At 34.4% G+C, this 288,358-nt stretch overlaps 5 protein-coding genes across 19 annotated transcripts in view; all 5 read left to right on the forward strand.

Annotated features, from left to right (window-relative positions):
• LOC120354648 (muscle calcium channel subunit alpha-1-like) overlaps positions 1-11,040 on the forward strand; it is a 62,217-nt gene extending 51,177 nt beyond the window's left edge. The window contains exons 2-3 of the mRNA XM_039442020.1: positions 9,042-9,148; positions 10,844-11,040. Of these exons, the coding sequence (XP_039297954.1) occupies positions 9,042-9,148; positions 10,844-11,040 (304 nt within the window). The remainder of the gene's footprint in view (positions 1-9,041; positions 9,149-10,843) is intronic.
• An 864-nt stretch (positions 11,041-11,904) lies between these two features.
• On the forward strand, positions 11,905-222,047 carry LOC111044977 (voltage-dependent calcium channel type D subunit alpha-1). Of its 14 annotated transcripts, none has more exons than XM_039441464.1 (36): positions 11,905-12,027; positions 13,973-14,139; positions 16,457-16,553; positions 17,711-17,856; positions 23,423-23,496; positions 24,288-24,439; positions 26,071-26,281; positions 26,779-26,899; positions 27,469-27,563; positions 74,366-74,523; positions 75,582-75,679; positions 79,767-79,920; positions 84,430-84,559; positions 91,544-91,710; positions 93,402-93,489; positions 95,145-95,252; positions 109,241-109,348; positions 117,572-117,624; positions 119,752-119,898; positions 123,331-123,532; positions 125,937-126,206; positions 132,343-132,426; positions 143,308-143,496; positions 151,470-151,572; positions 152,762-152,913; positions 155,916-156,140; positions 157,773-157,977; positions 163,378-163,511; positions 164,050-164,151; positions 169,944-170,084; positions 173,402-173,440; positions 175,259-175,383; positions 184,001-184,126; positions 188,035-188,399; positions 206,781-206,914; positions 219,967-222,047. In XM_039441464.1, exons 1-36 carry the CDS (start codon positions 11,972-11,974, stop codon positions 220,153-220,155), a joined length of 5,115 nt encoding a protein of 1,704 aa, XP_039297398.1. In that variant the 5' UTR covers positions 11,905-11,971; the 3' UTR covers positions 220,156-222,047. The 14 variants fall into 14 exon arrangements, 13 of the variants coding, with proteins under 13 accessions (XP_039297398.1, XP_039297399.1, XP_039297410.1 ...); XM_039441465.1 differs by having other exon boundaries at positions 169,944-170,072; XM_039441476.1 differs by lacking the exon at positions 188,035-188,399 and adding an exon at positions 184,657-184,700 and having other exon boundaries at positions 219,967-220,948.
• On the forward strand, positions 43,296-45,650 carry LOC120354394. The gene is made up of 2 exons (XM_039441483.1): positions 43,296-44,376; positions 45,139-45,650. The coding sequence occupies exons 1-2, from the start codon at positions 44,035-44,037 to the stop codon at positions 45,517-45,519; spliced, it is 723 nt and encodes a 240-aa protein (XP_039297417.1). The 5' UTR covers positions 43,296-44,034; the 3' UTR covers positions 45,520-45,650.
• Positions 222,048-227,337: 5,290 nt separating the features above from the next.
• On the forward strand, positions 227,338-240,517 carry LOC111044981 (zinc finger protein 708). Its single transcript, XM_022330266.2, has 3 exons — positions 227,338-227,654; positions 230,851-230,887; positions 232,916-240,517. Exons 1-3 carry the CDS (start codon positions 227,551-227,553, stop codon positions 235,115-235,117), a joined length of 2,343 nt encoding a protein of 780 aa, XP_022185958.2. The 5' UTR covers positions 227,338-227,550; the 3' UTR covers positions 235,118-240,517.
• Positions 240,518-255,024: 14,507 nt separating this feature from the next.
• Positions 255,025-288,358, forward strand: part of LOC111044976 — a 123,325-nt gene continuing 89,991 nt past the window's right edge. The window contains exon 1 of one of the 2 annotated variants that reach the window (XM_039441502.1): positions 255,025-255,337. In XM_039441502.1, the coding sequence (XP_039297436.1) occupies positions 255,256-255,337 (82 nt within the window). In that variant the 5' untranslated portion in view covers positions 255,025-255,255. The remainder of the gene's footprint in view (positions 255,338-288,358) is intronic. The other variant, XM_039441503.1, reaches the window with a different exon arrangement.

Here is a 288,358-nt window from a genome sequence, read left to right on the forward strand (position 1 = left end):
TTTGCCTGAAAACAAAAATTATCGAAATAATCTATCACTTTTAAACAAAGTAGGCTATATATACATATACAAAAGATAACATGTTACATCATTATCGTATCAACGGTAAAATAATAATATTAATTGACAAAATTGAATATCATTTGCAAATATTATTATGTAGTATTAAAAAGCAGTAGATATCTACTTAATTGCTAATTTCATATTTCTTTGATAAATGATTCTCTTAACTAAGTAGGAAACATACAGCCATCTATTATAAAGATATTTTGTTGTCAAGAATCAATTAGTACTCAAAGAAAAATCATGTGTGTAGGCCTACTGGCCTAATAATCCTAGTAAAATATTAAAAGAAAGATCAATTATTAGTAAGATGATGAATAATAAAGATCAATAAATTATCATGGGAATTGATTACACAAAAAACATAAGTACAAATTTCAATTTTATTATTATCCTTATTGGCTTATGGCTTTGAAGGGCGAGTAGACCCAATGATTGGTCGCTGGAGGTCACCCGATAGAAAAATCCATCGTCAATATGGTATAATGTAGTATTGCGGAGCATTACGTTTTCCTTGACCAATTCCATGTCGACTGAATGTGTTTTGTCAACTATTGAACTCGCAACGCAAAGGCACAGGTAGCATCCTCGTAGAGGGGAGGCAAACAATACTAACTAAAAATCTATTTTTTCCAGGAAGGGTACAAAATGGAAAACACATGTTAAATATTTCCTGCCGCCAAAGTGCAGTACTTTATACCTGGCACTAGAATTTTTAGAAATAGAAGCATTTGGTTAACTTTGGTTTTACGCTTCAGTGAACATAGTCTATTAGCAGGGTAGTTCTACCTGAGGACACCACCGATGACTAATTGACCGGGCTTTCTAGAAGTACCTAACGGGAAACATTCGACTTGTTTCATGGAAGCAAGGCATTGTAATACTGAATGAGTATTTATAGTTTTATAAAGCAAGACCTTTTGGTTCTAATACCCGAGACGTCAGTCTGCAGATTGTTGTTATGGAATGCAGAAAACTTCTTTCACCACCCTTAGACAATAAATGCTGCTTCAAAAGATTGAAAGACATGCCGCTTCCAAAATCTATGGATATGGTTTTTAGTACTATATATATATATATATAATATATATATATATATATATATATATATATATATATATATATATATGTGAGTGTCGCATAAGGTCCACACTATTATTCCTCACCCACCATATAGCAAATATAATATATCGAACTTTCTCACTCCCACTCAACCACATCACTCTCTCACACATACCCTTTCCTTCGGGCTCACTCACTCTCTCTCACTCTCTCTCACTCTCTCTCTCTCTCTCTCTCTCTCTCTCTCTCTCTCTCTCTCTCTCTCTCTCTCTCTCTCTCTCTCTCTCTCTCTCTCTCTTATCACACATATGATAATGAATTGAAACGCAGATTTCTGTCTTTGACACTAATATCATGCTTTAGTTAGATCAATAATGTTTCAATAGCCATCTAGGTCTAGGTGTACTATTTGTAACACAAAAACTAATAATTAAAACCACCCTTAATGAAGTTTGATTAGTCCCAACCGATATGGTTTTCAGTAACTTCAAGGACATGACAAAGAGACAGTAATTGTGGGTTGGAAACGTAATTTTGAATATTTATTATAATAAAATATCAATTCCATTTTCCCGGTGCTCTAAACTTGTTATTTAATAATAAGCCTACAGTTTAAGAGCCATCACTGATACGTCACTTAGTATAAATACAGAAGAACAAAAATCATAAACCTTATTCCGGGCCACTTTCTCATTAATTCTAAATTCTTGTATATGTGTGTGATAAACGAAATTTGAATTTGAAATCACAACATTTTTTGAAAAACGTGCTTATTCTACGAAAATTGAAACCCCTTTCTTAGCTGGCGTCTAGGAATAAGAAATATATTGACCGATGAATACAAACAATTTGGATGTAGATTAGGCGATTAGGCCTTGTCTAAAGAATTCAGCTTCTAGTCTGTTATACAATAAATGAGCAATTTAATATTCATAACATCTTAGTAGTCATCTTATGAATAGTGTAGTCATTCATCAAATCAGTCTTATCAAGTCATAATTATCACCACTCAGTACCTACTACTTTTGGTAGGTTGTTATTCTTTTTGAATCAATGATGCCTTGAATCTTATCTCTGAATAACTTCTGAATCTTATTGATTATGATGATCCTTTGAATTATTCCTAATTTTGTTTTAGTGTTGTTCGTTTATTTTTTTCTAGCAAATCGATCTCATTCTAATGAGAAATTGTAGCCTATAAGTTTTCCTATATTTTCTATGAGTCTACTCTATGAGTCTTTCAGTCTTATACGGTCGGGCAAGAATTATATATATTTTTTATCTTTAATTCTTATTTTTCTTCTCAGAACTTTTTCTTTTATTTTTCCCCCTTCTCCCTTTCTCTTATTGCAAATAATTATATGGATAGTGATTTTGAATGTATATATTTATCCTCAATTGAGGACTTTAATTTTCACTTCAAAAATAATGAGAGTATAACTTTTTTTCACATGAATATTAAGAGCATCAATAGAAATTTTGATGAATTTCTGTTATATCTGAATAATTTGGATACTAAACCAGATTTTATCATATTGTCTGAAGCATGGATCCAACCAGATGTGAATATTAATTTATATAGTATTGGAGGCTACACTACTTTATTCTCATATAATGATAACAGATGTGGTGGTGTTGTCCTTTATCACAAGGAGGAATTTTTATGCTGCACAGTGACTAGTGAAATTAATGGAGCCGATTCCATTGTCATTGATTGCGTGTGTGGTGGTTCTTGTTTCACATTGGTAGGGATATATAGGTGGCATGGAGTTCCTGTCGATTGTTTCCTTACTGATTTCTGTGGTTTGTTGGGAGGCTTGCAGAGCTCTATTGTAGTATGTTTAGGTGATTTCAATATAAATGTCAATAAATCTGATCGAATTAGTGACCAATACTTTGAGATAATATCTTCATGTGGTTTTGAAAATGTAATTGATATTGACACACGTGTGACTGACACCACTTCAACATGTATTGATCACATACTGGTTAGAGGTCTAGCTCTATCTCTTGCACGCTCTACTGTTGTCGAGGTCTCTATAACTGATCACAGAGCTGTATGTATATCCATGCATGCTGATAGGTCTCGATCTGAGGCGGTTTCACAGGAATTTCAGGAAATTAATTATGAAGAACTTACTCGTTTACTCAGTGAAGAGGATTGGTCTACTGTGTACAGAGCTGGAAACGCTGATCAGGCTTACAATTGTTTTTGTAATATTTTGAATTTGTCCATTCAGTCAACTACATCCACTAAGCTTAGGCAAAATAACCATAGACAGAGATTGTTAAAACCTTGGATGAGCAGTGGACTTTGTGAAGCGATTGTATCAAGAGACAAGTTATACAAAAGATCTATGAATGAGCCTGACAATCGTAGGTTGAAGCTCGAATTTGTAACTTTGAGAAACAAAATAAAAAAGTGGATCAAGAAATCAAAAGAGAGATACTACTATGGTCGATTCCAGATGGTTAGAGGAAATTCCAAAAAACAGTGGAAATTGATTAATGAATTGATTGGAAGAGGTACAAAGAAACGCAAATTCAATTTGATTACTGAAAATGGGATTGTTAGTGAGGATTCAAAAGTGGCTGATATGTTTAATGAATATTTTGTCTCCGCACCCAAGTCAGCTGTTCCTCCTCCTTTCCCTTCAATAGCTTTACATGACTATCACAATTCTTTCAGAGAGCCACATTGTGAGAGATCCTTTTCCCTGCATCCAATTTCTCCTTTTGAGATAGAGCAAGTGATTTCATCCTTGAAAAAATCCAAGGCCCCAGGAATTGATGGATATTCCTCTGTCCTAGTTAAATGGATGAGCTCTTTCATTAGTCCAGTGTTAGCTTTTGTTTTCAACTTGAGCATTTCTGAGGGCGCTTTTCCAAGCAAACTCAAAATTGCAAAAGTGATTCCAATTCCCAAAAAAGGTAACCGAAAGTTTGTGGAGAACTATAGATCAATTTCACTTCTTTCTGTGTTTTTAATTATTTTTGAGAAGCTGATTAAAATTCGTCTATTGAACTTTCTAAATTCATCCAATTTTTTCTCTAGTAGTCAATATGGCTTTAGGGAGGGCTTGGGAACTGAGTTGGCTCTGAGGAAATTTGTCCCAGAAATATGTTCAAATATCAATAATAAAGAGATTAGAAGAGTATCAGGTTTGTTTCTGGACATTCGAAAAGCCTTTGATACTGTGGACCATTCTACACTTGTCAGAAAGTTGGAGGCATCTGGAGTTCGTGGTCTGCCACTAGCTTGGTTCCATTCATATCTTACTGGGCGTTCCCAGGCTGTAAGCATTGGCTTGAGTTCCAGCCCGCTTGTGATGATCAACTGTGGAGTTCCACAAGGCTCTGTGTTGGGACCAATTTTATTCTTGGTTTACATCAACGACCTGTATCTGGGCCCCTTCAGAGGAAGTTTTACAGTGTTTGCTGATGATACGGCACTTTCCTATGGTACATGTTCTGATGAGGATTTGTATGATCAGATGTCAAACGACCTGCACTTGATTTCCATGTGGTTCGGGTACAATAAATTAAGCCTGAATCTTGATAAAACCATTTATTTGAATTTTGGAATTGCCTCTTCTTTCTTGCTAACCCAACCTTTAAAGTTCCATCATGTACCAGGGATGTACCAGTTGTGACTGTGACTGTGGTATCATCAATCAGTCAAAAAGTGTAAAGTATCTTGGCATTACTGTTGATGACAATTTGATGTGGAAAGGACAGATAGACTGCATGAAGAAGTACCTGCGTTGCTTACTGCATAGAATTTTCAGTTTGAAAAATATGTGTCCAACATTTGTTTTGAGAGATCTTTACTTTGCTCTTGCTCAACCTCGCCTTTCTTATGGGCTGGTCTGTTGAGGAAGTACTTATATAACTCACTTGAGGCCAGTAATGTCTCTGCAGAAGTCTCTAGTTAGAGCAATTGCTAATCAAGAGAATTTTGATTTTCTATCGTCATGCCAGGTTATGAAAATCATGCCTCTGAGGCACCTGTACGTCTTCAAGGTCCTGTCTGAATTATATTGGTTTGGTGGAAATCAAGGGGCAACTTTGGGACATGAAACTGGAATAATGAGAACAAGGTTCACCGATAGGTTCCCAATTCCTAGACCCAATAGCACTTTATTTCAAAAATCTTTTTGTTTTTTGCAAGGCAGGTTTTTCAATCATGTGCCACAGGATATAGTTTATGCTGATTATCCTCTTCCTGTTTTCAAGAGAAAATGAAAAAGGTAATTTTTGCTCTCAATATCGATGTCATTGAAAGCTGGTATCATGTTCAGAGATAAGATTATTCATTTATGTGAAAAACCCTTGATAAAATGTTTTAAAATTAGCATGTAAGTCATATTGAGTTATCATGCCTTTTAGTATGTATTCAGTGAGGTTCCCTGCTAATGTTCTACTGTTGTAGAAATTCAATAGGTCTAATCATTTTGAATATCCTCAAATTTTTCAATTTTTATTTGGGTAGCTCCATCTCATTTTATACTTTTTTGTAGCCTATACAGTATATTTACAAAATGTTTCATCTTAGCCTAGTATAATTAGTTATGCTCTCGTTTCATATATTATTTACTTCTTATATTCTTTTTATTTTTGTCAATATTCTAATATTCATTATATTGTTGTTTGATATGATACTCCTGTGTGCGGACGGAAAATTTATTTTCTTTGCGCTCAGTAAATTTGCCATAATTATTATGATTTAGTTTTAAACTTCTATCGTATTATTGTTTTATTTACAATCAATATTGTGTTTCCAACAGTATGTCTGTATTTGTTTTCATGGCAAATAAAGTCTAGTCTATTCTATTCTATTCTATTGAATAAATTAAGTCATACATTGAAAAAAAAAACTATTTATAAACTTACAGCACTGAATATCACATTTTCAACAATTTGAGAATTAATTTATGGAATAATAAGCATTTTCATTCAGAATTAGATTTAGTGCCTTTTTTAATTTATTCAGAAGCCAGTTTCTTCTAATATAAGATAGGGGCAGATTATTGAACATGGAGTACACTAAATAGCGATAAATTTCAAGCTCTTACTCAATCTGACATTAGGAGTTACAATACTCTAGTAGTCCAGATAACAGTAGACCTCACTGAACATCCTTTGCAATGTGGTAACGAGAATCCTTTGCCATCTACTACAAATGCTATCTACTAGAAATAAAGTCATTGTTATAATATCAGGTCTTTTTTAAAATGTTTGCCAATGGCCCCACTAAGAAATCTGATCAGGCTGGTTGGAGACTTCCAATCAACCATACGATCACATTACATTACATTACATTACATTACCAGGGCTACCAGACATTGTTTTGCAGTAGTCATCAATATACTATATCATAATGGAAAAAGTAGAACTTTGATATGGAAGTAATGAACTCACTTCGTTACAAATAGAATCTATTGGTGTGCTAATCTAAATGTTGCACTACTTCAATCCTGTAAAAATGAATACCGATATAATACTTATCCTGAATTAATGGATTCCCAAGTCCCATTGCGCTTATGATAATTTTTAATATTAACTCAGTAAGTTCAGAAAGTTATTGCTCAGTTGAATCAGAGCTACGATTAAAAAGATGATTTGGGAATTATCAAGTGGCACTTTTTGTTTTTCACTGGGATTTTCATTTTGTAACATGTAGAGACGCTTGTCAAACAACAATCTGTTAAATTTCTATGGGAAAGATTTCATGAGGAAAATGAAGTTTTTCATTGACATTATCATCCGTAACTCGGAACGCCATGATAAATCTTGGCATCTAAAGCTGCGTTTACACCAAAGTTATTAACAAAATGTTAATAACTCAATCCTCACAGATTATTATAGATTGAATGGCACTTGAAAAACACATAATGTTCATCATGTGTATGATAAGTTATGTTCAATCTAATAGACTGTGTGTTAACTCTGTGACTGTCTGAAGTTAATATTATATTAATTTGAATTTACAATTCGAGACTTGGAAAAAGAAGAGATGGTTAGCTCATAATATCGGGGACCAAGCTTCGCTCAGAAGTACAAAAGCATAAACAATTTATTACGAAAGAAGGAATTATAATGAAAAATCATTTTTACCATGTGGTTTTTAAGAAGCGGTGATGAGTAGGTCATTGGTAGGCTATTTGGCTTTTATATATTCCATTTCATATTCATATTGATTATTCTTTCGGGTTGAAGGTTTAATATATACTTATTAGATATATCGGAATAGTTATCTTGGAGTTTGGTAGAAATATATTACATTTGCATAGAACTCAATTTATTTATTTAAGTTATCTTCATAATTCTATCTATCTTCTATCTAATTCTAATAGGTTACCAACCCATCCCTATCTTATATGATAAACCTTCAATCATAAACATATACCTGCATGATTAAAAAACAGCAGACATTCAATTTACTAGAACAAATAATGGAGTGCCTTCAAGTTCAGATGTAGGCAACACGCCTAACTTCTTCCTACATTCGCTACCTTGTCTCTACGACACTGACCTTGCTTCTGTGAAACACCTTGTTTCAGTGAGAACTTGCTTCTGTGAGAATGCCATTTATAGCGCTACTACTTTGGACGGAGATCTTGTCTCTATGAAACTGCTTGTCTCTGTGGGAACTTGTTCCTGTGAGACTGCCATTTATAGGAATACTTGCTCCTGTGAAACTTGTCTCTGTGACACTAATATCGTTCAAAAACACTACTTGTCTCTGTGAGAACTTGTCTCTGTGAAACATCCCCAAACAATGTACATTACTTTAATAAAGACGCAGTCCAGCAATCAATAAATGTAGAACTACACATCTTTCCCAACTATATTGCTCCACTACATGATTAAAACAATAAAGAAGGGAGGGGATCTAATGATACTTGTGAAATAACAACACAAGACAATTTAGAATCATAAGATAATTATAATGAAAATAAGCAAAAGGCAAATTGAAATTGACACTTTACAAAGAAACAAACGAGATTTTCAATGTTGATTAAATATATCAAATGTCCTTCGAAATTTCAGTAATTACTCTGTTAAGCAGAACACCCAAGTATGAAATATGATTAATTTACCGTTCATGAAATATAATAATAATGTTTATTGAGAGTCTCTATATTCAAATAGAATAATGCACAATAATACTACGAATCACAAAACCTAAACCCTATTTAAACAGCAATAATACAAGAAAATAACCAGTGTGGCTAACAAACAACAACTTAAAATTACACTAACCTTATGTTTTATGAGTACCCCGCGGACCATGGCCTTTTCGCGCACTTTTAAACTGCTCACTTTACATTACAAATTATGAATTTTAATTATTTTTCTTTAATGGTGGTTTTGATGTGGTGGTGGTTTTCCGGAAACAGGACTCCATTTCAGCCCCTAGGGCTGCGGGCTGCACGCTGCTCACTCCTCAGACATCTTACTCTAGCCGTGGTTCACCGAAAAGTGTCCTAGTGTCCCCAACTTCACGTGCTCGCCAACCCTTGAACCATTGTTCCTCCTTGGATCACTGCCCCAGTTGGTGCTGCCCCCTATCTGATGGCACTGCCACCCCTATCTGGCTGCCACCCTTTTGTCACTGGTCAGCATCGGTTATTTCACCGTTAGACTTTTGACCATCATTGTTTCAACCTCTACCCCCCTTTGCCATAAGCTGGTTCCTTTTGTACGTATTGAGGCAGAAAGTTGCAAGTCGAAAACTATCTTGACCTGGCTTGTAGCTGTAGAAAACCAAGGACTGAGAGGATTGTTACAATATATATATATATATAATATATATATATATATATATATATATATATATATATATATATATATATATTATTTCTCTGTGATGATATATTTTCTATCTCTGATACGAGTTTGTTGTGTTGCAGAATGATTAGCACAGCCTTATCGAATTTGATGAAGGAAGGTTTCGATGTTAAAGCATTAAGAGCATTTCGTGTGTTAAGGCCTCTTCGTTTAGTGTCTGGTGTGCCAAGTAAGTAAAAACTGATAACCAATCATGATCGTATTATTGTATAGGCTACGAATTATGGAAGTCTTCTTTTATGAAGGGGATTATAATATAATAATGCCATATCAAATTTATTGTTCACAAAAATAATTTTATTTCCCAAGAAATGTCATGAATACAGTACAGCATTTTAATTGAAGATCCATAAATTTGAAACAAAAATAATGTTAGTCGATGTTTTGAAAAGATTCATCTTTACCGGTAGTTGAAATTGAGTAAGTTTATAATTTTTGAAATATTTTTATTATAATATTTGTATCCATAATAGTTAGTTTTTATTGCTTCACTTCACCTGATGATAACTAATGATAACGCAAGGGGGTTTGAATACAGACTGCGTCCTCGAAATGCTTAGGGAACTTCAAAAACCCAAAATCAAATCTTGTGGGAGAGGTCCTAGTAAAGCGAAGGTCAGCAGTGTTGACTGAAGGGGGGGGGTGTTGATACATCTGGATAAATTCAATTGAAAAACATTTATCAAATGAAAGTTATAAATTTTCTGTATTATTCGATTTCCCCTACATTCAAAAATAATTATTGAGATTGATTTATTGTATCACCTCCTTACATCTTTTATAATATGCATCTTTTTATCTCACAAGAACGGCACGCATTCTTATTTTGACTCCCTTCTTTCTGCACTAATTGGAATTCAAACGGGAGCATATAATTGATCCGAATGGTATTGTTATACAAAGTTTTAAAACCCTAATGCTCCAATGCTGCTATCGTTTTGCCTTGCTTCATACTGTAAGCCGATCAAATTTTCAAATTGTACATCATGATCAATCGTTTGAAATAGATGTGCATGATTAGCTGTTTGAAATTGATTAAATTTGACAATGACGTTACAGCCAAGTTTGGTTGGGTATGTGGAATGGACATATTTATTATCAAATAATAATTGTATCTCGAAAAAACAGAAATATTAATGCATTTCTGCAAACTTACTAATCACCCCCTTTAATTTGACGTATTAAACTGAAAGATTGGCTCACTGTAACCACACTGAGATCTCAGAATTGACTTTGCATTAAATATATAGATTATCAACCTGGAGAACTTGATAATTTGGAGTCTCAGAAACCATAATAATTTGATGAAGATCAAGAATCTCCAAATATCTATTAAAATTTGAACAATAACAATAAAATTTCAAACTCACATTTCCCATGATGACTATGGTTTCAAATAAAAACCTTTATGTCGTTATACCTTTCATTTTTTTAATATTTGTAATGACGGTTTTAAAAAATTCTCATATTAAAAATTTAAATCCAAATATATCATGATCAACTCTTCATAAATGGAGAGAACCATGTAAATCCTAGGTAGTCTGTAATACTCGTACTGTTCGTAGTAGTTATAAAAAAGTGAAATTATTGCAATATCGACCATTGATAACATATAATGAGAAGGATAGACACAGGGTCATTCATACTCAAGCTTGGTATAGAATATGGCGAGCTTCTATAGGTGTAGCTTGTGGTTATCATTTGAAAATAAAATAGAAATCATTGACTGGAATTAAATGTGGATGAAATAAATTACTATGAGTAACTCGAATTTTTCATCAAATATCGCATACTATCACATGTGGCACGTTATCGTAGATTAACAGTTAATGTTCAATGTTTTTTATATATCTGATGTTGACAGGTCTGCAAGTTGTTCTCAACTCAATCCTTCGTGCCATGGTGCCTTTGTTGCATATAGCTCTGTTAGTCTTATTCGTTATAATAATTTATGCCATTATTGGCCTCGAGCTTTTCTCTGGAAAACTTCATAAGACTTGTTACAACAATGAAACAGGTAAGCATTTATATTATCATACATTTTACACTAAATATATTTAGGTATTTGTAAGGTACAGATAAAAAGGAGAAGGGAAGAAGAAATGTTGAAGAGGAGAGTAATGAATTGATGAAGACTGATTGATTGATTGAGTACTTTATTTATGTAGATTACAGTATATACTGACTTATACAATCATATAAAATAGCTTACAATAAAGCAAAATTATAGATGAATTCACATAATATAGACTAAGAAAATAATTATTGAACTGTATATGATATGAAAAAGCAATTTGTAATATAATAACTATAGATAATTATATTGTTATGCATCTACATAAATTGGCGGAGCTTTGGACATATCAATTTCCATTCTTCGGAAAGAATATTAAAAATATCCTCCCCACTAACTCACTACCAGAAGATGCAATATGACGAAGATGCTGAGATGGAGGGTGACAAGGAGAAGGAGGAGGTGGAGGAGGAGGAAAAGGAGTGAACAGTGAAGGAGAAGAAGGAATAGATTTAAACAATAGAATTTCGAATCCCAAGATTGCTATAATCTACTGATAATTCACGCTATTGATTGATTTTTTTCATGGTTCATGGTTTAACCACGATTGTTCTATATATTCCAATGTGAATATCTTCAAATTGGTTTGATATATTGATCTGCGAGTTACGCCTTTGGTCAACATTCAACTGTATAATGTACCAGTGACTGTTTTTTCCTTTTAATCTTATCTACCAATAATCGTGCTTTCGCATCTCTCTTCTCCAGTGTTCTGCTTGGTCTACACAACTAAATTTTCTGCTAGCAGACTGAGAGTTCATTTAGGAATATTAGAACCATGTGATCATTCGTAGAATGTTAGAGTTAATTGTAACAATCATTGTAACCTCAGTAGATTGATTTCTATAATAGATTGATTCATTGTTACAGATAGAAGATGCTCTGGGAAATACTTGGCAATGGATATATTTCATTTCGATGGTTATCTTGGGTGCCTTTTTTGTGATGAATCTAATTCTTGGTGTTCTAAGCGGGTGAGTACTAAAGTCGCGTATAAAATAATTTTATAGAATGTGCAATTTATAATTCTAATAAATAATGTTGATACAGTTATCATTCACAAGATAATGATTTTTGAAATATATATTAGTAATAAATTATATAAGTATTATTATCATAGTATAATCCAGATACAATCCATTTAGACAGCTCCTGAACTGGATGTCTTCAAGATTGAACAATATTCTTAAATTAAAGTGCCAGATAAATTACTTTTAACACGGCTCTTTCTCGAAGACGGAGAGGTCCAATGCTCTATCCTCCACTAATCACTCCCACTACCTAGCAGCATTCTCCTTCTTTTGTGTCTGAGTGAGAGAGCTTTGTAACGCGACGTGGCAACACTCCCCTCCATCTATTGCTGGCAATGTTCCAAGAAGTGAACTGGTCAGCAGGTATATTGGTTTGTGTATGTTACAGAGATGTGTTCATCACAAGAACATGAAGCAAAATGACACGGCGCATCCAATTGAGCGCAGGATATCCATCTGTGTCTACGCTACAAACTGTGGAGGGAGAAATGCTTGATGCTTTAGCTTGATGATTACAATTTTTACATGAGAACATAATGATCACGTATTGATTATTATACTTCTGCTAACAGTAGACTTTGCGTCTTTTCAGTTTCATTAATAATTATTATTTATTCATTATCGAACGTGAAGCTTCCAATTGGAAATTTTAATACGACTCTTCAGAAATGTTTATTTGTAGAGTTTGCCACTCTCATTGCAATGGTTGATTAAAGATCATGAAGTTCAGCAACTGGTCACTCGTATATTAGCGTTAACAGCTACTTAAAAGAACTAAAGAGCAAAAGAAAAGGTTGGAATATTATTGAGAATAATTTCTATACATCTAGCCAGTCAACAAAATTGATCAGATATTACAGCATTGCCATATCACGTTGGGCTAAAAAAATGGTTGTGTTGTAACTTGTTGCCATTAGCATAGCATGTGATAAAGTGCGTACAGATATACGCGCCTCGAACACGCTCCGCACTTGCTCCGATCATGAACGTTGCGCGAGATGTTACGCAAGGGATCGCTAGAGGTTCGAAATAGGTTCGAAGGATGATCGCGCGCTTGTCGTACCTATTGTTGACTGCTACAGCCTAACCTCACCAATGTGAAACGTTCAATCCATCTGATCAGGCGGGTGACAAAACGAAATAAAATATTCTGACCCGGGGATTTCTGGGTAGCATAATAATACATTATGTTTATATATAATAAATTGATGATAATATTATGTTTGTTGCATCTATGTTGATGTTTTATTACAAAAAAGGTCTGACAATGTTTTGGAAGGTGAAAGGCGTGGTAGAGGGTGTTTGGCTTCTTTTTTCTAAACTGTAATATGCTGGTACCTATTATAAGAATGTTTTTATAATTTTACATGATTTAATTTCAATGATTTAATAATTAATTAATTATTTTGATGATTTTATATGCTAACACAGAGATCGTACTTTTCGTAACTGATCCTACAAAAATGCGCACATGCGCAACTATTGGTTGCGGTTCGCCCTAGGAATTTGCCAAGCTCGAGCTCTGTTACACGCTATTCTCGCGTTCCACTCTTGCTCCACCTGCGATCATCAATCTGTCTGCTCGAATGACATTCGATTGCGGAGCAGAGCGAAAGTCTGTACGAACCTTTAGAAACACTTCTTTATTCGATGACCTAGCTAAGTTTGAATACAATTTAATATCTGTTTACTCACTGTATAGCATCACGCTTCAATAGAATTATGAACTTGAAGGAGATTCCCAAATAATTGCAGATGTAGAAAATGAAGTTATAAACAATGAGTACAATAAGCATTCAGAATAGTAGATTTGGTATATAGGTAGTTTTGTTTCTCACACTTCCATTTGATGACGCTTCAGAAATTTGATCAATTTTTTCTTTTGCAGAGAATTTTCCAAAGAAAGAGAGAAGGCAAAAGCGAGGGGTGATTTCCACAAATTAAGAGAAAAGCAGCAAATTGAAGAAGACCTTCGAGGCTACCTTGATTGGATCACACAAGCTGAAGATATCGAGCCGGAAGGAGAAGATCATATGCTCAATCAGGATGGAAAACGTACGTTCCAAAAATAACTTTGGTCTTTGTGGGAAGTTTGGACTGAGAAACCAATACTCATCATTCAAGATATAATATAAGAGCACAACATAACACACTTAGTAGTATTAGCTCGCATTTGAATATCCATTTATCGTACTTGAAGGTATGTCACTGATCGTACAAATTGAATGCTCTTAATCCATGCGTTTTCCATCAAAATTTGAGAATGCTAACCTACCGTACATCACCCAAGTAAAAACTTATAAAAGGATGTTTTTCTAACTAGAAGTGGTATCAGGTCATCAAAATATAACAAAGAGAAGATCTCTAGAAAGAAATTTCGAATACTATCAAAATTTATGATAAATAATAACCTCCTACTTGCATACAAATTGATAATAATTCAGCAGGTAGTATTTTCGTTTTGACAGGAACTACCTGTATAGAAGTTTATATCTTTATTTCACTGAGTTGTCTTTTTTTCAAAATAAAAAATGATTTGATTTGATTTAATGAGTTGGGGTATACCACACCTTAATAGTGTATCATTCTTGTAGGTGTTATATTTAAAGGTTAATTTATTCCAATATTCAAGTTAACAATGTAATGTGTTAGATGTAGATAATTTCATAGAGATACTGTCAAAAGTCTCCAAATAATTTCGTGTTCTGATCTTCAGTCATTACAATTTCAACCGGAATATTGTAATCTCATACAAAATTATTCTGATTGAATGATACAAATAAAATGTTACTTTCCTTTTGTAGCAGTAGAGGTTATGATATGGACACTTATCAAATAAATCGACTTGAAATTATTGTCACTACCACTTATTTATTGAGAGATATGTTGGATGCCAGTTTTGGTTTCAATGCCATTATCAATATAATTATCTAGTAAACTGAAAGCTCATCGAGCAGCAGAATATAGAGTGTATATGAACATTGGCTATACGTAGTTAATTAGTTTCTTATCTTTACATCGAATCTTTAAAATATAAATCTGCATCACCGATACATGCAGTAAACATGTTATAATTCTAATATATTTCTCAGAAATGAGTGGTTGACCTATCAAAGCTAGATTCTGCCATTGGCTTCCTTAGACAAAACACGCTTCTAGTGGGCAATGCATTCAAACTTCAGACATATCATGAGACACAATTGAAAAATAGCTAAGATTGAAACAATAAACACTTATCAACTACAAAAAATCTGGTGTGGTACACTCACACAACTTTCCTTGCTCATTGAACTGGGAGCCTCATTCTTAAACGACAATAATTTAGAGAAATAACATAATGACGATTGGCGGCAACATAATTATTTGAAACTACGATCAGACTACTGTATATGTGTGTATATAATAAATTGTTTTCAGAGTAATTTTTCCTTTGTGTAAATTGTGAAATCCGATGATTTTTTAAAAGTCGTCAAAACAGCTGTTCTACAGATGAAATGTCTCGACTATGTGTTATTTTTATAGACTGCTCTACCTACCTACCTCATGCACGAGAAGGAGGTTACAAAGTCCATTTCTGAAGGATGGGGTGAACCCCCCATTAGTTTCCCAAAAAGGAGACTCATGCCAGTTGTTGGAGCTGACAAATAACTATACAGAGTATGAATTTGAAATAAATCAGTCAAGTAATTTTTGAGAAAATCGTGAAAAACATGGTTTTTCAGTAATTATCCGCCATTTTTTCCGCCATCTTGAATTGAATTTTATTGAATTTCTTATTGTCGGGTCCTCATTGTATAAGGACCTTAAGTTTAAAATTTCAAGTCAATCGGTTGATTAGGAATGGAGTTATCGTGTTCACAGACATACACACATACACACATACACACATACACACACACACACACACACCACACACACACACACACACACACACACACACACACACACACACACACAGACCAACACCCAAAAATCATGTTTTTGGACTCAGGGGACCTTGAAACGTATAGAAAACTTGAAATTTGGGTACCTTAATTTTTTTTGGAAAGCAATACTTTCCTTACCTATGGTAGTAGGGCAAGGAAAGTAAAAACAACTACCCAGAACAATGAAAATTAATTAATCTTTCATCTGTTCTCATCGAATTTGAATATTTTTCATAAAATAATTCTTATGGACTTTTATTTTTTGCTGCTTCAGTTTTGTGCCAAATAGTGTTTAATCTGTCAAAATTTTGTTTTGATATTGGATAATAATTACAAATTTTGGAGATACATAATTAATCAGTCTCATTTTTTATATCAAATCTATAAAATATAAAGCTGCATCGCCGATATATGGAATCATGTTATTATTCTAATATATTTTTCAGAAAAGAATGGCGAAACAGAATCAGCTGATAGGCTGGAAGGTGATGAAACCGAGATGCAGGAACCGTGGTGGAGAAAAAAGAAGAAAGACTTCGATAGGTGAGTTATCAAATCGTTGTGGAGTATCCTTGAAATACGTAACGCTCTATGGTAAGGGAGGTTTGAATCTGTGTTTTGTCCTGTTACAAAAGATAAGAAAAATTGTACAGTTACTGGAGGGTTGAGAGAAGGAATTTTATCATATTTGTTCGAGTTCAGTAATTTTCTCCCTTCAATACATTCTAATGCTAACGATGACAACTGTATGCATTGATATTATTTGTCCATGATAATTATTCAATCAAAGTCTCATTTGGAAGAATTTACTTTTTTCAATAGACGAAATCTTTGATCCTGAGTATCTTGCTATCAAAGCCTCTCTAAATCTATGTTTATATTGTTTCTTCTAAATTTCAGCTATATAATGAGCTCCTAATAGATTTTCTTCTTCATAAATCCATTCGTTCTCCGTGGAAAACCTCCTAGAGGTGAAATTTCTTAGGCCGGCCACTAACGACAGGACAAGTGTGTCTTAGCTGGAGCCGCGTAGCCAGAGTCGACACGGTCAAAACACATAACCCATACATTCATTTGATTTCTATGTTGTATGAACCGTATTCGGCAGATGAGTTAGAACTGTTGGATACTATATTGCTTCTACGATTTATATCTAATGAATCATCAATTTATTGGTTATGTGTTCCAACCACGAGCCACGACGACTCTAGTAGTCTCGTCTCGAGTCGTCGCTAAGGAATGTTTTTTTTTTATGTATGTATGCTCGACGATAACATCCGATTGCTTTCATCAATCAACTTTCAACACAAAATATTTCAACCATTTTACAGATTAAGTTCGTTAGCCAACAAATTTGACTCGCTCCTTCTTCTTCTTTTAGGAAAGAACAGGATAACATTGAAGGTGCATAATATGAATATCATTACAAATCACAAATGTGCTGTCAGCTGGATTATCAATTGCATGAAATTAATAATTCATTATAACTTTTCTTGACTTTCCACCGCTTTCAATAAAAGAGCTAACAGAATCTGAGAGACATTTTGAGAGAGTTCTCAAGCAAGGAGCTCACTAGTTAATCAATAATTGATTTCATTTCTACATTTGATCCATCTATGAATTGATATTATTGAAATTTGAATGATCAAGTTATTTGAGTAGAATTTACTAACAATTACTATGCTATTACTCTTTTGCAGAGTAAATAGGAGATTAAGAAGAGGATGTAGGAAAGCTGTCAAATCGCAAGCTTTCTATTGGCTTATCATATTATTAGTATTTTTAAATACAGGCGTTTTAGCAACTGAACACTATCAGCAGCCTGAATGGTTGGATCAATTCCAAGGTAAAATTTCGTCATACTTGTTTAAAATAATCTATTCTCCAAATAGCATATAAATCTGGGAAACAGCTGTTCACGGAATTCAACTACTTATCGAAGAAGTGAGAAACGATCCGCCATCAATCAAATCAAAGTTGATTAGACCTCTAAGGGATTCAGATTGACATATATATATATATATATATATATATATATATATATATTATATATATATATATAATATATATATATATATATGATAAAAAATATTGTATGATCTTGTATGGTAACGTCTTTACGTATGCATATGATGATTCTGCCCTCAACTTTGTTCATAAACAATTATACAGTAGACTAGCCTTACGGTAACGTGAACTACTTATCCTGTTGTTTCTCATGGATATCATGTCCATGGTTGTATCATGATATGAGATATCTTCATAGTCAAATTACATAAAACTATCAACTTGTCACTAACACAATAACTAATCGCACAAATTATTTGAAATCCACTCATTGTCAATATTTTATCAACTGTAATTTATGTATTTATGTATTTTATGTATTCAGTTATTTGTGTGGATTTTCGTTATTTTATATTGTACTGGTTTTTTGAAATATATAATATTTATATGTGTTTCACATACATAATAATGGTATTATGTATTGAATGCACTCTGAGATTCAATTATAAGACATTGGATACAGACTGTAGCTTGCAGTCAGGCTACATTACATGCGATGGCAAAGTCATCGGCTTCAGGCTGTATCAGCCCAAAACAATTTATGTGAAATCAAGAAATAGTGTCAAGCGGAGTGAATCATTAATTTCCTGCATTGATTCCTTGGCAAACATAAGCTGCTGTCTGTCAGGCTAGTTGCCTCATCTGTCCCTAATACTGAGGCATGAGTTGCCTAAGTCTGTTAGACTTGTTGCATAAGCTGTCCCTGAAACTCAGGCATGAATTGCCTGAGTCTGTTAGGCAAGTTGTCTAATCTGCCCCTAAAGCTTTATCACATGTATACGGTTCCGTTCGGTGCGGTTCTCGGTCGATTCCGACAATAGTGTGAAACGGTAATTAGTTTTGAATTTGGTACCGAATAAAATCCGCACTGCACCGAACTCCCCCACGACACGAATTGGTCTCAACAGATTGCTAGGAAACAGCAAACATAAAATAAAGTCTCTCCAACAAGCTCCTTTCAGTTCCTGTTTCAACCTGATAGCGAGTTTTGAAATCCAATTGAGTTGTTCGGAAGTTTCCCAGATGTTGATATTGATCGAATGATTTCTGCAGTGCAATCTAAACCATATAGTCCTGATGGACAAAAATTGTAAAAAATATAAAATAATAATAATTCATATTAATAATAATAAAACATGCACAAAATGAAAGGATACAGAAAGCTCGTAAAGGCCTAGGGCTAGTGCAATATATTTATAATAAGAGATGTATGTCTATCAATACCAAAATCAAACATTATAACGCAGTAATCAAGCCAACAATGTTGTATGCCAGCGAGACCCTAACACTTAGCAGAAAAACAGATACTGAAAATTTGAAAAAAGAAGAAAGGAAGATAATTAGAAAAATACTTGGACCAAGAAAGACCGAAGATGGTTATAGACTACAGAAAACAGCCAAAGTTGAAGAATACTCTAACATAGAAGCAGACATCAGGAAAAGGCGCCTTAAATTTTATGGTCACATAATGAGGCTTCCAGATCACAGACTTACAAAAAGAATAGTAACATATGTAGCAACCCTTAGTAATGGAGGTGCATGGATGAAAAACGTCAAGAAGGACTTAATACTTGCTAACATTAACAATGATGAAATATACAACAGGAACAGTTTCAGAGAAAAGGTTGAAAAATGGGAAGTTAAACCAGAGATGACTGTGCCAAGAGTGGGAACAAAATGGAGTGAAGCAAGGAAAGCGGAGTTCTCACTGAAAATGAAAAACTGGTGGATTGATAAAAAGAACAAGAAAAACAAAAAATGAACCAAATTTTGCTCAGCGTCTTCCATCTGGGAGCTTGACGGCTAATAATAATAATAATAATAATAATAATTCTAATAGTAGAAAAATGTAATCTATGAATATAATATAATATATAAAATGTAGTATATAAAACAACTAATCCACAAGACAACAACTTGATTCCTCTATATTGATGATCGTTATTCATCATGGAAGAGGCGAGTGGAGCATATGTCCCCAACAAAATCTTCTAAGAAACCTGTGAGAACCAAGTATGTATGAATGTCTCTACTCGTTTTTGGCAGCGATCAAAAACTAACCGAACCGAACAGAACCGTATAATATGACTTGTGTGAAAGTGGCCTTATGCAGAGCTACAGCCGGCAACTAAAAATATGTAAGAAGCTGGTTGCTCTACATTCACGCTTCTTCTTTCTAATCATATGAACCATATGACTTGTTAATAATTTACTAATGTTGTTTATCAAACTATCATTGAATGTTCATATTTGTACAGTTTAAGTTATTGAGATTATTTATATTATAATTGACATTAAAAATCGATTTTCTAAAGTAAATGAAAATCTTTCGTCAATTATTCATTAATGTGCGAAGTAAGATCATTATAAATCGATTTTTAATGTCAATTATAATATAAATCATTATAAATCGATTTTTTTGTTCAACATGCCGAAAAAAGGTAAGAGTGAATTTTCAATTGATATTGATAGGAAATTTGTTTTGGAAAAATTCTCGGGGAAAATTGGACAAAATGCAAAATTCTGGCTGGAAGATTTTGAGAAAGAATGTATCCGTTACAATATCCACAACGATGAAGAAAAAATAACATGTTTAAGACTATTTTTAGAAGGGAGTTCTGAAGATTGGTATACTTCCAACAAATATAAATTAGGATTGAAAAATTGGAATTTGTGGTCAAAAACATTTCTCCAAACTTTTTCTAATAAAGGCTGGTCAAATGTGAGATATGCATATTCATTCAAATACATTGAAAATAACTCAGTCCGTCCACTCAATGACAATCTCAAAGCAATTGAAAATTTCCCACAACCGAAAACCAAGAAGAATGTACGCCAGTTTTTGGGGAAAATAAATTTCTATTATAAATACATAGAGAATGCAGTGAAAGTTCTAGAACCTTTACACAATCTACTGAGGAAGGACATACCTTTTATCTGGTCAGAGACATGTGATAAAGCTTTCCAAAACGTGAAGAAATACTTATGTTCTAGTCCCGTATTACAAATTTATGATTATGAAAAACCAGTATTCATTTTCACCGATGCCAGTGGAGAGGGATTTGGAGCTGTACTGAAACAACCAAAAGAAAATAATGAGCTTCATCCAGTAGCATATTTTTCAAAAAAACTGAGCCCTGCTCAAAAGAAGAAAAAATCTATTTATCTGGAATGTATGGCTATAAAAGAGACAATTATGTATTGGCAATATTGATTGATAGGACGGAAGTTTACAGTGATCACAGACCACAAACCATTGGAGAATCTTAGAGTGAAAGCACGAACCGATGAAGAATTGGGAGATCTTGTATACTACCTATCGCAATGATTTCACATTGATATATAGCCCAGGAAAAGGAAATGTTGAAGCAGATACTTTATCAAGAAATCCAGTTTTAGAGCACTTTGAAGGAAATGAAGACATTTTAACAGTTGTGAATTTGATATCTATACAAGAAATAAAAGACGATCAAGAAAAAAACAAAGAAGCAATAATGAATAATAGGAATGTTGAATATAAAGAGGAAATATTCTACAAATGTATGAAAGGAAACAAAAGAATCTTCCTTTCTCAAGAAAAGGGTAAAGAATTGATTGAGAAAATTCATTTTCAACTAGGACATATCGGAACTCACCACACACTATTACACATACGTCCACATTACTACTTTTCCAACATGGATGAAATGGTCAAGCGCTATTGTGATTCGTGTCATATATGTAAGAAGAATAAAACAAGAAGAGGTCGCTCAATAGGATTACTTTCACAATTGGGTCCAGCTAGTGAACCGTATGAGATCATGTCGATAGATACTGTTGGAGGGTTTGGTGGAAACAACTCAACAAAACGATACCTACACATATTGGTCGATCACTTCTCTAGATATGCATTCACTTCAAGCTCTAGCGGTCAAACTACTAAAGAATACATTCGTTTGCTAGATCCTATCTTACAAAACCATTCTGTCAAGATCCTATTAGCTGATCAATATGCGTCTATCAAATCAAAAAAGTTTAGAGATTACCTACTCGAAAAAGGTGTTACAATTGTGTTCACATCGGTAGATTGCCCACAATCAAATGGTCTTAATGAGCGGCTAAACCAGACATTGGTGAATCGTATTAGATGCAAAGTGAATAGTCCAGAAGGAAGAACGCAGACGTGGTCGAAAATAGCGGAAAGTTGCACATCAGAATACAACAAGACAATCCATAGCACTACTAAATTTACACCAAGATATCTGCTATTGGGAGAGGATTTGGAAATAATACCATCACAACTGAGGAAAAAACGAAACTTACAAATAGACAGAGAAGATGCAATAAAAAATTCCAATTTAAACCACAAACGGAACAAACTGAGATGTGATAAGAACAGAAGAATATATGGTTTCAAGGAAAAAGAACTAGTGTATATAGAAAAAGGGAACAAGTTGAATAGAAATAAATTAGATGAAGTTAGAAGTGGACCGTTCCCCATTATAAGAAGAATATCAAACTCAATGTATGAAGTGGCCTGCGGAATCAATGGGAGTGAACCAATCATCTGTCACTCAAGCAAATTGACACCTTCGAGGAAGTTTCTCGTTCAAGGGGGGGAGATGTAAGAAGCTGGTTGCTCTACACTCACGCTTCTTCTTTCTAATCATATGAACCATATGACTTGTTAATAATTTACTAATGTTGTTTATCAAACTATCATTGAATGTTCATATTTGTACAGTTTAAGTTATTGAGATTATTTATATTATAATTGACATTAAAAATCGATTTTCTAAAGTAAATGAAAATCTTTCGTCAATTATTCATTAATGTGCGAAGTAAGATCATTATAAATATTTGTTATATTCTCAGATAAAATAAAAACAAGCCTGAGTTTGTTGTTACTATATTTTACATGCTTTCACATTTATAAACAATCATGTAATAGTCAAACTCCGTATAACTTTTCTGCCTAGCAATCTTTGAATAACTTTGTAGAAACATCTACAATGAGGCTCACGTTATAATGGCAGTAGAAAATGATAGAAGAACAGCGGTGCCGATTCTCGGCCTTGTCACTGCCTTCTATAGAGGGTAGCTGATTCCGGTATATCTAATGTTGTATTAACTGTTCATCCATGTTCAAGGTAATTGATTGACACTGATGTTGCTATCCTTGTCTATCGTTAGACGAAGCAGATAGCGCTATCTTTTTCTAGCTCCATATCGTTGCCTGATCGGTTTTGAGCGATTCATATACATATATGTATATATAAATATAAACACATGTATATATATTTTATATTTATGAAATACTGTCATTATACACAAATTGTATGTCAATTTTCCTTTTTATTTTGCAGAACATACAAATATGTTCTTCGTCGCTCTATTTACTATGGAAATGTTATTAAAAATGTATAGCTTGGGATTTCAGGTGAGTGCAACTCAAAATAATTCATACTTAACTATCCCTGTGCAGAACGAAGCTCTGCATGATTCTAAAATCCATCCATACAAGAATTTTATCTAAGACCTCAAGACTTCTACCAAGACCTCATGACCTTTTAATGTCTCAAACATTTCCATAGTTTTGAATAATGGCTAGCTTCCAATAAAGTTATTCAATTAATCAAAATTTTGAAATTATTAAACTGCAATATTGAAAAACCAGTGTTGATTATGTTAACCAGTGTTGTACGTAACCAGTGTTAAGGAACAGTGTTTAACCAAGTGGTAAAGAGACCTTCAATTTAGAGCTGATATTAGGATTATACGTAATTAGTATGCAAAACACCTCAAATATGCAATAATGAATTTGAATAATGAGTTTTAAGCTTGTGATGATTATTCGAAAAGAGTAAGATTTCTCAATAATGATTATTATTGATTAAGATGATTTATTGAAATTTCTTAATAATGCGCATGTCTCCAGTAATTAAATTTGACTCTCACTATTCGATTGGAAACCTTATATAAATGAAATATCTCAGTCCAGAGGCTATAATTATGAATCAACACAGTTTGAATCAAGTTACATATTTCTTTTTATTACCTTTCATTAAAATGTCATAAACTTTTAAAGATTCAGGTACAACCTGAGTATTCTGTGCTGAATTATGAATTGGCTATAAATCTGTCGAATCAATTCTGTAAATTTTATAACATAATATTTTTCTCAAATTGATATTATTTGTATAAGATTTATATTACCTTGAATTCTTTCAGGGCTATTTCGTCTCCCTTTTCAATCGATTCGACTGTTTCGTCGTTATTGGAAGTATTGGTGAAATGTTTTTAACAAGAACTGATATTATGCCACCTCTAGGTGTTTCTGTACTCCGATGTGTACGACTCTTGAGAGTATTCAAAGTTACCAAGTGAGTAAAAGCTCATTATTGTAGGGAATTCTATTTTGAATTTCTCTACGAATTAGACCTTAAACATTTAAGACATTTAGAACTTAGACATTAAACCTTTTACACTTCAGCGATTATTTTTTTCTAAAATATAATAATAATAATATCGAGTGACATGGCTGAATTTTTTTTTCTAAAAATGTTGATTATCTCGAAATGTCTTGCACTGAACTGTTACGTGTGAATGAAAACGATTCTCTTGAAAATTTGCCGGAGCAGCCGGAACTAGTATCTATTTTCTGTTCGAATAAATTCAAATTTGTTATGAGTTATGAGAAGTATTCAATCTGAATCGAAATCATTGAATAAATTTATTATTCCGACATGCTCTTACTCTGTTATACAACTCCAGTCTACTCGGAGAGATATTATCAAATATTCTTAATGGTGATTCGAACTAGTTTGCGTTTCAAATTCAGTATTATCATTTTGGCAACATCACATCCTCTGTATTACCTACGATAAAAATAATGATATTTACAAACGTTTTGAACAAAAATCTTATTCACCCAAAATATACTGAGGAGGATTATCAATCGAACGAACTATTCAAAGGTGCGTACAGACTATTTATAAAACGCAGCAGATCGCGAGATGATAGCAGGTCGAGCGTAAGAACGAGCGCGTAACAGAGCGCGACCTTGGCAAGTTCGAACCAATCAATAGCTGCGCATGCGCGGTTAACGTTATCTTTGGATCAGTTTAGATATTATCCGTGTTGAAATATGAAATTATCAGACATTTCTAATAATTAATTTGTAAATCATCGAAATTAAATAGCATAGAATCAATTATAAAAAAGTCGGTATACAGGCGAAAGTTTTACGTGACAACGACTTTGAGTGGTAAAATAATTTTAATGTGAATATTCATTCGTAGGAAGAAGATAGTAGGAAGAAGGATGAAATAATAACTCACAATGAGAGTGAGTGAGAGGCACGCGTCCCTTCCACTCGGGCATGGTTAGCCCGCGCCCAACTAAGAGCGAGAGAGACAACCATTGACTTGACATTTTGAATTAGTGGCGCAGTCGCAGGAGATTGCTTGCGGCGCCTGCGCAGGTTGACTGCTCCGTTTCACTCTCTCTCCAGGTGAATGCCTTCGGGTTGGTGCGGCATTGCTCGCCACTGCTCCTATTCGTGCTCTTTCCAGACGACCGTGAACCGAAACGAACGCTCTCACTCGCTCTCATTGTGAGCGCATAACGTGGGAACGTAACGCAGTTTCTTGAAGTGTCTCCCGGCAAACCAATTTATAAAACGTTGTCACGTCAAAAACATTTTTAATAATACCAGTATATTAGCATTTAAAAGAAAAACCGAACTCCCAACCAAACTTTTCACATTTTGAAACATTGACAGACATAACCTTTTTGGATTGATGTTGCACATTTGTGAGGTTAGTTTGTGTAGTATTGAAGTGAACAATAAGACAAAGACAAAGACAAGAGCGGCGCAATTGTGTATCGTGTAACGTTGATGATGGGAGCGTGTTCGAGGAGCATATATCTGTACGCACCTTTACACGATTGTCTTCCTATATTTGGAAACTGATAACTTTTAATGAAACTGATGAATTTCTGTTGATTTCAGGTATTGGCGATCTCTGTCCAATTTAGTAGCTTCATTACTGAATTCAATTCAATCGATTGCTTCCTTATTACTGTTGCTGTTTCTTTTCATTGTTATATTTGCTCTGCTGGGAATGCAAGTGTTTGGGGGAAAGTTCAATTTTGAGCCAACGCAAAATAAGCCACGCAGCAATTTCGATACTTTTTGGCAAAGTCTTCTTACAGTCTTCCAGGTAAGGTTCAATTTGAGGTAAAATTCAGATATGTTCATCCCAACAAACAGAAAACGTCCAATCAGTTTACGATAAGACTCAAACATTGAAAAATAGTATGAAAGAAATGTGATACATAGTGACAATTTATATAATGATATAATAATGATGTAATCATTTACTGAGGGTGGTGCCCAAATGAGCTCTGCGTGGGTAATGAGGATGATGATTTTGAGAGATGAATGGACCTACAGTTTCAGGTGAGTTCTGAACTACTGACCAGTGGTTTTAACCAGTTTACTTTCTTTGAAACCCAAAATTATCAGGAGATCTAAACTGCTGTCTATATACAGTATAAGACTTGACTGCATTGAATAACTCTTCCGATTTGGAATGTGCTCCATGTCTCCAGTGTTTTCAAATACTTTTAATAACTGCCCAAGTCTATTCTGATCATGCATTTAACATGGAAATCATCCATGACCATTAACTCAGTAATGATTATAATTTGTTTTCAGATTTTGACTGGCGAGGATTGGAATGTGGTTATGTATGATGGAATCCGAGCTTATGGTGGAGTTGCTTCAGTCGGAATATTGGCATGCATATATTTCATCATTTTATTTATCTGTGGTAATTGTATCCTTCTATATAGTTCATCATACCATAATCTGCCTTCGTGCCTCTCTAGTAATGTTTGAATCATTATTGCTTGATTTCTCTCAACTAAGATTCAAATTTTGTTGGATTGTGAAAGACGGTTTATGAATTTTGGCTTTCACCTAACTATTCGCCTAGGCTTAATGAGTACCGTATAGTACAGGAGATAGAGTTTGAGTAGTTCTTATGATTTAGTAGTTCAGTAGCCTAAACATTATTCATATTGGAACCGGGATTTATTTTAATTGATAAATTAAATCCTCTAAAACAGATGAATGGATAATTACTTAAATAATTCACTTTCAGGTAGTCAACTCACTTTCTTATAACTTCGATTTGAATCTAGTGGTGAGCAAATATTGCCAAAAACGGTTGAGCGTATTTTTCTTAATTCCAGCCAGTCAACCATATATTCAAGTGAAAATATAATCACGTCACTCATATTTTTTTCCTTCATTTTCAATAAATGTTCGATTAATCATCAATCCGAATATACTTTTAGGTTTGAAGCTTGATATTTTTATGTTTTTTCTTAACCAGATTGCAAGATATTCTACTAAATGTGTTTTTGGCTATTGCTGTTGACAACTTGGCTGACGCTGAATCATTAACTGCCATTGAAAAAGAGGAGGAAAATGAGGAGGTGGGTATGATATCACTGCTTTCTCCATTCGCTTACTTACGAATGCTTAAATGCAATTAATCAAAACAATAATACACGAGCATAAACTCATAGAAGAATTGTTCATCCTGGAAGAAATATTAAGTACACTGAATACACCTAATTCCTAATAAATAGTTATTTTTATATCTAGAGGGGAATGTGAAGCTTCTTCTTCCTGAAGGGAAAGATTCTCCCCGAAGGAGAAGAGCAATTTTCACTCGTGATGTACACAACATTCATCATCCACCTACAATTTTCAATTTCTAAATTATAATTTTCAATTCATAGAAAGAAATTTTTTTAAACTCAATACCCGTTTCCGTCATAACCTGATAACTAAAAATAGCTGAGCTGGCAGCTGGCACTTTTGTGTGTTGGCAAAAGTTGTATTTCGTCACAAGCTTGGATCGAAAATGGCCGGCTGCAATCCAAGTCTGGATTAGAGATTTGATTAGTTGATGGAAAATATTCGTAGGCTGATATTTTAAATAATAATAATAAATCATTTTATTTGTACACGGTATAACCATACAAATGAGTTGAGTATAACAAATTCTATCAATGACTAGATTAAACCACATGGACAAAATGTTTGTCAACAGATCAAACTAATAACAAGATCCAATTATAAATTTGCATACAACGACGCACAATGGAAGTACCCACATTACAATCAATAAACAATATTACTATGAATTGCTAACATTCAACAAGCTCACATTAAAAGGTACAAGGTAATTCCTAATCAATAATATAAATAGATTCAACACATTCAAACAACTCAGTAACTAAAATACATTCATCAAGTTCAGCAAATCCAATAAATTTAATACATTCAACAAATACACTAAACTCAAAAAACTTAACAATTTCAGTTAAATTATCAAATTCAATTAGTTTACAGACTTTCAATAAAAAGAACCTATTCAATTAACAATAACCATTTTTAAATATTTCCATCGAAAAGAATCGTTATTGATTATGTAGCCCTAACGATTTCAGAGACCATAGTATCCCTCCTAGCAAGTGCCTTAGTAGTATATTGATAAACATGTTCAATTTTCTCAACATTGAAATTAGATAATAAAACCATTATTTTATCAACGTTCTGAACTATGTTATGAACATGAGGCGCAATGTATTGGATCCTGAGGTCTTCATAAGCGGGACAAATAAGAAGAAAATGCAGAATTGTTTCTAAGTGTGATTCACAAGCGGGACATATTTCCTGTGGGTCAACTTGATAGGTGTTACCATTAACTTGAATGAATGTACTTTTTGCCGATAATCTCAATTGTGTTACGCATCTAATCATTCGAATTGGCAGCTGAAAAGTAAGCTGTTCTCCCAGTACCGAATCAGGATTGAACATTCTATACAAAGGAGACACTTGAGAATTGTCAGACCTACATCTATCCTCCTCTATCATCCTCCTCGAATACGCTTCCAGGATTATATTCCTGTTGTTCAGCAGATCCACTGCATCAAATATTTACCATATTCCGTCCATAAATCCCGAAACTGAACAGTTTTTAACTCCCTCCTCATATAAGACATCCAATTACCTTCGAAGTTTGTTTTTAATAGAAGTCGATAACACACATGAGGGTACCTAGACTCTGCCATGTTTACAACTTTGATCAACCATGACAGGCATCTTTTAAAGACATTTGGCTTGAGTTTCGGCCTACCAGTCTCCAATGTGACACTCCAACTAGGCGTCGACCGGATCAGCAGCAGCAGACGTTTCAACAAGAATAACTGTGCTTTCTCTATTGCTTCATCATAACCCAAAACCCAAACCTCTGAACCATATGGGCAGGATGGAATAACAACGGTATCAAACAACTTCATCTTTTCTATCCATTTCTCTGATCTGACTCTAGACAAAACATTAATCGCCACTGTTGATTCCACTTTAGCCCCACTTATTGATCGTCTTAACATCTCTGTATATCTTCCTGAAGATTGAAATATAACTCCTAAATAATTATACTGGCTACACATGTCTATTTTTTCCTCCCCGAGCTTGAAACTGGATTTATGACATTTGCTTAATCGACCTCTATGGAAAGTCAGTATTTTGGTTTTGTTAGCATTCACCTTGAGACCTACTACTGCACTGTATTGGTCTAAACATTTCAATTTATTTCGCACATCTGAAGTGCTATCAGCCAGAATGACTATGTCATCGGCGTATTGCAGCATTAACACATCATTGTCGCCGTCAAGATTCAGGCCATGCAATCCTCTCTCTCTAAAAAACGACTGTACACCAGATGTGTAGAGGGCGAAGAGGAGGGGGCTGGCAGGGTCTCCATGCAACATGCTTTTAGTCATTGCTATTGGCTCAGAATAAACCCCTTTCGACCTATTTTCAACTACTAAAGTCAAGTTACAAAGTTAAAGTCAGTTGAAAGATGTTAATAATTTTCCTACTTATGCCAAGTGCTCTCAATTTTTGCCAAAGGCAATCATGAGGGACGGAGTCGAACGCCGATTTATAATCAATGAAAATTGCGTATACTTTCCTTTTTTTAAATTGCATATAATATTCAACTATTGTGTCCAGAAAAAAAATATTGTCAACGCATGAACGGCGTTTATGAAATCCCGACTGATTCTCCTCCATCATTCCGCATTCATCCGTCCACAGTGCCAATCTGTCTGTTATTATGCCGGTGAAAAGTTTGAGGATACAATTCGCAATAGCTATACCTCTGTAACTCTTGGGATCCAGTTTACAGCCCTTCTTAAACAGCAAGAATATTTTAAGCCTTGACCAATTTGTTGGAATTTCACCCGCCTCTAATATTGAATTGAATAGATGAATCATCAACTCTTTCCCTTCAAAAACTAAAAATTTGAAAAATTCGTATGAATTCCTATCCAAGCCCGGTGCACTCCAGTAGATGGATTTCAAGAATTCAGACTGACTTTTTTGCTCGAAATCCCCTCCCCCCCTCTCCCCGCTCGTCCATCCCGCCTCCCCTTCCCCCCGCCTACAGGGTAGGGGTGTTCTAAAAATAGATTTCCCCTTCCCCTTGACCCAGTGGTGATGAGGGGGATGAAAAGAGAGAGATATATCGTTCTCTCTCTCTCTCTCCCCTTCCCCTTGCCCAGTGGTGATGAGGGGGATGAAAAGAGAGAGATTAAGTGAATCCTTCACTCTACATCTAATGCTATGCTGACAGATTGAAGCGAATCCTTCACTCTACATCTATACTGACAGATTGAAGTGAATCCTTTTTGCTATGCTGACAGATTAAAGCGAATCCTTTTTGCTATGCTGACAGATTAAAGTGAATCCTTCACTCTACATCTAATGCTATGCTGACAGATTGAAGCGAATCCTTCACTCTACATCTATACTGACAGATTGAAGTGAATGGTAGATGAGGGAAAAAATCTGTTTGAGAGGGAAAAATTCCCTTACTGACAGATTGAAGTGAATCCTTTTTGCTATACTGACAGATTGAAGTGAATCCTTCACTCTACATCTATGCTGACAGATTGAAGTGAATCCTTTTTGCTATACTGACAGATTGAAGTGAATCCTTCTCTCTAATGCTATACTAGTGAATCCTGAGAGAGAGAGGCCAATGACTCTCTCCACATCTATTGCTTAATAATCTATTGCTATATACTGTACTATTGAATCTCTACAATAATCTAAGTTCTATAATGGGTCATATTATGCTTGGTTTCCAACTGACAGTCAAGAGTTCAATCAAACTGTTTATGAATGTGTAAAAATTGAGCTCTTTTGCTGTACAAACACGCCAGTCGTTAATTTTTAAGTGTTTTCTCCGACAATATGTAAGTATAATTGGAATGAGCTAGCATATCTAAAAATACTTACACATTCTCAGACCTATTTCACTCGGGGGGAACTCAACGTCTATAGTTACCATGAAACTGCCTTAACCCTAGAATGGTCACGCTTTGTCTGTCAGACTACGCTCCCTATAAAAACCGGTTTTTTGTTGGAGGGGGAACCTTGACATCATTGTCACTCACAGTAGCTTCGTCTTTCCAGTCAAGGTTCATGACCTGCACATTGCAATCATGTTGAATCACGTGTTTCACGTTTATGCTACTTCCGTCGTATGTCGGACTACTGGTTACCATTTGTGTAATTTTTTCCTTTTTATATCAAAATTAGTTTAGTAGATTTTTATTGTATATAATTTATATTTCTACAGTTTTAAGTTTTGATATGAAGTGAATGTGATTGATTTTAAAAATGGATGATATTTTAAATACCAGTGCTGAAATAGATAGGGTTTTATTAGAATTAGATGAAAAAAACAATGATGAAAAAACTTATAGTGATGATGATAGTGATCAGAATGGTCCTGATGAAGAAGAAGATGAAGTTTCTATGCATAATACAGACACTGAAGCTGACGATACTGACATGGACCCTGATTATGAGCCTTCAGAAAATGAACAAAGGAGAGCACCAAGTAGGCCTAGTTGTGCTGATGATAGTGACAGTGCTGATGATAGTGACAGTAATAATGATCAATCTACAGAACCAGCTATTGTTGAACGTCGTGAACCAGAACATCCTAATATAATTTATATTGAGAAGAATAATTTGAAGGGTAGAAATGGTCATAAATGGTCCACTAGACCAACTCAGAGTGCATCGAGAGTACGTACAGCAGCTCGAAATTTTGTTCATTTCAGACAAAAGCCCAAAAATGAAGCAACCGCAGTTACTAAGCCAATTGAATCATTCTCTTTATTTGCAAATGAGGCGATGCTACAAAAAATATTGAAGTTCACAAACCAGAAAATAATTTTGACACAACGTAAATATAAAACACTAAGTGCAACTATTCAAGAAACCAACCTAGTTGAACTGAGATCTCTTATTGGGCTACTTGTTATGACTGCAGCTCAAAAAGACAATCATCTGAGTACTGAAGAGCTATTCGATTCAACATTTAGTGGCTCATGGTATGTCTCTGTTATGAGTAGGAAAAGATTCGAATTCTTGTTGAACTGTATTCGGTTTGATGATAAAACGACTAGGCTTGAAAGACAGGCAAGTGACAAGTTTGCACTGATTCGCGAGGTATTCCAGGACTTTATTGAACTATGTCAAAGATTCTATACTCCAGGATCATATTTAACTATTGATGAACAGTTACTGGCATTTAGGGGTCGTTGTAGTTTTAGGATGTACATGCCAAACAAGCCCTTGAAGTATGGTATAAAAATATTCATGATGTGTTATGTCAAAACAAAATACCTAATAAATGCAATACCAAACACTGGTAAGAATATGGACAGAGATAACCTTCCTTCTTCTACATATTTTGTCAGGGAGATTTCAAAACCAGTTCATAACACCAATAGGAATCTTACTCTCGATAATTGGTTTACATCAGTACCTCTGGCAAAATTGATGCTGGAGACCTATAAACTGACAATTGTAGGAACACTGCGATGGAATAAGCCAGAGATACCAAAAGAAAAGCTTCAAAAAGAGGAATGTGGGAAATCAAAATTTTGCTTTGATGGACTCAAAACTTTAGTTTCATATCAGGCTAAAAAAACAAAACAAGTTCTTCTGCTATTCACTACACACGAAAAGCCAACAATTGGTGCTAGTGGGAAGCCTGACATTATTGAATACTACAATTCCACAAAAGGTGCTGTTGACACTTTTGATGAAATGTCAACCTTGATGTCTTGCTCCCGCAAAACCAGAAGATGGCCACTATGTATTTTTTATGGGATGATAAACAGCATGATAATCAACTCATACATTATATATGTGCATCAAGAGGTTGCCAAAAATAAGAAACCCATAACTCGAAGAGCATTTGCAAAAGATGTCTGTACTGCGCTGACCTCACCACAAATCTTGGAACGTCAAAAGCTCCCAAGTTTGTCAAGGAGTCTCAAGCGTCAGATTCAAGATATTGCTGGACCATCCATTTCCCCAGCTCAAGATACTCATCGAGAAGATTCTACAAGGAAAATCTGTTCGATATGCCCAAGTAAGAAGAGAAGGATGACTCGATACCAATGTCATTTCTGCGCTAAACACATATGCTTGGAGCATATGGGAAAAGTGTGTATAGAGTGTGAGAAAAAAATCAACAATTGAAATCAATGAAATGAAATTATCATAAAACATGTAAGTAAAAATATTTGAAAATAAAATATGATCATTTTTCATCTTTTGTAGTTTTTTTTCAATTTATTCCTCAAGTAGTCTGAGAGACTACACGTTACCATTAACGTTTGGCTCAGGTACGTTACCATTCTAGGGTTAAGAAGATACGATTTCCGCTCACATTTAATTCCCATGAACGAGAATTAAAACTTCTGATGTTATTCTCATTCAAAACCACTGAATATTCTTTCGGCAACTTGATAGTATGTTTAAAGTCGCCTTCACTATCAACATCGATAATTTTAAGGTGAATTTCACCATTATCGGCAAATGTTACCTTTGTTAGCACAAACCAATCATAAGAATAGAATTCAAAACCCAAATCAAGTAGAGGATTTGCTTCTACAGAGTACTCATTGAAACTCTGCCAGTCAAAATAGTTAGAGAGCATGTTGACAGTTCGAGCGATTAGTCTAAAGTGAAGCGTGCGTGCCTGCTCGTGTGCATGTCCCTTGTCTAGACACGTGCGCTCTGCTCCCTGTGAGGTCGGCTTCTAAGCCTGATAACTCCTGCACCGAAAACCGTTACATTCAATCATAGACAAAAATGTGTAGAGTGATTTATCAACTGTGACATGTGTTTAAATTCATTATACTTCACTCTCTCTCACAAGTGTTTACAAGATTTATGCAAAAACCGATACAATCAATCATAGTCAAAAATGTCTAGACTGATTTATCATCTGTGACATATGTTTAAATTCATTATACTTTTAATTTCACTCTCTCTCATACAAGTGTTAACAAGATTTATACAAAACCGACAGAATCAATCATAGTCAAAAATGTCTAGACTGATTTATCATCTGTGACATGTGTTTAAATTCATTATACTTTTGATTTCACTCTCTCTCATACAAGTGTTTACAAGATTTATGCAAAACCGATACAATCAATCATAGTCGAAAATGTCTAGACTGATTTATCATCTGTGACATGTGTTTAAATTCATTATACTTTTAATTTCACTCTCTCTCATACAAGTGTTTACAAGATTTATACAAAACCGACAGAATCAATCATAGTCAGAAATGTCTAGACTGATTTATCATCTGTGACATGTGTTTAAATTCATTATACTTCACTCTCTCATACAAGTGTTTACTAGATTTATACAAAACCGACAGAATCAATCATAGTCAAAAATGTCTAGACTGATTTATCATCTGTGACATGTGTTTAAATTCATTATACTTCACTCTCTCACACAAGTGTTTACAAGATTTTATGTTTTTGGGGTCAATACGACCCCTTTGTACTGTGCTAACCCCATTTTAGTTGTAATTATTTCAGCTACCTGATTTTCTGTAAGGTTGTGTTCTTTGGCCTCTATCCAGTTCATATGAAAACTAACCCGGGCATATGAGGACACGATATCATGTGCTATCCTGTGTATGAATAAATTAAGATAATCTATGAATGGAGCCGAACACTGCAGTCTCATAACAGTGCCCTCTTCCGAATTTTTAATTGCCTCAGCTATTTCATCACGAACGCTTTTCACAACGACTTCCATCTCGTTTTTCTTAATAAAATCTCCAATATCATTTCCAGTTGCATACTTTTCTGCAATTTGATTAATCAGAATAGCAATGGCATCTTTTGTAATGAATTGTTCAATACTGTCCATAATATTAGCTTTTATTGCACTCGCCATTTCAGATAATCGTTTTTCAAACTCTTCCTTTGTTAATGAAGAACTAGTCAATTTCTGCAAAGTAGATTCTAAATATTGCTTATCAATTGGCGATGGCTGTGTTTCATTTACTTTAGTAAAAATTTCTGTACTAAGCTGTTTTAATTTAGTATTGAGGTAGTTTCTGTCCAGCACCTCCAAATTCTTAATTTTATCTGATATGGCTTTTAATTTCTCATCTAAATAAGCTTCATCAACTTTATTGTTGTTAATACTCACCAACTGGGATGAAAAGCTGTCTGTTAAAGTTTTCACTTCTCCTAGAGCAGATTCTAAAGTTAGAGTTCTCTCTCCAATAGCTTTATCAATATTAGTACTAAAATTTTGTAATGTACTTAGAATATGTTCTCTTTCAACTATCCTCACTCCAATATTCTTTGTATTTTCCGAAACGAGTTTGGTTATTTGTGAATCTCAATAGAATTTCACAGCTTCGCTGATTCCTTGTTGATTTATAGATTCGATTATTCTCTGCGTTATCGAGTCAATATCACACGTAAGATTAGCAACAGCAGCCCCAGCACTAGGTGTATCAATTCGACCGAATCGATGCAGAGTCATCGTAACACTAAACAATTAGTTTTGCTTCTTTTAGCTCTTCAATTATAGACGTGATCTCAACATCATGTCCAGTGTTGCCAGAAGCTTTTGAGGAATAGAGTAAATTTAATCTTTCCACTAATTCGTCAAAATTATCAAAGTATTGATAAATTCTATCATGAGAATTATTTTTTGCAAATTTCAATAAACCCCATCCCTTCTTTTTACTAATTTTTTTAATGGGAAATAACTTCTGAATCATTTGCGATTTAATTCCCTGATTTCGTTTAACATACCCTCTTCGATCTAAATGTATGCCTGTAAGTGTTAAGATTTTTTTATACTTATCCAGATCTCTCTGATTATAAAGATTTGAATTTGGTCTTGAACTGAATAATAACTCAAGTAGACCATGTGTTAAACGAAATCTTTCATTATTACTATCTATATAACCATCGTCGAATATTACTTGCTGATTTCCAATATAATACACGTCATCTTTAGAATTGTATGAAATTCCATAACTAATTGAATTATTCAATTTTTCCGCATGAAACGTTTTTAGATATTGTGACAGCACATCATCGTTTTTACTAGAACCAAGTAAACTGTTTTCAAATTTAGTCGAGCTTAAAAGATTGTCTGTTGAACTCTCATAGCTTTTATCATAACTCGACTGTTCATCACCAATCTCCATACTCTCCTCTTTTGGCTCCTCCTTTTTTACACCAGAGTGAAAACTAGATTTGTTTTTTCCCAGTTCAATTATGGGCTCTATCAACGGCGAGAGCGTTTTCCTATTGTATTCCTCCGATCGTTTTTCAAAATTAACTAAGCTTTTATGCTTGTCGCTGATTACTTTTCTCAATTTCTTAATCTTTTCGATTAAACCAACGTTCTTTCTATTCAGCTTCCTGCTGCGTGTTTTAGACAACATGACTGCACAAAGAATTAATCTCTACTGAACGGTAAGAAACGTATCGAGCGAATCTCGGTACTTGCCGCTATTAATTCCACACTCGCTCATAATAGTTACAAAATTATGAGGTTTACGATTCCAAACTTTATGACAAAGTTTAACGAAATCTTTATAAGAAATATCTCCTCCAACATGATCTCTGTGAAATAATTTCAGACTCAATAAATCTATCTTGAAGATTATAATCATATTTGCATTGTCCCTAGTGAAATGTTTCTGTGTAGCTCCATAACTCTGAATTAAATATGCAGTGTCAATATTACGATGTCGTCCGATAGTAAAATATTCTCTTATTTGAGGTACATGATTAAGTTGGAAGTCATCTAATATTACTAAAGAATATTGTGATATTTTGCTCGGGTGAGGTATAGATTCGCAATTGCTGTTTATATGAAATTCAACATCTTTCATTTTTGAAAAGACTTTTCTCAAAAACAAGTACTTATCTTGATACTCGCTCTTCATATGCAAGTATATAGTTTCAAATCTCAACCCATTCTTTGAAAAAATTAAATTAAATAGCAAATTGGTCTTGCCACACCCTGAAGAGCCTATTATAAGGATTCTCGCATTATGAGGTAACAACTTACCATTTTTACACCATGTTGGCATTTCTTTCTCCCTTATAACATTGTCAAAATTTACTATCAGAATCATGTTAGACACATGTGCAGCACGTGATCTGATAAGGAACTAATCATTTTTCGTAAGTTATCAGTGAGGGGGAGGCGGCTTATCACAGCGGCAGGCGTTCGCTCGCTCCCCCACTGATAGCTCACTTCAACATATCATTCCCTCTCTTTCCCGCACCCTCTTGAATGCATCTGTTCCCTTAGCAAATTACGAATCTTTGGATTAAAATGAGAAGCGTTTTTTGAAGGATAAAGAGCTATTATATTTACACCAAATCTTTGTCATATTTACACTGAATGTATTACAATAGATTATTTTTCATCTAATAGTTGACTTCTACTAATATAACTAGGCGTTGAAAATCCAATCCACTTAACAAACAATCCTTTTTTGTCACGCTTTAATATTTTCTCAATAAGATATACTTCTCTCTCTGATTCGTTTAATTCTGTTTTTTCAATTTCTTCTCCGTAAAACCTACCACTTATTACTTCTCCGTTTAGATCTCGCAAGCTATACGTTACAGGCTGAGAAGGAAATATAGAATGAATTACAAAATACTCTGCACTCCAATTTATGTTATAAGATTTATTGAAAAGAACAACCCATTTTATCTTTGAGATTCGTACAACATCTCCTAGCTTAAATTTCGGTTTTGAATTTTTCAATTCATATCGTCTATTGGATGCAGAATTCAAAGACATTAAAACATGATTACAATCCTTCTTCCTCACATCTTTAGGTTTCATTCTAATTGAAGTGTGCATTGTTGCATTATAATCACGAACCAAACTGTCTAGCTCTGATATCCAGTTTTTGGTTCCACGCTCAGTTAAATATCTATAAATTTTTGCTTTAATTGTTCTATTAAACCTTTCAACTATGGAGGCTTTCTTATCGGTAAAAACATGATAATGTTCAATACTGTATCTATCTAATAACGCTTTAACTTTTGAATTAAAGAATTCTGTTCCCTGATCTGATTGAAAAAACTTAACTCCCCTATTTTTAGAAATAATTGGCTCGAGCGCATCAAATACAGATTGACTTGACTTGTCTTTTAATGGTACACAATATGCGAATTTTGAAAAACAATTAATAACAGCTAAGATATACCTATAACCTTTATTAAAACGTGATAAACTGGTAATCTCAATGAGATTGGCTTGAAGCAAGTCTTTTTCACTTTTCAACTCATATTTGCGAGTGGGATAGTTAACGCGTGGTACACTATGAAGTTCTAATGCTATCTTAGATCTAATATTATTCATATTTACAACTCGAAATCAGTGGTGATGGATGATTGTCATAGGACATACTGAGCAATCAGTTCAGAGTGTTGTTGGCACTCTATAATGTCTGAAAGGTAAAGTGTCTACACCGTTCTCAGCAATATATCTCTTATCGTCATAAAGACTCAAACAGATTTTTGCACACTCAATCTGATACATGGTGTGATTATAGGACCTCATCATAGTAAATTTTTCAATGTGTTCACAATGTTCAATCAGCGATTTCTTATATAAATTAAAATTAAGTTTTCTACATTTCACTCCGGTCTGTACACCCTTTGCTACACATTTATTTACAGGTTCTTCATTCTCGTTACATACTAAATATGAGTAAACTTTGGATCGAAGCCCTACAAATCTATGGACAGGTTTTGAGGCAGTCTCATCCTTGAACTTTCCTACAACTTTATTTCTCTCCATGGAAAAGCATGGGTGGTAAGGAGGGTAATTACTAGTGTCAAAAAGGCTCAAATTTTCTTTAATCAACTGATACACGTCTTTGACTTTTACATTTAAAAGAAAACTATCTGTATCAGTCATACAGAGTTCTATACGGTCCCACGGTATAATTTTTTGTAATTTGCAATAGAAAAAATCGTACATATGGAATTTACTCAACTCCAGTACGGAAAAGCCGGAATAGACAGGCTTGTTCATTTTTAGTTCCAACTTGCGAGAGAAAACCATGATCACGTTCGGACTAATTATTTGCCAGCGTTTACATAGTGGATTTGAAATGTACTTATCTAACCGTTTTTCATCCGTGATAATTTTAACATTGATTTGCTTACGACTAGATTGAATTGTTTTCCCGAAGATCAGATTGCAACAGGCCTTGAAGAAGGATATTTCAAATTTATTATTCGCATTCTGTCTATTCCGGATATTGAAGTTGATGTAGCTTTTCAGCCAGGGAGATTGGGAAAAGCTAATGACGTGATGTACTTTCAATAATTGCAAGCTGAGCTGAAGGTAGAGCTTTAAATTGACATAGTGAACAATGTACTTTTCACGGTCGAAAAGTGTGTTCATGAGCTTTTTGTTTCCAGTTTGACCGTTCTCATTTGTTTGGTAGTTCGACAGCAATTCGCGCAGTGGTGTTTGGTGGAGAGGTGCGAGTGGGAAGCTGGCGTGCTTATCATGTAACTCTTGAGGGTACTTGAGATCACATTCTATTATATATCCGGTTTCTGAATTGCTGTCCAAATTCGCGAAATCAAGCTTGGAAATTTCTTCCTCTGAGAGGAATTTGAAATTTCCAACAGGTAAGCTTCGGCTCATAGCTTCCGAGTATAAACTGTTTGCATCGATATAAAGCAGATAATTACTCGGTTTTGAAGGGTCGTATGTTTCGGGTAGATGTTTGTTATTCACTTCACAATAACGTTTACTGATGAATGACACCCCACCCCTCATCACTGCCTCAAACATAAGATGCATGTCAGGATGAGTAATCAATTCTAGTTTGACTTTAGTGTGTTTCAACATACAATTCCAGGTAAAGTGGGCGAGGGAAAGAAAATGGGTGACATCAAGGCCGTATGAGCTAAAAAGCGTAGACCTCATGGATTCAAAAACTTCCGCTAATAGCATCACGTCCAAACATAAATAGAAATTGTGATATCCACCGAGTGATTTCAGCTTGAATGTTGAGAACACTCTTTGCGCATGCTCATATTCTTCGCGAGGCAGAGGTGTATCAGTTAAATCATTATGAAAACATTCGATGGGAGGAAGCGATGTTTCCGCGAATTTTTCGGGACAACTCATGTATGAGTAAGGATATATTCTTTTTTTCAACAAGAGTTGTCTGTGTTCGCGTGGGGGGTCATGAAATACTGAAAATGGACATTCAAATTTCTTTTCCATGTCTGTACTTTGCACTAAATTACGCACCAATACTTCCAAGGATTCACTCATAAACTTGTAGGAATCTCAAAATTTAATTTTGCCTACTGAAAGTGTCAAAAATCTCTGACGTATTTGCGATGCAGGAAATTTCTTTTTTGCATTTACCGAGCGCTTCCAGAATGAAATGTGAATCAAACCCGGAGAAATTGTGAAAATAACACGAAATGTACTCTGGAGTACAAGCCGATAAATTACAAGAAACGTGTGCCGCACATAGGTAATTTCCGGTTTTGTGCGTGTGGTGACGACATTTAATATCGGTGTCTAAAAACGGTTCAGCACAAAGCCCGCAGTTTACCGAATTTTGAAATTCGCGCTCTTGACTTTCGGATAAAGCTTGCATCGGAATTTCTTGTTTCATATCCTCATACAAAATGTCGCCGAGATCTGTAATTTCCTGAAGAAATTTCTCCATGATTTTTTAATCTAAACTACTCGATCTATGGAGTACAAGTCCATAGGCGATTTCCCCATTCACATCGATAACAACAAAACAATAGCCGCAGGGAATATGTTGTGCTGTTTTCTTTGTATAGCTATGGTTGATTTCATCCCAATCGGATTCATCATCATCGTCATCCTGATATTAACAACATAAGTTTCTAAATCTGCGTAAATGGTGTACTTTTTCTTCAACGTAGCACTTAGTTTCTTGAATTTAATTGTCTCTCCGCGTTTAGGATATGAAACTCGCTGTGATTGAAACTTGGAACAAAGCTGTTCATGTTTCATCAAATTTGCTTTACCATCACAATTTTCAGATTTCTTCGATGTAAATCTATGGAAACAGAAATTACAAACATTTACTTGATCATTGCATTTTGAAAGGTGGGAGAGAAGACGTGATAGCCTGTTTTTCCCGTTCGCGGTATTAACTAAACAGAAATGAGTTTTTCCTGCATTGCCTTTTAGCATTAAAAGGTTAATTTGGTGCTTACGAGTGCGGAAAATGCTTGTGCGGTAGGGGAAAAACGTTTTGTTGTCATACGCAATGACGTGAATTGCAATATCCGGATTTAGCATTTCAAATTTCTTAATATCGCCTGTCGTCACCAGGAAATTTACTCCTCGCATATTAAGTGTGTGAGCAAACTTGCTCAAATACTTTACACTCAAGTTTGAGTTCCTTGGTTTCTGATGGAAATACGCGAGCACTGACCATAAAAAGCATTTTTCGTCAGACAGATTTTTGACATTTATAACACATTTTTTGTTTTTAAGAAATTGCGGTGTTTGAATGAAACTGGATGTGAAGATTGGATTAAATTTAATCACGTTCACATCCAGTGACTCAATTTTCTTTGAAACCCAACCGCTGCCATGTCGAACAAAGTTGTCAAATGATGACATGATTTTTCTCACGGCCAACATGTAATGATCGTTAAAATCTTCATAGTTCTCAAGCACGTTTAGCGCTATGTTGGAGTAACTATGAAGATTTATTAGAGATGAGACAGTCTCGCTAACTTCATCATCCATCACCACTAATTTATACAGCAAAACATTCAGTATGATGAATCACTTCACGTTCGCGTCATGGTGTGCTGTGTTTTCCCTAATTATATCGAAAACGCGCCATTTCGATCTCTTGAGCACATTTTCTATACTGATTTCCTCGGGATCGTTGATGGTTATGCGATGACGCACCGCTGCGGAATTGACACCGTGTAGTCTGCATTCCCTTGGCATGATGTTAGATTCTGAAAAACAAAAGAATAACGATCAGGATGACATAGAGTTTCATGCATGTTTAGTTGTGAATTGGCATTGGTAGAAGAAGGCTGTGTGTGAAAATGATATCTCAAGATCACAAAATGTTGTATGAAAGATTAAGATTATTATCTTTCGATAAAAGATGGTCGAAATCTTCTCCGCATTTGTCCGCGGAAAACATGGCGAAAGAGGGATTTATATTCTCATCTGCACCAGACATTGTGCGATGTGTATTTTGTTCAATTTGTTTGGGAAAATGGGAAGAAAGTGACATACCAGCAATAGAACATGCAAGCTGCAGTCCGAACTGTAGAAGGAAAGATAATATAACAATTGAAGAGGAGAATTTCGATAATAATATTCTACGAGAATATGAAGAAAGATATTCAACTTTTAATCATGTAGAAGATTCATCCGTTCAAGAAGAGTATTTTGAAAAGCATCATCTACATTGTGACTTTTGTAAATCATTATCCAATAAAGCAGAGTATTTTGCGAGAAATGGTTATTTCTTACATAAAAATCCATTCTATCTGCAATGTGTCTATTGCAAATATATTATCGAAAATCCATTTGAAAAAGTAATGCATTTACCGTTTTGTTTATATGAAGAGTGTGAGGAAGAAGAGTGGGGGTTGGATGTTCCGGATATAGCGTATCGTAAAGATGAGGTAAAATCGCATGCATGCAGTATATTGTAGAAGGTTTTTTATCCTCCGAGGACAAAAACTGTCCTCCGAGGACAAAAATTGTCCTCCGAGGACAATTTTCCTCTCCTTCACAGAGGATAAAATCAAAGTAAAATGTACTTACATGTACTGGTTGATGCTGCGTGAATCTCCTCAACTGCACAGGTGGCTATGCTTCCTTTCAGATTGATTCCTCTCAGGTGTGTTGCCTCGACGAGAGCTCAACTGGTTATGAGGTCCAGAATTCAAGTTGAGAGGTGAGAAAATGCTGTGAAAACAATGAAATATTTAATAACTGATAATATTAGAAATCAATCGAGAGGCGAGAATGCTATTCAAAAAATGTTTGAGTGAGCCCTATGTTGAAATGGTGTGAAAACAATGAAATATTTAATAACTGAACTGAAATCAATAAGCATCATGAGAGTCTATTCAAAATATGTTTGAGTGAGTTGACATGGAGGAGATTTTTTTCAGCTTCTAGCAGGTGTTTTCACTGTCCCATGCAGAGTTCTAGACGAGTTTTTTTTTTCGTCTTCTGACACATGTACAAGGATGCTATTCGAAAAATGATTGAGTGACAGTTTTTTGTGATAGGAGAGAGAATACTTACAAATCTGAATGTTGCCGATAACGATGTGGGAGCACGTGTTGTAGGGGAGAAATTTGAATTTTTTTCGCCTTGTAGCACGCTCTCGCTCGCATGAGCCTGGAACAGAGAGAGAAACGTATGATATATAAACAGAAGTAATGAGAGGAAAATTAACATTTACATCTGAGTCTACTTTGAGTGCACTTCACGATGAGTTCTCCATCAACATCTTCTCCATCATATGTGCTGCCAGATAGCCCACCAGCACACCAGCATGTGCTCAACTATTGGCAGCGCAAAGCTGCCATCGCTGCTGCTGAGTCGTCCGCTGCTGCACCCGCTCCGCTGGAACCACCATCGCCGGGCGGCGAGATCGTGGTCGGGGACAGCCCTATTCAACGCTTGGCTCCAGCTGCTACCTGGGCACCGTGGCGAGCGGTGCTAACTACTCTACCGAACAACAGGCAGAAGCAGGGGAAGCGGAAGTTGACGTTTGAGGAGGAGGCTGAAGTTAGCGGGGATGAGGACGAGTCAATCTTCTCACAAACAAAGGTTAGTTTCAACAAATATTATAAACTTGTGTGTATGCACAGATTTTTTTCCATGATTGATTGTTAAAAAAATCTGTGCACATACTAGTCTTTGATTATTTGATACGAATATTATTTGAAGCGATTAGAAATTGATCGCAAGGAAATATTATTTGAAGTGATCAGAAATTGAATGCAAGGAAATATTATTTGAACTGATTAGAAATTGAATTATGAGATATTATTGTTTAAAGTACTCGATCATGCAACAATTATTTGTTAGCAATATTTCCTTGAAGTGATTAGAAATTGATTGCAAGGAAATATTATTTGAACTGATTAGAAATGGAATTATGAGATATTATTGTTTAAAGTAATCGATCATGCATAAATTATCTGTTAGCAATATTTCCTTGAAGTGATTAGAAATTGATTGCAAGAAAATATTATTTGAACTGATTAGAAATGGAATTATGAGATATTATTGTTTAAAGTAATTGATCATGCATAAATTATTTGTTAGCAATATTATTTGAAATGATTAGAAATTGATGGCAAGGAAATATTATTTGAACTGATTAGAACGATCATGCAACAATTATTTGTTACCAATATTATTTTAATAACTGATATTACTCACTTTATGCAGAGAATGCCAATTCGATGATGTCAAGTTGAGATTATGACAATAATCTGATGTAGAGATCAATAATCTATTGATCAAGTTCTCTAGTATGATGATAATCTGAAACAAATAAGACACTAATCAAATATTTTTCAACAGAAACATGCTGGAATGGACGAGAACTCATCCATGCTCCCACTGATGAAGGAGCTGCGACGAAGGGAGGAGGAGGATGAGATGGAGTTCGTAACAATTGTAAATGCACCAACGCCTAAACCGTGGATCCCGCTGAGGGAATTGAAGTTGCGCACTCCCTACCCCATAGTTGGCGTGAGGGAGCAAACGAACATCCATGGCCGTCGCATAATTTTAAAAATCGTTAATGCAGGAAGCGGATGTGAGGTGTATTTACCTCAAAGATTCGCTTCCTGCATTGACGCAGGAAAGATTCAACATTTTAATAAAACTTGTAAAAATTATGTGTTGCTAGTAACACATAAGTCACCAAATTGGTCAGATATAAAAATTGTTAAGCAATAACAATTTTTATGTCTGTATACAATTCGTCGACCTATGTGTTACGAATTGTATAGATGAATGTATGAATAAATTGTAATATTGTTTCTATAAAAATTGTTTTCAATTCTTACCTGTTCACAATGAATAGTAGAAACACACAGAAGAAATGCTGGTTCAGCTGCTCTGTTGTGAATGATATTTAAATAAGGTGAGTGCGCCTTTTATAGTTTGTTGCGAGCATGCTCAGTAGTCTTTACCGCTACACACAGCCGTACAGTCAAGCGGCTCCCTCCCACATCTGTTTTGGCACGCGTTCCTGCAGATGTGGGTGGGCGCACCTCCCCCTTTTCAAATTGTATTCACCTTTTCAGATTATTTGCTATTTGAAATAATATTCTTATCATTCAAGCAATGTATCATAGCATGTGAATTTATTTCCAACTCGATTGAAAATTAAACCAATTCAATTTTCTTTTGATTAAGTTGGTGTAATGATTAATTAACCTCAGTTAATGTTCAACCATTGAGATGAAAGGTGAGAAAATGTTATGTAGGAGAAAGCAGAGTTCGAGGAAACGAGGTAAAGGAATCTTGAGTTCAGCAGCAAAACTTTTTAAAGGTGTGTCGTCAGGATTGGCAGGTAATGTGACATCAACTATTTTAAATAAGGTAATTGATAACCTGCAGGAGGAAATTCACCTCCTGGGGGGCTACCAGTGGTGTGGCCCGGGCACAAAGGTTAATGAAAGGTTAAAGAGGGGTGATCAAGGTATAAATTCATTAGATAGAGCTTTTAAGGTACATGATATAGCATATACGCAAAATAGCGATAATAAAACTCGAGCGGTAGCTGACAGAGCTCTAGCGAACGCTGCATGGGACATTTTCAAAAATCCTCAAACACCTCCTGCCGAGAAAGCACTTAGCTATCTTGTTACAAACGTCATGAAAGCTAAAGCAGCGTTTGGTGGGTCTTTGTGGAAAAGAAGAAGAAGAAGAAGAATGAGAGGAGAAGTTATAGTAATGATATTAGACGGAAAGCTATAGCTCAGTTGAAAAAGCATATTCCAGGAAAAGGGTATTTTTTGAAGCCTTTTCCTAGTATTAGTGGGGGGAGAGTTTTAGCCCCTCCAGCACCACCCCCATCATCATATGGAGTGAGTTTATTCCCTCAAGTTAAGAAACGTAGAACAACAAAGAAGAGTAGGAAGAAGAAGAAGACATGAATATTGAAGGAGAATTGAGTGATTATGATTTGATTGATTGGTCGAAATTATTACAGATTCAGCTAAGAGGTATATATATGCTAGATGCATTACCCAAAAAAATTCTAAAAAACGAGAATGCCATTGTGAATTTAGCAAGGGAAAGCGAGGATGGTACACATTGGGTTGCATATAAAAAAGTCGGTTCCAATGTTTGTTATTTTGATCCAATTGGAAATTTACAACCGCCATACGAATTGGACAAATATTGGAAAAAAGAAATTGGAGTAAATATATTTTATAATGTAGAGCACATGCAACCATTAAATAGCGATTTTTGCGGTCATCTTACATTATTGTTTCTTGCAAACCAGTTGTAATTGAGTGTTTGTGCTGAACGCACACACACACAAGATGATTGTTATTACATTAAGATCTAACACAAGTAACCTCTATGAACATTTACAAGAAATTATAGAATTGGATAAAAATCGTGAATGGGAAATTGGATTGATTAATTTTTGTAGTTACAATAGTATTGCGAACATTAACAAAGGAACAAATTCCAGCTTCAAATATGGTGATAGATTAATTGAGCTGGATACGGGTGCATATGAAGTTGAGGATATTATAAAATCTTTAAAGAATAAATTGAATATTGATGAGAAGAAGAATAAACTTATTATACGCCCAAACATAAATACTATGAAGATTAAAATTCATTCTAATAAAGCCATTGATTTAACATGTACTTATTCGATTGGAAAGATACTTGGTTTTAATAATGTTGTTTTGGAGCCAAATAAATGGCATTATTCTCAGCATTTGGTTAACATAACAAGCATTGGTAGTATTGTACTCGAGTGTAATTTAGCATGTGGTAGTTACTCTGACGGAAAACAAAAACATATAATCTACGAATTTTTACCAAAGGTTCCTAGCGGCTATTTAATAAACGAAGTACCATCACCGATTATCTATGTACCTTTGAATACGCATTGAATTCAAACTATTAATGTAAAGGTAACGGACCAGAATGGATCGTTTATTGATTTTTGTGGAGATACAATTACAATTAGGTTACACATACGTGAAAAACAAAAGTAATGGGTTATCTTGTTTTCAATCCACATCCAAATAAGACGTGTACACGTGATGTCATTAGAGAGACGAACGTGAGAGTGTCAACACCTAAAAACAAACGTGCTTTGTCGGCTAAAAGCGCGAGAATATTAGAAAAGTTGGGTTTTATAGTTGATTGGCGGAATGTTAGGAGGGGGAGTGGCAGCAATTAGTGAAATTCTGGACGTGGAGACAGACCTTCAGTTTTATAATGATATAACCAAATTCCAATTTCACACTCATACAGTTTATTCGGGACAGGAAATAAAAAACTCTGACGAGGCACGTATTGGCATAAATTCTTTAGATGTCTATTCTTTACCTTGCAAATCATTCACATTTATTGAGGGAACAGTTAACTGTACAAAACCGGGAACAGGGCCAGGCGATGCACCAGTTGCAGCAGACTATAAATTAAGCAGTAACGTAATCGGCAACCTTTTTGATAAAATACGATATGGATTAGCAGGTCAGCAAATTTCTAAATCAAGATTGATTGGATTAACATCCACAATTAAAGCTATTCTAGTGAAGAATACGCTCGATAAAAACACATATATCACTTGGCTGGTTTTGACAGAGCAGGATATGAGCTAACAGATAATAAATTCACTTTCTGTGTACCGCTCAAATTAATCCTCCCATTTTTTGAAGATTTTCAAAGAATAATTTTAAATTTGAAACAGGAACTCGTCTTATTGAGGTCGCCAACAGATCTAAATTGTGTTGAGTTGGCAAGTGGAACAAATTTTAGTGTGAAAATTACAAAACTGCAATGGAGAATGCCCTACATAACTTTAGAAGATCATGTAAGACTGAAATTTTTGAGACTGCTTGATGCTGACACTCCACTGAAATTAGGTTTCTGACATTGGGAAATTTGTGAATTACCAAATTTGCAAAATTCACTTAACCATTCTTGGGCAGTTCGCACCACATCGAGTTTTGATAGTCCAAAATACGTTATAATTGCATTTCAAACCGATCGTAAGAATAAAATTAAAAAATCAATATCTAATTTCAATAGCTGCGGTATTTACAATGTTAAAGTATATTTGAACAGCGAGTATTATCCATATGAAAATCTGCTAGGTAAAAAGGAGGTATTATACCGCATGTTCCTGGATTTCACACTCTCGTATTATAATTATTCAATCAATAGTGAACTCAGAACAGAAATTGACTTTAAAACGTTTTGTGAATCAACAACGCTGATTGTTGTAGATTGTTCACACCAAGCAAGTCATTTGAAATCATCGACAGATGTTAGTATTGAAATGGAATTTAATAGTGCAGTACCTGCAAATACTTCTGCCTATTGCGTTTCAATTAGCGATCGTGTGATGGAGTACACGCCTCTGACGAGCATGGTGAAAGAAGTTCAGTAATTTGTGCACCGGCTATATAAGGTGTGCACTCTGACACATTTGGTTCATTATCAGTTTCACCTTTGAACAGGTAACATGTCCTATTCTTTGTGTTCTGATATTTCGGACAAGCCGCAAACTTGCTCTATTGGTATTCAGTGCGATCTTGATAGTTTCTATTATGAAGCAAGGTGCAGTACACCGAAGCTGCTGCAGGTGGAGGAGGAGGAGGAGGAGAAACGAGAAGAGGAGGGGAAAGACGAAGGATTCAAAAAGCCCGCCGCCGCCGAAGAGAAAGAAGTGGACAAGCAAGCAAGTGCGAAAATTGCTACAGTTGATCTTCACTGGTTTAAACAAGATTGTAATCAAATTATTGTGAAAGAACTTGCCATAATTGATCAGTTTAATAATTATATTGTATTCCATTTCAAATCACCATTTGCAAAGACAGAATTGAGTGCAAAATTGTATAATGATGTAACATGGTCAGAACGTCACAATCATAAAATAAAAAGGGAAGATGGAGATTTAGAATACAGTGACTCATTAATACGTGATTACCTTGCAGGTTATGAGAAAATTTTCATAAAAGGAACTGAGAAAGCAAAGTTTTTAAGAAGATTACATACTAACGTTCAATGTATACCTCAGGTTTTTCCAAAACCCGATTTCAGCTTTTTCACTAGTTCATGGTGTTATGCTGTGTGTAACATTCATAAAAATAGACCAGATGCTCACTGTGCTTTGTTCTCTGCCCAACATTATAATTCTTTGTTGTTTAAAAATATGTATCAAACAAATAATTTCTTGTGCGAAAACAATCGAATGCAAAGTATGGAAATGGCGGTGATGTACACGAATTCACAGAAAAGAAACTTTGCTCGTTATGGATTCTTCTACAACGGAAAAGATATTCAGTGTGTTTATTGCATGCATGCATTGAGACTGCATAAAGCACGTACATGTTGTCTGTCGACAATTAATGAAGAAAGACCGCTTAATTACTCTATAATAGTTCCTGCATACACTTAGTTTTGTTCATTCGCTTATCATGGATCTGAGAAAGTGGTTGGCTGCTTACAACGAGTTGGAAGTGAGGTTGAAAAACTGTATTGATTGGTATGATGAGTGTGAAAGTGCAATTAGGAAATCAACTTGTGAAAATTATAGTTTGGCGAAACAATTGAAAGACATTTTTCTAAGCACGGTTAATTTAAATGACATAAGAGACTATCTATGTTATTATCGTCCTCATAATTTGTGTATAGATAAGCTAATTAAAATTGAAGATGAAATTATGAATAGTTGTGCTGGTGAAATGTGTAAATAAACGTTTTCTACCTTCAAATGATTTTTCATTCCAATATCCTACTCACTTTTAGTTTAGTAGCTGCTTAGAGCTAGAGCTGACAACAACGCGTGTGGTGCGATCTTTTTATCGAGGCACAAGGCCCTACAACATGTGCATCTCATCAATTTCAACATCACGTGCATCTCATCAATTTCAGAGACATGTGGGAAGCCATTAACATGCAGTATTATGGTTTTTCAAAATTCAAAAAATTAACTCGTCTCTTGATGGGAATTTCATTTAACGAATTTGATTCAATTGCTAAGAATATTAAATTTTCAACAGGATGTCAAGATGTTGATTTACCGTTAACAAAAACAGAAAATGTACACTTTCCGATTTTATCTGAAATATTCAAACTGCTAGATATACTAGACAGCGGACATCTACATTATGATTGTACAAATGATTCGACATTATCTGTTGTTAAAAATTCCGATGAACTTTGGAAATGCTTGTATGATATTGCAGATAAAAAATGTGAAAGAACTTAGATCATTGACCTCTCTCTCTCAGGATTCACTAGTATAGCATTAGAGTGAAGGATTCACTTCAATCTGTCAGCATAGCAAAAAGGATTCACTTTAATCTGACAGTATAGATGTAGAGTGAAGGATTCACTTCAATCTGTCAGTAAGAGAATTTTTCCCACTCAAAGGGATTTTTTCCCTCATCTAGGATTCACTTCAATCTGTCAGCATAGCATTAGAGTGAAGGATTCACTTTAATCTGACAGTATAGATGTAGAGTGAAGGATTCACTTTAATCTGTCAGCATAGCAAAAAGGATTCGCTTTAATCTGTCAGTACAGCAAAAAGGATTCACTTCAATCTGTCAGTATAGCAAAAAGGATTCACTTCAATCTGTCAGCATAGATGTAGAGTGAAGGATTCACTTCAATCTGTCAGTATAGCAAAAAGCCCCCTCATCTCCACTGGGCAAGGGGAAGGGGAGAGAGAGAGAGAACGATATATCTCTCTCTTTTCATCCCCCTCATCACCACTGGGCAAGGGGAAGGGGAGAGAGAGAGAGAGAGAGAGAGAACAATATATCTCTCTCTTTTCATCCCCCTCATCACCACTGGGCAAGGGGAAGGGGAGAGAGAGAGAGAACGATATATCTCTCTCTTTTCATCCCCCTGATCACCACTGGGCAAGGGGAAGGGGGGAGAGAGAGAGAACGATATATCTCTCTCTTTTCATCCCCCTCACCACCACTGTGGTAAGGGGAAGGGGAAATCTATTTTTAGAACACCCTCCACCATGCGGGCGTGGGGAAGGGTGGCGGGATGGACGAGGGGAGAGAGGAGGGAGGGGATTTCGAGCAAAAAAGTCAGTCTGAACTCTTGAAATCCATCTACTCACTCCCATTCTTTAGCCTTCTCAGTTTTTTCTCCAACTCTAACAAATCTACTGTTTTATCGATAAGTGGATGTCTTACATCGAAAAATATACAATTCTCTCCAATTGTAATTGATTCGTATTTTTCTTTAAAAAATCTCGCTCATTAATGTTATTAAATTCTGCATTCTTTTCCCCCCTGACCAGCCGTACCGTTCCCCAGTATTCTTTCGCGTTTTTAACATTTTTAAACTTTTGTCTTATATGATCATTGAATTCTTTCTTCTTCTGTTTTACTGTACTCTTGTACAACATTTTACAGCTCATGAAATGATTTAGTGCGCTTACATCTTGAGTTCTACTTTTATAATTTTGGTATGCTTTGCGTAACTCCCTCTTCAATTCATTACAATTCCTATCGTACCAGGGCTTATTTCTGGACTCGGTGACTCTTACAACATTTTTCATCATGCCTAGAGAATCTGCTTTTTCTATGATACCCTTTATCAAATTGTCAGCCAAATTCTGAACATTTTCCGCATTATCACATAATCTATTTGGCACTACAAAATCACTACTATATTCTGATTTACATGAATCGTTCCAGCAGAACTTTGTTTGACGCTCATTCGAAAAAGGCTCTATCACCCTATCCGAACTAACTTCAGTAGAAACAATAAGTGATAGATGATCGGAAGTCAGAGCTAAATCGGAAACCTCCATATCTGAAATATAAGGAAAGCTCTCTAAGTTCACCCAGACAAAATCTATCACACTACTTCCGTTAGTATTATTGAAAGTGAATTGACCTGAAAGATCACTTCTACTTCTCCCATTAAAAACAAAAAATAAATTATCCTCCATAATACTGACTAATTTTTGAACATTCCTTGAAACAAAATTGTCTCGTGATAGTCTATCAGCGCATAGATCTGAGTTGTTGGATACCTCGCTCTCGAAGCCCTGATCAAATCTCCTATTCTGAAGTTGAAATCGCCGCCTATCACAACCGGAAAAGATGAAAGTAATAGCTCATGCCTCAATAGGCAATCTTTGAGCTCATTAACAGAACTTTCATTTATATCAGGTTTCATGTAAATTGAACAAATAATGATACTGCCTACAGGACAATTGACTTTAACCATAAGCATGAAGTCCTTAGCCTTAATCAAGGATGCTTTTAAATTACTTTCTATTAATATAATTAAACCTCCACTAGCCCTACCTCTCGAATTTTTTTCATTTCTTGGCTGGTGTACTAAAAACTATATAATCTTTAAATGACTGAAACTTAAAATTAGAAGAGTCCACTAACCAGGTTTCACTTAAACAAATTATATCAATTTTTTTAACGGTTCCGTCTGGGTTTTATCTAAATTCAGATAGTTTTTAAGACCATGGGAGTTCCAAAATAGAATTTTTAAATATTCTGAAATATTCTCTGTTGATCCTATCTTGACTTTGTTTGCTTTTCTACCTGTCACCTCCATCTCCTCACTTCTGGATCGAGCCTCTTCGTTGCTGATTGGCAGTGGGCCTACTGCTGAACGGCTGTTCTCTCCAGTCTTCCCTGTCTGCTATTGTGAGAGTCGCCGACCACTCTTCGAAGTAGCGGTGTGGCGGGAGGGTGTGACGGTTTTTCCTCCTGCTAGCCATGCTTTCATTCCAGAAGGTTTTGTTGCAGGGGTCTTCGAGGACTTTGTCACATTTATTTGTGACCCCGCTGCCGCCGTATAAGACCGGAGCACCCTGCAAGTACAATCTGAGTTGATCCTCGGGCGCGCATTGTGATTAGGTTTCTTGACTGGGTTGTCCCCTTCCACGTGGATGAGCGCTTTTACTTCCATCTTCAATCTCGATGCCGCAGTCTGAGACAATTGACTAATAGACTCATTCTGAATTGAAGATATTTGTGATAGACTTTCGTGGACGACCTGAATTGTCTCGTCATTCAGAAAGCCAAAGACCCATCCGATGCCAAAGACCCATCTTCAACTAAAGCAGAGTTCATACATGAATCCACCCTAACTTGATTCATACATGAATCCACCCTTACTTGATTCATACATGAATCCACCCTTACTTGATTCATACATGAATCCACCCTTACTTGATTCTTACATGAATCCACCTTTACTTGATTCATACATGAATCCATCCTTACTTGATTCATACATGAATCCACCCTTACTTGATTCATACATGAATCCACCCTTACTTGATTCATACATGAATCCACCCTTACTTGATTCATACATGAATCCACCCTTACTTGATTCATACATGAATCCACCCTTACTTGATTCATACATTGTTCTGAACAAAGCTCAGGCTAGAGCTACCAGAGGACTGTAATTTACTATTCAAATAATCAAATACAAACAAGGGGCAAAATTTAATCTTCAATTTGAGCCAGGTTATTTGTACAGTTAAACTCTGCATCAATGAACAATAAAAAAGAGCAAGAACTCACCAGATTTAATCCAATCTTGTCTACTTGCCCTTCGAAGCCTTTATTAGGTGTTTTGATCAGGTTCAGGGTGGGGATGAAATCTGGGAATAAGACAGGTTCTGGCTTCCCGGCTGTCTTTTCGTTGATTCTGTGTTCAACTTGCAGGTCATACACTGTGGTTCGAATAAAGCTCAAACTGGATTCTTTATAAATTCAAATCCGATTCAAATTAATTCAATTTAACACTATTTACGCTGTTATACTCAAAATTCACACACAACACTCAAACAATCATTTACAAGAAATTTCCGATCGAAATTACATGACAAAATACAAACTCGGTCTTGCACAACAAGACGGGCTGACGAAACAAGATGGACTGAGCTTTTAACATCGACAAGGCCAAAAACAGCAGGATGATCTGCTCTGGCGCAAACAAGCCTGCTATTGGCAGAACTGCAGTCTGGCATTTTGGCGCTACAGTTCGAATTCTCTGGCCAGACCATACCCCCGCCTCTGAAAAACTATTTTTCAGTCAAGTTACAAAAAACTGGAAAAACCACAGAAAGGAAAAAATCCAGACATGCCAAAAAGAACAAAAAACACCAACACCAAAAAACAACACAAAGAAAAAAATGCAACAAGCACAACAACTATTGAGTTGAAAGTGGATATAATTTGTTACTGGTCTTTTATAAATACCAGTTTTTAGGTGAATACTCGCCACTCGAACCTCGCCGTCACTTCCCAGAAACACTTGTTCAATGACACCCAGTGGCCACTGCAATGGAGGTGTGTTTGGTTGGTCTACTACCACAACCATTCCCACACTGATAGAAGTGGGTGATTTCAACCATTTTTTACGACTTTGAAGTTCGTGCAGGTACTCTCTTCTCCATCGGTTCCAGAACGATTGAATAAGTTGACTGATCAATTCATACCTGGTGAGATGATTCACAGGGACACTGTGCACGTCCCGCATGGGAAACGATTTCAACGGTGTTAGAGTCAAAAAGTGCACTGGGGTTGAGGCCAGTGGTTCACACGGATCCTCACTCAGTACACACAGTGGGCGGGAATTCAGGACACCTTCAATCTGCACCAATACAGTGTTCAGTTCCTCATAGGTGAGAAGTTGATTGCCAATTACTCGGAACAGATGCAACTTTACAGATTTGACATTTGACTCCCACAGACCTCCAAAATGCGGTGAACCAGGGGGAATGAATTTCCAATCAATTTTGTGTTTGGCGAGTTGACTAGTCAATGTGGTTTGAAACTCGGACGAGTTCATGAGTTGAGATAATTTTCGCAACTGTTCCTTGGCACCTACAAAACTAGTACCACAATCGGAATACATCACATGACAGGGTCCACGACATGACAAAAAACAACAAAACGCAGCTAAAAACATGGGCGTTGATAGATCCGATACCAACTCAATATGTACCGCCTTTGTTGCCATACACACAAACAGACAAATGTAGGCTTTCAAAACACAAGGATTACGACGTCTCACCATAGTAATACGCAGAGGACCAGCGTAATCCACACCACAATTTTCAAATGGTTTGCATTTTGACACTCGACAAGCAGGCAGGTCACCCATTTTTGGAATAATTGCATTATTACTAGGTCGAACACAGAAACAACAATTACACTTAAAGATACAAATATGAATAATAGAGCGAGCAGACAGTATCCAGAATTTCTGTCTGATCAAGGACAACAATAACGAAGGTCCAGCATGACAATTCTTCTTGTGATGATAATCAATCAACATCGATACGAAAGTGTCAGATTTTGGTAAGATCATCTGATGACAAGTCTCAAATTCCAGTCCAGCATGAGACAAACGACCGCCGACGCGAATCACACCTCTATCAATGAATGGAGACAGGTGACGTAGGCGCATAGAACAATCCTCTCCCTTCTCTAATTGCACAAATTCAGATAAAAAATGTATCTTCTGTACCACTTTACATAGATACCTCTCAGCAACATCGAAATCTGATTCTTCTGATTGGGGTAAGATTCGTAAGAATTTGAGAACAAGAATTACAATTCTCAAAAGACGACCATAATCCGAACAACGACCAATCAATGAATATACTGCATTGCTGTTACAATCAGGAGATTTTGTGACTGTCAACACTGACGGTTTTTTCACCTCTGGTGGATCCACGATCTCTTCCATTTGAGTTTGGACGGGCCAATCGCATTCGTCCTCTGCTATCCATGATGGACCTGAGAGCCACAAGTTCACAAGCTCTACTGGTGATAAACCTCTAGACAAACAGTCAGCGGGATTTTCAATTCCGGCAACATGCATCCACTCCTGTATACAAGAATCCTGTATTTTTGTGACGCGATTACCAACAAAAGTTTGCCATTTCGCGGATGGAGCATTAATCCAACACAAGGTGACTGTAGAATCAGAGAGTGCGACAATACGAGACACATGACAACGTTCACTAATAATAGTGACTACTGAATTCATGAGTTTTGCCAACAAGAGTGCCGCACACAACTCCAAATGAGGTATTGAAACAACTTTAGATGGTGCTACCTTGGACTTTGAACACAATAATACAACTCTTGGCTCCTCACTCTCCTTCTGCGACTTCACATAGATAACTGCACCATAACCAGACAATGATGTGTCACAAAAACCAATCAAACTGATGTGAGAATCCTGAAACAAACCAACGTGACATGGAACAGCAAATTTCAGCAATAGAGGCAACTCTTTTTGACAATTCTCCCAAAGAGTGCAGATAGACTCAGGTGGCTTCTCGTCCCAATCCACTCCTAATTTCCACAGTTTCTGGACAAGACACTTGAGAAATAATGTAAACGGTGACAAGAGACCAAGTGGATCATAGATATGAGCCATCACTGACAGAATAGAATGCTTAGTAGCGACGACCTCACCACTCTTGACTGAAAACTGAAACAGATCAGTACTAGGTTGCCAATTCAATCCGAAGATAGTCAAGGAGTTGTCTGCTTCGAAATCCTTGTACGAAAACGATTTCTCTTCCTCCGAGAATTTCTCCAACATTGATGGTGAATTTGAAGTCCACTTTGTGAGCGAGAAACCTCCTCCCTCGAACAGCTGCTTGGACTGACGATACAGCTCCGCGGCCTCTGACTCTGTGGCGACAGATGTGACTAAGTCGTCCATGAACATGTCTCTTGGTATTCTCGCCTTGGCTGCTGGAAAACGATTTCCATCCTCCTCTACAAGCTGGTGGACGGTGCGAAGCGCCAAATATGGAGAGCTTGAAACACCAAAAACAACACAATTGAGCTGATGAATTTCGATCGGATCCTCCAGCGAAAATCTCCACAATACACGCTGATAACGATGGCAGGAATCCTCCACTAATATCTGTCGATACATTTGTTTAATGTCGGCAGTTAGTGCGATTGGGAACAAACGAAAATTAACTAACAAAACAAAAATGTCAGTCTGCAATTTGGGACCAGCATGAAGAACCTGGTTCAATGACAAACCAGATGATGTTCTGGAACCAGCATCAAATACAATTCGGATGGGCGTGGTAGTGCTGCTTGCTTTCACGATGGCGTGATGCGGTATGTAGTAACCACCTCGGTCTGTCTGATCTGCTACAAACGACATGTGACCCTGACGTAGGTAATCGATCAATATTTCATGATATGAAATATGAATATTGCTGTCAAGCTCTAGTCGTCTCTCCAAAGTCAGCAGTCTGCGTTCGGCGTCAGCATACGAATCTCCCAAGCTGCTGGGCGGCTCCGCAAATGACAAGGCAACAACAAAACGACCAGAATTCACACGATGTACAGACTTCCGAAAATTTAACTCACACTCTTCCGGTTCCAAGTTGACAGCTTGGTGCAGGGCACGATTCCAACTCCCAAGAACGTTCCACAAAACTATCCAACGATGGACTACTAACGAATGGACTACAGATTGCTGTAAAACAATTCGACACATTCGTTGTTGAAGTGAGAATCTGCACTCTCCCCATCAGAATGTGACCAAAGACACTATTAACAGTCATCAATTCGTGTGATTCACCTGTACTAGGACTCCCATGTAGCAAGTGAGGAACTAACTCCGCACCAATGATGCCATCTATTCTACTAGGAAGGTAGAATTTGTCATCAGCCAGTGTGAGATTTTCAAGATGATGAAGTTTGGATCTGTCGATTTCACAAGAAGGCAACTTGTCGATGACTTTATCTACCACTGTGGCATCCATCAAAAACTTGACGGTAGGATCCAACTTCGACTGAATCGACACACAAGTACGACCTTGAACTTCACTAGTACCACCACCGAATCCACGAACAACGGTTTTCATGGGCTGGAATGGTAGTCTCAAACGCCGACACAATTTGGCTGTAACAAAATGACACTGACTCCCGGTGTCAACCAAGAAACGAACATCACAAAGCTGATCATTACAATCTCGAACATGTGCAGTGACGGTCGACAACACAACGGTCGAATTTTCTACATCGTTGGATGTAGAACAACAACTAATAGGTGATGTGCCACCTGCCTTAGAGTTCGACGAGGACGCAACACCTTCATTGGAACTTGATCTGGAAAAGTGCAATAAAGAATGATGAGATTCTCGACATTGAGCACACTGAGTTTTACTATGACAATCTCTACTCAAATGATCCACATCAAGACAACGAAAACAACAAAACTTTCCTTTAATCAAACAATAACGATCCCAAGGAGTCATTTTCAAGAAACTTGCACAATCTACTAACCGATGACCCAGTTTTGAGCACTTCAGACAATTAGGATTTTTATTAGATGCATCATCAGATGAATCATTAGATTGAACCACAAACACCTTTGATTTATTATCCTTTTTGTGCTTCATATTAAACGATTCAGTCTGTTTCTCATCAGAAGGAAGAGTCTTAATTTGCTTTTAAATGAATTTGACATAATCGGTATAAGTTGGCATAGCCTTGTCATGGACGGCCGATTCAAAATTTCTATGAGAACTTGGATCCAGCAATCTTAAGCCATGATAGAGGAATATCGAGTCTGACAAATCAGTGAGTCGCAATCTCTTCACTGCATTGATTGAACTGCAAAACCCATCCAAAATCGCAATACAACCTGCCTTTGATTCTGATTTTATTGGACGAAATTCAAAAATTTGTTTGAAATAGGCATCGACTTGCGCCCGTGCTTCATTATAGCGGGTCAATAATGCCTGCCAAATTATTTGATAATTGTTAGCCAATAGTGGCAAATGACGACAAATATTTGCTGCTTGTCCAGTAAGTCTACTTACAAGATATTGGACCTTCTGCTGATCGTTCAAACTCTTGTTGTCATGTACCAATGCCTTAAATAGTTCATAAAACACCGACCATTGAGTCTGGTTCCCATCAAATTTCGGAAGGTTGATTTTAGGCAGTACCGACTCGGACACAACCGGCTGTGCACTAGCTGCTGTAGCTGCCGAAGATTGAGCAATAGCATCAGTCGCCTCTTTCTGTTTGAGAGTGTTAGCCGCTACTTCAATATACTGAAACAGATCTAGGTGTGAGTCATTGAATGCTACAACATGATCTTTATCCAACTCAAGTTCCAACTCATTAACCACTAATTCTGTCTTTTCATAATCTAAAATGGTCTGAGACACCTGAGGATACAAGATTGAAAATTGCTCAGCAACTTTTGGATCAGAGACATTTTTAGACAGTTCATAAATTCTTTGCAATCTGGCATACAATTGTTCCAGTTTAGCGCGATGCACCCTGATTTGTTTCTGTGATTTTTCCTCCATCTTGAACTCATACACAAAACAATTCAGCCCCAACAATACAAACAACAGACAATAAAACAAGAATGAGTTCAAAACTAGATGAAAGGAAGAATCACGACTAGTAAGTTATCAAAGTTAAACTTTGATTATCAATTCACAAGATAAGTTACTGCTGAAGACAAAACTATATGATTGGATAATGTTCTTCCAACAACTAACAAACAAACGATAACTTGTTGAATTGAACAAACAAATTCATGCTGGTGATTAACCTTCACTAACATGTATAACAAAATGGACAATACAAATTCCAACAAACAAACAAATTCCTGAGAAAAAGAGCACAATGCGCCTAGTTTCAGGAAATAACAATTTTAACTGAAATAAATTTAATTTCAGACAAATACAAATTGACAAGAAACCTTGCTCTAGAACAAGGCTACAGCAAACTTAAGTTGAGCATAGATCAGACCATTCTCAACATGCCAACATTGGACAAATACAAAAACTGCTTAAATCCAATGTGTGTGAATTAATCAATAAATTACAAATTTAAATTCATTCCGGCCTGGCAGGACCAAGAAATGTTCTGAACAAAGCTCAGGCTAGAGCTACCAGAGGACTGTAATTTACTATTCAAATAATCAAATACAAACAAGGGGCAAAATTTAATCTTCAATTTGAGCCAGGTTATTTGTACAGTTAAACTCTGCATTAATGAACAATAAAAAAGAGCAAAAACTCACCAGATTTAATCCAATCTTGTCTACTTGCCCTTCGAAGCCTTTATTAGGTGTTTTGATCAGGTTCAGGGTGGGATGAAATCTGGAAATAAGACAGGTTCTGGCTTCCAGGCTGTCTTTTCGTTGATTCTGTGTTCAACTTGCAGGTCATACACTGTGGTTCGAACAAAGCTCAAACTGGATTCTTTATAAATTCAAATCTGATTCAAATTAATTCGATTTAACACTATTTACGCTGTTATACTCATAATTCACACACACGACACTCAAACAATCATTTACAAGAAATTTCCGATTGAAATTACATGACAAAATACAAACTCGGTCTTGCACAACAAGACGGGCTGACGAAACAAGATGGACTGGGGCTTTTAACATCGACAAGGCCAAAAACAGCAGGACGATCTGCGCTGGCGCAAACAAGCCTGCTATTGGCAGAACTGCAGTCTGGTATTTTGACGCTACAGTTCGAATTCTCTGGCCAGGCCATACATGAATCCACCCTTACTTGATTCATACATGAATCCACCCTTACTTGATTCATACATGAATCCACCCTTACTTGATTCTTACATGAATCCACCCTTAGTTGATTCATACATGAATCCACCCTTACTTGATTCATACATGAGTCCACCCTGACTTGATTCATACATGAATCCACCCTCACTTGATTCATACATGAATCCACCCTTACTTGATTCATACATGAATCCACCCTTACTTGATTCTCATCACCTTTCACATCCTGACCGCTCCTACTTTCAAATTTACTTTTCAGTTCAATAAGGGCGAACATTGACTATAAGTTTGTCGTATTGTAAAACAGCGTGATTCCCATCTCTCCTAGCAATCGACAAGTTTTTTTTTAGTTCCCCACATGTACCTCTGACGCGAGCCGTGAAATCCTCTTCTACTATGATACTTCTATTACAGTCTTCGAATCTCCACCTCTGACTTAAGATTTCTAGCTTTTTCTTAAAATTCAAAAGCTTTACAATAATTGGCCTACCGTTTGCAGCTCGGCGACCAATTCTATGTGCTCGCTCTATGTTGTATGGCTCCATATTCACATTCAATTTTGTCCGAATAATATCTTTGATCATGACCTCGCACATGTTACTGTTCTCCCCCTTCTCCTCTTGAATGTTGTAGAACACTAAGGCCGGTTACAGAGCTTGACCGACCGTCAGTGCATATGTACCATCCTGACCATATGCATCGATGAATCAGTTTTACACATTCGACCGACCGTCGGTGCATATGCATCATCCTGACCATACATCAGTTTTTCTGACTCACAAAATGGATGCCTTTACAGATTGTTATTGCAGCTTATTATCTTCGTAAATGAAAGATTGAAAGACGTAGATATCAAGTTCACCTGATGGTCGCCCAAAGAGCATTTCAAAGTGAATTCAGAACCATTACCGTATATACATCATTTCTTGGGGTAAAGATACATTTTTCAACTAACTCAGAAATTTTGATGAGTTATTTCGAGCTTGTATCACCATTGGGAATACTTGCAGTCATTTTAAGCTACGGATCAATTAGCTATAGCTATCTAGTCTGGAGACTGATGAGCTAATTTTTTCTACCCTAACATACTACTTGAAAATTTTAACAGCGAATATCTCATAGGATATTCTTACTGATATTGATTGTTTAATTAATATGTACACTTATGACTGTACTATAGAAGCTAGATTCACTCAATCACTGCTCTGCTCTTTCACTGGACACTAATTGAACAAGCACTACAGTAGCTCATATGGTTCCCTCCTTTTGAGCCTCCACACCAACCCTCCATTGTCTAGCAGCTGGATCGCCTCAACGTTGTCGTGTTGGTGAAATCACCCCTCGTGCCTCTCCGCATGCCTCTGGATCTCGGTGGACACTAGTTCGACGTGCAGGTCTCTATGAAGATCGCTGTTCCTGACATACCAAGGAGCATCCACAATGTTCCTCAGCACCTTGTTCTGGAACCGTTGTATGACATTGATGTTGCTGTCTTTGGTACACCCCCAGCTTTGCGTCCAAGGTCATACCTAGATACTTAGGCATCATTGGCATATGGTACAACTTGGTTGTTAATTGTTATTGGTATGGGCAGGTCCTTCTTATTGGTGAAGTTGATGTGAATCAACTTTGCTTCATTCAGTTTCATCCTCCACTTTCTAGTCCAATCTTGAATTTTGTTGATGGATCTCTGTAGTTTTTCTGTTGCAATATGAATATTACTGTCAACTGATAATATGGCTGTATCGTCTGCAAATGTTGCTGTAGTATTCTCATCAAGGCTGGGAATATTGCTGGTATAGAGTCTGTGCCTTTTCATCACTACTCCTTGCCCATTGTCTGTTCTGCTTCCTGAGAGGAGGAGATTGATGAATGGGTTTTTTTATTTTTTTGGCTGCCTTCCAGAGTGAGTAGTCTGTACTGCGTTCTGCTGTTAAGTTTATCAAGTAATTATTGATTGATTCATTAGATTGTTTAAAACTCTTTTGTCTTGAGGGGAACGTGATTGCTGCCATCTCCTTCTTGCTCTTCGTTTTTCCACAATCATTTCTCTGATTTCCGCAGGGTAATTATTTCCAGTGGTTCTTCTCCTGAATTGTGGAGTATTACACCATGCTGCCTGTTGTATATCAGTAACAAACTTCTCTAACTCCCGATCAATCTGTTCTTCGTTTCTTAATGGCGAGTTCAACTCTATTCTTTCATCCAGCATCTTTTGGAAACCATCCCAATCCGTGTGGCTGTTGACGAGCGCAGGACAAGCATTTTCCTTTTGTAGAATTGAATCACTCAGAGTCAAAATGATGGGTGAGTGGTCCGAATTTAGATCGAAACTATCCTCTAAATGTAAATAATTTACCGATATATTCCTTGTCAGAAAAAAATCTATAAGATCTGGGATTTTCCTCGTATCGGTGGGCCAGTAGGTTGGTTTACCAGTTGAAAGAGCTTCGCACCTCATCTCTCTCATTGCTTCATAGAGCTGTCTTCCCTTGTGTGTTGTTAAGCGCGATCCCCAATGCACGTGCTTTGCATTGAAGTCTCCACCAAGAATGAATTTGTCTCCTAACATATCAAGCAATGATAAATATTCATCTATTCTGATGGAATATCTGGGTGGACAGTAAATAGCTGCAACAACAAAATGATAATTGACTGCTTTCACTGCTACACCTGTCAATTGTATTCTATTACTTTCGAGTTTCACTTGTTCATGATGTAGTAGATTGTCTCTGATGATGATGGCACTCCCACCCCTTGCGACATTGCTGGGATGTAAAGCATGATAGATCCTATAGCCTTTGAATTTTATAAACGACTGCTTTGTAAAATGAGTCTCAGATATAAGACATATATCTATTTTTTCTATGTTTAGAACTTCTTCCAACTCCTGCTGCCGTTGTATCAATCCATTTGCGTTCCATTCCATTATTTTTAGTGAGTGAATCATTTGAATTGCAGTAGTTTACTTTGTTCTTACTTCCGGAATTTAGACTGCAGTGAGGTGATTATTTGTTCTTGTCTATTCAGTTTTGCCAAGATGAGCTGCAAAATATTATTGTTATCTCCTACTTCACTTTTCTCCCAATTTTGGTCTATTTTCTTTTGAGACAATCTGGGCGAAAGTTAATTTCTTAACCACGCTTTCATTGTTTGGATTGTGGGTTTGTGTATTTTCTGTGATTTTTGGTGGAATATTCACTGTGTTCTTCCGTATATCTGGAATATTTTTTGTTTTATTGGAGTTTCTAATCTTTTGCAATTCGATTGCGACAGTGCAGCCTCGATAGCTGGCTGGATGTGCTTCTCCGCAATGGATACATTCTGGTAAAGCATCACTGGGTTTTGTACAGTCTTTTGTTTGATGTTTACCTGCACACTTTACACACCTAGGCTCCTTGTTACAGTATTTTTGAGTGTGACCGTATGCTTGGCATCGTTTGCATTGCGGTATCAGGTTGACCTTCTTCAGTGTTTCCACTTCCACTTTGCAACCAAAGCTAAGGTTGTCTAAGAAGATGACAAGTTTTTAAAAACAAATTTTATTCACAAATTTTATAATTTGAATACTTTTATTCACAAATTTTATAATTTGAATCGTCGGACATAACCCCGACGTTCAGAGTTGAAGAACGAAAACGGACTAAGCACGGCGCGCAGGCCGCTAATTGGTTTTATTGAATACTAATGCTGACTAAGCTCACTACTACTAGCACACCTATAACTCCTCCACCCCAAAATTTTTCATCGTCCTCGATGATTGGACTTAAAGTTCATAATTTGGGTATAGCATACACCAAAGTTGGGGGTTGTTGTGGAGTATTTAACAATGATACATTTCTAGGCTTCGAAGCATGATTACGATATAAAAAGACTATAAAAACCAATACAAAAATAGAAATAGCAACTAACAAATACATTATATTCTCGCTACCATAATCGTTAAACAAGGATAAATCATTAAAATTAGAATTCTGTTTCTCAAAGGTTGACATGTTTTTCATATTATCTAGTTCTTCTATCAATAAAATCTTTTCAGGAATATTAGTCAATTTAAATGATTTAGACATTTTGAAAGTAGAAGGAAGACGTTGGTCTTCCATAACATCTCCATTATCTAAATTAATAAGAAATGATTCTGAAGGATTTATTTTATCATTATTGATTTTGATATGTGATTGACCATATCCATAGATACAATTACATAATTCATCATACTTCATAAAAGGAATAGGTTCAGAAATATAATTACGTTGACAATTGGTCAATTCATTATTTTCTAAGATATCCTCAATATTTTACGCATTGTTCGGCAATAAGAGGCGTTGAGGTCATATAGACATTGGTCTAGTACCACTAAGCCTGATTCAGCTACAGAAATTAATTTCTCACTGACATCTATTGTATAAAAATGATTATCAAGGAATACAGGATAATTGATGAGACGATAGGTATCAAGCATAGTGCTTCTCATGGGAACGGAAATAAAATAATAAAATTCTCAGAGATGGTACAATGAACTGTGCTTAATTTCCACAGCGTTTCAATATTCTCACAAGCAATTTTTCCTCTGTGGTTAAGTGTGATATTTACAAAGTCAGATTTATGGATAATTGAATAATGCATTTTCGAATTGGAACAAAACTCTATACTATCTAATAATGCATTTACTTTGATCTCCATCAACTCTAGATTCGAATTGATTGAAGATATAGTTAAAATTTGATTCAATACAGTTGCTTGTGAATGAGTCACATTCTTAATCAAATCATTATTACTATTAATCCTATTCAAATCGTAATTAAACTTATCAACTAAATTATTATTTACAACAATATTCTTCTTTTCATTTTCAGTAAGGATCTTCTCATATTCTTCTAATTGGTTAATAATTCGATCATAATTATTTTTATCATCTGCATCTAAGTTACCAGTAAACCAGGAGATAGCTTTCCCTAATCCATTAAACAGTCCTCTCTTTTTACGAGATGAAGGATACGAAGGAAACAATAAACTTAATTTTTCGAAAAGATTGTCACGCATTTGCATGAAGGGAATCATAAGTTTTTTCAATGATGGTGATACATTTTGTAACTTGTCAATAGAATCTGATAAATCCTTAATTATTTCTATCTTAATGCTACTTATATTAGAATAATGTAAGAATGTCAATGTCTCGTTTATGTACATATGTCGTTCAATTTGTACTGGTATGAGTCCGGCTGTGTTAGTCAAGTCCACTAGCTCGTACGCTTGTACCAGGGGTTGGTAATGGAGGATTAGAGCCAGAAGCAGTATTATCTGTAACAATACGTTTCTATTTCACTTTCCTATTTCGTTTCAATCAATTGGGATGAAGTTTCAAAGTTCTTTTCTTAGATTGATACGTATTTTCACCTATCTTTTTTGCTTCAAAGTATTTTGGGAGATATTTCTTGTTCTGAATACTTCTCACATATCTTACGTCATCTGAATAATTTGGGGGTTCTTCACGATTTTTGTTAAGTTTCTCTGTTCTCTTTTCTTTCTCTTGATCAGTTTTCTTTTTGATGATATCACGGAAAGTTTCCAACTCTTGGAAATATCTGTCAGCTAATTCTTCAGTAATTTGCACTGGAGTTTTATCCAAAGTATTGAAATGTTTGAATTTGCCGAAAGTTAATTCTAGTGGGGTCATTTGGTGAGTCGAATTCAAAGAGTTGTTGTATGTGATAATAGCAAGGTCTAGTTTCTCTTTGAAAGATGCTTGTGACATTTCAGTTCTAATTCCAGTGAGCAATTCAACCAGAGTTGAATGCGCACGTTCTATCAAACCTTGGCTATCTGGATGTCGAAGAGACAGTTATGTTGACTCTGTTCTTATTGAACACTTTCATGAAATGAATTCCAAATTTTCGACGTTTTAGGACAATTTGATATTTCTCTTTGTTGATTGGAGAACTGTCGCCTACTAAAGCGGGTCGGTCATCAGATGATTTTTGTGAATGAATCGTGACTAAAGAGTCATTGTCGTTTTCCATTTAATTGTTTTGATCTGGAGGCACGTTCAGGTTTCGATTTGGAAATAAATCTGCTAGTACTTGATCTAGGTCAACATCAGTTTCATTCATTAATTCATCCATTGGTATTTCAAGAGAATTTGTAGGTGAATTGAGTTGAGGTATTTCTTCTGAATCTAAATTAACAAGAGTTTGAAAGTCAATTATTTCGTTATTCAGTACTTCTGAAGCTTTAATCGGATTTCGAGATAATGCGTCGGCAACTACATTCGATTTTCCTTTTAAATATTCCACAGTGAAATCGTACTCTTCCAAAAGAAGTTTCCATCTTAAGAGTTTGGAATTTGGTTCTTTTAAGTTCCTGAGCCAAACAAGGGGTTTGTGGTCTGTTTTAACAACAAATTTTCTACCATACAAATAAGGTCGGAAATGTTTCATGCTCCAAACGATACTTAATAACTCTTTCTCAATGGTTGGTAGGTAGATTACATTCTGCTCTATTGAGAGTACGGGATGCGTATGAAATTGGGAGGTCGGATCCATTTATGTTCTGTGATAGGACACTGCCGATAGCATAATTTGATGCGTCTGTCGTCAGAGTAAATATTTTCTCAAAATTTGGAAATGTCAATATGGGTGAATTACACAGAGCTTGTTTCAAGTTATTGAATGCTTCTTTGTATTCAGTGTTGTTGACATTGATTTTTTCGTCTTTTCTCAAGGCTCTAGTTAGAGGTTGGGCAATTTTCGCATAGTTTTTAATGAGTTTTCTATAGAATCCGGTCATACCAAGAAATTGTTTCATTTCTTTAACGGTTTTCGGTATAGGAAACTGTGAGACAGTTTCGATTTTGGCAGGATTAGGACGAATTCCATCCTTTGAAACAATGTGTCCTAAAAACAATAATTCCATGTTACAAAAGTTTGTTTTATCTAGTTGAATCTTCAATTGATAATCTCTCAATTTCTTGAATACTCTTCTCAAATCTTTCAGGTGTTCTTCACATGAGTCAGAAAAAATTATTATGTCATCCATATACACTAATGCATTTGGAGTGTCACAAAATATAAGATTCATAGCTCTCATGAAGCATGGTGGTCCGTTCTTTAGGCCGAAAGGCATCCTTACGAACTCTTTAAGACCGTCGTCTGTGCTGGATGCAGTTTTAGGAATATCTGCTTCTTCTACTTCGAGTTGATGGAAGCCAAATGCTAAATCTAAACTCGTAAAATAAGTTGCTCTTCCAATTTTTCCAAAAAGGTCTTCTATGTTTGGGAGAGGGAACTTGTCACTTTTTGTCTTGTCGTTAATTTTTCGGTAGTCAATTACTAAACATACTTTACGTTTTCCTGAATTGTCAAGCTTTTTCGGTACTACCCAGAGTGGGAAATTGTAAGGTGAATTTGAAGGTCGGATGATTTTTCCGTCAAGTAATTTCTGAACTTCGATTTTTATGTTGTCTCTGAATGCTACGGGATACCTATAATTTTTGGTATATACAGGAGAATCGTTAGTTGTCTCAATCCTATGTTTTAGTAAGTGAGTTGCAGTCAGTAAAGTGTTTTCTAATTTTAGTATGTCTTGGAATTCATGAACTAAATTTACAATTTGGTCTTTGTCACTTCTGTCAATATGGTCAAGTTGAATGATTCGGTAAATTTCGTCATGAGTCAAGGATTTCTCAGAAGGAGAACAATCCATTAATTCGCACTCTTCGATTTCAAGACACTCGATATTTACATCTCTTTCAACATCGGAAAAATATTCAAATTCACAAAAATCTCTATCAGTAACATTTACAAGTATTTCATTCAATTCTAAAGCTGGTATATTCGTTATGCCTAGCTTTGCATCTGATCTGTTTATCAGGGGTAGTTTCAAAGAATTAATTCCCTTGTGAATTTTAACAGGAGTAAGTCTATTCAAAATAAATGTTTTGTCAGGGGTAATGATACAGTTTGTTTGAAAATCAATTTGAGCTCCAATTCTACTGAGGGTTTCGTGACCTAGCAAAATATCGTAATTAGAACTAAAGTCATGTACAAAATACAATTCATTACTCAAACTAGCATGCACGGTACTTAAATCTAAATTAACACGCCAATGTCCTGTAGCTTCTCCGGCTGGTGTTTTGATTTTGAATTCATATTTTTCTACATTAATACACGGGAAAGTCTTATTATCAGTTCTTACAAAATTATATTTGGATCCAATATCAATTAATATTTTACAATCATTTACACACAGGAATGGCAATTCGTTCTTTTCACAATAGTTCATTTCAATCACCTCTGATTGCTTTGAGTGTTATCTGCTCCTAAAAAATCATGAAAAGCTTCGGCGAGTTTGTCGACTTTGTCTGATAGCTTATGAAATTTGGAGTTATCGACTTCTTCAGTTGTTTCAACTGGTTCAGTCAAATAAACTGAATTTGATTTTCTTAGATTCGAAACGGTTCGCATTGATACATCAGTATTTTGGCGATTTTGATTTTGTTGAAATCTATTCTAGTTATTCACATTCTGATTAGGATTTCTGTGTTGAAAGTTTTGAAAGTTCTGAGGTTTGAATTGTTGAGATTGAAACTGTTGGTGTTGATTATTTTGACGAAATTGATTTGGGAATGATTGTTGTTTGTTTGCTTGAACATGTTGAGAGTTTTGAAATTTAGATTGGTTGTTGTTGTGATGAGATTTATCATGGGTATTGTAACTTTTGTAGTGCATTTTTGAAACATCGGTTTAAAAGTTCAAGTGTTTTAAAACAGCGTTGCTTTCACTAATGATAGCTTGTCTTGCGTCTTGTAGATTTTTCACTTGTAACGTTTGAAGGTGGGCTCCTAGCTGGTATGGAAGTCCTTCAACTAGAACATTGATAACTTGTTTGTCTAGTTGGTTAGTCACAGAGTCCAAAAATTCACCGTGAACACCGTCAAGTTTGTGCCTACAAATCATGGTGGTACGTTTTTCTTCAAGAAGTGTATTCACAAATGCTAGAGGATGTTGTTTTGAATTTGGTTTAAGCGTTAGAAGTTCTGATGTGAGTTTGTGCACTGATCGATTGTCTGAAAAATTGTTTTTCAAGATTGTGATTACTTCTTCAACTGATTTGCAAGTACTGTTTATTACTACAATTTTGGCCATATCATGGAGTCTTTTCTTGATTTGAAATAATAAACGGAAGTGATTGGCTGGGGCTTCAATAATGTCACTTGTACAATATCCAGTTAGTAGAGTTTCTACCACTTCAAGAAAATATATGAGTTCAATTGGATTTCCGTCATAATCGGGGATTAGATCGAGATCACCCTTAGGTAATGGTTTTGAAATAGTCGGTACCTGTGCTGCAGATGCTTGTTGCTCTGGCTGCAGGGATGCCGCTGCTGCTGCATCATTCATGTTGTCTTCGGCAGGAGGTGGCTGTAGTCGAACGTCTTCGTCTTCTTCTTCTGCTTCCTCAAGAAATTTCCTGAGTGAGGGTCGATGGTTCAACCTCAAGGAATCTGGATGACAGGAGTTGAATGAACGTCTGCCGGCCAGGATTAAGTTGATGATGATACCACTTCACTTTTATAGCACATTACTCACAAAACTTCCGATCGCGGATTCAAGTCGAAACGGGTGTTAAGAATTAAAATTCACAGAAAAACCCGAAATTTTGATCACGAATTTTCCTTCACCCGTCGCTGTTCGGGCGCCAGCTAAGGTTGTCTAAGAAGATGACAAGTTTTTAAAGACAAATTTTATTCACCGAATCATTGGACATAACCCCGACGTTCAGAGTTGAAGAACAAAAACGGACTAAGCATGGTGCACAGGCCGCTAATTGGTTTTATTGAATACTAGTGCTGAGTAAGCTCACTACTACTAGCACACCTATAACTCAAGTATATTTTCAAGTTCAAAAACTTTTTTATATTTTCTTCCATGCTGAATGAGACTATGAACATATCGAATGGCTCTCTTGTCTTCCACTTCAGCTTATCTACAACTTCTAGAACTTTCAATCCTTGTGTCTTCAAATCTTCCAGTATCATGTCCATACTACAAGAGTGATGAAGTTTTTAATCATTACTCTTATTGGTCTCGACTGCTTATCTCCATAGGAATGCCAGTTAAATCCGTCATTAATCAGTTCTCTGGTAACATTCCGATAAGTTTCGGAGTCAACTGCATTTATTTTGAACGTTTCTCTATTCAAGAGTTTTATTCTAAATTTGTCAGCTGGTGATACTTTTTTCAAACTCTTTTAAGGAGTCCATCTAGATTCTTGATACCATCCACTATGATTGGGGGTGGTGGCATTTCTTCCTTCTCTCTCTTCTCCACGTCAGTGGTTTTAGAATTTAAGTTCTGTTGAATTCTTTTTGCAGACCCATTTTTGACTTCTGGCGATGGAGTACTAAGCTTCCTCTTCTTGTCTTCTTGGTAGCCCGCTTAGTACGAGTCCTGATCCATTCCGTTTCTTTGGCCAATTCTTCCTCATTTGTTGAGTAGTTCTCGGCTGCTGAGCTGGTAGGCTGTGAGCTGTGAATCTTCTTCTCAATACTCAGAAATCTTGCTTCCAAATCCTGCACTTTTTTAACAGTTCTAGGTTGCTCTTCTCCAATTCCTTCCTCTTCTCATCGGTCTCTTTCCAGGCGATGAAAAGTACCTGCTCGGTTGAAGTCTCGAGTTTATTTAATTTGATAAATTTATCCGGTGAACACTGAATTTCTGATGTATTTAACATGGTGTTGGTGTCCATACTGTCGTTAGTGGTTCCCTGTTCTCTTTCCTCTTCTGTAGGAATACTAGGTGGCTTCACTAAGTTAGACATATTTTGAAAACATACCTTTCAAACGGATCAAATAAATGTAGATAATATTAATAATATATGATTTTTTCAATAAAAAATTTAGAAATGATTGAATAAATGTATAGAAAAGCTCTGAATTCAAATATGACACTATTAATTTATTGAATTCACTCATTATGCTATTCAATTCAATATCAGCTGATTGTCGGGCAGAGGTGTCAGAACTTTGGTCATGTTGCGATCGGGCTACTGATCAGTACAGCTCTGAAAGCTTCTATTTGTTTCAATAGCGCGTCAGTCGACCGATGGAACGGATGCGCACGAGCTCGACCGATGATCTTCGTACGCTGTATAAAACACATGGTCCTGACCGTGCGCAAGCGTGCCGTCAGTCCTGCTCTGTACGGATACATGGAATATCTTTGGAAAAGACAAGCGCGACCGACGTACGCATTGACGGTCGGTCGAGCTCTGTAACCGGCCTAAGCTGTTACGTCTTGAAAATCCCTCTAAGCGATACACGTCTACCTTTAATTGGCTGTTCTCCTTAGAAAGACAATCACAATGTTTCTCAAGCATAGCAACATCATTATTCAATACCATAATATCCTTATTTATGTTCAACACAACACTTTTTATTTCGGGAATGTCAACAATTATTTTTTCTATATTTTCTAATTTTTGAAACAAATTATCGACAGTCCTCTGTGGACCCGGGTAAGACTCAATGCCAGCGATGGCCAACAGAATTAAAATAACACACGCTGCAAGAATATTACAACTTTTACAATTTACTGCTGATTTACAGGCATTGTTTAACCTAAAAAGCATAGCACCGAACACAGCAACAAACATTTCGACTCGTAACCGGTAAATCACACCGAATATTTCAAATAGCACCCATAAAACTGTATAAATCTTCATACTGATAAGAACTATGTATTAGGTAGAGCACACAAACTTCCTCTGGTTGAGATCTTGAATTCAGTTCACCATTTTACAATAATTTCACAATTTTCTTATTTTACAGTTTTCATATTTATTTATCAATGACCACTATAAATATATTTCCCATCTGAGCTCCTATTTCCAATGAGCGCTTTCAAAATAAAAATAGAGAAATGATTCCCATGTTATTGAAAAATAATGAAGTTCCTTTTTCTTCCTAGAGAGAAAAATTCATTTTCAGTTCCTGGAGCGAAGAAATTTTGTTTCACTATCATGTTCCTGAGAGTACAATAAGAAGTTTCAAATAGTAAGTGGAGGAAAAAAACAAAAATAATTTTCATTAAGATCAATCATCATCCAAAAAGCGGTACAAAAATACTACTTGTAATACATAAAGTTGAAAACAAACTCAGAATGTTTCAAAATAGAAGACTATTCAATTGTGAGTTTTTGTTGAAGACGGTTAGCGCCTCATTCGACTATCTGCAAACGGAATAAAGAATGTTGCACGGAAATGTGGGGGCAATGTCGCATGTGGGATCTGGGATGTTGCAATGTGGAAGGATATCTAAACAGGGTGCTACTGAATTTGTTCACTTGAGTTCCAATCAAAATAGTAAGAATGACTTTATGAGATACATAGCATTGGAAATATGTATTTTTGAAATAAATATTATTTGAAGTATAAACTTACAGTAGAACTATTGACACTAATAGCCGAATCCTCCATTATAACGGTCAGTTGACCGAGAATACAATCATATACAATACAATCATTTGTGGTTTAAGTGGAAGAGGGAGCTTTTATTGCCTCAATTTCGCCCACATCACTTTTGAAATTGTAAATTGTAAATAAAAGGCATTTATCTATCTACCTATCTATTTATCTATATTCAACAGCCTTAAAATTACGTAAACGAAACTAAGTAATGACAAATTATTGTAAACAATTGCAATGCTGTCTCGTCATTTACGGCTGTTGAATTCATTTTTTGATTCTTGTGTACGGTAACTGTTTTTTGTGAACTGATCACACTTGAAAAAATTAGATTGTAAAAGTGAGAGGAATATGAATTATTTCTTAAAAGGACTACAATAAGTGAGGAGGCTTTTCTTTTGCTGTATTTCACCCCAAACAGTACTTATCAGGAATGTTCTGATTTCATGATGTTTTGGAATTAAATGTTCGAACACAATTTGCAAATTTATTTTTTCATTATGTTTTCAGACAGAAAAGCAAAAATCACACGCCTCTTCTCCAGCTCGAATCGATGATGTCGATCAGGATTTTAGTGGCGAAGAGCTAGCAATGACTGACGAAGAAGAAAACGTTGAAGAGGAGGAGATACAAGAAGAGGAGGAGGTAGAAGGGGAGGAAGAAGAAATGTAATTCTCATTTTTGTCTCGTCATTCTCTTATAATCTTCTATTATTCTGTTTTGTACAACGAAATACTTTTTAAAATTCTCCTTTGAGAAACAACATATTTGTTTCTCCATATTTATTCCGAGCTAGGAAGTTGAATGCATCTCAAGCAGACATCATAGAAAGTCTAGTATGCAATATATTAACAACCTGGTTCAATTCAATAAATTTCCACTACAGAAAAAAAGCATTACAATATTATTACAAGATCAAGAAAATATTAGTATATCACAATACCAAGGAATAAACCCCCCCCCTCCTGATTTAAACTGTGGATTCATTTGTGGAGAAAGAGTTATTCTTTTTCATAAGAAAGAATATTTTTCAAACTAACTAATACAAACAACATCAAGTGTTATTTAGTTCGAAGAACATCAAAAATGAAAAGTGGGAAATTATTTGTGTTAAGACTATTAAGTGATCTATAATATTGAACTATTAGTGAGAACTCACTTTTCCTTTCACCAGATTGAATGCATGCTGTATTTAAAACGAGTCTTCGAGGCTATTTGATTTTGGAAATTAGGTATATGCGGATAGGTATATCCTATATAATCAGGTATATAAGTTAGGCTATGCGGATACAGACTTATTCTTTGATTCCATAATAAATCTTATCTTGGAGAAGTAAGATCGTTACCTATTTACTATAGTCAACCGCACGAAAATAGTCCGATGGATTAGAACTGGTGAGTCTTTCCTCACCACCGCACTAATACCCTTAGCCAATTCGTCAGGTGTATTATAAAAATATGTATGAATTTCCATTTATAATCAGCTGTCAGTGGACAACGTCGATCAACTCTTTTTAATTTGATTACTATAATCTGAGTATTTTCGTGTGGTTGACTGTATAGTATATTCAGTTGAAGTCTATTATTACAATTACTACCACTTTCTATAATAAAGAGTTGATCAAAAGTATAATAATATACTTTTTGTATGAATGTTAAACAAGCCAATAATATTGTACTACCATTCTTTAACAATTCAAATACATTTGAATTTTTAATTCCAAAGGTGTGAAAAAAATGAAGATGCTGTGAGCCAGTCAAAAGTCAATTTAGATGTAGATGAAAACGAACTTTTCACATATGAAAGACAACAAGACAATCAAGGTAGGTGGTTTGGAAAAAATATTACCACTTGATTATATGCATACACTAACTTCAAGTTGCTCACTACGTATTACTTTATACCTAGAAACAGTATCTTTTCTTTAAATATTAGGAGTTAATAGAAATTATTAGAAGAATTACATCCTTTATGACTATAGCTTGGATGAAAATATATTGTCAATTATATTTTATGTTTGGTCTACATGTACAAATGAACAGGAAGTTACGTAATCAAAACTGTGGTTCTTGTCATATTCATTTATTAGATTGCAAATATGATAATCATTTATTCATACTTTGACGCAAGATAATACACTCACAGATTTATACGACTGTATATGTGAATTTGATGATAAATATCATCACGTACACCCTGAGTACCTTCAGAGGTAGGTGATTGATACCCAGATGTTGCTCCTGGACGACTAAGCTCAGTCGTAATGTGGGCGGGGAAAGGAGGCAAGTCGAAGTTCCTCTTCTTTCTTCTCTGAACCTTAGCTGGCGTGGACAGCACCTCCTGGTGCTACTGACGGTGTGAAGATCGCTCTCTACTCTGATGACACCACTTCAAAGTAATTTTGTGTTGGCCCTACGGCCTCAGTTCCGCTCCAGTATAGTAGGAAGAGGAAGGATAGATGGGAGGGACGGCAGTCAACGGGCCGCTGTGCCCGGAGAGGATAGACGGAAAAGGACGGCAGCCAACAGGCCGCTGTACCCTGGAAGGATGGACGGAAAGGGATGGCAGCCAATGGGCCGCTGTGCCCTGGGAGGATGGACGGAAAGGGACGGCAGCCAACGGACCGCTGTGCCCTGGGAGGATGGACGGAAAGGGACGGCAGCCAACGGGCCGCTGTGCCCTGGGAGGATGGACGGAAAGGGACGGCAGCCAACGGGCCGCTGTGCCCTGGGAGGATGGACGGAAAGGGACGGCAGCCGACGGGTCGCTGTGCCCTGGGAGGATGGATGGAAAGGGACGTACGGAAGCCAATGGGCCGCTGTACAGGAGGGACATACGGCAGCCAATGGGCCGCTGTACAAGGAGGAGGAAGGTTGGGAGCGGAATGTTAGGAGCGGAATGCTCTGGTCTGGAGTTCATCCGGAGTTTAAATACTCTCTAAAAGTGGAGAGGATGAAGATGCGCCGCCGCCAGAGGCGGTGAGAATCGTATCGATGCGCGGAAGATGGTGCGCCATTGTACCCTCTTTATCTTCGCGTTCAGCTAGCTTTGCTGATAGCCGAGCGTCTTTCAATAATATTATTAATTATTTTCTCGTCATTACCCCACTACTACTTCTGGGAAGGGGGGGGGGTGGCGTCTGTGGCACCACCTTAAAAGGCGTGAGCCATCTAGGCATCACCTTAAGGCCAGTAGGCCTTAGGCCTTAGCGGTGTACACCGCTCAGCATCACCTAGAGCTGTATGCCACTCACTATGAGCGTCATCTATACCTGGTCCACAGGCACATATTTACACCGTTCATCCGGTAATCGGACTTTTATGCGTGGCTTGCCGGCTTGTTTGCGCTTACCTGGTGTCGAGACGCGGTGACACAACACTGGATCCTTATCCCTTGAGGGATCCTGGTGTGGGATCCTGGGACTTTGGGACTACCTCCTTGACAGTCGAAGACTGTGTTCGCTCTTCTACATCTATATCAGTTTAAGGTCGTATTGACTCCTCCACGTCCATGACTGTGGGGGGTGGTATTAATTCTTTCCTCACCACCTTCCTTCTCGACCCGAGTCACTTAAGTGTGAGTTGAGCATTAGTGTTTGACTAATTTATTCTACAGGCACAGCCTACAGTTGCATATACATAGTATACTGTACTCTGTACTGGCTAAATAGAATTCACATAATGGATTCGCATCATTCTCAGAATGGTTGATGATCGGTTCTACATCGGTTTCAAGCCTCTACGTTTGTTTCTGTTTACACGGCACCACAATTACCAATCTAGACCAGTGAGAAAAGAAATTTAATTCTATACTTAAGAATCCTATTCTCTATTAAAAATTCCATTCTATAGAAAAATGCTATTCTATATTAATATTTCTATTCTCTATTACAATCTATATTCACTGGTCTAGACGGCGCAATATTTGCAATAGTGCTGATGTAATTTCCTTGAAATGCACTCAGAACTTTGAAAATACTTCAAAAATCAAAAATAAACGAGCACCATCTATTGACTCTCTTATCTGTCTAATGATTCATCATATATCTTCTCTTTCTCTATCATAAGTAGAATAGCTAGTTCCTAGTTGAAGGGAATAATACAGTTGGCTCTACAAAATTACATTTATTAGTAGTACAGCTTTTCAAAAAAGTTACTCCTAATCTTGAAAACATTAATAGGAATAGAATGTTTAATTTTAATATTTTTCTCAAGTAATGTTTCATTCGAATAATACCATCTCCCTATATAATGAGCCCTTTTTTATCTACACACACTGTCACTGAACATGTAATTGAGGAGGAACAACCGGTTAAAAATGCATGAAACTGATTTTTGCCAATACCGGGATCAGTCCCGGGATCCCGGGATTGATATTGGATAGTCCCGAAATACCGGGATTGGAAATCAGTCCCGGGATTGACATCCCTAGTCATCCAACAGCCGTCGGTAGATAGTAGACAAGAGTGTGTGCTGCTCCATAACCACTCATGTATTTTATTCTAAACATCCCGACTAAAATCAAAATGACTGTTCTGTGTGTAACCATCCAGCAGTGCGGCCTCATCAGGTTGAAGACTTACATGCTCTAAAGACATTGCTTTACTCCGAATAATTGTGCTGTTTATGTGTGTATTAAGTTCTTTGGTCAATATTTACAGTAGCAGAAGTCCTTAGTTCTATTTATATAATTTATTAAACAGTGAAAACTCAGGAAATTACATAATATATTATAGTCCGGGCGCAAATGTGTCTGTTTCCAGGCAATAAACGTGGAAAATGTCTCAATTTCTTTTTTAGGACTAGTTTAATGAGAAACGCAATGATGATAACTGGAATTCAGAGGTGGACACCTCAAAAACATGATAGCCGCCAAAATTCTCAGGGTTATTCATGTCACTTGTATTTTGATTTCAAGATATTTCACCGTTTTTCGCACAACAATATACTGTATTTGAGAAACCTCCGTTTACGACTCTTGTCACATTCAGTCCAGTTGTTACATCAGTCACAAGTTTTCCTCAGTCCAGTTAAATGTCGTTTTTTAGGAAACAGTCCCGTAAGAATTTTTCTCGACGGTTCTATATGTATTTTGGAGCGCTGAATTCGAATCTGAAATTTTCTGACACTCCAGAGGGCGACTTCACCCCAAAACCTCACACACATTGACTTTTTCAATTTTTTTAAAACCTTGAGTTTTTCGAGGGAAAGCATTTCTTACAAAATTAAAAATAATAAAATTAACAACAAATTGAGTGGTCGCGCAGGAATCTACCATTTTTTGTTTCGGAGCTACGAATTTTCAAAAAAGGGGTATTTTTCAAAGGTTTTTCAAAATTATGCAAACCTATCACTTCTACCCTATACAACTTGGATATTTTTCTAGTAATGACAGAAAAAATACACATCAGATGAAAAAACAATAATTAATATTCTGAATAAGATTTTTTTTCCTCCTAGGTGGGAGGGGGATTACATCCAAAAATAGAAAATCATGTCCTACAGCCAAAATACATTTTTTTCATTATGATACATTATGATACCTTTTCAAGGCCTCCTTTACAAAAAAAAATATTTCGGTTAATCATCGTACGAGGATATGTTTTATGAGAATCACCCGTTATTCTTATGAGGTATCGGGAATCGGTTATCAAAGAACAAGCGATATACCAAACCGTGACAAGTTTTGAGGTCATTTTGTTCGACTGTGATCTCGACTTATCATCATTGCGTTTATCATTATACTTGTCCATCTAAGAAATTGAGGCATCTGACCCCGGAGTATTTTTATTGCACCCGAACTAATTGGCCTAAATAAGATTTATAACTATCTGAAAGAAACGAATATCATTTTTAATTATTTAATTTTATTTATATTGATATTTTATTTTATACTTAATGAATTATGCAGTAGGTCTAAATGCATCAGTAGTTGGAGAGGACTTCCCTGTCGTAAGAAACAGAACATCAGCCCTACCTCGACGAAAATCTGAAGATAACACAGCAAATAAAATGAAACCACTTCCTCCAGCTTCATCAATGTATATATTTTCCAATAAAAACAGGTTTGTTGACACACATAAAGCTGGATGTTTTCTGCAATTAGGTAACCGGATTGAAGTGGACGTGAGTCTTCAACTTTGATTGTTTGTTCATGGTTTAGCATCCTATGTTTTACATCCTGGAAATATTGTTTATGTCTAGATTATTCGTAGTTGACATGAAATGTTATTTAAAATTATCCAGCAGTTGCCCATATATGCATTATAACAAGCAAAGAATATTATAACGTTTTAGAATGAACTTGATGCATATGAATATTATGTTGCTACATTATTATGTGCTTTGATAGTTGAAAAGAGTTAGTAGTGACACCACGACTCTGATAGACAAATAAATAGGATGTATTATGCAACATGGCACATAATAAATATGATATAATCATAGTATAACATTTTGTTATTATCAAACATGTTATTTATTCCCTGTTTCCTATTCTTCTCGTTTTTTTTTTCAAATTCTGGATATAATTGACCATTATTCAACTACGAACATTTACGGTCTGTTAGCTGTTATGAAAAATCTACATATCAATCGTCTAAGGTTAAGCTACCAAACAGCATAAGCTTTAGCTTATGCATAAGCATAAGCTTATAAACAGCATAAGGTTAACTACCAGTTACCAAACAGCATAAACTGAACAACACGTTTTTGGGAACTATTCACTGGTGGAGTTTTGTTGAATCTTTCCAATTTCTTCCAAATTCAATCATTTTTTAAATTTGATTTCAATCTAATCTCGAATTTATTCAAATAAAAATAGAAATTTTTATTAATGAAGAATGTTAACTTAATTTTCGATAGACTGATCCCGCATTTATGAATAATAGACTATGATAATTTATTTTGTGTACATACTCTCACAAAGTTCTCACAAAGTATTGTGAAGAAAAATTCTGGTAAATGAAGAATTTTTACAAATGATCACCTCACACAATAAGAATATTTCCAGGATGATAAAAGTGGTGATGGATTATTTATTGTATGTAGAGTAGATAATATTTTGCGTTGAAAATTTCGTACCTCAAGTATATAATTTTGCATTGTAAATCGACGGTAACATATTATATTGGCTTTCTTCAGCAAGTAAGTAACACATCCCATGATATCCGAGTAGAGCTGTTCTTGTTAAATAATGCTTGTCGATGTTTTGATGCAGCTGAAATGGAAGAGACTGAAGAGGGCATTACCGCTCGTCCGCGTCGGATGTCCGAATATAAGATGGCCAACAAAAAACAGCCAATCCCGCCAAAAAGTGCTTTCTTCATATTTTCAAGCACCAACAGGTATCCAGAATCTCCTACCTGCCAGCTTCCATTTTCAAAGTGGATCCTACACAATCCACTGTTTCGTGGATTCGTTTTGCTGTTCACATGTTTATTGTTCATGCTTCATTTTTGTTTTGACGTTCATTTCATATTTCATCGTTATTTCCATGTTCGAAAGCTTTTTATGCTTAGGCCTCTTTCACACGATAGGAGACGTGCAACTTGAACACTGAACAGTGTTCACGTTTTTTTGTCGAAGTACATTGAGTCAAATCGTGTCTTTCACATGGTGACTCCTATCCAGGAACCTCGTTTTGTCACGTCTTTTCCCCTCGAGGCAAGCAGAGGCAAGATCTAACAACTATGCCGACGTTTGCTCAAAGTATATGACTCATCACTTTTTCTCAAAGTCTAACTTCCTTAAAAATATAGATAGAAGATTTCTGATTTCGGATTTGGATTCAGCGACCCCAAATTCTTTATAGCGTAAGTCCCGTTTTCGAAAATATCCGAAAACAAGGAAGTTATGGCTGTTTTTAATAAAGCTTTCTATTATCATATAATTATACGGTAAAAACGAACAGGTACTGTACTATACAGTACGTAAGTACTGTAGCTATTATAATACAACTTACACTGTATTCGTGTAGGAAATTTGGTAGGTTATTTATCTTGATTTCTGAAAATACCCCAAAATAAGGGAGTAAGATAACTTTGAAAAACCAAAGTTTTCCTGCCGATTGAAGAAACATTAAAAATTAGTCTAAGACATATTATGTCTTAGAATAAAAACGTGTAACAAATATCAGATCACTATTCAATCTATCAAGCTTTTCATAAATTTATGTGTCTCCTCATGGCAGAAGGTTTGCGCCCAACGTTTTCACTTAAACATTTCTATGATTAAATTGTGACAGAGAACATTATCGTATTGATCTTCTAAATCCAGTTACATGTACATCGATTTCCGTAAAATTGATTTTTTTACCGTTCCTATGAATTCTAAGAATTCTATGAATTGTTTATACAGGTTCATCACAGGCCAGGTTGGTCTGAGCTATTCATGACTTTTTTTCAGTATGCATTATCAACTCAGCAGTTCTAATACACAGACATCACTACTTGGAATGCCATGACATTTTCTATTCTTTCAATTCCTATTATTACCATAGATCGATTCAGATCAGCACAATGTTCATACTGTATGTTCATAATAGATTTTTCTGATTGTAAAAAGAAATAGTCAATAATTGCTGGGAATTTAAAGTGATATTCAACGATTTGAACCTGATAAATTGGATTGTTGAATGACAATTGAAATTCAGTGAATTTTACTGTACAACATTCCTTTTCCTCCTATTTTATTGGGTGATGAGTGGAGATGATTTATGATTTCATATTTGGATTCATCTTTTCATAGTTCAATATTTTTTTGGAAAACTAGAACTTTTAAAAATTAAAAATGTTTATGTATAAACTTCTCAGGTGTTCAAAAACTTCTTAAAACCTTTGCCTGCCCCTTTGTGAGGCAGGAGTATTATTATCTTAGTACGTACTATATAATCATATGATAATGGAAAGCTATATTAAAAAATAGCTATAACTCCCTTGTTTTCGGGTATTTTTGAAAATGGGACTTACGCTTTAAAGAATTTGGGGTCGCTGAATCCAAATCCGAAATCAGAAATCTTCTATCTATATTTTTTAAGGAAGTTAGACTTTGAGAAAAAGTCATGAGTCATATACTTTGAGCAAACGTAGGCGGAGTTGTTAGATCTGTCGGCTTATTCGTAAGATCCCCATGTGAAAGTACAGGAGAGCTGCAAAATATGAAATATGATCTTCCGTAATATGATATTCCAGGAGCGAGGTCTCTGCCGTGTGAAACTGGCCTTATAGTATTTATTTTTTGTTTATTGTTTAATTGTTCATTCAAAATTAAAAATGTCTATTGTATGAAAGTCCTCATGTACAGTATTTTATTTTTACTGTTCCATTGTAGAAATGTTTTGTTTGTTCGGTGCAGTATATTTTTATTTAGAGAATATGTTTTTGTTATATAAAATGTAGCCTGCATGTTACCATTTTTCTCCATAAATAACTTTGATTATTTTTGTTGTTGCTTATCTATTCATTAACTATTCTCGAAGGTTTAACTCGTGTGTTTTCAGTTTTCATGTCATCAGGCTTTTTTTATTAACAGGAATTATATTTGATTATTTGTTTTTGCTGTTCTATCCGTAACATGGTCTTACAGTGTTTAGAGTATCATACTCTAACAATATTTTTGTGATTTCTCAATGAATATATTAATCTTTGTAGAAATACTGATCGAAATAGTAGACATTGAATTCAACATTTAAATGTATTTCTTCACTGGAACTCACTCGAAAGAATGCTCATTCAAAAATCGACCATAAACATCAATTTCTAGGGTCCATTATTATTGAATGATTGGGTTTCTCACAATTTGCAAACAGATAGTGCAGTTGTGGGCTCACATGCTAAATTTTCATGTTCCCGAAAATTGTGAGGAGAATCAATCGCCCCCTGACTTCTAGTGAAAAATGCAATATTGTGACAAATTTGTTATTGAACAAGTGAATAAGACTTCAAGGTGGACAGAGTATGTAAACATAATGAAAAATAAAAATGAAAATTAGCTATATTATGCCTTAATTATATACAATAATTCAATCAGAATTATACTGGCAGAAATTTGTATATAGACGCTGCCATTTTGAATTACTTTCAATTATACATTTTTATATAATGCAGAGGTAACTTTTGTACAATAGGATAAATGATAGTTATTGGCTGTGACCATTCCGGTGCAATGATAGAAAATTTATAATAAAATACATTTTATAGAGAGAGTTGACTGAGCAAAAAGTTAAAAGTCAAATAGAGAAAGAAAACATAAAGAATTATAAACATAATTTTTAAAATAATAGAGAGTTAGAGAAGAAGGCAACATTCCTCGAACTTCAATTGGGAACCTAATTATTGATTCACCATTCAAATTATGGACAGTTTATTAAGGACTCATGCCAATTCAAATATTATCAAGACTTGATGAGTGCTCGAATTAACAAGAGTTGACTTTATTCATCAGTAATGAGCATTGATTATTTTCATAAAGATTTATTCCGAAATTATTGATTGTTATTATTCAATATAACTAGTAATTTTTTTTATATACGGTAATTGTCTGATTGATTGACTGATTAGTGAACTGGTTTCTAGGATACGTGTGTTCTGCCACTGGCTTTGCAACCACAGTCACTTTGGCAATGTGATATTAGTTTGCATTATGGTGTCATCGGCACTCTTAGCCGCAGAGGATCCCATCAACTCAGATTCTCCACGCAATAAGGTGAGTCTTAAATTTCTCCATAGCTTTCAAGCTTTCATTATCATTTCCATTCATGTTTTTCACAATAAAACTCTGTTGGAAGAATAATTTCAAGCAAGAATGACGTTATCTGCAAGTCATTGGCCCAGTTGCACAAAATTAATAATGAATTTATTGCCAAATACAAGAAATATTTTTACAAATAAAAATAATCATTAAAATGCAATAGTTTTTGCGTGACTGGAAAAAGAAGCCTTGAGCTCCAGTTAGGAAAAAGAGCTATACCGCGTAGCCGAATAATTGGTACCTATTGGAAATTGGAGGATTGTGGTAAGTTGAAAGTAAAGTCAACGTTACGATTTGTCAAGTTCAGGTTGGTGTTCTTTTTTCCCATAACTAGTATTCGATTATAATGAGGCATGAAAGAAAGTAAGTAATTTTTTTCAAAGTAGGTAAAGTGGGCTATTTTTGGATGGCGATTTCAGATACCAACAAGTAATTCATCAGAGCTTGATAAGGATAATTCAGGTAACATGAATTCAGATTTGGCAGTAGAATACTCCTGCTCTGATGAAGTTAATATTTTTGTTTTCATATAATCTCTCACAAAGACTGCTACCCTCTTACAAGCCCTATTCAACCTATCATTACGAAATAGATTGTATCCAAGCAATGCAACTTGGATAGATATTTATTACTAGGTTTGAGAATTGATTCTGGAATGTCTATCACATAGAAGTCTTGATACCTTAAAATGATCTCAGTTCGTCAATGTGACAGCTAAGGGATTGAACATTGAGATGAGCGGCTTTTAAAAGTTTTTTAAGAAGTTTAAGTTTGCTAGTTAATGTTGTGTCTGTGTCCTAAATATTGTTATCATTATTATTATTATGGGGAGAGAGCGAGCGGGCTAGGTTGTTATTGGAAGCCATCATTCGAGTTACAGATAGACTTGATTCAAACGAAAGAGCAGAGCATGACAAAATTGAAGGTAAACTAATACTTAAACTAAAAAGACTTGAAGCTAAGGGCCGGTTTCCGAGCTCAGGCACAGAATGGAAACTGTCAATCAAACGCCTATCTAACCAATGCTTTTTACATGGCGCAAATACTGGACACGTCACGTGACCTTAGGAATTCATTCCTGGTCTTCTGATTGGCTCGTGGCAGTGAATGAGATCAATTGATCCGGATCATTCAAGTGATCCGAACCTCCCATCAATACTATTACAATGCGGCGCTTCCTAACAAGATGGCGGATTTTTGCTCCAGGGTACTAGCCAAGTTTCCATACCGCATGTATACTGTGGCTCGGGATCTATAAGTTCTGGACTTACAGAGTCCACAACTAAAATAAGCGCTCGGGTCTAAATCGACTTTCTGAGTCACGATTTTATCTTCTAAACTCCAGGGTCTATTAAGTTCTCGACTTATTTGAGTCCAGGACTATAACGCAGTAAAAATAAGGGAAATTCACAATATTTTGAAGTTGTATTGTTGGCATTATAACAAAACGAAAACAGCTGATTGCAGCGGAATAATTCAAATGAGCATGCTCTCCAATCTATTTTGTGAAATTACTTTGTGAGAATAAGTTTTGATTTCTTTGTAGGCCTATTCAAAGCAAAACCTAACTTTTTGAAAGATGAATGAATGAACATTTCATTTTACGTTGTGCTATTATTAATAATTGATTCTAACCAGTGATTTTGGAATGAAAATTTCATCAGGCTATTGAGTTTGAAAACATATTTGTTTTGAAAATCCTGGAATAATAATTTATTATTGTTATATTATTAATATGTTGAGATTGGAATATAAATTTGAAGGCAATCCTCGTATTATTTTTCTTGAACATTTTTAGGTTATGTCATAGTAGTAAAATAAAAATAAGGTTAGTTTTTACGCATAATTCTGATACAATTTTTTTACTAAATATATATATATATATATATATATATATATATATATATATATATATATATATGGTAAATTATCAACAGGGTACATCCGATAAGCAGTTTTACTTACTCTCTGACGTTTCGTCATTATCTCAAATGACATCTTCAGAGCGCAGGTAATCTTACACTGACTCCTGTCTGTGCTTCGAAATTCTTCCTCATGGTCGAAGGGAGTACCTCCTCCCCTCTCCTTCTTCCACTTGCTCGGCCTGGTGCTGCTGGGTGAATGGAATTCTCTTAGAAGTGTCTGGCTTTTGTGATGTGTTTGTTGTGTTCAGAATGATTTTCCAAAGAGAAGAGATATTTGTACTGTCATCCCTTTTGTTGAGGCTACCTTCTTTCTCTATTTCCAAAGCCTCTCGTACAATCCTAGCCCGAAAATCTTGAATGTTGGCTATTTGTTTAAAATTTTTAAAGTTTATTTTGTGCCCTGTGCTCTTTTCGTGGTTGTAAGGAGCTGAAGTGGATTGTTTGTTTTTTATGCTCAGTTTATGTTCCTCTATCCTGGCTGATATTTTTTTATTTGTTTGACCTACATACATATTGTCACAATTCAGGCAGGGGATGCTGTAAACACCTTGATTTTCTAGCTCTAATCTCTGAACGGTTTTATTTAGAAATATTGAAATAGTTTAGAAAGGTTTGTAGACTGGTTTGATTTTATGTTTTATTCAGTATTCTTTCAATACGATCGGTGGTACCTTTGATGTATGGAAGGGGGACGGTCTTTTTAAATGTTTTCTCTCCCTTGAGTTTTCATTCAGGTTTTGGAGGTGTCAGTTGTTTTTTCAAAGATTTTTCAATTATACTACTATTGTAACCATTATTCTTCAGTATGGATTTAATTGTCTTGATTTCCTCTTCTTTGCTTTTTCCGTCAGTGAGATGGAGAGATTGAAAGATAAGACTATTGACTACAGGGAAAGAATGTGCGGGGTGATGATGAGATAGTGCATTGAGGTATCTATTTGTATGGGTTGGTTTTCTGTATACAGAGTGTTCTAGGATTGCCATTTTCGTTTCTGGTGATTAGAATGTCTAAAAACGGTAGTTTAGCTTCTTCTTCTATTTGAACTGTGAACTGTGAACTGTATTTTGGGGTGTATCTGGTTCAGCTGATTGAGGAATTCGAAAAGTTCTTATTTACCATGAGGCCAAATGATAAAGATATCATCAACATATCTCTTCCAAAATGTTGATTTCAGTATTGTTCTACTGAGACCATCTTCTTCAAAATGAATCATGAAGAAATTGGCTATGGCTGGAGAGAGGGATGATCCCATGGGGGCATCTTCAATTTGTCTGTAGTATTGGTTATTGTGAGTGAAATATGTATTTTTCAAGCAGTGGCTTGTCAGGTCAATAATTGATTTAGAAAAGTGTGCATTTTGATTCATGATGATTAGGGCTTCATCAACAAGGATGTTGGGGTACATGGAAATGATGTCTAAACGTGCCAGTATGTCCCCCGAGTTTAGGGTTATGTTCTTTTATTTGGTTGATAAAGTCATAGGAGTTTTTCACATATGATTGTGATTCTTCAATGACTGGTTGAATAAGGTTGGCTATGAAATGTTCAAGTTTGTGGGTAGGTGAGTTAATAGCACTCACAATTGGTCTGAGTGGTGTATCCAGCTTGTGTATTTTTGGAAGGCCATAAATTTTCGGGCATCTACTAGATTTCTCTCTCGGAATTAATTTAAGTTGGGTGTCTGGGTCGATGTCTGATTGTTTGATTTTTGACTTTGTAATTTTCTCAAGGTAGGTCGTGGGGTCTCGTTGAACCGGCTTGTAGACTGCATCTTTAAGGATATTCTTTAGTTTTTCGTTATATATTGTTTTGTCCATAACTACTGTAGAGTTACCCTTGTCAGCTGGTAAGATTACTATGGAGGGATTTCTAGAAAGGGGTTTCAAGGGTGTGATTTCTTCTTTCGGTAAATTGGGCTTGGGAGGATTTGATTTTTTCAGAAATGAAAGATTTCTTGTCTGATTTCTTTTGCTTAAATGTGTTCCATTTCTTTAATACTTGGTTCAATAGAGGATATTATTTCCTCATAGGGTAAGGTTTTGGGGGTGATTGCAAAATTGAAACCTATTTTCAGAACATTCTCTTCAACTTTGGATAATTTGTGGCTTGAAAGATTGTGTGCAGCTCTCCTACTTGTGTTTTCGGTTATCACTCTCCTTGTCTTAATGTCTTTGATCTGAAGGTTGTCAAATTTCTTATTTAGTTTCTTAGTTCTAATGGTTCTGTCTGGTTCAGTATGGAAATACACTAATTGCTCAAGACGTTGCCATATGAGGGGGTCTAGTAAGTTACTGAGGGTGTGGTGAAAAGTGATCAATTTTGACTCTAGAGCACTGAGTTGTTTCCTGGAACGTTGAATATTTTCAATGAGTAAAGCTTTACTGGCATTCTCGAGAATACTATTCGTTTTGAAAATATTTGTATAAAATAGCTTGGTAAAATTGGGAAGTACATCACTGACACGACACTTACACAGAAAACTCAAGTCACACAACAGCGTTGTCCTTTCCGACTGGAGTTTTTCAAACACTTTACACTGATTGAACACTATCTCCCCGTAGAGATTTGATATGTTAACTTTAAAAAATTCGCGGATGGATGAATATGGTAAATCATCAACCGGGTACATCCGATAAGCAGTTTCATTTACTTTCTGACGTTTCGTCATTATCTCAAATGACATCTTCGGAGTGCAGGTAATCTTACACTGACTCCTGCCTGTGCTTCGAAATTCTTCCTTGTGGTCGAAGGGAGTAGGCCTACCTCCTCCCCTCTCCTTGTGTGCAATCAAAATGCACATTTTTCTAAATCAATTATTGATCTGACAAGCCACTGCCTGAAAAATACATATTTCACCCACATTAACCAATACTACAGACAAATTGAAGGAGCCCCCATTAGATCATCCTTCTCTCCAGCCATAGCCAATCTCTTCATGACTCATTTTGAAGAAAAAGCTCTCAGTAGAACAAAAGTGGAACCAACCCTTTGGAAGAGATATGTCGATGATATCTTTATCATTTGGCTTCATGGTAAATAAGAACTTTTCGAATTCCTCAATCAGCTGAACCAGATACACCCCAAAATACAGTTCACTCTCGAAATAGAAGAAGAAGCTAAACTACCGTTTTTAGACATTGTAATCACCAGAAACGAAAATGGCAATCTAGAACACTCTGTATACAGAAAACCAACCCATACAAATAGATACCTCAATGCACTATCTCATCATCACCCCGCACATTCCTTCTCTGTAGTCAATAGTCTTATCTTTCGATCTCTCCATCTCACTGACGAAAAAAGCAAAGAAGAGGAGATCAAGACAATTAAATCCATACTGAAGAATAATGGTTACAATAGTAGTATAATTGAAAAATCTTTGAAAAAACAACTGACACCTCCAAAACCTGAATAAAAACTCAAGGGAGAGAAAGCATTTAAAAAGACCGTCCCCCTTCCATACATCAAGGGTAACACCGATCGTATTGGAAGAATACTGAAAAAACATCAAATCAAATCAATCTACAAACCTTTCCAAACTAATTCAAAATTTCTAAAGAAACCCGTTCAGAGATTAGAGCTAGGAAATCAAGGCGTTTACAGCATCCCCTGCCTGAATTGTGACAATATGTATGTAGGTCAAACAAATAAAAGAATATCAGCCAGGATAGAGGAACATAAACTGAGCATAAAAAACAAATCCTCCTCAGCTCTTTACAACCACGAAAAGAGCACAGGGCACAAAATAAACTTTAAAAATTCTAAACAAATAGCCAACATTCAAGATTTTCGGGTTAGGATTGTACGAGAGGCTTTGGAAATAGAGAAAGAAGGTAGCCTCAACTAAAGGGATGGCAGTACAAATATCTCTTCTCTTTGGAAAATCATTCTGAACACAACAAACACATCACAAAAGCCAGACACTTCTCCGGGAATTCCATTCACCCAGCAGCGCCAGGCTGAACACGTGGTGAATGGAGAGGGGAGGAGGTACTCCCTTCGACCACGAGGAAGAATTTGAAGCACAGGCAGGAGTCAGTGTAAGATTACCTGCGCTCCGAAGATGTCATTTGAGATGATGACGAAACGTCGGAAAGTAAGTGAAACTGCTTATTATCGGATGTACCCGGTTGATAATTTACCATATATATATGGTAAATTATCATATCAACCGGGTATATTATATATATATATATAATATATATATATATATATATATATATATATATATATATAATGGTAAATTATCAACCGGGTACATCCGATAATAAGCAGTTTCACTTACTTTCCGATATATATATATATAATATATATATATATATATATATATATATATATATATTATATATAATTATATATAATAATTATACAATGGAGAATAATTATACAAGATAATATTGTAATGCATCTTCATAAATTGGCGGAGCTTTGGACATATCAAAGTCCATTCTTTGGAAAGAATATTAAAAATATCCTTCCAGTCCTCTACCAAAAGAGAGAGAGAGAGAGAAGAGAGAGAGAGAGAGAGAGAGGAGAGAGAGAGAGAGAGAGAGAGAGAGAGAGAGAGTGAGAGAGAGAGAGAGAGAGGAGAGAGAGAGAGAGAGAGAGAGAGAGAGAGAGAGAGAGAGAGAGAGAAGAGAGAGAGAGAGAGGGGTGATTGAGAGGAAGTGAGTGGCCAAGGGAAGGGTCAGAGCCAAGAAAAGTTTAGCTGTTTTCAAAATGACTAATGACGACCTTCCTGTTATCAATTTATTGGAGGGGTGAAAATGTTTCTCTAAATAATTGAGGGGTGGATTGTGGATGCGTCCATGGACTCATGGGCTTGGTGGTTGGGGAGTGTGGATACTCGTGTTTAGAAAACTTGTTGTGAATATGTATCAATATAAAAATTTAATACTTATAGCACTGTGAGTTTTCTTTCTTTATTTTCTGCTTCATGCAGCTTCGATATAATAAATATACTTATTTCTTGATATCTGGATTCCTCATAATTGTGTTTTCATCTTTCCACAGGTTCTACAGTACTTTGACTATTTCTTTACGTCAGTATTCACTATAGAAATATGCTTGAAGTTGATCTCCTATGGTTTTATACTGCATGATGGAGCATTCTGTCGTTCTGCCTTCAATCTTCTTGATCTACTAGTAGTTTGTGTATCATTGATCTCAATTTTCTTCCAGTGAGTACATTTCAATTCAACAACTTTCACCTGCTCATGAACATATATTTTTGTTTATGAGTTTATCTTTAAAATGAAAGAATCTTCTTATAGAACATTCCACTATAATCTGATGTGGAAAGAAATGCGTACCACTTTGCTATACAAGAAGGCTAGTTTGTTATGTGATTGAAGAAAAGCAACAGATAGCTTTTAGCGTCTTGAACACATTATCAATTTCTTATTTATGTGTCAGTGTCGCTCATGAATTGCTCTGTGACACGAGGAAGACTGCAAATTACAGATTTTATACTCAATTATTTCAAAACTAATGGATATTATTTCCTATGAAATAGAATAGTACGTAGGATACTGATTCTCTTTTGCCTTTGGTCACGTTAAACATCCTATGAGATCAGCTTATGACATCATCCATATGAAATTGGTCTTTGATTTTGGTGTTATATTGATAAATGGGAATGATATAAAATATTTTTAGAAATAGAATAGAATGATGACGTGGCGAAGTTTGGACAGTATGGCCTACTCTACCACTTCACCACGAACTCTTAGAAACTTGATTAGTTTTAAACTTTGATACTTTTTAAAACTTGAAAGTGAGAATCGTTGACTTTTATGTTTATTGTAGTTAAGATAGCCTTGTCATAATATGTTGACATTTTCGGAACAACTGGATATGGTGAACTCTTTTTACCCTCAACTACACGCTAGGCGCCTTCTAATGATATTACACGGAGCGGCACTGAGATCCGCTATATGTAAATTGTGTGTTTTCAAACCTTTCACAAACTCACTTCATAGAATTTGAGCTGTACATGGTGATGAAAATATGAAAATGAGAAAAAATTTTTTTGATACGATATCCTTATTTATTCACAATAGTTATTCAAATAGAAATTGAGAAAATTATATATTTTACAATCTAATTGTTGATTTAGCAAAGGAAACAAGCTTTTATGAAAATACAAGGTAATGATAATATTATATGAGGAAAAGTGGTTATAAACTTTAGCAATAAAAAATAACATGAAATAAAAATAATATGATGGGAAGAAAAGATTATTGAGTGCAATTGTGAAGTTGATTTATCTTAAAAATGAGGTCTTCTCACTTCAACAGTCAGCTGCACACTGAAGAAAACGCCCTCACACTCCTACCAACCCTCATCTACTACGGAAAGGTATGATGAACGAAAACGTGGCAGCATTAGAAAATTGCAGCCACCTTTAAAGTACGAATATGCAGAAATGCGGTACGCTATGCCGCTTAGCGTGTAATTTAGGGTTTAAGAGTTTCCTTTTTGAGTACACTCTTTTTGAGAGTTTACCTTATGCAGTTAATATGAAAGATGTCAACACAACATAACGAAAAGATCCTAACTATTAATCAGTGGGTAAATTATCTCTACTTTTATATATGAGCAAATATTATTCTTGCTGCAAAGATATTCACATAAAAATGTCAGCATTAATCGAATGAGAAGGATTGATGTTATTAAAATTGAAAGAGCAATAAAAGAACCGCGGAATTCATATTCTGATAGAAGAGAAGAGGTGATAATTGTGTTCAGCAGGAAGGTCAGCAGACCAATTTAATAATAAATTGTATGTTTCAGGTCAGCAGACCAATTTAATAATAAATTGTAGGTTTCAGGTCAGCAGACCAATTTAATAATAAATTGTATGTTTCAGGTCAGGAGCTATAAATGTTGTCAAAATTCTTCGGGTTTGTAGGGTACTCAGACCCCTTAGAGCCATCAATAGAGCCAAAGGACTGAAGGTGAGCCAATTTACTGCTTTTTAATCATTATATTCATATATACTCGGTTTCACTATTGGCTTCTAGACACATGAGCCTGCAATAAAATCATAGCTTAATGCAATCATGTTTAGAGTCAATTGGATTCAAATTAAAATTTTCAATAAACATTCAACACTTCGAAATCAGTAATGAAGTGACGCTTGAAATTGTCTACTGTTTAATATCAATCTACTTGAACAAATGTAGAATGTATCATGATTCGAAAACAAATAGTTATCTATTAATTTGTTCACTCATGGAGCGTTACAAACTGAAAGAACATGACCAATGGCGATAGTCCAAATTAAATCCAAAAATACTTCCAGCTTTCCTACTCTACAGGAACTTCATATTTAATAGATAATTTTGCTTCTTAGACTTTCATGGTTTTGCTTCTAATCAACAAATTGATTATAATTATTCAAATGTTCATTTTCATTGCTATGTTTGAAGAGAGCTGCTAATTTTAACTATTATCACTTTTTTTAACAAGTCATAAAATATTGATATTCCACAACTTTGAAAACCTCAAAGTCACTATACTTCCAATCTCTATTCTCATAGGAGTGTCCATAAATTTGTTTTATCTTTCTTATCAAGGCAATTTTTAACAACTGATTTTTTAATGGAAAGTAAGATCTTCCAATAACATCTTGTGGATATACTATTGTAATGCGACAAAAATTTTCAATTCATGATGATTCCATATAATTTTTTCATCAAATATTCTACAAGTATTCCATTCGACAAATGTGCTATTCAAGCTGTTGGTTTATATTATTTTTTCATGACATTTCTTCTCACAGCATTGTCATGTCTGGCCTAGAACACAGATTTATAACACACCGATTGCCAGAATGAACGGATTGCAAACTCTTATGCATATCCTGTATTATCATAAAATTGAATATTTCATAAGATTTTACAAAAATGAAAATCAATAATACTGAATGCTTGATAACTCAGTCCTAATTACTATGAATATTACCCATACAGTATTTCAAAAGAGCTTGCACCTCATTCCTGGGGAATTAAATTATTGTTTTATTTTAGTCAATAATTTACAATTGGAGTTCGAATAAAATATGTTTAGACCTGAGCTTTCAGTCAACCAGATATAAACTTCTCCATATTGCATGAAATTACGGCTTGGCCATGAGACAAAACTGTCGTTATCTGATATAGCATTATCAAATTCTCTGTATTCAGTCACATGGAATTGTGCCTCAATTTCCCAGCCTGGCAAAGCCAATTTTTGGTTGACTGGAAGCTCAAGTCTCAATAATTTATTCTATTCAGATTAGCCTAATGTTCTGATGTCTTGATACCGTAGAATGTAAGACATTACGATTTCCATTTCAATTCTGACAGTCATGTAGGATATTGAAAAATATTTCCAATTGTATTTATGTGTAACGTATTAATTCACAGTAATCCACAGTTATAGGCGAGGAAAAAAATTAAATTGAAAAAATGTGGAACCATGAAAACCAGGGTAGTCAAGAATTGTTATTTATTGAAAGAATATGAAAGACAGACCTGCCTCTTATAGTTATTCATGAAACTAATTTAATTTATAATGTTGTACAATGATGGCTCATACAATGATAGTGTATGGTGTAATTCTCATTCAGCGTGTAGTGCAGTGTGTGATAGTGGCAGTTAAAACTATCGGCAACATTGTCCTGGTTACGTGTCTTCTAGAGTTCATGTTTGCCGTAGTTGGAGTACAATTGTTCAAGGTAAACTCATCCGTCTCACATGTCTTGGTTTTCGATTTAACCTTTGGCATTTTGTCAGCCTTTCACCACGAACCCTTCTAAACCCTTCATCATCCTGGTTAGACTATCAGTCAGACATATACACCCAAAAACAATTCCCTTGCCTTAGTGTTACAAGGTTTATAGATATATGAAGTTAAACAATCATCAGCTGATTGAAGTATAGTGACATGGGTGAGAGTTTGGCTTTATGACGTCACTGTGTTCGCTTTCCGAGATCTTGTGATAGATACACAAACTCTCATAAATAATAGAATTATCCATGAAATCTCTTTTTTCAAGCTAAGGGCCTATTACTAATAGCTTATTTCAAACGAAGAGTTTCATAGGTGATTTCACTATTCATAAGAGATCTATTATTTGTCTACAATAAGAGGTCACCCATAGGGTATTGAAAATTTGACGCAGCGACATCATTACGCCTATTCTTCGTCATCATACTAGAATCAGTTGATAAGTATTTATTGTTGAACTGTTTATTTATACACCTTGTTAGTCTTGTGGCTGTTCTCAATACTGAGAAAATTTAATTTGAGTTACTCTAGAGACGCCACTGTGAACAATACTCAACAGACCGGCATCGATCTAATGTTTTAGAGTTGACATTGATTAACATTTACCCTTTTCATCTCCATTAACAATCTCATAAAATCTAACGTCCTTCGCTCATGGTGCAACTCTTTCGCAACTACAATTTTCAACAGTTTTCAACTGCTACCCTATCACTTTTGCAACCAAAACTAATATAATAGAGAATAGGAATATAACTAATAGAGAATTACCTTAATAGAAGAAGAGAAGTTAATAGCAGAAAACTTCGTATGAATATCTTCATTTTCTTTACAAATTTCTGATTTGAATCTTCATTCTTGTAATAGATTTTATAGTTCTATGTATATGAACAGCTATGAATAAGTATAGAACATTATAGATAAAACAACTCTGCCTACTATGACCACTATAGATATAATGCAATCGGTTTCAAACAAGAAGTAATTAAACTGAGAGCAGCTGTGTTGTTAGTGTTTCCCCATTTGGCTTAATTGACGACGCTGCAGTTGCAAACGATTGAAGATTATAGTTTGAAACGTTGCACCGTCAGCGGAAAGTCTTAGTAGGTGTTGGTAGGTCTTCCATTTGGATGATAACAAATCATACTTCAACCAATAAAGTCAATAAAGTCGTTTCCAAATCTATCAACTGTATCATTGCACAAAAGAATAACCGGGATACATTTGGGCTGAGGAAGTAACAGCAAATATCAATTATAGCTCTGACATCACACAGGAACACTTCAAAATGATTTGAACTAGAATTTGTTTAATTCATACGTCAATATTAATACAATAATATAAAAAATAAATATATCTATTCAATGAATTCAGGCCAACATGATCGAGTACATGTGAGTTCATAAATGTTAGGTACTTCTCAAATCGGAAATGCTCTGACCTTTTTATATTTTGTTCAGTAAAAGTAACATGGTCCAAGGCACTGATTCACTGTAGTTCCAACTTTAGAATAAACATACTCATAGTCAAATTATCATCCTGCTGCCTGCTATTTGTCGTGAAAGGAATATAATTGGTAAAACATATGCATACTGTATTTATGAAAAGTCCTCCAAAGATGAATTTCTGGGTCCTGAAAACCTTTTTCATTGAAAGTGAAACCAAAAGGGTTGATTGAGAATCTGAAGAGTAAAATGGGAGATTTTGCAACTATGTACAAGTAAATCTCCGAATTTCAAATTATCTAATTCCTCTCTAATTGTGGTGCCATCTCCAGGATTCTTTAAATAGCTTCTTGAAGTTGAGTGCAAAACTTCAGAGTTGAAGAACTATAACTTAAGAAGTGAAGTCCTCCACTAAAATCTAATGCTAAAGGACTAGAGAACCTAAAGAGGCGACATCTAGATTGAACAAAGTAAGCTATAAATGCGTTGACGAGTTAAAACTAGCTCAATCTTAATTATCGATTCCTAACTGATATATCAGTAGATTATCCTGAGTCACTCCTGATCATAGCCCTCAGCACAAAACTTTCTAGTTCTACTCACTTTATACTACCAACTTTAGAATACTCTCAATAGATTATTGAATATAATTAAAAAAATCTATAATATAATAATATATTTTCTTTTGTGTGAGGTCTTTATGATTGTTATAACTTGTTTATAAATCATTTATTTACATAATATTTAACATGGATATAGATGGTGTTCAACGTCGTACTCCTACAGATTGAGGTTAACAAATTTTTTGTTTCTCGACCATCCCATTCAAATATCAATACGAATGTTATTATTACGTCCAACACAATTTTTTTGAAGTGACGTTCTGTCTCTTCTAAATAACCCTATTATGTTCAAAACAATATCCACTATAATACAACAATAGAGTTCAATCAATTAAAAGACTTTTGTCTAGAACAGAAAGGTACAGGAGTTACATTGTTAAACATTTTCATAACACCATGAAACGCGTATCATTAATAGAAAAAATAGAATGTTTCCAATAGGCCTACCATTGAACCTGTTAACATAGGATCATAGGCGATAGATGAATCAGAGTAGAATGATGCTAGTGGATATAATTAGGGTAATTGATGAATTATCAGTCCATTAGATCCTCTGGAAATACCAACTACCCAACCTTTCCATTAGGCCAAGCTTACATTGCATCGAATCAGATAGCTGTTTTTCTTATAATTGGATTGAATTTTAATTACAGTGGATGTGGATTTAGATATGGATGCATTTTCGCGTTTTAATTTGTTTGAAAGACATGGAGTCAGCCAGCAGATCAGTTGATTGTTTGTGCTCTTCAAAATTTTTAGTATTCTAATTATTATAAGTTTGATTTATCATTACTTACTTAGATAACGTAGGAATCGAATGCATGATTTTTGTGACTAGGTTTGGGCATTAGATCAATTTTAATGTATAAAGTTTTCCATAGCTATATTATTGGAATAACTGTTTGAATTTCTAGCTTTGTTCATAGAACTCATAACCTTCTATTGGTAAACGATTTCAGGTTTCATGTAACTGTATTAAATGGCTTTCTCTTATTATTATAATTTTCATAATTCGTTTATCCGCTAACATGATAATATTATATTCGTATCCAATCTTGAAATATTATAGTATTTCTAATATTATAAGCATTCCATAGATTTTTCAACAGGAATCTGCTCGAAATAAGTTGAATCTAGCTCAGGTAGTTATTTAGTTATTTTTAAAATTTTAACTTTTTCTCTCGCTTCGAATATTTTCTTCATTGCTGTATCTTTGGATCGCTTTTTTCAACTTGTCAAGTTAGAGGTGTCTTCCAGTTTCCCTGTTCAGAAACTAATAGTGATTACTGTTTTCATCAACACATGGGGACTTTTATAGTACGGTAAATGTATTGTCAACCCATTTGTAGATGTAATGAAATTTGATGTATTTAAATTTTCTCTCCTTATTTGTAGGGGACATTTATTGAAAAATCTCTGAAGGTAATCTATTTGCATCTCTAGAAATTTGAAAAATCGGTTAGACTAGTTCGATCACTACACATATGATAATGTAAAATCTGTAGTCATTGAATTGGTTTGAAAGTTCATTCTCAATATAACACGATTCAACAAAATATTACACGTAGGCTATACGTGAAAGGAAGGAAAGTGGATGTATGCAATACATTGTATCTAATCAATTGAGAATAATATACAATCCAGCACATTAGAGAGAGACAAGAAGAATCTTATGGACTGCTGGAGAAACATTCTCATAAATCAAAATTATCTAATATCTCTCTATGCAAGTTATAAGATTTTATCTCTCAGGAATTCAGAAATTAAAAATTCTTGTTGATTGATTTGAGGGCTTGATGAAATTGCTTTACATAATATATTATATCCAGGCAATCTTCGTTATAGCTTTTTTATTTGGGAAGTAAGAGGACGTTTCCTTTGCATTAGAATCTCAAACTGGTTTCTCACTTTATTCTACTATTCTATTATTTTCTTTTTCTGATGAAAATTTGCTTAAACTTGGACAGGAATGAAGGAATAAAGAATATAATGAAGAAAGAGAGCTCCAGTGATCGTTTATCGAAGTAGTAGCCTAGAATTCTGCAACAACATGAATGAATGATACCTAAAAAAAATCATTATAGATCTCTCAAACAATCACTCTTGTTTGATGACTGCTACAATGTTTGTGAAGTTGTGAAGTCTTTCCTTTTGTCTCAGAATTTATTCTCATTCTTGCTAGGTGACCCATTTAGTATATGTTTTGTGCACCAATGATGTTGTCTATCAAAATGCTATGATAATTAGATTTTTATATAACTGAAACTTCAATTTATCATACATACTATATGATTATAATTAATCAAATCATAACGAACCCTGAAAAAAGTATTGTAATAAAACCCGATTCATGGAATATATTTCTTTGAAATGATAGATGATGTATTCAGTATCTTGGCAATTGAATTAGACTTTATTGGTGGAAAGTTCTAATCAATTAAAAACCAAAATGAATAATTTCATCCCCTGATGCAGTACCAACAAGATCTTGGATCATACCCGATTCACATTCTACTCAATATGAATTGAGATCTATCACTATTTGGAAACAATCATACTTGAAGTAATAGAATCAAATAACATTTTTATACAAAAAATTATGTTCTATAATGAAAATTCAATTTTATATTTTAAGATTTCAGTTGACAGAACTGTAGATATTATGAAAATTATGCGAGTGAACAATTCGGGGAAACTCGGTTTTGTTTGTTACCGCGGAATTAATCTGTACTTAAATACAACCTTGCCAATGTATCATTCCACGCACAATTATTACGCAACGATAGGTCACTCACAATGTCCTCAAATTGGCTGATTGGCCAATCGGACGTCATTTTGGGTAGTACGGTAGTTGTAATGTCAACGCAAAATGATTGTGTGTGTGTGTGAGTTGTTTCTTTCAACAACAAAAAATCCTGAATATTCTAAATTACGTTACAACACAAACTATTGAGTTGCACATTTCAGGTTTCCTATGAATATCATGCAATCTTGTATTCAGGTAGCACATAATTTGATACTCCAACGGTTCCAAACGTATTTCGCCGAAAATGTAATCATTCTTAATTTCCAAAGGCTGTTTCAAGCTCAAGCTTATTCTGCCTGGCTCATTGTCGGACTTTCAAACTCAACGTTCACCTCATATTATCTGACAAATTTTCCGATAAAAAATATATTAGTGACCTTTCTTGGTTAGAGAGCTCGCTCATGAACTGTTGAAATGGTCTTTGAAATTCGCAACTTATAATATCATACAGAGTTGGTAAATATTATCCAGTTCAATTGAACACTAACAGTAACTTCTATTCACATATTCAAGTTATGAATTTTCAATGTTATTGGGTTTATCCTGAAGAAAGACGAAGGAGTTTTGTTGTCCAACGAACTTGATCTGTAAAAAGGTTCGAAGAATATTTTTTAAAAATTTTGAATTCATCAACGTATGCGTATATTTATATGCATTATCGAATCAATTAACGGTTTCATCGCATTGTCTCCCGCTTCCGTTATAAGACATCATCCCACGTAGATTGAATTTTTTCACACCTAAATGCAACGAGACTGTGTGTCTTTCGCAATCAATTATTTTTCCTATAATAGCTCAACAATAATAATTATATTAGGGCACTGTGGTTTTTCTCATCAATGTTCAAAGAGATTTCTCTATTATAGATTCACTTGATGCAACCCTCAAGGGTTGTTGCTACTCAAAACTGAATCAAATACACAGAGGCACAAAATCCTCCCTGTGACACATTCTGAAACAGTGGATTCCTAGGTTCCATACTAGAGAGAAAGATACACAGTCGATTCATTGACCAAATCAATATTAGGCTGTACTTTCACATCAAAATCGGTATTGCATGTACTGAATTTCTAGATGCTGTGAAGATTGTTCCATTGTTCATCATTCTCATCTCCATTTGTATTATTACTTCAGTTGATTCAGTTTCGAACGAGGCTTAAACCCTCAATTATCATATTGTCTGTTAGTTTATAATCTTTTATTCTCTGCTATCAAGTATTATTTCTACAGATAGTAAGTCTCCAGTTCACTCATCTTCCAATTACCTTGCAATATCGCTTGCGGCTCAACTTCCTGTATCTTTATACAGACACTTGACAAGAATTGATTCCTGAATTAATAAAAACAATTTATTGAAATCTCACTTGACATTGGAACTTTGACCACCAATTCTAATAATTATATTTATTCATATTGGAATTGAGTTGCTCAATTGGATTAGATCACACCCAAATTTCATTGGAAAATAAACAAAAGTGTTTCTGATCTCTTACAAAAGGAATAATAATCATCTATTAATGTCTAGAGCTTGAAATCTTGCCTTCAGCTACTCACCAATATTCTCAATATTCAGCTAATTTTGAAGCTACTCGCACAATTCGTTGAAATTCAACTGCAATGTTTCTCGACTTATTCTACTCCATATTCGAATGAATAAAATGGATTATTATAGCCTAGCGAATTTCTAATGATAGAAAATGTGGATGTTCATTTAGTTAAATAGAATTTAAAAGAAGTAATGTAGTTGAAGACCATTTAGCCCTAAAAATCATTGTTTGATAATCAATTAGATTGCAATCATTTCCCAGTGCACTTGAAAAACCACTAGTCTAGTAATTTCAATTATTACAGCAATCATTTGATAGATCGATAATAAGCCTATTGTATAGCAGATTGTAGGCCATTCAAATACACTAGGCTATCACTATTGAAGAGCAGGATCTGTCAAAACAGGGTAAGTCTGTCATATGTCAATCTTTATCATTATAATAAATATTGAAGATTTGCTATGAAAATTATATTTATGATGATATCCCAGCTTGTATTGCAAGGCTTGTTCATTTCTGCACAGAATATTTTAAATACCGTACTGCCTCAGCAATAAATAATACGCTTTGTAGATTCTAATTCAGCATCATCAAGTCGATTCTTTCTCTGAATACCATTTGAACATGGGTATCTGAGCTCTGAGCTTACTTTGAACGCATCAACTATCCTCCATTATAGTTTTATGAGACTGTAGCCAAGGTAGATTTCAACAATTTATTAAGGATTGACTTGTCGCATATATGTATAGTTTTCGGAATCTTCCAAGTATCCTCCTAAGCTCTAATGAATCAGATAAAGTTCCATAAACCATAAATACAAACAAACAGAAAAAATTATGTAAGAAAATACAAATGCATAAATAGAATTGGTAAACAATCCTAATTTCCCGAAGCGTAGTATGATTACGTAATTCTTCCTATGTAAATAGTATTTGAAAAATATAAAAATATTGTACATTACATCCATATAGTGGAGCTATTAAAAATCAGGTGTGCGCTCACCTGGTTCAAATTAAAATAAAATGAATCGAAATGTCTTATTTAGAAATCAAATTTAAACTTATGAGGAATTCATCATATTTATTATTCGGCTGTTTCTTCAAATAACTACGAGGGTGATATTTTTAAACCTCCGATTGATCATAAATAAAAGACTTAATATACTTTCACATAAAATTACTCTTCAACACAATTGCTGTGAAATTTGAGGCATTTTTCATACCAGTGGACCAGCTTTCCAAAATACTCTCAAAAAAAATTCTTCCGCCAAATGAGTTTAAGTGGGCTATGACGTTTTTTTGGAGCTCCTCCTTAGTATGGAAGCTCTGACTTCAAAGTTATTTATTGAGTTTGGGGAAAAGGTATAAGTTACTAGTGGCCAAGGTTTGTGTGGTGGGTGATCAAAATTATGCCATTTGATTTGCTGAAGAAGTCGTTTGATTGCACCAGCACCGTGCACCGTCCAGCACCGTCTGAGATGCATCACGACGATTTCGGAAGTCATTTCAACTGACATCTTCCATTTTCTAAGACCATGCACTCACATCATCATCTTTCATAACTCATAACGTTTTCTGCGTAAACTTAAATCATTTTCGTTAGATTAATGCTTTTTTGCAAAAACTAATAACGCTACGTAACCAGCACTTGGCGGCAGACTCAAGTGATGGTGAGGTGGTTGTGTTTGTGTGTCTATAACTCAACAACAATAATATTATCAATGATCTGGCCGCACCGATCACAGGGCTTTTGATGGAGCTAATATGCTGGCCATCTCTGTGAATGTCGTCCCCTATCGCTTTCCTATGTCTTATGTCTTATGATATGAGATCGTAGGTTGAAAAAAATGACCCTCGTATATATTGGTACACTAGAATTGAATGAAATGATCCTCAAAAAAATAATTAAAAATATTTCATTTCAAATGAGTTTAATATATATAATTATACCTATTATAATTATCAATTATTCTAAAAAGTCTAAAACTTCAAATTAAATGAACATAACTAGATATTATGATATCCTTTTTGAATTCTTGAATCTTGAAAATTTAGATTGATTTATCTTTCTGATACCTAAGTATAAATTGAAGTTTCTTTAGTAGAGCAGTCTTTGATAATTACACTTGTGATAGCTTTTCAATATGATAAATTATGGATAAAATCAATATTATAAAACATAACAGGAACGGAAATGAATAATTCAACTTGTTTCAGTTGACGTGGTTATCTCAATAGTGATGATTACAAAAGTAATGATTTGAAATAAGAGATGTATTTATAAACGATTAAACGTTTATATCTATCAACGATATAAACGACGCTCTTAGCAAAGCACGCTTTGGTGATCTAATCAGAAAGGTTGTAGTACCTTCTTGAAGATTCTTACTGGTTGCTAGACAAACAAAGCTTGCTTTGCTAAGTATGTTAAAAAATTGTTTATGAAGATGACCGAAAGAGTTTGCGAATCGAACAAAACAATATTCTGGTTTAGTCGAAGACCATTATTTTATTCTCTTAATCAAAATTTGTCTGAGAATGAAATAGACAGCAGATGATGTGATCCTATGAATTGAAAATTTATTTAAACTAATAAATTGACAGTATCCCTTTATGAAACAGCATAATAGAAATAATCATTAAAAAAATGAAGTCACGAATAATAATATAGAGAAAAAAATTTCAGTCATAGTTAAGAACCTATGTATCCAATCAGAGTCAGAATGAGATAAACGTGTAATATAATAATTCAATAACAAGCCGAAGAATGATCATAGCATAACATAAATTCTGTGAATTGATTCCAAATCACCACACATCTGCTTGCTGACTCCTTGTCCCAAATAAGTGATATAAAAACAGAACGGTAACCAAATTAGTAACACACAACATTTTTAACTAGAATATAATCTCTCAACTGAATCCTAATCATATTGTATAAACCACAGTTTTCTTCAAATTGGGAAAGCTCATCCATATAATAACTTGTAATCGCTAAGTTTTGAGTGTTCTCTGTAACACTAATGAGTTACAAAAGTAAAGGTTTATAGGAAGTCACACAAGCAGTTTTACTTATGCTGTTTTATTTATGAGAGTTCGAAATTTGTGATATTGAAAATGACATGAATACGTAAATTGCCTTGATTCAGAAATAACAGCTATTACGTTGACTCAAGTATTGAGCCTATATGGAAATCTAGTTTCAAACATTTTACTGATTGGAATAAAGGTCTATCTTTCGTGAATTTTCCTATAACTCGTTTCATAATACAGAAATGATTTTAATTTTTATAACGAAGTATGTAATTCCAGTCATTAAATCAAAGTATACACATTCAGATTCGAGTCTTTATTCATAAAATAAACCAATAGTCATGAGTGACACTATTCTGTAGTTTGAACAAGGCCGAAGATTGTCATGGCGGATAATGCTGCAATATTATTTGTCATTTTTTATTTATCGAATGCCAATTGAATTATCAGATATAAATGATGAACTATTCCACACTCGAGACTATCTTTAATCTAGCCAACAACGAACTTGTTTACTGGATGTCGCTTATACAACTGAAATTAACATTAGTATAGTTTTCATGCTGATCTCGGGAATTACGATCAAAATAAGACTCCTGGCCACCTCAACTTGTGTGTATAGTAAAGGCATAGAAATGTGGAATGTGGCTCAAGCTAAACTTATATTACGAGTTGCGGATTGTGGAGTGCGATCAAGATTTCGGTCTGAATTAGGAAACTACTCACCCGGTTCAATACTAACTAATTTTTTATAACTATTATTCATTGTTTCATATTGTATTCTTATGTAAATTGTTGCTTTCCCAGATAGATAGTAAAATATAAAGTGTATCAGAAGTTATATTTCCCACTCTTTATTACATTATTGACTATTTTCTCAGTTCTAATTCAAACTAGGACAGTGATTTGTAATTTGCACCTTGAGATCTGATACAAGAATTCCACCTAAACTGTTCATTACCTTTTTACAGTTTTATTTATATTTAATCTCATTTCAAGTTTTCGAGTTCCCCTGTCTCTTATCCTACATGGAAACCATGTTACATCCTATCATGTAAAGAATTTATCCAAAAGATTGGCTAGCTACCAGGCAATGAACGGTCTTACAGTGCTCTAGACTATTGAACTCTTGTTCTATTAAAACTTTTCATGTGTCGTATGATATCACAGTAAAAAAATAATGATGATATACAATATAAACGGAGTAAATGCTATAAAGATTGCATTCACAATTTAACCCGGTAGGAGTCGCGCCTGGTCTTTTCGACCCAGTCATAACTAATATGACAGATAACCCAGTCTGTATAGAATAAGTTGAGACTTGGCCCTCCATCGAAATAAATCAAAGCGTTACCGAAAAAATTACAGCTTTCTCAAATATCTAATTCAACCACAGAATTTTTCAACCTGTGTTTCGGATGGCCACGTTAAGCAGTCGATCCTGGCTGCCGGAAAAGAAGTCGATCATGTCAGAGGCCCTGAAATTGATCAGTTGCGACCTGAGAGCTCTGACACCAGACCTGAGCCAGCAAGGTCACTCGATATTATTATTATTATTATTAGCACTATTGCCACAGAATTTATAGAACATCACCCCCGATATTCCAGTAACGCTGAAAAAGTCCCAGGGTTGAAGGATTAAAAAGGAATTCAACTTTTTTGATAACATTAAAAAGATGGCGAAAATATGTTTTTTTTAATATCACTTCTCTTGGAACGATGAGGTGTCGAAATGAGTGGGAATTTTACAACAAAATAACTGGGAAGATGTTTCACCAATAGAAAGGTGTCTGGCTCATTTTTATCTGACCTATAGCTATTTTTTAATTAATGATTGAACTCGTTAATGTCCAGACATTTCGAGAAAAAAACATGAGAGAAAACACATGCTTCGACATGCTAGAAACATTTCTGCTTCAAAAGATAAGTGGGTGGTGAAAGCGTGAAAGTTTCTCAGAAATAATTGAAATCATTTTTACAATTGTCGAAAGTAGTCGGAAGATCGGATTTTGGTATCTAAGGAATTTTAAATTTGGGAGAACTATTTGTGTACCAAGTTTGATACTGAAGGCTGGAAATTCATAATATATATTTGAATGAAATATTGTAATATAACTGCAAGCAGCTGGTTGCTATGAGAAAGGCAACCTGCTTGGATTATTAGAGACAAGGTTGTCATTTCCACTCTTTACAATCATTTGGCTTGCAGTTGCTGAATTTGTCAAGCGTTCTGTCTTATATTTTTGTTGATCCCAGCTATTGATAGCATAATGGTGGAACATAATTCAGCTGCTCTCCTTGACTTTGAAACTCCTGAGAGGCCAAAATATGTTATTCCGACTAATTATGACAATTGGAAAAATAAATTCAATTATTTCTCAGAAACATTCATAACGAGCATAATCATTAATTAAATATAACTTTAGGTCAGATGAAAATGATCCAGAAAATAATAGAAAGGATGCATTCTCCTGGTTAATTTTATGTAGAATTCTCACTTATTACGACACCTCATGGTTCTGAGAGAAATGATTAAAAAAGTATATATTTTCGTGATGTTTTCAATTTCATGAAAAAAGTTTATTTCCCTTTGAATGCTCCAACCCTTAGACTTTTCCAGCGCTACTGGATTATCAGAGATATTATTCTACAAACAAATTATATGGTTAAATTAGAAATTTAAAAATGTTGCAATTTTTGACAACGCTGTAATTTCTTTGGATGGAGGCTATGTCTCAAATTGTTTCATACCAACTATAATCAAGGTTATCTCAGCACTCATGAAAGATATATGCTTTCCTCTTTCTTAGTACCATCTAATAGACTTTTCCACTATACAGTCATGCAGTTGGCACCTCATCTCCGTTGTCTAGTCATTGTTACACACGCGTCTTGATAAGTATTGGACGACTCATTCAGCGCGACCTAGTATAGGTCTACTTGTGCATATTTCACATCATTTTACTTCCTTGGTAAACAATTATTTTTGAATAATGTCAGCAAATGTGAATTATTGACAATAAAGGTAAAAAAGACAACAATGATGACTTTTGGAGATGAATAAACTTTTCTTGCTCCCACACATGTATTTCAAATCATATTTTATTACTTGCGCGACTCCTGTGAGGCTATTTTCCATCCAAGTATCAATCAGCAACCTGGGTAATTTATTATCAGCTGGGTTAGATTCTCTCTTGAACAAAACATATTTTTAATAGTAGCGTTAATAGATTTTCCTTCTTAGCTCCTCTCTCTCTTTTTTATGTTGTCAATTTTTACAGACATCTTCAGTATATTTGGCAGCATATTAATTGAAGCTTCGTTTGGCGATAATCAAATCCCTGAACAAGACAAAATATGAAAAATTCTGTTTCATTTGGTTACAGATAAATAACAATCCCAAGTCACTTTGTTTACCTATGGTAGGTAATACTAGCATAGAATACATATCGATGCACATAATAAAATTGGTACACAGCTTCTTAAGAGTTGGCAAAGAATCTAAAGTTCTGTACTATACTGTACAATCATACTAGTACAGCGCACTTTACAAATAAAATTAGAACCGTATTCAAACCAAGTCACTTTCCGATATTGAAGAAAATGGAGGCTACTGTGGGAGTTTGGTTCGCCATTCTTGGGTATCCTTATTTTAATGTGTTACAAATCAAATCTACTAATCTTCCTGCCACGGTTGGTAATGAAAGCAATCATTGTTCCGTCAATTTCTGAAAATTGTGTTTAATTTTATAATATGAATTTGAAGCCCTGTAGAAATTCTAAAAACATTGGGTAGATCTAACTAGCTAAAATTCCACTTGGACATTAGGTCCAATTTTTGAAGCTGTATTTGGAAGAGCCGAATAGAACTCCTTACTGTGATGCTATTTCCAGTTTTAGGGATACCATGAGGAATATTCCAGAAAGAATTCAGTAAGAGCTTATAAAGTTAGGCTACTAGTTACCTAGTGTATGGCGTGAAAAATTGTTATAGGTTCTAAGTGAAGAAATTTGTAGGTTGAGAGTAGTGATGTTCCTCTATTCACCTATTCTAATTTTTTGTTTGTGATTTACCAAGTATTGTGTTTTTGCCTAGTGTTTCATCCGAATAATAGCCATAAACAACCCGTGGATGCAAAAGATTAGATGATTATTTCTTATGTTGCCAGTCAACATAAGGAATACTATTGATAGTCTACTACTAATATCCATTATCCTTTTATAAACATCAATACTGACATGTGCCTTTTCTTTTTCTTTTTCTCTTTTTCTATCGCCTTCACTCACTCACTCACTCTCTCTCTCTCTCTCACTCTCTCTCTTTCTCTCTCTCTCTCTCTCTCTCTGTTTCTCTCCTTATCTGATTTTCCTCATTCTAATTTTCTCTTTTTCTGTTCTTTGTTCTCTCTTTCCACCTCCTCGTTACCATTTCAACAACTATCTTTTCTCTGTTCTCTTCGTCCTATTTATTTTCCTTGTTTATAGTACGTAGTGAAATGCGTGATAGTTGCGATAAAGACCATCGGGAATATCATGCTGGTAACATACCTACTCCAATTCATGTTTGCTGTCATAGGAGTTCAACTTTTTAAGGTAAAGTCGAATAATCATCCATCTTGATATAGTACAGTACAGTATCACTTTGGGCTTTGCTACTTGAAACCTTCTAGTCTTTTTCAACCATTCGTATATCCATATTTCAAGTCATTATTATCGTTATTACATTGTTTATGAATGTATTTATGCTATATGTTAGCCTGTCTGCACTCAATATGTTACGTATGCATGCAATGCTTTAATTATGATTATGCAGGAATTTCATTTTTTAATCAGTAGAATAAAGCTTTGCCCAAAAATCAGTCATTTTGTAAATTATCGTTTCCAATTTTATATTAGCAAGTCGCAATAATAATTTATATTGTGATTTGTTGACAAGCAATATTGCATTCAATTGTCCATTGTGAGCAGTTGTATTAATGTGAATGCAAAGTTGTAATTGTAATTACAATATAAAGGGACATACAATAAGGCCATTTTGTAATGATCGATGGGCCAAAATCTCCACATCTTTTATTTGTGTATTTAAGATTATGGAATGGTAGAATTTCATCGTTAATCTGAATTTGATAAGATACACAGCAAAATCTTTGAGAAAATATATGACTTATGAAAATTTGGAGATTGATTTAAATAAGAGTTGATCAATAATTGAGTATGGATTTTACAAGAGATGAAGCAAACGGAAATCGAGGAAAACCATTGACCAGATTTTTTTGTTTAGATGAGGCATCACAGTTGTTAGGAATAAAATTCATTGAGTGTAGCAGGGGAAAATAGCTTCACCAATAATATACTTTCTAAATGAAATGACTAATCTTCTTTCAAGAAATATGAGATTTTTCAGGTTCTTTTCAGAAGAATTCATTGCATGATAAACCTTTTTAAATCACGAAGAATTGATTTCCAGTAATAGAGAAATCTAAAAAGTACAGAAACGTTTTATTCATGGGCTATCCATGAAAAGGGAAAAGTCACAATAAATATAAACTTGATAATCGTAGTTCTTGATACTGGAATAAGTTATTATAATTATTAATAGATAGATGATAATCTATTGATATTATTTCCCTATTTTCTTTGTTGATTGATATCACTTGTAATCAATTGGTTTTCCGTCGTCATTTTGTCCCAATTAATTCGTAAGTGAACAAAATATCCCAGGATATTAATAATACGTCGGAACTATTATTCTGTACGTTCAACTTGTATCAAGTGTGAGCACTTAAATCCATTTTTTATCATCAGGATTGAATCATTAAATATAAATTGGGTGTTTTGTTAGGTAAATTGCCATTAATTTCAGAACGAGAAAGCATTCAGGCGTGACTAAACACATATTATATGAATAAACCAGCTCTTTGCTATTACCCTTGCAAGGAAATCCGTAAACCTTTCCAATGAATTAGTCTATTAATTGGATTCAATTATCTATTGATACAATTTGTCGACTCTAATCGAAACTAAAAGTAATCTAATTTATTATTAATTTAATTCCGTCATTGATGAAATTTTTAAACTGGACACTGAAGTATGATGCGTGAACATATATGTATGCTAGTATGATAATGCTATTCCAGTTCCCTGAAAATGATTATTTCTGCATAGATAGCCCCTCTCTTTGGCTATGAAGGTAGCGTGTATTTGCTCTAATGAACTCTTGTCAATAGACTACTATCAATAATGATTAGACAAAACATGTAATTGTAAAGTATCAATAAGTAATTATTATTCCATCACAATTGGTTTTCCAGTGTTGGATGCATCATGCGTGTTGTCATTATTGGTTCATTCTATTCTAAGTGAAATTATTTTTCATTTTAATAACTGTATTATAATAACAATAGCTTTCTCGCGATCAGGTTCTATTTCAATGTTTTATGAAATTCTATGCTCATGATTGATGCTCCAGTATGTTGAAAATTGGAAGGGAAAGGGTTTTCGATAATAAAATTTTCTCTTTATCCAATGCAACTAGCCTATGAGCTGATTACTTTTCTAGAATTTTTCAGACTTCAAACAACATTTTCCTCTTCATCTGAAAATGGTGAGTTTCAACATCTCCATTAAATCATGAGAGTAAGGCTTGTTTCACACATATATGAAGCTCCGTTCGGTTCGATTCATTTTCTGTTCGTTGCCGAAAACGAATGAGACTTTCATACATACAAGCTTGTATGTATTTAAACACATGCCGTGTTCAGATTATCACAAATTCTTCAGAAATTTCAAAACGAAATTTCGTTTCGACGATGATTATTTTTTTAATTGGAAGTTTGTTTCTTATTTGTTTTCGAATGTAAATATTTTCCCATTCGATATAATTACCGAATGTAGAGATATAATTAATCAACAAAATATCTTATCTCAATTATCAAAATTCATTATCAAATAATTGAAAAATATATTTTTGACAGATAAAATATAATTTTTTATTGCATGTGAAAATGAACAGTTAATATCACACGAGATATACCGATCTCAGCTATTCTCTATAGCAACTACTCCAAGTCGTATTATTTGTATACATACATCCAGACATTCAAGATACACATGTTGAATAATTATCTTAATGTAATGTGTAATGTTAACATGCCAAACAGAAGCTTCTTAAAGCTAAACAAAGCTTCTCTCCAATATATCATATCTCCACATTATGGAAAAGAGAAGTGAAATTTAGACTGACCAACAAAAAATATTATATTATAAAGTGGCTATTATTTATTATATGTTACTACATATTTATTCTATGTTCATACTTGTCATCTGAAATTTTGCTGTTAGCTCAAGTATGATAAGGAAAAGGATAGCCTATGCTATGCCCTTCTTAGATACACAGTAACAATTTCGAAATAACTCATTATAAATTTGAATTTCGAAAATCAAGAATTATGAATAAAGAATATACCTTCCAATACGGCGATGTTCGCACTACTAAGGAGGATGCTCCTCAGCTTGTGGAAAACTATACTCCGCACAAAATTACTTCTGACTTGGGAGGGACATGCGCAGCAGAGAAGGCATACAGAGGTAGGGATACAACAACGGTGATGTTGTGATTTGAATGTACTAATCCAAATAATTTACGTATTGAAAGACATTTATTTGGCAATTCATCTACTCCAAAACAATTACTGAGATGTATTTGCTCAGTTTAAGTCCAGAACTTAATTTTAAATAATAAGAAAACAAAGATATTGTCAAATTTCACTAAAAATTTATTAAAAACTTTAAAACAGAACCTACCTCAGTCGAGGGTTTAAAATCACGGTGTTTTAAGTTCTGGACTTAACGATTTTTGACTCGGGAAGAGGCGAGAATCTAATTCATGTCCTGGACTTATAAGCCCTTCACTCAGAAAGCGAAATTATAAACTCCAGGGTCTAACGTGATCTCTAAACTCCAGGGTCTATTTGAGCCTTCGACTATGTTAACGCTCTGACTCGGAAAGCCAATTTTCTGACTCGAGAGTTTAAAGCCAGTTAAAGTCTAGAACTTAGCTAAATCCCGAGCTCGGAAACCGGCCCTGAGAGTTAATATAATTTTAATATAATAAAGGTGAGAATTAGCTTATACGCGTACGGGATAGGTAATTCACGTATGACGCATCATCACGTCTGAACTACTGGACTGATTACCTTGAAATTTTGCATATAGATTCTCAATTAACCAAGGATGGGCTTATTTTAAATAGGCAATATCCATTTTTCAAAATTACAGTAGTTCAAGTTTTCTGTTTGTCAAGTTTTTAATAAGACCTTTGCGGAGCATGGGTTACCTGCTAGTCTATAATGTTATACAGAAAATACACGAATGACGCATCATACGTCTGAGCTACTGAACTGAGTAACTTGAAATTTTGCGTAATGTTTCTTAATTCACTGAGAATGGTTATAGGCCTAAATTCAGTTCTTCAAGATTACAGTACGTCAAGTTTTCAGTTTGTCAAGTTTTCAATTCGTATAGTTTTGAGTTTGTAATACTTTGCTTGAGTGTTCATCAATCTATGATATTATGAAGAGGAGAATAATTATTATTGGCTTTTACATGACTGTACGGAATAGGAAATACACGACAGACGCAAGATTAACTTAGAAATTCGCTTAAAGATTCTTCATTTACAAATAATGAATAATAGTCTCATTCTGATTGCTATGAATCAATTCATTTTCATTTTATTATTTAAAGGAATTAAAACAATAATTAGTCGTTTGAATTTCACGCAATAATAAGAGCCCAACCAAACAGAGCTTTCTCCAAAATGACTCCTCAGCATAATAATTGGTAGTGAACAGCTCATTAATCAAAGGTTGCGAGATCGAGGCCGATCAAATTTTTTTTTCTTTTGCTGAGAAATTTCAACTTTGATGAAGATTATCCACGTAATTCTGACAAGAAAATTGATAACTATCCCATTTGATGTTTCCTGGACATAAGGGGATTACATTTTGCATTCTACTACACAAAACTCCCCCAGTGCAAAGCACAGTATTTTTATAAAATTATTGAGCTTTTGCCATGGATAATTATGCCAATATTCTTTATTTTCAGAACAAATTATCTAGTGCAAGATTCTTAGAAACTTAAAATTTCAACAAAAAATATAGTCTTGTTTGAAAGGCACGGTAGCAGGCATGCAGCCTTCTTTCTAACTCCTCGTAAAACTCTTGATATGATACTTTTTCACCTGCCAAGAGAATAAAAATAGTTCCTTCTCAAACAGACCCACTCCTATTGCATTGACTCGGTAATTGTTATCGACCTTCAAAAACTGATCTCAATATGTACCCACTACCCAGGATTTTAGAATGTTATGGAGTTACGTTCTATGTAAATATTATAAATAGTTGGAATATTCCTAGTAGAATAGTATGATATTTGATTTGCTGTATGTATGTTTGCAAGTATAAGGTAACGTGAAGAAATTTACTCGTATCATAACATGAATAAGTGTTTTAATTTACTCTAACTTATCATGCATATTGATAATTGCTATTAGTTGTACTAGCTTTAATTGTGAAGATTAATGAATTATTCATATTTTAATTTTATCAATCAGTCTAATTTTAGTTTATAGTCTTACATGCATGCCACAATGGGAACATCTTTTTTAATTTTCATGTGTTTTTGACTATACTCTGTAATCTCATTGTAATTAACTGTAATCTCATTTTATACGGTTATTTGTACATAATAATCTTAACAACATCATATTTAAATCACTCATAACAATTCGTGCTCTTCCTGTATGAAAACAATGGTTATTCTGTTAGCAATCAAATCATACCACTCAGTTCATCTTTGTATTATGCATATAGTGTGCCTGATATTTATAAATATTATATAAATATGAATATATTTCTTGAAAATTTACCCATTCAAATATTGAAAACCTATTTTCAGCTATTTAAATTCTCGTATAGAACTTTATTAATAATTTAAGTGTGAATTGCATTCTTTGAATGATATGTTCCTAACAGAGCTGTGGTGCCATTCATCCTATAAGACCTAATGAACCTCAAGATAATTGATGAAATGATCAACCTGATAACTTACCAGTATATGAGTTTGCAAAATTACTAAATAGTCTTCAAGTTAATCAATTCTCCAGCTACTAGAATTCTCCATCAATTCTTGTTTTAGGTTTATCATTATAACTTATTCTCAGGGGAATACTGTGGTGCCACAAATATTTCATTGAGGAATTCGCAAGCTCCACTGTTTATCTTTCGAATGTATAGATGTTGAAAGTTTGATGAGGAATGACAATACAATACTTGAGGATGAGAGTCTTCAAATCGTGTGGAACAACATTCATATGTATAAAGTACATAAGTATTGTATTGTCCATTTTCATCAAACTTTCAACATTTATACCTTTATACTTAACCCACTAAAATCTTAAATATCCCGTTTGTAACCGCCCCCTAAGTACTTCATAATGTCCCCTGAATCTGTACTCTTTTCTCTCCATCCGTCTGCACCGCGTAATCTGTGGTCTGTGCTGCTACAATTGACTCTCCGTGCGTACTCTGTGGTCACGACCGTTGGATTTGAAACTGTACCACACACTACTCGGTTGAGGAAGGAAACTCAGTTCTCGAAAATTTCCATTTCTAATGTATGTTTTTAAGTGTTTTCAATCTATTTATGTCTTGTGTCTCCTGTTTTAATTTATATTACAAACTTTAAAGTGTCTTCTGTTATGTGCTATATATATATATATATAAATTTACTAAATATATTATTTTTTAAAATGATACTTCCCTACCCATCCCTACTCATGGCTCTGAGCACAACAAGAACGTTGACCAATGCTTCAAAGTCAAAGTCCTTGCTACCCTCCCTCCCACAGCCCCCTCAATAGATGTCAAGACGAAAGAATTGGCTTTTATTTGGGTGCTTGGAGCTGCTTCCAGTCTTGGTCTCAACAGACAGCAATAGTACCATAGCTATCAACTCTACACCAACTGTTTAATTAAATTGAAATAAATTTCATCATATCATATCAAATTTCACAGCTATCAAATGAATATTAAATGTTCAATAAAAGTGAAAGAAAATTTCATTCAAGTTCAATTCTACAATTCCTTTCTCCAATTTTAGACTAATTCTTTTTTGATTTTTAATTTCAAATCTCCTCTTTTCTATCAATTCATAAGCTACACCTTTCCTTATTCATAACCCACTCAAATCTTAAATATCCCGTTTGTAACCGCCCCCTAAATAACCCATAATTTCCCCTGAATCTATACCCTTCTTCTCTCCATCCGTCTGCACCGCGTAATCTGTGGTCTTGCTGCTACAATTGACTCTCTGTGCGTACTCTGTGGTCACGACCTTTTAATTTCAAACTGTACCCACTCACTGCTCGGTTGAGCCGTGAGTGTTGTGTCTCCTGTTTTAATTTATATATATATATATATATATATAATATATATATATATAATATATATATATATAAAACACAAGACATAAATAGATTGAAAACACTTGAAAGCTTACATTAGAAACGGAAATTTTCGGAAACTGAGTTTCCTTCCTCTCAACCGAGCAGTGAGTGGGTACAGTTTGAAATTAAAAGGTCGTGACCACAGATTACGTGGTCAGAGTACAGAGTACAGAGTCCTTCCTCCTGGAAGGAAGGAAACTCAGTTTCCGAAAATTTCTGGCTCTAATGTAAGTTTTTAAGTTTTTTCAATCTATTAATGTCTTGTGTCTCCTGTTTTACACAAGACACAAGACATGAATAGATTGAAAACACTTAGAAACTTACATTGGAAACGGAAATTTTCGGGAACTGAGTCCCCTTTCTCATCCGAGCAGCTGCTAAGTGTTTTCAATCTATTTATGTCTTGTGTCTCCTGTTTTAATATATATATATATATATATATAATATATATATATATATATATATATATATTATATATATATATATATATATATATATATAAATGGCACTTAACAGAAAACACTTTAAAGTTTTATAATATAAATATAAACAGGATACACACGACACGGATAGATTAAAAACTTACATTTAAACAATAATTTTCGGGAGCAGGGCCCCCTTAGTCATTCAAACAGGAAGGACTTCCTGTTTAATTGACGAAGGGGGCCCAGCTCCCGAAACAGGAAGGACTTCCTGTTTAATTGACAAAGGGGGCCCAGCTCCCGAAACAGGAAGGACTTCCTGTTTAATTGACAAAGGGGGCCCAGCTCCCGAAAATTCTCGTTTAAATGTAAGTGTTTTCAATCGATCCGTGTCGTTTGTATCCTTTATATATATATATATATATATATATATACATATATATATATATATATATAGCGGTAATTTTCTTGTACATTCGGATTGTCTGTAAAATTTATAATTGAACAGATGTGAACTAATTCTCAAGCTAATGTGGATTTCAAATTGTGAAACGAGCTTTAATAATTTTTCAATCAATTATTGTTTCTGAGCAGCAGTCATTATTGCTCTGTTCTTGCAACATGAATGATATTGATGATTTACTATTGAATAATTATTTATCTATCCATTCATACATTAATCTATCCATCTTGAACTATGAAATTTCCAAATAGAAATCAAATGTGATTTATATTTAGATATTAATCTTATCACACTATGTTGTAGCATTTTCCTATCGGCCACCATATGATAAGCATGTGGTCTCATTTGCCTGGTATGTAAATATGAGATTACAGATTCTTACACGTTCTTTGACTCATCTCAAATTCTGGGTTTCTTTTCAGGGGAAGTTTTATGGATGCAATGATAAAGCAAAGATCACAGAGGATGAATGTCAGTGAGTATTAAAAACATTTTCATTAATTAGTTTTGATTTCATTGGATTAAGTTTGGAAAAAGTAGGCAAAATCATTTTTTGGAAAAATGGATGAAAATATTTTTATTTAATATGATTCAAGAATCAAGTGCTAGGTAAGAGTACTTACTATTCATTACAATAAGTCAACAATTTCAACTTTACTCGAGTAGTCAGCAACAGTGAGTTCAACTGATTTGTTATGAAATCTTTCCATCTCAATTTATCAATGTATTCTACATTTATCTGAAAAGTGAGGAATTGATTCTAAATCTCACCAATTCATTTCAACAAGGATTGACAAGCTCTAAATAACAAGCTTGTCTGCTCAGATTGAGTGAATTTGATTAATACTTAAGAACTCACCTAGAGCTATAGGTCTTATCATCTATCATCGTCATCCGTCTCATCACCCATGCACAAGAGCCTAGAGTTCATGTGGGCATCATCCTTATTTTTTCATCAATTCCATACTCACTATATAACACATTTCAGGATCAATACTGGAACAAGTGTGTGGTTCCTGAAACATACATCCCAGTGTTGAGGATTGTATTTATTCTTCTTACTTACTTTCAGAATCTCTGTTGATATTTTCGAATTGAGCTACATAATGAAAAAACCCATTAACCCCCAATTACTTCCGTTGTGCCACCAACCACTATTACTACCGGAAGTCTCTCTGACATCTGTTTTTCAAATCCAAATTTCGACATCAAGACCTCAAGTCTGCAAATACATCAATACTTTTTAGTGTAGTTCTTGTGACTACTAAAATAAGTGAAGCATCTGAAAAATATTTCAACCTGGAATTGTATGGCCCAAGAAGATACTTTCATAGTTTTGTTACATTTTTTTGATTGAGTCATTTTCCTTTGAAATTTCTATTTACAAGACGGAGGAATGTCTGATTATATGATATACGGTAATAAGTTCAATTTTATGATTTCATAGTGAACTCATCAAATCAATAACTGGATGTTTCTCATTTTTGAAACTCGAAGATGACTAAAAAGTAACAATTCACATTGAAAGGAAAAACGTACATTGTATTATTATGACGTCTCAAAGACCCAAGTATCCTTCAGCAATGAATATGAACAAAATAAGTTTAGACGGGCTCAAATTGTTCCTTATTGTGTTCTGTAATTCGGTTAATTATTCAATTTAAGAATATTATACACTTTTCAACCAAAACCAAATAATGTAGATAAACCTATGTATATTTTTAAATTTGGTACATGAATGAACACTAATTTCAGTTTTGAAATAAAAATTCTATTCATTACATAAGTGAAAATGAAAATATTCAATTAGAGCAGAGACATCCTGCTGATCTTCCAAATCGAAGTAATTAATTCAATATGAACTTGCGCTATTACTATTGTACGTCTATCATTCAATAGTAAAAAAATCATTAAAAACTAAAACGTCCAGGAGACACCCTCTGTTAAAAAGTTACAAAACTACTACAGTTACGTTCGACAGACGTTTTCATAAGATAAATCGAAAATTGGAAGACTATCAGAAGATAACCTTTACACAAGCAATTTCACTGGCCAAATGACAAGGATTGATTTCTAGGGGTAGTGGAAGTGAGAGAGAAAAACGGATGAATTTTCTGCGACGCCTCACAGAAGTACGGTAGTAACTAAGGGTTGAAAATAGTCAAAATTATCCCAGTTTTTATTTTTAGTAGCCTACTGGACTTCATTTCTGTATCTTAAAAGAGAAGAACTTCACTTTGACTGTATTGAGAAGTGTTTTTATTGGCATCGAATCCTTTTTAACAATATTATGTTCCAATGGACGGGTACGGTACCCACTTTGATTGAATCTATAATTTTGTAAAAGCAGATAGACGTTGAAGCTGTATACAATACTTGTCAAATCTCGTCTTCAAAAGTAACTACTTTTTCAAAAATCATAAACATTTTTCTCCATGGAATATACATTACCAATTCAATACTAAACACACAATCTCCTATTCCATGTAGAATAACTGGTTTATGATAACCCACAATTAAATACTATCCATTCATCGATTCATTATCTATTAATCTGTTAAATTATTGATGAATCACAAATACTCTGTCATTTATTTTTCAGAGGTACATTTATTGTGTTTGAAGATGGTGATGTGAATAAAGCAAGTGTCGAGGAAAGAAAATGGGATAGGAATAAATTTCATTTTGATGATGTTGCGGAAGCAATGCTCACACTTTTCACTGTTTCCACTTTTGAAGGATGGCCTGGGTAAGTCCACTGAAACCGTAGATTCACTGTTATTATATGAGAAAGTGAAATTCATGAGCAACGCTTATTTTTTGCTGGAGCACGACTCCATAACTTATTCTTGACACGCCGTATCCAGTTTGCTCCAAACTCAAATTATTATAATAGTACTAGCCGGCAGACTCGCTTCGCTCGCCTTATCTGTGAAGCTCGGCTGAATCATCCAGAGATGCTGAGAACAGCAGACTCACGTCGCTCGCCTCGATTCTTCATTTGTGCTCGCTTCCTCCTGTTAAATAATCAAATTCAGACTCTCAGGCTCGATTCCATCACCAGTTGGCTGAGACCACACAGGAAAACGCTGGAAAACGCGGTTTTTGATGGCTCCTTCCAGCCCATTTAGAGAAAATGTTGACTTGCTCTTTAGTGTTCTGTGTCACATTACCAATTGCAGCTTCAATTTCGGTGTTTTCCCTAAAATTATCAAACTGGCAAAAGTGATCCTAATTTATAAGTCAGGGAACAAAAGTGATATGAATAACTATCGTCTCATATCCCTCGATCATCGTATCTAAAATAATTGGAAAATGCTACAAAATACAATATAATATTATAATAATAAAATATTGGTGTAGTATCTCATAACGAAAAGTTTACCTAGACTGCCAGTTTGGGTTCAGAGATGTTGCAATTCGGCTAATTATTTCTATCGGCTGAGTGAGCTATTGAAGCTTGTGATGAATGGTAATAAACATATATTCCTTTTATTCATCGATTTGGCTAATGCCTTCGACTCTATTGATAGAGGAGTCCTCACAAAAAAATTTGATGCAGATAAGGTTCACTGGAATTGAGAATGATTGGTTAAGGAGCTACTTGACTGATCGCAGGCAGGTTGTACACATTGAAAACACTAGCAGCAGTCAAAGCTCAGTCGATTCCGGGGTTGTTCAGGGCAGCACACTAGGTCCTGTATTATTCCTCATATACATTATTGATATTATTCATTCTAATGTAGGAGGGAGCATGCTTCTTTTTCTTCGAGAGTGAAAGCTGGGAGGAGGTCTACAACACAGCATTTACAGGTGTATTGGATCCAAACATTTGTTTCAATAATAACATATCAAGTATGAATATTTCTAAAAATAAAGTAATGCCAATATATCTAAAAAAAATAACAGATCACCTTCTACTGATCTTTAGCTCAGACTCCATACTTGTTACGTAGTAACCAATGCTGAGTGTAGTTGTCAAACTATCGAAAGACTGTCAGAATTCAAATACTTGGGCATCATAGTAGACAGTAAACTGAGTTGGTCACCTCATGTCAGCTACCTTAAAAAGAAGATGAGAAGAACGATCTATGTTTTCAATCGATTGCAGGGAATTCTCAATACAAAAGAACTAAGAGTGATATATTTTGCCTTTGTGCAATCAGTTTTACTCTACGGATTAAATGCATGTTTGAATCTCATCTGAAAAGCTTATCAGTGACGCAGAGGGCTATCATAAAAGCTGGTCTTGGCCTGGAGAGAAGATACCCATCTGAGCTCGTCTATGACACTCTGAAAGTATCTACCATTGAGAAACTGCACATTAGGTCTGTACTTCTATTTGCATTCAAGAATGATATATCACTAACTGGCATCATTAATCACAGCTATAGCACAAGAAGTGGTGTACAACACCTATCTGGGCTTCAAAGGAACACTCGATCAGTATGTGACAGGAACTTCTCCTACCTTATACATGTCATTCTGAGAAATAAATTTATTGTCCTACAGAAATAAGTAGACATGCAGGGCGTTCGTCATCACAATACAAAATAATTGTAGCGGATTGGCTGACTGCTCTTAGCAGTGGGGAATGTAGGCGATTGCACCGTTCCATTTACTAATAGTTTTCTCTATTCATTCTTCACAAGTATTTCCTTGCTGGTTTTTTTTTTTTAATTCGTTTATTCCCTCATCAGTTTTTTCTCTCTTCTTTGACTCCTGTAGCGCATACGTTACTTATACGTATCAACCCATGTGTACCTGTAAATGGTTATTAATCGCTTTCTTGGGCCTCTCATTACAGAAAAATGTATCATTATGTTGACTTCAACTTAGACTACTCAAGTTCGTTATTTTTTCATAAGTTGTAAAATATTTAAAGCTATTATTAATTATGCCTTTCATAGCATGTTTGTTTAATTTTTTACTTTGTACTCAGTGTATGGAATTATTTATTTTACTAATTTTTGTAGTATTTAATATGATCTATTTTATCTGCATATTGTATATAATATAATAGTGTAGCATAACATCTTACTGATCTTTTAGTATAAATGTTTCTGATCGAGTACTGATTTGTCGACCCATGAGGCCCATATGGGCGATTAATAAATGTTTGATTACTATATGCTTGTTTTGTTGAATAAAGAATTTGAATCTGAATTTGAATTTGGTCGTATCACTGGCAAAATTTTGAAGCTCTTTCTATGAAAAATCTTTAGATTTTAACTGAGCCTTTCTACCGAATATGAACATTTTCCATCTCGAAAAAAGTTGCTTAACTATGCAGCCTAGGGTTGAAAAAGTGTCTGTCAAATTTCAATATGAATATCATTTTCCACATTAAGTGGTCAAGATATAAGAATTATTTTATTTCAGTCTATTTCTTTGAAACAAAAAATTTACTTACAAAACATTCATGTCACCCTTTCAATTTCCAATCTACTCTTCCATAATATAGAATAATATATTGAAAAGAAACGTGTTTACGAACTGCCTACCAACACTCTAGGAGGGCATTGTACCTGGGTAACAAACATATTATCTAAATAGCATATTTAAACCGTCAGGAAGTCTTCAGTTACTCACACAGCGGTCATTTTGCTTTTTTCACTTATTATTTTTCTTCTAAATAATGGTTGAACATATAAAATTGAAACTTCGCACAGTCATTTATAACAAAGCTACAAAAAAATTATGATGAATTTTTCAAATTCATAAAACAATATGGCGGCCATAAAATTTTGTTTCTTGAATAACTCAGAAAACGTTGGCTTTACAAAAAAAAATACAAAAATAACTATTTTTAGTAAATTCAATTACCTTTTGATTGGTACCAGATTTTTTAAGATTTGATCGATATTAACTGAGATATGGCAGCATTAGAGATAGGTGACCACTGAAAGTTTGTTGCAGTGCAAACCAAGGCCTCAACAGTGCAGTGCAAAACCAATAGAGTCGCCTCAATGATGCAAGAAACTCTATTTGCATTGCATGTTAATATTAAGCGATTTTAGGTCATTTCAAACAATAAAATAGAGTTACATAACCCTCTAAACGTGGGTCACAAACCACCAAAGCTGCCATATCTCACTTATAAACTTTTAAAGAATCATTGTTTTTACAAATACTATTTTTACTTCAAGTTTCTTAACTTACTTGTTTACTTTGTCCACAGATTACTTTACACATCTATTGATTCAAATGGGGAAAACATTGGACCTATCCATAACTTCAGACCTATAGTGGCTGCCTTCTACATAATATACATCATTATTATAGCATTCTTCATGGTCAATATATTTGTAGGTTTCGTCATTGTTACATTTCAGAATGAGGGAGAGCAAGAGTATAAAAATTGTGAGCTTGATAAAAATCAGGTAAGCAGATAAAATTCCATTATTTCTTCAATTAAATATGTTTGGATGTACCTACAACAGATAAATTCATTTTCTAAATACACAGAACCAAATAATTTATTAACATCTTTCAGAGGAGACGATAAGCCGTCGGTCCCGACTACCTAAAAAGTAGTCATCATCTCTCATCATCATCATCATCCCTCTCATTCATTACCCACGCACAAGCCTAAGAGCTTATGTGGGCATAACCATCAGTATTATTATCAAAAAATTATCATTATTATTATCTACTTTGGGGTTAAAGAAATGAGACGGGGCCGCCGAAAACAATGGATGGACAGGTAGAAGTTCTAGAGACCCATCAGAGGTCACCTATTGTTATTTGATTTCGACATTTTCGTGGTCTATTGTTAATGTTTCCACTCCGAGTAAAATATTGGTGGACCAGTGTGGTTACTTGAAGGCACTTTCAGCTGTAAACCAGTGGTAGCATACAGTGATTGGATAAACACACACATTACTATCGATGACAAGTACAAATTTAGTCAAACGTACGTGGTATGTAAAACCCAAATCAATTTTTGGACGTACATTCGTTAGCCGTTCTTATAAATTCTACGAGATTGAATGGAACTTGACAAACACATGATACACATCATATGTTTGCCAAGTTGTGTTCAAACTAATAAAATTTGGAAGGACGCCACAAAATTGGACGTTCAATAAGTATAGAATTGAATGTAACTCAAGCTAGTCTGTTTACAGCTTGTGAGTAAGTTGAGTTTCATCAAATAAACCATTGGGAATAATACAGTAATTACAAGTACTTGATCACTGATTTACATTCAATTATTGCAGAAAATACAAGTAACAGATGTAAGGTGCAAAGTGATAGATAAGTTGTTGCTACCAGCTACCAGCTAGAACTGCCTTCAATAAAGCACACGGGGCTACTAATGAGAGTAATGAAGCGGAATCAGAGGACTATAAAGTAATTCTAGTCGAGAGTTAGAGGATGCTCCCTCCTTTTTGGAACAAGAGCCCAGTGCACAGGTAGCGCGGCACCGTCTCCTTTTTTTACCCCTATTTTGTGCTGAAGGGTGCATACAGTACTTGTACCAATAACCAATCAGTATCATAGATGCAGTACATTGGAACTTTTGTCTCGAAAGAAGTTCATCCTTAGTGCTGTACTGGCATTGCCAGGAAACTTCAAAGAGAGACAAAGAACTAGAAAATTTCCTGATAATGATTAATATCATCATGTTTCCAATACATCTGTCATTGAATAAACCATGGAGTACAATCAGTTTCCTATAATATTGTATTTCCTCAATAAATGCTTATTTCCTTGTTTAGGGCTACTTGTATTTACATAAAAATTGAAAGCAAAATTTCAAATGGCTTTGAAGCCGAAAAATTTTGTGGAAAATAGAAATATTATTTTGGAAAGAGTACTCTGATTTTGATTTTCATGTTCCTCAATGAATTATTCAATATTCCATCGATGTGAATGACAATGAATACAAACAAGTCTATGAATGTAGATAGTTATTTTGTTCCTCAATAATAAAATTGTTATTGTTTCATATAGCCCTGTCAATGAAGTGTTATAGAGGGAAAGTTTGGAAGACAATTTTTGACCCCGCAGTTCTGTTTAGGGTAGTGAGGAGGTAAACATATCAGAAGTCCCCACCCCTACCCACTGTGCTAAGTGGGTGAGGGTGGTTCAAGGTACCATTTTTTAGTTTCTCGCATATAACTCGGAAATTATGCATTTTACAGACATGACTATGCCATAAGATATTGAAGCTTACATAATTTTCTACAATATTGATCAAAAAACTTTTTCTATATCTTCCCTAGTTTTCGAGATATCCGCTCTAAAAGATGTAACATTTAAAAAAAACACATTTTCCTTCGATTTTTTGCTACTTTTGCTCTTATAACTTTTTAATTGTGACATGTCATAATTAAAAAAAAATTACATTAAAGATGTACATTGAAGGACAGTATGCTATATGCAGTATTACTGCATATTTTGGAATGGCCTCCATGGGTTTGTCTCAAATGTCAATTCTCTGCAATACTCCTTTGATCCACCTCCATGAATCCTCCCTCACATGTGAAAAGAGGGCAGTTTGAAACCAAGTGCTCCATTGTCTGTATCTCGCCACATTCACAGTATGGGTCAGATGTAAAGCCCCATAAGGCAAGAGACTGGGCGCATCTTCCAGTAGATGTCCGGAACCTGTTCAAACAGCACCACTGCCGGCGGCCAAGCAGTGTCCCTGGCACCTCTCCAATTGGATCCTCATTTCTCCAATTGGATCCATTGTTCGATTCAATGTATGTTTATTGATCTATACTCCTAATTTCAATATTTGGATCATTATTGACCTATTTCCTCTAATATTTTCAGCGGAACTGCATAGAATTTGCTCTGAAAGCAAAGCCAGTGAGAAGGTACATTCCGAAACATAGATTTCAGTACAAAGTATGGTGGTTTGTCACATCTCAACCATTCGAATACACTATTTTCATTCTTATCATGGTGAACACAATTACGTTGGCAATGAAGTTTCACAAGCAGCCCCCAGGCTATACAAAAGTGTTGGATGTGCTCAACGTATTCTTCAGTATTGTTTTTGCCTTCGAGTTTGTGTTTAAACTTGCAGCATTCCGATTTAAGGTAAGACGTTGATTTATAAATAATAATAAACAAACATTTGATTTGATTTTGGTTTGGATATTGCTACTTGCCTGCTATGTGAATTGAAAAGTTTTTATGAAGATCAAACGAATGTCTTAATAGCAAAATGTCAGAAGTGGTTCTTGTGATGGAAAACCTGATTGAGAAGAAATAATAAGTTGTTCTATTAAATTATATAAATTGTTATGAGAAATGAAATCCTTTCGTGTTGAAGTGAAGATAATTTTGTGGTATATTGATGGATTCATTCATTTTAAAAATGAATCGACTTAAAATTGTAACAACCACTTTTTTGTTGAAAAACTGATACATCACTAGTTTTGTTTGCTACTAAATCATCAATCCTTAGTTATCTGGAAGTTTCAACATCGAGCAGGGAATGTATATTGTAAAGAGTGCCATGCGATTGTTAGCTTGTAAACCACAAGGTTACAGTCCACCACTGATTGAGACTGGTAGTTTCTTAGTATCAAGCTGTTTTATTTAATAATAATAATAATAATAATAATAATAATTTATTTCTCGTAAAAAAGAAAAATCACAATTACAATTTCAAATGAAAACATATAACATAACAGTATGAAGAAACATTTCAATTTTCAATGAAATTATATAACAAAATAATCATACAATTGCTTCCTTATCAGAGAAATTAGGTACTCCCGAGGATTCCTTTATGGGAGTTACCAGCAAATAGTTTTAGTCATTTAGAAAAATTATAAACCTATAAATAATAATTACTACATCCCTGTCGCGAAGAAAACTGTTAGGTACTAGAATCAACAAAACTTGTCTTCTCTATTTAAAAACAAACAATATAATTACTCTTCCACTTACATCCATTCATCATAAGGTGAAAAATTCAACTTAACGTATCCCTTGCCATCTATCTATTCTAGAGCAATCTTAGGGCACTTAATCACTTATATCTACACTCTCCAACTTGGGTTGTTTTACCTTGAATAATAATATCTATTTACATCACAAACAGAAACAAATACCTACTAAGCTTAGATTTGAATATTTCACACATTGAATAGATTTATTTAAATGACCTGTAACTATACTTCTATTGCAATATTATTAAGTTTTTATCTGAGATCTCTAAACCACACTTCAACATCCTGCTTTTCCAATAACCAATTCTTCAGAAAAAACTTGAAACTTCTCGGATTTTTTTGCTGCCTTATGCTAATTGGAATTTCATTGTATACTTTTGGGGCTATAAATAAATAAAAACGTTTAAAGATTTCTTTGTGTGGTCTTGGTCTGGTTAAATTACTTGCGGATCGGAGATAATATTCGCGGTTAGCAACGTTCACTTGTCCACTTCTAAAAAAGAAAATTGACAATACTTTGAAGAAATACAGATACCTTAGTGGTAGAAATCCCCATTTTCTGAAAATTGGCAAAGAGCTAAATAATCTTGGTTTTCTGTCTATGGTCCTCAATATGTATTTTTGCCCGGTGACAAGAGGTTTAATGTTATTAAAATAAGCTCCTCCCCATACCGCTATTCCATATTGTAGTCTACTGTTTACGAGTGCATAGTACAGCGATTCCATGACATATTCGGGGCATAAATTTCTTATATAGTAAAATTTTCTGCATACACACGTAAGTTCCCTCTTCAATTTAATTATTTGTTGGTTCCAAGTAAGCTTGGAATCAATTATAATACCTAGATATTTAACTTGGGGTGCTTCTGAAATCTTTTCACATGTGCAGTTTATTGGACTATCACATTCATTTGAATGAAATGATATATTCATTAAATCATTTCCTTCAGGCCTCAGCTTGTGGACAATTATGTGGGATTTACTGGCATTCAGTTCTAGGGCGTTCACCTGCAGCCATAAATTCAATTTCTTCAAATCTTCACTAATCATCTGAGCCAACTGACCCCTATCATCTGCACTGTAACTCAGTGCTGTGTCGTCGGCAAAGGCTGTGACAGATCCCTCAAAGTTGCCGTTACAAAGATCATTAACATACACAAGGAACAGCTCAGCTGATAGACCGGACCCCTGAGGCAGACCTACCCCTGTATCTATAAGTTTTAGCTCGCTTAGCGAATCCCCAATCCTTACCTGTTGTGACCTATTACTTAGAAAGCTTTTAAACCAATTATTACATACACCTCTAACTCCTGAGTCTTGCAATTTTCCCAACAATATATCGTGATTCACAGTATCATACGCTTTTCGGATATCCAAATAGAGGCCGGCACATTTCTTATTATTGTTTATTCCATTATATATTTCAGAGATAAATTTAAGCATGGCGTCCTCTGTACTTAGTCCTTTTTGAAAGAAATGTTCAGCTGCTTCTATACAACAACTAGAAGCATGACAAATTGAAAACTTGACTTAATGAAATCTTGAAGAATTGAAAATAGGCCTATAACCATCATCGGTTAATTAAGAATCTATATGCAGAATTTCAAGTTAATCAGTCCAGTAGTTCAGACGTGATGATGCGTCAAACATAATTTTCCTATCCCGTACGTGTATAAGCCAGCTCTTTCCTAGCCTGAAGATGATAGATGGATGAGTGAGAATAACTTTTGAACAGTTTCAGATATCGATGTGCGGTTTTCACCATTAATTTTATCTTGAAATTCTGTTCCATACCACCACCATATGTTTATGTGCTTATATGTTTATGGTGTTTATGTACCATATGACCACCTTCCAATTTAAAAAGATGAAGTTGGATTCAAAATGGCGGACCCAAAATTTTGATGCGACAGAAAATCAGTTATTCCTATTCGAATGGGATCTCCAATCATAAACCTACCAATCTTCTGATTTCCCTTTTAAAAGAAATGTTCATATAAGAACTGGAAGTATGACAAATTGAAAACTTGACGTAATGAAATCTTGAAGAATTGAAAACAGGCCTATATAGTCCAGTCTAAGAAAGGTTATAGAGGGAAATGTTTGGAAGACAATTTTTGACCCCACAGTTCTGTTTAGTGTAGTAAGGAGGTAAACATATCAAAAGTCCCCACCCCTACCCACTGTGCTAAGGGGGTGGGGGTGATTCAAAGGTACCATTTTTTGGTTTCTCGCATATAACTCGGAAACTGTGTATCTTACAGACATAATTGTGATATACAAAATTGAAGCTCACATAATTTCCTATATTATTTATCCTACAACTTTCTCTATATCTTCCCTAGTTTTCGAGATATCCACTCTCGAAGGTGTGACATATTTGAAAAAAAAACATGTTTGCCTCCAATTTTTTCCAATTTTTGCTCTTATAACTTTTTAAAAATCGATGGGAAGAATCCATGCTGATTATGAACTTATAGAACATTGAATTTACTTCAATTTGATGTATAATTTCATACTTTTACGAATTTCCCTACACCTTTTGCAGCAGCTTTAGTGTTGATTGTGAAATCTCCATTTTTGCAACAATAGACCAATTGACAAAGGATTTTGTAGGGAATGGTTTAAACACAATTTTGGACTTTGCATCATTTTTTAGACTAGTTGGGAGAAGAATATATCAAATGACCCGATTCCCAACTCATGTGCTAAGGGAATGAGGATGGTTTAGAAGTTGCATTTTTCAGTGTTTTGCTCCCACGCTCATATCTTGAGAATAATATGTTCAACCAGAATAACTAACTATTCCAAAATGAAGCTTTATAAATTCTCTACACGTTTTGTTCTATGGAGTTTTGTAATATTCTCAACAGTTCCCGAGATATTCACTCTTTAAGATGTGTAATTGATAGAATAACAGGTTTTTATCCAATTTTTTGCTTTTTCAGGGCTTATAACTCTCCAACAATGCATTGTGGAAATTGATGCTCACCGTAGGTTTGTGGAACATTGAATTCTCTTTAAAATGATGTATTATTTCAATATTCCAAGTTTTCCTTCCATTGTTATATCATCTTCAATGTAGGGGGTGAAATTTTCATAGCTGCAACAATTGATTGTTTGACATTGACATTTGAAGTGGGTATCTGTGAGACAATTTTTGATTTTGCAGCTTAATTTGGACTAGTTGGTAGGTGACCATACCAAAAGTGCGCATCTTTATCTCCTCTTTAGAAGATGTGGAACCGCCGAGTTGAGACTTGTTGTAGCAATGAAAATTTCACCCCCTACATTGAAGCTGCTATAACAATGGAAGGAAAACTTGGAATAGTGGAATAATACATCATTTTAAAGAGAATTCAATGTTATGTTGACCTCCTTACCACCCAAAACAGAGTTGCGGGATCAAAAATTGTCCTCCAAACATTTCCCTCTATACCCTTTTTTGAGCATTCATTGGCTGGACTATACAGTATAACAATCTTCGGTTAGGTTAATTAGAATCTATATGCAGAATTTCATGTTAATCAGTCCAGTAGTTCAGACGTGATGATGAGTCAAACATAATTTTCCTATCTCGTACGTGTATAAGCCAGTTCTTTCCTTTAGTATAGATAAAAACCATATTGATAAAAAACGAAGTCGTGTATTATTTAAAATGAATATAATAATATATTATTCAATAAGATATTATTCAGATAATAGTAATTAAGATATTATTAAAAAGGTGATTCACTCTCACTTCTACTCATACTATGATCGAGAGCTTTGTGATCAATCACATTTTCATTGACCTGAGTAAGGTCAATGAGTCACCTGAGTAAGGTGAATATTGATAATAGTCATATATATTTGTATGCAGACGTTACCGCGTTGCTTTTTGAGGGAAACAACTGGGATGAGGTTTTTCACGCAGCTGAGGTAGGATTGGGTGTTGTGAAGGACTGGTTTGATGATAATCGACTAACCATCAATATCAGCAAGACGAAATACCTACCTATTTCCATTAGAGCCAATGGTGATCCAATCGGTCTAGAACTGAAATTACACACCTGTGGCGCACAGAATAATTATACACAATGTCAGTGTGAGTGTATTGAACGAGTATATGAATATAAATACCTCGGCGTGATATTTGATTGTCGGCTGAAATGGAGCAATCATATACACTACCTTAGAAATAGGCTCCGAAAATTTATTTATGTATTTGCATCATTAAGCGGAATCCTTACACCCACTATAATAAAACAAGTTTATTTTGCTTACATTCAGTCCATCTTACAGTATGGTATTATAGCTTGGGGTGGTACATTCAAAACCACATTGGCTCCTTTATCAACTGTTCAGAAACTTATAATGAAAAGCGCCTTACGCAAACCACTAACATATCCATCAGATTATCTCTTTGAAGAATTTAAGGTATTAAATGTACAACAATTATACATAACAACCCTAACTTTGTACCTATATATTCAAACACAAAGTAGCTATATTTTCTAATATCATTCACAATTATAACACAAGAACAGCTGTAAATATCGGTATCGTCAACCCCAGACTTACTAGATCTTTCTCCTCCACTTCGTCACATTATAAAATGTATTTCCTTTTTCAAAAACTGCCCGTCTATTTGAAAAATCCTGTCAATTTGGGAATAAGTCATTATAAAAAATTAGTCAAATATTGGGTGACTTCCCTAAACCCAGAGGAGCAGGAAGGTATTTTAGTATCACCTTACTCTTTCCGATGATTGTACCTTTTTCGGCTAATAATTGTACATTAGCCTACATAAAAATTGAGAGTGAATAACGAATGTGTGAATGAGTGCGCTTGTTGGATGTGAGTGTTCTCGATCCTTGGTCAAAAAAGCAGGTTTTCAACAATTATTGTATCTTTTTTAACGATTTTATTTTGTTCGTCGATCTCACTGTGCTTCCCACTTCGTTTTTAGTTTTGGTTTATTTTATTTTTATTCATAATAATACCTCTCTCCAGATTGAGTTTTGTTTTATTTGTTACACTAGTTCTATTTTTTCTTAAATAATTTTTTTCTATTTTTATTGTATTCATAGTCATATTTTTCATAGCTATGAATAGTTAAATTTAAGATTATGTATATTGGATGCTACTAGACAACTCGCTCCTCTCTCACAGGCATGTGCCCATAAGAGGAGCCTTCAATGGAATGTATTTTTATTTTTTACATACAAATGTATTGTTAATCTTTTTTGGAGAATAAAGAATTTCGATTACAATTGATTTGCTTTCTTTTTCAGAACTATTTCGGAGATGCTTGGAACGTTTTCGATTTTGTGATAGTTTTGGGAAGTTTCATTGACATCGTGTATGGGGATTTGAATGTAAGCATGGAACACTTTCATCATGTTTTTTTTTATTTCTCATAATTAATTTTTTCAATCTTACATGTCAGTATAAAATTGTCATGTTCACAAACGTTCTACAATGAATAAGAGCCAGTGATTTATTAAAGCATAGAGAAATATTTAAAATTGATACAGCTCCAATGTAATATTCCACAATATTGAAAATTGCTTTTAGATCCACGACAAACCTCGATATCAATGACGACATGCAATTTTTTCACTTACCGACATGTCGTCAATTATTTATCCACATGCAAGGAATAAAATATCAACTTAAAGAATGTAAGTATGTAGCTCGGTAGTACTCCGGTCTGTAACAAATTGTTCCGAACATTTGTAATGAATCACTGCTTGTCGGTATTAGAGTGGCAAAGATCAAATCTCTAAGAATTCAATGAAATTGGAAAACTCATTTAATGGAAAATATAATCAATTTTTATTGTTATAACTTATAAAATATTATTTTACTTCCATGGAAGAAATTTTTTTGAAAGGAATACAATCAGAAAGATTGATTAGAGTCACAATAGGAGACTCTAGTAATCCATCAACACAATTATAAAGTCTCCTATAACTATTATTACATATACGCTAAAATTCATTTCTTGAATAATACAAAATAGATATGATTATATATAATTAACACGATTATACAGATATACCAAATAGTTCTATTACATTTTATAATTTTCAACGTAATGTTGATCTTTATTCTTGCAAATGGATTGAATACATTATTGTTTGTTCATTCATTCTGCGCAATATGAAGAATTTACCTAACACGGTGGAAATTGGCTCACTGTTTGAGCGTCATCTGGCCGATGTGTATGTTTACCAATTGCAAGGATTTCAAAGTGAAAAAAGACAGTCATTGGTCAGTCTTTGATTCTTTGAAACAGGAGTTGGTTAGGACACGATCAAAGCAAGTAGTGTCTTACATATCTCAAGCGTGCCGAATACAATTACTGTTGCATACACATTACAGATCCACGACCACCAGAGAGTGGTCGAAACAAACTGCAGTCTCTGACCACAACTTTGTATACAGCGGTCTAAGTTTTCTAGAATTAATGATCAAAAAATGACCTACCGGTATTTATATGCTAGAATAGAAATAGTAGAAGTGGAAGGATAACTATTCAATCTATTTACTTATTTTGTCAGATGAAAAGAAAACTGAGAAGGAATGAAACACAGGCATCTGATCAAAACTTCTATTCCACTTATTCCAGTATCTCAGTATACAGTAGGTAGTCTAAATGATTAAGATTCAGATACCTGGAAGATTATAACTCAAAAATCACATTTTCAACCAAAATAGGCTTTGAGAAAATAGATTATCATCCAAATTAAAATTTAACAACCCACAATTCAATTAATTCAAATTTCAATTCAGTTCAATTTCAATTCAATTCAAATTCAATTTCACATGAAATATTAACCAAAACTGGGCCAAAAAATATATAAATTCTACGTTATTGATACAATTGATAGAGAATAGCTACGGCCAAATCAGCTGATTTCAGTTGTGCAATTTCTCTTCACGAAGTTAACCCAATCAAATATGAATTGATTCTGATTTGGAAATCCATGCTAACCTGTTGATTTCTTTAATAGCCTCATCTCACAACTTCCTTGAAAAGTATATTATTTAAAAATATGCCTGATTTTTCAAGAATTGCGAAACTGTAATAGAACCCAATTATAAAAGGTATGAAATGGTCGTGGATAAAAACAATGTTTCATTTCATGTCTTGACATCCTAGACACCACTACCGACAAAGGTTTGTGATTGCAAGTCAAGTCTCCAAACTGCTATACAATCGATGACAAGTTGTAGTAATAGACAATGTAGGACTGGCTTAAGATAATAATTATTCATAGGTCTATTAGAAAAATATCAACTCTGTAGGTCTCTTTTTCTAGGTTTCTCCATGAATACATCACACCTTACTATAGTATTCCGTATATTTAGATCACCTTCACACGTCAACACACATTCCACCTTTTAGTATTATTCTATCCCTTAGAATTGGGTAGGAATATTTCGATTACTATAATCTTCAATCACGAGACGGTTTTACTTCTGTGACAGTTTAAAGTGCCCTTCAATACATAACAAACGCACTGTACTTCAAAGCATTTTTGATTAGTTACAAGCACGAACAACTAGAATAATAAATTGTTCAATAATATCACGAATGATACAGTGTCCAGATGATATTCATGAGAATAATACTTGAAATATAATCAAAATAAAAGATTCAAAAGCATGAATGAATTGGTCCGTAATATTAAAGAATTAGATCTCCTGTAGGTTAGATAATTTCATGAAATTCAAAGGAGCACATTTACGCATGCTCGTAAGTTAAGCTGAGATAATGGCCCATATGAATAAGACCAGAGCAAATGCTCATGAGCAAGAGCATGGAGCATAAGGTTTTGCTCATGAGCAAGAGGTAGAAGCAAAAGCGTTTGCTCATTTTTATATGAATAAGCTTTACCTTATACTCCTAAACTCTGGAGCAAATGCTCACGTATTTTGAAGATTTTTCATCAGCTGATTCGCTTTTGTAGCCTTACTTTGTTTTTATAGCTCACGGAAGCGCTAAATATGCAAGTAGGGGGCACCGCTTGTGTTTGCGTCGTCTGCTCTGTTTTCTATTTTATGAATAGAGTTTTATGTTAGTTGAGTTTAGAATTTTAAAATAATAGCGTGAAAAAATGTCATTTCCATAATAATCTTCAGCATATTCTTATAATATCAATAGCCTTCTTATAATCGTCTACACTCTCATTTTCTTAAATGCCTATTTCTTTATTTTTAATGGCTATCTTCATATCAGGTCTATCATTTGTATTTATTCTTTTGTAGGAATAATGGTGATATATATCAAGGTTGAATCTAAAAAGAGTTCTATAGTTCTCAACTATTGGTTGTGATTGTATCTGGTACTGTATAGTTACCTCTTCCTCATACGAATTAGTTGAGCCATTTTACTATGAGCAAAAGGTGATAAGCTGCTCTAGACTAGATTCACCTTTTCTGAAGCATTTGCTTCAAAAGTTGAGCAAATGCTCTAGTTTATTCATACAATTTTGAGTGTAAGCTTTTACTTTTGAGCAAATGCTCAAACTATTTTTTTGATGAGCATGAGCAAAAGGTTTTGCTCAGGTTTATTCATAGAAAATGAAGCAAATGATCCATATTTTAGAAGTATAAGCAAATGCTCAACTTTATTCATATGGCCCATTGCGAGTTATTACTTTGTTATTATTTGGAAGGCATGATTAGATTACGACAATGCATTAATCTTTATTAGATAAATTGGAATCGTTGACTATAATAAATTCAAAAGCTTTCGTCAAAATCATCAAGCCTGAAAATAATTCAACGCGTACTTGTGAAAACACTCAATTTTTCAGAAATAATAAACTATCAAAAATGATTCCACAAGGATAATTCAATGCTGAATACCAATAATTATTGATACTCCAGTAGGCTACCTACAAATAAAATAATTATGAAAACTGAACAATTCGTTAATAACGGTTCAACATTAAATTGTAGAAGAGGTTTATGTTCGCTGAAATACATTGTGAATGCCAACTTTTAATTCAATAATTGTACCATCTTAATTATATTTTTGGACTTCAAATAATTTTCGATACATTAAACATAATAAGATGCTTTAATAGTTACTTTACAGCTTTATGCTAATATGCATTTCATATTTATTCAACTAAACAAGGTTTAGGTTATTCAACAGGCTGGTTTTGGTGTTGTTTTGAAGAAAAACACTTGAAGTCTAATAGAATAGTTTTATGACGTAATTGTTCTATGGCAAGTGCTAGCGGTAGTTGAATTGAAAATGGCCTCTCAATCTTAACTGGACTGGAATTTTTCACAGATCTTGAACTCATATATAATGTAATTGCATCCCAATTACACACTTGGTCATTTACTAAACTCAGATCTATCCGTAAGATCTGCAAGATATGTGTGTCAGAAGCTCAGAGCTAGAGGTAGGCTATATTATCACACGTGGAGAATACTCTTATTTAATTCGTTCAACTTAGATGAGGATATCTATCAGTACCAACATCTTATCTTTGATATTTAGAGTAATGAATATTCATAATACTACAATATAATATTCTAAATATTGAATACTACAATGATACTCGTATTTCAATATTTTTTATTTGAATGTCATTATTCCTTGTCTAAATTGTATCTTTATAATTGCTGGTGAAACACTTCTCTACTAACTCAAAAATCATAGTAAAATAGTTGATTTCAAAGTAGAAACCCGAATCTATTTTACGATCGCTGCACATGCGCAGTACGCTTATTTTACGCTCACTTCACAGTAGAAATAGGTACGACATTATTTCACGATTGCAGAAATTAAATCGTACATAACATCGCCAGTGTAAGGTTGGAAGAGCATTTTCCAAAAGTAAATTTGAAATTGACAGTTATGGACGCAGAAACAATAGTTCTACACTTCCTGATGAGCAGTTATAACAACAGTTTCATGATGATAGTCGAAATAAATGGTATTGAAAAAATTCTCTCTCGAGTCCAACTAAAAAGTTTATTCTTGTCAGAACACAGATGAAATGCTTATTGTACCTTGATTATGAGAGTTCTAGGAAGAGGAGATCATCCAGGACATAAAAACGGTGAGTTCTAATCGATAAATTCAATAAGAAAATTTTTATGTATATTTGAAGCTTAGAAATTCAGATAATTCATGTTTTTACCAGAAAAACAATGAATTGGAATATTTGAGAGGTGGAGACCACAGTTCTGGGCAGAGGGGGCCACCTTACAGAACTGCAGAGTTCCAATCGATAAATTCCTCACAACATATTTTATGGCTATTTGAAAATCAGAAATCGATATAATTCATCAAAAGAACACTGAATTTAAATATTTGAGGAATGAAAATCAAAGTTCTGGATGGAGAATATTACCATGAATCCAGAACTGGTGAGTTTCATTCAAAAGAATTCAGAGAAAGATTTTTTATGGTGGCTATTTGAAACTTGAAAATCGAGATAATCCACGTTCTCACTAGAAGAGTACTGAAATTGAACTGGATAAACAACTACAATTCTAGGCAGAGGAGGTCACCCTGATTAGAGAAATGTGGAGGTATAATCGACAAATTCCAAACAAAACGTAAAAACGTTGATTATCTCGATTTCTGAGTTTCAAATGGCCATGAAAATTGTTGTGTGGAATTTGGAGCTCTGCAGTTCTGTAATCAGGGTGACCTTTTCTGCCTAGAACTGTAGATGTTTATTCAAATGTTCAATTCCAGTGTTCTTCTGGTGAAAAACCTAGATTAGGCCTAACTTGATTTCTGAGTTTCAAATATCCATAAAACATTTTGTATGGGATCTATCGAATGGAACTCTGCTGTTCTGTAATCATGGTTATCTCATCTGCCTAGATAAAATGTGGTTGCCTCTATTCAATTATGTAAATTGAGTGTTCTCCTGTTGAAAACGTTAAACTATCTCGATATCTGAGTTTATAATAGCCATGAGCATTTCTTATTGAATTTATCGATTAGATAGGCTATCACTGGTTCTACGTGCTGGATGATCTCCTATTCCTAGAACTTGGTAATTTCCTCGACCTTGAGATTGACCTTGAGAGGTTGTGAATGAAAGTACTACATAATTTCGCTCCTGGGTTTTGGAAGATTTTGTGTTATAAATAGTCACAGATAAGTACAAATTTTGTGTTTATTTCATTATTAATTGTTTCTTGATCACGTTTTATCATTTTGTTTTAGATTTTAATTCTTAATTCTATTTTAAAAAGCCAAACACCGTTTAGAGGTTAGTTTGAGGTTAGGTTTTCGAGATTTAAAAATAAACATAGATAGTTTACTTGACTAAAATTATAACCAAATTAAAATCCTATCATTTATAAATCAATTATTATTATTGCAAGTAATATAATTTCTTAGATAGGAAGATGAGCTCAAGTAAAACACCGAAGGTTAATAATAGAAATGTAAACATAGCGAGAGTACTTACGCATTCCCAAAACCAAAATTCAAAAACGCCAAAACCAAAAACCCCAGTTCTTCAAACTACTTTAGCCGAAAAAGTTGCTCAACTACAAAGTAGCCACACTAATTTAAAAAACCAATTAGAAGTAACTTTAAAAACGTCTGAGGAAGAAAGGTTAGGGATGGTAGAAGAAATTAAATCTTTGGAACTGATTATAAAATTACAAGATGAAGACCATAAAAAAGAAATACTAAATCTAAAAAATCAATGTAGTCTAATGTCGGAGGAAATAAAGAAACTAAAATCTAAATTTGATAATACTAAATGTATGATAGAACCTCCGTCCAAATGCAAAAAAATAGAATCTAACCTAAATGATGGGAAATGCTCTGAAAATGGTCGAAATAAAATGTACAGTGAGGTTTTGAAGACAGCAACCAAAAATATAGCTGAGGGAAATAAAGATAGGAAAGGAGAGTTCTGCTACTGACATCCAGTCATGGACGTGATTGCAGTGATCTCCTTGATAAAAGATTAAAAAATAAATTTGATGTCCAATGTTTTTTCAAGCCAAGTGCATCAATTAATGCAGTTGTAGAGTCAGCTAGGGAACAAACTAAAGACTTTGATGAAAATGACTATCTAATTGTACTGGGTGGCTCAAATAATATAAATGAACCTAACTTGAATCATCTTCCTCAAGTAACAGAAAAAATCAAGGAAATTGTGCCACTCAGCAAAAAAACAAACTTAATAATAAGTACTATTCCTAATAGGTCTGATAGGCCAGAATTAAATGAAGCAATCAATTCGACAAACAAATCAATCCATAATACAATCAACAGCCTAAAAAATAAGAATTCTAAACAACTGGGGATTTGTTTTCTAAATGAAAGGCTGAAAAGACATAACTTCACTAATCATGGGTTGCATCTAAATCGATCTGGCAAAGTAATCTTTTGTAATAGATTGGCAGAGCTGATTGAAAGCCGTTTGCAATCCTCTGGTTTAAAAACAGTCAAAAAAACAAATAACGATTTTTTAGTAAATTGGCTCAAAACAGGGAAAGGGAAATAGCTACAAATGCTAGAGATAGAGTAGCACAAGATGGTAAGGTTTTTAGTATTTATCATCAAAATATTCAGTATCTTCGCAACAAAATTGACAGATTAGAAGTATTTCTTAAACAGGAGGATCCTGACATTGTTATTTTCACAGAGCATGGCTTAAAAATAAAGGAAATAAATCAAGTTGGGATTCCAGGCTATTCACTGAGATCAGAATTTTGTAGAATAGCTCATAGAAGTGGTGGTGTATGTATATTCACTAGCAATGCTAAACATACCCAAACTTATGAACTGGATTTTGTTAAGAGATTTTCTGTTGAGATGGATTTAGAGGTGACGGGACTAAGGTTAAAAATTGATGATCGATTTGAGGTAGTAGTGTTAGGTATCTATAGGTCACCAAATAGAGACTGGCAAAAATTTTGTGAGCTGCTCCATACACTTTTGGAAATTACAACCGCTCGTTTCACAAATGTTATAGTAGTAGGAGATTTCAATACCGATTTTGCCAGGCACGATAAAATGACAGAGGATATTAGAGATATTATTAATATGAATAATTTAGAAATTAAGGTCCACGAATACACAAGAGTAACTCGAACTTCACAGACAATTATTGATAATATCCTCACAAATATAGAAGGTTGTAATGTCAGGTTAGGTAGCTCAGATCTATCAGATCATAACTATCAAATTTTAGATGTTAAGTTGCAGGGCCAGAATCCAAGCAGAAAAAAAACTTTTGTGAAAGAAATTCAGCAATATGAGCTAGGAAATATAAATTGTTTGAAGCAGGAACTGCTTCAAGAAAATTGGAGTAGTGTTTATAACAGTTGTAACCTAAATTACAAATATAAGCAATTCATTGATACTCTAAGATTTCACATTAGTGTATGCTGTCCGATAAAAAAAGTCAAAGTAAAAAGTAGATTAAACAAAGTAGATGAATGGATAACTGAAGATATCCTTACTCAAAGAAATATTGTTAGGGAAGCTTATGAGGAATTTAAATTAGTTAGGGATGTTCCGAGTGAGGTCAAATACAAATGTCTAAAGAAAAACTATGCAAAAGAAGTGAGGAAAGCTAAGTGTAAGAAAACAGCTGAAATATTAACAACTAGTACCAATTTTAATGCTGCTGTTTGGGAGGTAATTAATAGAAATAGGAGAGCAGCTCAAAAGGATACAGTTACTAATGTCCCTAGGATAATCGATGAACATGGAAATTATATGGATGATAGTATAGACATTTGTAACTTTTTCAATAAATATTATCAACAGGTTGCATATAATCTCCAAAAGTCACTGAACACTAATACTTATAATACAACTACATTAAATGCTGAGCCAATTGAAAAGGTATTTAAATTTCATCCATTATCAAGAGATGAGTTGTCAAGAATAATAAAAAATTGAATAACAAAAAAACAGTAGGATTGGATGGGGTCTCAAGCAAAATTTTAAAAGAATGTGAAAATGAATTAATGGACCCTTTATTGCATCTCCTTAATACTTCACTAGAGCAGGGTATTTTCCCTGATGATCTGAAACAAGGAAAAATTTTGCCAATTTTCAAGAGCGGTGATTCTGAAAGAGTTGAAAATTATAGACCCATTAGTATTCTAAATGTAATAAGTAAAATTTTTGAAAAAGTAGTTTTAAATAGGTTATTGATGCACCTGGAAGAAATTAATTTCATATGTGATGAACAGCATGGGTTCCAGAAAGGGAAATCTACTAAGACTGCAATAATATCCCTTGTTGAAAGACTAATAGATATAATAGATTCAGGTGAGAAGGCAGCCGCAATATTTCTTGATTTATCCAAAGCTTTTGATTGTGTGAACCATAGAATATTATTGGAAATACTAAAAACTGTAGGTGTGAATGGTATAGAACTAAAATGGTTTGAATCATATCTCATAGGTAGAAACCAGTGTGTTGAGCTTACCAAGGTGGATGGGAATGAAATAGTAAAAATTAAATCTCAAAAACTGGAGGTCCAGGCTGGAGTACCTCAAGGCTCAATTCTGGGTCCCTTACTGTTTCTGTTGTATGTGAACCAATTACCAAAAGAGTTAAAAGATCACAGAGCTCTGTTGTTTGCTGATGACACATCGCTTATCTTTAACAATTATTTATCAGATAGTCTAGAAATAAATGCTTTTACTGGAGTACAGTCAATTGTCCAATTCTTGAAGCAAAGGCAATTAACAATAAATAGTAAGAAATGTCAATTCCTACAATTCAAAAGTAAATATAATTCAGTAGAGGATAGAGAAATAAATGTGTTTGTAGAGGAAAATGAATTAGACCAAGAAGAGAAAGTAGCATTCTTGGGAATTTTATTGGATAGGAAATTAACATGGCATCCTTACATTGAGAGGATATGTAATAAGATATCATCTGGGGTACTTGTCCTGCGGCAGCTTGCTAGGCTGAATGATAAAAAACTACTGTTAACTGCTTACCATGGACTTATACTATCTCATATTAGGTATGCTATTTTAGTATGGGGTAATTCATCTCAACAAAATATGGACAGAGTGTTTAAGATTCAAAAGAAGGCACTCAGATGTATAGAGAAAGTGAATAGGTTAGACTCTTGTAGGCCTTTATTTAAAAAGATTGGTCTATTAACTGTGCCATCTTTGTATGTATATGAAGTTGTAATGCATGTGAAAAAGAGTGGTGTGATCCAGAATTCAGATGTTCATGAGTATAATACGCGAAACAGAGCAGATTATCATATAATGGGTCACAATAGTAGGTTATTTGAACAAAAACCAGATTATATTGGTAGGAAATTTTATAACAAGCTACCTCAAATCTTGAAAAGTAATGATGATTTGAAGATTTTCAAAAAACAAATGAAAAAATATTTAGTTGATAAAGCTTTTTATAGTGTACAAGAATTCCTTTCAAACCTAAACTAGGTTGAACTACTTAGTGTTAGAATTATTATGTAATAACATGACTTGTCTTATACTCCATGACTGGAGTCTTTAGGACGTAATCTAAAAAAAAAAAAAAAAAAAAAAAAAAAAAAAAAAAAAAAACTCTCGTAATTCTCATAATTAATGTTCCTGAAGTATTATCTTGTAAATTTTCTACGAAAATACATTTTTTTAGTAGAACTTGGAAGAGCATTCTTCCAATTCCATTTATTCAGACTATTTTTATGAAACTATTGTTAAAACTAATCAGGAACCGTGGAACTGTTGATTCTGCGCCCAGAACTGTCACTTTTCAATGCACTTCTGCGCATTTCTAACTTATTAGCATTTCAATGCTTTTCTAACGTCATACTGGCGATGTTTTGAACAACTATTCATTATTGTAGTAGAGCCATCCCTGATGTTTGAAAATTTTATATTTCAAGACAAGTCGAACATACTAACTTAGAATAATATACCATTCTTCATTGACGGCAAATACTAAAGTTGTAGAGGAAATATAGTATTTAGTAGTGTAAAACTTTTTTATTGCAATGAAGTGGAAATTGTAGGAAATAACTACTACCCTTGTGATATTTATAAATTAAACACAACATCTATGTAACTCTTAGGTCATTTTTGAAATTTAAAACTATTAGCTATTCTTACTACTTGTAAGTTTTTTTAAACTACATCTACCTGAATCAACCTGTGTATTTCACAAATAAAGTTATATCGTGATACGTAGGTATATAAGTGTTCAGAAGTCATTACTTATTTGCAAATGTTCACATGAGCTCACCACTTAACTTTTACAGCCTGGATCGAATTTGATTTCCATCAATTTCTTCCGTCTATTCCGTGTCATGAGACTTGTGAAACTTCTCAGTCGTGGAGAAGGTATCAGAACGCTGCTCTGGACATTCATCAAATCATTCCAAGCGTTGCCCTACGTTGCTTTGCTGATTGTCATGCTTTTCTTCATCTACGCTGTTGTTGGAATGCAGGTGAATCACATTATAAGTTCATTGAATGTAATGGTTCATATAGCATAAATCACATATAGCAGATAGAGTAAAGTTATCATTTATAGAAAATAGATAAATAAATTATCGCTCTATTTCCATTGGAATACAATCAAACAATTTAATATAATGCATATAATATTAGAAATGCAATATAAAATTTATTTATTTATTTATCTATTTATTTATTATTTATTTATTTTATTATTTATTTTATTTAATTTATTTATTTATTTATTTATTTATTTATTTATTTATTATTTATTTATTTATTTATTTATTATTTATTTATTTATTTATTATTTATTTATTTATTTATTTATTTATTTTTATTTATTTATTTATTTATTTATTTATTTATTTATTTATTTATTATTTATTTATCATTTATTTATTTATTTATTTATTATTTATTTATTTATTTATTATTATTTATTATTTATTTATCTATTATTTATTTATTATATTTATTTATTATTATTTATTTATTTATTTATTTATCATTTATTTATTTATTTATTTATTTATTTATTTATTCATTATTTATTCATTTATTTATTCATTATTTATTTATTTATTTATTTATTTTTATTTATTTATTTATTTATCAATTTATTTATTTATCTATTTATTTATTTATTTATTTATTTTTTATTTATTATTTATTTATTTATTTATTTATTTATTTATTATTTATTATTTATTATTTATTTATTTTTATTTATTATTTATTTATTTATTTATTTATTTATTTATTTTTTATTTATTTATTTATTTATTTATTTATTTATTTATTTATTTATTTATTTATTTATTTATTTATTTATTTTTATTTATTATTTATTTATTTATTTATTATTTATTATTTATTTATTATTCATTTATTTATTTATTCGTTTATTTATTCATTTTCACTACATACAAAGGCTCACAGAGATCCATAAAGAGCCTTATTTACACAATTAAATAGAACAACAATTTAACTTATATACATTTTGAAATATAGTAAATAAAGAAAAGAAAGCAAAAAGCATTTACACAGTTGAAATAATCAGATTAATTACATTCATATAAAGAAAACTGTGAAAAGAAAGCAAAAAGCATTTACTCAGAATAATCAAATTGATTTCATTATTATAATGAAAAATGTGAAAAGAAAGAAGGTAAAACAATCCTTTCCAAAGATTCTAGAGGAAAATACAATTAAAGAAAAAAACGATTCAAAGATTACAGGAAAGAAAATAATAGCTAAAAAAAGCTAAGTAAACAGGAAAAGAAAAGTCTTAAACTAGGAGAGTTCCAGCCAGAGTTTACAAAACAATTCATCTTAAAAACGAGCGTCTTATGATAGATTCAGTTCACAATGTTTCTTATATTCATTGAATGAATTCGAAAAAGGATCAATGTGTTCATTCAAGCTATTAAACATTCGTAAGGTTTTATAAAGAAATGAGTTGTAATAATGGTTTGTTCTAGCAAAGGGAATCTAGAACAATATATTCCTTCTAGGTCTTGAATATGGTTCACTGAAATTAATTAGGCTGATGAAATATGGTGAATGGACGTTATGATTTAAAATATTATATAACAACAATAGGGCATTTAATGATATCCGCACCTGCAATGACCGGATATTAAATAAGGATCTCAATTCACTAGTTGGGAAATTGAATGGACAGAAGATACGGAATTTCTTGATGAAAAGGTGTCTTAGAAATCTATTTTGAATCTTCTCAATTTCGTAGCTATCAGTAAGTTAGTTACATTAACAGGACCCCACACCATAGATGCATACTCAAGTTTACTCCGTACCAGTGCATTAAACAGTTTTATACTTACATCACAACTAGTAAAAGGTTTTGAATTACGAAGTATAAAACCAAGTAGCCTATTAGCACTGCTAAGAACGTGATTAAATTGGTCTTTAAAATCAAGAGTCGAGTCCATCAACACTCCAAGATCTCGTATGCTATTGACATACTCTAGATTGATGCCTGCTAATGAGTAATCGTAACGATCATAATTCCTCTGTCTCGTGTAAACCATAAACTTGGTTTTCGAGATATTTAATTTGAGTTTATTTCCACGACACCATAGATGGATTTTATCAAGATCCTGTTGTAACTAAAGCACAATCTTCAACACTCCTTATTAATTTATACAATTTTACATCATCTGCAAACATTAGGATCTTAGATGCAATAATGCAATCGGGAAGATCGTTTATTAAGAGTAAAAACAAAAGAGGCCCAAGATTCGATCCCTGAGGGACCCCTGATGTATTTGCATAGTCAGCAGATTTGTAGCTATTGAAATGTATGTGTGAAAATCTATCAAATAGGTAGCTGCGGAAAAATTTGACCAAATCAGTTGAAAACCCATATGTAACTAACTTTTCCAATAAAACTTTAAAATTAACTGAATCGAAAGCTTTACTGAAATCGAGATAAATCACGTCTACCCGATCCTGACTATCTAATTTAGAAGAGACAAATTGAGTAAATGTTAACTGATTACTTACAGTAGACCTTCGGGGCATGAAACTTACTGAAATTTACTGTGGATATATATATAAAATAACTATATTCTGGAAATTAACCTACTCAACAACTCAATCATGGGAAATCCATGTACTAGAGCAGGTGCTAGCAGTATTCAATTTCGGTTGGGAGTGCAAATACATTATTACATCTCATACCAATAATTCTTATTGCACTGTACACGTCTTTGCTATTTCCAATTGGAAACAATGTGATGAATGAGCTCATTAAACCTCGGTCTATTTCAGTTCTAATTCAGTCGTTTGTGACATAACCCTCTCATCCGCAGCTTCACTCTCAGCCTGCGAGTGAAGACCTTCCCAAAGCCAATCGTTTTGAGTATTTTCATAGATATTTCATGCATATTAGGCACATGGCAACATGCAGGTTAAGTTGTTCTGGTTTGCTCTTCCTGGCCCATCTACAGTAAATTTTTTATTGTAACAATTTATTGTTATAAGTAATTACCAAGCATTACTTCCTCATCCTCTTATCCACTGTCACCTTCTGTTTTAGCAACGAACGTTTACAAGTAAATAACTAGTTTTAAGTTGGATTTTGATGAGAAATGTTCAAAGATTATGTTATTTTTATTTTTATCTTGTTCGATGTCAACTTTTAAATGAATAAAGTGTCAATTACAAAAGCACATTTACAACATTGGTGTCAGAAGTGGGATTGAATCCTTGGAAAAATTGTGTTTAAAAGTTGATTACACAAAAAAAAAGTTTTGCATTAAAACAAGAGCAAGATCTAAAATGGAGATAGAAGCATTCAACGAGATGGTAAATTCACTTAAGGAAGGTATGCTAGAATCTATATCTAATATGGGACAAAACTTGAAACAGGGATTTGAAAAAGGCATAGATTTAGTAAGGAAAGATATGAATGCTGTGAACAATAAAATAGAAGACTTGAGTAATAATTCAATTCAACAAAGGCAGCAAATTGAAAATGAATTGGAAGTTGTAACGGGAGAAATGAATCTTTTAAATAATACAATTGAGGTCTTGTCTAATAATACAAATGAACAAATTGCTAAAATGAACAATACAGTCGAGGTCTGTATTTGTCTTAATAAGACAAATGAACAAATTTCAACAACCAATGCAAAATTAGGTATTTTGGGGAATGAGATTAATGTAGATGGACATATATTCAATGATGGCATCAATAATGAGGAAACTTACATTATAAATGATGAGAGTAACCTTCCAACATTAGCTACAAACAATACAATAGAGAAAAAAGTAAAACCACCAAATTACGACGGTCATTCTTCTTGGAACATTTTCAAAATACAATTCGAAGCAGCGGCTACATTTAATAATTGGACCAATAAAGAAAAAACTGTACATTTGACGTTAACCTTGACAGGGCAAGCTGCTAACCTGTTGAAAACTTCATCAAGTGAAAAATTAGATTTTGATTAATTAATGTTATCACTAGAACAACGCTATGGGGATGGCCACTTACAGAACGTATACAGGTGTCAATTGAAAAGTCGTTCTCAAAGAAATGGTGAGAGTTTGCAAGAATTTGGAGCTGATGTAGAGCAGTTGGCTCAAATTGCTTATATCTCTGCACCAGTCGATTTTCAACAGTATCTAGCCACGCAAACATTCATAGATGGGATTCGTGATAACGAAATAAAGAGGTTGCTGTTGATTGGGAACTATCTCAATATGCGGTCTGCACTCACCCAAGCTCTGACATTGGATGCTGCTAAGAGAGCAGTTCATGCTGTACTACCAACTCGCCAGAGGAGAGTACTAAATACGGATGAGGTGACACAAACTAACAACATCAATGTAGAGTGTTGGCTGTGTGGAGAGAGTGGACATATACAATTATGGTGTCCTCAACAAAAACGTAAAAATCGATGTTTGAATTGTGGAAAAGTAGGACATTCGAAGAGATATTGTAAATTTGTACCCACGAAGAATAAGTCAGTAGCAAAATCACTAAACAAAACTGAACAGAAGGAAAACTAAATTCAGCTGACATTGGGAGGCGAATGTCAGCTGCTACCAATGAGACCTCAGAAGCAATTGGTAGTGTTACTATGATTAGAAGGAATGGGAACAGCTTTCACACGAATGGGATAATTAAAGGGAAAGAGTGTTTGGTAACAATCGAGACAGGAGCAACATCATCAATCATACGTCCAGATTTAACTGATTGTTCAAAAGTTAAACAGATAGAAAGAAAATTTGTTCTTCAAACTGCTTCTGGAGAAAAAGTCCCTGTACATGGAAAAGCTGACATTGTCTTATATCTTGGTCGAAAGAGAATAAGAGCTACCGATTTCGTTGCATCAATAATGGATGATTTCATTTTAGGCCTAGATCTTATGAGAGAGTATAAATTTGTAATTGATATCTCCAGGAATGTTATTAAATTTGATAATGAATATTTGCATTTAAATCATCACCAGGAAAACAAAACAATAGAACAGGAAGTTTGTAACAAAATAAGACTGTTTACAATAGAAGAGGAACTTATACCACCTTTTCCAGAAGTACTGGTCATGACAAAACCTGAAAGAGTGTTGGAAAATGAGTCAAACCTAATCGAGCCTAACCAGAGCATGTATAATAAATGGTTGTTGACTGGCCACTCAATTATTGAGAAAACTGAAACAATTCCAGTTCTCATTGCAAATGTTACTGAAGAACCGAAAGTGATAGAGAAAGGTAAGGCAAATTGTAATGATGTTGGAGTACTTGGAGAAAACAATAATAACAAAAGATTTAAGAAAAGTTCCAATGATGTTGAAAGGTGTATTAATCAATTACTGACTGATGGAGAACAATATATTACTGATGAAAATCGACAGTCAGCTCAACAAATGTTAGGAAAGAATATGGACATTTTTGCTTTTGAAGATGAAGATATGGGTTATACCAACCTCACATATCACAGAATTGATACTGGAGATGTTCATCTAATAAAACAACGACCTAGAGGAGTACCATTCGCAAAAAGACAAGAAGTAGGTGATATGTTGCAAAAGATTAAGGAACAGAATGTTATTGAAGAATCACACAGCCCTTGGTCATCACCAGTAGTTTTGGTTAAGAAAAAAAATGGCAGTATGAGATTTTGTGTGGACTACAGAAAATTGAATGAAGTTACAAAGAAAGATAGTTACCCACTCCCTCAAATTAATGACAGTTTAGATACACTATCCGGTTCCAAGTGGTTTTCTACACTTGATCTGAAAAGCGGGTATTGGCAGGTGGCATTACATCCTGATGATAAAGAGAAGACAGCATTTTCAACAGGGGAAGGTTTATGGCAGTTCAATGTCATGCCATTTGGTCTTACTAATGCACCAGCAACATTTGAGAGATTAAATGGATATGGTGCTTCGTGGTCTGTCTTGGGGAGTATGCTTGCTTAGTCTATCTTGATGATATTATTGTAATGGGAAAGACATTTTTTGAAGATAACTTGGAAAAGGTATCTTCTAGACTAGAAACAGCTAACCTGAAACTATCTCAAAAAAAGTGTAACCTGTATAGAACTGGAGTAAAATATCTAGGTCATATAGTCTCAAGAGAAGGCTTAGCTACTGACCCAGAAAAATTGAGTGCTGTTCAAAATTGGCCGATTCCAACAAATAAGTCTGAACTGAGAATTTTTATAGGATTGTGTACTACATATTACAGACGTTTTGTTCCCAACTATCATGATTTATTCCAGGGAACGAGAAAAAGGGGAAATTCTCTACAACCTTGACTACATTTTGGATTTTTTATCTGAAGTATTCCACAAGATATGCCACTTTGAATATGCGAGACTGTGAAAATGATTAACGTATCACTAATTCTTCGCATATTCAAAGTGGCATATCTTGTGGAATACTTCAGATAAAAAATCCAAAAAGTAGTCGAGGTTGTAGAGAATTTCCTCCTCTTTTCGCTCCCTTAAATCGTTTCTTTGATTCTAATACCGTTCAAAATTTACCACCGATTGAAAAAATAATTATTTTTATTTTCTCATTTTTTCTACGATTTCACTGTTATTCAAGAGTCTCTAAAACGAGTCATGATAGAAACTTGCGATTGGTCTTAAATGAAAGATAATTACATGCTCTATAAGCTACGTTGCCTTAAACCGATCTTGCATGACTGTTTATTATCGAAAAACTGTCGAGACTGTGAAAATGAGGAAAATATCGCAAATTTCTTGATTTTTTGAAACAAACGTATCTTACTTCACGATTATATTTTTACAAAATTCATTCACCTCACATGAAAAAGGAGATTCTGTTCTTCAAATCAAGACCAAGTAACATTTTTTATCATTTCGTGTTATGGAGATACACAGTTTTGAATATAGAAATTGGGCATTTTTCTGTGTATTCAAATATGGGCTAAAATACACTAAGACAGGGATTTTTTTATTTTCACATCAAATTTAAGTTATGATACATTTTCAAGCGCCTTGACGAGCTGAGAAGAATGAGCTGTAGAACATGGATATATGATCATTCTGTCAAAAGTTATAAGTGTTTAAAGTTTTGATCCTTGACGTATCCTTATGGGTGCCCCCCCCCACCCGGAAATAATGGAATTAAGTGTATCTAAGTATTTTTACTGAATGATTTGTTTTCTTTTTTTGGGTGTCCTCCCAATCCCCCCTCCACTAAATTTGGAAATTCCCAAGTAATCCTGTTCAGAATTGATTGCTCTTTCACGTGATGTGTGGTTTTTCATCATTACTAGTAAAATATTCAAGTTGTATAGGGTGAAAGTGGTGAGTTTGCATAATTTTGAAAAACCCTTGAAAAATACCCCTTTTTTGAAAATTCGTAGCTCCGGAACCAAAAACGGTGGAGTCCTGCGCGACGGCTCAATTTATTGGAAATTTTATTTTATTTAATTTTGTCGAGAATGATTTTTCTTGAGAAACTCAAGGTTTTCGAGATTGAATGAGAAATTCGAAAAAGTCCGGAATTTTGGGGGTTTTGGGGGTGAAGCCGCCCTCTGGCGTGTCAGCAAATTTCGGATTCGAATTCAGCGCCCCAAAATACATATAGAACCGTCGAGAAAATTTCTTTCGGGGCTGTTTCCTGAAAAACGACCATTTGACTGGACTACAAGTAGATAACTAGTTTTAAGTTGGATTTTGATGAGAAATGTTCAAAGATTATGTTATTTTTATTTTTATCTTGTTCGATAAAAACTTTTAAATAAATAAAGTGTTAATTACAAAAGCACATTTCAAACAATATATAATAACGGTATGTTACGCGTAATATGTTTCTGTATTCTGAAGCCTTTCCTCTACGCTATAATGCTACAATCCTTTATGACTTATCATTTGAATTATTCAACATTCTATTGTATTCAATGATCAATTGATTTATTTTCAAAGTCTAATACAGAGTACTATGTGTACTTGCAGGTGTTTGGCAAAATTGCATTGAATGATGAGACTGCTATCCACAGGAACAACAACTTCCAATCATTTGCTCAAGCAGTTCTAGTTCTTTTTCGATCTGCTACTGGTAAGTAGACTCGATCATGTATAATACATTCAAAAGTTTTCAATGCTTATTTGGTAAGAGCCAATTTTGTGATTATGAACTGGAGGGAAAAGAACTATGATAACAAAAAGAGAACAGAATAACCAGAACTTTAATTAATTGGTATCTTTCGGTTTTACATGGTTGAATATGTTAAATAATAATTTTTCTCTATCCAAAAAGGTAATATAGATATATATATATATATATATATATATATATATATATATATATATATATATATATATTGATGCTAATGATGATTCAATCTTTGTGGTTATGAAAATTAAGAGCAATGATCTTATCCAGTAACCACCTACCTTTTGAAGATGGCTTCCCTCTTTGGCATTCACTGGTTTAATCGCGACTTTACAGTTAGTTTTCAAAAAAATTAACTGAACCAATGAATAGGTTCAGAACCCGTCTCCCTTAATAATACAATTATTTTTAAACTGCTCGATCTGTGACAGAATAACTGTATCATAAAATGAAACGAAATCTAGCCTTTTTCACTGGATCAGTCGAACTTTACTCACAGTCCTAACGAACGAGCTCTGCCCTAAAAACTATATTTTGGGTATTTATATAAGCTCAGTCAATGCCAAACATGAAAGCCATTTCAAGTACATATTTTTATCTGTCACACAAGCAGCACGTTTGTTATTAGAAACAGAGAGAAGCTAACGTTAATATTGACAACAAATGATATAAACAATCTCTCTGTCGATGACAAAGATTGTTCAAAGACAAAATACTGTTCATTGAACTTTTAATTTGAAAACTCTAAAATCCTGATCAATATGAGATAAATATATGATTCATATATATGTCCCATATGACCAGGTGACACAAAATTGAGAGTTTCCATTCAATTCTGAGATACTGTATAATTTGGAGCTCAAATATCAATGTTAAGTACTACGATTGTGCCTATATCATTATCTGCTATTATCGAGTAGAATATAACTGATTTTTTCGAGAAATGTATTATACATTTTATTGAGTTCTAGAATAATTATCCAGGAGGTGAAAAAGACAAAACATCAGAAGCTAATTACTTGATTTATATTCCAGTTTTGTGCAATAATTGAAGATTCACTCAGGATCATTGATACCAGTTATCAAATTTTTTCTGCTTGAAATATGATGTGATGTTGTATTGTACTTGCAGGCGAAGCGTGGCAAGACATAATGCTTGATTGCTCTGCTAGACCAGAAGTGAAGTGTGACATGAGGTCTGATGAGGCTGGAAACGTGATGGGATGCGGATCAAACATTGCATTCCCTTACTTCATTTCCTTCTACGTTCTTTGCTCATTTTTGGTGAATATTCTTAACTCAAGTTGATTTCACTGTAATCAGATGGGTGTTTCATAGATATTTTTAGTTTTGCTTGATCTGAGTGAACGATGTAAATGCTTTACTATGCTTTTTTTATTAAGTTCTATGTTCTGTGCTCATTTTTGGTGATAATTCTAAATCCAATTTCATTTCATGGTCATCAGGATCAGATATCTGTGTCATAGTGTCATGGATATTATCTCAGTTTTGCGTAATTTGAGTTAGTAAATAATGTGGATGTTTCTCCATTCTTAGTAAGTACTTTGAATACAAATCCATTTAATTATTGAGGTCATTTGAAATTGTATTCATTTGCTCATTGACTGCCAGATGGCAGGAGAGTTTCTATAATTTTATAATAACTATTACTCATCAATTTATCGCTTAGGCATCGACCGGTTTGAGAGTCAGTGTGAATTCAGCTCTCGTATTGCTAGCACTCCCGGTCGAGGCTTCAAGATTCAGGAAATTCGTCCTGAATCAGCCTAAATATTTGTGTCATTTAATATCATAGGAAATTCGGCCTATACATTCATTCGTGTACATAAATTACATTTTCTTTTTACATGAAAAATGACTCACGTTTTGTATTAGTGAAAAGAGAATGCCAGAACTCATTTTTAGTTTTTGTTTTTATCAATTGTCAAGTAATAGTTTTATATATCCAGACAGTAAACTTCATCTTAGAACGGGAAAACAGCAAGGAACCAACATTAACAATCGCATTTCGGATAAATAGGTTTGCATAATAAATTTCACCCATCTTTTCCTCTCATTTATCCTATCCAACTGTCCACCTTTTACCTCAAATATAAGTAGGCAAGCAATTCAATTAACGACATGTTGGATTTGGGATTTGGTGAGTACCTTTTCTGATGTTCTATATGTTCTATATATGTGGTTTTTTCTGAATGGATATATTATTCAACTCAAAGATTTGATTCGTTTTATACAGTCCATTTCAGAGCATTTGAAACTTGTAGTTTGAAATATTTAAATTTAAAGAACCAGTATTTACGTACCATAATTCAAGAGATTTTATTATCTTCCCTACATGAGTTGTGTATTTACTGTTCAGCATGATTGAGGTTAGTAGATGATAATGCTGATGACGTTAACTAGTGGATGTTTTATGTTCACAATAGTGCTGAGAATACTTTTCATTTCAAAACATTTTTAATCTATTTTCGAACATGTTTATGCATTTCCCATTCACTTTCTCAATATTGCACTGCCTTCTAGTAAGTAATTGATCAATGATTTTAATACTTTCTACTCTTCCATTCGGACAGTTCCACTTTCTTACCAATTAGCTCATGATTGGTTTGATTATCCGTTAATCCGCTGTTATTTGCTATCATCACAATGACATATTCTCTGCTCTCTCATTGGTTAGCGTGTGAATTCTCACAACTCCAATACACAACTTCAATCAGCTATTGCCATGACAACGGAATTGCTACTTCCTCATTGAATAGTTTGCGATTGGTTATATCAACCAGGCTATACGAACGTATTCTCTGTTACTAAACTCCCGATAGCAGTCGCCATGTGTTATCATGTCAACAGAATATTCTATTATTACAGAGCAACTTAGTTGAACCCTAAATTAGGCAAGGATGCATCCTGATATTAGACAAGTTTTTTCTTGCTTTTTTATCCTTATAAGGCTTGAATAAGTTATAGGAATCAATAAATAAATTCATTAAAGTTCAAGTTATTAACACATTATTAAGAAATTTAAATTACTTGTTATTGACTTTTTAAGCCATGGTAGCTTCTCAGTAATATTCCCAGTAAGTTCACATGGTAACTTTCCATGTTGACAGTCCGAGGAGGGGGAAATGGGAATGAAATATCCACACTCCTGAAATATCAAGATGCTCCTCCCCCCCCCCTGAAGAAATCAAAAACTAATTTACTATCTAACATAATTATTAATATTAGCTTGAGAATTTTTTAGAGCTCAAATGCTTATAAAAATACGTTTTCATGCTTTTAATTCCATTTTTTTCCGGGGTGGGTTGAAAATACCTCCAGAACCTTTATTCTATACCTCCAGAACCCCGATGGTCATGGAAAATTATTGGAGGATAATTCAGTCTGAATAAACATCCTCAACACGAACAAAAAATTCATATGAGACATGAAGCCATTGTTGTCGAAGAGCTGGACTGTTGACTCAGTTTGCTATGAACCGAGCAGTATGCACTAGGGGATACACAGTTTTAGAACATTATGATAATAATGTTCATTTAATTGGCAAAGAATACATCAAAAACATTTTTCTTACTTTGGTCAATGGAAATCTCTTATTTACGGAATCCATGTTGGAAGCGTAATTAAAAAAGTCTCCTGTTGATGTTCTTTCTAACCCGAGCAGCCACTTCCACGTATCACCATGCTACGAGTGATATATGTTACAGTTACGGTTGAAAACAAATAGAAGCTCAAAATAATGTGGAAGATTCAAAAATAGTTAGTTAAATTTATGTATCCCATAGAATACACGGCCAAGTTGAGGTTCAAGACCCTTATAATACTATCAAAATATTTAACCAAAGATTAGTCATTAAATTTATCAAAGATTCTATTGATGATTTTTTCATTGCGGATGATAACTACATGAGCTTTTTGCACGTGCGTGAACAATGGAAAGTACGTTGGTGAATTGATGAGATGATCAAACGTTCATGTCATCGGCGGGATTCGAACCCACGAACCAGGCGAAGCTAGCAAACCGAAGCTTGTAACGCTCCTCACCTCTAGATCAACCCGGCATTCTTTGATTGAATATTTGAACAAGTATTACAATGTTGTTTTGCTTTCTTAAATCTTCCATTTGTCTAGCTTGTTTATCTTTAAAAGGAATTTCCAGTGAAGCTGAAAATGGACATGGGACAATCACGTTTTGGAGAATCTATTTGAATAATGTAGTGTCGGGTGAATACAAAAAATATTGAGAGCTGTTTTTCTCTTTGCAGATAATAAATCTATTCGTAGCTGTTATAATGGATAACTTTGATTATCTGACTAGAGACTGGTCTATTCTGGGCCCACATCATTTGGATGAGTTCATAAGACTTTGGAGCGAATATGACCCGGATGCAAAAGGAAGAATCAAGCATTTGGATGTAGTCACATTGCTAAGGAAGATATCTCCTCCTTTGGGCTTTGGAAAACTTTGTCCTCACCGTGTTGCTTGTAAAGTACGTACTTTAAAATATTACATGCAGCATTGTAAACGTTCGATAATGAAACTGTTAATAAAATAATATACCATTATTTATAAACCTGAATAAATTTTCAAATTCGTCAAGACAAACCTCAAAGAATAATAATTATAATGTTGAACTAAAGCTGTGCTATCATTGGATGATTTGTTGTTGCAAAGTTGCACGACGCATTGGAGTAGATGTGAGTGCTCACACTGCATACAACTTGAACTCAGACACCTGTAATCGATGTATTGAGGATATTTTATGTATATATACGATTTTAAATTCAAAAACTCAAAATTGCTAGTTTTTTGGGCCAAATTCGGGTCAACTCCACAGCCATTATTACTAGTGAGCCCCTGGCTGGAGAACTTGCTCAAAATTCATTTGATATTCTCTCAGCTCTTCTATTGAAAGCAGTGGAAAGTCGAGAAAATTTGTCGACAATTGCATTCAATTGATAATCTAGCTGACATCTCATTTTCGATTTGTAATAATATTTTTCTCATGCACTTCCAATGTTAGCCTGTGAACTGAATCTATTTAATGCTTCTAATAAGGTTTGTCTAAATTTGAAGTTAATTGATGAGAACAATCAAATTTATCGTCCAACAAACAGGCATACATCCTTTAACGACGAGTCCAGCCGCGCGGCTGGAGTCATCGTGGTTGGAGCACATAACTAATCATATTAGAACCGTGAAATGAATGTAGTAGCCTTCACTTCTAATTCATCTGCCGCCATAACGTTTATACAGCATGAAAATTATTAGATTATTAAATCTAATGAAATTATAACTATGAAATGACTAGCCACGCCGCTGAAAAAATTGCACCTTCATTTTTTATTTTTAGTTACCAAAATCAAGTGACTGTCTCGTTCATATTATAATGTACAATAACAATAGTGTAGAACTTCAATCACAGCTGTTAAGCTACTGAAGTTCTTTTCTTTTTTCCATCATGATACTGTTTCTTTATAATGATTGCATTGTAAAAATATTTGTAAAATATGTCAGTGTTGTGTTGTGAATAAAATTTCATGAGTTCTTGATAATTTATTTTAATATATACTTTTTTCATTTTGAATGACCATTATTACTAATTGAACGAGCGTTAGCGAGTTCTTACTTTCGACATAAGGCCACAATAATTCTATAAATATATTTATAACATAACATTCTATAATACACAAGCAAGACATTACTCGTGAAGTTACTCAGCACTATATATAAGAGCTTTCCTTTTCAGGGAATCTTTCAATCTATCCTTGAACTACATAATTTGTCTCACATTGAATTTCTGGGGGAAAGCAATTGTGAAATTTTGTCCTTTGAGGGCGAAGAGTTTGATTTTTGAGGTTTTTTCTTATAAATTTCAAGTTCATGTGAGTACGAAAATCCTTAAAAAAGTGCCTCAGGTCATAATATTGTCAAGGTCTTCTTTTCAAACATAGAATACTGTTTACAATACATAATAGGCTATACAATCATACCGTCATTATTAGGAACTCATGAGACTTCAACTTCTCCAGTTATTTCGGCCAATTTTTTAGCAGACATATTTATCATTCGCTCTTTTCGAAATTAAATCATGTACGCAAAATAATTAATTCAATTTCAGAGACTTGTATCAATGAATATGCCATTGAATAGCGATGGGACTGTTCTGTTCAATGCAACTCTTTTCGCTGTTGTACGCACTTCACTCAGAATAAAAACCGAAGGAAATATCGATGATGCCAACGCTGAACTAAGAGCAGTGATAAAAAAGATTTGGAAGAGAACCAGTCCAAAACTCCTGGATCAAGTTGTTCCCCCACCTGGAAGTAAGTATAAGTAGTCTTCCACCAAAACCACAACAACATAAAACCCTGACTCCCGGTTGTACGTACGCCTATTGAATTTATACTCCAATCACCGTGATACGAGTTGTAGCATTGCTGCCCGATTCTCTCTCCATTTGGTTCCCGTGACATTGTTTTTGTTATTTGAAATTCAAGCGCAATTGAGTTTAATAGACGTACGTGCGACCGGAAGCTAGTGATTAAGATGTTTCTGTTTTCACAAAAGAAGTTTCTGGAAAGAGGATTAAATTATTAAGAGCAATTGCTTTTTGCGTTTTGAATTTTCAAAATAATTCAATAATTGAAGCAGAAATTAATAACTCCAAGGTTAAATATTCTAAAACGGAATATTCAGAAATTGAGGAAACCATTGCCCAGCTATATTAAATACTACATCCAATGAAATATTTTTTTCAAGATCCGATGTAAACTGTAGACGTGATTTGTTGCAAAAAGAATGCATGTTTCGACTGTTTTCACATTGATCTTAAGGGACATCAATCCAATATAGCCGACTGCTAATGTCAACTCTTCAACCATTTAGACCTATACAAGGAGCTACATAGAGACTGTTCTTCACAATGGTAAACAGACCTCACATTAACATGATCATGATGACAATCTCATCTTATTGATTCAATAGGTGAATCAATTGAAAACATATTTCTCCAGGGCTACTTTATTTCTTAAATGGAAAATTGAAATTGGAAATGGAATTATCTTTATTCTTCTTCTTAGAAAGTACAAACAATTTACAATATACCGAGGGCTTAGGATCAAAGGAGCGTAACTACAAAAATTTTTATTTTGGATTTCTTAGCGTATCTGTCTAATTTGTTATGCTCTATTCAGTGACACACATGAGCTTAGTCTGTCATAAGTCTGTCTTGTCACCTCCTTTTAATTAAGGGTATATTTTGGTTATTTTTAGATATTTTGGGAAGGTCGCCTGATCAATGAATGAGTTTATTATGTCCAACAGTGGAACTACTAATTCTTCATCACAGAATTACAGAATTTTGCCAGTTATAGTGTCGTATCCATCTGAGTTGTTGAACTTTTTCTTTTTTAGAAGTTGATCCAATCCCGTTTAAGTCTTTCAAATTCAAAGAGTATTGGAGCATCTTTCAAGTTTTGTGTGTTACTGTTAGTTAAATTAGTAGTTCTGTAGTTAGCTTTGTATTTTGTGTGAAGTAAGCATTTAGCATATTGCTAACATGGTATGGTTTATCTACTATCCTGTTATCTTTTGTAAAGTGAAAGTTTTCACGTTTGCCTGTATCTAGTTCGCTCCTCTCCTCATTTATAATTCTCCAAAGCACCTCTGATTTATTATCAGCCTTCTCTACCTTGCCTTTGATTTGCATCCTTTTTTTATACATCACAACCAAGTCAAAAGATCTTTTTAGATTATTGTAGTGTTCTCCATCTGCCGTAGATCCAGTAAGCATACATTTAAGATCTGCATTGAGCAGTCTATTCTTCAGAGCTATGGTGTCTTTGTTCCTGAAAATGGAGTTTTTAAAAGTTCATTCTTTTAGGTTCTCTAGGCATTATTCCTTCTATAAGTTGTCGCATTATTTTTGTGAAGTAATTATATTTAGTTTCAGCCTGTAAAGAGTCTGTTATTGGTCTCCAGTCAACACAACGTAGCTTTGATTTAAGCTCTATCAAGTTGGACATGGAATAATTTCTGGCATACCTGTACATTGCTACTTCATGTTCACAGTTTATCTCACAGACTATAGTGTGGTAGTCTGAAATTTGATTTGAATAGGCCCTGGATTTTATCATTTCTATTGGTAGATTGTGATAGCAGCCGTCAATGCTTGTGGTTGATGTTCGGGTTACCCTAGTAGCAGGCTCGTCTATATTGGATATTCCTCTAAAACTAGCTTACAATGCAGCATATAAAACCAACTCCGAGAAAATCAACGATTTAATGGACTTGTGCAACAAAGGGGTTATTCGTGAGCAATACAAAAACTTCCACAGAAGTTTGGTTCCTAAATCAGCAGAAGATGAATTAGATTTCAGTGATGAAGAAGCATGAAATAGGCTATACAAGATTGGGCAGGGAGGTATGGATGATTTGAAATAACATTACACACTCATTTTTAAACGAAACTCAAAATTTTTTTTCTCAGTGTGTACCTTGGATGTTGCCTTTATAAAAATTAAAGATGAAAAAATTAAAACATTGATTATGTATGAATAATATCTGTTATATGCTGTGCGTTTTTGTCCATACACTCCTGTGGACGTTGTGAGAAGTTGTCTATACTACTCAGAAGCATTGCATGTGGTACCGCTCGAATTCATTGTGTTATTGTTTCGCTCAGGGCTTCAAGGGTTCGTGGTTTGTTTATGTATACACGTGCTTTCAGGTAGCCCCATAAAACTAATTATTGGCCCTTTACTTTTTTGGAGAAAACGGTCGAACCGTCACTGTCAATACGCACCTAACGATGATACGTGAATTTTTCCTACCAAATTAAGAAGACGATGTATCAACGTTAATTCTGTATGATTTTAACAAGATAGGGCGACATACCATACATCGAGAGCAGCTTTGGAATTTCTAAGGTAGACCTTCCCTGGACGCCTCATTTCGTTGCATGGAGATGTGGAGTGGCCTCCTCGGTCATCGGACCTGGTGGACCTCGGTCATCGGACTAGGTGACCCTGTCACCTTACGGCTATTTTTTATGGGGCTTTCTAAAAGCACGTGTATACATAAATAAACCACGAACCCTTGAAGCCCTGAGTGAAACAATAACACAATTAATCCGAGTGGTACCACGTGCAATGCTTCAGACAACTTCTCACAACGTCTACAGGAGTGTATGGACAAGAACGGACAGCAAGTAACACATGTTATTTTTTACATAATCAATGTTTAAGTTTTTTCCTCTTTAATTTTTATCAAGGCAACATCCAAGGTTCACACTAAAAAAATAAATTTCGAGTTTCACTTAAAAATGAGTGTGTAATTGTTATTTCAAATCATCCATCATACCTCCCTACCCAACCCAGTATTATTGCTTACAGAATATCATTTACCATTGAAAGAATTCCCTGGGAAAAATCAAATTCATTGAGATTTTAGATACTTTTTTAAATATTCAAATAAAAAAGAATTCATTGAATATTCATTACATCATTATCATGATTCAATAAATTTTTGTGTAGTTGAGAAGTTGATATTGTGGTAATCATTCATATTAAATAAAAATACAACAAAATTGCCAAAAAACCACAGATTCATTGATAGTTAGAAAGACCGGTTTTGGTTATTACACCATTGTCATTGTCAATAGTGTAATAACCGAAACTGGTCTTTCTGAATCATCCATCAACTCATAAACTCATCAGAGTTTGATAATGGTGTAATAATCGAAACCGGTATTTCTAACTATCAATAAATCTGTGGTTTTTTGACAATATCCTAGTATTTTTATTTAATATGATTCAAAAATGTATTATCATCTCATTTTCATTTTGTTTGTTTGTTTAGTAGTAGGCTGTGATTAAATGATGAAAAAAAGCGCTGCAGGTCGATTATTTCAGTAATAAAAATAAAATGATAGTAATATCTTTCAATTTGCCTAAAATATTATTTTTTTTTATTTAATTATTTTTTATATATTTACCTATTATTTATTGGTTTTTCAAGTAATATCACTTCAGGAATAGCATGGAATAATGAGCAAGAAAACATCCTAACAAAGCCATTCGTGAAATATATTAGAGTCACAAAAGCGTAAGTCAGAAGTAATTTTTTCAATTTAAATTTGTTCGATGGAATTTTGCTTATTCTTTGTATGAGTTGTATAATAATGAAGCAGTAAGAACCATATTTGAATACTGTATAAATGTTTTATTCATGGAGATTCTATAAATTGCAGGAAAAATTAAAAATTAATTCTTAAATCAGTTCTTAGGTTGTACTGAAAAATTGTCATTTTGTAGATACGCTCATGTGACCCTAAGCCCTCGTTACATATAAAAAACTTTAAGGAGGCTCCTCACATGGGCAAAGCCTGTGTGCGAGAAACGATTTCTCTACATTTACATATACTTAAATATATAATGATAGATATAACAATGATAAAACACAATTGAAGAACGAGACAATTCCAATAATAAACACTAAACCATAACATATTATCAAAACAAAAGAAACAGAGCAATACTAATTAATCATTACAAGATTATATTATTTACAGACGTGAAATGATAATGAATGGTATTAGGATACTACAAGTAACTAAACCTAAAAGAGACATCCCAAATACACTCAAAATCCCTCAACACACCGTAGACATTAAATTTCGTATAAATTCATTTAAACTACCCTATCTATATGTTTCATATTCATTTTTAAAATTATTGTATACATGCGATCTTATCACTCTACTCGACCACTATCGATCAGAATAAATTGATTCTATATAATAATTCTCCATTTCCTCATGATTCACACTAAGTATCCATTTGTTGACTATTTGCTTGAAATAGCTTATTTTATTATTTTCGGGATTTTTTATAAATTATGCTATAGCTTAGGGAAAAGCATATTGATTTTATAATGCAAGGATGTCGTGAATGTTTTAAGCAGTCTAGGAGTGATGATACCTGTGTTCAGAGCAGTTCCTGTTTGGTAATTGTGGTGTATATTAGTGAATAAAGAAAACTTGCGCTTGAAAATATACAAAATCAGGGTTTTGACATACAGTTGAGTTATGTTGGGAACTTGAAATTTGATGAATAGCCTGTGGGATATTATTGGGGCTGACGAATTGCAGTTTTCATGATAATTCTTTGCATGACTTATAAAGGGGAAAGTATAGTCTTGTTTGCACCACCCCAAGCAATAATTCCGTACAACAATGTTGATTGGATATATGCGTAATAGACCGTTCTAATCAACTCTAGCGTGAGAATTCGACTTATGCTCATTATGGTCAAACCAACACTTTGTAATGGCCAACCCACATTCTGCTGACTTGAAAACACCTTCACAGCTATCCCCTTCAAATAGTAAAGCTATATCATCGGCATACAAAAATAAGTGACCGTTGTCGACTCTTATCCTGTCTAGGTTTTTAATGTATATCAGGAACAACAGGAGGCCAAGAGTACCCCCCTGTATTACTCAGTACTCACTGTTCATAGGTGCGCTCAACTGATCCATGATAGAGACCACCTGTGTTCTATTATTAGAATATTTATATTTGAGATAATACTATAGTACCCTTTTTAATATAAGATAATAAATAATACTTTTTAGGAATGAATGTTCAATTCTGGTTTAATAAGCTAGTTATGGAATTTTTATAATTTTTAAGATATGTTGAAGTTTTACGTGATCATTTTTAGTTGATGATGAAGTGACAGTTGGGAAATTCTACGCCACTTTCCTAATTCAAGATTACTTCCGTCGATTTAAAAAGCGAAAAGAACAGGAGATGAAGGACGGTGATAAAGAATCGGCGAACACTGTCACACTGCAGGCAAGTGTTACATAGTTCATAGTCAATAATAAAACTGAATTCAATAAAGGTGCTAGCACATTATACTTTTAAGACTTCCGCAACTGAAAGTATTGGAAACACAACAGAGAGAATAGCTAGAAATCGTAATGGACTTACGTAATGAAAATCACACGCAATTACGGATTAAAAAATACGGATAGAAAAAATATCTTTCTTGTTTTTATTCAGCGAGTCCCCAATTGTGTACCAAAATTAACCTTGTGGTAAATTCTTTAAGAAAGTATTATAGAATGCAGATGTCAGACGTATCTTTGAAAATGTTTAGAACTCTTTCTTGGTGTGCGTCTAGAGGTCCTGTGTATACGAATGTAACTGTGCATACGTACCAAGTTTTAAATTGTTCTCGTTCAATAGATATTCATTTGAGCTGATAGAAAAGTGTCATCATTATATAATTATTCATACAGTATTGCATTTATATGCCATTCACATGATGTTCTCTTATTATATGTCAATTTAGTTTGAAAATTTTTCAATAATTTAATTTGTGGAACAGGCCGGGCTTCGAACCCTGCACGATGCAGGTCCAGAGCTGAAGAGAGCCATCTCCGGAAACTTAGAAGAACTGCTTGATGACAACCCGGAACCCATGCACAGAGTGAGTCTACAAGTTACAAGATTATAATAACATGCTATTTCTATGTATATTACAACATAAAATGTGATTAAATGTGTGTGGATGACCTGATTTAAAATAATCTGATTCATTTTTAAACCAAGGAATTGAAAAATTTCTTGATTATTTCACAATGTAGAATAGTTTCAAATGAATAGTGATATTGTGACAACATAAATAATTGTCAATGCTCTTATATACTGCACAGTTTTCCCTCTACTATTATTTTTATTCTTCTTCATTCATATAATATATTATTCTTTACAATCATACTCACGTCTTTCCTCAAATAATTTTTTTCCATCCAAATTCACTGTAGAGATGATTCAACAGACTTATCTCTCAAAAACATCTATCACTGGTCAGATTATAGTCCAGACAATGAATGCTGAAAAAAGGGTATAAAGGGAAATGTTTAGAAGACAATCTTACCCCGCAGTTCTGCTGATGGTAGAAAGGAGGTAAACATATCAAAATTCCCCAAACTTACACCTTGTGCGTAAGGGGGTGGGGGTGGTTCAAAGGTATCTTATTTTTGGTTTCTCGCATATAACTCGAAAACTTTGTATCTTACCATAGATGAAGGATAAGTAAGTAGATTACCCATGGTATAGGGGGAATAGGTCCTAATTTTGCTGTTACCCGAAGCCGAAGCTCCATGTAGTTCCTGCCGTCCCAAGCTAGATGGCACTGCCTGTCTTGCTTCAGCTTGCCGCTCAAAATTCAAAGTTCACACACACACTCTCCCATTCACAGCTTTCGTACTAACATCCACTTCACAGACTTTGCTCAAGGCCACGCGCATCTACTCAGCCGCGTATCCAGCAAAATGTGCTACATCAACAGATGCATTGTTTGAAATTGTTTAGTTGCTCCATGCAAGGAAAGATCATTTCAGATTTCCAAGCAAATTGCCTTCTATTCAACAATAGAAAAATACTCAATTACTTGTGATTGCAGGATTGAATAAATGAATATTCAATTGATGATGCAGAATGTGAAATGGATACACTCCAGTTTATGAGAAAGGTTCTTTAAGAATGATTATAACACTTCTGAAAAGAATTTTCAAATCCATTTATACAGTTTCTCAAAAATACAATAATATTCCTATAATACCTATATAATTCCTAAGAAATTCTGTGGGAAATGTATGAGTTTGCATTAATTTGTAGAAGGTATAATGACTATTTATGAAAAATTAAGAAATGGATAGGAGAATAATAATAATAATTATTATTGTATTTTTAAATTGAAACTTCATAAAAAAGAAATTATTTCTATATACAGTAGTATGAATGAATCGTACACAATTTAACAATATGATAAATGAAAACTCTACAGCATTCTTGTATGAATAGTCATATTAACAATTTATGGCCAATACATTTATTCTGACGGAACAACCGAACTGAGGGGTTCCTTTCAAATCTGTAAATGTCAAATGTCTTTAGTCAATGTTTGATACTGAAGCTGGTTCATTTGAAACATTATGCAAACTGGAAATAATCAGCAAACATATCTATCATTCTATTTATCACTTGAATCTTTTCAGATTAAAAAAAAAAACAATCTTTTAAGTTAGAAAGATCCCATCTTTCCTCATCTTTTAATATAGTACTGGAGATTTGTATCTGCAAGATTACAAAATTCGATTACAATACAACACTTTATGAACATGTCTTAACCAAACCTGTTTGTGTAACTGGAGCTATAATTGACCTTATTTGCGAGCCAGATGCGCTTGCGCTTACAAAAATGTTGATGATTCAATTATTTAATCCAATAAAGATAATAATAATTGATAGTTCTGCGAAAAGGAGGAAGGAGAAGAAGAAGAAGAAGAAGAAGTATAGGAAGAATTTCGCGATTTTCTCAAGATAATATAATGATAATGGAGATAATAATAATTAATAGTTCTGCGAAGAAGAGAGAATGGGGAACAATAGGAAGAAGAAGAAGATGAAGAAGAAGAAGGAGAAGATGAAAAGGAGGAAGGAGAAGAAGAAGAAGAATAGGAAGAATTTCACGATTTTCTCAAAAACGGCTCCAACGATGTTGATCCAATTTATACCTATATACAAATAGTCATTGATAAGCTCTATCAACTGCCACAAGTCCCACATCTGTAAAAATTTCAGGAGCTCAACCTCATCCATGCAAAGTTTGATTTTAGATTTCCAATTAACAGGCTTCAGATACAATTTGAACGAAGAATGTTAAGTGGAAAAGTTTTAGCTTGGAAATCTCTACAAATTAATGTCCATTATCATTTTCATCTTATATTGAAAATAAGCTCGAAATTGTGATTATTCAAATAATGCAAACTTAATGAGAGAGGCAACTGTTGGTTCCAATGTACCTAGAATGTATTCTAGGTAACTTGGTTTATTCTATTAAATTAAATCATTCAGTGGAAGAGATAGCAGAATTGATCTCGTCAGCTGATTGATTTGAAGAATATAAAGGAAATTTTCATAACGACAAGGACAGATGTGCGAGTGCGCCACACCAGATTTTTCCCTATTTCAATTATCATAGATTTCATCCTATTATGGAAACACTTACCTCATAGCTAGAGCTTGTGTCTTTTCACCTTCTGTCCATGTACGATTTTTTTTATTTGCATGTGACAGTTGCATGCAGACAAAATCCGACACCTTCTCAGGCAATATTTTTTTTGACAGCCTCCATGATAATATTATTGTTGATCGCCCTTGGTTTGCTTGCAATATTTCTCAGTTTTCGTTGAAGCTGCTGGTTCAGCTTTCTCGCTGACAATAGCTTCATTTGCAATCTCTTTTTTGCAGGTGTAAGTATTTTTGATTCCCTAAATGGAGTCAACTCACGACCTTTAATACTCCTGAGAGTATTTTTCTTTATCGGGGGTTAGGAACAATGCCCTACAAGAGTTGCTTTCTGTTGTATATACGCCAGGGTCCACAGGCGGTTCTCCATAAGCTGGAATTTCAGTTGGGCCTGCAAATTCAATTGGAGCTACTTCAACTGTTGGATCTGCAACTGAATTTGGCTCCTCTATCGCATCAAAAAATGAAAAAATTGATGGAACTGCTGAAGGTTTCAGCCTCAATTTCAATGCATTTGCGAAGCAGCCTTCCTCGAAGTGCTTTTCACAAATCACTCTATTTCTTAGAGTTTTTGCCTCAATTGGCTCCAAACTCTCATTCGCGCAGTTTTTGATGTGAAAAATGTATGAAACTTGGCAACGACACCTCTCAAATGAAGTCTTTAATCCAAATCCATAGCTCTATTAGAAAATCATTGGGGCACATATGCACAAAAATTGCATTAATCAGCGTAAGAAGCCATCTAAAGGTGCAATTCTTTTAAAAATTAAAAACAATGCGAAAATATGGTTTACGATTTATCACAAATTGATTGAAACTATTTCTTCTTCATAATATTAGATTTATAGATAGATTAAAAATAGATAGATAGATAGATGACCCCTCAAGCAAAGTATCACAATCTGGGAACTTGAGGTAGTGGAAATGTTTATTGTCCACGTGACAAATTGAAAACTTGATGGGTACTGAAATCTTGAAGAATTGAAACAGGCCTATTACCATCTTTGATGAATTGAGAACCTATATGGAAAATGTCAAGTTAAGTAGTTCAGAAGTGATGATGCGTGATTCATGAATATTTTCTTTCCCATATATGTATAAGCCAATTCTTTTCAAAATAATATTACAGATAACGGAGAGAATGTCTACTTCCTATTGGTATTTTAATTAATAATTATCTTCATCAATGTCAGAGCAGAACACCCAATAAAGTGATATTCAAGAGAAAAACTGATTTTCGCAATGTTTTCAATTTCATAAAAAAATCCTTTTTATTCTTCAATTCTAAATTTTTCTTAGCACTACCTGAATATCAAGGATGATATTCTACAAGCAGTTATATGGTTCAATTGAAAACTTATAACTTATATACAATATATATAATGTTATTTCCATTCAAAGTCATAGAATTAAATTCTGGCTCATACTTCTATATAGTATCCTAAAAGTAGTAATTTTGTGGAGCTTGTAACAAATTTGAAGGTTTTTAATTCATATTAATATACAGTATTTCATCATATTGACAATCCATCTTTAGAGAGTTTACAAAGAAAAAATGTTGTCAATTTTGTTGAGTGAGCCTACAATAGTTAATATTGGATTGAATAATTCTAATTATTACTAGCATCTTATTACTCATATCAATAGAAGGTTATCAATAGTTTTTTTCAATAATTAATATTATTTTAAATTGAATAATAATTCTCATTACTAGCACCTTAGAGCTCAAAGAGAATAGAAAATGAAACATGTGATGGCAATAGGTTATCAATTTGATATTTTTTCCAAATAGCAATGTTAACTTAATTTGTTCATAATTAAATATTATAAACACGTTTACTTACCAAGAATAGAAAACAGGTATACAACAGACGGTGACAGAAGTTGAAGAATCTCCAATCTTTCAATCAGTATGAAATAGAAAAACGCGCGCACACTCAAACACTGCTGGTTTACTCGGAGCACAGACTCTGGTCTGTGTTTTGAAAAAAATGATTGGTGCCGGCAAAAATGAAATATGAGCGAGCAATAAAACAACAATTCATTCTCAGTGGTAGTGCTGAGAAAGCATAAAGTTTTCTCACTCTCTCCCTACTCAGACACAAAAACCCTGACCAACCTCACAACGCTTAAAAACCAGTTGCTATTTCCCAAGTACACAACTTTTCCGCTACAAACGCCACTAACTAGCCTGAGTAATAATTCAATTTCCATAAAGCTCCGACAGATCTGGCTAGTAAAATTTGCAACCAGAAATTACCATTGCGTGGAATGTCTCCTATATTATTCTTGCCTCTGATCTTACGGACATAACTGTAATATACGAAATTGAAGCTCACATAATTTCCTACAATAGTCATACCACAACGTTTTCTATATCTTCTCTTGTTCTCGAGATATCCGCCCATGAAAGTGTGACATTTTTGAAAATTTCGTTTGAACGCATTGTTTTCAAGATATGAGCATGGAAGCAAAAAAAGATGTAAAAAAAGTTGTGATATGAATATTGCAGGAGTTATGTGAGCTTCAATTTTGTATAACAGTTATGGCCGTAAGATACATATTTTCCGAGTTATATGCGAGAAACCAAAAAATGCTACTTTTGAACCACCCCCTTATCACAAGGGGTAGGGGTGGAGACTTTTGATATGTTTACCTTCTTACTACCCCAAACAGAACTGCGTGGTCAAAAATTGTCTTCCCAATTGTTCCCTCTATAACCTTTCCTTGACTGGACTGTTAGTAGATTCGTTGATTTTCTAAATAACCATCTACCTTCTTTCTTCTCTCCATTCTCTTCCAGGAGTGATATGAACTAGATAATTGCAAGACTTTCCATTCCTCATTTTCCTTTTTTTTACATTGATAATTATGTTACATTGTGATTTATGTTATATCTCTATTTTTTTATTTCTCTGTTATTTCAATGTAATTGTATTGTTTCGCTAGTGGCATGCTTAATGAGTAGACATTAATGTACAAACTTTGCCACGCCATTATTAAATAAGAGTCATTCATCCACCGATTCAAAACAATAATCTATTGTTCAACGTTATTTTGAGATCAAGTATAGAGTAATTCGAATGATTTTCATGATATTTTTTTATATTTTTTCAATCTCTTATTATTGGAAATTATTGTTAAGTGTGATATTCAATTCAATGAACTTGAAATTTGATTTTTTAGCGGAACCACTCTCTATTTGGCAGTGTGTGGAGTTCAATGAAACGGGGGAGGGGTCATCGACAGGGGGGTGGAGGTGCAGTTGCATTTCACAGAGCTCGTTCACTAAAGGTCAACCCAACACAAATCCAAGTAAGTGCAAAAGTAAGTGCAACTTTATGTGACTAAACCTACATTTCAAGGCATCTTAAAAATGTGTATTATTTGTAAATATTATCGTGATCTTATCTTAATCAACTCTTTGTAAGGACCTTAAAATTTTCAACTTTTCAAATCACCATCTCAATGAATGAGTGTCTCGTTGTAAAGGAATTGTTGGGACATTATTTTTTACTCAATTATTATATCTCGAAATCTTCAAAGTTTCAAAACTATGAACTACACATGGTACCATGATATAAATTATTGTATTAAAGGTTTGTCTATCTTGGAACCAAAATTTCACAATCTTTCTCCCATGAACAAGCCAAGAAATCCGCTTCAAGCTGCCTATGCTGGTCTTTAATTAAGTAATACATTTTTGGAACGTTCCTTACCACCTAATCACTCTGTGATCCAACTCACCCTGCACTTGGGAACAACGACACAAATTTTAGAATTCGGTCCATTCAATCAATCAATAATATTCTATTCTATTAAACTCAGAACACACAAAAGAAATTGAAATACAAAACAATAGAATCGAAATAATAATGACCATGAAAAAAGATTATTCTAAATTTCAATACTTTTAGTGTTAATGTTTTCGTTCATCTACGTGTAAGACTATTGTTATTTCTCACTCACTTTTTTGCTGTCCTGAGGAATTTTGTGGAATTTAGTTAGCCAGTTTTAACACTCTCAAGCCAGGTTCCACTTCAGCTGAACATACAAATTTAAAATTGCACTGATCCTAAATCAACCTCGATTTAGGAATCATCCGAACAGTATCATCCTAATAATCACCGTAATTCTAACCCCAACACCAACTAACTTCATTGACGGACACAGATTCACGTAGGCCGTGTAGCCTCTTCGTTTCAAGTACCGGTAACCTTGACTAAACACACGAATACAATATGAGAGGCTACGAAGGCAAAGAGTAACGAAGTCTTCAAATGTGAAATAACTGAAATAGGTTAGGAGTAGAAGGATCGATAACTCCATTTATTATTACCATGCTCTATTCCTGACAATATTTATTCCTACCATACAGAAGCATTCGTCCACCTCCTCAACTCACTCTTTTTTCATTCTGCTTCTTCAACACTTCTCTAATATTATTTTAGAAGATAATAATATATTCTACAGAAATCATTCTCTAGTGGGGGGGTCTCCACTTTAACATTGCCAGTACTCGTTGCAAAATAAAGCTTTTGGTTCTATTCAAAAGGTAGAGTATTCGAGAGAACTGCTAAATTATTATTTCACTCAATGTTTTGTCTTATAGACAGTGATCTTTTAAATGTTAGCACTGGCGTTAGCAATGAATGTTGTGAATAAGCTGTGCTGGAGCTATGGACTGTCTTTAATACCTCTACTTTACAGAATATCCTGCAAAACATTGAGCTCAGTACCACCATATCCTAGTAAACACACTAAAATATATTTTCTTTAAAAATAGCATAACTCTCTCAAGTGTTTCCATTTTCCGTAATCCGTCACATTGTTTTTTTTTTAATTTGAATAATTTCCTTTAAAAATACATAACGAGTTTTGCAACTGAACGACTCATTTTGTAATGTTATTTTGCCGCATAATTGAATTGAGTAAATCGATCAACATTTTAAAATCAAGATACTTTTTGTGTAGTTGAGAAGTTGATATTGTGGTAATACCTTCAGCTAAGGTCGAAATAGGTATTGGAGGAGTTTTGAAAAAACGCCATATATCCGCAGAAAATTTGCGTTCTTAGCGTTTTCTAAGTTTTTTAAAAAATTGATTGAGAGAAAATGTTGAAATTTGTTACATATGTTCAAATCTATCACATCCCCGAAAGAGGGTGTGATTGCAATATATATTGTAGATCTGATTTTTCTATAAAATATATTTTTTGGATGCATAAGAGAAGTCCAGAATAAAATCTCCTCATGCAAAATTCACTTTGCTAGATCCCAAAATCATCGTATTTTCGGTTCAATTCTCAGTCAAAATCTATCGGCTTGAAAATTACATTGAAAATTGGAACATAAACGCCCTATACAATGTGATATCTTCTTGTGCTATCTTTCATATATGTCATTATTTTTTTACATTCCATAATGCACAAATCATATATATGATCAGAAAAGGACCAACAGGCCTAGCATTCATCATAATGAAGAGAAGCTTTGCACGTCTATTGTCCCAATTTTTACTGATTCAAAGAAATGTTATGGATTAAAAATTCACGGAGATTGTAAATAAAAGATTTTTATTTAGAGCTGGTAGGCTATTATTACTATAATCATTTATTTTTCGTGTATTCTGGGGATCAAGTTAACATGATGAAGCCAAAATATCTTCAGGCTCTTTTCATGGATTGGAAACAGTATTGTAAACAACAGCTAGCGTTAGACAATAATACTCACTTTGTTGTTCAAGCTCTCATGTCAAAGTTTTAATCCAATTTTTATTTTGAACTCTTCCCGAGTTTTTCTCATAAATTCTTCTGATGGCTCATGATTCCTGATAAATTCTCCTTTCTAGACTGTACTATAATACTGGCTATTCATGTGTCTTCGTGACATGATGTCTAAATTTCGTATCGTCTACATTGCCATATTGTCCATATTGTTAATCTAATGACAAAGCAGGCTTGTTGAAACTGGGTATCCAAATCTTTTCACCCGTGTATGAGTTTGCAATCTCATCTTATAATAGTTGTGAACCTGTGGTTTCGTGTAAGTTTGTTAGCTATCTCTTGATATGGTTATTGAGGTATTGTAGCACCAATACATGTTTAGTTGTCGATCAAATAGAGTTTGACAAGTTTTTCTTCAAATTATTGATTAATATATGAAAGGTAAACTCTTTTATTCAACAAAATAAAACAGATCGGAACTGACGTATATTGAGAGATCTGATTCTATCCCATACCTGTTATGAAATATAAAATTCAAAATCTTAAAATATTAAAATAAAAGAATTGATCGTTCATTTTGCTACCGCTACCCAATAATGATTCATGATTATATAGGCAGTACTCTTCTCTCTGCTGTGAGTTTGCATCACCATTTTCAGTCAAGTTTTAATCCTCTCACATATAATGAAAAATCTATTAGTCACCACCAGTATTTTAAAGTATTTTCTATTTCAATTTCTAGTTCTTTGTAGTTGATTAAACTCAGTTTCCAAACCAAATACAAAGTTCGAAAAGAATAGGCTTGTTGTATCTGAGAAAATATCCGAACATATTTTTTAGATAGAAGGAGAAAGATGCTAAATTTGTTCATTCCGGATTGGTCCATTACTGTAAATGATAGGATTTGTTTTTGTGGCAGATGAATCATTTGGATGTTCCTGGACGAAACCTTAGAAAGGTTTGTTTTTGTTTGTTTTCTACAGTACTGTACTTATTTTCCAAGCGTATGATTCTACTGCAACTTGCGCCTTCTGTTTCTGCTTTGCTTCCAGTTTCAATCATATAAACATTATTGAATAGCTACTATGGTAATGGTTTGAATCAAGCTTTCTTAATATTATTAGTGCCTTTGCATAAATTTGCGCTTCAGGCTTCCATAGTGGATGTGGCACCTTTATGATTTTGCAATAAGACTTTTTCAATGCACGGAATATTCTTTATGTTGGGTTTATTGTTTACTTTTGATTTTAATATCTGATTCTGGTCAATAGAATGAACTTACTTAGTGATGCGCTCAAAGAATCAATTCTTACACCAGAATCTAGTCGAATTCAACCGCCTTGAAATTAAATAATCGAACAGAAAAAAACCTCGAGAAACAACCAATGACAATGCGAAGAAGTTTTACGGTGGTTAAATTCGATTGAATTTCCATGCAACTGACACAAGAATATTCACATCAATGATCTATTTTTCTCGCAATTCCACATCTTCAAATGTTCACACACCACAGTAATCAACAAAGCCTATCACAAGACGATCAAGTTATAAATTTAGCTGCCTTAGGAGTAGTAAATTCTATTTTCGTAAATTCAATAGAACACATTTTTTTATGCCTGAGTCGATGCAGTAGCCTGCATTAAATAAGTAATATGCTTTAACGAATAATGTGAAACGGTGCCTCACCTGTGTAAATACAGTGTCAGATAAGTGTGAAACCACGATTCCCTATAAGTTCTTTGGCCCAGTGTTAATGAAATGTCAACTCGAGTAATTACTACAAGAGAAAGGAAAATAATTATCAGGGGTATTCACAATGTACGACTTATTTGGTAACTTCAAATTCGAATTATTTGGTAACACCTGTTATATATTAGTCGATAGATGAGTCAGCATAAAGTCCACACGATAAATCCAAAAAATAATAAAATGCGAGACATCACATTTAGCAGCCAGCCAACTTCATATTATCATGGTTATACAATTAACTATTTTCGTAGACATGGCAGTAATAACATTTCCAGCATTTGGTTGCAAAAGTAGTATTCGCACGCTTGTATTACATTAGACCACCAGAGGGTGGCAAAGTGTTAGAGCGAGTTGCGAGATATTAGTTCTTATTGCGCTTATTAAACTAGGGTCCGGTTCTGGCCGGTTAGGGCCGAAACACTCGAGTTGTTTCTCCATAAGAATTGGATTGTCACGACAGGACAGGAAACTCCAATTGGCTGATTGGGTTGGCGTATCGAGAATCAACCAATCGGAGAGCTTCCTGTCCTGGCGTGTCGTGCCGAATCGTCTGAAAAAAACGACTCGTGTGTTTCGGCACATAGTGTTAGCCGATCGCTAGCTCGGTCACCAAACCTGGAGTCTGAACTCATTTTCACAGCTTGCTATCACACACGGCCGGAAATTGTTGTTCTCTGGTGACCCACTAGAGGCCGAGATTCTCAATGGTGGCCTAAAATCTCAAGGTAGCATGTAACAGATCTCTAGTGATAAACTTGTTGGAGCAGCATTGTGAATAGTCCTATTCTCTTCACTCTATGTTATGTTGTAATTATTTTATTATTTGTCAACTATACTATTTAACCATTTCAAGAAGGTTTTAGGTATCCTTTGAATCAACACATTGCATCGACGTATTACTTTTGATCTTTTTTATTGGATGCGTGACTAATACAGTACTTGTACAGTTACTTGTAAATAAATTATCAACTTATTGGATTCCTTTTTAGGTCAAGTAATTAAACTCATTTCAATTTTGTTTTTACAGGTGTCTCCGACCAATTCAATCGATTTTTTACCTTACAACAGCATAAGCCTACAAAGACCCCGAAATGAGGAAATGAATCACATCACAGCGCTTATGAGAAGTGCTCTGTCACCTCCCATTCAAAGGTTAGTAATTCAAAACTATTTCATTATATCACTACATAATTATGTCAGAAACTATATAATTCATTAGAATCAGGCCTCTACTATACGGGCCGAGTGAACGTGACAAATTATATACAGCTCGATCAAACTACATAATATTAATATCTATCGTACTTAAAATGCTCTGTGCTCACACTTGATGCATTTCTCTTCATGAAAAAAATACAAGTAGATTAGTGGATCAGTCACAGACCTCAGTCTGGTAAATCTAAAACTTGAGGTGCACTCCATTCAACTCTATTACTCCATTTAACTTTATTTTTCATAACAAAATAGAATATTCTTACTATGTTTAATGCACATTTGTTTTGTATTTTAAATATTATAATATCACTAATTGTTCCACTAACCTTCCACGTGAATGTTGAAGTGTTGGTCCCAGCTGGCTGGACGCAGAAGAAGTGGGATCAGGGCAAGGAAGCGAAGTCCGAGGAAATTGGAGTTTCTTAAACTTCTTGCTAGGTTAAAATATGCGTTTGTAGGCGCCCTTATCTTTCCCAAAACGCGGCATTTTGTGATTTACGTAGAGCTTGGCCGAGAAAATCCGCTCCTCCAAGTAGCCGCATTGACTTCTTTAGGCCTCGTTTAGACCCCGTTTATAATCTGCGAATGAGGATGTAGCCTTACTCAGCATTGCGGTTTTCACTCAAAATAAACTTGCAACACTTTGTGAATTATAAAAATGATATTTCATTGACTTAGGAAATTATTGGAAGGAACACTTGAAAACGAAAAAAGAAAAGAGCAAACAAAAATATCACACGGTAAAAACTGTCATGATGATACTACTATCTAATTTAGACTGCCACACTCAAACTGTTCTTCTCCATTAATACAGCTCCTATACAGGATGGGTGAAAAGTCCGAGAACGGCTTAATATCTCATACACAAAGGTTATTTGACGGTGGGTGTGATTGGGGATCCCACTCAAATAGAAAATACTACTTTACTATGACTTCAAAAATCTGGTCCGCCATCTTGGATCCGCCATATTGAACGCAACAGTATTTTTTTAAATGGAAAGGTTGTCATGCGATACATGATTTCGATATGAAATTTCAAGAAAAAATGAATGGTGAGAGCCGCACATCGATACCTCAAACCGTTCAGAAAATATTCACACTATCAGGCTGGTAGCACTGGCTGCTACAGTAATGACAGCTCGAAAACTTGTCCGTTCGATTTTGTGAATTATCATTTCTCTTTAAGTTTCTTTCTAATCAAGTGAGTGTTTTTATAAAGTGTAGAAGTTCTTATTCGCGTGTGTACATATAGTTTTGAGTGGGGAGTGCAAATGTCTGTTATTAGCACTAATTATCTTTTACTAACCTACAAATAATCGATGAAAATGCCGGTTGGATGGAGCTGAAATGCTTTGATTGAGCTTCGACCCACCTGCTAAGAACTTCACAAGTGGAATTGTCTTAGTTTTACCTTTCCAATTGGCAATAGGAAGATTGCATCCTTGATGGCTCAGGCGTGGCTCATAGTAGATCTCTGTAGACGACTACACTCCAAGAACGATCAAACTCCATTTTTCTCAATTTTCTGATTCTGAGCGCAATCTGTAGGTTATTCCTTGAACTATCATGCCATATGCTCAAAACAACACAAAACTGATCAGATTCCATCATAGAACCATTTTAAAAATAGTATGACAATACAAGAAAGGTCAAAGTCCATTCTGCCAACCTTAAAGCGATCTAAATCGACGCAGTCAATCAGCTGAGCGCGTAGCTACATCGCCACAACTGATTTTGATAGGTTATGTTGCATTATTTTTGTGAGATCTGTTCAAGTGCCTTGTTAAAAATGCTATTGTGAAAAGTGTTCAATCGATTGAAAAATGAGTGATTGCAGTTCAGAAGACGAGAAGGGTATTTCCAGTAAATCCTCAAGGAAACGAAAAAGTTATGGACGTTATGAAGATGTGGAGAAATATATTCGTAATCACAGCTATGAGAGTGGACTATCTTGCAAGTGTCAAAGAGACTGTTTTATTAGGATTAGTACTGATAATCAGAAGAAAATTTTGAATAGTTTTAATCAGATGAAAGATAGAAATGAGCAAAATAGGTATTTAGGAGGACTTATTTCCATTGTGCCGGTTGCAAGAAGACGACCAAAAAATCATGGGATGGATGCTAATCTTCTTAGTAGCTCATATCTATACAAAACTCGACTTCAAAATGCAGATAAAAGTTATGAAGATGTATCAATCTGCCATAAAGCTTTCATGGCCCTCTATAGAATAACAAATAGACGAACAATCTATCTCAAACAACAACTAGTACAACATGGTTCTGTTCAGGATGATGGTAGGGGAAAACACGGCAATAAACATAACAAACTACAAGAAAGTGTTAAGGAGAAAATTGTGGACCATATTTCATCATTCAAAGGTGTACAATCTCATTATAGTTTGAAGAAATCAAAAGTGACATACCTACCAGAGACTCTTAATGTATCAAAAATGTTTTCTATGTTCACTGAAAAATATCCAGAAATTAAAATTTCAAAAGAAACGTACAGAAAGATTTTTGTGAATAAATTTAATATCAAATTCGGTTATCCACGTTCGGACACATGTAGCAAATGCGATGTATTTAAAGCAAAAGTATCTGCCATTGAAGAAGATTTGAAGAATAACACTAATCCAGATGAACAGCAAGAGCTGCAAAAATCATTGAAAGCTCTTCAAGTTGAGAATAAAGTGCATCTGATGAAGGCTGAATCGTGGTATAAACGGAAGAAATTTGCAAAGAACAATGCCAGGAAAAATGAAAATAGTGCAGCAATCACCATAGACTATTGCAAAAATTTGCCAACATCGAACATTACCTCAAATGATGTCTACTACAAGCGTCAATTGACTTTTCTCAGTTTCAACATTACTGTCTTATCAAATAGTGCTTCGTACTTCTACACATATCCAGAAACTATAGCAAATAAAGGATGCAATGAAGTTGTTTCTTTTCTCAACCATTTTTTGGATAACTTTCTACCAAATAATGTGAAAACTCTGGATATATTTTGTGATTCCTGTGCTGGACAGCAAAAGAACCAGACATTTATATCTCTTCATTTTCTGGTCCACAAGAAAAAAAGATTCAACTTGGTGAGAGTTTCATTTCCAGAGCGTGGTCACAGTTATAATGAATGCGACAAAAATTTTGGTTTAATCGAGCAGCGCACAAGGACCGAAATTCCAAGTGAGTGGGCCATTGCATTCAGTAATGCCAGACAATCACCCTCCCCCTTCATTGTTATTGAAGTGAATCAAGACATGGTTTTTGAATGGACACATTATCTAGAAGATTTTTACATAAATAAGCTTCCATTTCCAACAAGACCCATAAAGGAGATTGAGATATCTGCAGAATCTATCCGTTCCATCAGTGCCAGGAACTCCTACAATGGATTATTGAATAGCTGGATCATCATTACAGCCCCAAAAATGTGGCAACTTCTGACTACAGATAAGGAAGCCGAATTGCTGTATAGTGACAAACTGCCAATTTCAAGGGACAAATACAAGGACTTACAAGACTTAAAAGTTTTTTTAAGCACTGAAAATCAAAAATATTACGAACGATTACCTCATTCTACTTGAACTCTATTTTTGGACATTCAAAATCTAGCAAGCCTTTTCTATAATAATCTACATAATTTTTTATTGATTGTTTCCTAATTTTTTCATAATATAGCCTACTTACATGTCAAAATCTCTCTTATTCGTCCTTTTAACGTATTTTTCATAGTTTAAAAGTGAGTTGTTGCTTTTTTAATGATTTTTGAATTTAGTTGAGAGTATTGAGTGAATAGGCTTTTTTTTTTTCCTGGGGATGATGCCCATATAAGTTCTAGGCTTGTGCGTGGGTGATGGAGAGGATGATGATGAAAGATAAATATACCTACAGCTTTAGGTGTCAGCCCTGTATGACGAAATCAACTATTCCATTTGACGGTAATACACCAATTAGATCTTCTAGAAGCCTACACTCGACAAAGAATGTTCTTCCTGCTGATGAATCAAGCCTAAACGACGGTGATATCTCGCAAGATAATGATTCTATGAGTATGCTCGTTAGTTTAAAAGAGTTCTCTACTAGCAAATTTGATATTTTTGAGAAATCTAATATAAATCCACTATCTGCAATCAGAGCTGAGATGACTGCTGTAAAGTTGGATCTTGCCGCTGTGATAGAGGAAAACAGATTGTTGAAAGCTATAATAGAAAATAATAGATGTGGGGTGAATGAAGACATTGAAAACCCGTCTAGTGTTTCCAAGTTCTCTTCCTCAAATAAGGCGAAGCCTTCCAATAAAAATTCTGGTTCCACTAATAAAACTGTTCTTGATGAAGAGAATAAAAATCCAACCACTCATGGCGCTCCACTACCTGTTCCAAATGGGCCAACCAGCACTGACAAGAACGTTTATGAAATTAATGCTCCGGGGACATCGGCCAATAGATCTGATTTGTCTCTAATAGTTCGTAAATCCAGAGGCGGAGGGAAACGGACTGAGAAACAACTTGATAAGAGTGGCCCAAAGCCGGATAATTCATCCCCTCAAGATAGAAAACCTAGCAGACGGCCTGTTGTTCTCGGCTCTAGGAAAGGAACCAATGTGAGCATGAAGTTGAAAACCAGAGCACTATTTGTTAGTCGCTTCACACCGGAAACTACTGAACAAGAGATATCCAAGTTGATTAGAGACTCAATCACCCATGACTTCATCTCGTGTACTAAGCTTAAGTCAAAATTTCCCTCCTCGTACAGCTCCTTCCATGTTCTGGTGTATGAAAGAAATTTCAAAGAGGTATGCCATCCTGACATCTGGCCAGAAGGTGCTATTATTGCCTCATTTTATGGCCCTCTCAAGAGCAATATGATTTATTCAAACCCGGTTAACCTAGCAAATGAGTTTGCTCTTGAATATAAAACTGTTGAAAAGAAACAGAATGAATTGGCAGTGGGGAAAAACTGCATCAATACTGATAATGAATGAACTTAATATCTATTACCAGAATGTCAGAGGTCTAAGAACGAAATCTTCTGAGTTCTTTGCCTCAGTGATGAGCAACAGATTTGACATAGTGGCATTATCTGAAACTTGGCTTGGGGATGTCCATTCCAGCTCAAGCTTTTTCACTGAAGATTACAATGTGTTTCGTGCTGACAGGAAATATGACGAGGTTGGACAATCAAGAGGTGGTGGCGCACTACTTGCAGTGAATAAATGCTTTCCAACTATCAGAAGGCATGATTTGGAGCTGATTCCTGAAGTTGTCTGGGTTCAAATTAAATTTTGTCAGAGTCACTTACTATTGGCATGTCACTATGTTCCTCCAAACTCACCTTTAGCAGCTTCTTCATCATACCTAGAGAGTGTTGGCAATAAACTCATTGATTCATTGATATATCTCATGATATTCTTATTCTAGGGGACTTCAATGCAGATGCTATACATTGGAACAATCTAACCTTCGTGTCAGGGGCACACTATTATCCTCTCAAAAAAGCGGAGGCAATAATGCAATTTGTTGAGGATGTCTGCTTGGAACAGTTTAATCACTCTCCAAATGAAGACGTCCAGGTCTCATACAGTGTTGATCTATTTGTGACACCTGATGACTATCACTGCCCATTCTCGATCCTTCTGAGGGGGTTTAGAGCTGCTCCTCAGGCTCCTCGGGAGGCCAAATATGTGTTTGGCGGTGGTAACTATGAAAGGCTTTACAGTGAGATCAGAGATGCCTGCTGGGATGCGGTCACCAATGTTGACAATCCAAATGAAGCTGCAGAAAAGCTGAATGACATAATGACTCGGGCAATGGATGTTTCTATTCCTAAACATACACCAAGGAAACTCAAATACCCTTCCTGGTTCTCTTTTAGGCTGATAAAACTCATGAAGAGAAAATGAGCTGCTCACAGAGTCTACAAAAGAAGTGGCCATATTTCACATTATGAAAAATTCTCTGTCCTGTGAAGAGATTTAAAATTTCAGATGGAAATTGATAGAGAAAGAACGATTACGAAAGCGGAGTATGACCTTCAGAGTCAGCCTAAACGATTTTGGAAATATATCAAGGAGCATAGAACTGGATCTTGTGCAACATCTATTACAATCAATGGATCAATTGTGGCTGACCCAGGCACCATTTGCAATGAGTTTGGAAAATACTTTGCTTCACTCTGTCAACGGTCATCTAATTCAGCATGCAATATCACTTCTGACCAATTTGCCTTTCTGCCCTTTGGAATTCCGATTGTTGACGAGGCTGATGTTCTGTCTGCTATTAAGGACTTAAAGGGTGGATCAGCTATTGGACCCAGTGGAATCCCTAATTTTGTGGTCAAGGCTGTTGGACATTTGTTGTCTCCAGTTCTTGTCCATGTGTTCAATTTAAGCCTGGTTTCTGGAATTTTCCCTGAAGTTTGGAAGAAGGCAGCTGTGACACCTAAGAAGGGAAATTCCAATGATGTCTCAAATTTTCGGCCAATCTCAGTTTTGGATCCTTTTGCCAAAATTATGGAAATGATAGTTCATGGACACATTTTTTGGAATGTTGAGGGACGCATAAGTACACATCAGCATGGTTTTGTATCAGGCCGTTCAACAGTGACCAATTTGGCAAATTTTCTTTCAAGTGCTGGCCCTTGTGTTGAACAATGTGGGCAGGTTGACGTAATCTATCTTGATATGGAAAAAGCATTCGATAAGATGCCACATGATCGTCTCATCAATAAACTGGCTGGTTTTGGATTTAACCATGCTCTCACAACATGGATATCATCTTACCTCAACTGCAGGAAATTTCATGTAAGATACAACGGTTGCAAGTCTACTGAGTTTGAGTCCTTATCTGGTGTTCCCCAAGGCTCTAATCTTGGACCCCTGCTCTTCAATCTCTTCATAAATGATATAGCGGATGATCTAAAATGTGGAACCCTCCTGTATGCGAATGATCTGAAAGTCTTCTGGAATATAAACTCTAGTGAAGATCAACAACGTCTTCAGCAGGATATTGATCAGGTGATCAAATGGTCAAGGGAAAATTCAAGTGAAGGTTTTCAAAGCAAAGCTTAAGTCTCTTAAAGAGTATATTTTTTAATGCTGGCAAAATTGCTATACTAATCATTTGCACGTCACAATTTTACAACACAAAGTTATTTGTTATTTTGAGCAACTCAAAGACATTTATATCAATGTACCTGAACTTTTTCTCTTTTCATTTTTGACTTGTGCAACTCACAAAGGCCTTGAGCTGTCATTCTGCACGTTAAAAACCTACTATTATTCTGTGTATTTAGATGTGCTCTAACTTGTCTATTTGTACAAATAGAGGTATTATTATTATTATTATTATCAATCAATACCATTTATGTATTTCATTTCTGACATGCATGATATTGATTAATAATGTGAATATCTTCTGAAATGAGATATCAATATGCGGTTTCCGCCATTCATTTTTTCTTGAAATTTCGTATCGAAATCATGTATTGCATGACCACCTTCTCATTGAAAAAAATAAAGTTGCATTCAATATGGCGGATCCCAGATGGTGGACCATATTTTTAAAGTCATCGTAAAGTAGTATTTTCAATTTGAGTAGGATCCCCGATCACACCCACCATCAAATTACCTTTGTGTATGAGATATGAATCCGTTCTTGGACTTTTTTCTCTCCTTTCTGCTTTGAATAGTATTGATTAATAATGTGAATATCTTCTAAACGGTTTGAAATATCGATATGCGGTTTCCGCTATTCTTTTTTTTCTTGAAATTTCGTATCGAAATCATGTATCGACTACCTTCCTATTTAAAAAATAAAGTTTCATTCGATATCGCGGACCAGATTTTTGAAATCATAGTGAAGTAGTATTTTCAATTTGAGTAGGATCACCAATCACACTCACCGTCAAATAACCTTTGCGTATTAGATATTGAGCCATTCTCGGACTTTTCACCCTCTCTGTATATATATTCTCCGCCAAACTAGGTGACTACAACCACAGAATATAATATTGCTGTATTCTGTGCTACAACTTTAGAAGTCGAAACGAAATGCTCCTCAGCTCTTGGTTGGGACACCACTAAAAAATAATGAAAGAGAAGGAAGCAGGGGTAGGGATGAAAATACATTTCTCCGTTCCAGATTGGAAACAAGAGAATGAAACTTCCAACTCTCCTCTCTCTTTCAGTAAACGCTATATGAGAGCAGAGTCTTCTGTAATTTGTTTGAGCAATAACAATTATTCTTCTTGCTCATATGAGCCCTGGGCTTTTGCATTCAAGTGTGGATCCTGCCAGGGACAGGTATGGAGTAAAGTTTTGGGAGGGTTACGAACCAGCGTGCAATGACTTTGTAGCTAATAAATAAACTGAGTTGCCTTCGCGCCCATTGGAACTACTGAGAGCACTCATCCAATCCGAGCCATGTGATATAACAAAAACAGCTACGAAAATCAAATACGTTTTTCCTATGATTAAACCACACATTTCTACATATCCTTTTTTTATAAGTATAAGATGTTTCATGATGTTTCATTGTATGTTTTTCAGTGCCATTTCAATGCAAGAGGTTACGGTAAAACCAATGGAAGAAGAGTTAATGATACCGATGCAAACTCTTTATACTTATAATGGCGATTCAGAAAGACAGTTGAAGCCCTATCCTCGAGTAATAGAGTAAGTCTCAATTATCTACACGCATTCTACAAGTACTTCGTTTACTATGTGATCCTATAGAGAGGTTCCATAGAGGATTCATCCATCCTATTCATCATTCATTATTTATTATCCTTTAAGTCTATTTCTCATTGATAATGATAGAAATGACTAACTTGTCTATACTTATATCCTTTACTTTTCGTGGATCATTAAGAATAGATATTCGATTATCTAGCAATTCTTTGTCATTTTATCAAAACAGTTGAATTTTGAAAGACAGTAATTGGGTAGGCAAGTAATCGATATCATCAAATTTATTTACTTGGAATTGCTTCTTCCAAAACAATAATATCACTGAAGAAAGATGACCAACAGTCAACCGAACACAAGGAAAAATATCAATGAATAGAATTGTAATAATGTTGCGATTCAATGCATGAAATCACTCTAAATTTGTCTACTTATGGCTTAGAATACCCATGAATTCTTGAAGTTTCTTATGTACCTACCGTGTCCATTTTTGCAACTTGAACAATGATTAATTTCAGAAATCAAATGGAAATGAACTTCAGTCCTTACCCTAACAATTATGGTAAGAGTTCAAATTTTGTGTGACTATAAATGCGATGAGTTGTTTGAAACTGATTTGAAATTTAAACCCGATTTGAAATCCCTTTCAATGATTATTTTCGAATTGAATTGAGTAAACATTTGAGTTTACCCCTTCCAAACTATTGAGAATAAAAATCTCCCTAATAAATTAGGTTCGAATCACATTTTACTATTTCTATTACGATTTTCCTTGGACCGATAACTTCACTATAGACTTGTTAGCAGTCTATCAAAATAATAACGTACATTTACATAGTAATTTTTCTATACAATTGGTATCACAAGATTTTTTCTATTTTTGATTTTTTTTTTCAAAATGATTCGAAAGTGAATCGCTTGAAGAATATGTTTTTATGATGTCATTATAATATTCATGTACAGGGCTACAAAATAACACAATCAAACTCCGCAATCAACACCTTCTTCAGTAGGCGGAGTTAGAACTTTATTATTATAGAGATGCAATTATTGTCAAAGTATTTCATTTGTATCAATAGATGTCCTCCATCAGTGTCCTTCTGTTCTTTCGATTAATAGTGTAGAGTGTGAAGTCTTTCAACAGGTAGCGGTCACTACGTGGACAACTTTTCACTGGACGGTAGCTAAGTGAAAGACTCCCCTTTGTAGATGGAGCTCATGAGAACATTATCGTATTGCTTCATTGGAACCAACAACAAGGGGGAATATACATTGTCAATGTTTAATTTCAAGGGCAGATATAAAATTCTACATAGAACAAGTAGATTCAGACATATTAAACATCTTCTCTCTATCAAAAGAATTCATTTCTTCTATTATTTATATTTCATTCCATACACAATCAGAGTTATCGTTCAAATTGATTTAACACGGCTTGAATTAAACAATACCGGTAGCTTACTCTTATATCATGTTGTAAGTGTTGTATTTTATTTTAATTCCGGTAACTATCAAAAATACAAATAGCACTGCAATCTCGAGGTCTGATTTATTCATGAAATTAATGTTGCTGTTAATGGAATAAATTTGATGAATGAATTAAATTGTACGAACTTTATCAAGGATGGTGCTACAACATTAGGTCCTGTCTACCTCAAAAATGTTAATTCTATTAATTTATCAAATAATAATATATTTGAACAGCAAGATACTATTCAGAACAGCAACAGCTACATGAACAGCTACACAACTTATGAATCAAAATCACCTCATCTTCCTCAACATTGATACATAATAAATTTCAGATAATCATTTTAGGTTATACATAACTGAAATATGCAGATGAATTTCAATTTCTGGTGTGTTCATTCATCTTATTCTCCTGGTTCATCTTCTACACTCTGCACACATATCATGAATATGATACCTTATTATGCATTTGTAGCCTAAACCTTATACCTTCATATTTTATGCCTTTTCGTGTTGAATAGTTGAATTTTAAAACAGGACCCCAAATTTTATCCAAGTGTTAAGATTATTGCAAGGAGCATGTGTCAATACTGTCACATTGAACGTGACTATTTTAAAATAAATTAAGATTCACAGCAGTTGATACTTTCAGCGACTTAGAAAAATGTTAGTTCCAGTTCATCACAGAACTTTAGCCTGATCATCAATGGTAGTGATTGCACTGAAATTAAGATGGCAAGCAGGTTTCTCTCGATCATCCTCTCTCTTTTTCTTCTCATCCTGTGTCTATTCCTTTCGCTCTCTCACACACTCTATCTCCCTGTATCAGGATTTTGAGGTAGACAGGACTTAATGTTGTAGCACCGTCCTTGATAAAGTTCGTACAATTCAATTCCCGAATCAATATCAAATAATGATTTGGCATGTTAATATAGTAGGCCTATTCAATTCAATTCATGGGTTGTTAAAACTAGAATTGTGACAATGGGGACGGCAGGTTTGAGATTATCATGACTCCAAAGATACTTGCCCGCCCCCCATAACGGAAAAAACACGCCACTGATACAGTATATTTTCACCAAAAAATTGGAGCATAAATCTTGTACATTTCTACAACCTATTCATAAATCACCCTCCACTATCAAAATAATTTCATCTTAAACCTACCACAATCATTCAGACAATTTTGACTCGTATAATCACAGGCATTCACTCTCTCTTGACCTATAATGCCCGAAAATTTAAGTAGAACTGATTTCATTTTACAAATTACAGTGTTTCATAATCAATAACCCACTCATAATATATTCACTTATTTAAAAAAAGCTGCACATCAACAAATTTCATCGCATAATTGATAACTCACAAAATCTTCGTTTAAAAAAAGCATGATAAATTTTAAATATTCCCTACTTTGTGAGTAGTTGTGGAGAATATATTGTGATAGTTATCCATACTGGATGTAAAGACTAGATGCCCTAAATTAGGTGCACTGACAATTGAGCAATGAGCATCCCAAAGTGTGTTGTGTACCTGAGTAAAGGTGTACCCAAATAACCTGTACCTGATGCTACAGAGGCTGATAATTTTTTCTCATTATCACCTGGTGAGGAGATAACATTAACAGGATTTCCTTGTAATAAAATTCAATCTCTCGCCCCAAAACGTATAAAACATAAAAATTCTGATATATTGATTTATTGTAATATGTTTCTTACATTTGGTAGTAGGGCAGGTAAAATGTAACAGATATCAGCTACTGTCGCTTCAAAGACAGAAGATTTTATACTCACAGTTAAGATGAATCGCAATAATATTGTTTGTCTGTTTTATGTTGTCTGTATGGTCATTACATAGGTAATGAAAGACTATTTTTGGGGGATTTGAAGAGGGATTCAGTGATTATGTGATTCGTTGATTCTAAGCACTTCTTCAATGAAAATGAATCCTCATCATCCTGCAACTGATGATGATACAATTAGCAATGAAACTCAAGTTTTGGATGAAAGAATAAGCTACCTATCTGAGTAGAAAAGCGGCATATATTATATTTACATTCCATTAAAGAACAATCAGTAACAGAGTCAGTGACCAGTACAATTAATACATATTTATTATCAATGAATAAATCCAAATTTAAAATGTGTACCTTCTACTTCTCAGAAATCACGACATCGTATGTGTCACGATATGTGTTTCTAATTAAATATTGAGTAGTCTCAACAAAGTAACACAACTACTAGCCTATATACCCTATGGAATTAGGTAACTTATTTTGAAACACCCAGTTATTTTTTCACCCTGTATCATTATCATCAATAACTAGTGTACTAATTGATAGACAACCGTAAATTTTGATTTACAAATCATGCGATAACAGATTTGTGTTGGTGTGTAGTCTAATGGTTTTTTGCATGTGTTTGCAGTCAATGCTTTGATGTGAACGCATGGTCATGTGCTAACCTAACCTATTTGAATGGCAGCATCAAAGATGAACTGCAACATCAACAGTCAAATGAAATGAAGAAATGCAGCGCTAGTACAAGTGTGAGCAGTCCTCGACGCACAAAACTCGGCTGTTTAGCGGCTGCAACCACAGCTGCCAACCAATCCTCTCCGTCACAATCACAATCCCATTACTTCTCAACGGTTGCTAGTGGCTTGAGAGTAGTTCAGGCACAAGCAATGGCCGTAGCTGTGGCCACATCAATTGTGCCAAATGACAGGCAACTGCGACTGTCCAACTCCAGGCATTCGCCTTTCCTCCACAGAGCTTCTTTCCATGGCAGAGGTCAGACTTGCATGAGTAATCGATAAGCATTAAGAGTCGATTATCTCATCGTTGTCATATTCAAACGTAATCGACGATTGACCAATTGATCGCAAAGAGTAAATCGATAATACAAATTCAATCTTAATAAAGGCGGATTTTCACAAATCAGTAACAGAGTCAGTGACCAGTACAATCAATACATATTTATTATCAATGGAAAATACAGTTCAATTGGAAAATGGGACTATTTCCATTCAGCTCTGCCAAGCAATACAAATAGTATCATTGGAATTATAGCTTCATATAACTTATGATAATAATATTCTCACTGTACTGTACCGACACATTCACTGATATGTGATTCTGCAATAATGCCCACATAAGTACCTGATCACTGTGCATGAGTAGCCTATACTGACATGAACAACCAACTTGTGCTTTGTGCCCTATATGTAGTCGAGATTTAAACTCACGATTTTCGGCATCAACCTTCGAATATAAGTCACTTTGCACACTGGGCCACCATGGAAGTGCTTCCACGGAAGCGCCACCACGTGGTAGCATTGTCTTTTATCTGTCACTGCACACTAGAGCCAGCCACGAGCCACCAGCTACCATCAGAGGCTTCCAGGAATGTGGTGGCTCGAGCAGCCGATTTTGTTAGCCACCATATTGTCACGCACCACGTCATACCATTGGGTATTATCTGTCATTGCACACTAGAGCCACCAGCTACCAGCCACCAGAAAATCATCTCCAGTTCAGTTTCAATTCAAATTAAGTTCAGTACGATGTGTGCGTAGTGTGCGATGCTATCAAATTTTGATGGTGGCGCTTCCGTGGAAGCGCGTCCATGGCGACCCAGTGTGCAAATGGCCTAACACTGGACCCACAGTAGCTTTCTCTTCCATATCGACGTATGAGGCTCAAAATCTCTGATCTTGAAATGCTTAAAGAAACGACATTTCTTCAGCCATATTTGTTATAAGTGGACTCTATTTTAGATTAATTTTGCTTGTATTTTTCTTCCCTCTCTTTTCTCCTCTCCTCCTCTTCCATTCTTCCCTCTCCGCCTCATTGCCCACGCACAACCTTGATGCTCATGTGGGCATCACCCTCAGCAAAAACATTTATCAAGTTCATACTTTTTAAATTCATAAAACAAAAACTTCATTACAATATCTGATAAATCTAATCTTATCTGATTTATGTCCAAAACCGTATCTAACTCGACCAATTTTGAAAATTTCAGGCTTTTTTCTAGAAAATGTATAAGGTGAACCTATAAGTATTCAAAGAAAGACTACAAAACTCGTTGAGAATTGTCATAGTTCTGAAAATTGATATAGGTAACATGAACTTATTGTATTTCAAAATAATTGTGGCATGCCAAGCTCTTTATGATCTACACTACTTTTCTATCTTATTGACTATGGAAATGTTTTTCAGAATGAAAAACATAAAAGTGCAACAGCCCAAATTTTCATTGAAATTTTCAATAATTGCATGTGAATTTGTGAATTATCTGTAGTCAATAGGTATTTGGAAACTGCATAATGAATCTTAAATGAGAATCGATTCCCACTAGAAGCAATGAAGCAATACCTAGTGTGATACGATACCTCATTACAGACATTTTTTATTCAACAAAAGAGCTTGAAACTAACTAATCACATTCCAAAATAAAGCCTCACCATGATAGGCTGCGCTCTCACTGTTAGCTAATATTCATCGTACAAGTACGTGAACAAACTTTCATGTGTACTATATGAATTATATAAATAAAATAAAATAAAATATATAAAAGAATTATAGAAATAGGAAACTTGATAATGACATTAAATAGCCGGAACATGTTGTAAGAAAAAAAAATTAAAAAGCATACTTAGATTTATATTTTTATTGTTATTCATATTAAAGAGTAGTCCTAACGAAAAAAGACTGTATGAATGATATATGGGTATTCGAGAATGTGTACATATGAATAGGTACCGTATGTTTATATTCTTATGAATAAATAAATAAATAAATATGATTTTATTGCCGTTAAATTCTTAGAACAATAGGCAAAGTCAAATATTGATTACAGTAAGACAAAAGATAAAATCAAATTTTACAGCAACTGTACATACAAAATTACATTACTGAGTCTTAAAAATAATACAGTACATAAGTGAACTGTAAGTCAATTGGATTTTTCAAATACATTAATAATATTCATTTGAATGTACAAAACATATTCCTTACAGCTCAACTTGAGCCTTTAGAACAATATATAAATACAAATAGAAACCTCTTAACTCTAAGCAACAATTATTTCACTCTCAAAGAACTCTTCAACACTATAAAAAGGATTTATCACAAGCCAATTCAATAATCTCGTCTTAAATTTCTTTTCTGTCTCTAATATTAAATCTGTAGGTAATTTATTGCAAATTTTTATACCAAATGTATCATAACTTTTGGCTGTTTTGGATAACCTATGATAGGGAATATCAATCCTATGACAATTTCTTGTGTTATAGCTATGAGTTTGATGCCTTAATTTTAAATTGGATGAGTTTTTTTTAACATGCAACGATACAGTATATATGTAAAAATTCACTATTGTCATTATTCTAAGCTGGACGAAAAGAGGCTTACAGTGTGCTAGTCTATGAGAATCAGTTAAAACCCTGACCACCTTCTTTTGCAATAATAAAATATTCTCTGCATGACTACTATTTCCCCACAGTAGTATGCCATATGTTGCAATACTCTGAAAAAAAGCAAAATATATCGATCTCAAAAAATTATCTGGAACATGATTTTTCAGTTGTCTGATCAGATAAATCACTCTTGAAAGTTTGCTTGATATATAATTAATATGAGCTTCCCAAGTCAAATATCTGTCAATGAATATCCCCAGAAATTTTACATCGCTTATTGCATCCACACAATCTAAGCCACCTCTAAGGGTGAAGTACATAGTCTGTGTTTTATTCTCGTTGAGCATGAAGCCGTTAGCCCTAAACCATGTCGCTGCTTGTATCAGAGTGGTCTCAGTTAGATTTTTAAGATTTTGAAGGTCAGTACATTTATTGATAAATGTTGTGTCATCAGCATGCAGTATTGAACGGCAATTTAGAACAGCAGGAAGGTCATTTATCATAAGAATGAAAAGCAATGGCCCGAGAACTGATCCCTGTGGGACACCGAATTTTACACATGCTACATCTGATCTGTTATCTCCAATACACACCACTTGTCTACGTCCCACAAGATAAGTTTTAAATAAGCTAAGATCTGCTCCACAAACGCCATAAAATTTCAATTTATCCAGTAAGAGAGAGTGCACAACACAATCAAAAGCTTTGCTCAGGTCACAAAAGGTCACCTGAGCATACTCTTTATTTTCAAAAGCGCTCAGAATATTCTTGACAAGAGCATCCATGGCTCCAGTAGTTGACCTACCCTTAACAAATCCATTCTGAGCATTACTTATAATATTGTGCTCTTGAAGATATTCATATAACTGCCTATGCATTATGGTCTCAAGGACTTTTGAAAAACATGGCACCAATGAGATGGGACGATAGCTACCTGGAATATCTTTAGGCCCCTTCTTATAGACAGGTACAATTCTGGAAACTTTTAGCACTTCAGGAAAAACTCCATCTCTCAGGCATCTATTTATACAATGTGTGAATGGATTTATAATATTATGAATAATTTTCTTCAATAGATTACTTGTATCAATCTTCAATTGATTACTATGTATAAACACGTTGGTACAGCTTGTATCCTGTGTGAGCTCTTACATCTATTTCAAAATCGGCATCGTTTATTGGGTAAACGTACAGATACCGATCAACTTTCATTCAAAAATGAATGTAATGTGAGCATGTCTGATTTGTAGCAAATCATGTTCATCGTATCGTATGTTCTTATCGCATGTTACATGAGGCGTATCGTATCACACTAGATAAAGCCGTAGCTAAAGGATCGTTGTGATCTTCTGATAACACTATGGGAGTGGAAGTTAGCTCAAGCAGCACGAAGAAAAAATTGAAAATATGTTGAAGATTGTCAGTAGGGATGGGTATCGATACATCGATGTTTAAAAACATCGATGTTCCAACATCAAACATCGATGTTTACTGTTCGATGTTTTCCACTAATCGATGGTTTTACCTAGACATCGGTCATCCGATGTTTTTCCCAACTAAAATGAATTTTTCATTTAGACTCTCTGTATTTTTATGTGAGACTGTTGGATACTCTGGAAGATTTACATAACTTCTGTAGCTCTTGTCAAGGTTAGATACTTATTTAGAATTAAATAAGAGGTCGGATTCCTCGTTTCTCAGGAAGAAACAGTTTTTTCTTATTACAAGTGCTTTCCTCAACTTACGTTTAACACCAATTAATCTAGCTCTGGAATAGAGGTCCTCGTATTGTAAGGAGTGTAGATATCGATATAAAAAAACTTAAATCATTTCCATTACCTAAATAAAACTATCAGGTATTGAATGAATACAATATGAGTAACAATGATTGCTAAAATTAGCTTAGGATGAAATTCCAGACAGAATCTTCAAGAATAGCCCGAGTGGTTTCTTACTTAACTATGAAGATGACAAATCTTGTAAACTACCTATAATAGAGTTGATGTATCTTTCTAGTCACAACCTGACTTCAATTATTCGAAAGACTGTTACTTGAATACCACAAGTCCAAGATTGCTGTAATTCCAGTTAGTAACTGTTAAAATATTGGAACAATAGCTCCAGATAAAATTGTAGTCACTTTAGAAGTTGTTTTGTAATATTAAGTATTTCGAGATTATGAAAAAATATACCAATGAATCAATCAACTTCCAAAATAATTGAGTTATATCTATACAAAATAATAAACTAATACTCTGTAAGCTTATTAACAGAAGTGTTGTGGGTTTAATCAAATTGATTTCGCCCCGTTTTATCATTTTTATAAAGAATAAGTGTAAAGTATCATATACTGTACATTGTATCATTTTCACTTTATTAATACTAATAAAAATCTATTCATTCATCGTTTCTGATGCTTTTGAGTATTTATTTTTTCAAAATTATTTAATTTTGAGATAAAAATTCCTAAGTGAAAAAAAGAAAATGGTAGCTATAAGGATAACCGCTGAGTTTTGGACACTTCAAATACGACATTTGTAGTCTCCTATCATCCAGGAACAATATCCTAGAATGTTCGACACTACTTCTGAAATACTCTGTATAATAGTCTTCGTAGTATCATCCGTAAATGTACGGCGATGCGTCGATGTTTAAAACATCGATGTTTGAAAACATTGATGTTTACTGTTCGATGTTTTTCACTTATCGATGTTAAGGTGAAAAAACATCGATGTTCAAAACATCGATGTTTTGTCTTTTGATACCCATCCCTAATTGTCAGTAACTATCTTAATATCTTATGACAGCCATGATACTTCCTCTCTACCCAAAGTCCTCGACCAAATTCCTATTTAACTACTAAACTGCACAACTGTTGAGACATATAGAATATAGAATATAGAGTAATAGAAAAAATACTAAAATATTACTGTAAAAACCATTTGTACTCTATGAAACTATTGTTTGCCTACTTGCATTATAACGATAGTTAAATACATTCATAAAAGTTACAAGTCCTGTAATACAGAAAAATCACCATTCCAATTACATGCTCAATCTAGCCGATAAAATCAGCTGTTCCTGTATTACAGGACTTCTAAGTTTTTATGAAACAGGGGCCTGAGATGAATTCTAAAATTATTATCGATAATACTCATCAAAAAGGAAGCTCATCGATCCAGCAGATATTGTTTGATCCCCAGCAGTCATCATTATTCTATATATTCACCGATTAAGTTTATTCAATGATTCATTGTGGGTTGGTTACTTGTTACAACATGAAAAATACACGTGTTGAATACTTAATTGCTTCGATTTTTCGAAGGTACTTGTCTATGTTCTTCCATGTACAATAACTTCCAGCCAAAGCTTTCATCTCATCCATACCAAAGTGTCCAACATGCAGTTCTTTAAGTAGATCGCGTTGATGCGTTTCTGGTATTAGTACCCTATAACCTTTGAATATACATCCATCCTGAAGTGACAGTTCATTGTCATGGAAACCCAATTTCTCAACAGATTCTCCTGTCTGCAGTGCATGTAGTACTGGTTGTAAGAACTTGTCTTCTTCAGTCTTTATATGTATTATCTGACTTTCGACCAGTAATGAGTCTAGCTGATAGATTTGAAAACGACTTGATAGGTCCACCAACTAAATTTGTGCTTGTTCAGTTGGGAAACGTGATAAAAAATCAACATCTCTATGATCTGATGTTCTCCTGTATTCAATTTGATAATCTTCTAATCTTGTGAGTTCACTTTCAACTTTACTTTTGAGAGAAAATGATACCTGTCTTGGTTTCACGAAAATTGGTTGTGGCTCATCCGTGATTCTAAAGTGTCCTAAATAATCTGTGTTCTGAATAAAGCTCAGGCTAGAGCTACCAGAGTTCTGTAATTTACTATTTAAATTTCCAAATACAAACAAGGGGCAAAATTTAATCTTCAATTTGAGCCAGGTTATTTATACAGTTAAACTCTGCATTAATGAACAATAAAAAAGAGCAAAAACTCACCAAATTTATTCCAATCTTGACTACTTGCCCTTCGAAGCCTTCATTGGGTGTTTTGGTCAGGTTCAGGGTGGGACGTTCTTGCTTACGGGCTGCCTTTTCGTTGATTCTGTGTTCAACTTGCAGGTTATGCACTGTGTTTCGAACAAAGCTCAAACTGGATTCTTTATAAATTCAAATCCAATTCAATTCAATAATATTTACGCTGTTATATTCATAATTCACACACATGACACTCAAACAATTTACAAGAAATTTCCGATCAAAAATTACATGACAGACAAACACAAATTTGGTCTTGCAAAAAAATGGGCCAACGAAACAAGACAGACAAGACTTACGAAAACATCCACAATGCCAAGCAGCAGGACGGTCTGCGCCGGCGCAAACACAAGCCTGCTATTGGCAGAACTACAGTCTGGCATTCTGGCGCTACAATTCGAGTTCTCTGGCCAGACCATACCCCCGCCTCTGAAAAACTATTTTTCAGCCAAGTTACAAAACTGAAAAAAACAAGGAAAGGAAAAATCCAGACATGCCAAAAAGAACAAAACACCAACACCAAAAAACAACACAAAAGGAAAAATGCAACAATCACAACAACTATTGAGTTGGGAGTAGATATAATTTTGTTACTGGTCTTTTATAAATACCAGTTTTTAGGCGAACACTCGCCACTCGAACCTCGCCGTCACTTCCTGGAAACACTTGTTCAATGATACCCAGTGGCCACTGCAATCGAGGTGTGTTTGGTTGGTCAATTACCACAACCGTTCCCACACCGATAGAAGTGGGTGATTTCAACCATTTTTTACGACTTTGAAGTTCGTGCAGGTATTCTCTTCTCCATCAGTTCCAGAACGATTGAATAAGTTGACTGACCAATTCATACCTGGTGAGACGATTCACAGGGACACTGTCCACGTCCTGCATGGGAAACGATTTCAACGGTGTTAGAGTCAAAAAGTGCACTGGTGTAAAGCCAGCGGTTCACGCGGATCCTCACTCTGTACACACAGCGGGCAGGAATTCAGGACACCTTCAATCTGCACCAATACAGTGTTCAGTTCCTCATAGGTGAGAAGTTGATTGCCAATTACTCGGAACAGATGCAACTTTACAGATTTGACATTTGCCTCCCACAGACCTCCAAAATAGGGTGAACCAGGGGGAATGAATTTCCAATTAATTTTGTGTTCTGCAAGTTGACTAGTCAATGTGGTTTGAAACTCGGACGAGTTCAAAAGTTGAGATATTTTTTGCAACTGTTCCTTGGCACCTACAAAATTAGTACCACAATCGGAATACATGACATGACAGGGTCCACGACGTGACAAAAAACTACGAAACGCAGCTAAAAACATGGGCGTTGATAGATCCGATATCAACTCAATATGTACCGCCTTTGTTGCCATACACACAAACAGACAAATGTAGGCTTTCAAAACACAAGGATTACGACGTCTCGTCATAGTAATATGCAGAGGACCAGTGTAATCCACACCACAATTTTCAAATGGTTTGCATTTTGACACTCGACAAGCAGGCAGGTCACCCATTTTTGGAATAATTGCATTATTACTAGGTCAAATACGGAAACAACGATTACACTTAAAGACACAAATACAAATAATAGAGTGAGCAGACAGTATCCAGAATTTCTGTCTGATAACAATAACGAAGGTCCAACATGACAATTCTTCTTCCGATGATAATCAATTAACATCGATATGAAAGCGTCGGATTTTGGTAAGATCATCTGATGACAAGTCTCAAATTCAAGTGCAGCATGAGACAAATGACCGCCGACGCGAATCACACCTTTATCAATGAATGGAGACAGACGACGTAGGCGCATAGAACAATCTTCTCCCTTCTCTAATTGCACAAATTCAGATGAAAAATGTATCTTCTGTACCACTTTACATAGATACCTCTCAGCAACATCGAAATCTGATTCTTCTGATTGGGGTAAGATTCATAAGAATTCGAGAACAAGAATTACAATTCTCAAAAGACGACCATAATCCGAACAACGACCAATCAATGAATATATTGCATTGCTGTTACAATCAGGAGATTTTGTGACTGTCAACACTGACAGTTTTTTCGCCTCCGGTGGATCCACTATCTCTTCCATTTGAGCTCGGATGGGCCAATCACAATCGTCCTCTGCTATCCATGATGGACCTGAGAGCCACAACGGAAAGTTCACAAGCTCAACTGGTGATAAACCTCTAGACAAACAGTCAGCGGGATTTTCAATTCCGGCAACATGCATCCACCCCTGTATACACGAATCCTGTATTTTTGCGACGCGATTACCAACAAAAGTTTGCCATTTCGTGGATGGAGCATTAATCCAACACAAGGTGACTGTAGAATCAGAGAGTGCGACAATACGAGACACATGACAACGTTCACTAATAATAGTGACTACTGAATTCATGAGTTCTGCCAACAAGAGTGCCACACACAACTCCAAACGAGGTATTGAAACAACTTTAGATGGTGCTACCTTGGACTTTGAACACAATAATACAACTCTTGGCTCCTCGCTCTCATTCTGCGACTTCACATAGATAACTGCACCAAAACCAGACAATGATGCATCACAAAAACCAATCAAACTGATGTGAGAATCCTGAAACAAACCAACGTGACGTGAAACAGCAAATTTCAACAATAGAGGCAAATCTTTTTGACAATTCTCCCAAAGAGTGCATATAGACTCAGGCGGCTTCTTGTCCCAATCAACTCCTAATTTCCACAGTTTCTGGACAAGACACTTTAGAAATAATGTAAACGGTGACAAGAGACCAAGTGGATCATAGATACGAGCCATCACTGACAGAATAGAATGCTTAGTAGCGACGACCTCACCACTCTTGACTGAAAACTGTAACAGATCAGTACTAGGTTGCCAATTCAATCCCAAGATAGCCAAGGAGTTGTCTGCTTCGAAATCCTTGTACGAAAATGATTTCTGTTCTTCCGAGAATTTCTCCAACATTGATGGTGAATTTGAAGTCCACTTTGTGAGCGAGAAACCTCCTCCCTCAAACAGCTGCTTGGACTGACGATACAGCTCCGTGGCCTCTGACTCTGTGGCGACAGATGTGACTGAATCGTCCATGAACATGTCTCCTGGTATTCTCGCCTTGGCTGCTGGAGAACGATTTCCATCCTCCTCTACAAGCTGGTGGATGGTGCGAAGCGCCAAATATGGAAAGCTTGAAACACCAAAAACAACACAATTGAGCTGATAAATTTCGATTGGATCCTCTGGCGAAAATCTCCACAATACACACTGATAACGACGGCACGAATCCTCCACTAATATCTGTCGATACATTTGTTTAATGTCGGCAGTTGGTGTGATTGGGAACAAACGAAAATTAACTAACAAAACAAAAATGTCAGTCTGCAATTTGGGACCAGCATGAAGAACCTGGTTCAATGACAAACCAGATGATGTTCTGGAACCAGCATCAAATACAATTCGGATGGGCGTGGTAGTGCTGCTTACTTTCACGATGGCGTGATACGGTATGTAGTAACCACCTCAGTCTGTCTGATCTGCTACAAACAACATGTGACCTTGACGTAGGTAATTGATCAATATTTCATGATATGAAATACGAATATTGCTGTCAAGCTCTAGTTGTCTCTCCAAAGTCAGCAGTCTGCGTTCGGTGACAGCATACAAATCTCCCAAGCTGCTGGGCGGCTCTGCAAATGACAAGGCAACAACAAAACGACCAGAATTCACACGATGTACAGCCTTTGCAAAATTTACTTCACACTCCAACTCTTCCGGTTTCAGTTGACAGCTTGGTGCAGGGCACGATTCCAACTCCCAAAAACGTTCCACAAAACTATCCAACGATGGACTAGTAACAAATGGACTACAGATGGCTGTAAAACAATTCGACACATTTGTTGTTGAAGTGAGAATCGGCGCTCTCCCCATCAGAATGTGACCAAAGACACTATGAACAGTCATCAATTCGTGCGATTCACCTGTACTAGGACTCCCATGTAGCAAGTGAGGAACTAACTCCACACAAATGATGCCATCTATTCTACTAGGAAGGTAGAATTTGTCGTCAGCCAGTGTGAGATTTTCAAGATGATGAAGTTTGGATCTGTCGAGATCAAGAAGGCAACTTGTCGATGATTTTATCTACCACTGTGGCATCCATCAAAAACTTGATGGTAGGATCCAACTTTGACTGAATCGACACACAAGTACGACCTCGAAATTCACTAGTACCACCACCGAATCCACGAACAACGGTTTTCATGGGCTGGAATGGTAGTCTCAAACGCCGACACAATTTGGCTGTAACAAAATGACACTGACTCCCGGTGTCAACCAAGAAACGAACATCACAAAGCTGATCATTACAATCTCGAACATGTGCAGTGATGGTCGACAACACAACGGTCGAATTTTCTACATTGTTGGATGTAGAACAACAACTAATAGGTGATGTGCCACCTGCCTTGGAGTTCGACGAGGACACAACACCTTCATTGGAACTTGATCTGGAAAAGTGCAATAAAGAATGATGAGATTCTCGACATTGAGCACACTGAGTTTTACTATGACAATTTTTACTCAAATGATCCGCATCAAGACAACGAAAACAACAAAACTTTCCTTTAATCAAACAATAACGATCCCAAGGAGTCATTTTCAAGAAACTTGCACAATCTACTAAATGATGACCCGGTTTTGAGCACTTCAGACAATTGGGATTTTTACTAGATGCATCGTTAGATGAATCATTAGATTGAACCTCAAACACCTTTGATTTATTATCCTTTTTGTGCTTCATATTAAACGATTCAGTCTGTTTCTCATCAGAAGGAAGAGTCTTAATTTGCTTTTCAATGAATTTGACATAATCGGTATAAGTTGGCATAGCCTTGTCACAGACGGCCGATTCAAAATTTCTATGAGAACTTGGATCCAGCAATCTCAAGCCATGATAGAGGAATATCGAGTCTGACAAATCAGTGAGTCGCAATCTCTTCAATGCATTGATTGAACTGCAAAACCCATCCAAAATCGCAATACAACCTGCCTTTGATTCTGATTTTATTGGACGAAATTCAAAAATTTGTTTGAAATAGGCATCGACTTGCGCCAGTGGATTGTTATAGCGGGTCAATAATGCCTGCAAAATTATTTGATAATTGTTAGCCAATGGTGGCAAATGACGGAAAATATTTGCTGCTTGTCCAGTAAGTCTACTTACAAGATATTGGACCTTCTGCTGATCGTTCAAATTCTTGTTGTCATGTACCAATGCCTTAAATAGTTCATAAAACACCGACCATTGAGTCTGGTTCCCATCAAATTTCGTAGGTCGATTTTAGGCAGTACCGACTCGGACACGACCGGCTGTGAACTAGCTGCTGTAGCTGCTGAAGATTGAGCAATAGCAACAGTCGCCTCTTTCTGTTTGAGAGTGTTAGCTGCTACTTCAATATACTGAAACAGATCTAGGTGTGAGTCGTTGAATGCTACAACATGATCTTTATTCAACTCAAGTTCCAACTCATTAACCACTAATTCTGTCTTTTCATAATCCGAAATGGTCTGAGACACCCAAGTATACAAGATTGAAAATTGCTCAGCAACTTTTGGATCAGAGACATTTTTAGACAGGTCATAAATTCTTTGCAATCTGGCATACAATTGTTCCAGTTTAACGCAATGCACCCTGATTTGTTTCTGTAATTTTTCCTCCATCTGGAACTCATACACAAAACAATTCAGTCCCAACAATACAAACAACAGACAATAAAACAAGAATGAGTTCATAACTAGATGAAAGGAAGAATCACGAGTTAGTAAGTTATCAAAGTTAAACTTTGATTATCAATTCACAAGATAAGTTATTGCTGAAAACAAAACTATATGATTAGATAATGTTCTTCCAACAACTCACAGCAAACGATAACTTGTTGAATTGAACAAACAAAATCATGCTGGTGATTAACCTTCACTAACATGTATAAAAAATGGACAATACAAATTCCAACAGACTAACAAATTCCTGAAAAAAAGCACAATGAACCTAGTTTTAGGAAATTATAATTTTAACTTAAATAAATTTGATTTCAGACAAATACAAAATTGACAAGAAACCTTGCTCTTAGAACAAGGCTACAACAAACTTAAGTTGAGCATGGATCAGACCATTCTCAACATGCCAACATTGGACAAATATGAAACTGCTTAAATTCGATGTGTGTGAATTAATCAACAATTTACGAATTTAAATTTATCCCGGCTCGGCAGGATCATAAAATGTTCTGAGCAAAGCTCAGGCTAGAGCTACCAGAGGAATGTAATTTGCTATTTAAATAATCAAATACAAACAAGGGGCAAAATTTAATCTTCAATTTGAGCCAGGTTATTTGTACAGTTAAACTCTGCATTAATGAACAATAAAGAAGGGCAAAAACTCACCAAATTTATTCCAATCTTGACTACTTGCCCTTCGAAGCCTCTATTGAGTGTTCTGGTCAGGTTCAGGGTGGGACGAAATCTGGGAATAGACAGGTTCTTGCCTTTTCGTTGATTCTGTGTTCAACTTGCAGGTTATGCACTGTGTTTCGAACAAAGCTCAAACTGGATTCTTTATAAATTCAAATCCAATTCGAATTAATTCAATTCAATACTATTTATGCTGTTATACTCATAATTCACACACACAACACTCAAACAATTTACAAGAAATTTCCGATCGAAAATTACATGACAGACAAACATCCACAATGCCAAGCAGCAGGATGGTCTGCGCCGGCACAAACACAAGCCTGCTATTGGCAGAACTACAGTCTGGCATTCTGGCACTACAATTTGAGTTCTCTGGCCAGACCAATCTGGAATGACTTCAATTTTCCCATCGAAGACATCACTGTATTTGTTCAACACGTTTTCTATAGTTGAAGCATGATTTATTTGGAGAGTTTTAATTTCAGCCCAATGTAATTTGACTTCTCTCAGCCACTCTCTTCCAAATATGGTATCAACATCCTGGTCAATTAAATAAAATTTTCCTACAAATTCTTGAGTCTTATACTTGCAATTAACAATAATGTTACACCTCTCGTTCTGATAGGCAATTTATACAATTTTTCAAACTCTCTATAACTCATTGTTCTGAGGGCTGCCCCCGTATCGAATTCCATTGATACTGTGTTCCCTTCAATATAAATGTTAATCACTATTTTGTTGTTGTTTTTGTTGTAATAGGTACTAATCATACCGCAATATGCGTAGGTGATTTCAATATTGATTTGAACTTGGATAATGAGATGGTTGATAGGTATAAGAGTATTTTTAGTGGCAACGGTTTTGGGAATATGATTAACTTGAATACGAGAGTGACAGACACCACTTCCAGTTGTATTGATCACTTATTATTCAGAAGTAATAAGCCACTTATGAATGAGGCCTTTGTGATTGATTCTCAAATAACTGACCATTGAAGCTTTGGTTGTTTATTGGCATGCACTTATGAGCATTCTACCCACAATGTCAGTGATGAGAGAGTAATAGTTGATTACAATATATTGTTAAATATCCTTACTATGGAGTCATGGTCGTCGGTATACTTGGCTGATTCTTGTAATAAATCGTTTCACTCGTATATTAAAATATTGAATGAGTCGATTGCTGTGAGTAAAGTAACTCTTGCTCGTCCTAGTAATCGTCGCTTAAGGAAACTAAAACCTTGGATGACATATGGGCTCTGTCTGGCAATATTGAATAGGGATAAGCTTAGGAAAAAGTATCAAGGTCGCCCAATGATGCTCGATTTCGGCTTCAATACAATAATTTGAAGCGAAAATTTGATGTTTGGATTAAGGAATCAAAGGAAAGATACTACATTAGACTGTTTGAGAAGGTCAAGGGTAATTCTAGAGCTCAGTGGAGGGTCATTAACTCTTTATCTGGCGGTAATAAGGCGAGAAATGGTGTGAAGAGTCTCCAGATTGATGATATTACTGTTGATGACCCAAAAGTTATAGCTGAACGATTTAATGAGTATTTTGTTGATGTACCTAATTCATTGTCTACTTCCCTTATTGTCCCAAGTACAGATCAAAAGGAAACATATAATAGAGTTTTTAAGGCAAGTAACATCTTAAATTCTTTCTTTTGGTCTCCAGTATCTTGTGATGAAGTAGAATTATTCATCTCAAGACTGAAAGGGGGTACAGCGGCAGGTGATGGTGGTATTTCTGTAGCTATAGTCAAGGCAATTTCACATGTTGTTTCTCCTGTGCTGGCTTACATTTTCAACAGATCTTTCTCAGAGGGTATTTTTCCTCAAAATATGAAAATCGCTAGAGTTATCCCTATCTTCAAAAAGGGACAAGCTAATTCGATTGGCAATTACCGACCAATATCTTTGTTACCAGTATCAGATTTTTCGAAGGTATTTGAAAAGATTGTTAAATTTAGATTGATTAATTTAATGGATAAGCTGAATGTAATTTCTGATGCCCAGTTTGGTTTCAGGGAGGGTCTGAGCACTGAAATGGCACTTCGGAGGTTCATGATGCTGGTACATAGTAGTTTAAATTCTAATGATAAAAACCGAGTCACAGGCGTCTTCCTTGATATAAGAAAGGCATTTGACACTGTTAATCATGATATTCTCCTAAGGAAGATGGAGAGGGCTGGAATAAGAGGACTGGCACATAAGTGGTTTGCATCGTATCTGGAGGAAAGGCATCAATATGTTTTCCTCAATGGTCAAAACAGTTCAATGAGGAAAATTAATAGTGGAGTATCACAAGGTTCGGTCCTTGGGCCAATATTATTTCTCATCTTCATCAATGATCTGTACTGTTCATCATTCAAAGGAGAGTTTACAGCATTTGCGGATGATATGGCCCTAACCTATGGTGGAAAAACAACCCAATTGCTGATGGAGAGTGTTACTCATGATGTTGAAATGCTGTCATTGTGGTTCACATGTAATAGGCTGAATCTGAATATTGAAAAGTCTGTAATTGTCAATTTTTCACTGTCTCAAGGTTTTCGAATGCACACTCCCATTAAATATCATTCCATTGATTGTCAGGATCAGCTAAATGATTGTCCCTGTGGCAGTTCCCCACAAACGGATGTTGTTAGGTATTTGGGTTTAATGGTTGATGAAAAGCTCAGTTTTAAGCACCACATCCTATCTCTTAAAAATTATTCGTACATGTTCATGCGCAAATTCTATTTTTTGTGGTCTCTGTGTCCATTGAGAGTCATGAGGCAGATATATTTTGCATTTGTGTACTCCAGACTAAACTATGGTATTACTTGCTGAGGTAGTACTTATCATACTCATGTAAAGCCGCTGTCTGGGTTATAGAAGTCTTTTGTAAGAATAATGATGAGGAAATCAAGATTGCATGAATCCTTTCCTCTCTTTTCACATTTGAATATTCTGCCACTTAGATATATGTACGCTTTTAGAGTGTTGCAGATGTTCTTTGATAGCAATGCTGGCGCAGTGTTGGATACTATTCGGTCATCATCTCAACATAGTAATAGAACGCAATTACCAATACCAAGATACACCATGTTTCAAAAATCCTTTTTGTTCTTGGGACCCAAGTTCTTCAATAATTTGCCTGACAATATTAGAGTTTGCCAATCATATTTTTTGTACAGTAGATTGATCAAGGAGTGGCTTTTCGGTCTCCTTCCAGAGGCGGTTGAAGCAATGTTTTTGGTTGTTCAATGATTGCCTAAATTCTGAATTGCCTAACTTCAGTTCACATTTCTAAATTCTAAAAGTTATTTTATTTTAATACTTCTCTCGTTGAGAGCTTTCAACTTATTCATTATCTATTGTATTTGTTTTTTTATATTTCAAACCCTTATAATTTCTTTCTCAGTTGTAATTACTTGACAAATCATTAGTAGGCTATGTTAGGTATACGATGATTGATTTTTCCACTATAACAGAGTTTCTCGATCTGCAGCAACTCCTCCATGCATACAGGGAAGCTTCCCTTGCATGCGAGTATTTGTTGTCAAGGGGATGTATATTACCATAAAATGTATATAATAATCATAAGATTCATCAATTATTATATTGGTTTAGTCTCTAGATTATTGATTATTAATTATAATTTCATTTCTTACATTGTTTTTGACGATAAAAAGTTTTTATTATTATTTATTTTATTTATTCATAGCATTAATTACATAGTCGTTTTCGCACTCTTCATTCGCCTCATTTTCGTTTTGATGTTGCTTGTAGTTCATTTTTAATTGAGACTTCTTCTGTAAACATACACTTGCTATGTGACCAACTTTTTCACATCTCCTACAGATTGTTTCTTTGTGACGGCAACCAAATGCCTGATGATGTGGTGAGCCACAGCGATAGCATTTCCCTTTTAGTTTTTCAAATGTTAATGTTTGTGATTTAGATCTATGAGTTTCATTTTGCATTGTAAACTCCTTTTTAGTATTATTCTTATAACGATTATTTCCATTGCTAATCTGATTCACTCCATTTTCATGTATGTATTTTTGAATGAATCTGCATGTGCTTTAGTGATTTCAAAAATACGTGCTTGAGCTACAGTTTCTTTCAGGCTCATATTCCCTAATTGAAAAAGTTTTTTTTTATTTCTGTCGAATCTAACCCCGAAACAAAAGCATCTCTTATGTGTTCGTTTCTATTCTCTTCGGTAGTTACACCAGTGAAATTACATGCTAAGCTGAGCCTTTTTAACTCAGTGTAAAAATGATCGATTGACTCACAATTTTGTTGTTTCGCTGTAGCAAGACAGTATCAAGAATAAATTTCGTTTTTGGGTTTAACAAACATTTCTTCCAACATGGACATTATCTCCTTATACGTTGAATAGTTTTCCACTATTCCTTATAGTGCAGGTGATAGAAAATTTGTCAGCATCATCATTTGGTATTCAGGATTCGTTCCAGTAACCTGCAAAAATTTTCAAAAGTCTTTCTCCAGTGATGCCAATCCCTTTCAGCAGTAGGCTGTGGGTCTATCGCCAATTCTCTTGGTTTGAGAAGGTTGTTTGTTTGTACATTTAGTTGCTGTTCCGAATCGTTTCCTTCCTTGTGCCTCGTCGGCACCGTAGTATTTCTCTTCGGCATTATCAATTTATCCAATTTTCACCCTCGTCGCCAATGTTATGTTCTAAAGTAATGAATATTATATGTTCAATTAACATCCATTTTATTATGTAGTTGGAAACAAACTGAATAACTTATAAACAATGTAATCATTAAGTTGGTTGCCCATAGCAACCATAAAGTGTAACCATGTGACAGTACTACTCTATTAAATCATTGGAATATGAAGAATGATAAAATACAAATAACTTGATAAAAAAGAGAGAGAAAAGTGTAAGATATAAAGAGGAGGAAGCAAGAGAAAGTTTATAAATCAATACCGTAATTTGAGTACAATCAAGCATCAAATTATCAAATTAACATAGCAGATTATTCCTATCTAGGTGGGGTTCACTTTACTTTTCTATTTTACTTATTTATTACTCCACACTAATCAAAGAAATGAACTATCACGTAACGATTATTATTGATTTCTGGTTTGATAATGCTCATGATTGAAAATCCTGAATTCAACAATATTATTTAAGCATTTATATAAAATTTTATCATGTGAATTACAGTTTCTCAATGTTATGTATGGTGTTTTCGATAGGAGGCTCCCACATAGAAGAGTCAAATGGAAGCTTGACAGCTGAACGACTAAGTCATTCCCTTCCTGGCAGTCCTGCTGACAGGAGACCTAATTTCCCTGAAGTCATAGGATCAGCGGAGAGTCTAGTAGGACGAGTAAGTAATTTTATTTTTTAACACAGAATTTGTAAAACACAGATTTTTAAACAGCTGATTTTTAAGTAGGTAGCTTAGAAAGTCATCAAATAGTAGAAACAGGATCTTTTAAAACTGAGATGAAGATATCACGAAAACATCCAAACCTCAAAGCCAGCTATTAAAAATTCGAGAGGTGCCTAAGTCATTCTTTGCTAAATTAGGATAAGACTTGCTAAAATAATTTAATTTATTCAATTTTATATTTGAAAATATTTGATCGAAGGATTTCAAATTAATGTATCACAAAATATAAAGTAGACTTTTTAAGATAGGTCATTGGAAGATTATAGGTTTGATTTTAGGTTAAGGTTATAGGTTACGGTATTTTAGTATTATTTGTGGTCAGTCTCTGATTCTATCCCAGTGAAGTTTTCTTATTGTTTATATATAATTTATTATGTATTTTTTTCGAACCAAACAACAAACAAAAAGACCGATTCATCAACAATTGATCAACAAAATGGGAAAAATTAATGCCTCTCAGATAGTAAAAAATCTCATGTCATTCGCAAACACTGGGACAATCCTTATTAGTCACGAATGGGAACTATATTGTGAACACTCGGACAGCATGTGTTCCACAGACTCTGGAAAATGTGGGTAAGAGATTGCACACAACTCATCAACTTTGTGAATATTTCTCTTCATTATGATGTTGTCTTACCAGATGCAAGCTTTGCTTTACGCACAGACCTTCCGACTGACAGTTCCACAACTGAAGAGCAAGAGATAATGGAACCAAGGTATTCACAGGACCTGACAATCTCCAATCTTTTATGACAAATAATCCATTCAGAACACAAGGTATACGCCCTCCTCTACTAAATGTCTCTACCATTGTCTCATTTGCATTGATTCTGAGCTCATTCATCTCACAGTAGAAAAAGGGAATGCCACCGCCTCCTATCATAGTGGATGGTATAAAGAGTTTGGATACTCTCCTAGAGAGCTTGAAAAAATTTAGGATCAAGCTCTTGAGTAGTGAGACTTTTAAAGTGAATGCAGTTCACTCAGAAACATACCGCAATATCACGAAAGAACTTATCAATGCAAGCTATAACTGGCATTTATATGAAAACAAGCAATTAAGACCAATAAGAGTGATGATAAAAAATCTTTATCACTCTTGTAGCACGGACTTAATAATGGATGATTTGAAGACAAGAGGATTCCAATTAGTAGAGGTGAATAAGCTGAAGTGGAAAACCAAAGAACCATTGGACATGTTTATTGTTTCATTTAGTTCAGAGGAGAATATCAAGAAAGTATTTGAACTTGATACTATCCTGGGTTGCAAAGTACAAGTCCAAGCATTGAAAAAAAAAAATTATACCACAATGCAAGCGTTGCCAGTCCTACAATCACATGCAATCCTACTGCAATAAGGAAGCCAGATGTGTGAAGTGTGCGTGAAAACATGAAACGGAAGATAAACCAAAGCCCAGGGAAGCTCTGCCAAAGTGCATTCATTGTGGAGAAGGACACCCGGCGAGCTACCGTGGATGTACTGTGGCAATTGAGTTACAGAAGATCAGAAACTCGAGTAGGATAACCAATAAGAATTTACCGAGAAATAATGTAACAAATTCCCAAGCTCAAAATTTGTTTAACTCCCAAGCACAAAAACCAAGTAAGAAGAGAGCGACCTTCGCCGAGATCGTCTCCAAAGAAACTAGACAACAGATAAAGAAAGATGAAGTAGTGGAAGGCACCCAACAAATCCTACAGCTCATCTTAAGTAAACTTGATAACCAACAGGAATTAATTTCATCCTTTCAATCTCGCTTCGAGAAATTAGAGAATACTAGACAACAGAAATCAAGATGATTCATTCGCTGAAAATAATGGAGTGGAATGCAAACGGACTCTTACAACGACAACAGGAGTTGGAAGCAGTTCTAAACATAGGTAACGTAGATATATGTCTTATCTCAGAGACACATTTTACTAAGCAGTGTTACATAAAATTCAAAGGTTATAGGACCTACCACGCCCTACACCCTAACAATGTTGCAAGAGGGGGAAGTGCAATCATAATTAGAGACAACTTACAACATAATGAAGAAGTTAAAGTAGAAACTGAGAGAATACAATTAACAGGCGTATCTGTACAAGCAGTAAATTATAGATTTGTAGCTGCAGCTGTCTACTGTCCACCTAGATATTCCAATAGAAAAGAAGAATATTTATCAATGCTCAATATGTTGGGAACGAAATTCATCCTTGGTGGTGATTTCAATTCAAAGCATATACATTGGGGATCACGATTAACAACCGCTAAAGGAAAAGCTCTCTATGATGCAATAAGAGAGTCAGAATGTGTAGCTCTTTCAACCGGAAAACCAACCTACTGGCGAACGGACACAAGAAAGATTCCTGATCTTATAGATTTTTTTCTTATAAAGAATATTTCATTGAATAATTTACAAATTGAGGAAATCTTTGATATTAATTCAGACCACTCCCCTATCATCCTGAAGTTGAGTGACACTATTTTTCAGAAACAAAGCCCTTGCACCACATTAGTTAATGAGCATACAGATTGGAATGGCTTTCAACAAAATTAATGCTGGAGGGAAGAATTCATCTTAATTCACCACTAATAAATGCAGATCAGTTCGATGACGAGTTGGAAAAATTTGTAACCGATATACAACAGGCAGCATGGTGTAATACTTCACAAGCAAGTAGAAGAAGAACAACTGGAAATAACTACCCAAATGAAATAAGAGAAATGATTGCGGAGAAAAGAAGAGGTAGAAGAAAATGGCAGCAATCACGTTCTCCCCAAGATAAGAGATTGCTGAATAATCTAACTCAAGAGCTGAAAATAGAGATACAATCTATTAAAAATGAATCGATCAATGGTTACTTGCGCAACTTAACAGGAGGAAAAAACACTGATTACTTGCTCTGGAAGGCATCTAGGAGAATGAAAACACCTATTCAACAAGCTCCTCCTATCAGAAAGCAAAACAGAGAATGGGCCAGAAACAATGAAGAAAAAGCACAGACATTCGCAGATCATCTTGTTAAAGTTTTCCAGCCAAATAATGGACCACAGAAACAAGATTTAGAAACTGATGAAAATTTTATGCAAGAGAATCAAGAAATTCTACGTGTCTCGGTGGAAGAAGTTAAAAAGGAAATTAAGCTTCTCAATACAAAGAAAACTCCATGATTTGACTTGATAACTGGCTTAGTCCTGAAGCATCTGCCAAGGAAAGCACTCACCAAGTTAACAAACATTCTAAATGCTTCATTTAGACTTAGATTTGTACCAGGAATCTGGAAAGTAGCTGAAGTTATAATGCTGCTCAAGCCAGGAAAAGAACCATATGAAGTAACTTCATATAGGCCGATTTCATTGTTACCTGTGTTATTAAAGTTGTTTGAAAGGTTATTATTGAGTAGGCTCAAGCCAATAATAGAGAGTAAACAATTGATTCCTAATCATCAGTTTGGTTTCAGAGAAAAGCACTCCACAATTGACCAGGTACATAGGATAGTTAATGTAATAGAGAAGAGTTTGGAAGAAAAAAAGATTTGTTCAGCAGCTTTTCTTGACATAGGGCAAGCCTTCGACAAAGTATGGCATGATGGACTTCTCTACAAGTTGAAGAAAATGCTTCCCAAGCAATTCACAGAAATATTGCAATCATATCTGGGTGGCAGGTACTTCAGAGTCGAGTATGTAGATTCATATTCTGATCTGAGAGAGATAAAAGCAGGAGTTCCACAGGGAAGTGTCTTGGGGCCAGTGCTTTATTTTCTCTTTACCAGTGATATTCCTAATCTGGAGGAGAATACCACAGCCACGTTTGCAGACGACACCGCCCTACTAGCAGTCAACAGCGATGTTCATACTGCAACAGAAAAGCTCCAGAGATCTGTCAACAGAATACAGGACTGGGCCAGAAAGTGGAGGATGAAACTCAATGAGGGCAAGTCAATTCACGTCAACTTCATCAACAGGAGAGCTGATGAGTACCATCCAATCAGCTTAAATAATATCAACTTACCACATGCAAATTCTGCTAAATATCTCGGCATGACTCTTGATGCCAAGCTTCGCTGGGAAGAGCATGTCAAAAGAAAAAAGAAGAGCTCACCATAAAATACAAGAAATCCTACTGGCTTATTGGGAGAAACACATCACTTTCAATACCAAACAAAGTTCTCCTGTACAAACAGATTTTCAAACCTGTCTAGACCTATGGTATCCAATTGTGGCGCTGCACCAAACCGACTAACATCGCCATCATTCAACGATTCCAAAACAAGGTGCTCAGAAACATCGTTGATGCTCCTTGGTATGTGCGGAACAGCGACATCCATAGAGATCTGGGAGTCAACCTGGTATCCTGTGAGATTCAGCAGTATGCAGAGAGTCATGAAGCACGGCTCCACCAACACATCAACGTCGAAGCAATCCAGCTGCTAGACAACGGAGGATTGGTGTGGAGGCTCAAAAGGAGAAAGCCATTTGAATTAGTGTAGTGCAAGTGGTTTCAAGTGAAAAAGCAGAGCAGTGATTGAGTGAAACAATAAAATCATGCCTTATAGTACTATTATTTAATTTAAGTACATAATATTATCATTAGCAGTAAGAGATTCCAGTGAGAGTTCCACTGTATTTAATTATTATTTAGTAGATTAGGTTCGATAAAATTTGCTCATTAATCTCATGACTAGATAGCAATAGTAAATAAAAAAAATCTAACAGTAGGCAATCATTCAGTGCATCCAGTGTCCTTCTCAAGTCAACAGGAGTATGAGCAAAAAGTATGAGATCATCCGCATACAACAGAAGCAGTAAAAAAATAAAATTATTTTCTTATCCTCAGAAAAGATATTAACTTTGAATGGTGAAACCTATCTCAATGGAGGCATGGAATGTTCAAGGAAGAATTTAGAACAATACCCCTCCTTTAACGCCGGTGGAATCGTAAACAATAAATTTCAACCCATGTCAATAGTCCCAATAGGTCAGCTTCTGTCCCCATTAAAATAGTTTTAGTGACATAAGAAATATTCTCAGTACCTACCTACTACAAATTCCAACGCTCTGGTCCGCAAAATAAAGCTGATCTCACATTGATCATTACAACTCTGTTAACGTTGATATTGATCAATCAATATTGTTGATATTGATAAAGTTGATATTGATACTATCAATAGACAACTCACCATTTGATTGCAGGGTTTGGTTTTTACCACATGACAGGCGTATCCTTTGCTTCCCAATTAGAATGTACATCAATTAAAAACTTATACAGAGTGGGTGAAAAGTATGAGAACGGTTTAGTATCTCATAAAAAATGTGATTTCACGGTGGGTGTGATTGAGGATCCTATTTAAATCAAGAATACTACTTCACTGTGACTTTAAAATTCTGGTCCGCCATTTTGAATGTAACTTTTTTTTAAATAGGAAGGTTGCGATACATAACTTCAAGACAAAATGAATGGCGGAAACTGCAAATCGATATCTCAAACCGTTTGGAAGATATTCAAATTATTAGTCAATACCATGCAAATAGTATTTTGTATCAGCTCGGAGCTCGTTGAGAACAGTTGATTCCTCGGAGCTCTCGTCTTATCTGTTTGTCGATTCGGTTTTGACTTGAAAGTGAACTGTGATGAATTGTTAAAAACATTTTGTACAGCCGTGCAATAATTCGAATTTCTGTGAGACTCGTTTGTTTAAATATCGGGTGACCCGTACGAATAGAAAAGTTCTTTTTGTTTATCTGAATCAAAATGAGTTCATGTGGTATTTGTAATAACCCGGTGAACCGTACCGCCAAATCAAAAATTAACTGCGTGAACTGTAATAATATGTATCATGCTAAGTGTGTCGACCTCAAAGACCCCGATTTAGACGTTTTGCAAGGCAAGGACTGGAATTGCGCGAAGTGTGTTGGTGTGTTGCGTCGGCAGAGATCTGAATCAGACTCGACCCCCGTTAAGCACGCTAAATCTTCAATTTCATCTTCGCGAAGTGGTGAGCCAGTAACGCTGGGGGAAATGACTGAACTACTATCTGTTCTGAAAGATGAACTGCTGGGAAAACTTAGTTCAGAGATAGCAGCCGTTCTGGAAAAACTGGAGGCCAATTCTGCTAAAATCGCCAAGCAGCAACGACAGATCGACGCTCTGGTCAGTGAGAATATTAAATTGAATAGCAGACTTCTCGAGTGGGAGTTCAAACAGGACGACCAAGAACAGTATGGCCGACGAAATACGATAGAAGTGTTTGGGGTACCAGAAACCGAGGGAGAGAACTGTTATGATAGGGTGGTGGAGATTGGTAAAGCTCTGGACGTGGCGTTGGATCATACATCGATCGACGCGTGCCATTGGCTGCCGAAAAATAAAAATATAAATATGCCTGCGGGAATAATTGTTAAATTTGTCCAGCAAGGTGTTAAGGACGCTCTACTGTCGAAGAGAAAGTTGTGTAAGAGCTTCACTACTAACAACATAAACATGAGTGGAAATCACAACATCTACTTGAACCAGTCGCTAACACCGAGACGAAGGAAGCTATTCGCGATGGCTAAGAGGGCGCAGAGCGAGAAGGTGGTGCGTCACGTGTGGGCCGATCGGGTCGGCCGGGTCAAAGTAAGGAAGGAGGATGCAGGCAGAGTCTACGTAATAGGGAGTGAGGACGACTTGAAAAAATTGAGCACAGAAAAAAATTGAACTGAAATAAATGTGCTATGAGCTTGGACTAACTTAATGATGAACACTATAGCATTAAGTTACTTTTTATTGTTGTTATTTTTTTTCGTGTGTGTGTAATATGAGTATGAGTATGAGTATGTGCGTATGAGTGTATGAGTGAATGAATGATTATTCAATATATTTGATAAAATTCAGTATACTGTATTTAGGAAAAATGCATCGTTAGTAGCAACTTTCTAGCTGATTAAATAGTGATATCTGTGCCATGCCGAAGATTGGCATTGTTATTAGACTTGAATGAATCTGTGGAAGGATGGAGGAAGAGTGAATGAGAGGGGGAGGGGGGGTGAGTGAGAATTGTCTGGTGGAGCGAGAGAGTGATAATGAATGAGATAGGTATTGTTTATTCAATCAGAGTTACAAAATATAACTGACTTAGGCAGGGGTGTAGGATTCGAACGGTATAAAAGAAATAAGCTAAGAATCGGAGGATAATGATTATCATTATGATAACAAGATATTGTGTCAATTTACGTAACCCGTACACAGTATGAAGTTTAAAAATCAGTTTTCGATACACAATATTCAGTCTTCCTCACAGCTGGATTATCTTATCATTCTCGGATAAAGATTTTAATTCCTAATTCAAGTAGACTTCTACAGCACTTCTTTCTCCTCTATTGCCTGTCTCTTTCATTTATGAGTATGAATGGGTGTGAATGTCTTTGTATGCCTGTGGATTATTATGCGATGGATTTTTATTATTTAGTTGTAGCACACACAAGAATGAGTTGAAATTTGAGTTTTGAACATTTTATTATATCATGTTCTATCGTACATTGAAATGAATAATTAATGATAACTGCACTTCATTTTAAATGGGAAGCTATAAAGATTTATCACTTCCTCATCGAAAAGAGTCATTAAACATTGTTTATTATATTCTTTGTGCACGGTTGAGCAGTCAGCTATTTTTTTTCTCTCTTTTTTTATGATATGATATAATTTTTTTTTCTCTTTATTTTTTCTTATCTACAATCTATCCGTTCCATATCCAGGCTTTACCTAAGCCTTATATAAACACATTATTTCTATTTCATATAGCCTAACATTATATGGGAGAGAGCAGAGGCAATGTAGGTTTAGATGAGTTTGGCCATGTAAAGTGCGAATACTTTAATGAGCACGATGATGTGAGACAGTTTTATGAGGGAGAAGGGGCGAATAGTCTAAAAATAATTCACTTTAATATACGAAGCTATCATAAGAACATAGACGAGGCTTTGACTGTTCTGGAGAGTTTGAAGGTAAGGTTTGATCTCATTGCATTGAGTGAGGCGTGGATTGATAATGACAAAATCTTAACACAATTAGAGGGATACGAAGTATTCAGTACGGTTGCGGGATGGAATAGGAGTGACGGTACGGTGGTTTATATTGATTCCAAATTAAACAGTAAAACAGATCAAATAAAATTAGGCGAGGCATCTGGCTTGAAAACAGATTTTAAGTTGAATGATAGAAATTATTCCATCATTTTGATTTATCGTAGTCCAGCTATGAACTCTGATTTGTTCCTTAATGATTTAGAGACATTTTACTGTAATTTTGAAAAAAGAGACACATCTTATTTATTTTTAGGTGACATTAATATAGACACTTTACCCGTTAACAGAGGGCATAATGATAAAGACAGATACTTGGACATTATGTACTCGAACGGATTCACTGAAGGCATTTATTTACCTACCCGAGTTACCGACTATCCTCAGACATGTATCGACCACATTTTTGTCAAGCATCCAGACTGCAACGCAGTCAACGCGGGAATCTTGAAATCTGATGTAACTGACCACTGGGCTGTCTTATGCAAAATAGTCCAACCACAAGTCGAACCTAGACCTATGCACACACACCAAACTTATTTCAATAAGGTAAAATTTCGATCCTTGCTTGAGGCACAATCGTGGGATCAGGTAACAATGCAACAGGAGGCTAACACCTGCTGTGCTCACTTTCTGAGAATAATCTGTCAGTTAAAGGAGAAAGCTGAAAAGCCTTTTAAAGCACGCACATGCCCCAAAAAACTCAAGCCATGGATTACTACCGAGCTGATAAGGGAAATTAGAAAACGGGATAGGATGAGTAAACTAGTTAGAAATAACCCTGGCGACCAGCAATTACTTCATAATTTTCGTTCATTCAGGAATAGACTCAGTCAAAGTTTGAAATATGTTAAAATTAATTATTACAAGAAAGAATTAACTGATAATGCAAATAATCCGAAAAAGTTTTGGAAAATAATAAATGAGTACAATGGAACTAAAGTAAAAAAACAGCAACTCCCCATACAACTTTTTCTTGAAAATATTGAGGATGACAGAGAAGAGAGCATAGTGGAGGTGGCAGATGCTTTTAATGAATATTTTTCAAAAGTAGGAAGTAAGTTAGCTGCAGAGTTGCCTCCCCCCTCACAGGAACAACTTCATGAAGGCACTTTGTGTAACAATCCCAATTTACAGTTTCAAATACAGCCAGTCACGGAAGGTCAGCTCTTAAAGATTGTAGGAGATATGCGAGGTGGCTCGGCCCCAGGTTTTGATGGGATTAGTACAGTTTAATTAAAGACAATATTGATATTCTATTGGTCCCATTAAATCACCTTATAAATCTGAGCCTGAAAACTGGTGTATTTCCTGATGATCTGAAAGTCGCCAAGGTTATACCGAATCACAAGACCAGTAGTAAAGATAATATGAACAACTATAGGCCCATATCCCTGCTAAGTGTAGTGTCAAAGCTATTGGAAAAATGTGTCAAGGTGCAACTGCAGAGCTATTTGGAGGAGAACAACTTGCTCTCTAATGTTCAGTTTGGCTTTAGAAGGAGTAAGAATACCTCAGATGCACTTTTTTCCATAAATAACACTTTTATGGAGGCAATCAATCGAGATGAGAAAGCTCTAACAGTATTTATTGACCTGGCCAAAGCGTTCGATTCGATTGACAGGAGTATACTCTTCTCAAAACTGGAGATTATGGGGGTGAGGGACTTGGCTTTGGCCTGGTTCAAGAGTTACCTTGGTGACAGAAAACAAGTTGTCTCCATTGGGTCGAAACTAAGTGGAGTTAGTGATGTGGAATACGGTGTGGTGCAGGGCAGTACCCTGGGGCCGGTTTTGTTCCTTATCTATATAAATAATATTGATAAGCTTAATATTGAAGGAGAGCTGTTTCTATTCGCAGATGATACTGCAGTTATATTCAGGGGTGCAAGCTGGAATGAAACTTACCTAAAAGCCGAAATAGGAATGAAGAAGCTGAAGGCATGGTGTGATCAAAACATTCTTACCATGAATGTGGGAAAGACAAAATGTCTGCCTATCGCACTTAGAACATCAAGTGAGCCCCCTAATGACTTGATGCTGAAACTCCATTCTTGCGACGATAACTATAGCATTGACTGCAATTGCCAGACAATTGAGAGAGTAAAAAGCTACAACTATCTAGGTGTTATGATAGACAGTAATCTTAGATATGAAAATCATATAATCAATTTGCAACGTGAGCTCCGAAAAATGATCTATATATTTTACCAGCTTAGCTTCATACTAAATGAAAAAGAAATTAAGTCAGTCTATTTTGCCTATGTCCAATCGATTCTTAGTTATGGTATAATTGCATGGGGTGGAGCGGCTAAAACTACGTTAGAGCCTCTGTATATTATACAGAAGCTGATAATTAAAGCAGGCTTGAAATTAGAGAAGCAGTACCCCACAGAAGCACTTTTCAATTACTCCAGAATACTGACTCTCAGACAAATATATATAAAAAATGTACTTGTTTTTACATTCAGAAATAGGGATTGTATTGTCACAGAAGTAACGCATAATTACAATACTAGAAGCTCTGCAAATGTGGGCCTACAGGTCCCTAGAATTATTAAATCAATAAACCGCACAAACCCGTTTTATGTTTCCAACATCCTATTAAGAAAAGCCCCAAACAGAGAAATAGTTGATCCCACTGTTGGTATTCTTGCTTACAAAAAAATTATTTGTAATTGGTTATACGAGACTGGTGCCTGTAACTCTGAACATCTGCTGGAGACTTTGTACTCTTAATTTATAAAAGAGTAACTCAGATCTACCGTTTAAGAAGTCCCCTAGCTTCGGAATCAGGAAACATTTTTGCCATCTGCAAAACTATAATATAAATGACTCGCCTTTTATGTACCTACCTTGATTCTTGTTTATCTCCTCTCATTGCTGCTGTTCTTTGCTCAAAACTTTTTATTTTTTCCTTTCATTTTTGAATTTTTCATTTGACACTTTCAATTTCAAATTACTTAGTATATGACGGTACTCGTCCCACACACAAGTCTATGACTCATGTGGGACTATACCTTTATTGCTGGGTCAGAGCACTTTGATTGGGTATTGTGTAGGCTATTCATTACATGTTTATTTTTTTTTCTAATGGAGGTTTGTATTTTTTTTTATCATGTAACTTATTTAATTTACGTTTTGCAAAATAAGACCTTCAAGACTTTGTTGATTATTGGATTCTTCTGTATGTCTATCGATTTAGTCATTCAACTATAGCTATTCATGTAGTTTAGTCTAGATCAAAAAAATTTGTTCTAATCATTAATCATTGTGTGCTGAATACCTCAATAAAGAATTATTGAATTGAATTGAAATCAGAAATTAAATAAATAAGGGGTATTGACTATTGACTAATAAAGTGAATATCTTCCAAACGGTTTGAGATATCGATGTGCGGTTTTCACCATTCATTTTGTCTTAAAATTCCGTATTCAAATAATGTATCGCATGACCATCTTCCTATGAAGTTGTGAAGTCTTGAATCCATTTTACCGGCCGAAAATGCCAGAGAAACATATATAATACGGAAATCTAAATTATATAGGAAGTGCACCTGGAAATACTATGTCCTTGAACTAGCCACGATCACTGTCAACATGGCAAGTGAACAAGCTGAAGAACTAAGAAAAGTTGTGACCAGCCTGAGCACTAAGAATGAAGGCTGACTTGTGGGTGGGGTGGTGGGTGAGTGACTTGTGTGTAGGGGTGGAAAGTGCCTGAGTGACGTGTGGATGGGGTGGTGGGTAGGAGCGCATAAAAAATCATAGAGATAAAACTTGTAAATATGATTCCGATGGAACCACTGGTTCGATCTTCAAGCTGAAAAATGATAAAAACATTTTATCATCAAATCTTCAAAATGACTACCTGTTATTCTTGAAAAAATTGTTCACTTTGAAATTAAGAAATTTATTTTTGTTTACATAAAAAATAAAAATAAATCGACATGGTAGCGGCATGGAGATAGATATTAGAAGAATAAATCAGTTTTCAAAACAAGTTTTACTCTAATAGTGAGCGAGTAATAGCATGAAATATTTTGCATGATTTTAAAGCGCTACGTGGTGGCAATTTTTGAACTAGGGCCTGCGGTGTTTCACCTAAAAAACATGAAGTTGTATTCAAAATGGCAGATCCAAGATGCTGGACCAGTTTTTAAAGTCTTACTGAAGTAGTATTTTCAATTTGAGTAGGATCCCGAATCCCCAATCACACCGATCGTCAAATTACCTTTGTTTATGAGATATTAAGCCGTTCTCGGAATTTTCACCCACCCTGTATATGCATTCACGGTTTAGATTTTTGTGGCATCTTGATAAACTTTGCTAGAACTCCATATTGCATCAGTGGCGGCTCCAGGCGGCCAGGTCAGCCCTCCATCCCAGAGAGCTCAGAAGACTTTCATATTTTATACTTAATTCATATAAAAACATATTTTGTTTATTATTTTTGATAGAATACCAGATATACAAATAGAATACAAATTGTTTTATGAAATATCTCTAGAACCAGGACTTTTTCTTAACAATTGGTCGTAGGCCTATTACATTAATTTGTATTTTACTAAGTTGATTGACTTTCAGGTGTTCTCAGGCAAAATATAATAATTAAACAATTTTTTTAGATCCTTCAGAGTACCCCACTAGTGTTTTTCATGTGTTTATAATTTTTATCCATGATGAAATAACAGAAAAGCCAAGGAGTATATGTAAAGCTACCATTTATTCAATGGTGAATGAGAAAAATTTGATACGTGCAAAGTATGTTTGCTGCACTTCAGAAACTATTCTGCACTACCTAACACATCACCACATTCTGAGCGTCCTTTGATATTTCAGTGCATCAAATTTTTACAGTATTTTTTGTATATTATTCAGTTCTAGTGACGTTTGTTATTATTTGTGCATTTGATAATGTCTTGTTTGACTGTACAGGTGTTAGTCGAACAAGGCCTGGGAAAGTTTTGTGATGCTGACTTTGTGCGAAACACATCACGGGAGATGCAGGAAGCCATGGACATGACCCAGGAAGAGATGGATAGAGCTGCCCACAGGCTGCTAGTTCAAGAACGTAAAGGTAGACCTCTCTCGTTCCAAGGTTCTCTGGAGAAAACTCACTTATAGCACAGCACACTGCCACTTGGTGAAATATTGCCTCTACATTCAAAGTGCCTCGATCAAATCTGGTCCAAATCCAAATCAGCAGCTCGAGTTTTTTACTGCTTCCCTTTCCATTTACCTCTCCAACTGCTGTCATAGGCTAGCGTATATGTTCGAAGGATTGTTATTGTTTGTGATTATAAGAACCAACTATTACTTCTTGTTTTAATCGGGTACTTCTTCAAGTATCAAAATGTGGGATCATTATAAATATTATATTGCTGTTGACTATATTATTGTTGTTCTTAATGTATTGTTGAAAATGAATAATAATATTATAATAATACTAATAAATATAGCCTTCATTTATAATTCGAATATCAAGGAATTAAGTATATATCTCAATGATCTTCTCAATGTGTCACATGTGATTAACAACTTTGACAACTATTTCATATTGTAGTTTTTGTCTTTCATAGATATATAAGAGTATTATAAAACTCTGTTCACGTTCACAGCCTAAAATATCTGAATTCCGATATTAAGTGAGATTTGAAAGAAATATTTGGCTGGAGCGTCAGGCTGAAATGAAACAATTAACATACTTGATTATTCTCCCATCATGTTTCATGAAGTAATATTTATTTCAGGCCTATTAAAATTTATAGTTCTGAGAGCGCAAAAAAATTATTCATCAAACTTCAGGCCTAATCAGTCAGACAAAAAACTGATGAAATCTATCTCGAACAAAATTAAAAATCACTAAAATACAAAATGAAATACATTTGAAAAAAATGATAATAAAACCTTCAACTTCTAACCAAATGATTAAATGATAATTAACAAATACAAAATACAATCAATTCTAAAAAAAAAAACTAATAAAATCAGTTTCCAACAAAAATAGAAATCACTAAAATACATAATAAAATCATTTCTCAGATCTTTTTAACCTGATGAAATCAACTTTCAACAATATTCAACAAAAATAAAAATTATTAAAATAAAATACAATCAATTCTCAAAAAGCTTATAACATCAATTTCGAACCAAAATCCAACGGAAATATTCCGTCAAACTTGAATACTTAATGAAATCATTTCTCATAGATAGACCTGGAAATATCAACTTCCTATAAAAATAAAATCGATTTTCAAAAACTAATAGAATAGATTTCCAACCATACTTCAACAAAAACAGAAATCACTATAATACAAAAAGTAATCAAATCCCAACAAAAATTAACACTAGTAGAAAGAAAAATCAAATCCAAAAAAATGCTGTTAAAAGGTAACAAATTCAAAATTCACTTCAACTACATTGAAGAGGGATAGCCAAAAGGCAACTTGTATAGAACATTGATAAATTTCGGTCTTCACGATAATAACATTAAACACATCCCACAGCAAATAATAACTTCACAAGTTTTTCGAATTGATATAATTGTATAAAGTAAGAAAAAATATTTCCAAAATAAATGACACCACAAAAAGTGAGTTTTAAAGTAAAAATCATAATAAAGAAGGTCATCTATTTCTATTTTGAAAGATATAAACTTGTATAACAAATTGAATAGAGATATAGGCTATTAACTTTAGTATAAGTTATTGAAAATACCTAGACCTGGAGAACTTATTCATTATTCTCTAATTTTTTTCGCTTTCCATCATATTGAACAAAATAAGGATGATCTTTGAATTGATTGAAAGAAAATTATGTTCTTATTCCTTTATCACAATCTAATAATATGAAAATGGAATAAGACATCTCTAACTTGTTTTGGGGTTTTACAGCTCTCATCTGGGAGCTCATGTTCACCCCTCTTCATAGTGATATAGGTGGTGATTTGATATGAAATTGAAAAAAAATAAACGAGATCGAACATTATATAAAACAACGTTTATTTCCAGGCTTACCGTAGTAAAAATGTATCAAAAGTTACAACATTTGAATTCATTCTCATTTTGAGTTAATAATCAACTTCATGTTATAGTTGACAATAGAATATTCAAAATCTGAATTCTCTGGGAAACACAGGATAATTTCAAGTTTGAGGAAATAACAAAAAAGCTCCAAGGAATTTTCAATCTTCATATTTATAGTTTGAATGGATATCACTATTGATAGTGAACCAATGAACAATGATTATTTAGGTATCTACTTCACAAACTTCCGGCTAAATGACAAAACAAGCAGGTACCTAAATCGATAGTAGCAAATTGTATTAGTGAGTAAAATCATTTCTCCAGTGGGAACACACATGTAGTTGAATAAATATCGACGATTAATTTTCAGATGTCTATGAAAGGTATTGATTATTTTTCTTCCAGAACTCATTCAATTATAATAAAAACTTGGAAATAGGTTCGATTGGAATGATAAGGTCCATCTGTGATCCCTCAATCCTGACCTATTTCCAACTCTTCTAACATTATTTTAAAAAAACTCATACATTCAAAAATCTCAACTATAACTGTCATCTGGTACCATAATTTTTTTCTTTGCCTTCAGTATGAGACAATAAGCTCTAATACTAATTCTGTAGTATTCTCATAATCTCCAGTTGATTATTTTTGGAATAGTAGTCAATTGTACAACAGCTGTACAATCAATGGAGCCATATAAATAGTTTTCATAACTGATCAAGCATTATTCAGTCTTGCCAAATTACTTGAAGTTGTGAAAAAATTAATTCATCTTTCTTACTAAACAATTGCTCGTTCTCAATATAAAATTCCTAGCATTTTAAAGTTATAGAATAATAATTCATAATAAATAAATGAATTCCCTCCTATAATAGAGTTTCCAAGTTTTATCTATACATAAGACTTTTAATTAAAAATTATTGATGAACAAGTCTATTTATTAACATTTGAAATGAATTCTAAACCATCAATGAACATTACAAACTACCTATTATAATATTTATTAGGTGCTATATTTCCCTGTTGTGATTTTACAGGATCAAAATAATAATGCGTTATGTTGAAATATTTATATTTTATATATTTGAATAAGGTAGATAAAAATGTTCTTGTATTTTTATTGAAAAACATCTACCAACAGGAACTATACAATTTTATAAATGTCCATTAAAGTGTTAATATACAGTATTATTTGTTGATTGTTTTCTTGCAATTAATCGTATCCTTGCTTCCTTGTCAAGAGTATTAGTCGCCAAGAGAGTCCTACGTGAGATTTTTGAAAGGAATCAATCATGAAAAGGAATTGTTTGAAAGATGGAAACTTCTAATAGTTTCAAATTTATTGAAATGATAGCACTATATATACTGAACAGGAAGATCACATTCACCTGGTGATCTAAAATGTAAAACGAACCTAAAATTCACACTATTCTAGCATTCTCAAGGAATAGCCATTATCATGTATCCTGACAACCTTCCTATTTAAAAAAAAAGAAGTTGGATTCAAAATGGTGGGCCAGAATTTTGAAGACACTGAGAAGTAGTTCTTCTTAATTCAAGTAGGATCCTCAATCAAACCTATTATGAAAAATAATCCTTGTAAGAGAAAAAACAAGCTGTTCCCATACGTATGCCTCACTCTATCTTTGTATGAGGCATGTGTGGAACGCGTACTGACGGACGCACACTGCACGCCGAGGCATGCGTCTATACGAATGCTCGTAAGAATCTGTGCGTCTGTGAACCCATCAGTAGATGCCTCCTCGAACTTTTCTGTATACAGTACTGACAGACAAACAACTTATTCATCGATAAATAATATTTATTGTGTGCAGATATTTCCATGCTCTACGTTATGTCCTAGAAAGTATTAAAGATATTTTGAATAAATTTATACAAAAAATACATGTATGAACATGAACATTGTGGACTATATCCAGAACTTACAGTAAGCTTAACTAAGACCACTGGTGCCGATTCCATGAGACCTAGTTGGGCCAGAGCCCAAGAAATTTTGGGCTCCATTAAAAAGAGCTGAGAAGAAATTCTGGGCTCTGTTATAAAGAGCCCAAAAGAAATTTTGGGGAGTTGCAGCCCACCCAAAATGTTGATGAATAATTTATGGGAACAGAAAATAGAGCTTTTATAGCTGTAGAATATTATTTTCATCCTCAATTTACCATGTCTATTTTCAATTAATCTATGTGAATGTTGAAAGTAAAATTACGATAAAATGAAAAACCTGCAACTTGTAAGTTAATGTTGTTTCTTTTATTGCATTCTTTTCAAAATTAATTTATAGAACTTTCCCAAAACGACTTTTCATGTTTACTTTATTATCTTTGATTTTGATAATCAATTGGTGATTGAAATAAGATATCTCATATTTCAATCACCAATTGATTATAAAAATGGAAGATAATAAAGTGAAAATGAAAAGTCGTTTTGGGAAAGTTCTATAAATTAATTTTGGAAAGAATGCAATAAAAGACCGAGATTTTTAGCCCAAATGAATGAAATACTCTGGGAGTGTATCAATTGATGGCTGAAGTGGAGACTTATAGAACCTTTAAATTGTAAAATGAACATTATCATCCATGAGTTATCATCATCATTAACTAATAAACAGGGCTAACAAGGCTAGCATACTTTCAAGAGGTGGCCATAATACTCGATAAAGAAAAAAAATTAGGTTATGGTGTCTGCTGTGCTCATGGAACGTGTCTTCTTTCTTCCATGGCTGTGCCACCACTCCAATGAGCTAAAATATAGTAAACTATAGAATAGCTGAGTGGCCGCTATTCCTATTCGAATTGAACATGGGCAGTCATGACAGAGAGAGGCAAGAAGTGGCGGAAAATTTGAATGGCCCTATTGATATAATGGAAATTTGCATAAAAGACAAGGTGCAAATCAGTTACATTAAATAAATACTACATTGAGTTTTCATTGAGCATTCTAAATATATGTATTACAGTTGTTATGCATCCATAAAATTAATTGTTAGAATTGCTTTTCTTGAAGCCTTGGTGAAATTAATGTAGCCCAAGTTACAGTGTTAAATACTGCTTAGCCATACAAGTGCTCTACTAAGTTGAAATGCCATACCGTGATTGCAAAATTATTATTTTAAAAATTGAATTATTTTTTATGCTATTTGAGTAGGGAATTCGAAAAAACTAGTTTATGAAGACGTTTCTTTGATACCAGCTTACAGTACTTAGGCCTATCTACATTATCTTCAAGTTCAAAACAAGAAGGCAAAGTATGATAGTCAAAAAAATAACAAACTAAGGCCGGTATTAGACAGTAATATTTCTGTCATATGCAGATCATATGGAATGAGTTGTGAGAAATCATATTTTCTTCTTTTTTCATGTTACCGTCCAATACTATTACTATCTAATACCGGCCTAACATGATCATATAATATAAGCTGATGTTTATAGTTCATTCCAGTCAAGTTTGCAATACCATCATCATCATAAATATGCTAATTAGTCATAGAAATCAATTTAATTCACAAAAACACCTCTATTCCTGCAGTGGCAGACTGGCTCATCTTGAAATCTTGCCTCTCTCTGTCATGGCTGCCCTTAGTTGGCCGTGTAACACATTGAGAGCGCTGTAAGCACACCAACAGCCACTCTATAGTTTACTATATTACTTTCCTTGCCCTATTACCATAGGTAAGGAAAGTATTGCTTTCCAAAAAAATTAAGGTACCCTAATTTCAAGTTTTCTATACGTTTCAAGGTCCCCCGAGTCCAAAAACATGATTTTTGGGTGTTGGTCTGTATGAGTGTGTGTGTGTGTGTGTGTGTGTGTGTGTGTGTGTGTGTGTGTGTGTGTGTTGTGTGTGTGTGTGTGTGTATGTCTGTGAACACGATAACTCCATTCCTAATTAACTGATTGACTTGAAATTTTAAACTTAAGGTCCTTATACCATGACGATCCGACAATAAGAAATTCAATAAAATTCAAACCAAGATGGCGGAAAAAATGGTGGATAATTACTAAAAAACCATGTTTTTCACGGTTTTCTCGAAAACAGCTCTAACGATTTTCTTCAAATTCATATCATGAATAGCTATTCATAAGCACTATCAACTGACATGAGTCTCATTTCTGGCAAAATTGCTGGAGCTCCGTAATATTCTTGAGAAAAATGGTGGATAATTACTAAGAAACCATGTTTTTCACGGTTTTCTCAAAAACGGCTTGAACGATTTTCTTCAAATTTATACTATGAATAGCTATCCATAAGCCCTATCAACTGACATGAGTCTCATTTCTGGCAAAAATGCAGGAGCTCCGTAATATTCTTGAGAAAAATGGCAATAATCACTAAAAAACCATGTTTTTCACAGTTTTCTCGAAAACGGCTCCAACGATTTTCTTCAAATTTATACCATGGATAGCTATTCATAAGCCCTATCGACTGACATTAGTCTCATTTCTGGGAAAATTGCAGGAGCTCCATAATATTCTTGAGAAAAATGGCAGATAATTACTAAAAAACCATGTTTTTCACGATTTTCTCAAAAATGACTTGACCGATTTTTTTCAAATTCATACCCTGTATAGTTATTTATCAACTCTATTAACTGGCTTGTTTTCTTTTCCTAGTCTCCTTTTTGTGGGAAACTAATGGGAGGTCCACCCCATCCCTGAGAAATAGACTTTGTCGTGCATGAGGTAGGTACTGTAAAAGATTCATAAAAAGAGGTAAGAGAGATTCATAAAAAGTAGGTTCATAAAAAGAACACATAGTCGAGATATTTCATCTGTAGAACAACTGTTTTGACGACTTTTGAATAATATAATCGAATTTCACAATATTTACACAAAGGAAAAAGTACTCTGAAAACAATTATAATATATACACATATACAGTAGTCTGATCGTAGTTTCAAATAATTATGTTGCTGCCAATCGTCATAATGTTATTCCCCTAAATTATTCTCCTTTAAGAATGGGGCTTAGGCCTACGTTCAATGAGAAAGGAAAGTTGTGTGAGTGTACCACAGATTGTTGAAGGGCGAATTCTCGCCCATAGCTGCATGCCTCGCCCGAGGCAATAATTAATGCTCATGAGCACACCCTTCTGCAATACGGCCCATATTCATTTTATAATTTATTTTTGCATTCAGGTGGAAAAAATTCTATATTTGATTATAATTTATATGCTGAGGACAATTTTTTTTTATAATTATTCTCACAAATATATTTCATCCTATTCTTTTACATTCCACCTAAAACACAATGGCAGTTGTTTTATCAAAATTCATACCCACCATCCATCACCACCATCATGAAAACAAGTTGGTATTGGAATGGCTAAGGTTAGGCTGGAATGTAATTTTTCATTGAAAAAGTTATATTCTTACTAGATTGAAGCGTTATAATTCTGAAGTAATATCTATATATATATATATTCCTCAATTATTGTTATCGATGTAACTGAATATCAATTCTGGTTCTGTATGTAATAATGGATGAAAAAAAACATGATTGCGATTCGGTAGCAGTAAAAACTGAACCTTCTAGTTCTGAACAAATCAAAAACAATGAAGAACCTCACGAATTCCACAGAAGGTAAGCATAAATTTGGATTTATCAAGATTTCTTATATATTCAGATATCGCATGTGAAGTTTTATAACCTATACAAAACTTGGCGTTGGCAGCTGAGCCGAACGTTTACAGCGTATCATTGTTGTCGAGTTAATTTAGAAAATCATACTGTACCATTGATTGGATAAAAAATCATGACTCATGACTGGAATTCCATTCCAATTTAGTAGTATGCTGTGTTAAGTAGTCTTGGGTACCTCACTCTAATTTGTCTTATAGGCTATAAATGAGGCCTAAGTTATGTTCACTTGTGTATCCTAGTCTTGGGCCTATCATTCAATTTCAATGTCACAAATTACCGTATTCCTGTTACTCATTTTTAACATGAGCCACCTAATAGTACCTACCTAGCTGTCTCATGAATTTCCATCAGTTTATCTTTTAAGCTCAACCAAGATTCCAGCATATATCAAGATTTGCCTACTATTATGCTCTGTTTGTGTTGCAAATGAAGGGCGAGTCCAGTTATTTCAAATTAGACATACTAATCAATCTTACCTTATAATATCCTATAATCTATTTTGTGTTGCTTAAGAAGTTGTCCGTCGATAACACTCCTTATTTATCTTTTTATTGTTGCTACGTAGGCTATTGGCAGATTGGTACAGATAAATTACAGTAGTTATTAGGTTACCTGTACTGTTGATCCTTCCTAGACACATGTCTATGTGTCTTCAGGGGATCAACTTATCCAAAGATAAGACAGTGTCATAAAGATGACAAAGTATAGGCCTGTGGATTTGTACACACATTTTTCCTCACTTTTAATTTAATAAACCTATAGTTATGTATTTATTTATACATAGATACATACAATATCATTATCAACTATAAATGATTGGGAAAGGAACAACAGGCTTAAAATCCAAAACTGTTCCTTTCCCAAATTTAGATAGAAATTGTCCGAAAATAGGTTATGTTTACACTTCATGATTTTTGTCCAATTTTGTGTCCAGTTATCCCAAAGTTCTCAAATTTATGGGATTCAAGTGTCATTTATCTAATTGTTTATTTTTATTCAATTATTCATTTTATTATTGAGTTATCGATTGATGATTAATTTTAGCCTACATCTTGTGTGACCGGACTCCCCACATGTTTTTCGCTTAGTTTAGTTTCGTTTTGTTCTATTTCGTCAATAAGCACTACATTATTAAGCAATGCTTCGTAGTATCTGATATGTCAGGGATTCAAGATATGAATCTGCGTATATTACAGTAAAAACTTGATAATTCAGACCTCTATAATTCGTGGTGGAAGATCGGTCCCTTGAAAAAACCTCTATAATTCATAATAAAGCAATGTATCATTCATAGTAAAATCGAGCGCTGGCTTATCGTCGACCTCTATAATTCGTAGTTTTGTATACGAGTTATCTCTATGATTCGTACTTTCTAGATTATTCCATACACCATGGAAGGGGAAAATAATTACAATGTACTATGATATCGCTAACTAATTCTCCAGACATGATTTCATCAACCGGAAACTACAAAAACTGCCAGACGAAATTATTGTCTATTGACAAATTATTCGGTTCAATCCAGTACAGTATTCCACGTCAGTATGAAGAATTCGTTAATCAGTATTTTTGTGAGTGTTAGTTACGTTATGCACTAGGTAACAGAAATGAATACCATACGATCAAAAATTTGAAATCAAACAGAAAAATTGATTTGATTTAATATTCAAAAACCTGTCTATAATTATTGTAAACATTTGTCATTCACAATTTTTAATATATGGCAATATTCTTAGAAAATTACAAATTTAAAGGTTATTACTATTTTCCATTTTTGTCCATTATGTTTGTGATTGCTCATCAATTATTCAGCATTCTATAATTCGAATGCTCGCTTCGCTTGCCTCATCTTCCAAGACAAGGGGCTTCGCCCCCTGGACCCCCGGCTGGATCATCCAGAAATAGAATCAGCATTTTCCATTTGAGCTTGCAACCTTTCGTGAAAAAGTCAGAGACTTTCAGGCTCGTTTCGATCACCAGGTTTTTTTTAATTATGTAGCGCTACGGATTGCAAAAATCTTCATTTTAGTCTAAATTAATAAATATTCAGTTATTTCTTAATGAGAGACTTGATTAGGAATCATGAGAATTATTGTATTCCAGTCTAATATTTCTTTGTAATTTGAATTATGTGGAGAACCTAGGAAACATTCATATCCAATCATCTTAAGTAAATTCATACTTGAGAAATAAAGAAAAAAAAACAATGGAAAACTTGAGGAAAAAGACCCTAATTTAGCATCACCATTTCATAAGCTAAAAATGTGTACACTTTACTGTTTATACTTCCAAGTTCATTTGTTCCTGAAAAATTGAATTCATATGTGTTTTTTTACTTCCCCAAAATATAATACTGTATTGGATTATCAACGTTACATAAACCAACACCATATTCTGAAACCATCTTTATCTGAATGTCTCTGATCTTCAATATTTGAAATTCATACTATCACCTCAATGAAGAATTTAATTTAACTGGATTCCCACACAACAATGACAGATCAAATTAATGGCTTATCAATGACTCATCCGACGCAGGGCCAACTCAGTGCTGTCAGTAGGCCTACTATTTGCACTGCCGTACTGACAAACCAACGAAAGTCCTCGACGATATTTTTGTGAAATCACTAACGTATCTGCATGAAATTGGGGTTAGATTTTCTATTTACTTCGGTGTAGGTTTACCGGTTGTGAGTGGACTGAAAATAACTGAACTTTTCTTATTTATAACTTACTAAAAAAATTAAACAATAGAAGAATCTAAATAAATGGCTGATTCTAAATATCGGCTCAGCACTGGTAAACAGTGGATGCTAAAAACATTGAGTTGACTGTTGAGTTAGACTTGAAGTCACTGTCAGACAACGATCACGATCAGTAGAACACTTTTCGGTTACTGCTACATTCACAGTACCATTGTGTGGGAATCTAGCTTTATCGAGATAATTTTCTTGTTGTGGAAGTTGAGCTTGCCTCTTAGGCAACTCAGCCTACCTTAGGCTTACTAACCTACTATTTATTTCAAGTAATTCATTTATTGTTCAAGATTCCACTATGATATTATTGAATACATTGTATTTTACGTGTCTTAGATTTGTCAAGTGCTAACTATTTAATTGTTTATTATTTATTACAGGAATGGTCATGAAGGAAACCATGAGACACAACTCCAGGTATTGAAAAAATCATGCAAATGAAATAGGCTATAGTCGATTATTATAAATATTGGTTATGAAAAATTGATATGTCAAATAATTAGTGTTATAATAATAATTTTTCAAATTTTAATTAAATAATAGAGCATCTTCAGTTATCTGGATGAAATTAGACCAGATCTATTCTGGATATTGAAAAATCTAGATGATTGGAAATTAAAAATTTTCTCACATTTAGAACACTAACCGAAACGAAGGTACAAACACATCGATTTTTTTATAAATTCTATTGGATTAAACAGATTATGTGAAACAGGTGATGTTTGTCAATTTCCGTTTAATCCAATAGAATTCATAAGGACGGCAAAAAATCGTACGTCCAAAAATCGATGTATGTGTAACTGGCTTTATTAATATACTTTTGCTTCAACTGCTTCCCATCATTGCTCCACTCTGAATCAATTTATATCAATAAGCCTTTTCTATTTATGGCTTTTATGTAACCAGCATTTTCTTGATGCCATTTCAGGCATTACAATGTTGTTTGCGCAAGTTTATTAGTTCTTTTGAAAAGTAGTGAAATTAAATTACTTTGTTTTCTACCACAACGTGGTATCTATAACAAGGCTGATTGTCTCCCTACTATAGTATATTCCATATTCCTCATCTTCCTGCTTTAAGTTGCTGTCATTGCCTTGTAAAACGCATGCTGCTGCAATAACAAGCAAAAGTAGTGTCGAACCATGAATCTTCCCTATTTTCGTAAGCTTGTTTCTGAAATGATAAAGATACATGAAACTAACTTTTATTGATGGATAGCCTACTTGATAACATGTCATTTTAGATTACAGTTTTTCAAAATTGACATTTCTTATATGTCCGTTTTTTGACTTATTGGCCTAGGCTTTTTCAGAATTTCTCCTTGGTTTTGTGTGTCATTTCTCTTTGAACGTCACCAGACTTATCAACTTGTGATCTGTGCCTAATATTTTCACCAAAAACATAAAATCAAATCGCCAAAATATACAATTTTCCAAATTAAACTATTCTTATGAATAGTTTTTGACTTCAAAAACAGCTACCATTGAACTTATATTTCAATTTCATTGACATTTTCCTCTGTTCAGAACTTTGTTCCTTGACTAGAATTCTAGAATAATCATATTTCTATTTTGCTTTTATCCTATTTCACTAGCATAAGCTTGATCAGCAATAACTTCCCCCGCCTGCCAACGTTCATCACTATTGGACCTTTGACCTTACCACCACCACCCCAATACGAAGTCGCCGCCACTGATTGTGATTGTTCACTTTGAGTCCTCTTCCCCCACCCTGCAAATGGCAACCATTAATGAAGAAATGACACATAAACCTGTGAAAAGTGCCTCAGTGTCTCAAAATTAGGGGGCATAATTCAACAGATGTCATTATTCGAAAGTTTTCGAATTTTTTTATCCACATTTTAAAATTAGCGAGATTCTATTACCGAGGTTGAGTGGTAGAAAGGAGCCGCCTAATAAAGAATGTTTTCATTTCATTTTTTCATTGCCGGACTTTGTAGAACAGTGCAATCCACTAGAAAAAGCCATAAGTAAGAGGCTAAGTTGAATACAACGAATCGAAATTATCACAAAAATATTCAATCTTTAAAAATTTAGATAGGGTTCAGTGACAAAAAGAAAGGTTGAAATTGCAGCAGCCGACTTTTTCTTGTGACAATCATCTATGTCGGTTGCTATAACATTATTAATTAGTAATCTCTGGTAAACTGGAAGCTTTGAATATTGAAACATTGAATAGCATACCATATTTTTCAACATATAGCTCTGTTTAGTAGTTAGTTTACCTATCAAGGTTTACCTGCCACCTGCCACTATTAGAAACTAAAAGTCTCGACTAACTCAACAAGTTGAAATTTCGATCGCTGAATAGATAAATGAATGGTAAATATTTATCTTGTTTATAAATAAAATGTTCAAATATACCAATCTGTCCGTCTATGTTATTACTAATAGTCTATTAATATTTTCATGCGTTTTTCCACAGTTGTTATCAGACACTGCCCTTCGAGGTGTTTCATTTGAAACTCTCGGTCAGATGATGGTTCAACAAGGCTGTTCTCAGCTAGGCATCCAGCCTCCTGCCGGATATCACCAAGCTGATTATGCAGAGCCGGTTTGCGAGATCGGAGCATTCAACAATGGCGCAAGTGCTAGTGCCAGTGTTCCACCCCCAACAGCTAACCCTACAGATAACAAACAAGCAATGCATCAAAATATTATTGTCTACGCGAATGACGAACCAAGCATGCATGAGGTGCCCTGCAATCTCTGCAACGTTACTTTCAGTAATACGTTTGCTTTGTTAAACCACACACGTATATCACATCGAGTATTGAAATGTGATGATACATACCAGAATATGATAAGTGTTAGAGCTTCAAGTATTTGCCGTGAGTTTAATGAGGCTAAAACAGGTGCGGTAAGCTCAGCAAATACCAGAGATGTGCCATCAACCGTCGACGAAAGTGCAGTGAAGGCCATGACTAGTCCACAAATGATTACTCATGGAGTTCTCCATCCAATCAATCACCATCAAAACACCAACACTCTGCATCATCATCATCATCATCATCATCAACAACAACAACAACAACAACAACAACAGCAGGTACCACAGCAGCAGCAGCAGCAACAGCAATCAAGTCCTCTTCAAGTACCACGTAATAATGTTCATCAAAACCAGTCACAGACATCACAACCTGTTGAAATTTCCACCACTGTTGCTTCGATTGTATCATCTCTAGCCGCAACTAATCAACCAGCAAACTCAACAAACAAGTATGGTGTGAGAATGTGCGATAAAAGCCAGAATACTGTGTCCGTGGCTAGTGTAATAGCATGCAGCCATGTGTGTACGGTCTGTAATAAAGCATTCAACAAACCCTCAGACTTAGTTCGACATAGTATTGTGCACACAGAAGAACGTCCTTTTACTTGCGACATTTGCAGTTCAAGTTTCAGAAACTCTAGCAATCTTAGAATGCATCTACTGACCCATTCTGATACAAAGCCTCACCCATGCACAGTTTGTGAAAAATCATTCCGTCGGCTCTCAGATTTGGAGCGGCATACTTGTTTACATACGGGGGCACGGCCGTTTGGCTGTACAATTTGTGGCATGGCATTCACAACGAACTATAACCTTAAGATACATTCAATGAAGCACACTGGGTCATTACCATACCCATGCACTCAGTGTGACAAGTCGTTCAGTAAGCCTTCAGAACTGCAGCGTCATCTAGTGATTCATACTGGAGAAAGGCCGTTCTCTTGTCCGCAGTGTGGAATGGCCTTTTCCAATTCGAGTAACTTGAGAAATCACATGATCACTCACACAGGTCGCAGGCCGTACCCTTGCTCTATGTGTGACAAGGCTTTTACTCGCCCATCTGATGTAAAACGACATGTGTTGATACACACAGGTGCTCGTCCTTTTGCATGCCAAATTTGTGGACTAGCTTTTGCAGATTCATCAAATCTCAAAAAGCATACATTAACCCATACAAAGAACAATAAAGGCTTCAATCAGGGTGTGCCATCGAACAATGTTCCAGCTGTTGGAGTTCAGTGTAATATATGTAGTGTGGTGCTGCAGAATCTGAATGAATTGAACAATCATCTAATAGCGGCACACAGTAATGCTGGATCAGATATAGTGTCGAACAACCGAGGTGGTGGCAATAACAGTGGTACAAAAGAGACTGATGGAAGTGGCACGTACCAAGTTGTTGTAAAGACGCTGATGAAGCCGATGCAGTATGAGTGTGCTGTGTGTGGAGTGCGCTTCGTGCATGCCATTCACTTACAGGAACACTCCTTGACTCACGATCGTGAACACTCATTTCAGTGTGAAATATGTGACAAAAGTTTTGCGCAAGAGACATTTCTTCAGCAACATCTTCTGACACACACCGAAGCGCGGCCTTTCGAATGTCCGGAATGCTACAAATGCTTCAAGAGTTCTTCGCACCTCAAAAATCACGTGGCCATCCATTCAGGTGTGAAACCGTACACTTGTGAAACTTGCAACAAATCTTTTCTGAAACAGGCTTCGTTGCGGCGTCACCAGGCGACGCACGCGCGCGGCAATCGTATTCCTTGTGCCGTTTGTGGAAAGACCTTCCTGAACATGGAATATCTCCGAAAACATACTGTCACTCATACAAACGTCGTAGTAACTCAATGATTGTAAGCAATGTCTTCTTTGCAATTGGACTGTACATACATTCAAGCCAAAATATTTCTTTCATGAGAATCCATCTTCTTTTTCTCTTGTCATATCGTTATATAAAATTCTTACTGAAAATAAAAAACGATATTACACATTTATAGCTTTTGACTCCACCAGAAGTCTGATGAAGCCAAACAGCAACATAAATTTCAAAATTTTCGTTTCATTACAAAGAACTTATTTTATTTTAATTATTTTAGTTATAAAAGATTGAGACTCATGAAACGCGAAAAAGACTAATTGATTTCCGAAAAAGACTACACTATTTCCAACAACTTATAGTGCAGGTTTCCTAGATGTTTTTATTTCACTTACACAACGCTAACCACTAACCAGATATCACTAGTGATTTTGACTCTCGCTAGTGAGTTGTGCTTGGTTGAAAACAAATGGTTTACAATGAACTAAGTTGTGATAATTACCTCTTAAAACAGACTAATCAATGAAAATTGAATTTGGCGAGTCTTATTCCTCGAAGACAGAGAAAACAAAATTTAGTAGAGTATGTGCTATTATTTTGTGCTTCATAGATTTTTATAAGTGAAATCAAGTGAAGTCGCTTTACAATTCCATTCATTTAATCCATATTTTACTATACTGACTCCTAGAAAATGGTTTCATATATATTATCAAGTAAATCAATTCAGATATTGTAATAATTTATGTCATGAAATAATCCCTAATATTTTTATTTGGAAATGTTTTGTTAGAGAGATGAGAATTTCGTAATTTACCAGTACATAGTGATATGTATAATCAGACAGCTTGTTTCGATCTCTTATAGGTAGGTGTGTGCACACGGAGAACGGAGAACTCTCTTAAGTGGATACATATATTTATACATATACAGAGGCTGGTGAAAATTATGGAGACAGCTCAATATTTCTTTTACAAGGTGATTTTGTGGATAGGTCTGATTGGGGATCCTATTCGAATTAGAAAAACCACTTTTTTGCCGCTTCAAATTCATGAGCCGACATTTTGGATCCAACTTAATTTTTTTAAATGGGAAGGTAGTCACATGATACACGATTTAGATACAGAATTTCAAGAAAAAATTATTGGTGAAAACCGCAAATCGATATCTCAAACCGTTTCAGAGTTATTCACATTCAAAGACTAATAAATCATACAATAATAATATAAATGAGTACATTGAAAATCTGAAAAAAAATCGACACTATCAAATTTCACTTTCTTAAGTGTAAGTAAACACTTATAGTAACATTACAGTTGTGTTGTGTTTTCACTCATAGTATATCATCTACTCACATGTCTTACATTTTGAACGGAAAAGTTTTGATCAATGTACTCATTTATTTCATTTTTGTATGATTTATCAATATCTTTAAATGTGAATAACTCACAATGAAATGTGTGTGATTTTCGCAATTTATTTTCTCTTGAAAATCTGTATTGAAATCATGTATCCTATTCCCACATTTGAAAGTGATCATAGCAAATAATAATTCCAACTTGTTTTTCCAATTGTGCTTTTGGCGACACTGGAGTAGAAATTATGTTGTAGATTGATGTGTCCATTTTCGGGCGACGTTGGCACATTACTTCTTTTCTTCATAGAATGCTGGCGATAGTAATCATCAACGGTAATAATAATAATAATATCGAGTGACCTGGCTGGCTCAGGTCTGGTGTCAGAGTTTTCAGGTAGCAACTGATCAATTTCAGGGCCTCTGACATGACCTAACGACTGCTTTTTAGGCAGCCGGGACCGACGGCTTAACGTGTCCATCCGAAACACGGGAGTGGTCCGAGATAAATATCAACGGTAATAATTCTATTGCTGATAAAATGAAGTCAGCTATAAAATTTCAAATAATTTTAATAGCTAAAAAAAACTTGAAAGTTTACACTGCTTGATAATTGTAAAAAAATATAAACTTACTAATAATCTATACAGATACAAAACTAGTTTTTATACTAATATGTAATCATCCATAATTGTTGTCGTTGTTCTTATAAAATCTTTTGAAAAGAAAAAATACGAACAACTGGCAATAGTTATACATTTAATACAGTAGGAACAAGTTTTACTTAAATTGAAAAGAGCTTATTAACTCATCTAATCATAGAATTTTTCTTACTACACTTTCTTGTTGGCCGAAAATGACTGATTTCAAGTTGCTGGGACTAACTGCCACTGTCGCTTGGTTGGTGGTTGTCCGGATCAGTTGTGCGTCTTCAGTTCTCTTCCACTGGCCCAGCCTCGACTTACTCTGCTCAGGTTCTGCATTTTCGTTGGGCAAAAGCAGGTCACTGACTGCCGTCGATGAAGAGGCATGTGATTGGGTGCGGTTGAGTTGAGCAGCGTCAGCATTCTTAGACGCGGCTGTTCTTCTCGACTTGGTCCAACTCGGCTCGTCGTGGCCATCTAACTGTGAGCTGGGTCCCCGGCTCAGTGAGCTCTGAGGCAGTTTAGAACAATTCATGGCAAAGTCTAGAAGAGTTTCTGCAGCTTTCGTATCAGAAGCGCTAGAGCTTTCGACCTCTCTATGTCTCCTATTCGAACTTGTTTGTGGATTTGCTTTCAAGGGCTCAGTTCTCTTTCCAACTGATTCATTGACTGCTTCTACGCTTAGAATTAAAGCTTTTTGTTGTGCAGATCTTCTTAACGTATGTAATTTTATTTGCTGCACGTAGGTTTGTTTCTGATGAAGTTCTTCATGATGCATTTTTAGCTCTTGTCGTCGCTTCATCTTTTGAAAATCTTCATTGATCAATTTTTTTCTCCTTTCTTCCTGTGACAATTTCTTTTTTCTATTTCTTCTTCACGGGCAAACTCTCTTCTCTTCGACAGTTCTTATCTATGTTTCTTCTTTGTCAATGAATTATCGTCTTTATTTTGTTCTCGTTGTAGCTGTTTTTCTTTGAAGAGTTTGAATTTCCTCTCATTCTCAATCTGTCGCTGCTTCTCTTCTAGTTCTTTTTTAGTTTCAGTCTCGAAGCCTTCAAGTCTTCCAAATGCTTCTCTAATTTTGTTTATCTTGCAAATTTGTGGACTGAGCACATTCCGGATGGGGTGAGTGATTTTCCTTACTTCCGGTATGACTTCGTTTTCAATCGAATCACTAGTGAGTTTTCTCCGCTTTTTTAGAGGAAGGGTAGGCTACAGTCTTGTTTTTGTATTTTGTAAACTCTGGTAGTTCCTCTATAGAGTCACTATCATTGACGGTACTTCTTGTGTTATCAGTTAGGCTAATATCTTCATCGTCATCATATTTTCTAAACTTGATACCATGCAACAGTTTGTACTGGACTTCCGGTTCTTTATTGGTGTCCGGTCTTGATGGTGGGGGGATTGAGCTGTGCTCGACAAGTATCTTGTTGAAGTTGGCTATGAGAATGGTGAAGTTGTTGCAGCACTGGATGGTGGGACAGCGACTGCGCTGGTGAGCGAACAGGGTGGCTAGGGTGAGTTGAACCGCTGGAACTCTGAACGCCTGACCGCTCTCTGTGTGCACACACTAAGTTGACACTTACAAAATTCGATAATGTCCGTACATCTAGACTGAGCACGAGCCCTTCTAATAGTAAAATTATGTGAATTCAGAAAACCTTGTTCAAATAAGTTGTTAAAGTCTTTGTGGAACAAATGTTTCTTTTTTAATAAAAATAATATTTTGCATTATGATCATTCAATACTCAGCTCTTTTCACGTTTCGTAATAGAAGGATTACGTAATCATCTCAAGTGAAGAGTAAGTAAGTAGACTCTACTTCCGACTAATGAAGCATTTCCACATACCTGAACAGAACCCTCATTTTATAGTTATTTTAAAAACGTAAAACAGTTCATGGCTGTATGTATATCTACAAGACACTATATATTTTTAGAAATACTGATTACAAAGAGTGATCTTGGGAAATGTTGATCGTTTTTAAATTCGTGTAACTAAAGTCATCAAGGAGAGAAAATTGTTGAAAACTGAAGGAAAATATTATAATGTGGAACGTCTTCATACTTGAGATAAATTGATTGTGTTGTCAATTCCACTATATTGAGCGGAATTATCTTTGTTATCAAGATTTATTACTCAGCTTATTTTTTATTTTAATGGAAGAGAATACGTCATGGATAAAATGGATCAGTTCATTGTTCCCCAACCATAAAGTATTCTCAATTCCTCAATTAATTTTAGTAAATTCCGTGACATCACACTCAAAAGGTTTATTATTTTTAAGAAATCTCCAGATTATATATTTTTATAAATTATTATTGGAAAATAAATCTGTTTTCCCCGATAACATTCTATTAGACGATTAGTGATAAGACTTAAACGAATAGGATATTCAAAATATTTATTGATATGTAGTAATCAAATTATCTAGATGATATCGATAGGTAGGGCTTTTTAATTTTTGTGTCATGCAGAACACTTCTTTTGTTTAGAAACCACTATTGAATGAAACATGAAATAGACGTTTCAAATAAATAGCAGATCATAAAAAGATTATTGTACTTAATCCAACAGATACTTTCAATACCGAACATTATATTATTTAGCATCACCAACTGTTCAAAATCTTTTCCCTCTTAACACCTTTTATTGAGGTACACATCTTCCATTTTAGCTTTTTTGGCAGATCGATTTTTCATTTTATTAAACTGATTGATTTTCTGTATTCGGTTGGATGTTTAGGTTAGCCATGTCATTCTTAGTTATAAAAATTCATTTTGTTTGACATGAGGTTACTTATAATTTTAATGACTGTCTTCCCATTTATTCATTATATTCTTTTATTATTTTCCTAATGTACATCTAACAAAAGTTTTTTATACATCGCAGTACTTTACATTAATTAATGTTGTAAAATTAATTTACTCTTTAGTGAGAATCTTGGTTGAATTTACGATCTGTTGTTTCAAAATAGATATAATTTGAAGAATGTTTGTTCAGCCTTTACTATATGTTTATAAGACACCAATAATTTTTATCAGATCCGATAAACTGTCTGACTCTTGATTATTATATTGATGTTTTTTAAGAATTATTATTTTGATTGTCTTTTTTGACATTTAAAATACACTTTGCGGACATGTTTGATACTTCCAATATTGCCTGTTTTCAATTAATTACTTTCTCTTCTACAATCTCATTTTATGATTGTTGCCAATTTTTATTATGTTAATTTTAAACGTTATTCTTCCACAATACGTCACACTTGTCAAACGGATGAATTATACATTGACAACACTTAGGTTGTAGGTTTGTTATTAGTTTAATTTTTAATCTATTAAAGTTTCATAACTGACATCTTGTATTTTGGTTTAGATAAATAACATTTCATTATTTTTTCGAATTCTTCCGAATTGAAATACAATGAAATTAATGCACGATAATCCTTTTTATTTATCTCATCCAATTTCTTCATTTTTTATTTGTAAAGTTACTTAGAACTGAAACGTATAATTCATTCAAACTTTACTTGATGCTTTTAGATTTTCACAATATTGTGCTTTATTCAAGTTCAGTACCTACTCATGTTGAGAAAATTCCCATCGATAAACAAATGCGTTTGAAAATTTTAATTATTTTTGAAGGTAACATGTGTTTCAAGTGATATATTATAACCCTTGCTTTCTGGGAATTTTTGCTCTTCTGGGCATGATAATATTGGTTCTTGTTGGAGTGTTCACACATTGGCACACTGCAATTGTGTCGAGAGTCCTTCAAGAACTAATTCTATCGTTTTCCTAGAAGATCTGCTGCCACAGCAGACCTAAAAGATTAGTTTAACTATTAGAAGATTTACATTGGAAAGCTGGGCTTTAGTAAGTGTGATGATACTTCTGAAAAAGTGTGAAAGTGATCTTTACGGAAATAATAATATACTATTGAATGAAATATGTTTCCAAAGTGATCTATTTAGTAATGATAATAATTACTGTATATCATGAAAACTTTTCCCTCACATCTTCCAACTAATTCAAATTTAATTTACTAAAGAGCTCTTAGGTAGTAAAAATTGCCGTGCTACCAATTTATCCTAAATAGGTTGAATAGCATTTTTCACATTTTAACCTAGAGAAAGTTATCGGCTCCAAAATGGTAAATTCTTGATAAATTATGAATGGATCTATTGCTAATGAATAGGAAATCCAGTTTTCAGAGCAAATCAACTTATAATCTTCATAGGAATTTTGGCAATATACAACACAAATCCACAAAACAATACCTTACAACACTTAAACATATAGCATCATTACAAGCTAAAATACTTATCCATTTATATAGTTGAAAAACAATGGCTATAGGCTTGTAGACACACAAATCAAATTATACAAAATTAGAACACCATAAAACTGTTCAAATCTCAAATTAAAACATTATAAATTTCAATTAAACAGAAAAATATTCAGAGAGCACAAAATTAGAACACCATAGCCAGCCACCATTTTTTAGAGAAGACCTACCAAGATAGCATTTTAGATGAAGCCAAAAACAGTGACGACGCTATGAACACATCATCAATATTAAATTCCAAAAAATTATAAATTACAAGTTTAGAATTTACATTTTACATTTGATCTCAATAGAACTTTATTTCGAAACTGTTATTTTAAATTTATTTATCCTCTATGCTATTTATAATGATCTGTTAACTCTGTTTTGGTGATACCATGGAATGTGCAACACAATTATTTATGATAAATTCTCAGTTAAAAGTTGTCTGCATATCGATTACTCTGATATTTACAATCAAGTTTTATAGATCTCGAATTGAAGATTCGATTTTAATCGAGAAAAAAATGTAATATTACAAATACCACCCTCTTGACATAAAAAATTTCACTGTTTGAGAATTTAAAGAAAATATTACATTGAAACAAATGGAAATTGTTGAAATTAAATTCGAGAACAGTAACAATTTTTTCTATAAAAACATTACATGTCATCCTATAATATTGAAAATTATTATAAAAATTCATCAATAGCATTTGTTATACATTTCCAAACAATATTTCAAAGTATAGAATATCAAAATTACTTTCGATTTAGCTTTATAATTTGAGGAAAATATCTCAACAGAAAGTTTAATACATATAAAGAATAGTTTTTGAAATTGCACACAAATTTAATAGATAGAAAAATTCAATTTTTTATTGCATGAAAATTTAGTATGTTGAACAAAAAAAAATTTTTTTAATGAATTGATGAATTGTTACATTTAATTTTCACATAAAATTTCAATAAATCAAAAAATGTTCATTTCTTTCACTATTGACGCGGTTGATTTTATTGATGCAAATTTTGGAAAACAGTCCGTTAAGGCACTCAGTATGAATTTCAGTTAAGTGTGACTCCAGTGTGATGACATCAGTGTTGGGCTGATCCGGATACTCGTAGTGTTGGGCTGATACTTGTAGTCGACTGATGCATACCAAACTCGATACAGGTGACATCTCAGTTAGCATTGCTCATGCTTGTAGTAGACGGCTGCATACCAAACTCAATACAGGTGACATCTCAGTTAGCATTGCCTCATGCTTGTAGTAGACGGCCGCATACCAAACTCGATACAGAGTCATGTAAATTTTGTATCATATAATTATACAATGTACATTTCAGGCTTGAAATGACAATGTAATTTGTTTTTTGGAAAAGAGATAGACGCTGCATACAGGATTAACTTAGGTGAGGATTAATTTAGGTAAGGTTTGGTTTTTTGATATTTTCAGCTTTCAAGGTTTAGAGTTCTGCATACAGGAATAATTTAGGAGAGGATTTTTTGAATCAATTTCTTTCATGATACTGTGACTGTTATTCTGAATTCAAAGTTGCAAACGTGAACATGGATGGCAATTACCTCCAGGTAATGTGGTAGTGTTGAAGTTTGAGTTACATGGTCAGCAATAGTCATTGGCGTATGCATTGGCGCAGACATTGGTGTAGACATCAGTGTAGATATCGGTGTAGATATTGGCGTTGGCATTGGTGTAGGCATCAGCGTAGATATTGGCGTAGATATTCAATTAATGTATCACACTAGTTCGAAAATCACCCAAGTGTTCTTAACACTCTTCATGGCGTTCACTTGTTGATTTCGAGATTCACATGATAATTATTTTTATGTTAATGTCCATGCTGTACCTGTTATTTTAAAATGCTTATAAACTAAAAGGAAAATTTTGATTAGGCTACCAATACAATCCTAATACACATGAAAATTATTTCCAAGTATATAATCAATATAACAAATGAAATTTCTTGTTAACATCTTATTATACAGTCAGCAATACATAAATTGTGAAATTTCCTCAAACTCTATAGAGATATCAACAGATATAGAGATATTACAAAATTTTAATAAAAAATAATTTCATTTCCATTTATTCACTGTTCAAACAACAAAATTTAATCCATTCTTCAAAATTTAGAACATAAACAAATACATGTTACATAAATTTCATAACACCCTGTATCATTATCAAAATTGTAAAAAACATCAGATCATCACAACAAAAATAATTTCAATAAATTCAGACAATTGGTCTTCTATTCACAATCATTTCATAATATATCTGCATTTCATTATCATTTAGTATAGCATTTCACATTTATGATTTATCATTCAGGGTTTCAAAATTATTTATGTAGATAAATTTTCATTTAATTTTTTGTTCAAATATTGTATAAAAAGCAAAATATTTAATATTATTAATCATTGTTTATCGGATACTATAGTTTATTTCGACTTTTCAATGTTATAAACACAAACTACATTTCATGACAAAACTTTACTATCAATCATTAAACAAATCATTCAAAACATCAATAATATTTTGCTTCAAAGGCAATCAATATTCATAAGTAATCATCTGCATCTATGGCAATCAACATAAGTAATCAACACAAAAATTATTATCTCATTACTGCCTCTCTAAGTCATAACCTCTGTTATTCCTTCTTTAGGCAATAATGGGTTTCCATCTCAAAAAACAATCACATACCAGCAAAATTCTAATCAACAAACCCCACTAAAATTTCTGCATACACTCCAGCATCCATTTCAAACGATAATCAATCATATCAAAATTTATAGAACAAACAGTTTTTTTTTTAATTTAGAAAAAGACATAAATTACAAAAACATTAGAGAAATTTTAACCTTTAACTCATTTCAATTAATAATATGACAAGACGTTTTTATTTAATGAAATCATTATTATTCAAGTTAACTTTCATTTATATTGAACATCTCATTTATATGGCGACACAATTCATTAATACTTTCAAATTTTGAAGTTTTATTATTATAACAAAAGAATTTATACATAAGATTAAATTTCAGCATGTTCTAAATTGAACCATTTATTTTTTAAATAATTTCAGAATTTGAAGACTGTATAATAAGTACAAACCATTTCAAGATTACAATACAAAGACGATCAAGATGGATAATGGGTAAATAAGTTCCCTAAAAAATACAAATAAGAGAAAAAGAAAATTGGGTAAATAGATTTCCTAAATAATACAAGGAAGAGAAAGATTAATCAGAGCCTATCCTACATGTCAGTACTAAACTTTCATAAGGGAGTATATTTAATAAAATATACTACAAATAAAAAAATTGCAAAATGGGTTAAAAGCCCAGAAGAAAACTATAACCTAATTACATATGGCTTATGGCACGATATGCAATGAAAGATGAGAAAATTGGACATAATTTGCTCTGAAAAACCTAGTTACCTAATATGATACCTGACAAAAAATAGACATACTGTAATTAAAATATGTAATATATGATGAAAAAATATACCGCAAGCAAACAATTATTTACACTACAATAGATAGATTTTAGAAAAGTTAAGTTTTATCAACAATTTAAAGATTAGGAAAATAAGCTACTATTTTAACTTCCAAAATTATTTCAGAAAAAATACAAATTTAAATGACTATGGATAAGATTGGTTAAGATATGCATCATAGAAGAAATTTACTGAACATTACACAAAGACAGAAAAGAATCGAAATTTGAAACCAAGAAAAATAGGCTACAGGAAAGAAAAATGACACAATTATGGACTCTTACCATACACTGCGTAGCGATTATGCTATTCTGAATCCCGGCATAACACAGGATTCCTAATCATTGTGTGCTTTCTGATGGTATTTCTTCATCATATATTGATTGACTCTCATAATTTTACCTGTACTTATCTCTTCAAGTTTGAAACACCCTTTATTGAGATCATCTCTTACTATGTAAGGTCCACGATATTTAGGACACAGCTTGGCAGAAAACTTCTTCAGCTTGCTCAACAAAATGTAATTTCGAATTACAACTAGATCATCAACCTTGAATTTCTTAGCAATGTTGGAATGAGAAATATAATTCTCAGTAAGATTCTTAGATAAGTTTGGCTTATATTTTCCAAATCTCAAATCATTTCTAGCAGATGACTGAATGTCGTCTGACCACATTCTAGCAATGAATTTCTCTTTAAATTCTTCAAAGTTATTTACATCAAAACGGATGAAAATCCACCAATCATGATGAGCAAAATTTGAATTAAAATTGTTTTCCAAAATACCTTTAATTTTGATCCAGTTTGTGATTTCATTTCTCTCAAGATACTCGGTCAAGTTTACTAAGAAATGCATTGGATTCTTTTTGTCAATTTGCATTTGGAATTCAAACCTATCGAAATTACTATTGTTACCAGTATGATTACACATTGGTTTTGTTGACATGTTAATTTTATTTATGTTTTTCCTAACCTCAGTTATAGCAGCTGTATTTTCTTGACAATCTATTTTCAAAGAGGATAATACCTTGATTTCCTTGTCTACTTTTTCGTTTAATTCTACAACCTCTTTTTCAACATGCTTAATACTTTCATTATTTTCTACATTGATAGCATTTTGTGTCATATTTTGTTGCTCAACTATGATCTTTTTTTATTTACTCTTTCATTAACCTCATTGACCCTATCAGAAACTTGAATGATTTTGTTTTGCATTGATTTTTCTACATCTAACATTGATATTTCAAGATCATTAGTTTTCTGCTGTAGATGACCTATTTCTTTGTGATTTTTACTTAATGTATCATTTATCTCTTTAATTTTCTGCTTTGTATTAACCTGCTCTAGTCTTATGCTAGCAAATTCTTGCTTCATATCATCAAACCTAGCACTTTGATCTTGTTTCAAATTATCAATCTTAGCATTTTGCTCATCAATCTTACCATTTTGCTCATCAAACCTAGCATTTAGCTCATCAAATTTAGCATTTTGCTCATCAAACCTTTGTGTTAAGGACGCTATATGATTTAGATCATTTTTAGCTCCTACCATACTTGTTTCATTTGATATTTCTACTACTTCCTCATGAATTGTTACATTTGAAACGTTTTTACTTACAGCTACACTATCGTTTGAGTCATTGTTTAAGGTTAGGTCTGAATCTTGAGATTCTTCATCTAAGTTTTGAATGTTTTCACTGAATAAAACTTCATTATTTTTATTGTTCTCCATCTTGCTACTGCGTAAAAAATATTTACTCATTAGAACCTGAACTTTCTCGAACCGAATTCCCACTCAGCAGCATCTCCCATTCACAATCTATCAAGATATCTATCCTACCAACAATTTTTTATAACCAGGGATATATTTTGTAGTTTTGGTCCCACACCAGGGCGTACCATTTGCCGTGCTACCAATTTATCCTAAATAGGTTGAATAGCATTTTTCACATTTTAACCTAAAGAAAGTTATTGGCTCCAAAATGGTAAATTCTTGATAAATTATGAATGGATCTATTGCTAATGAATAGGAAATCCAGTTTTCAGAGCAAATCAACTTATAATCTTCATAGGAATTTTGGCAATATACAACACAAATCCACAAAACAATACCTTACAACACTTAAACATATAGCATCATTACAAGCTAAAATACTTATCCATTTATATAGTTGAAAAACAATGGCTATAGGCTTGTAGACACACAAATCAAATTATACAAAATTAGAACACCATAAAACTGTTCAAATTTCAAATTAAAACATTATAAATTTCAATTAAGCAGAAAAATATTCAGAGAGCACAAAATTAGAACACCATAGCCAGCCACCATTTTTTAGAGAAGACCTACCAAGATAGCATTTTAGATGAAGCCAAAAACAGTGACGACGTTATGAACATGTCATCGATATTAAATTCCAAAAAAATTATAAATTACAAGTTTAGAATTACAAGTTTAGAATTTACATTTTACATTTGTTCTCAATAGAACTTTATTTCAAAACTGTTATTTTAAATTTATTTATCCTCTATGCTATTTATAATGATCTGTTAACTCTGTTTTGGTGATACCATGAAATGTGCAACACAATTATTTATGATAAATTCTCAGTTAAAAGTTGTCCGCATATCGATTACTCTGATATTTACTATCAAGTTTTATAGATCTCGAATTGAAGATTCTATTGTAATCGAGAAAAAATGTAATATTACAAAATTATGAAAGATATTTCATTCATTCAAAAAAAGCGAATTGAGTAAAATTGAATATCGCCATAGAGTAAAGTAAAGAGTGGGTCTCAGATGTAAAAAATTATGCTTGAAGTACAAAACAAACTACTATTCAACATTAAATGACTAATGGAGGATGTAAAAACTCAGTAGATAAAGCCTACTTATACCAAAACTAAAGTTATATTAATTTATTAGATAATACTAATTAATTCTTCTAGCTGTAGCTAGATTAATCTTGTAGCAGGGAAACTTAAGCTCGATTCCTACACAACAGTCACAGTGCAGCAGAATGATGAACTTTGCACACGTATCTCACATTAAATTTTTCATACAGTTACCATTGAATATGAAAAATGAGTTATTATGGGTGAAATATCCTGAAATCCATCAAATGTTTGACTATGTAATTTTGTTATTAACAACTACCTTAATTTATTTGAAAATTGATAATGCAATTGAAAATTCATAATTAATAATCTCTTGAAAATTATATATAATAAAATGCAATTATAAATAATTGAATGAATCCTATTAATTTGAAAATTTTAATTATTTTGAATAAATTTCAATCTCTAAGTAATTCATCAACAAATCAATTTATAAATGGAAAAATAATATTTTGAAGTAATGAAAAATTAATAATATTCAAAATAAATATTTATAATAATATTGATTATTTATTTATAATTTATTAATTTGATTTATTATGTATTGATTAATCAATAATTCAACCAATTTAATTTTTCAATTTCAATAATTTATTAATCAATTTAAAATATTCATTTTGTCAAAATCACATGAATAAATTTCATTGAAGTTGAAAATTCTCAGCAAAAGTTCTCATTTTTATTTATTGAAAAATCACAAAAATATACAGATAGAATAAATTCGCATTCAAAATATATGTCAACAGCTGATTGGGATGGCTGCAACATTGCTGATGACAAGCGCGCGTCCTAGTGGAAAGAATCATATCCAAGTTCGTTTCATCCAGCTAAGAAGTACTAAAAACAGGATTCAAACATGTAGACTTATATATGACTCAAATGACTGAAAAATGTTCGAAGCAAACTGGAGAATATTTATAAAAATAACAGAGACAACAGAGAATATTTATGATAGTATTCTAATGTTTTTTTATTATGTTTATTTACATTGATATCGAACAGTAATTATTTAACCTCAAAATTCTAATTCAATAATGTGTATTTGCTACATTTCTCATTGCTTCCAGTTGAAATAATGATTATCAATAGAAAAGAAACATAATTTATCATTAAGTGATGAGGAGTAACTATTTAATTATGATTTAGATGAACATTATCCTTATTTTGGAATTCTAGATTGGGATTTTATCATAAATGTAGCCAATGAAATGATCCTTATCCAACCATAGTCATTGTTACCAACTTAATTTTTGTTTTTGCGCACTAATTCTCCATATAACCCTTCAACTATTTTGTGTTGCCATGTTGCAAATCTGGAGTAGCCAAAGTAATCACTTTGTGCACTAGTGCGGAGAAGTGATTCTTTGCGTTCTGTAATCAGTGCAGGAATGATCACTTTTCAAGGTAATTGTAGGAAAATATAATTCCCATAAGTTCTAATTGGAATATTCCTATTTAGTCCGGCCGAGCTAAATATAATATTTGTAATAATAATCTCATTCGATGGGAATTGTATTTGCACTCCCTGTTGTGTTGGAATCCAGCAGTTTAACTGCTCCTTTTTTAATTTCATTATATGCGTAGAGGTATGAATTTAACTAGTATTTCTCCGAAGTAGGGTGGCATTTTCCATGAACCCGTAGTCTACATTGCTTTAAGGCTGAAGTGGTTAATTTCTATCCTTTTGTATGTTTGTAATTAGTACCTATGCAAAACAGCTTTTGATGTGTTTAAAAATGTTCTTATGGATGAAAATAATGAATTAATGTGAATTGATGGAAGTTGAAGAGTTTTTAAATGAACGGCCACCCTCCATGAATTTGAGTCCGGCCAGGACTCAGAACTTTGAGTCCGGACTCTTTTGATGCCTACAAACTTTCTAACTCCACTTAAATTTAATTATTTTTATAGGTGAGCAGCAGACCTGCTAAGGATAAATATTTCATTGTCATGATATTGAATATAAAATATTGATTTATGATATTAAATATTGAATTCTGTCATGAACTGTGATTAATGAGTCACTAAAATTCAGTAATAAACTAAATTAACAAACACTGGCAAACATTGTCTGTTTATGATGAATTGGATATTTAATGAATTTATAATAGACACAGTCCCTGTTAATTTCAGTATATAATCCTATAAAAAAAAATTAATTGTAAAATACCTTACTGAATGATAGAAACGCATTTTCTGATGAATTCCAATAATAATAATATTAAATGAAAAAGACTAAGAAATTGTCGAAAAACCACAGATTTATTGATACTTAGGAAGACCGGCTCCGGTTATTACACCATATTGTCAATCTCTGATAAACTGAGATTGTTTATCAGAGATTGACAATGGTGTAATAACCAAAACCGGTCTTTCTAAGTATTAATAAATCTGTGGTTTTTCGACAATTTCTTAGTCTTTTTCATTTAATATGAATAATTACCTCACTATCAACTTCAAAAAAATCCAATAATGTTCAACAAAAAAAAAAAACATTATTTGAATATTAAAAAAAGGAAACTAATAAATTGTGTACCTATTACTGAAAAATTCACGTTACCTGCAAAGAACTTTGTGCGTAGGTAAGTGACTATATTTATACAAATAGTTTGAAATCAATCAGTTTGCAACTGAACTCTGAGCAAATTGATTAGTTTGTTGATGTCCTGTTTTTGCGAGTTAGTGGTCGAAAGACACGCCGAGTTTCTCGAGGTCATCAGCGGTTGAAGGTATAGCAACCAGCAATTCTAGTCGAAAAAGTGATTAAACCCACCTAGATTACTTTGTATAGTAACTGAGTAAAACACGCTTCAGTCGCCTTATAAGTAATACTGGCCAATTTCAAATCGATTTACTCAGTTCAGCCTTTTTATGTTTGTAGTTGCTGATGGACGGCTATCATTATCGGTTTCTTTCGTCTGCTTTTCGACTCTCGTTGTATGTAGTGCAATGACTTTTCACAGATACGTCGTGGGTGACAAAGCAAATCCTAGTCATTCAATGAAAAGAAACATATCAGTTTGACTTTAGAATGAGGATTTCCTCTACAATAATTTATCAGGAAAATACAGAAAGTAATCAGTGCTTGAATTGAATAGTAGGCTACCTATAATCTTAGTGAGGCCCACGTTATAATGGCAGTGGAGAAAGATAGGAGAACAATGTTGCCGATCCTCACTGTCAATGCCTTCTTGACGGTAGCTGATACAGGTTTATTAATGTAATATTATCTGTTCATCCTCGTTTAAAATAATCAATTATATTTTATCAAGCAAGAAATTATATTTTTCAATAATTTCATAATGAATTTTCATAATTAGATGAAATATTTTGTGAATTGATTAATAATTCTACATTGTTGAAAGCCGATCTGGCAACAGAGCGAAGCGATAGAGAGATATCCGCTTTGTTGAATGACAAACAAGGATAGCAATACCATTGCCAATCAAACACTGCCATTATAACGTGGACCTCAATATAGGCCCACTTTAGCCTAATTTAATGGCAATTCTGAAGTTTTGAAGAAATACTTGAGTAGGCCTACTACTCATATACTTAGTAGGTTATATATAATTGTAGCATAGAAAATCTATCCAATGTGGAATGACATTACTTGGATCCAATTGGTCTAATCTTTTATTTGAGTACGGTAACAGTAGTTATTCAAATAAAAGTTAAGTTGCTTCTTTCAACGGTCTTTATTGAACTGTATCTGGGATATGGGATAACACAGATACCGTGTACCGTGTTATGATCTCGCATCAATTCTCTATTATTATACGGTACGTATTATTGCAGTTACATCACCTGTGTACAGTATATCGTTTTTGGAGGGCAAAGAATTTTTTTAAAATATCCAATTCTCTTCTAAAGAGCAGTTTATAGTCCTCGGGATTTTCTCTAAATTCTGTTGTCAATAATAATGTATTACCGTACTCAAATTACTAAAAATAAATAAATAAATAATAGTAGTTTATGCAACTATTTTAGTAGTTTATACAGTGGTTTTTACAATATTAAAAAATGGCTCTGGACTTCTCTTATGTATCCAAACATACAGAGTGAGTCATATGGGAACCCTTCAATAAGTTGGAGACAGTTGTAGATATAATACTGTAACTTTCAGGATAAGTTATTGGTCAAACACTCAACCTTTTGAAGTACAACTGAATTTCAACCCCTCATAAGGGGGTGACTTAGGGGTTATTATAACTCGAATATTTTAAATGTAAACATCCATTGTGTGGTAAATCATTTTAAAGGCCTTTTTAAAACAAGAAAGATGGCATCAATAAAGATATTCTATGCGATACTTTTGTATCAAAAATGGCAGCTGATTGAAGTTTTGGTTTTTGAAGTAATGAGGGGTTGTAACTCAAATATTTTGAATGAAAATACCCATTTTGTGATACATAATTTTAAAACCCTTTGCAAAACGAGAAGGATGATATCAATGAAAATGTTCTATGATAGTTTTATCCAAAATTGCGGCTGATTGAACTTTATATAGATTATTTCTTTAAAAACTGAAACTTCAATCAGCCGCCATTTTGGATACAAGTATCATAGAACATTTTAATTGATGTTATATTCCTTCTTTTAAAAAGGTCTTAAAAATGATGTACTACACAATGGGTGTTTACATTTAAAATATTCGAGTTACAACCCCCAAGTCACCCCCTCATGAGGGGTTAAAATTCAGTTGTACGTCAAAAGGTAGAGTATTGGCCAATAACTTATCTTGAGAGTTACATCTGCAACAGTGTCCAATTTATTGAAGGGAACCTATACTCTGAAGGGAACCTAGACTCACTCTGTGTATTAAAACAACAATATTTTTTTAATATTGCATGAAATGTTTTGTAATTCTTGTAAAAACATATTTTGTACCATTTTACATTTTTCGCATCATTGTCATGATATTCTATGAAATATTAATTTTCTGCAATATTTTAAAAATATTATAAAATGATTTGTGAGCAATATTGCAAAAATGTTTTAGCAAAATTTCCATAATCTCAAGTGCAATTAACTTGTAAGATCAATAAAGTGAACTCATCACAGTAAAATCACTCAAGTAAACTTTTTGCAGTACCTGAAGCTTCTTCAAGAACATTTCTAGCATTTTGTATAAAATACATTTTGTACAAAATAATTTATACAATATTTTGAAGACCTTACAAGTTAATTGCAGTAAATAATATGAAAATTTTTCTAAAACATTTTTGCAATATTAATCACAAAATATTTTAAAATATTTTAACTATAGGCTAATATTGCAGAAATTTTGTGAAAATTTCTTGAACAACGTAAAATGGTGCAAAAATATTTTGACAAGAATTACAAAATATTTTAAACAATATTTTAAAATATTGTTGTGCTACTAGGGTACTACTTTCCAATACTTTCCAATCAAATCAATCAATCAATTCGGGAATGGAATAGTTGGGACTGTGAGTCTTGATCATTTAATGATCATCAAAATTGTTGAATAAATAAATAAAATTGAATGAATTTTGAATTACAATAACAAAGAAACTATATTAGATCATTATTATTATTATCAGTAACTGTACATTATTGGTTTACGTTAACAGTACTATTTTTATACAAATTGAAGTTGTATACTCATTGAAATTGACAATAATTGAAACACTCGGTATGATCATGTTTCCGTAGCTAAGCTCAAAATATTCATTGTAACATTTCTTCGCTTTCATAATGATAATTATTATATTAATATTTAAACCATGAAAATTGATCACAAATAATTCAATAAGACAAAGACATCAAAAATGAATATCGTGATAGAAATTACCTTCTAGTCTGTTCAAACTGCCATGAGCCCTGTAAGATTATGCCGACCCTCGCTCCCCCACGCGAAGGCACACACGTCCGGCCATTGATATACTATGTATACTATGTAGTATACACGTAGGCAGACCGTCCCTTTACTCACACACACAAAATGAGACTGTGTGTGAGTAGTGGGAGGGTCGGCCTAATCCTTCGTCAGAGCTCATGGCTGTTTGGACAGAGTATAGTGTAAACAATGCTTCAGAATTATAATGTAACTTTAAAATGTAACAATTCCAATTGTCCATCAAACGATTCGATTTCTAGAGTTCTAGAAACCGTGCATTAACAATTAAAAAGTAGGCTAAAAGGTTAGATTAGGGGCTAGGTTTTTGCTTGAGAAAATTTGCTGGAATTATTAAACATTTTTTATATTGAGTATGTACGCACGATTTGCACCTATACAAATTACGAGATTGATTACGAATTAAAATAATTTAATTGAAAATCATAAGAGGTTATAATAATAATAGTAATAATAGGTATACTTATAGCCTAATAATAATAGAATATGAATAATCATACTATAGCATAATCATGGTTTTCATAGAACAAATGAAAAAAGATAGAAAGATGAGACATATAAATGCGCCTGCTACTCCAGTTCAGTGGTCAGCCTCCGTTAATAAATTGTAAAATAAATGAGTTCAAAAATCTTGGAGTTTCGGAATCCACCGTTAAAACAACGAAAAATAACTCTGTATTTTTATTTAAAATAGGTACCAATTCAACATGAATAACCAGAAAATCATTATAACAACCAGAGGCACCAGAAGATGGAATAAGTCGCCGAAATATATAGTGCCTTTGGTTAATGTTTCAATAGTTTAAATACGTTTTAGTATTAATCTTTTTGCTCGACTTAAAAGTATTTATGTTCTACAGGTATGGTTGCACCCCTCTAAATATAGAACCACTGGCCACCACATGTGGGCACCACTCTGATGCTGTAGTAGTTATTATATCAACAAATCTATTTATAAAAAAGTGGAATAAAAGTAACTTCAAGTCAGAGGGAAGTCTGAATTGAATTTTAAGAGGTGTACTTATTTCAGGCTTCATGAATGAAAAGCAGAATCTGTATGAATGATTAGAATCATTCAGTTTATCAGTTTTGATCAAGAATGATTAGTATTCTCGACCCAACAGCCTAACCTCTCAATAACGGATACCTCTCTACAACAATTTTCTTTTCATGATAATAAACTTCATTATACAGAGGATCAACTGGTTTTTTTTCTTATGTTGTTGACTGCAGACGAATGTGGGAACTTTAAAAGAACGAGGGAAATTTTGTTGTGGTGTCTGCAGGCAGGTGGCACTGGCACTGGAAGGCTGATGGACAGGCTCTGCCTTATGGGTTTTGGTTATGGTTATAGGCATGGCTCAGTGCCTCAGTCTGCCAGCAACAACCGACTGTGATGGTGTGCTGTCCACTGAACAACGTGACGCATTTTTAAATGTGTTAGTTTTTAACCAATATTATTCACATTGGATTCGGATTCGCTTTAATAACACATGTTTGTGAATTTCCATTGTGTCTGCAAGGGAAATTGATACTTCCAAAATGCTATTTAAACGTGATCTTCTATTCTCTGTGTTGATTATATGGACCTTCGCTGCTCTCCTATCAAATGTTGAAGCTAAAGGTGAGTGGGTGTTTCTATTTTCAATAGAGGAGAATGAGTTATAATTTATCACAAGTGTTTGTGAAACTTTCTAATTTATGAGCAGGAAAACTTTTATGACAAACTAAAATAACTACAAAGCTCTACGGTACCTTATTCATTTTCTTTATTTATTTCATTGACAATCACAAATCATTATAACAATATAATATACAAAATACAAAGTATTTCCAAACAAAACCCTCACAATAATTATTATAATAATTATTATAGTTTGAGATTTTTTCATGCCTTGGAAGAAGTTATAAATGGAAAAGCTTTGAAAGCTTGAAAACTCGAAACAATTTATTATGTAAATAAAGGAAGTATCCTGAAAATGCTAAGTCTGTGCCAGGGTAAGGGCTTCATTAAATTAATATTTTGGTCAAAGATCTTCCTTAGTGAAAAAGTAATAGGTCATATTTTGCATTGGGTGATGAGTGGACTTTGAATTCTCAATTTGAAGCTCAGTTATTGCAGGCCGGACACAGCAATGCCTCTCGGCTACATTGGCTAATCCAAAAAAGTTATGAAATCTTCGAATGTTTTTCTTTGGCTTATGAGTGCATATTTCTCTATAGGTTACATTTTATCAATTTTTTGATTAATATAAATTTTTCAGGCTTTATATTATGGAATCAGATCAACGTTCTACGTTGGTCAGAGATATTAGACCGTGTAATCTAAGCTAACAAATTCTTAAACATGATCAATGGAATAAATTTTTTCAGTAATATAGCTCAACATTATACCAATGTAACAATAAGAGAATGATAAAAAAAATCCATGCTTGTTGAATAAGTGTTTAAAAACGGAAAAGTCCTCAAAAGACATGATGTAGCTAAATCTCTACCAGGCTTTTCTCCTGTCTTTGACAGGCTCACACCGCTCTCTTGAATACCTCCTATGACCTATGATTGAATTGATTTTAAAATATCAGTCTGTGTTCCCTAATTTCTTGATTATCTTTTTTGACATCTTTTCCCTTGAAATTTCACCATTCAGACTCAATCAGGGGTGTAGTAGAGTCCTTCCTTCACTAGTTTCACTGGTTAGAATTTGCTAGTAAACTTATACTTTTAAATATTTTAGGATACCTACATCTTCTATTTTTTCTGGTGATAACTCGGTCATTCATTCCATAGGCTTTAGAGCCCCCGAACCATATCTCCCACTCATTGGGTTAGACCTTTAGACCACTTCCTTCCACTGGTAAGTCAGTATTCAGTGTTCTCACACTGAAAATATTGCTACTTCACCACTGCCCTCAATATTCTATTGCATAATAATTAATTCTTTATGGTTATTGCAAACAATATAGTTCAGTACAACTTTTGTAATTATTATAGTTTTTCCAGGAATCAATAAATTTAAAGATATATTTTTAATAATTCTGAATCCTACAGGATAGCGCAAGATATGATCCAACATTTAGTTCTGTCATATATGATATTAGTTCTGTCAACTTGTCTATATCTATATAACTATATAACACTATATATATATATATATATATATATATATATATATATTATATATATATATATATATATATATGTATGTATGTATATAACTATACTGTATACCTGGAGATAAGTTTCTGGCCATTACATGCTCAATGTGCAACCTTCTTGTCTGATAACTGCTTCAATACGAACGCCTATGTTATTGGTGACTCGGCGACACATATATCCTCGGTTATCTCGTATCAATAGACAGGCTGCGTGACAATTCTGTTCCTCAGCTTATCGCAAAAGGGTTTCGATTAGAGAATCAGTGGTTCATGCAGGATGGAGCCAGACCACACACGGCTAATGTTGCTTTAGACTTTTTGCATGAAAATTTTAACCAAAAAGCCATTTCAAACTGATTTCCGATCCGCTTTTCCGTGTGGACATAACTGGCCCCCAAACAGTCCTGATTTGTATCCATGCGACTATTTTCTTTGGAGATTCCTGAAAGAGAAGATCTTCGCTAACACACTGATGGATCTCGAGTGCTAATCATTGAGGCAAGTAACGAGATCTAAGATACGTGTCGCCGAGTCACCAATAACATGGGCGTTCGTATTGAAGCAGTTATCAGACAAGAAGGTGCCCACATTGAGCATGCTAATGGCCACAAACTAATCTCCAGATATACAGAACACAAGTTATATCTCCTTTTTCTGTATTGCTTTCACAATAAATTTTCTATGGCAAAACTAAATGTTTGATCATATCGTGCACCACTTTGTATTTATTTCGATGCAATGTAAGGAGGAGGAAGTTATGTGTAAGTTAGGTGAAACCGCGTAATTGAGGGAAGTCAATTTGAAATTTGGAATTAAGAGTTGTCTCATATCATTTTTATACACATCAATTTTTGGGTTTAAAAATCAAAAATATAAAATAGGCTATATAAATTGATTGAACATTGTAACAATGTTCATAAACTCCCTTCTATTTCTCAATCGCCATTAATGTGGCATTGTTAAGTCATTGAAGTGTCAACAATAAGAAGACTGTGGGAGTTTAGGCTATTTTATTTAATTCCTACTGAAAATGAGAGATTTTTCCAACCCTTTTGTTGGCTAAGGGTGATACCAGTAGCAGTAGCCTATCTACTTATAACATCAGGCCCCACAACTGGAATAGTCATAATTGAACGTAATGATATACGTCATAATCATTGTAACGTAAAATTATAAGGTGTAAATTATAAGGTGTCTATGACAGGATGAGTTGTGTGTTAGTTGTATATACAGTACTCAGTTGTCTGATGTTATAAGTAGGTACTGGTGATACTAGTGCTCTCCAGGCTAGGAAAGGGAAGGATAGTGATTAGATTAGATTTCTTCATTCATGTGAGTTTAAAACATGTGAGTTTAAAACAATAAACTGCTAGCGTATACTCAAATTCACAACAAATGACAATACGAAAGCTAATTATTCAATTAATTTACATTGTTAAAAAAATTATTAATCAGAATGAACATTGAATGCATTAACTTGAAATTCGAAAATATAATATTGTAATGTAACTAAATAAATCGGTGGTGTTTCAACAAATAATTGTCGACTCTCGGTAAAGGATATAAAATAATATCCTCTCCATCAACACATGACCAGAATAATGATGAGAAATGATTGGACCTTTCTACAAATTGAGGTGAGTCTCGAACCACCGTAAAATTATTTTCAAAATCATAAATTAATGATACTTAGCGGAGTCGGCTTCTCGAGTCACCCGTCCAACGAGAGTAGCAGGTGCATTCTTTCCAGCTCATTTGAGCGATAAGATAGTAGCGCGACTACAAAACCATTCCGATTCCCCAAAGAACAAGGTGTTTTACTAATTTAGTTTGCACCAAAGATAATGCAACAACTTACAATTGCATATTGTATTGTCTTGGTTTATACCTACCAATGATTACGGTTCTGTAATTTGAATATTGATTTACAGTAGGTCTAATCAAATTGATTACAGCACAATGCACTTGTACAATGTATTATTTCTGTGTTGCTTCACTCATTCAGAACCAACGCCCATTGCGACATTTTTGCTAATCTGATTCTAAAAATCCTCATTTGAGAAACTGTATTATAGATTTCATTCTTCTCCTGTTTTTTTTCATTAACCATTTCCTTACTACTGGATAAGTTATAATACTCCTCAAGCTTTTGTCTTCTCAGATTTTATTTCCATTCATGCAAATTTGAAATGTTTTCAAATCTGTGTTTGTAAATTGCTCGTCGAATTCGATTAAGTTATTCAAACAAATCCTAAGAAAAATCCATTTTATGTGAAAATTTCAAGAAACTTATTATAAATGATGATATAGAATCGACGTAATAATATAGTAATAAACGAAAAATAATTGAGTCCCAGGATCAATATCTTGGATCCTGTGAAAATCGTCTGAGTCCAGGATCTATACAGTATGAAAATCCTTGCTCATAGTTTGAAGTAATTAAGTGTTTCTATGTTGTTCCTCATATTTTATTCGTTTGAAATTTATTGTCAAACTACAATTTGAACAATTCACTGTAAAATACAAATGGATATAGTACAAATACTTCAAATATAGTACACATATAGTATGAATATAGATATTTTGCAAATGTATCTTTCTTGCACTGAATGTTCCAATATTGTCAAATATTCAGATATAGGGAGTCGAAGCAAATCCAAACATTGAATAAAAAACACTTCTTCCTTTCCCGGGTTAGGCACCTACTGCCTGTTCCGAACCTCTGTGCCTCTAAACTAAACCAATCACTTCCTGGGACGTTCGCGATCTCTTCTTCCAAATGGCTGATATTCCAGATAGTTTTCCTTTTTATAATCCATTTTCTGGTCCTATCCGAGGATATTTGAGGATTGTCAGTGAGTTGGTTTATCCCCTGGCCACGTGACGAGCGCTGCGCAGATTATAATTATGTTTAGCGCGGTGAGGCTGCATCCGAACCTTGTATTTAAAGTTGACCTGTATATCTAAAGTTGTATATCTAAGACCTGTGTTGCACCTGGTTACTCCCTGTGCTGCTTTCATCACAGCTTCGAGTCAAGTCTACCCGATAAAAGCGATTTCATATCAATTCTTATTCACGCCAAAAATTTTGTTTTGAAAAATAGAAACAACTATTTTTTAAAAATGAGTTCAATTACAAACAGTGAGACACAATTCAAAAACGTTCAAAAACACATCAATACATTTCGAAACTGTTAAGTAAAGTTAAACACTTCATAAAAAACTTTGCGGTGATCTTCATAAAAACTCGTGATCTTGACTTTGAGATTTCTTCATGAAAAATTCACATCCGAAAAACCGTTTTGTTCTCAAACCTTCGAACTAGTTGACAAACAAGTAATATAGTACATAAAAGATGTCCAACAAAGGAAATAAATATGAAATTTTGTCATAAAACTAGGACTTTGAAAATTTCAACTTTGTTGCTAAGGCAACATCAAACTTTTTTCCTCCACCTACTGTCTAAAGTAGGCTTACCTATTTAATCGTTGGAACATAATAGTAAAGTATCATTCTTTCACTCTCAGGACTGAATAACAGAAAAACTCCCAAGGGACTTAGAGTAAATCTATTCAAATAACATGGGGAGCATCTCAATTTTATTAGCTTGCATTGGGAATAGGGTTGAGGGTCAGAGCTTAGATGAGAAACCATGTAGAGTTGAGCCATTGAGCTGAGCTAACTGAATTCAATACCTCAACCACAATTATGATCAACTCATGAAATTTGTATGCTAAAGTCACAAACTTAATACTAGTAGACTATAAAGATTTATAAATATTTCTTGTTATTCAAAATACCAGCTAACTAATATTTCTCATCAGGTAATCAAATCAAGAACTTTTAGTCGATCATCATTGTTATGAGAATCTTCATTGTTACAACTTTTGCCGACATTCATACCGCTGTCGGCAGTGAACTCTGCTAACTGCCAGCTCAGAACTGTTTACTTTTTAGGTTATGTTGTAACAGATTTTTACCGGTCACATAAGTTTTTAAAATTATTCTATTTGCAGCTCTTATAAATGTGACTACAGGAAAAATGTGTATATATCACGAGTAAAAAATGCTTTTTCTCCCTCAGGAAAATTGTAGCCCTCGGCTTCGCCTCTCGAGCATCGAAATTCCCTCTCAGGGTGAAAAGCTGAATTCTTCGTCCTAGAAATACAACTAACTATTTAATAAAAATAAAATCACTTGAATTCATAATTTAATAAAAATATTTGAATTTGTTGCAATCCAAACTTAATCTAAAATAACGAGACACTATAGTTTGAGTTGTTTACATCATACCATTGTCAGTCTCTGATAGCTCTAATAGCTGTATATTTGGTACCGGTAATTAGTCATAGCTGTATATGTTGGTGAATTGACAAGTGATATTTGGTAGATGAATAGCCTTTCTAGGTAAACATGTGCGATTGGCCTCTCCCACATTAAATTCAATCAAACGTCACAACAATGGCGGTTCAAACACCACACAATAATGAGAATGGATAAAAATTCAAAATTGGCCTCTCCACTGGCTCATCAACTTTTGTTTAGTCATTGACGAAGATTATTTTCATGAAAATGTGGTGATAAATCATTATCATTCTTACTTCATCACTGGACTTGCATAAAAAATCAAGGTTAGACAAGCCACAGCCTACATTACTGGGATACTTACTAATATATAGTTGCATATTTGATTTCAATTTGAATCAAGTCTCGCAGTCAAGTTTGAAATAGCAAATTGACCACTGATTTGGAATACATTTGATTGACAATTATTTTGTTGATAATGACGATTATGATGATGGTGATGATGATCGAATGATAATAGGTCTAATGCTAATCATTAATGAATCCGAATCATTCGTGGACGAGTGGATGTGCAACTGAGTGCCACAGTCCATAGATTGTTTTTTCATCCTCCTACCTGCATAACAAACTTTGCAGCATCATTTCGAGCAAACATGAATCATGCCTAACAATAGTCGGAGAGATCAATTTGTTCATAGATTAAACACTCGACCTTGACTGCGTACATGGTTTTATTTTGTCCACTATGAAACAGTCCAACTAAACCAGATAGCAAAGAAGATGATCATGTTGTAACTCCTCATGTTTCTTTCTCTGAAAACAAGGACATTACTACCTTACTGCACATTGGAAATAGATTCCATGAATATGCAGCTCAACAAGTCAAATATTTAAATTTTTTCTTGATATTAAGTTATAATGCTCCAATTCAAAGATTGAATAAAAGCAAATTTAAATAGATATGTATCTGGATATGGAAGGTATGAGGTAATTTTCCATGCAAAATCCATAAACGAACAGCGATAGTTTTCCCTTGTATGGCGTACTATTGAAAAATAATTTGATTTAAGATCTCCTTGAAATGCCACTTAATTCTACCTTTTCTTAACTGCTAAATTAGATTGGACATTTAAAATGTATGAATTGAGGGCTAATTTCTTGTATATATAAAATATAATCATAGTACGGTACCCTTTGAAATTAATAAAATAATAGAATAAAAATACAAATTATAACTACCAGTTCCGGTGATCAGTGATCACACGTCACACCATCTTATTAGGTTATAAGAAGATTGCAAATTTATTTATATAACCTGACGATGTTGTGATCACCGAGACTAGTAGTTATAATTTGTTTTCTTATTATATTATTTTATTTATTTCAAAGGGTACTATAATTCTATTTTATATAGCCTAGATTAGACATCTTTATTTTGAGTAGATTATATGTTTAGCACTTGTTCCATCACATTTTCAAATAAATTCATTATAATCTGTGTGAACTATGAAGCAAGAACATTCAAAAACCCCTGAGTATTTGAAGTTTTAACATAATAACGATTCCAGTTGCGAAATTTTCATTAACAAACTTAAACAAATTATTTCTCAGGCCACAGAAACTAAAATTATTTCATCTAAAAACTCAAAATTAAACCGTGGATCTCTAGTGGTTTACTGAAATGCATCCGTCAGAGAGATAAATTAAGCAAAAAATTAAAACAACAGCCGTTCAATGCTAATTTAAGAGAACAATTCAAACAATACAGAAATCACCTCTCTAAGTTATTAAAGACAGTCAAAGAGACTTATTTTCGAAATAAAGTAGCCAATGCTGGCAGTGATAGCAAAAAACTTTGGAGTAGTATTAAAGAAATCACTGGATTAGGTAAAAATGCCGACAGATTCCCTATTCAACATTTTTTAAACAATAGAGGTAATGATAATTTGGAACCTGGTGAAATAGTAAATGTTGCTAATAATTTCAACAATTATTATGTAAATGTAGGTGCTAATCTTGCTGGGGCCATACCCAATATTGCTGAAGGACCAGTAAATGATGCGGATTTCAGTGTGGATTTGCATTTTGAACTGTTGCCTATTTGTGATGTTAAATTAATAAGAATTATAGGTGATCTTAAAGGAGGATCTGCCCCGGGCATTGATAGAATTCCAGCTTCGTTAATTAAGAAAAATATTAATTCTTTGAAAATACCATTATTCATATTATCAATTGTAGTATTTTGCAAGGAGTCTTCTCTAAAAACTTAAAAGTTGGAAAAGTCGTTCCCATACATAAGTCTGGCCCTAAAAGTCATTTTGTTAGTTACCGACCTATCAATTTAGTCAGTGTCATATCCAAAGTCATCGAGAAAGCAGTTAGGCAGCAATTAGAGAAATACTTGATAAATAATAACATTATATTTGAGAATCAATTTGGTTTCAGAAAGGACAAAAATCTTAATGACAACCTTTTCCTCTTAACCAATCAAATACATAATTTTATTTCTGTTAACAAAAAAGTTCTTCTGACCTTCATTGATTTAGCTAAAGCTTTCGATTCGATTGATAGGGATATTCTTTTAAAAAAACTGAAGTATATTAGTGTTCGGGGTGCTTTTCTCCAGTGGTTTGAGAGCTACTTTAGTGGAAGGAGTCAAGTTGTTTCTATCTTGGACAAAGAGAGTGCATGAATGAATAACCACTTTGGAGTGATTCAGGGTAGCACTCTGGGCCCAATACTGTTTTTAATTTATATAAATAACCTGAGTAAGGTAAATATTGATAATAGTCATATATATATTTGTATGCAGACGATACCGCGTTGCTTTTTGAGGGAAACAACTGGGATGAGGTTTTTCATGCAGCTGAGGTAGGATTGGGTGTTGTGAAGGACTGGTTTGATGATAATCGACTGACCATCAATATCAGCAAGACGAAATACCTACCTATTTCCATTAGAGCCAATGGTGATCCAATCGGTCTAGAACTGAAATTACACACCTGTGGCGCACAGAATAATTATGTTCAATGTCAGTGTGAATGTATTGAACGAGTATATGAATATAAATACCTCGGCGTGATATTTAATTGTTGGCTGAAATGAAGCAATCATATACACTACCTTAGAAATAGGCTCCGAAAATTTATTTATGTATTTGCATCTTTAAGCAGAATCCTTACACCCACTATAATAAAACAAGTTTATTTTGCTTACATTCAGTCCATCTTACAGTATGGTATCATAGCTTGGGGTGGTACATTCAAAACTACATTGACTCCTTTATCATTTGTTCAGAAACTTATAATGAAAAGCGCCTTACGCAAACCACTAACATATCCATCAGATTATCTCTTTGAAGAATTTAAGGTATTAAATGTACAACAATTATACATAACAACCCTAACTTTGTATATATTCAAACACAAAGTAGCTATATTTTCTAATATCATTCACAATTATAACACAAGAACAGCTGTAAATATCGGTATCGTCAACCCCAGACTTACTAGATCTTTCTCCTCCACTCCGTCACATTATAAAATGCATTTCCTTTTTCAAAAACTGCCCGTCTATTTGAAAAATCCTGTCAATTTGAGAATAAGTCACTATAAAAAAATAGTCAACGATTGGGTGACTTCCCTAAACCCAGAGGAGCAGGAAGGTATTTTAGTATCACCTTACTCTTTCCGATGATTGTACCTTTTTCGGCTAATAATTGTACATTAGCCTACATAAACATTGAGAATGAATAACGAATGTGTGAATGAGTGCGCTTGTTGGATGTGAGTGTTCTCGATCCTTGGTCAAAAAAGCAGGTTTTCAACAATTATTGTATCTTTTTTTAACGATTTTATTTTGTTCGTCGATCTCACCGTGCTTCCCACTTCGTTTTTTAGTTTACCTGATTTGGTTTATTTTATTTTATTCATAATAATACCTCTCTCCAGATTGACTTTTGTTTTATTTGCTACACTAGTCTATTCTTTCTTAAATAATTTTTTTATTGTATTTAGTCATATTTTTCATAGTTCAATTTAATATTATGTATATTGTATGCTAATAGACAACTCGCTCCTCTCTCACAGGCATGTGCCCATAAGAGGAGCCTCTTTGTATTGTTAATCTTTTTTGGAGAATAAAGAATTTCAATTTCAATTTCAATTATATTCCTACAAACAATGAGCGAATGAAGTTGTATACATTTTAACTTTTCAAGTAGCAATGTCATCTTCATTACATTATATATTATACTGATCAATCAATTAAGTGTTCAAGTGTTTAAAATTATGGAGACCCGATTCAGCACCATGAAATAGAAACAAAAAAGACCGTTTGTCCACCACACTGGGTTCTGTGTCTGAGAGGATGGAGTGGCGACTTATTATGTGCGCCGGACCTTGGCATTCAACACAACTCATTATATATATGCATATATATATATATATATTATATATATATATATATATATATATATATATATATATTTATATATATATATATTATATGTTTACAGGAGTAACAGCCTACAGGTATTATACGGGCTCAGACACAACCAGCTACTACTATATATATATATAACTCCTACTTCTTGGCCATGGGATGTGGGTAGATCCTCTCAGGACTGTTATGACCATGACACTATTAACACATGACAAGACACACATTGCTTCACTGCAATGCAAGTTTTAAAGTAAGTGAATAGTTTATTCTCCACCGATATTGCTTTCGAAAGAAAATTTATACGCATTTGACTAAATACTATTCACCTACCAAACGAATATCGTTGAATAGTGGATACGTTAATAACAACTCACAAATAACTGGAAAACCGCGAAGAAGTTACTCAACTATAACTTTAAAGCTCTAGCTTTTAAGTCCGAATACAATACTGTTCCATGCCCTATTTTTTCATCTACAACCAAAAACAATGCGATCCTAGTTAGTACGTTCTATGTATTACTGATTTTTGTTAGATGGATTTTAAAACAATGACCTAAATGACCTAGTGCATGGTATTATTATGGTAGAACTGTTTTAAAAGAGGTAGGCAAATAGTTATTTTTCGATGTGTATTTTGTGGGAAAAATAAATTTGAATTTTTTTATTCTATCGAATGAAAAATACAATGTGAAGATATGAAGAAAACATAAATAACCGAATTTTTTCAGAAATAATGTTATAAGTAGGCCTAATCGAAAGTAAGTTTATGTCCAAACTTGAGTAATTTCGAAACTCAATAATCAAATCAAGTATGTTATGGAATCATATCAATGATGGATTCTGTGTTCTGATTGCTCCATGAACCCTTGTCCATCTATCACTACAGGGTACAATACATTGTATAATAATGTTCAACCAGTTATTATGTTAAATAATAATAAATTATAATAGTCTCATTATGAAACCTGTTTGAAAAAATGAATGGATGACTGTTTCGACATCGATTTATTGTGAAACTAATAGCATAGTCCTAAATAAAAACAATAACAATTCAACCAATAAGCAGTGTGATCTGATTTCATTTGTATATTGGCGCACTGTTACTTTTACTTTTGAACAGTTATTGTGGTGAATGAATATCCACCAGTGAGATTCACATTGAACTGTCAGCATTGGCTGAATGGGAACGCACCAATGCTTCCCATTCAGCCAATGCTGACAGTTTAAAGTGAACCTCACTATAGTCACCTAATTAGCAGTAGAGCCCAAACTGCATGTGATTACTAGGCCGTGCTAACTTCTCTCTCCTGCAGTCACTCTCCGACGATTTCAACTAACCTCCTTTCCTATTTCAATTCGATTCTCCTCAGATTTCTTTTCAACCTGTGGTTAATGTCTTGCCGCATGCTACTTATACTAGTATTCTTTGACATCAATGCAAATAGGTATATAAATTTATAAAAGCTCCGATCGCGGTTTTGGAGATGTCTGTTTTTCCTCTTCAATCATCACTCGAACCGTTAATTTGTATGTTTTCTGTGTTGCAGTGAGGGCAATGTTGTGATAGATATCCATATCAAATAATACGACTTGAAAGTGTCACAACCAATTCATATTTATCAGGAACATTAATAAGGAATAATATGTGACCAATTCAAGTTGTTTCAATAATTACTTTTAAATTGAATATTTGTTTTCTTATTCTTAAAATATTCAAGCAATTTCAAATAAAACTAGTGAAGCTCGCTTGATTTTTTAATATTTTTGGCCACCTTATCCAATAATTTATATCACCTAGAAATCAGCTGTCAGCAATAATGATCGGGTTTTGTGTTTTGCTGAAGGCCCACATGGGGTTCAGGATTGTGCGAGGGTAATGAAACTGATGATGATCATGATGATGATGATGAGAGATGAGTTAACCTAAAGCGTTAGGTGAAGCAATCGTAGTTTTTCAACTCATAAATGGTATTTAGAGGCGTTTGGCTTATAATAATAGTCACCCTTACGGGGTAGACGTCACTATCGTGTATGCGGTTCCGACAGGATGGCACCTGCGATTCCAGTAGGTGACATGCTGACGGGATGAACAGGTGACGGGAGCGATATATTTTCACGAGTGGATAAGGTGTTGCCTGTGATCGAAATTTCGAGGTGACAAGTAGAATGGACACCCAGTTGCATACCCAAATATTTCGGTACAATTTCAAGTCCCTTGACAGTGAGTCGCTGTCGATACGCACAAGTGTGCAAGTTAAACTTGCTGAATCCAGAGAGCCGCTCCACTCGTAAAAACGCGACTTCCCAAATGTGCAACGAACCTCAAGTGTGTTATTTCAAATTTTCCAATTATTTAGTAAAAATAACTGATAATGTCTGATAGTTTTTCCATTTCAAGCATTTTTTTTTTCATCTTTTAACGCAATTTTCTTTGAAGAAGTTCACAAAAAATTTATTATTTGAACAATGATAGAATTATAAACGGAATAAAACGTAGATCTTACAATTTATTAATTTATTCGACGGTCTCTGAATTGAAAATTATCTGAAGTTCACTCTAATAGTGCGAGTCCACCAATAGTCCAGTACCATTTGCGAGTACAATATTATCTAAACTGCAGAGATTCCTGCCACAGTACGATGTGTTGTAACCTACATGTAACATAAACAGACAAATCCATCATCTATGGCGAAAGCATACAGCTGAAGAGTTGATACAAATTCGTCTCACCACATTGTGAACGGTGTACATCATCATGTTTATTTTGAATAAGGCCGTTGAAGATAACAAAACTTTTTTCCCTTTATTCAACAATAGTAATACTCTTTTCTGATTCTTTATGAACGTGTTGTACAGCCAGAAGTTGATAACTAACTGATAAAAAGAATCGAAATTTATTTTGAAAACAGCCGACACAATAATAATTAATATATGGTCAAATTTTGTTCTACATCAATTAATAATTATTAACCCGCCGTTGTTGGGCAGCTAAGCGCAGCGCTCATCTTTTTTTCTTGTTTTAGTTATTGGATGCTTAGCGCTATTGTCCTGCAGAAACTACATGAATATATCTGTCAGTTAAAAAGTGTTCTGAAGAGTCTATATTATATTAAGCTCCATAGACAAAAAATTAACAGCCAATACGGCTGATTGTCACGGACAACCAACCTGAAAATCAGTTAGGCCACTTTCACACGATAGGAGACGTGCAACTTGAACACTGAACAGTGTTCACGTTTTTTTGTCGAAGTACATTGAGTCCAATCGTGTCTTTCACATGGTGACTCCCAGCCAGGAACCTCCTTTTGTCACGTCTTTTCCCCTCGAGTCAAGCAGAAACCCGTTTGGATCGAGATACTAGCGGACATATCGTCGCTTTCACATGGTGATTCTACGTCTCTCCGGTCCTCACTTTTTCTCAAAATCTATCTTTCTTGAAAATGAAGATATAAAGATTCTGATTTCGGAATTGGATTCAGTGACCCAAAATTCCTGATAGCTCAAGTCCCGTTTTCGAAAATATCCGAAAACAAGGAAGTTATGGCTGTTTTTAATAACGCTTTCTATTATCATATAATTATACGGTAAAAACGAACAGGTACTGTACTATACAGTACGTATGTACTGTAGCTATTATAATACAACTTACTCTGTATTCGTGTAGAAAATTTGGTGGGATATTCATCTTGATTTCTGAAAATACCCAAAAATAAGGGAGTAAGATAACTTTGAAAAACCAACGTTTTTCTGCCGATTGACAAAACGTATAAAAAATTAGTCTAAGACATATTATGTCTTAGAATAAAACGTGTAACAAAGATCAGATCACTATTCAAGCTATCAAGCTTTTCATAAATTTATTTGTCTCCCCATGGCAGTAGGTTTGCGCCCAACGTTTTCACTTAAACATTTCTGTGATAACTATTAAATTATGATTGAACACATTATCGTATTGATCTTCTAAATCCAGTTACATGTACATCGATTCCCGTAAAATTGATTTTTACCGTTCCTATGTATTCCACCAGGTTCAGCACAACTTGTTAAATATCATTATGTTTGATTCAACAGAATTCATAAGAACGGCAAAAGATCGAACAACAAAAAAGCCGAAGTTTGTGACGACGGTATATGACATAGAAAGCAAAAGCTCGCGATTGGTCCATAGTTCTACGACTGAGGATTCAGCTCAGCGACTAAAATCGACAAGCCATGATTATGTTAATCAATACTCATATAATAATACAAAGCATAGAACTGCTTTTCACTATGATACATGGTTTTCATTCTTTAATAAAAATAAAACGAGATTCCGGTGTCAAAAGCATCAAAGTCGCCAGGCTGGTCTGGACTATTCATGACTTTCTCAGTATGTATTATCCACTCAGCAGTTCTAATACAAACAAAGACATCAGTTACGTTTAAGTTCGAATGGAATGACATTTTTTATTCTTTCAGTTCCTATTTCTCATAGATCGATTCAGATCACCACAATGTTTATACTGTATGTTCATAATAGATTTTTCTGATAGTTGCAAAGAAATATTTACTGGTATTTTGGAGTTAGGCTATATTCAACTATTTGAACCTGATAAATTAGATTGTTGAATGACAATTTATTAAGATTCAGTGAAGTTCACTTCTCCTTTTCCTCATATTTTATTGGGTGATGAGTGGAGATGATTTATGAGTTCATAATTGGATTCATCTTTTCATAGTTCAATATTTTTTTGAACTTTTAAAAATTGAAAATGTTCATGTTTAAACTTTTTAGGTGTTTGAAACCTTTGTCTGTCCCTTTGTGAGGCAGGAGTATTATTATCTTAGTACATTTACAATATAATCATATGATAATGGAAAGCTGTATTAAAAACAGCCATAACTCCCTTGTTTTCGGGTATTTTTGAAAATAGGACTTACGCTTTAAAGAATTTGGGTTCGCTGGATCCAAATCCAAAATCATAAATCTTCTATCTATATTTTTAAGGAAGTTAGACTTTGAGAAAAAGTGATGAGTCATACTTTGAGCAAACATCAGCGTAGTTGTTAGATCTGTTGGCTTATTTGTAAGATCCCCATGTGAAAGCACAGGAGAGCTGCAAAATATGAAATATGATCTTCAGTAATATGATCTTTCAGGAGTGAGGACTCTGCCGTGTGAATTTGGCATTAGGCTACTTTCACACGATAGGAGAGGTGCAACTTGAACACTGAACAGTGTTCACATTTTTTTGTCGAAGTACATTGAGTCAAATTGTGTCTTTCACATGGTGACTCCTATCCAGGAACCTCGTTTGGTCACGTCTTTTCCCCTCGAGGCAAGCAGAAACCGGCTTGGATCGAGATACTAGCAGACAAATCGTCACTTTCACATGGTGATTCTACATCTCTCCGGTCACCACTTTTTCTCAAAAATTGCATGGCTGCCTGTAAAGTCGGTATACGGGTGAAAGTTTTATGTGACAACGACTTTGGATGGTAGAATAATTTTAATGTGAATATTCATTTGTATAGTAGGAAGAAGGATGAAATAATAGTAACTATTAAAACATTTATTTATACAAATAATTATATTGGAAACATTAATTTATACAAAGAATCTCGCACTGAACCACAACATTGTGATTACTACAACATAACCTATTCACTTATGCATGATTATGTGATTACTATAACATAACCTATTCACTTATTCACCTAAGCAGGCGCAGTCGCAGGAGATTGCTAGTGGCAGCTGCGCAGGTTGACTGCTCCATTTCACTCTCTCTCCAGGTGAATGCCTTCGGGTTGCTGAGCTTGCTGCTGCGTTGCTCGCCACTGCTCCTATTCGTGCTCTTTCCAGACGACCGTGAACCGAAACGAATGCTCTCACTCGCTCTCAGCATAACGTGGGAATGTAATGCAGTTTCTTGAAGTGTCAACTGGCAAACCAATTTATAAGACGTTGTCATGTCAAAACTATCTTTCTTGAAAATGAAGATAGAAAGGTTCTGATTTCGGATTTGGATTCAGCGACCCAAAATTCTTGATAGCTCAAGTCCCGTTTTCGAAAATATCCGAAAACAAGGAAGTTATGGCTGTTTTTAATAAAGCTTTCTATTATCATATAATTATATGGTGAAAACGAACAGGTACTGTACTATACAGTACGTAAGTACTGTAGCTATTATAATACAACTTACACTGTATTCATGTAGGGAATTTGGTAGGATATTTATCTTGATTTCTGAAAATACCCCAAAATAAGGGAGTAAGATAACTTTGAAAACCCAAAGTTTTCCTGCCGATTGAAGAAACATTAAAAATTAGTCTAAGACATATTATGTCTTAGACTAAAAACGTGTAACAAATATCAGATCACTATTCAAGCTATCAAGCTTTTCATAAATTTATTTGTCTCCTCATGGCAGAAGGTTTGCGCCCAACGTTTTCACTTAAACATTTCTGTGATTAAATTGTGATAGAGCACATTATCGTATTGATCTTCTAAATCCAGTTACATGTACATCGATTTTCGTTAAATTGATTTTTTAACGTTCCTATGAATTCTATGAATTCTTCATACAGGTTCAGCACAACTTCTTAAATAACATTATGTTTGCTTCAACAGAATTCATAAGGACGACAAAACATCGAACAACAAAAAAACGCTTTCTGAGTAACTGGTTTTAACAAAGCATGGCTTCACGAAGTACAGTATGATAATTTAGAATAGTTGGTACAATGGTTATGCTTTTCGCATTATGGCAGCACTGTGCTTGCTCACTCACTTCTCCAGTTGACACTTGTTGACTTGTCAGTTGTTTACTTGACTTGACTTTGATACCTGTCATTAACTCATTACGCAATGTCTGAGTTTGATGTGGAGCTGTTGATTACTGCAGTTTGCAACCGACCTGCTCTTTGGGATAAAAGTCTTGACATCTACAAGGACCGGAATGAAGTCGCCAAAAGTTGGATGGAAGTTAAAAAGAAATAGTCAATAATTGCTGGGAATTTAAAGTGATATTCAACGATTAGAACCTGATAAATTGGATTGTTGAATGACAACTGAAATTTAGTGAATTTTACTGTACAACATTCCTTTTCCTCCTATTTTATTGGGTGATGAGTGGAGATGATTTATGATTTCATATTTGGATTCATCTTTTCATAGTTCAATATTTTTTTGGAAAACTAGAACTTTTAAAAATTGAAAATGTTTATGTTTAAACTTCTCAGGTGTTCAAAGACTTCTTGAAACCTTTGCCTGTCCCTTTGTGAGGCAGGAGTATTATTATCTTAGTACGTTTACTATATAATCATATGATAATGGAAAGCTATATTAAAAACAGCTATAACTCCCTTGTTTTCGGGTATTTTTGAAAATGGGACTTACGCTTTAAAGAATTTGGGGTTGCTGACTCCAAATCCGAAATCAGAAATCTTCTATCTATATTTTTAAGGAAGTTAGACTTTGAGAAAAAGTGATGAGTCATACTTTGAGCAAACGTCAGCATAGTTGTTAGATCTGTTGGCTTATTTGTAAGATCCCCATGTGAAAGTACAGAAGAGCTGCAAAATATGAATTATGATCTTCAGTAATAAGATCGCTGTGAAAACTGAGCACTAAATCTGTTGCATACTACACTGGAGGCTACGGGAAAACCTCCAGACCTTCCAAATTCTTCCCCCCGGCACCCCTGTACACGCCCAAATATTTAGGACACAATTAAATTTTTTCCCACAAAAAATATACTACAAGCTTTATTGTTCAGCTCCCAGAGATAAGCTTATAACCATAGCTAAATTTCAACCAAATTCAAATGGCGACCCAGGAAATTGAGTTTTCATCAAAAATTTGAAGTTTTCCCAAATACGAAAAATTCTCAGCCAAAACTATAAGATCGATGTGAAAACTGAACACCAAATCTGTTGCATACTACACTAGAGGCTATGGGAAAACCTCCAGACCTTCCAAATTCCCCCCCCCCCCCGGCAGCCCTGTATTCGCCCAAATATTTGGGACACATTTAAATTTGTTTCCCACAAAACATTTATTACAAGCTTTATTGTTCAGCTCCCGGAGATAAGCCTATAACCATAGCTAAATTTCAAACAAATTCAATTGGCGACCCTGGGAATTTAGTTTTCATAAAAAATTTGAAGTTTTCCCAAATACGAAAAATTCCCAGCCAAAACTATGAGTTTGCTGTGAAAACTGAATACCAAATCTGTTGCATACTTCACTGGAAGCTACAGGAAAACCTCCAGGCCTTCCAAATTTTTCCCCCCGGCATCCCTGTACTCGTCCAAATATTTTGGACACATTTAAATTTGTTTCCACAAAAAAATTATCATGGGCTGTTAACCCACACTACTGCCGAGCGCGAAGCGCGAGTTATATTATATACTCACAAGCTAGTTCCTAGCAAGTATATAGCGTATATAGGGATCCTCGGAAAAATTGCTGGGTACCTTAAGCCAACCCTCCTCCTCTACAACTACAGGTTTTCAACCTGAACCTGATTAAATTTCATATTTCATGGTGAGAATTATATTCTAAGGATGAGGGTTTTTGGATTCCTACAACTGAAAAGCGTTTATTAATCATGAACTTTACAAAAATTTGATCTGTTCCACTAACTTCTACAATCACTACATGAACTGCACTTGGGGCATAGAATTTTGCATTGTTTGCAGCAACCCTTGAGTGTTTTCTCATCTGCATCAGGCATTGCCCAGGCTTCACAGCCGTGGTCGATGTTTGGTCTCACCTCTCACTAGTGTCTGGTAAAGCCTGGGTTTACTTACTTTGGAGAGGAACCTGCTTTTGAACATAGCAGCATTTGCAAAGTAAGCTCTGTTATCTGCCTGGTCCTTCAGGCGTTCCTTCAGGTTGTTGGAACTTCTAAAAATTGTTCCCTTATCGGAAAGATGTTTTTGTCATAGTCATTCAATCTCAGGTGTTTTCCATGTATGAAATCAATCCGGTAAACAGCTGTTTGCAGAACAAATAAACATATGATTCTCATTACAGCATAGGCAACTCTACTGTAATGAAACCATATGTTTTCGTTACAGTCGAGTATGTTTCCTATAAAAAAGTAAGGTCCACGTTATAATGGAAGTGTACAATTGACAATACTGTTGCTGTCCTTTTCTATCATACAACAAAACAGATAGCGCTATCTCTCTCTAGCTTTGCAATGTTGTCAGTTTGCCAGAATATTTTATTTTTACTTTTGACAGTGACTGTACAAAAGTAGACTGTACAATTCTCAGCCGCCATTTTTTTCTTCATTCTATCAAAATACTTTAGTACACAAGTCATATCATTGAATGTATTTTTGAAACAATGAAATAATTTTTAGACATTACCGTATGAGAAAAACAAATTAAAATACCTGAAATGACATTTTAAAAGTTGATAACTAACTATCCTAGACTTTATCCATGCTTCAGTTAGCCTACACGTTTAGGTTAGACCTACTCGTACCGGTATAAATAATAATTGCAAGGTTATTTCAGAATTATTTTCAATGAAATTACCTATTTTAAAAAGGATTCCTATTTTTCTAAAATTTTTTAAAGAAATTGGAATAGAATACATACCAAATAACTTTATTTCTGTTGGTTTAAAATTCAGATTGGTGTATCACAGCTTTTTAAATTAGCCACCATTTAAGGTTTGTATAAAAATAAAAATCTGATCTCAGTTATGGAAGCAAATTTTTGAATCGAAAAAATATATTTTCTTGATTAATTTGACATCAAATTGATTATCTTATCAAGGAAATGATAATTATTATTATTATTAGATCAAATTCAATGGGATGAATAGAGTAACAGCTGTGTACACTCAGTGGCAAAATGGAGAGACTTGGCAACGTTTTTCTCCTATATTTCTTAACTGTCTTTATAAGGTGGACCTCACTATAGTTCCGAAATAGAATCAACGGAACTGCACAGAGAAGAGAATGTTCTCCTACTTTGTGGGAACTGCTACAAAAAAAATCACCTTCAGCGCTCCAGGTGGAAGTTTTGTCAACTTCCACAAAATTCTTGAATCGTAATTTGTAAACTAGGTTATGTTTATAGAATTCATGTAGTAAGGCCAGCACAAGCAGATAATGTTTTCTATTTCTCAATTATTCTTCTTTAGATTATTATGACAGAAAATAGTTTACATTACTTGGACGTGAATGTCTTTTGCAGTGCTCGAATAAAATTCTAGTCTCTGCTAACGCCTCGACTAGAAACATAATTCTTGCCTGCAAGCCCCTTCCCATCCTTGTTAAGTAAGATACTAAATATCTTTCCATGAATGACCAGATCCACACTAGTTTTGCTTGTTATCCTGCATCTGTAGGCATCATCATGTATCTTTTCCTCATTTACTTCAAGTCTCAACAAAGCTCACTCTTGAGGTTGGACAGAGCATTCTGGCGTGATAAATTGAGTGTTATTTCGGTTTCCATTGAGTTTTTGAAATTATTTTTGTAAATATGAATTCATAGTTTAAAGCTTTTTGAGGTTAAATCGATGAACAGTTTCATTATATTCACTGACCTGCTTATCGGGTGTGCTCAACCCAGGACACAGAACTATTTCTAAAAATGAACCTATAAATGGCTTTCATTCAAAGACAGAAGCGTGTAAACCTTTTGAAAGGATCGACTATTATTTGCTAATCACCTCGCAGGTAAAGACCCTAGACCTCCTTGTTGACGTCCCAAAATTCCGGTTACCGAGAGTATACAGCGGTTCTTTCTCGAGAAAGTCTTTTGTTTCCCATCATACACCCTAGATAATGCTTTGCTTCTATAGACTGGAGTTGGTCGAACTTTTCTGCATACAGTCAGGCTAGAAAGTATGAATAAGACGCGCATCCTACCTGGCTGAAGGTTGGTCATAAATCATTTTCGTGAGAGTATGAAGAGAGTCGCGTCATTTCAGTGCGCGCTCTCTTCTCACCTCTATGATTCACCCTTTTGACAGCTTTGCAGAACTTTTGCATGCGCGCCATCTTCGGTCTCCCTCATAATATAATTATATGCTACTACTTATTTTCTAGTTTTCCTCAATGAACCCTTTCAACAAAAATCGACATGTTGGGGACTGAATGGTGAATATTGAAAAATATTAATATTGTAGATTTCTGTTAGTGTTCTCCAGTTGTGTTGAAGTGATTTGCCAAATTCATTGATATGAATTCCAGTTAACTTCGATTCATGTTAACTGTTAATTATATTTTTGTGTTCAATTTTAAGTGGTAATTTTATTTTTTGACTGGAGTACGATTCTGCTAATTTACTTCTAAGCTGCTTGAAAGTTGCAATAATTTCAACAACATAGAAGTAATTTGGACTTCTATGCTGTTGAAATTGTTGCAACTTTCAAGCATTTCCACAGTATTGTTTTCAAGTTTTTGGTGTGTAATACTGCAATGCACAATGTGCATTGAATTGCATTCGAATGTGTACATTCGAAAAAAAACTAGTGTAAAACTGTACAAGTGTAGTTTATTTGGAACTAACCGGCAGGCTCGCTACGCACGCCTTAACAATAGTACATTCATTTCTATAAATCCTGAAGGAGTGGGTAAATTTTGTTGTCCAACGAACTTGACCTGTAAAAAGGTTTGAAGAATTCGTGTTCAAAATTTGAAGATTGATCAATTCTCTCTAAAGTTCTTGTCCAACATAAAAAGAAGCAGAAAACGCCTTCAGTACGGTAAGTCAAAAGTGAGAACTTCGCTAACGCTCGTTCTAATGTGGAGACTTACGTTTCAAGCTATACTCAGCCTGAATTTTGAACCCCTGTCAACACTTGTCAAACTAGAATCGTAGAGGTACGAAGAGAGCGCGCGTCATTTCAGTGCGCGCTCTCTTCATACCTCACTGATTTACCCTTCTGACAGCTTGATAGAACTTTTGCATGCGCGCCGTCTTCCTTCTCCCGACAGGCTACACCTCCAGTTTGTTTAACGCTGTTTGAATCTGCAGGAGCTGAATATGTTAATGAAATTGAATTTTTTTCAAATAATACGCTATTATGCTGCTGTGGTTGAAAAATCATCAAGTGTTTGCTTATGACACTTTTATAAAACATGGTGAAGCAGTACTCAAAAACTGAAGCGAGTGGACTATCATCAACGTCGTATGTTTGCTGATGAAATGTTATACATTTTTGAAGAATGAAGAATTGACAGTGTTAATGAGCGATGAAGCACATTTTTATATGAATAGTGTTGTTAATAAACGGAACTGCCATTATTGAGCTTTGGACGTTCAGTTGAGTTTCTAATACTTATTCGCCACTTTTAATAAAATGTGTCTTATACAAACACGCTATGATCTTTTGGCCATAGTGGAATAATAGCGACTAGATGGCAGGTGGTTAGGAGTCGAGTGTTTTTACCCCTCCACCAGTCGCCAATCACTGCACGATTCAAAACCGTCCGTTTCTCTTGAACCACTCAGTATGTAGAGAATTTTCCAGAAGCATTCATTGAAATTCTTGAAACATTGTCCAAACACACTAGACTGCTTGAATACTCTTTCATGGATAACGTTCCTACAGTAGAGTACTGGGTACATTCTAGACTTCTTAGTTTACTTCTTCACTGGAGAGTAAGAGGGGACAAGTTTTCTCCATTTATAGAGGAAAAGCCAGTGCATTCGTTCCAGAGTGAAAATTTGAGAGATCGCATTACACTTTAATGTTCTAATTGCTCGGAAGAAAAGATTTCCAGCATTCTGTAAGTACCCAGCAAGCAGCAAACAAGCAATTAACAGAAAGTAGTTTAGATCTGTCAGAGCCAGAGAAAGTGGGCGCTTAGGCCTATAGCAGTGCAGTGCCAGTCAAGTAGAATGCTCAATGCTCATTGGGGCGTTCAGCTGTTTTCATTCAACTAAAATAACACTGAAAACTGTACTATATTTAGAATAATTTTTATCCATTCAAAACTAAATTTATAAAATTGTTTACTTTGGAAGTATAGACAAATATTTATAAGATTCTAGCCCGTGGATATATTCATAGAGAGATCACGATATTTCTATGAAAAGATATATTTATAATACATTACCTTATCATAGAATTCATGTTGAGTGTGAGAGGCTTGTTTGTGTTTACAGGAATGTTTATCGTGATCGTGTTAGTGCCGTACTGGTTGGTTACTGGTGGTAACGGTGTTGCCCGTTGGCGTGAAAATCTGTCCACACTTTAACAAAGCGATTAGTTACTCATTTACAAAGCGGCCTAATCCACGTTATTCTGTAAAGTTTAAACTGATATCCGGTAGCGTACATCAATTACAACATGACAATCAAGAAGCAAATAGAGGCTGTTAAGAAAAAATGTGAATTTGGCCTTATCGACGATACGTGAGTCGTGAAATTGAGATTAGATTTTGGCCGGTTTCAGTTCAGTAACCGTCTTGACACGGTAGTCGCTTCCAAAACAAAAAACTCAAAACAGGCAATTTTAGATTGAATGAGAGACTAAAGCTGACAATTATTGGCTAGCAAACAAAACATCACTGATAAAGACTGATTTACACGCTGCTCCAGACTGATTTACACGCTCGGTGTTCCAGTCACTGGATGCCAGCGCCGTGTGCCGTGTCGTCAGTCCCTGGAGAGGTCAGTTAGCCGTTATCTCTAAAGTGCCAGTGGAATAAATAAATTTGAGGGAAGTTGATAGCATATTATTTTGGATTTTCGTTTGATAATTTATTATGATGTACAATAATAACTAGCATTTATACAATATTTCCAAATAACATTTACTTCCATACTCGAGGCTAGCAGTGTTGTCTGTGCGCTGAACAAACCATCAGTTCCAATAAACTTGAAATTTCAAAAAAATATACTTGAAACGTGTAGATAGACCAAGATTGCTAGTCAATAAAATTCACTGGATCCTTAATTTGAAGCTTTCTGATTTCTTATTTGTAGCATGAGAAGAAATAACAATTTATTTCTGCACATGAAGAGTAAATTCGCTGTTGTATTGATATTTATGCATCAGTTTACCCATCGCACTTTATGTTTTAGGTTAATCTTAGACCAAACAAAGTCAGGGCAGAAAATATGGCCAGTTCATTTAAACATATGCTGTAGCCAAGTAATAGTTAAGACAATAAAGTATCATAAGCCACCAATAGTTTTAGTGCTAGTAAAAACATCAACGCAATAGCTCTCTAGGAGGTAATGAAAACGTCAGTTCTTCCTCGAGAGAATGATACATTACAAAAATTCAGTTTCAAGATGATGTATATTGAAATGATCTTAAAAACTAAGAACAATCTTTAAAAATGTGCCTGAAGAAGATGAGACTACCATTTCCAATATCTTTCTAAGAAATCCTTGTTAACTGATGTAAAAGAGCGATAGTTCCTTGTTAAGCTTTTTAGAGCTTGAAGAACCTTGTAAAGAACCTTATTTTGTGGCATCGACTTTGAACGTGGATGGAAATTGATATAAATTATGAGTGCCCTCCCTCCATCATATTTATGACTGTAAGGATCTCATCCTCGTATTTGTTTGCTTCATCCTCCTTTAAGTAAGCTTGTAAATCTGATTATATGATCTTTAAAATAACTGAGTATGAGACGAGATTTACAGATAACAACACTGAGTCAAATAGTGTCGGAGTCGGACGTCTATCACTTATAGAATAACATCATTAAATTCAATAATCAACTAACAAATAATGAATTGATGAGTTTATTATTACTCTTCGATTCTATTAATCTCATTTCAACATTTTATTTGCAGATCCATTCATTTGATAATATTGAGGGTTAATATCAATGTATGTGGTTACTGATAATATCATTTTGACACTTTTCAGCTTCACACAACATTTTCTATGACACAGCTTTTCAGTTTCAGTTCAATACTTTCTACTATCGAGAAATTACTTCAGTTTTATGTGTCGGAATCGTCTGATTTATAATCTGGTGCTTTGAACTTTAACTTGTCAGTGTATAGTAGTATATATTATGGAATACATCACTTTTATCAGCTATCTTCAAAAATATTGCAATTTTCCATTTTGTTTCCAACTTCAACTTTTACATATATGCAGCATTGTGATACGTGGAAATGGTTGCTCGAGTCAGAAATGACATCACCAGGGGATTTTTCGAATTACGCTGAAACATTCTTCCGTTTGGAAGAAATTTCGAGTGACCAAAGTAAGAAAAATGTTCTTGATGGATTTTCTTATCAATTTAATGAACATTATTATTGAATGTCTAAGGCATCACATTATGTTGTAAAAATAATAAGTTTCCAGTTGATTGTAAAATGTAGGAAGGCTTTTAAACTGTGTGCACACTGTCAGGTTCGTAGGAAACCAAGTCAACAGTCCAGTGCATTGACAACAATGACTTGCTCATTCCTCATATGAATTGTTCCTTCGAGTTAGGAATGTTCATTCAGACTGAATTATACCCGAATAAATTCTTCATGATCACCAAAGGGGGGGTATGGGGTATGGAAAGGTGGTCCGGGGGTCCCCCCTCCACTGAATAAAATTTGGAATTTGAAGCGAAGCCTGAAAAGTATTATGTAAGCAAATGGTATATCTTCCCATGTCTTCAGGGAGGCGGTCAATCTTGATATTTTGGAAGGGGTATATATCCCTCCCATCTCTCCCCTTGGGACCATCACCATGGAAAGCTGACATAGAATGTATATTCATATATACCAATATATCTTAATAAATCAAAATAAATCTTATAGCACTCTTTATTTAAAAAAAAACTTTAAAATAGTTTAACAACTAGTTATGGTGATATTACACCATCGTTAGGTTATAAAATAAAAGGTACACCATCACCATGGAAAGCTGACATAGAATGTATATTCATATATACCAATATATCTTAATAAATCAAAATAAATCTTATAGCACTCTTTATTTAAAAAAAAAAACTTTAAAATAGTTTAACAACTAGTTTCGGTGATATTACACCATCGTTAGGTTATAAAATAAAAGGTTATCAGGTTATTTTGTTTTATTAATTAAAAAGTAGCTCATGTCTGGGCTGTATACCAATATATAATATATCTTATATATTATTACATTCTATACTCACTGGTTATCATGGGCTAAAAAATCAGTAACAAATCATTGAAATTTGTTGATTATTCGAACTTTGTTCCACGTAAATTGGCAGTGTATCCCACAAGGTATAATTACTGAGTGATGTTGTTTCCTGGTAACCTGGCAGTGTATCCTACAAGATACATCACAATAGAAATTTTGAATTCTAATTCGTTGAATTCATCCATTCCTATATCTTATTCAAGCCTTATAAAAATGAAAAAAGCAGGACATATTTTTTTCTAATATCAGCATGTATCCTTGCCAAGTTAAGGATCAATGATGGCAATGAGATAGTTTCAAGTATTTTTATCCAATAAGGTATTCACGATATCACCACAACTCATGGCCGGTACAAACTCTGAAACTTATTATCCCTTTTCTACCTAAAAATAAATACCTAAAGAAATACTAAAAATGTTGTGATTGTGATTTCAAATTAGCAATTTAAATAAATATCACAATATTCCTCATCTATCTCAAAACTGACACCAAAATCGTGTGGAAATGGAGTTGGATGAGCTATATAATTTGTCTTCAAGAATGACAATCGCGATGAATTTAGTATAATATTGATGAAGGCTGAGAAGAGGATGAGGGAAGAGGAATCCTTGTTTTAATAACTTACTGTTTATCAAGGTATACAATAATCTATCTCCAATTTGTAGGCAATTAAGGATTTGATTCATAGGTTACTGAAAGACGATAATTTTGAGCGCTCAGAATGGCCTTGATAAACAGCAAAGAGGATGAGAATAGTAATAGCTATTTCTATTTCCTTGATAAACAGTAAGTTATTAAAACAAGGATTCCTCTTCCCTCATCCTCTTCTCAGCCTTCATCAATCCAGTCTGACTCATCCAGAAAAAGTTTCAGGGAATCATTCTTTTGTCACAATTTCCAGGGTTTTTCTGTGTTCAGTTGAGACGTTAATGATTTGCTTCATACGTTTGGAGAGAAAGAAGTGAGATGTGACTGAACGTCCCATTGGGGGCGTCAGCCCACATGGACACCCACTGCAACTATAATGCATAATTCCAATGTATGACTAGATTCGAGCTGCCCACATCAGCTGCTTTCACCGTACTCAATTCGATCCTGTTTCACAAGAATAATCATTGCGAATTTTATAACGATCTTACATAGTATCTCATTAAGTGTGATGATTGATGTAAACTTGTGCTTGGGTGATTTTAAACTACTTGACCAAAACCAGACTCGAACCTGTGACTCACTGGAGATACGACATCCGGTCTCCAAAGTTGTCCATGCATCTATTGAACTGCAAACCTTCAAAAACAACTTTTAGATATTTTACGTTTGATCATAAAAACTTTCACATCTCAAACCAAAGTCAATTAGTAAGTGCAATCTCATTCTCTGCCACTACCATTACTTATACTAGATCTAGAACAACAGGTTGATGCAACTTCAATAAGGGTGATGTTGTGGTGGATATCCATATCAAATTCAAAAGCTCATCAATATTGTCATCCATTTATTTATTGCAACATTCTTGAGAAGCCAGTTTTGGTTGCTACACCAATATACTATCAATTGGGAGTCTATTAGTTTCATAATGGTGTAGCAAGAAAAGACTAGTTTTTCATTAGCATCTTTGTGAATATTTTTGAAACGATTTAAGATATCAATGTGCGGTTTCATCTTCTCTTCAAATTTAATCGAATTCATGTATCATATGACTACCCTCCCATTAAAAAAATTGAAGTTAGATTGATTATGGCGGAGCAAAATTTTGAAGGCTCAGAAATAGTTTTTTTATCCAAATAAGCTCTCCTAATAAACCTATTGTCAAATTATCCTTGTAACAGAAATATTAAGCTGTTTCTATCATTTCCACTAACCATGTATAAAAATGTTGTATATACTTCAAAATACAAACATAGAATAGAGATCGTAAAAGCTACTCTAACTTGTAAATTTGCAAAAGCTGCATTTGCAGAGCTAGAATAAGTGAATAATGGTCATATAATCTTAGCGTGCTAAATTTTTTTTTGTGAAAACTACGTTTTCTGATAATACTCGTTGACCAATACTTTTATTGGGTAGTCTTCATACTGGATTGTTTCCAATTGTAAAAATAATTCGACTATAAACCGGAAAACTTCATTAATTCAAGGTAGTCCTTGACCATTATTCCAAGCTCATTTACAGCTGCAATCATCGAGGATAATTAATAGAATCTAGAGAGGTGTTACTAGAAAAGCCACTTACTAATTCTGTCTTGTTAGCATCTTCAGCTTCAATATAGCCTCTGCGCCAGCCACTGGCCTATTGAACTAAAAAATTATGCATTCTTGCCTCTAATCCTTTTTTTTTTTTGAGCCGAAATGCATTCAGAAAGGTGAATTGAACTATAGAGTGTCATGGTATCGAATTAATACTCGCGCTTCGCGCTCGGCAGGGGGCTTCACCCCCTACACCCCCGCTCCGGCTCCGGCTGGAACGCGGGCTTCACCCGCCTAATCGCCTTTTATGACTGTATAGGGTTGGATAGCAGCCTCCGCGCTTCGCGCTCCGGCTGTGAGGCGGGCTTGGCCCGCCAATCGCCTTTTATGACTGTATAGTGTTGGATAGCAGCCTCCGCGCTTCGCGCTTCGGCTGGGAGGCGGGCTTCGCCTGCCCAATTGCCTTCCGAATGATATTTATTTATTATTCCTTTATTTATTCGTGGAAAGAATATATTCTGGTTTGTTTAAATGTGTTCTCGTTTATTGATAGATTATCCAAGATTTATTCCAAGATAGGTATTATCTTAAGTGACACATCCCTCACCACAATCATTATGCTTGAACCATTAATATTTTTTCAAAAACACTTTCCTTGCATAGTTGTTGTGATTGTTTTGTTGTTTATTGATTTTTCTCGTTGTTTTTCTGTGTGTTGTAAATAAATTTAATTGAAAAAAATTCGACTTTGAGGGTGTCGGCAGGTTAATTAGGTTAGTTGTGTTAGGTAAATGTTAGAATAACTTTTCAATATCAATGCATATAAAGTACAAACTAAATCTTTTTACTTGATAATAAGCGTTTTGTTCCTTAATGTCTCTATATAAGTGGGATCATTTTTCCTATCATCAAAATTTATATCAGATTCATCATTCTAAGAAGCAAATGTTTCATCATTCATGTCAGTAATAATAAGAATATTATTATTCAAGTTTTAAAAGCCATTTATATAATGTAAATAATATTATTGATGTTGGTGAGTCGAACAAAGAAGCTTCTAATACATTTTTTGTGGTAAGCAAAATTGACAATAAAAATAAAATATGAATAAAATTATGTACTTTTAAAAAAATAGGACTTATTGATCTTCCTGTCTATTATGTACATCTTTGTAACATGCCTACACTTGATAATCAGGTGATAAACTTATCATAATTGCTTGTCCCATTTAGTTGAATTTTCCTTTTCTTCTTCTATTTCCTCTTCCTTTCTCACTCCTTCTTTTTCTTCTTCTTCTTCTTCTCCTTCTTCTTCTTCTTCTACTTCTTCTTCTTCTTTTTCTTCTTCTTCTTCTTCTTGGTCAGTAAACAACTTGGAATGATGAGAGGAAAGGCGTGCCACGTTACAAAGATCTCTCTCTCACACAGTTTTAGATGAAAACTCAATTTACTGGGTCGCCATTTGAATTTGGTTGGAAATTATCTAAGGTTTACACTTGAATTGGCGAGCTGAACAAAAAAGCTTCTGATAAATTTTCTGTGGGAAAGAAAATTTAAATGTGTCCCAAATATTTGGGGGAGCACAGGGGTGGCTGGGGGCAAAATTTGGAAGGTCTGGAGGTTTTCCCGTAGCCTCCAGTGTAGTATGCAACAGATTTGGTGTTCAGTTTTCACAGTGAACTCATAGTTTTGGCTGAGAGTTTTTGGTATTTGGAAAAACTCCAAATTTTCGATGAGAACTCAATTTTCCGGGTCGCCATTTGAATTTGGTTAAAATTTAGCTATGGCTCTACACTTAACTTGATTTTTTTGTGGGAAACAAATTTAAATATGTCCCAAATATTTGGTGGTGAACAGGGGAGGCGGGGGTTAAAATTTGGAAGGTGTGGAGGTTTTCCCGTAGCCTCCAGTGTAGTATGCAAAAGATTTGGTGTTCAGTTTTCACAGTGAACTTATAGTTTTGGCTGAGAATTTTTGGTATTTGGGAAAACTTCAAATTTTCTATGAAAACTAAAATTCCCGGGTCATCATTTGAATTTGATCAAAATCGAACTATAGATATAGGCTCATTCCCGGGAGCTTAACAAAAAAGCTTCAATCGAATTTTCAATCGAGGCTTATTTAAATGTGTCGAAAAAATTTGGGAGGCTCTGGGGGTGAAATTTTCGTGATTTGGAAGTTTTGCCATAGCCTCCAGTGTGTTCTCTAACTGATTTCGAGGTTGGTTCTCCGATACAATCAGCCGTATTGGCTGAGAATTTTTCGTAATTTTTTGTCTTTTGCAGATTTAATATAATAAGACTATAGAGTATCATGGTATCAAATTAATACTTTCAAGACAAGTACTCCCAACACAATACTTCGAATAACAACCTCTGAATGCAATTGACGATCGCTACTTCAAAACTCGAATCAGATACCTTACTACTTATTTTCTTTAAAAGTAGAAAACAAATTAACAAAAATATACTAGTTGCATCAAGAGTATATTAAGGGCTTTGGATTCTTGTCTGGACAAATATTTTTATTGTAGTATAATATTTTATTATATTTGGGTTGTATTTCATAGTACATTATTTCCTTCATCAATAGTTGTCATTTGCAGTTGCCAAAGTCTCCATGGTATATTGATAGTACGAGTTTCAATAAATTATTCTTTTTGATATTAATCATCCAAGTGTTTACTATATACAATCTCTTACAATTCCATACCTTCCAACATTCAGAAACATTAATGCTTATCAAATCCACTGAATCCATGGAAACCGATCTTTTCTAAGACTTTCTAAAAATATTAGAAATTTTTTCAAAATTTCTATTTTTTTTTATATTTTCAGGCATTCTTTATAATGCTTCCTGAGAAATTGCTCATCAACTCATTCTATCCAATCACTACTGACAAGTGTCCCGTGGTAGAAATTCTGTTGCGTTAATTATTTCAAATCTCAAATGTCATGGGTCAGCTGCAGGAGAATCCAATTAGCCACAGTAAAATGTCGTCATCGTATTGTCCATGGATTTGTTCATTAGTTCTTTTGGTGTTGATTCCGTTAGATGACAACATTTTACGGCGTTTGATTTTGATCGGGGTTTTCAAAACATAAATTTGTCGAAAATATTGTCCTTATTAGATTTATCCATATCAATCACTTGATGACGTCATATTAGTAATTCAAAAATAATCATTCTTCAAGATTTTTTCTAGAAGTGAAGTTCATACTGTGATATTTGAATTAATTGAAGTTATTGAAACAATTTGAGTATTGATAACACGAGAAACTGAATTGGTTTCTTGGACCATGATCAATCTCTAGTAATCTAGAACAGGCTTTCTCTGCATGTAGTTATAGAATGTGTCTATCGCACAAAATATTCTCTTGTTCGATGTTCCTTTAACTAGAGATTGATTGCTATTGTGTAACAAGTGGAATCAGTTACTTATTATTATAAAAGAGTAATTGGATATTTCAAGTAGTTTCACTCTCTTTCCATCATTTTGCTGATTCTAGAATTGAAGAAAATCGAAAAAGTGTACGGATAGGAAATTTTGCCTCCTTTAACTTGAAGAATAATTGATTAGAACTTTTCTAAACCACATTTATCGAAAAAGAGAGCACACGTTTGAACTGTTCTGAAGTGAAGTTGATATTCTGATACATATTAATTTTGAATAACATGGAATCAATTTATCAATAAAGTAATAACATGAATCAATTGTTATCACTTGGAAATTGTAGAAGTAGTATTGGTTCCTACATGATTAACAAACTCTTGTAATCTCAACAATGGATACATATTCCATTGTTGGAGCAATCTACAAAGCCGAACAATGTTCAAGACCAATCCAGCCTTTTATGTCTTTGGTAAGACCTTGAAGATGGTCTCTGTGATGTCTTTTTTCATCCTATTCAAATATTCTGCCAAGAGCATTCTTCTTCAATGGCAAAGAATCACGTATTGTTTTTGATCAAAGTGGAATGGATGTGAGTGACTCGCCTACTCTCTTGCTTACTGCTTCCCACTCATCGAAGAGCTCACTTTCCCGTTCAGACCTTCCTACTTATTTTCCTAATCCCACAAAGGCTAGAGCATCCAACAACATCCTATAAAATTCTACCAAAACTTTAAAACACATTGAGATCTATCGGGAAGTGCACAGCTCTTCATTCTGAAAATAATGATGCCAAAATCTTCAAAATCGAATCATGAAAATTTGCAGATTGTGGCTTTTTCTCATAAATTGACCTGTTGAACAGTTCTCGTTAATTAAAAAGAGACAGTCTAATGTGACCGTTCAATTTATCCTCATTTGAATTAATATTTAGACACAGGGTAGTATAGAGAAACGAGACATTGTTTAGCATTTACTAAATTAAGATTTCACTAAAGTAAAAAGAATGAACGTTCTAATGGTAGAAATAAAGGGCATCAATACTGATAATGATAACTTTA

This window comes from Nilaparvata lugens, chromosome X (assembly GCF_014356525.2).
Source record: "Nilaparvata lugens isolate BPH chromosome X, ASM1435652v1, whole genome shotgun sequence".
NCBI lineage: Eukaryota > Metazoa > Arthropoda > Insecta > Hemiptera > Delphacidae > Nilaparvata > Nilaparvata lugens.

Excerpts from the sequence above, each read along its gene's own strand:
- LOC111044977 (XM_039441464.1), top strand. The coding sequence starts at position 11,972 with ATGGTTATCTTGGGTGCCTTTTTTGTGATGAATCTAATTCTTGGTGTT. Across the intron at positions 119,899-123,330 it reads ACTTTTGAAGGATGGCCTGG|ATTACTTTACACATCTATTG; the intron begins GTAAGTCCACTG and ends CTTTGTCCACAG. Across the intron at positions 156,141-157,772 it reads CTCACCGTGTTGCTTGTAAA|AGACTTGTATCAATGAATAT; the intron begins GTACGTACTTTA and ends ATTCAATTTCAG.
- LOC120354394 (XM_039441483.1), top strand. The coding sequence starts at position 44,035 with ATGAGTTCTCCATCAACATCTTCTCCATCATATGTGCTGCCAGATAGC. Across the intron at positions 44,377-45,138 it reads CAATCTTCTCACAAACAAAG|AAACATGCTGGAATGGACGA; the intron begins GTTAGTTTCAAC and ends ATTTTTCAACAG.
- LOC111044981 (XM_022330266.2), top strand. The coding sequence starts at position 227,551 with ATGGATGAAAAAAAACATGATTGCGATTCGGTAGCAGTAAAAACTGAA. Across the intron at positions 227,655-230,850 it reads CCTCACGAATTCCACAGAAG|GAATGGTCATGAAGGAAACC; the intron begins GTAAGCATAAAT and ends TATTTATTACAG. Across the intron at positions 230,888-232,915 it reads ACCATGAGACACAACTCCAG|TTGTTATCAGACACTGCCCT; the intron begins GTATTGAAAAAA and ends GTTTTTCCACAG.